General features: G+C 45.8%; 3 protein-coding genes and 3 long non-coding RNA genes across 10 annotated transcripts; 3 read left to right on the forward strand and 3 right to left on the reverse strand.

Moving 5' to 3' along the window:
• The first annotated feature begins 2992 nt into the window (after positions 1 to 2992).
• On the forward strand, positions 2993 to 93714 carry INTS6 (integrator complex subunit 6). 3 transcript variants are annotated; one of them, XM_025478396.3, is made up of 19 exons: positions 2993 to 3031; positions 3515 to 3600; positions 3814 to 3891; positions 4514 to 4663; positions 24715 to 24804; positions 61049 to 61232; positions 66988 to 67113; positions 68798 to 68952; positions 73497 to 73649; positions 73764 to 73896; positions 74781 to 74875; positions 77072 to 77182; positions 78405 to 78620; positions 80747 to 80873; positions 81603 to 81745; positions 81945 to 82176; positions 86899 to 87267; positions 88298 to 88391; positions 90439 to 93714. In XM_025478396.3, exons 2-19 carry the CDS (start codon positions 3529 to 3531, stop codon positions 90530 to 90532), a joined length of 2622 nt encoding a protein of 873 aa, XP_025334181.1. In that variant the 5' UTR covers positions 2993 to 3031; positions 3515 to 3528; the 3' UTR covers positions 90533 to 93714. The 3 variants fall into 3 exon arrangements, with proteins under 3 accessions (XP_025334181.1, XP_025334180.1, XP_025334183.1); XM_025478395.3 differs by lacking the exon at positions 2993 to 3031 and having other exon boundaries at positions 3456 to 3600; XM_025478398.3 differs by lacking the exons at positions 2993 to 3031; positions 3515 to 3600; positions 3814 to 3891; positions 4514 to 4663; positions 24715 to 24804 and adding an exon at positions 33962 to 34102.
• SERPINE3 (serpin family E member 3) lies at positions 87107 to 119751 on the reverse strand. 2 transcript variants are annotated; one of them, XM_049099554.1, is made up of 9 exons: positions 119387 to 119751; positions 117464 to 117740; positions 114604 to 114819; positions 114147 to 114344; positions 113025 to 113223; positions 105433 to 105533; positions 95118 to 95204; positions 94525 to 94608; positions 87107 to 92075 (listed from the first exon to the last, which is right to left on the reverse strand). In XM_049099554.1, the coding sequence occupies exons 2-9, from the start codon at positions 117726 to 117728 to the stop codon at positions 92032 to 92034; spliced, it is 1194 nt and encodes a 397-aa protein (XP_048955511.1). In that variant the 5' UTR covers positions 117729 to 117740; positions 119387 to 119751; the 3' UTR covers positions 87107 to 92031. The 2 variants fall into 2 exon arrangements, with proteins under 2 accessions (XP_048955511.1, XP_048955510.1); XM_049099553.1 differs by lacking the exon at positions 114147 to 114344 and having other exon boundaries at positions 114613 to 114819.
• Positions 119752 to 138320: 18569 nt separating this feature from the next.
• LOC118351938 (uncharacterized) lies at positions 138321 to 145376 on the forward strand. Its single transcript, XR_004808187.2, has 3 exons — positions 138321 to 138909; positions 140617 to 140707; positions 141546 to 145376. It is a non-coding gene; the product is annotated as an uncharacterized LOC118351938 (long non-coding RNA).
• Positions 145377 to 177831: 32455 nt separating this feature from the next.
• Positions 177832 to 262710, reverse strand: FAM124A (family with sequence similarity 124 member A). 2 transcript variants are annotated; one of them, XM_025478393.3, is made up of 4 exons: positions 262565 to 262710; positions 254082 to 254113; positions 240809 to 241542; positions 177832 to 180732 (listed from the first exon to the last, which is right to left on the reverse strand). In XM_025478393.3, the coding sequence occupies exons 1-4, from the start codon at positions 262627 to 262629 to the stop codon at positions 180022 to 180024; spliced, it is 1542 nt and encodes a 513-aa protein (XP_025334178.2). In that variant the 5' UTR covers positions 262630 to 262710; the 3' UTR covers positions 177832 to 180021. The 2 variants fall into 2 exon arrangements, with proteins under 2 accessions (XP_025334178.2, XP_025334179.1); XM_025478394.3 differs by lacking the exon at positions 177832 to 180732 and adding an exon at positions 239074 to 240346.
• On the forward strand, positions 187726 to 197556 carry LOC112678939 (uncharacterized). Its single transcript, XR_003148012.3, has 4 exons — positions 187726 to 189232; positions 195142 to 195277; positions 195393 to 195609; positions 196999 to 197556. It is a non-coding gene; the product is annotated as an uncharacterized LOC112678939 (long non-coding RNA).
• A 7875-nt stretch (positions 262711 to 270585) lies between the features above and the next one.
• LOC125753330 (uncharacterized) lies at positions 270586 to 280447 on the reverse strand. Its single transcript, XR_007404901.1, has 3 exons — positions 280279 to 280447; positions 272627 to 272840; positions 270586 to 271749 (listed from the first exon to the last, which is right to left on the reverse strand). It is a non-coding gene; the product is annotated as an uncharacterized LOC125753330 (long non-coding RNA).
• Positions 280448 to 288358: the final 7911 nt, after the last annotated feature.

The following is a 288358-nucleotide window of genomic DNA, read 5'->3' on the forward strand; positions in this document are numbered from 1 at the left end:
CCTCTACTTCAGTAGTGGAGTTTGATTCCCTTCAAACACTGCTTTGTACTTAGCACCCCCGCTAAAAACTGCACTTTATATGGGGAAAAAAAAAAGTCCTTAGCCTGGAATTAAGGCCCTCTGCTGTCTAGATCCGACCTGCCTTTCTGGATCTTGCGCTATTCTTCATGTTCCTGTGCGCCAGCCAAGCTGAACTTCACTGTTGCCCCAGGAAGTCACTGGCAATGCTGTGCTAACATCCTTTCTTCACTACATTTTCAACGTCTAAGAGGACTTTTTCACCAGGAGCTTCCTCTTCCTTTACCTACGTACCCAAATTTAACTCAGTCCTTGAAGCACCATTTCTCAAACCTCAGTAATGCAAAGGACATTCTTGTCATTCTAGAGAATGCATACTAGGATAGGCAGGGGTCCACGGACCAGTTTGAAAAGCCTGGATACAGCAAAGCTAAAGACTAATCCCATGAAAATCTTTCCATTGTAAATTATCACCTTGAAACAAAAAACGTTGTCTTTATAACGATTTGTAGAGTCGTTAGAATGAAAACACAAATTGTCAACTATCAAAGAACTCTGATCTTATCTCCAGATCTGGGATTTCAGTTTGAGAACAGGGCTTTAAGGAACATAGAAGTATACTGTCCCTGATTATGTTCATCACCCAAGAATAATACATTTTTCTCTTCTCTGAATTATTTAGTTTCTAATCACTCTCTGCCTTGTAGTAGCTAATAATATGGATGTAATATTTTTCTAAAAAAAAAAAACATAGGCTTTTTGAAGGCAGGATACACACTTTAATCATTTTTAACTCCCCCCGTCCTCCGCAAATAACGGACATAGACCTGCACTCCGTTGTATTTTGTGGTCCAACTCTCTTAAAAATCTCTTGCCCTTCTATGGTACATACGGAACAGGAGATCACTAAAATAGCCCTACTGTAAATTAACAAGAAGTTCCGAGGTTGTCCTAAGAATCAGGAAAAGGCCAAGTTATGAAACTCAAGATTTTTTTTTTTTTAAGATTTCATTTATTTACTCATGAATGAGAGGCACAGAGAGAGGCAGAGACCCAGGCAGAGGGAGAAGCAGGCTCCATGCAGGGAGCCCGACGTGGGACTGGATCCCGGGTCTCTAGGATCAGGCCCTGGACCAAAGGCAGGCGCTAAACCGCTGAGCCACCCAGGGATCCCCAAGTTTTTTTTTTTTTTTTTTTTTTTTAAAGTGCCACCAAGGTCTGTTTCGGGTGAAGACTAATAAGCCCATTTCATGACATGATCATGAGGCGAATAAGAATTTCAGGATAAAAAAATAAAATCGAGATGCAAATTTTTTTAGGACTAAAAAAAATCGATATGCAATTTTTTTCAGGATTTAAAAAAATAAAAATCGAGATGCAAATTTTTCCAGGATTAAAAAAAAATAAAATCGAGATGCAAATTTTTTCAGGATTCAAAGAAAAAAATAAAATCGAGATGCAAATTTTTTCAGGATGAAAAAAATAAAATAAAATCGAGATGCAAATTTTTTTCAGGATGAAAAAACAGAAAATAAAATCGAGATGCAAATTTTTTCAGGATGAAAAAAATAAAATCGAGATGCAAATTTTTTTCAGGATGAAAAAACAGAAAACAAAATCGAGATGCAAATTTTTTCAGGATAGAAAAATAATAAAATAAAATCGGGATGGCAGGGCGGCAGGAGAGGGCCTGGACCTGTTCCTGTGGGAGGTCGGTCTGGAGCACACGGGGGGGGGGGGGGGGGTTGGGTTCACCCCGCGGCCCGGGACCCGGCTGCACCCCCGCCCCCGCCCGGAATCCGGGGCGGCCTCCGGGCAGCACCTGCGCGGGCGGAGCTCGGCCTCTCAGCCGAAGAGCAGCCAACCTCGGGGTTCTCGGGCGCCGCGGCCCGCGCCGGTGGGGACGTCGGGCCGCGCGGGGGAAGCGCTGTCCCCGGGGCCCGGACGCGCCGCGCAGCGCCTCTCGCGGGTCCCGCCCTCGCCCCGGCGCCCCCCCCGGCTCCTCCCACCCCCGGCCCCCCGCCCTGCTGACCCCCGCCGGCTCCCCCCCCGACTCCCTCCACCACCCCGTTCCCTCCCCCCGACACCCCCTTGGTCCCCCCATCGACCCCCGGCTCCCCCCACCTCCCGACCTCCCTCGGCCCTCCCGACCCCCGCCCCCGGTTTCCTGCCCCCGACCCCCCTTGGCTCCCCCCATCGACCCCCGGCTCCCCCCACCCCCGACCTCCCTCGGCCCTCCCGGTTCCCTTCCCCCTTGGCCCCCGTCCCTCTCCCGGCTCCCCCCACCCTCCTCGGCCCCCCGTCGACACTCCCCCCCGCCTCCCCCGGCCCTCCCCCCGGCTCCTTCCACCCCCCTCCCCGGTTCCCTCCCCGCGGCCCGCGGGGGCGGCGGCGCTGGCGGCGCCCGGCCCCGGGTCATCAACAGCGTCCGCCGCCCCTCCCCCGCCCCGCCCCGCGCCGACCCGGGACCGCGGGGCTGCCCGCCGCCGAGCGGCCGTCGGACTCGGGGCTCGGCCCCGCCTGGCCCGCCCGCCGCGGAGGGGGCGCCGCCGAGCGCCGGGGCACCGGGGGCCGCGCCGGCCCGCACCTCCCTCCCCCCGGCCCCGGTCACCTCCAGCGGCCCGGGAGGCCGGCAGCCCCGCCCCGCCCCGCCCCTCCCCTCCGCGGAGCCCGCCTCCGCGCCCGCCCGCCCGCTCGTCCCCGGCGCCCGCACGCACGCGCGCCCGCCGCCCCGCCCCGCCCCGCCCCGCCCCGCCGCCCCGCCCCCGCCTCCGCGCGTGCTCCGTAACTGCCGCCGCCGCCGGCCCGCGGGCCCGCCCCGCCCCCCAGCTGTTTGAATATGCTAATGCGAGGCTGCGCACGGGCCAATGGGGCGGCGGGGCGGCGCGTCACGTGGGCCGGGGACGTGTCAGGGGCGGGGCCCCCGCGGCCCCTGCCCGAGTTAAAACCGGAGCGTGCGAGAGAAAAGCGCTTCAGTAGCGAGAGGGGCTGAGAAAGTGGTGACACCGCCGGGGTGCGGAGCGAGTCCCCGAAACTTCTCCCAACAGCCCCGGGGCCGGTCCCCGTCAGCCCCTGCCCCCGCGCCCGCGCCCGCGCCCGCTCCGGGGGTGGGAGGGGAGCCGGGCCCGTCTCCCGCCGGGGCACACACGGGGGCCGGGAGCGGGGACGGGGCCCCCGAGGCGGGGGGGGCCGGGCCGGCCGAGCGCCCCGGCGGCGGAGGCGGAGGCGGAGGCGGAGGCGGGGGGCGGCGGGGGCGCCGGGAGCGCCGGGAGCGCCGGGGCCGCCGGGGCCGGGGAGTTTCCTCGCAAGTGCGGGCGCGGGGACTCCCCGCCGCCGGAGGCCAGGGCCGGGCGGCGCGCTCGCCCCGGGGGCCGCGCTCCCCGCCCCGCGCCGCCGCCGCCGCCGCCGCCGCCGCCGCCGTCGTCTCCGCGCCCGCCGCCGCCTCGGGCCCCGGTGCGCCCGGCCGGCACTATGCCCATCTTGCTGTTCCTGATAGACACGTCTGCCTCCATGAACCAGCGCAGCCATCTGGGCACCACCTACCTGGACACGGCCAAAGGCGCGGTGGAGACCTTCATGAAGGTACCGAGCGGCCGGCGCGCCCGGCGGGCGGGGGCGGGGGCGGGGGCGGGCGGGGGCGCGGCGCGGCGCGGTGCGGTGCGGGCCCCGGGCTGCGGGCCGCGGGCTGCGGGCGCCGGGCGGCCCCTCCCCCACCGCGCGGGGCTGGCGGGGCTCGGCGGGCGCCTCGTCACCGCGCCCCCGGCCCCCGCGGCCGCCGCCCCTCCCTCTCCGCAGCTCCGCGCCCGGGACCCTGCGAGCCGCGGAGACAGGTACATGCTGGTCACTTTCGAAGAGCCGCCCTATGCCATCAAGGTAGGAGCGCCGCCCGCGCCTCCCCGCCCCCACCGCGCTCCCCTCCCCCACCCGCCCCCGCCCCCCCGCCGCCCCCCCGCCGCCGCCGCCGCCGGCCCGCCGCCCCCGCCCCCGCCCCCGCCCCGGCGCGGCCCGGCGCGGCCCCGACTCGCGGGGCGCCCGCCGAGCCCTCCCCTCCCCTCCCCGGCCCGGCCCGGCGGCCCCGGCGGCGGCGGCGGCGCGGCGCTCAACATGGCCGACATTTCCCCTCCGCGGCGCGAGCGGCAGCAAGGCACTGTGGGGGATATTTATTCAAGTTCGCCGAGTGACAGCCGGGCCGGCCGCGCCGAGCGGGCTCCGCGGTGAAGGGGACCCGGGCGGGGGGGCCGCGGGACGGCCGCCGGGAGCTCGCGGACGGCCGCCCCCCTCAGCGGCGCCGGCGGGGGGAGGGGCGCTCTGAGGTGCGCGGCGCCCGGCCCTGCGGCCCGCGGAAGCCGCCCCTCAGCGGGCGGACGGCGGCCCCGAGGCGCCCGAGGATGCGAGACCGCGGGAGGAGGAGGAGGAGGAGGAGGAGGAGGAGGAGGAGAAGAAGAAAAATACACTAAAAACAAAAAAACCACGATTCCCACATTTTTCCTTTCAGGCCGGATGGAAGGAAAACCACGCAACGTTTATGAATGAACTGAAGAACCTTCAGGCCGAAGGACTTACGACTCTTGGCCAATCCCTAAGGACAGCTTTTGATTTATTAAATTTAAATAGATTAGTAACTGGCATAGACAACTATGGGCAGGTAGGTTGAACCAACGTCAAGGTGGAAAAAGCAGCTCATTTTTTTTTTCCTTTCCCTTCTTCTTGTGGGAAAAAAAAAAGAAACCCAGTCAAGTCTGAAACGTATATAACGCGAAATACAAGTAGGAAACGTTTCGGGTTAAAGGACAATGTGCACAAGTGCAAAAGTGAAACCGACCATGCTGTCTATGGTCTTAAAGCCCTCGTTGCTTTTTTTTTTTCTTTCTGACCGTCCCCCCCCGAAAATGTATTTGTATTCCCAATTAGAGCCTGAGTTTTGTGCCATACAGTTGACACGAATTTGCTTTTGATCCCGTAAGTAAGGCTCACTCAGGTTTTAAAAGAAAACACCCTGACCACGCTCAGTTTCTGGGATGCTCTACCCACAGACGCCTGTGCAGCGACGGCACTGACTGACAGACACTAGTTGATTAGTGGTCTTCATTTCTGTATTACTGAAAACGTCAGTGGAAACTTTCCTGTTTGTCTTACCAGGGTTTATTTTAACCACCGTGTTTTATAGCTATTCTGAAAGGTAAGAAGATTTTCATTGGACGGCAGATAGCTGAGTACGTTAAGGTGTCTCAGCTGTTGAAGCAACTGCAGTAAGCGACTATGCAGAAAAAATTATAAATTCATTTCTGAATTAGATCGCAGGTCCAGAGGTGGTTATTATTTTTGAACTCCAGACTTTTGGAAAAGAGACGGCTTGAATTCTCTTTATCCTCTCTGCCCCTCCACCCCCACCCCCACCCCCATTATGGTTCACTAGGAAATAATGCAAGGTGGTGGTCCATTATAACTTTTGAGATTGCTGGCGGGGAGGAGAAAAGATACTGATGAATGAGTAATGTCACACATAACAAGAGAATATTGACCTCAAGTTCGATACTTAGGTTGTGCAGAAGCACTATTTACCACAATGATACATTTAGGAATACATTTTGTTCTTTTCCCAAGCTCCATGAACCACAATCTTCAGGAGTTTGACAAATCTTCCTGTGACTAGGACTTTTTGTTGCATTATATAGAAAGAAGCAGAATTGTTACTTCTTTTACAAATGTTAGTGCTTACTACCTTCTTTTACAAATGTCAGTGCTTAGTTACCTACTACTCGGCGCCTAAACATTTTTGGAAATGTTTGCATATAATCCTATAGCCTTTAAAGTATATGTGCAATTCAGGTTCACTTTGTTCTATTTCTACTGAATTGTACCTCCGTTGTTTAATTCAGTAAGTGTTTATTTTCTTAGCATATTAATCTTTATGTTTTTCTTCTCTTTAATTTCGCAACATTTGTAGTAATTTAGGTAGGTGTGTCATGAACTCTTCAGTTTGTTCCTATAAACCGGATTTCTTTTCCTTTTATAGTCCTTTGTTACATGCAGTGCTATACAGGCTTGTTGGTTAAGGTTTAGATCTAAACATCTTTGAGTTCAAAGACAGATTTAAAACTTGCCATTATTTGGTTCTTATTTGGTTATCAGGTTGTCAGTGTATAGAAGAACTATTAGTTTCCTGTTTCTCTGCATCACCCAAGTGGGCAAGGCATTTACACGCATTTACCTCTTACCACCTATTAAAAATGTCTTAGAGTGCTTCCTTAGAAAAGCTGATTTTCATGGAAAGGCTTGAAGACATTTGTAAATTAAACCTGTGTTTTCCTTTTCCCAGTTGCCATCTTCCACCAGAGAATACTTAAGTGCTTGTGTGTAAAGCTTACAAAACGTTTGAGGTTGAAGGTGGTCCTGCTGTGCTGTTACCACTTTGACCAACAGAAGAGCCTGGGGATTAACATGTTTTTGCATGTTAGGATTTATTAATTCAAGGAGGGGGAGGGATAATGCTCAGTTATTTTGATGAATAAGCAAGGATGCATGGAGTAATATTAGTGCTAAGGTCCTGAATCGGCTCATAAAAATGACACTAGCATTAAAATAATTGAGGAAGCCACAATTTTCAAATGAAAATGATTGAGTAAAGCATTTAATTAGAAGAAAACATCTTCCCAGAGAGATTTTTTTTTTGTCATAGGACTATCTTGCTCATTTAAATATCATACACTTCCTATTCAAAAAAGGATAGATTATCAGGTATTTTGGATGTCTGAAATATTTAATACTAAATATAGTTCACGTGTTTTCTCTCTAAGAGTACTTTGTGTTTGCCTGTTTTCTGTGGAATGCCTCTATTCTGTAACCTCAGTGTTTTTACATAAATACTTCCCCTTTCATACTCTATGCAAGGATCTGTAGAGTCCACAGTACTAAATACTTGTATTATAACTTTGATCACTGAAGGAAATGAGAAAAGGTGAGCTGGATGAAAAGGACAGCATATTCCTGTAGAGCATCTGAAAACATTTAGAGAGGTTTCCAAATAATTTTCTTAAATATCTAAATGTGTGCGCATATGTTTATATAGATACCCCCATCCTTACTCCCCCAACGTACATACGCATATGTGACTTTCTGTAACTGATCCCAAGAGTATTTTTTAAAAATTTTTAAATTTATTTATGATAGTCACACACACACACAGAGAGAGAGAGAGAGAGAGAAGGGCAGAGACACAGGCAGAGGGAGAAGCAGGCTCCACGCACCGGGAGCCCGACGTGGGATTCGATCCCGGGTCTCCAGGATCGTGTCCTGGGCCAAAGGCAGGCGCTAAACCGCTGTGCCACCCAGGGATCCCCCCAAGAGTATTTATGTCCATATTGCATGTGTTAATTTAGTTACTACACCTAAAATAAAACACCTTTGAGGTAGTAGTAATCAGGATATTAATAGAACTTGCAGGGCATCTGTAAGGTTACAGTAGCAGAGAAAAGGTGATTCTTGGTGAATGTTTTCTTCAAGCACTTTGGACATCCCTGTAAAAACTTCCTTGTGTATAGAAATCTTTCTAAATATTTAATTTTGATAATCAGTACTATTTGCTGATATTTCTACAGTCAAGGAACAGTGTAGCTTCTAGTTAATCTTTTCTTTAGAAATTATAGCAACACCTCATTAAATTGCATTATCGCAGCAGCAAAATGTGACAGATGTATTTTTCACATGTGTTCACCATGGTTTCAAATAATGCTCATCTTTTGAGAACCAATGAAAATAACCAGCCTTAACATTTAAAGTTAGGATATGTATAACGTTTTAGAGGTCTGATTAAAATTATATATGTAGTTTGATTTATTTTGCATATTTTCCCAAATTGTTTTGTGTCAGTGTTTTCAACATTATCCCTCCCCTCCCCTCTTTTTTTAAAGGTAGGTTCTGGTTAGATTTAGCTGCTAAGTATTACTCTGGCCTGCAATTCGTTATTTTTTTGTCACCAAGCTGATCCATACTTCGACTATTCAATCTACTATTTTTTTCCTACAATCTACTATTGATTAAATTGTACAAGACTTAGAACAGTACCTAACCTGCCACCCTGAGCCCTTGATGAAGACAATCCTTGAGCATACTTTAAAAGGAGATAGAATATGTATCTAATTAAGGATTTTCAATGCTAAGTTTTACCTCATTAAAAAATAGTGGCTTTTAAGATAAGATCAAATTGAATGAATCTTAGGAATAATTTTTTTTTGGGGGGGCGGGATACTTTTAACCAGCTTTATTCTTAAGCATGAGGAAGTATTTGTGAATTTAGCAAGTTTAGGTAGAGTTTTAATAAAGTTACTTTGTTCCTTTGACCCTAGCAGTATCTGTTTAGTACTCAGGTGGTAAAGAATACAGGCTTTTTACTTTTCTTTTAATGTAGGCAGGTAAAGTGCTGAAAACTTGATTCCTCTTTGGGTTTTTTTGTTTCCCTTAGGCTATCAATGAATGTATTAACAGTAGTTTTGTATTTATTGACCTATCAGCATCTTTTCAAAAGAAAGATTATTATATTTAAACATACTGTGCTGAATATGAACTGGAAACAATGGTGAATGGTATTTTGCAAATTTTTTATTAAGTCCCTGAACTTTTTTCCCCCTAATTTTTAAATTGTCCTAAAGAATACATAATATCAAATTTACCACCTTAAACATTTGGGTTTTTTTCAAGCCCCAATGTGGGGCTTGAACTCACAACCCAGAGATTAAGAATCACATGGTCTTCCAACTGAGCCAGGCAGGTGCCCCCCCCCCCCCCCCGGTCTTAGCCATTACTAAGTGTACAATTTGGTGTAGCATTCACATCGTTTTTGCAGCCAATCTCTAAAACTTTTTCGTATCTGAAACTTTAACCACAAAGCATACCTCATTTTTTCCTCTCCTGGCCCCTGGCAACCACCATTCTGTTTTTTATTTTTTATTTTTTTTAAATTTTTTTTTATTTATTTATGATAGTCACAGAGAGAGAGAGAGAGAGGCAGAGACACAGGCAGAGGGAGAAGCAGGCTCCATGCACCGGGAGCCCGACGTGGGATTCGATCCCGGGTCTCCAGGATCGCGCCCTGGGCCAAAGGCAGGCGCCAAACCGCTGCGCCACCCAGGGATCCCCATTCTGTTTTTTAATCTACAAATTTGAGTAGTCTAGAGATAATCTCGCCTAAGTGGAATCCTACAGTGTTTGTCTTTCTGTGACTGGCTTATTTCACTTAACATAAATGTCTTCACCATTAATTCCTGTGTTAGCTTATGCCAGGATTTCATTCCCTTTTAAGGCCGAATAGTATTCCATTCTACGTATATACCACATTTTGCATATCTGTTCAACCATAACGGACACTTGGGTTGCTTTTATCTCTTGGCTATTGTGAATACTGCTGCCATGAACATGGTATGCAAATGTCACTTTGAGATCTTGCTTTCAATTCTTTTGAATATATACCCTGAAGTGGAATTGCTGGATCATGTGATTTTAAATTTTTGAGACATTCCTATTTTCCGTAGCGATTGCACTGTTTTATGTTCCCACTAACAGTACACAAGAATTTCAGTTTCTCCACATCCTTGTCAACGCTGTTTTCTTGTTTTCCTGATATTGGCCGACATAATGGGTGTGAGGTGATATCTCACTGGTTTATTTGCATTTGTCTAATTATTTATATTGAGCATCCATTCTTAATGCTGTTTGGCCATTTGTCTACTTAAGTGCTTTGCTCATTTTTTTTTTAATTGAGTTATTTGATTTTTGTTTTTAAGTTGTAGGAGTTGCTCAAGTATTTTGGATATTGACCCCTTACCAGATAAGTGATTTGCATATTTTTTTCCCTTTTCTTGGGTTGCTTTTTTATTCTTGATTGTGTCTTTGATGACAGAAGTTTTCATTATTGATGTAGTCTGGTTTATTTTTTCTTCTGTTGCCTGTGCTTTTGTTGTCCTATCCAAGAAATGGCCAAACCCAATGTCATTGAGGCTTTCTTTTCCCTTCTATTTCCTTTTATGAGTTTTAGTTTATTTTACATTTTTAAGTCTTTAATCCACTTTGAATTAATTTTTGCATATGGACTATGATCAGGGTCCAACTTGATTTTCTTGCCGGTGGACATCTAGTATTCCTAAGCACCATTTGTTGAAGAGACTGCTTTCCCCACTGAAAGGCCTTGGCCAGTCCTTGAACTCAGAAACCTCTTAAAATTATCTTCAGTAATTTTTATTGGGCAATAATAATTCTTATTGGCAGATAGAGGACTCTATGGTCAAACTTGCTTAAAAGCTTTTTTCTCCATCTTTATTTAACTGTGTAAAAGAAGCACGATAGCTAGAAATGTGAAATTGGAATCCCAGGTCTGACCTTGTTATTAAATTACTGTATAACATTGGGTAGTCACTTGACCACTCTGTGCCTCTGCTTCTTCATATTCCTCATTGCTAATAATGAAGCCATTGTACTCTTGTTACAGAATTGGAGGTTTAAATGGAATGGTATATTAAAATATACTTTCAAAATTATGATGTGCAGAGGAGATACAAAGTATACTTTTTCCTTCACTAGTTTATTTACCTCTAGTTTTAAAATTATTTTTCTGCTTTAAATGTGAAATTATAAGAATTCTGAGATTTTTTTTAAAGCGGATTTTTATTACGTGCTTTGAAATCTTACAGCATAAGTGTTTGTTTTTTTCCCTTGGGTTTTATATTGCTTCCAAGATGAAGCAGTGTGAAAAGTAAGTACTGGGCCAGAGTTGTCTTAATGGCAATTGATAAATATGGCAAAGTATAGAGATAAGTGTTTTTTAAAAATGCATTAAATGACAACTAGATGTAAGGTTCAGATAAGTTGGAAAGTTACTCTTTGCAGGAATACAGGTGTTAGAGAAGGAACCTTTACACACACTAGACAGAAACACGTTTTGGGATGCTTTCAAATGGAGAGCCTCCCCCTAGTGCGTTTAAGATGAGATTTACACAAGTTTGTTTGCAAGGGATCTTTGAGGAGCACATCTATTGGGTGTAGGGGATATTTTAATGAGAAGGTTTGATGAGCTCAAAGCGTAAAGTGGATATGACTTATTTCCTATCAAGCATGCGTTTTATTTATTTTTTTATTTTTTTAAAATTTTTATTTATTTATGATAGGCACACAGTGAGAGAGAGAGAGAGAGAGGCAGAGACACAGGCAGAGGGAGAAGCAGGCTCCATGCACCGGGAGCCTGATGTGGGATTCGATCCCGGGTCTCCAGGATCGCGCCCCGGGCCAAAGGCAGGCACTAAACCGCTATGCCACCCCGGGATCCCAAGCATGCGTTTTAAAGGTGGTAACATAAGTGAAAAATTTTAAGACCCAGATTTTATTTTCTTTGAAAACATGTGCCATCATTTTTCTTCATAATTTTATACTCCAAGTCTGTTTTCTAAATGATCAAAAAACTACTGTGTCATGATCTTTCAAAAGAAAATGAAAAAGAATATCCAAAGGACATTATTACATTCTTAATTACAAATTACTGAAAAGAAATCATAAGTAATGAAAGGCAAAAAATAATAGGTTTTACTTCTTCAAAGAGAACTTATTTTCCCTCATGCAAAAAAGAATGTTAATAATTATATATTAAATTATGTACAACTGGAAATTAAAAGGCCAGGAACAAATGTAGTATTTGAAAGAATTCCACTTACTCAAATATTTTAAGTTGATTTAGAATTGTAGTGAGTATTAGTGAAAGGATTGTTTAGCCATGTTCATGTCATAGATTTCTCCAAAGAGATTGTGCAATATTTTATAACTTGAAATTTTCTTAAAAATTTTAAAATGACTTTTAGCCAGTATCACTCAAGTTTTTAATCTCTGTGTCAGATCATCTTGATGGGCTTTTTTTTGTTTGATCAGTGCCCACATATAACAGTCCTGTTTCCTTTCATTAAAAAAAAGTATTGTCCTTATATAAACTTAATTTTTGTCAAGCCTTATTATAATTTACACATGGTCCCAGACCATAACAAAATACTGAAGCTTTTTTTTGTTTCTGTTTTAGTTTGTCTTTATTCCAAGATTCTTCTTGTCCCAACCTTTTTATTGAGGTATAAGTTAGATGCACAAATCCTAAGTCTGAAGCTTAGTGAATTTTTATATAGACTTTTGAGAACAAAATTGAATTATTGCATCTACAGACAAAAATTTTCATTGGTCTTTTGTGTGTATTTTATTGTGACTATTATTTTGTGGGACTTTAGAATTACAAGTCATGTTAGAAGTTTACTCTTCCTCATTTTATTCATGAAGAAAGTAAAGGCAAGAAAGGTTTAAAGTGCTTAATGTCTTCACACTAGGAACGTATTTTAAAAGCTTATAATTGGTTATGGAATAATTATGCAGATTTTACTAGTAACTTATATGTTATTTAAGAACAAATTTTATTTAAAAGCATAATGGTAGATCTGAATCCTTTTTTGGGGGTATGTCTGTAGTTCTGTAATGGAATATGCTTTCAATTTCTCTGTGAAAATGAGGCATTTCATTTTGTCAGTTTGTTAATGTTTAACTTTACTTGTAACACTGTATGAAAATACTGTTACATGCAGTTGGATTTTCACCCTACTTCCCTGTTTGGAAAGAAGTAAGAATACAAGTGTGAAGGATAGTGGACAGGATTTTATACCACTATTACTTTAAAGCCTAGGTACTAATGTATGTATATACTTAATGGCATTTTTTGATTTTTGTGTATCATAGCTTAGTAGTTTCTGATATATTTGGTTCATACAGAGCTTATTAACCTAATAAGTTGATTAGTTGGCTTTTCCAGTGTAGTATGCCAGCTAGCGTATCAGAGTTTTTTTTACCTAGTTTGTAAGATTTATAATTAGTTAACCATCATGTTTCTTTGAGGTAAGATAATTTTGAAAACCTCTAAACATTGTTTTAAGATTCAGAAAACTCTGATTCTATCAGTTCCTGCTCTACCCATGAGTTTCATGTAACCTCTCTGCCCTCAGTTTCCCCATTAAGAAAATGAGATGAAAGGATCTGTGCTGCAGGATGAAGATGAAGATTAAATGATACACAGCATAATTTATTATAACACTTATTACCATTTTGGTGAATTTCTTTTTATTTGAATTTTAAAATTTTAAAAATTGGAATTGTGGGCACATAAGAGTATTTTATCCAGCTTTTTTCAGAGCAAGCAGTATGGTGATGCAGAAAGAACCACTAGAACTGGCTTTGCCTGGCTCTGCCACTTACTAGCTTAGGTTGTATTGAGAAGTCTTCTTAACCTTGCTGAGCTTCAGATTTTTTTTTTTCTTTAAAGATTTTATTTATTCATGAGAGATGGAGAGAGAGGAGCAGAAACACAGGCAGAGGGAGAAGCAGGCGCTCCCTGTGGGGAGCCCGATGTGGGACTCAATCCCAGGACCTGAGTCCAAGGCAGATGCTCACCCATTGAGCCACCCAGGCATCCCAGAGCTTCAGATTTCTTATCCAACAAAATAATGATAATAGCAATTTTGAGAATTTTTAAAAAATATTTATTTATTCATGAGAGACACAGGAAGAGGGAGAAGCAGTCTCCATGCAGGAAGCCTGACATGGGACTCGATCCCGGGTCTCCAGGATCACGCCCTGGGCTGAAGGCGGTGCTAAACTGCTGAGCCACCCAGGCAGCCCAATTTTGAGAATTTTTGTAAGAACTAGAAATATTTGTTAATCATCTAGCAAAATGCCTGTTTGGCACATGGTAGAAACTCAGATGATGATTTTTGTCATCTCCAATGTTATATTAAACACTTAACAGGATAAAAGAAAGCTTTCTTATCTGAAACCTTTGAGAAAAGTTCTATAATCCACCATATATCCGGTATAAGAAGCTAGAATTAGCTATCCAGTAGTTCTAGCTAACGTAAAATTTTGTGCCATAAGGAACATGATGGTTTCGACTTTGAATTGAAGCTCCATAGATGGCTCCAAAAATACTTTCCCCTTGGTGTTAATAAGTTTTTTCTCCAAAATGTATTTTCTCTCCTTCCTTCCTTCCTTCCTTCCTTCCTTTCTTCCTTCCTTCCTCCCTCCCTCCCTCCCTCACTCCCTCCCTCCCTCCCTCCTCTCTCTCTCTCGCCTCTCTCTCTTTCTTTCTTTCTTTCTTTCTTTCTTTCTTTCTTTCTTTCTTTCTTTCTTTCTTCTTTCTTTCTTTCTCTTTCTTACTTTTCTTTCTCTCTTCCCTCCCTTCCTTCCTTCCCTCTCTTTCTTTCTTTCCCTTCCTTCCCTTCCCTTCCCTTCCCTTCCCTTCCCTTCCCTTCCCTTCCCTTCCCTTTCCTTTCCTTTCCCCTCCCTCCCTCCCTCTCTCTCCCTCTCTTTCTCTCTTTTTCTTTCTTTCTTTCTTTTCCTTTTTTAGACTTATTTAGAGAGAACATGAGTGGGAGGGGCAGAGGGAGAGAGAATCTCCAGCGGGCTCCAAGCTGGGAGTGATGCCTGAATTGGGGCTAGATCTCATGACCATGATAATATGACCTTCGCTGAAACTAAGAGTTGGATGCTTGACCAACTGCTACCCAGACACCCCCAAAATAAAATCTCTATTTCATGTTTAAACCTGTTTGGTAACATGAGTAATTTAATAAACCAGACAGATTTTAGTTTGCAAAGCAAGAAGGTTTTAGTCTTTGAGGAAATTTAGATGAGTCCACTTTTAGGGCTCTGTATTTTAGAGTTCAAGTTGGTAATGGTTGGGATAGGCATTGGAAGGGGTTGTTCTTGTGCAGAAGGTCAAATGTGAAATGTATGATCCCTTTTATTGTAATGTAGATTTATGTGGGAAAATCAGGATAAACCTAGGAAGGAGTTTTTTTTTTTTTATTGTGATATAATAGTTCTTTTTTAGAGAATATGTGATTTGAAATAACGTGATTTGAAATTTGATTATTGGTGTAGTGAGAGTGGCACATAAAAATATTTTAACTTAAGAATCTTAAAATTAAGAGGATTAGTTGTAACCAAGGGACAAATTTATTATCAGCCTAGTGATGTCTTACCAAGATTTATTCTAGTTCCTACGTACTCTTTTTAAATCTGTGCCTTAAAAGGGTATGGCATTTTAACATTTTCCATCCATTAGTTTTGCCTAGATAAGCTGAGGGATTCATGGTAAAGGTCCTTGGAAGGGTTACATCATTTTCACAGAAATGAAAACAGTTCTGAGTATGTGAGAAAAAGAAATTGTAGCATTAGCTATTGGTAACGTACTTTGTAACTAGTAAATGCCAGTATTGATGTTGCCACGTTAAAAGAAAACTTTCCCTTTGTCTTAAAGCTAGTGAACGTAGTTAGATATTAGGAAACATCAACAAAGTCTTCTGGTTGTTTTGGAGTTTGAACAGTGAAAGCATTCCAGCAATTATTCTGAAATAGATTATTATTATAAAAAACAATAGATTATTTTTAATGACAGGGATTGAAGATGATGGAGTATGCTGTCTTCTGTGAAAGGTTAGGCTGCAAACCCCAGTGAATGATGTTACAAAGGCTCCATCTGCAAGATGATGACAGGCTGTACAGTACTTTTGAATTCTCAGGAATAAGCAAAATGATGTCTTTGTTGCCTCTGGTAATGCTTGAGTTGTGATATTTCCCGGTCATTTATGTACTTTAGCAGGTAACAACTAATGTAAAATTTTGAATTTTTGTTGTACAGTTTTAGTTGCCAATCCATTTCTCAAAACATAAGTTAGGAAAAAAAAAAAAAACCCCAAGAAATTATATTCAGAAAATTGGGCCTAAGTCAGAAATAGAGTAAAAGGTCTCTCTATATGTCAGTTTTATTGTTAATCCAGAGTAAACAATGTCTCATCCCCAACAACATTATATTGAATGTAAATCTTTAATAAAAAAAGGTTATTCTTAGAGTTTCCATTTTAAGGAGTTTATAGCAACTATCAAAAACATGTATCAGGTCATCCATACATGGCATCTGCTTTTTCATGAGGTTAATTTCTAAGATAAAACCTTAGTGGATTTGTATGTGTAGTTAGAAGGGCTTATAAAAAAACATTTTTTTTTTTTGGGGGGCAGGATGCCCAAAAATTATGGGATTAGTATTTTGTTTCCTAAAAATATCATTTATTTTGAAAATTTAAGATGTCTAAACACTTGAGAATGGGCTTAGCCTGAGCATCAATAAATGCTAGTAATGTTGACTCAGAATCTAGGAAGAATGGGTTTCTAGAAAATCACATTTTTATTTTTTACAAAGCCAGGCCCCTTAAAACTAATCTCAAATTATGATTTATCCAATTAAATTATTTTCAAGTTGGCCTTCAGCTATAGCACATGGGAAAAAATAGACCGTCAGATTTTCCAAGTGCTTATCACGAAATTTTTTCTTTATTAAATTTAATGCTTTATTGCTAACTTTACTGACATGAAACATTTATTAGGCCGTTTGTCTTCATTTTCAGTAGTACTCATGGAGATACTTATGTAGAATGCTGTGGTTGAAGTCCATCTTGTTTGTAGGAGGGCTATTGTGTGTGTGTGAATGATTCTCTTGAGACCATATGTGTAGATGTTCAGAAGGAAGTAGCCCTATTGGTTAAAGATATGATTTATCCAGACTTTTGTAAAGGTACTATCTGTAGATTTCGTGGTAATCAACACCCCAAGGAGATTATTAGTCTAAATGGTATAGGTAGATCGGTGTGATTTATGGAGGTCAAATTAATTTTTAGCATTATTGTTATATAACTTCATCTGTCTTTGAAAATACGTTTTCATCTTGGTTTTTATTTCTTTTTACTTTGCCGTGTTTGCAACATGTTTACTATTACATGCTTTGCTAGAATAAGTTTTTGCCAAATTATTATTACCCAGTCCATTTCATATAATGGGTATATTAGGTTCTTTATTCCCAGTGTTAGTATTTCGTAAGATTGTACTTCCGAAATATGCCAGCATAAGCACTATGCTATTACTTTTTAAAAAAATTTTATTTATTTATTCATGAGGGACAGAGATTGCCAAAACCAATGATTTGTTTGTTAGAATACTCTTATTCAAACTTTAGACTCTTGTTCAAATGTAAAGCTCAAATTCTGTAAAATTATTAGTTAATATCTCAAATATGTTGAATTTATATTGCTTTTGATGCAGTAATTCTTAGCCCTACATGTTACTGAGTTTCCTTAATGTTAATTTTTTTCATAAAGTCATGCTTTTTTTCAGTTCTTATAGTATTTCTTAACATGATTATTATTTGGTTTATTGTTTTAAACAAATTACAGCAATATTGCTCCTTACTCATTATATTAAAATAAATGTATGGGGTATCCCTTCTACTTTTGCCGAAGTCTTATTCCATCTGTTTTTAATGCTGTTAATATTTTTAACATAAGGAATTATATGGTTAGATAAAGGAACTGTATTGGTACACAATTGTATTGTGTGTGCCAATTGGAATTACTTGAAACTAAAAATACATATCTTTTAATGTGGAGTTTTAACTAATTTTTATATAGTTATAGACCTAAGATGCTAGGTTTTTATATAGTAGCAGATTTTTAAAGTTTTTTTTTTTTTTTTTTTTTGGATAGTAAGCACATTTTAATTTTGAGGAGTATTTGTTTTGAATATGTAATAAATGCACATGGTTAAAAAGTTCAAGTATCACAGAAATTTATCTGTTCTTCAGAGGCAACCAACAATTACATAATCAGTTTGTTATGTATCTTTCAGAGATCTTTCCTATATATTTAAAGATACTATTTTTAAAGGACTAATTTCCTAAGATGAGTATCTTAGACTTTTTTCACCAAAAGATTCTATTATGCCATACCAGTTGAGATAGTAACTATAAAAGTAATAATCTTCATGAATTATAAAGGTTAAAATTCTGGCCTTGGAATATTGATTTAAGTGTGAGCTGTCAGGCCTTTATTGACTTAAATAATTCTTATATTTTGTTTGGAATGTTTAATTAACCAATTATATATTCATCTCAGTAATAAAATAAACTTCCTTACCCTTTAAAATAAGCTAAACTGTATTAATGACAATGAATTATTGAATGGAAGATATAATTAGCACACCAAAAGTATAATTTCATAGATTTTTTTGCTATAGTGAGGCAAAAATAAAAAAGTGAAACTGACTTAAAAATATTAAGTATAGGGCAGCCCCGGTGGCGCAGCGGTTTAGTGCCGCCTGCAGTCCGGGGTGTGATCCTGGAGACCTAGGATCGAGTCCCACGTCGGGCTCCCTGCATGGAGCCTGCTTCTCTCTCTGCCTGTGTCTCTGCCTCTCTTTCGCTCTCTCTGAATAAATAAATAAATAAATCTTTTTAAAAAATGTTAAAAAAAATTAAGTATATAAATATTAGTATAGGTAATAAGCAGATAATGAAAAAATTCTGGTTGTGGTATGCAGTTGTCTAAAGTTGAGCAATACTGAACTCTTTGAAGAATGTAATTTATGCTAGTTGACTTGTGTTACGAGGTATGTATTGAAAGCTTCTTTTCTCAGTTGTATGTAGATAATTGTGTTGTTAGTATTGTGACTGATAAGTCTTTGGATTTGAATTGCATCTTAAGATACTTTTCTTTTAGAAAGAAGCTTAACATAGATGAATATTATCCTTAATGTTTTTATATTTTCTTTATAGAATCTGGGTTCTCACATTATATAGAGTATCAAAATTTCTAAATGAAAATGAATTGGTTTGTCATATTTTAGAGGTACATATATTGTTATCTCTTTATTAGATATGGTAATAGAGGAGAATAGGATAGATAATGCCCGCTTCATGTTTTTATGTAGATTTTACAAAGATAGGAGACCTAAAGGATTATAACATTTTTAACAGCAGTCCTATTTAGTACTTGTCCAGTTATGCATGAGAACCTTGACTCTAATATAGGACTTATTTCTCAGAGGAACCCTTTCCTTTTAACATAGTTGCTTGTTGTTGCTGTTACTTAACTTGGAAAGGAAGTTTTAGGTTGTAAAAAAGCACAGGCTTGTTTCTGGAAGGTTTCAATGGTCTCGCTAGGTGATTTGCTTTTGACCTAGTTGTATAAGATGCGATACCTCTTAATACCACTTTTGTTGACTTCTTTTGTATCTTTTCTGGCTTAGGGCAGAATAACTAGACAGGAGTGGCTGCGGGTTAGCTGAAGACCCCCCACAGGAGAGCTGGAGGGCCGGCTGGGTTCACATTTTCCCTTCAGTAGACCCATTAGCCCATGGGAAAAGTAGCTTTGCCAGGCACCTGGCTGCTCTTAGGAGGTTGTTCCAAGGACTGGTAACGCGGTAGAGCATGGTGGCACTGAAGGAAAACGAGCCCAGAGACGTACAGAGTAGTACGTAGTAGATGTACTACTACGTACTACAGAGCCCCGGAAAGTGTGACTGAATGCTCAGGGATGCCTTGCTTTTGCTTCAGAAGATAATAGTTGAGACCTGTTAAGGGTATGGTAAAATTCCTGTACCTCTCCCCCTACTACATTTTAAATTAATTGGGTAAAAGTAGAAATTCTGATTCTGAGAACCAGGTTAGTTTGTATTTCGGGGAAAATTAGCCTTATTTTTATATTTTCAAAAGTTTTTTGGGAAAATTTAAAAATTGTCAAAAACTTTTTTTTTTTCAAATATGAAATAGGTTCTAATAGATAAGATCTACTTTAATTCTTTAAATTTCTTATTGAGATCTTATACCTTAATTTAGGTGTTTTCTTTAACACCATGATAATGAATTGATGGAACTGAACATTTTTGCTTTATTTTACCTTTAGCAAAAATTTTACCCGAGGTTTTTGGCCAACATCAAATCAGTTTTGTTTTCTTTAAAATCTGTTTCTAAATGACAAGATTGCCATTAGTAAATAACTCTAGAGGTAGAATATTGTAGCTTGCACCATATTCTCAAGAGACATGTTTAGATGTATTTATGCCTAAGAGTCACAGCTCTGAGAGAACCATCTGATTTTAATTCTGCTAATGGCAAAAGTAAACTTTTAGTCCCTCTACTGGTTGCCTTTGTCGTAGCAGAGCTTAATATTATTATTTTTATTTTGGAGATTTTATAACTAAGATAAAGGCTGTTTATAACTTTATGATCAAGACGAATTTTGAGGGATATTCTAATATGGACAGTCACATCCCCAAATTGAGTGACTTTGAAAACACTTGCTAAGAATAAAAATGTAAAGTATTTATTCTTAAATATATACATTTGGGAATTATTAAACTGGCATGAAAGAGCTAATGACATTATAATGATTAAATCACAACTTTTAGAATTTTGAAATGTTAAAATTTTTTGTAAAACATGAAAAAAGTAATCTTGTGATATTAGTAAACAATCAGAAATTTGTTTTAATTTGTTGGGTAAAAATGTGAGAGAAAGACGCCAATTATGTATTGTGCTTCTGCCAAGAATAAGTGCACTCTCAAGGGCAGGGGAGGAGCAGTGTAAAACTGAATGTAAGAAAACTTTGTTGGAGCAACATTGTCCATTTTCTGCAGGCAATTTAGAAATTTATGCTTAAATAAACATACTAATTCTAACATTTATTCTGAAATAAAAAACATCCTTTTGTATTCTAATTTTTATCATGACGAATCCTATTACTTTTCTTAGTGTTATTATTATTATTTTTTTAATATATTCCTGTTGCCTTTCTTAGTGTGCTTTTTTTTTTTTTTTTTTTTTAAATTTATTTATTTATGATAGTCACAGAGAGAGGGAGAGAGAGAGAGACAGGCAGAGGGAGAAGCAGGCTCGATGCACCGGGAGCCCAATGCACCAGGATGCACCAGGATCGCGCCCTGGGCCAAAGGCAGGCGCCAAACCGCTGCGCCACCCAGGGATCCCCTTAGTGTGCTTTTTGACTAAACTCAGAGAAGAAGGGATCTTAAGCATGGTATGGTTAAATAATTAAATAGGTGAAATGAGGATGGTTATATTTTTCTTTTCTCTATCTTTAGTCTCTATCAGAATTTTCCAATATTTAAAGTCCTTAAAGAACTTAATGTTGTTTTATCTTCTTTCATATTTATGCTCTGAAGGTTGGCTGAAGTTACTTAGTATCCAGAAGTGAATGTTGATTATATATTGCATTTTCTTTCAGTGTGTTTTTGTTGGAGGGAGGTGTATTGATTTATATATAGAAAAATTGATAGGTAAAAAAATCATAAAACAGCAGGAAACCAAGGAAAGAATAGTAGTTAATTTTGGTGCAAGTATAGTATATTAAAACCAAACTGATTGTAACATCATTGTTACATTGTTGAGTGAATATGGCACACTCCAGATTGGTGTGTGCCATATTCACACTCCAGAATTATCTAAGTGAATTTAGTTGCTTCCAAAAGGACTTTCAGATGCTGTAGAAAGACAATGATATTTGCAGTTGGAATAAGGTTCTCGCTGTGCCAGTTACCAGAAGAGTGATTTTGGATTATATTGTTTAATCTCTGAATATTTTACCTCACCAGGTTTTTAGAGGTAAATGAGATAATACAGTTGCTTTATTGTTATTATCAAGTATCTGATTATTCTTGTGATTTCAGGCTTAGCCTCTGTGTAAAGTATTATGTATGACTCCAGTAAAGTTTCAACTAAAAGCTTGTTGTCAAGGAAAAAGTAACTTTTATTTTAATGTTCGAATTTAGCTTAAATTTTAGCACCTCATGACTTGGCTAAATTTTAACAACTTTTAACTTGATTTTTGGATATATGGTCATTAAAAAAGCATGTTTTACTTTTTGGGTGAACATCATCCCTAAAGTTCCTAATACATCAGAGATCATTGTTCTAATTATAGATATGACTTTCTGGCCTGTGGAGGATAATTCTCAATGCGCTTACATAGGAATAAGAATTGATGTCATACTTTGATTCAGAAAACTTGGGAGAAAATTTGAATTAGGTTAAAATGTAGAGGTGATACAGAAAACACTGTTGCAAGTATTTGGTCCATGTTGTGGTGGCTTTAAGAGATTTACTGATTTGATTTTGAAAGGCATCAAGTCATCCAGAGTAGTTTTAGCTTAAGGGTGGAAACAAGATACAATAGTTCTGAAGATATTAGGACTTCTTGGTCTTTTTTTTTTTTTTTTTTTTTTTACCTCCCTTTGCCAATTTTTGATCTCCAGTGGTATTTGTAGAGACCAGAAAAAGTTATTGTTAAATGTTATTGGAGATTGTGTATCACACACCTAACACCATGCCTGATGTATGGTAGCCACTCGGTAAATATTTGAATGATAAGCATGAATAAATGGACAGTGGAAGCCCAGACAGCTGTAGGAGCCAGGTAGAGAGTGCATCCTTGTATCCTAGCAAATTCATGAGTTGTTACGTGTCGTTAGGGCAGTGATCATTTATAATGAGGTAAAGGTAACATACCTATATTTCTTTTGAAGCTTGTTGAAGTTTGAGTAGTTCTAAAATGGTTCCGTGAACTTGGATAGGTTTTAGGCTTGTATTATACCACAGTTGGTGAATCAGTATTTAAGTGCCCAGTGCTGAGGAAGAAATAGGATGTTATACTTGGCCTTCAGTTGATTCAAACACTCAAAACCATAGCAGTCAATACAAGAGGCTGTATTTTTAAAGAACCGTAGTTAAAACAACAATTTACCATTTTAACCATTTTTGTGTGTACTCGGTAGTGTTAGGTGTATATTCACATTGTTGTGCGTCATATATTTAAAACAAATTTGAGGAGGGAGGATAAATGCGGTAGGCAGTAGTATGCAGAATGTACTCCATGAAACCACTCCAAATCCAACTTTATTTAAAGAAATGTTCTACTGTATCTGTACTTTGAGTTTGAAAATTGCCACTATTAGAATTTGAAGAGGCAGAACAGTAATTATTTAGGGGCAGACTAATCGGGGAAGGCTTTATGGAAGAAGACTATGTAAAGAATGATTAGGAATTGGTTGGGTTGTGGGCAGCAAAAAGGAGGGAGGGAGCCAGTTGAAGCTCAGAGACGAGTGAGCGTTGTCTGCAGATGCCTGAGAAGACCTGCATAGAAATTACTGTTTATGTTGGGGGTGAGTGGTGTGATACAATATTGTGTCATGTTTTCCACATTGTGTCCGTTTACTATGAACCTTGCAGAGCAGGAGGGAAGGTAAATTCATGAGTGGTTTTTTCACCCCTGCAAGTCTTCTGTAACATTTGGATGTTACTATGCATTTGAAATCTAGAGGTTACATCCAACATATTTTAATTTGACCAGAGGACACTTTCTACATCTGGAATCGTTTCTTCTTGGACGTCAGTTTGAAAAATGTGTATGCCACTTATAAGTTGTGTACCTTGATCAAGAAGTTTTCAACTATCCAGTCTCTCCTCCCACTTGATGAAGATTAGTTGTGATCACAGTTAGTGTATGTGAAAAGTGTAAATGCATTTAACAAATAAATGGAGTATGTGCTGTAGTATGCTAGCGATAGAGACTTACACACATGTAAGGGAAGTTTATTGAACCATGGAGTATTACCTGCGTATAACCCTTCTACATCCTTGCTCTTCCAAATCTGGTCTGTGGACATTAGCATCTCCTAGACTGCCATCTCTTGAGAAATGTTAAATCTTAGTCTTCATCCCAGACCTGCTGACTTAGAACGTGCATCTTACCAAGATTTCCAAGTGATTCACATGCACATTAAAATCTGCCATATGCTGTTCTACATCATATCCAGCAAAACTTCATTCCATCCTTTCTTGAACAGTGTTTGTAGCAAAGAATTTGATACCTTTGATTTCAAACACAAGGTTTACCCTCTTGAACTCTTTGACCCTTTGGTCTTAATTTTGTCTTGAGTGTGCTTAATGAATGTGTTTACTATCTTAAGTGAGAGCCATGTATAAATAAAAGAAGCTTATGTTTATCTGATCCCATCACAAAATGTGTCCCTTAGAATTGACCATAGTACTCAGAGTAGGTAAGTTGGCCAGAGATTTGAATGGGAGTTACTGAAGCTATTTCACCCTACCTGCCTATGGAGGAGTGAAGGTTTTGTGCCACTGTCTTCCATTGCCTCTGCTACTGTTGCTTTTGTACTTTCTCTTGCCGAATACTTTTAACTATCCTTTTTAATTTTTCATATTGGACTCTCATTAAATTTTGCTAAGCTTAGAGTAGCCCTAGTGTTCCCATGGAACGGATTTTAGAGCTCTTCCATCCATATATCCAGTCGCTTGGTTAGACACTTTGATTACAGGCCTAAATTATACATTGTAATGTTCATCTACTATTTTGCCTTTCTCTCTAAGAAGTTTCCCAGAAAAATATTCTTTTAATTTTTAATATCCTGATATGCCAAATTATTAGAGTTATTAGAATTGAACTGTAGGGTCCCTATTAAAAAATTAAATAATTTTAGTTATATAAATATAAATGTTTACCACAAGAATTGAAACAATACAAAAATGTAGAAAGAAGTGAAAGGTCTACCTTTTCCTTTAACCTAATCTCCCATTCGTTTAAGGTTAACTTCTGTTTAGTATATGTTTCTCTCTGAGCTTTTTTTTCATGTACAAAAGGTATATACTATGCATAAAACTTATTAACAAGAAAAGTAAATTTATACAACATTCTAAGAATTGACTTTTTACTCAGAAAAATTAAGCTGATGTCTAGACCTTAATATGATTAATGTGTTTTTTGAATTTAGGGACGAAACCCTTTTTTCTTGGAGCCAGCAATAATTATTACTATTACTGATGGGAGCAAGCTGACTACTACCAGTGGAGTCCAGGATGAGGTAAGTTCTATTCCTATCAGAATAGATTATGTATTTGCAGGTGAAAAATTGTTATTTGTATATGTACTGTAGGATATTGAACACCTTAAATAGATTTGATTATTTAGAGTCCCCTGTCTTCTAGGACTTAACTACCTTCTCTGTTTATAGCAATGATCTTCAGATTTTCTTGACTAGGAATCCCTTCTGTGAAAAACATTTGAGCCTACCCCCAATTCCCAATTATATGTGTATTTTTGAGTTCATGTGAGGATGACTGTCATTTCATATAGTACATTATTTAGTGAAAATGAAATCTTATTTTCAGATTGAAAAAAAAATGGGCATAATGCTCTAACAATTTCTTTCCATATTTCAATGGATTGTCATTTGCACTCCACTGTGGAGACTTTCTAGACTATACAAGAGCAAAGCCAGGAGAAGGTTAAGACTAGGAAAAGTGAAGGTTTTTGGACATTTTTATTCAAGTCATTATAGTATATCTAGGTAATCTCATCTGTTCTCTGCTAGCATGCATTGTGCAGAGCTGATTGTCTGTGGTATGATAGGGTAAATACCATAGATTTATTTGAACTTTAAGCTGTTTTTACTGTAGTATTTGAACTGCTCTTGAACCTTATACAGTTGACCCTTGTACCATGTGGGGGTAAGGGTGCTAATCCCCTTGCAGTCAAAAATTTGTGTATAACTTTTGACTGGCACAAAACTTAACTACTATGAGTAGTTGTTGGTGGGAACCTTTACCAGTAGCATAAACAGTTCATTAATACATATTTTGTATGTTATATGCATTATATACTATATTCTTACAGTAAAGTAAGCTAGAGAAAAGATGTTATTAGGAAAATCATAAGCAAGAGAAAATACATTTATAGTACTGTACTCTATTGAAAAAATCTGCATATAAGTGGACCTGTACAGTTCAAACTCCTGTTGTTCAAAGATCAGCTGTATTTGTTATTCAAGATATGTTGATCTAGATAGGAGGTGGTTTAGACTAATCTTTTTACTGTTTGCATTTGCTTTAAAATCTTAATTCTTATATTTACAAAGGGTTTGATTAAGTAGGAAAAGATTAGTTTTTAAGTTCAGTAATTTTTAGAAAGACTTCCATTTGTGATGTTGTGGGGCTTGGACATGGAGTTCAGGACATGTGGGTTCTGGTCTTTGTTCACCTACTTTCTAGCAGTGAACTTTGTACTAGTTAACCGAACTTCTCCAAATCTCTTTCCTTAGCCGTGAAATAAAATGGTAATTCTTGTCTTACCTCAAAGGGTTGTTGCAAGACTGAAATGAAATAATGCGTGTCAAAGGCTATAAAGAAATGAGCACAGTATTGTTCTATTACTAAGCAGTGGAACCAGTAGAGTTGTCAATACCTGAGCTTGATTTGTTGGAAGAGGACCAGAATTGTTTTGTTTGAGCAATTGATATTAAAGAGAATTTAGGATATAGTTCATGGAGATAGAGCTGAAAAATTTAGGTAGATTAAAATTCATAATTAAATAATTTATGGTCTATACATAATTAGTAGCATCGGAAAGCTACCTAATGGGTTTTTGGGCTTTCTTGAGCTAGGTTGACATGTATAGCCAATTATGTCACTACCAGGAACAGATAGACATTAATTATATATATGAACAAGCCATAGAAATGTTGCCAAATTTAAATTTGAAACTTTGAGGTTGATTTTTCCCACTTTACTTCCTTTTGAAAAATTTGAGAGGAAGATGGAGGTATTGATAAAGTATTATTAATAGAACACATAATAATTCTTCAACTTTTATTTTATATAAATGAAATCTTTTGATGGTTTTTTTTTTTATCCTTAATGATTCTGATTTGTAGTTACGATGATTGAAAAGTATTTCTGTTTTTGTTGTAAAATATTCCTACATGTGAGATTATTCATTCAGAGTGTTTTTTTGTCTTGCTGCCTTTGTAGAAATGCCCTTAGGGGTACAATATATTTTGTTTCCATATATCTGGATTTGTTTTGTTTGTAATGTTTGTTTTGTAGGACCTCTTTTAACTTTTAAATGTATTTTGAAATCTAAATGGGTATTGGAATTGTTCACCTTTCTTCCCAGATTTTTGGGAGGGATATTGGAGAAGTGGGACTGTGTACTTAAGAGTAATCTATACCTTGTAAGTAAGATTGGGAAGATTTTCTTGTGGGCAAGCATCTTAACTTTTTTAGTTTTCTTCTGTCTTCTATGATAGTTAGCCTAGTACTAAGAACAGAGCTTATATTAAAAACTACTCATTATAGATATTATTGTATTGAGTCTGGTAGTCATCAAGATGAAAATGGATTATTATTGCTTATTGGAGGTGGAAGATTTATTTATTTTAAGGCAAAGGTTTATTTTGGTAATGTAGTTGCAGTATAGGTCTGTGAGTTGTTTTGGTTTTCACGGTTAAGAATGATTTTGATCCTTTGCATATATGGTTCTTAATGTTCCAACAAAACTCTTGTGGGGCAGAGAGAATGTACCCCAGATGTGCATATAGTTGAAGCTTTCTTTTTTGCTAAAATATTGGGAAATGTTGGTCTATTCTAGCCCAAATAATCAAAATATGTGATTCATTTTAAGGAGCCTTCCAATTCATAAAAAGTGTAAAGATGCTTTTTGTTTTGCTCTTATATGTATATATGTGTATGTATAGATGCGTGCTACATATCTATGTTGTCATAATTTTTAGGGAATAACAAATAGAATTTTGCACTTTGTCTCTTTCTTTTCACATCTCTTAACCTTTGCCTTTGGCAAAACTTGATTCCTTTTTAGATTTATTGAATAAGTATATCAGTGATTTCCACATTAGATTTGTATGTATATAATTTTTGATTGGCCATGGCTGCTATTGGTGTGTCCTGTTACTAATATGTATGGAATTGTGCATCCCCACTTGAATATCCTTTGTTCAAGAGTTATACTATCTCACATGGGGTTTTAGATCTGTTGGTACTGCTTTTCAGGAATACATGTTTCAGCTACTTTAAAATCATCCATTTGGTGCCTAAGGCAACATAGAGCTAATGCAGTCTTACTTCTTATTTTACAAATGAGAACATTGGGATCCAGGGAGGAAAGTGATTTGCTCAAGATTATAGCATTTTTTTATTGCCAAAATCTGGATTAGGATTGATGTAAATTCCAAAGATGTCCTAGCCCCTCTAGACCAATGTTTTTTCCCATTGTCTCTCATGCCTTTATATTTGATTCTGTTTTTTTGTTGTTGTTGTCTTAAAATTTATCTTCTATTTATGCAATTCCCTGTTTGTCTACTTTAGCTTTATATACAGTTGTGATGTAGGGGTTACGTTGTTGTTCACTCAGTGTTCATTGAATGACTATTAACAACCAGGGAATTCATTTCTAGTCAGTGGGGATGACAAAGATGAATAGGGTAGATTTCTGTTTTTTAAGTTCATAGTCTTAACAAGGAGATTGCCTATTAAATGCTTTTGTAAGTGATAAAATAGAGATATATACTAAGTGTATGGGAGCATTGAAGAGGGAGGGAGGAGAGGGTTAATATTACCTGTTTTGTATATGTGTCAAATCCTGTGTAATGTGAATTTTTATGGTCATTTTAATTTTGATTAAATTCAAGGACTTGTGGATGATTTAGTATTAAGATGTGGCTCCTAGCCTGTATCTGTGAAATTTATAAAGAATTCTGGTATAAAATTGTTTTGAGCCTAGAAAATAGCTCATGGAAAAACTTGGTGCAATGTCTCTTGACCTGGCTAAGTTTGTTCAGGACAGAATGACCCAATTTCTTAAAACTTACTTGTCAAAATAAGATAACAACACCATTTCCTTTATGACAGCTTAGTGTGTTAGGAGGTGGGAGAGCAATAGCTTTATATTACAGACAAAAATCTTGAGCTGTATATCATTATTTTTACCTTATTTTATGACTTTAATTATCTTTTTTGGCTTCATTTAATGAAAGCCTAGGCAATTGTCTGAGGTGTCATGAGTATGTTTCTAGTGTTGTATTTTTGGATAACCTTCTAAGACTTTTGGTGACTCCTGTGTTGGAAGATGATGTGTGTATTTTTTGCCTCTCTCTTTTTTTTTAAATGTAGCTATTTGGTAAAACTGGTTGTTTGCAATATTCTCATTTTTGAGGAGTTAGATGGGACTTTGGATTTTGATACATGAGAACGTTATATTGCTTACCCTCACAGTAGTAGTCCTTAATGTTGATAAGTGCACTATTTACTCACAGTTCATCATGTTATAGTACTGATGTATCAGATGTTTTGGTAGAATCACAAAATTGTAATTAGAATTATTGAAAAAAATATTTTTCTGGTTTTAATTCTCTGCAAAGATCTTCTCTCATACTGTTTTGCAATGGAAAACTATTCTTAACTGCAATTCCAGGAACACATGGCTAACTATATTGCTCAATAAAGTCGCCAGAAGAAATCCTGCCAGTACCTTCTTGGCGATGAATGACATTCCAGGATAGTGTAGCAGTTATTTTTCTCTTCCTTGAAAGTGCTAATAGTAGTATTATCTTTCAAATTGAGATTTCTATATGCTGAAGAATGTTTCTGCATCTCTTTATCAGTGTTATGATTGCCCTGGAGGGCTAACATTTTAGAGAAGATATTTGCAGTAAAAAATAAAATGTTGTCTTTTGACATTAAAAGTTTTGCCTTATTACGAGCTTCCCCAGCCTTTTAAGATGAATTAGGGACAACTACCTTTATACCTTCTTGGCAAATGTTCAGAAAGGGCATATGTTTGTAGGAAAAAAAAAAGCTTGAGTAATCTCAGCTATGTGTTCAAGTGGCTACAGATTAGGGTTTTTTATCTTTCAACCCATCAGTTCTCAAAAGTTGATGTAGAACTCCCATCATTTAGAACTCCCATCATTCTTTGAGATGTGGATTGGTATTAGTGATTTTTTGGATCATTCTTGGCATGTAAATGGTTTTACCTTTTATAAGGATAATCTGTAGGACCTATAATTATAGTTTGTTAAAGTCTTTGCAATCTGTAATGATCAAGACAATCCAGATTTTTTTGAGTTCTATTTCTAGTACCTCAAATAATTCAGAACCTTATCTCTCCCTCCATAGAATGTTTTTGTTTTAGTAAAGTCACTAAAAATAAGTGTCAAGAGCTGTCGAAACTACTTTTAATTATGTCAGTCAAGACTTCTAAATACATACTTAAAATAATTGTTTTTTTCCCCATACACTTAGAATTTTGGAGCAACTTTATCTTTCTTCTGTTTCAAAAAGACTTCTAAGGAACCTTGAGGAATGTCATTGTAGTAAGATAGAATGTATTGAAGAGATCTGTGTGTAAATGAATTTTTGAGTTCTCATTTACCCCTTAGCAGTTGTGCCTCTTCATATTGATGTTACTAGGGGCTCAAGCAATGTCGAGATTAACTCCTGTCTTACTAATTTGTGGTTGAAATGTTCTAAACATATGTATAACATTATTGTATATGTACTTTCCAAGAACATTTAATAAGAATCTGTTGCTTGCAGATCATTTGCATTTTCTATTTTATACTCGTTTTGGCCTTGTTCTCTCAACACCTGGATTTATTATTCCTAGTGTGCTATAGAAATGTATTCATCTGCAATTATTAGTATGTTAGAAATATGTAAATTATAATAAAGAAATTGATGCAATGTTTCAATTTAATAACCTTATACTGAATTTCAACACATTTGGAATACTCTTATTGAATATATCTTTTTTCTTTCATGTGAAAAGAAAAACTCTTTAAGGATTGCCTCTGGCCAAGCACTGCAATAGAATAATTTTTAAAAAATGGCTAGCTGACCACTCTTTAATGAAGCTGTATGGCTACAATAACTAATCTGTTATCTAGAATTCTGTGGCAAGATATATAAAAGTAGTTTTTATTCAGAGGCCAAAGCAATTTCACCCTGCCTTTATTAGCCTGTCAGAACCAATAAGCAGTCAGAGACCCTGTACATGTAAGGAAAATTTTATTTAGAGATGTTTCTATTACTCTCCTGATTGTAGCTCTTCCATAATGTAAACTACTGTGATGTTTAGAACATTAGTTTTTCAAATGGCTGCATCAAAATCACCTTGGATGTTTAATAGAAAAATCTCTATGGCTCAGTTCTAATTCTGGAAATTATAGTTTAGTTGATCTGGATAGGGACCTGGGAATCTGTATTTTTGAGAATGTCCCAGTTGATTCTGATGCACAGATTTGAACACAATAGTTTTAGAACACAATGTAACTATAAATGTGTATATTTTTAAACTATAAAATATATCTTTGAAAATGAACAGCTTTAGGAAAACACCATTTTTGACTTTGAATGCCCCCAAAATATTTTAAGATAAAACAACCTTTGGAATTGTTAAACTTGGGGATGGGTTTCCAAGGGATATGATATAGGACTTTTGTGAATATTTTTTATTGTGTTTGATACGGCTTAGAATCAATTGATTATTGGATAGCCCTGAAATACTAACTTTTGTGCCAACTGCAGTCTCTCTGTATTTACTGCTTTATGGTATGCTGAATTGAGGAGGCTGCTTAGGCCCTGAGTATGAGATGACGTAGAGGAGGAGAGTTAAGAATAGGAGAGTAATTAATTCATATTATTTGTCATGTGCTTACTATCCCTGGCTTAATGAATTTTTATCCAAAGGATGGCATAGTATTCTGTTATCCTTATTGTGCTTTTTTTTTTTTTTTTTAATTGAGAGGGGGATCGAGAGAATGGGTGGTGGTGGAGGAGAAGGATAGAGAATCTTAAGCAGGCTCCATGCCCAGTGGGGACCCTGACATGGGGCTGGATCTCACAACCCCGAGATCATGACCTCAACCATGACCTGAGCTGCAATCAAGAGTCAGATGCTTAACTGACTGAGCCATGCAGGCGCCTCCTGGTTTGGATGTCCATAACTAGCATTATTAAAAAATACACACACACACACACCCCTATGCATATATATGTATACACACATACTTGACCCAGATGAGAGCAATTTATAAAGAATTGGTGATAGTTACACTTAATTTTTGCTTTCTAGAGAATTCCTGCTAAAATACTCTTCTATAATGAATTGTTTGGATTTTGAACTCTTAGATTATATTTTGGATTAACTCATTAATCATTTCTTTTTTGGTGGAGCATGATAACTTTGGTTGTGTACAAGAATAATGGCCCACCATACGTTTATGTTTAGTACCACTATGTTCTAGGTACGGGGAACACCAAAGGTGAAATTAAGCAGGACTCTTGCCCCTAGAAAATGTATTTGAAGATAGCCAAGTAAATAAGCATTTGTAATACACTGAGATAAATCTCATGGCTCCCTTTTGAGAGAGCAGAAACAGGGAAGGTAGGTTTTGAGCGATGAATGAGACATTGGGCTATGACGTTTCAGGAGGAGCAAATAGCGTGCAAAAGTATGAAGGCATAAAAGCAGTGTATGGGGAGACTATATATGATAGAATATGGAAAGTGTAGGCAGGGGGAGTGGTTGCTTGAAATGTAGATAGAGGCTGGAAGATAACCACGCTGAGGAGAGTAGACATCATTCTGTTAACATTTGGAGAGGAGGTATTGAGTGCTCAGACGTTAGGCGAGTCCCATGATCAGATTTGCATTAGTAAACTTATTCTGCCTGGGTGAAAGAAAATAGGTTGAAGGATGGTAAACTGGGAAGAACTCACAAACTACATGAAATAATCAGGAAAAATAAGGGGTATATGAAACTAAACCATGGCTGGACAGAAAAGCAGAAATGTGGGAGATTTGATAGGTATGCTAACTAGGCAGGTCTTTAGAAATGATGAGGTTAAAAAAAAAAAAAAAGCAGCAGCGTTTGACAGGGGTTCTGAATCAGAGTCCAGGCTTGGGCTTCAGAGGATTCTATTCTGTGAATTCCCTGAAAACTAATCTAGACATTGTCCATTTTTGCAATTATGCACATTCTTCTGGGAGACAGAGAGGTCTGTAGCTTTAATCATATTCTCAAAGAAGTGAAAAAAGAGAAAGTCTAATAGTATTTTGAAGATTCCAACTGGAGATCTATGTGGACGGTGGTAGTTTTAACTGAAATAGTGATACTGGATACATAGTAGAAAGGAATATAAAATAATTCTTTGATAAAGTATTATCTTTAGTACTTTGGTACTTTGATAAAGTACCAATTTTTAAAGGAATTATGAGCCAACTTTTAAAACAATAGCTCAAAAACTTTTTCTTGCCTTCTTAGCATTGTGTCCTAGGCAAAGTATTTTGTACTTAAAAACAGAGAAACAAGCAGAATTTTATCTCTGGATGTTGATGAGTTTTTATTTTGAAGCAGATTAAATAAATAAACATTACATCAACTTATTACTTGTCAGGTATTTAAGTTTTTAATGTTAAGGCCGTAGTGATGTGAACATTTCAAATTGCTCATTTCAAGTAAGCATGAACATTGAAATTCAAAATGCTGGGACAAGAGCATTGTGTGTTTGGGGATACCTTGTTCTAGTGTCAATTTAGTTGAGGACATAAGCCTAATTTCTTTTCTGTTCATCAGTATATAGTTTAAGAATAGTTGTAGATTGGTTTTAACCGTATTGGCAGTTTTCTACCAATTAAACCCAGTTAAAGTCAGCCTGTTAGATGTATTTTATGCATCTCTAAGTCAGATTACAATTTGAGAGCTTGAAAAAGTTGAGAACTTGATCTCCTGGTGAGGCACACTCACATAAGCCGTAGGCTGCTGGTTGTTTATAAATACCTTCATTATTCTTATTTAGCTGTATTCCATAAATAGTTTTTTTTTTAAATGTAAACTTCCATTTTCAATTATTCTCTTCAGATGTAATAAAATAGATATAAATTTTTTTAGATTTGTGTATTGGGAATAAACTTTGTGCAGTGACTGAAACTATGATCTTTACATCAAGACAAGGCTACATTTTGATCTATACAAGGCTGTTTTGGTTTATTTTTCCCCACAATCTGTCTTTTCAGGTTGAATTACTGATTTTTTTCCCCCTTTGTTTTGTTTGTTGTGGTTTTGATGTTTTTTTTCCTTTCAGCTAAAGGAGCAGCCCAGTGGTTTTCAAGAAGTGCCAAAGTGCACTGACTGTCTCATGATGACTGGTGCCTCAGGGAGGGTCATGATTCCTGGATACAGGATCGACCTGATCCTGGATGTCACTTCAAGCAGTCAGATCGTGGGGAAAAGCCTTGTCTAATGGCTAGCCTTCCTCAAAAGTCTGATGCTAGTCATCTCGGAAGGCCTCAGAAAAAGCCTTAAAGGTGAGCAGAGTAGAGTGTAGTTCTCTCTGGGGGCTGTGACTATTTGTTGGAGAGTATGATTCAACGTAGAGTGATAACCCTAACCTGAGAAATCCAGGTTCAACTGGTAAATTAGTTTATAATTTTGTTGATGACGATGATCAGGCCCCAACTTTAGAGTTATTAGGAACTAATAACTTGTTAACCTTAAAATCTGTAAGGGGAGGAATTTGTATTTCCTGGGCCCTCAGAACCTTAGGTTAGTATCTGTTGTTTTAAAAGGAAGCAGCCTACTTTCATAGGTAAGGAACATTTTGGTTACAAAATTGCATTATAAGTACAGATGGATTAAAAAAACTAGCTATTGAGATATTTTCTTCACTAGTTTATATATTTATCATGTATTGATTGTATATCAGGCAATTGGAGATGGACACATTTTCAAATGATTTGTCTGTTGTAATTTTTTAAAAAGCAGAACCATGTTTGAAGCAGTTTATATAGGTAGCTCATATTTTATTGCATTCAACTTGAAGAATATTGGGACTGTTGCATTAATTGAATAACATTTTTTAGCTCAATAAAAAGACTTTTGAGAGATGTTTTGAGCATTTTTTTTTTTTTTTGGAAAAAGTTTAATTGTAGGCTTCTTTCTCTGTGCTTTGAAGCACTTACGGAACCCTATTCATATAATAATCCTAGTTGCCAAATTTTCAACTAAATTCTAAAACTTGACTTAAGACTTAATAGGTTTTATTTTATTTTATTTTTTGTTGTTTTTGAGTTGTCTCTATTAGAAAAAAATATATGGGCATGCACTATCCCTTATGTTTGTCCATATTTGTGTTTAGGTATTACATGTGTATAATTATAGATATATGTGTGTGTGTATTTTATATCCACATACACACCTCCTCTATTTATATTAAAAATATCTACAAAAATAGAAATTTTAAAAGATGAGATGAAAAAACTTAGACAAAGGAAGTTCTGACAACTTTCTTCCTCACATCATGATGTATATATACCAGGAGTTCTCAAACCTAGAGAAACCAGGTAGTAAATATTATAGGCTTTTTAGCTTGCTCGGTCTGTTAGAACTACTCTGTTCCGTTGCTGTCGGCAAGAAGCAGCTGTGGACAATGTGAATGAATGTGGCTGTCATCAATAAAATTTTATTTACCAAAACAAGCCAAGGGCTGGATTTGGCTGCTGGGCTATATAGTTTGCTGACCTCTGGAGTATACCCTATTTTGTAGACCAGTGCCCTAGACCTCAAATTGTTTATACTACTTTCAGGTCATTTTCTCCATGAGGTTGAGAGTACAATTGATCTTCCTTAATGAAGTGAGCAGAAGGTGGCTCGTGGTCAGAATATATTCAGTTTAATTGAACAGATACTGAACACCAGTGATGCTCAGAAAAAAGGTTGGATACTAGGAGCATAAGTTTGGTAAGAGAGAGGTGAACGGTTATGGCCTAGTTTAAGAAGAAAAATGATCACAGCACAAGCTGCTGAGAAAGTGAGGCTGGCACTAGGAAATGCCTCAAGTTGGACTTTGGAAGATTAATTCAGGTTGGGAAGTAGATGAGTACAAAGACCTAAAAGTGATAGAAGAGACAGTGAGGGAACCATACATACCTCAGTAGTAGTGATAGTTGGCAGAGTGTTCAGGGAGATGGAGGAAATGAGCCTGGATGGATGGCATGGCCCATTGTGTATGCCCTGCCAGGGAATGTAGATGGTAATAACCATTGAAGAGATTTTAGTGTAGTTCTTGAGAAAGTGATCTGATTTGGATTTTAGAAAGATAGTAGCAACAGTGTGGAATATACAAGGAGTAGGTAATTTTGGCAACTTTTTTTTCAATCTCATAAAAGAGGATAAAATTGTGGGTTTTATACAAGATATAAAATAAACTTGGAATACTATTTAGCAAGAAAAGGAAATGGACTATTGACATGCTGTAACATGAATGAACCTCCAAAACAAAGATGCAAAAGACCACATATGTATGATTCCATTTTTATGGATCATCCATAAAGTAGATTAGTGATTGCCTGGGGTGGACTGGGGACTGACTGCAAATGGGTAAGAGGGAGCTTTCTGAGGTTTGGAAATGTTCTAAAACTGAGTGGTGTGGTTGTGTAACTCTATAAATTACTAAAAATAATTAAATTGGGCACTTTTAAAATGGATGAACTTTATGGTGGGTAATTATTTTTCAATACAGTTAAAAAAATTAGACCTCACCATTGAAATTTGTTGGAGAAAAATTTTGTAAAAAAATTATTTTCGTATCATTGATTGCCAAGTAATTTAATTGCTCTTTTCTTTGAAGAGAGTGCTCTTAAACTACTAGAGTGAAAAAAAATATATATATTTTTTTTAACTTACAGGACATGCATTGTAACTAAGTGTGTAAGGACTACCAACTAAATAAATCAGATTATTACTAAATTTTATAGAAATCGCTTAAAGTTTAATAATTTCTTAATTTGTCTTTCCTTATTCAGTATCGTATGAAGAGAACCATCCTTAAATACTTATTTGGATAATACTAAAAAACTAGAAATAGCCTAAGGGAAATGTACTTGATTTTCTTTTTTTCAAGGAACTAATTGCTAAAGAAAGAACCTGAAGTACCATGATTTTAATTTATCAATTGGTTTTCCATAATCTTAATAGTCATTGAGAATGAATGAAAAGAATATAAAGCAAGTGGAAAGTGGTTAATTACAGTAATTTATGGAGGGCTTACTACATGGTAAGGCACTGTTTCTTAGAAGCAGATTCTTACTGTGTTACTTTCTTTTATTCTTGGCTGCCAAAATAACTTACGCCGTTGAAGTTGAATGTAATCATTAAGAAGAGTAATAAACAAGCCTTAATTTTGTTACTCTTTATTGTTTCAAGGTGATTTCCCATCTCACTTAATTCCCAATTTTGTGAAAGTGAGGAAAATGAGTTTTAGTATAGCTGATTCTCATTTGAGAGGCATGGCTGGGACTAGTCTGTTGGTTTTTTCAAGTTTATTACTTCTCATGTTCTAGCGTGGGGTTTTAAAAAAAAACAAAAAGCTGTAAAATAGTCCATAAGGATAGATATCTAGACCAATGGATAAATTGAGAGTTCAGAAATAAACCCACATGTTTATGGTCATTCAGTTTTCAACAGATGAGCCAAGAATTTAATGGGGAAAGAATAATGTTTTCAACAAATGATACTGGAAAACTAAGTATCCTTATGCAGGAGGGTAAAGCTGGACTTTACTTCATACCATATACAAAAATAAATGGGTGGGCAATGTAAATGTGAGAGCTGAAACTCTTAGAAGAAAACATGCACACTAAAAACTCAGGGCTTTGGATTAGGCAGCAGTTTCTTAGACATGATGGTAGAAGCCCATCCAAAGAAAAAATAGAAAAGTTTGAAATCATCAAGGTTAAAAACATTTGCAATTTAAAGGATACTATTAAGAAAAGTCTGTAACAGAATAGGAGAAAATATTTGCAAAGGGCCTAGTATCCAGAATAAAAAGAGCTGTTATAACACAAAAAGAAAAAGACAACCCAATTCAAATATAGGCAATGGATTTGAAATTATATTTCTCTAAAGACATTCAAATGACCTGTAAGCACAGGAAAATATGTTTTATCATCATGAGTCATTAGGGAAATGCAAATCAAAACCATAATGGGATACCACTTTATAACTACTATAATGGTTGTAATAAAAAAGATTGATAATAACAAATGTTGGTGAGAATGTAGAGACACTAGAACCCTCCTACATTACTGGTGGGAGTGTAAAATGATGTAGCTGCTATGGGAAGTAGTTTGGCAGTTCCTTAGGAAGTTGAACCCAGAGTTATCCGGTGAGCCCCAAATTCCACTTCTTCCTGTGTACCCTAGAGAAATGAAAATATGTCGACATAAAATGTCTTATTAGCATTAATTATCATAATTAAAAAGTGGAAACTGATGGGCAGATGAACACAATGTGGTTTTGACATATAATGGAATGTTTTATTTAGCCTTAAAAGGGAATTAGATTCTGACACATACTACAACGTGGCCTAATTTTGAAAATAAGCTAAGTGAAAGACCCAGATATAAAAGGCCAGTCACTGCATGATACCATTCATATGAAATCCTCAGAATAGGTAATTCCATGGAAACAGAAACATACAGTGGTTGCTAGGGGTGAAGGGTAGGAGTTGATGCTAATGTGAATAGGGTTTCTCTTTTGGGTGATGGAAATGCTCTGAAATTAGGTAGCAGCGATGGTTGTATAACTCTGCCTCCCTGGATCAACCATTCCAAAAAAATGAAATAAATGGAAAAACTCGTATCTTTACCCTTGCATACCCTATTTCCTTCTCTAGTGACTGTTAAATTTCCTTATTTCCTTTCCTAGCAAATTTAGAAATTATTTCTGATATCTTCTTGACTTCCCTACCTCCTTTTTTATTCTTTAATCTGTTGCAATCTAGCTTCTGATTTCTACCATTTTTAATAAGGTCACTAGTAACATAATCATCTTAACAGATTCAGTCATTCGTTTTTAATTTTTCTCTTTCGGAGGTTTTGCCAGCATTATTGAATACTTTCTTAAAAGTAGCTTCTGGGTTTACACTGTCCTGGCTTTCATTAGGCTTTCGGTTTCATTTAATCCTTAATTTTGCTTTATGACCATCCAGTTACGCTTGTTACTGGCTTGATCTTAGTTTTTTTTTTTTTTCATATATATTTGGCATGCTCCTTTTAGGCAATTTCATGTATTCCCAGAGCTTCATCTATCAAATACATACAGATTTCCATCTATAAAGCAGATTCCCAAGATTTGTTTTTCTAGCCATTGTCTTTAAACTTCCTTACTTTTAATTTTTGATTCCATAAGCATCAGTAGATAGACATAACCAATAAACAAAAGCTCTTTAGGGTCCTTAATAATTGTTAAGCATGAATGGCACTACAGTATAAACTGTTAGGGCACTGCTGCTCTGGGGGGGGGTGTATGTATTTTATTGAGATATAATTGACATATAATTTAGTTTTGGATGCACAACATAATGATTTGATATTTTGTATATATTATGAAATCACTGCAGTAAATCCAGTTAACATTGATTATAACACAGAAAATTTTTCTTGTGATGAGAACTTTTAAGATCTACTCTCTTAGTAACTTTCAAATATTCAGTGCAGTATTAACAGCAGTCACCAGGCTATTCTTGACATCCCTAAGACTTCTTTATTTTATAACTGAAAGTTTATACCTGTTGACCCCCTCCACCCATTTTGCCCATTCCTACCTGCGTTTATCTCTCTCATTGAGTTTTGATGCTACTTAGGCGTTCTCCCTTTTGCCCTTATTTCTTACCTTTGGATATCTATACTCCCCTTACCAGGCATAAAAGGCCCTTTATGATTTCATCCCAACTTTCCCCATGGTTTATTTGGTTTACACTGCACTGGGTGCTTCACTAACACCACAGTGTCCCTGTTGTGTATGGAGTCCACCACACTCTTACCGCTGCCTGTTCCATAATTCTGGGACGCTTCTTATCTCTTCTCACCCCTCTCTTTCCGAAACCTACTCAGTCTCTGTTGATACTGGTCGGAATGCTACCTTCTGTAAAGCTTTTAGGCATTTAGTTGCATTTTCTTTTCTGTACTTCTAGGGCTTAATTTTTGTCACTCTTACCATATTCATTCTGTTACTTGTTAACCTCTCTTACTACCAATAGGTGTTGTGGCCTCCTGGCAGGCTCTTCAATTTGGAAAATCCTATCCTTGAAGTTATTTCTTTAACAGTTTTTTCCCCATTTCCATCTCTATTCTGACTTCTGAATGTATCCATTATTAGCACCATCATCATTGTCACTCTTAAATTCTTCCTACTTCCATTTTGTCTTTGTTCTTTCTTGGAGTTTTCCTTAACTGGATTGTTCTATTGAGGTGAAATTCACATAACATAAAATTAATCATTTAAAAATGACCAATTGAGTGGCAAATAATAAGCCTTTCCTTTTTTTTAAAGATTTTATTTATTTATTCATGAGAGAGAGAGAGAGAGAGAGGCAGAGACACACAGGCAGAGGGAGAAGCAGGCTCCAAGCAGGGAGCCAGATATGGGACTCGATCCCGGGTCCCCAGGACCACACCCTGGGCTGAAGGCAGGTTCTAAACCTCTGAGCCACCTGGGCTGCCCAAGCCTTTCCTTTTTAATAAAAGTCTCATTATTAGAAAGAAATCTAAAGATGCTGTAATATAGTGCATTGTTTTTTTTTTTTTTTTTTTTTTAAAGATTTCATTTATTTATTCATGATAGACAGAGAGAGAGAGAGGCAGAGACACAGGCAGAGGGAGAAGCAGGCTCCATGCTGGGAGCTGACTTGGGACTCGATCCCGGGACTCCAGGATCACACCCCCGGCCAAAGGCAGGCACCAAACCGCTGAGCCACCCAGGGATCCCCAGTGCATTGGTTCTTTAATCCCAAGCAGCAAGTAAGAAATGCTAGAATTGGTAGCTGCTTTCTTTCATATACCTTTTCTCAGATCATTTCAGTTTCAGTATTTTAGGATTTTAAACTGTTCTTGGAAATAATCAGAAAAATAATTGAGCTGGGACACCTGAGTGGCTCAGCAGTGAACATCTGCCTTCGGCCCAGGGCATGACCCTGGGGTCCTGGGATCGAGTTCCACATCGGGCTCCCCACAGGGAGCCTACTTCTTCCTCTGGGTGTGTGTCTGCCTCTCTCTGTGACTCTCATGAATAAAGAAATAAAAACTTAAAAAAAAAAAAAGAATTGGGGATTGTTAAAAGGTAAAACCTTAGGAGAGAAAGGAAGTTGAAGGATTAAATCTTGAGTCGTAGAACTATTCTTATATCTACTGGGAAGGATATCCCAGTATCCTAAAAATAAGGTCCTGATCCTAGTTACGTGGATTGTTGTTGTTGTTTGTTCTGAGGGAAGAGCTAAGGCTGTGTTACGTGGATTGTTCTTGTTGTTTGTACTGAGGGAAGAGCTAAGGCTGTGTTACATTTGAGAAAGGAGATTTAAGAAATACTCTATGTCACTAAAAATGTTAACATTTTATTTGAAGCTTTTGTCCATCTACATTATCTAAGCAAATCTGAGAAACTGGGACTAGCATGGGACTTGATCCTGGAAGTTCCGGCTTTCTGTTTCTTAAATCACAAAGGCATTAAACCTTAGTTTGATTTAGAAGTGTGTTTCCTTGCCTTTAATGCACATAGAGTGCTTCTTTGAATGCAAATGTTCTGCAACAGAGCAAAAGAAATAGACAAGCATCTAGTTGAACCTTCAAGGATTTTGAAAATCTTCTGGCAAGTTTATTTTTTAGGGTATTGGTTCAGCTGCTGTAATTAGATAACAGAAGTAGAGGCTTAAAAAGATGGAAAACTTTTTCTCTCCCATCAGAGACAGAATTAGTGGTCTGGGAGATAGGGTGGTTCTGCCCCAAACTGTTGTGTAGGCCCCAGTTTCCTTCTCTTTTGTCACTTAGTCTTTGCTTTTATCTGAATGATTGATAACTGGTTTTACAACACACTCTACCTAGTTCAACACTACAACTGAATTTCAGCCTGTGAGAAGGAGTAACGAGGAGGGCAGGCAGCCGCCTGGGTGAGCATGACCTAAAACTGGTATATGACAGCTCCAATCGGAGTCCATCAACTAGAACTTGACCACACTTACTGTAAGGCAGAGTGGGTGGCCATGTGTCTAGATAAAATTTGGGGGTCTTGATTGGCAAGAAGGGAGATTCATTTTTAAGATTTCCACTGAGACATTTCTGAAATAAAACATAAAGGATTTAATTTTATTTTAAAAGCTTTGGAACCTGCGCTCTAATATCACCACTTGTTCTAAGTTTATCTTGTGTATTTTTGCCCCAAACCTGGAATCATATCAGGTTCTGTGTATTAGGAAGTGGCATATGTAAATAAAGATGATAACCTGGGTTTTAGAGGTGGACTATTGAGTTGGTCATTGTTTTGAGGCCTTTTCAGTGGACAGAGAGTTAGGAAATACATTTTTTTTCCTTAAAACAGAAAATATGTCATGAATTTATACTAGCATTTCAATTAAAATGTAAAGTATGTATTTAAAATGTACTGGTTAAGGAGTGTGTTTATGTTATAAAGACTTAAGTTTGTTGGTTCTGCAGCTAATTAGAGGTGTAACCTAATACTCTTGTTCAAAGCTTTAGTTTCCTCAATTTTAAGATGAGGATAATGATAACTATATCTCATGGTTATTGTTGATTAAATTAGATAGTGCTTATGACATTTTACTGTTTTTTTTTTTTAAGATTTTATTTATTCATGAGAGACACACAGAGAGAGGCAGAGACACAGGCAGAGGGAGAAGCAGGCTCGATCCCTGGACCCTGGAGTCACGACCTGAGCCAAAGGCAGGTGTTAGGGCAGCCCGGATGGCTCAGAGGTTTAGCGCCACCTTCGGCCCAGGGTGTGATCCTGGAGACCCGGGATCGAGTCCTGCATTGAGCTCCCTGCATGGAGTCTGCTTCTCCCTCTACCTGTGTCTCTCTGTCTGTCTGTCTCTCTATCTCTGTGTCTCTCATGAATAAATAAAATAAAATCTTTAAAAAAAAAAAAAAAAAAAAGGAAGGCAGATGTTCAACCACGGAGCCACCCAGGCGTCCCAAGACATTTTCCTGTTTTTATTATTCTCCATCACATTCCAAAAAGAGAAACTTCTAATTCTTGTAGGGATCAGAGAAGACTTCCTCATGAAGGCACCATTGGTACTTTAAAGAAAGATGGAATTTTAATGGGATAGAGAAGTTTTTGGAAAAGTATCAGGACAAGAGACTAGCTCAGGGAGTTGAGAGAGTGTGATCTCCATTAATAAACACTGCAGCATAGGATTTTGTTTTGACCTTTAAAAAACAAAGAAAAGAAAGCAAGCCATTTTTCCTTCATAGCGTTTACCATAATGTCTATTACTTAGTAATCTGTGTGTCTATCTGGCTAATGTCAACCAGCCTTCCTGCCCCAGAAAGGCAAGAACTATCCTTTCTAACCCCAGTGCCTGGCATAGAGTAGTTAACTCTGTTGATATTCATACCATGAACGAATTTTTACAGCATTTATAAATACTACAAAATTTAGCATGTGATTATATACATATATTATCTTTCTGCAGTTAATTCATAAGTGTGATGTTATCCTTAGCCCTGCTATAGTTTAGGAACTACTAATTGACCTAATTTCTTTAAAATCAATAACTTTTAATTCTCTGCAGATTTTTGCCACTTATTCATTTACTGACAGCATTAATTCTTCATATATTTTTACGAAAAGAATGAGTTAACAAATGAGTTTGCTAATACTATAGTCTACTTGGATCCAGTTCTCAGCCATGTTATGAACTATATGCCTAGTAACTTACTGTTAATAAGAGATTAAAGTACCTAAAGTACTCCTTAGAGTAAAGACACTGTGATGCTTCCATTTTGTTATATTGCATTAAATGGAAAAGAACAGGATACATAGTTATCTAAGACAGAAGTCCAGTACTCCCATGGATTGTGTGTATGTGTGTGTGTTCACGTGTGCACATGTACACACATCTTGTCTGGTCCATGGAAAAGACTGAGAATGAGTATTCTCACCTGGATCTTTAGAAAGGCATTCTTAGAAAGGAGGCAGCATTTTATGGTATAAGACCCCAGGCTGCAAACTAAATTGCATATGTATTCTAGAACCTTTTTCTTTCCTTTTTTTAATTTGTCACTAAATATATGGTCCTCCATTTGTACTGGCTTATATTTCCTTTGTTGTTGTTTTTATTGTCTTTTTTGTTTAGCCACAATGTATATACAATAAAATATAGTACTTTTAAGTATAAAACTTGATGAGTTTTGATAAAAGTGAATATCATGTCAACAGCATGATCATGATATAAAGTATATATCTACCATTCCAAAAAAATTTTCTTGTGCTGTGTCCCTTTGCAGTTTATTTCTGTCATCATCTCCTGGAAACAGCTGATCTGCTTCCTGTCACTCTATCTATGTCTATCTAGTTTTGCTTTTTCTAGAATGTCATGTAAATGGGATCATAGAATGTATAGTCTGTTGGGTCTTGCTTTTTTCACTTAGCATAATGCTTTTGAGATTCATCTATATTGTTGCATGTTTCAGTGGTTTGTGCCTCTTAATTGTTGGGTGATACTCCAGTGTATGCCATACTACAGTTTGCTTATCCTCTTACCAGATGGAAGATTTATGTTTTTTGTTTGTTTGTTTTCTTTGACCATTATGAATAAAGTCACTGTGTATTGGCAGACGGGTCCTTTTATGGACATAACTTTTCATTTCTCTTGGACATATACATAGGAGTACAGTTGGTGGGTGATAAAATATATCTAACTTTATAAGAAACTGGCAAACTGTTTACCAGGGTTGCCGTACTAGTTTTGCATTTTCACTGGGAATATGAGAGTTGTAGTTGCTCTGCATCTGTCCAACACTTCAGTTTTTTCAGTCTTTTAAATTTTAGACAACATGGTTTATGTAGTGGTATCTCAATTTGGTTTTAGTTTGCATTCCCTAATGACTAATGGTGTTGAACATCCTTTTGTGTATTTATATGTCACCTGTATATCTTCTTTGGTGAAGTGAGTGTTCTCATCTGTGGCCTATTTTTTATTGGATTATCTTACTTCATTGAGTTTTGAGAATCTTTGACATATTCTGGATACAAGTCCTTTTTGTTGGATACATGTTTTTCAAATATTTTCTCTCAGCCTATGGCTTTTTCCTTCTTTACAGTGTCTTTTGAAGAGCAGAAGCTTTAAATTAATTTTTTTCTTTTAGAGTTGTGCTTTCTGTATCCTGTTTCAGAAATTTTTGCCTAAATCAATGTTACTAAGATTTTTCTCCTGTATTTTCTTTTTCTTTCTTTCTTAAGATTTTTTTATTTATTCATGAGAGACACAGAGAGAGAGAGAGAGGCAGAGACACAGGCAGAGGGAGAAGTAGGCTCCATGCCGGGAGCCCGAGGCAGGACTTGATTCTGGGACCCCAGGATCACACCCTGGGCTGGACGCAGTGCTAAACAGCTGAGCCACCCAGGGATCCCCTCTCCTGTATTTTCTTGAAGGAGTTTTATAGCATGATCTCTTACTTTTAGGATCATGATTCATTAGAATTTATATGTCTCATGGGAGGAAAGTATTGAGGTTCATTTTTTGATGCATCATTAACTATAATCCTATTAGTATTATTTGTTAAAAAGATAATCCTTTCCCCATTGCATTGCTGTGGCAGCTTTGTTGAAAGTCATTTGGCTAGTTGTAACGGTTTCTGGGCTTTCTGTTTTGTTGATTTCTATGTCTTTTGCTGGGTACAGCACTGTCAGTCTATTATTTTATAAATCTAGAAGTCAGTTTAAGTCTTCAGTTTGTTCTTTTCCAAAATTGTTTTATCTATCCTAGGTCTTTTGAGTTTCCAAAATATTTTGGAATTAGTTTGATAATTTTTACAAGAAAGCTTGCTGCATTTTCTTTTAAGAAAGCTCTAAGACCAACGAGGGGTGTGAACTTAGAATGTCAAGATCAAGCGTTGCATGCTCTACTAGACTGAGCTAGCCAGGCACCCTGCCTACTATAATTTTGATTGAAATTACATCAAATCTGTAAGTTAATTTGGAAAAGTGGACACTTTATTATTCTAATTCATGGAAATGGTAATCTCAGATTTTTTTAGTCTAATTTTTCTCAGTGATTTTTATTGTTGTCACTCTGTTTTGCCACAGATATTTTGATGCAACTGTTCATTAGTCTTTACTTCCAATTTCTGATTGTTGCTTGCACATAGAGTTGATCTCTCTATTTTGACCTTATATAACCTCTTATTTTTCTAAATTCACTATCCTACAGTAGCTTTTTGGGAATTTTTTTTGCATACAGAATCATGTTGTTTGTGAATATAGACAGTTTTACTTACATGTTTTCATATCTGTGTGCTTATTCTTTTCTTGCTTAATGAATGTGCTGGTAAATGTGATGAGAATGGACATCTTTGCCTCGTTCTTGATCTTGGGGGATGAGGTGGGGAGTGAAACCTTTCACCGTGTAAGTGTGTTGTTAACTGTAGGTTCTTTGTATATTCTTTTTATCAGATTGTGGAAGTTCTCTTTTGTACCCAGTTTGCTGAGGTTTCTTTTTTAATCACGATTGGATATGGAATTGTCAAATGTTTTTAATGCATATGTTCAGATTATCATATGACTTTAAGAAAATCTTCTTAATGTAGTGAGTTACACTGATTAGTTTTTGATGTAAACCAACAGTTTTTATGTATGTACATATATTTGTGTGTGTATCCTTGTTATATATTCTGTAGATGAGGAAGCTAATATGCAAAAGTTGTGATGTAAGTAAGCAAACAGTAGGAACGCAGAAAGCAGTAATTTGAATTATTTGATCTAAAGTCTAGCAGGAAAATAGTTTTTTTAGTAAGGTGATCATATGTGGCATAGTGTGAACATTAGATGGGAATTCAGATAAGTAACAGGATGTAGCAAAATGGGAGAACATAGGTTTAAATATTGGTTTTTCCCAAAACCTGCAATAATTTGGACAGATGTATCAATCTCTTTATGGTAAGGCTTCTTTACCCTCCTCCTACTCCCAAATGATAATTCTATGTTGCTTTGATTTTTAAGAAACATTATCTACCCATTTTCTGCCCTCTTCAGTTTTTTTGAAATCAGGAGAAATGTGTTAGCTCTCAGCAGGGAGGTAACCTGTGGTGGACTTCTATCTGGTAGTGTCTATGTCAGTGCATATTTTAGGCATAGATGTGGGTCATTTAGCTATCACTCAGGCTGAACTATTTGCTTTGCTAGCACCTCATGTCAGGTGAAATTTTTATATTCTATAAGAGTTAAAATGTTTCAGTTTAATGTGAACGTTTGGCTAATAATTACATTTACACAAGGACTAGTAATAAGGGCAAGATTTCCTTCCCATTCTCATTTTTCTTTTCACAAAGGCTTTTAATTACTTGCATTTTTAATTGTGTTTATTCACGCATATCCAGTTTTCAAAACTTTTTATTATGGAACTTTCAAATATATATAAAAGTAGGGAAAATAAAATAATCATCAAGAACCTTTATCCAGCTTTAATTGTTACACACATTTTATTGGTCTTGTTTTTTATCTGTTCTGCCCCTACTGCCATATACATTTTTAGGGGGGAATATTTTATCTATCTAATATTTACTTATTGATTTTAAAATACTTCATTTGGGGCAGCCCGGGTGGCTCAGTGGTTTAGCGCCACCTTCGGCCCAGGGCCTGATCCTGGAGACCTGGGATGGAGTCCCACATTAGGCTCCCTGCATGGAGCCTGCTGTTCCCTCTGCCTGTGTCTCTGCCTCCGCCCCCCCCCCCCCCCCCCCCCCGTGTCTCTCATGAATAAACAAAATCTCTTTAAAAAAATTAAGACTTCATTTATCTTAGAGAGAGAGATACACCCCATGTGTATAAGCAGCAGGAGGAGCAGAGGGGGAGGGGGGGAGGGAGAGGATAAGAATCTCGAGTAGACTCTGCACAGAGCTCAGAATCACACATGGGGCTTGATCTCCCAATGCTAAGAACATGACTTGAGCCAAAACCAAGAGTCAGTTGCTTAATGGACTGAAGCACCCAGGTGCCTTGGGAATATTTTAAAGCAAATTGCAAACACTGGATCATTTCACTCACAAATACTGTATGTATCTTTAACATAAGATGGACGTCTAAATGTATCTGTCTACATCAGCAGTGTTCTATAGCCCCGTGAGACATTAATATATTTTAACATTTTGTTGAACTTAAATTTTTTTTTTAAGTGAACTTTGCCTGGTGTGGGGCTCAAACTCACAACCCTGAGATCAAGAGTCATATGCTCTACCCACTGAGCCAGCCAAGTGCTCCTAAATTTAATTTTTAAATGTAGTTACTTTTTAAATAAATTAATTTATCTTTATAGCTTCACAACAATTTTAAGGAGTCCAGTAAATAATAGTCCAATATCTAATCTATCTCCCAGTTTCCCTAATTGTTTCATAAAGGTTGACAGCTATTTGAATGAGAATCCAAACATTGTTCATACATTACATCTGATTGTTATATATTTTTAGCTAGAAGTTTCATAAGTTTAACATAAATTTGGCTTCCTAATACTTGCTTGGAAAGTTTTAAAGAACTTATTGTAGTATGGCAAATTAACACTGAAATTAAAAAAAATACATATACAGTAGATTACCTAATGTACAATAGGCAATACAAATAAAGGCAGCTGAAACTACTAAAGTTTTGAGAAGTAAAACTTTCCCTAATTATAAAGAATTGTTGGGATCCCTGGGTGGCTCAGTGGTTTAGTGCCTGCCTTTGGCCCAGGGTGTGATCCTGGAGACCCAGGATCAAGTCCCACGTTGGGCTCCCCGCATGGAGTCTACTTTTCCCTCTGCCTGTGTTTCCACCTCTCTCTCTGTCTCTCATGAATAAATAAATAAAATCTTAAAAAAAAAAAAAAAGAACTGTTACTGAGGAATCAAACATGTGACCGAAGTCCACCTTTCAAAGAGAAGCGTTATCTAATTTAGTAATTTATAAATGAAATAAAAAGAATACAATAATCAAATGGAAATGCAAACGAAACCCTGCTAGTCTTCAATATACCTTGAATTTATACTTTTCAAACAGAAGGTGCTAGTGAGGTCAAGAGCTTAACAAGCTATGATGTTCTTAACTTCTAAAGGCCAAAGGGACTGAGAAGAACCTTTAGACACATTGTAGAGAAGACTTATGATACTGAAACTCTGGTATGGAAGAAGAGAGGAATATGAAGCTGTATGGATAATTGTGTGCTGTTGTTGCAAAAAATTTTATATACATTAAATGTTAAATTTTGGGGAACCAAAGAAATTTGTTAAATTGGTGATATGCCTTAGAATCACATGTTGTAAGTAATAGGTGTGTTGGTAGGTTAAATGAGATGATTCAAGCAGGATGTTAATCAAAACTGTAGCACAGAGTTCAAATTAATTGTCAGGTTGTTAACCTGCTATGTATTTTGGGGCAATATTTGTTATAAACAAGAGGTCTTTAAGCTTTATCTCTCTCTGTTTCTTGGAATTATCAAGAAAATTATCAAGAAAAGCTTGTTATTTTTAGAGGCGGGGGTATAGTCTGTTTCCAGAAGATAGGGACATATATAACATGCTGTGGAAGTCTTTTGATTAAGTTTTCTTTTTTTTTTTTTTAAACTTTTATTTATTTATGATAGTCACACAGAGAGAGAGAGAGAGGCAGAGACACAGGCAGAGGGAGAAGCAGGCTCCATGCACCGGAAGCCTGACGTGGGATTCGATCCTGGATCCCCAGGATCACGCCCTGGGCCAAAGGCAGGCGCTAAACCGCTGCGCCCCCCAGGGATCCCTTGATTAAGTTTTCATACTCAAAATGTTAAGTGTTCTCAGTTACCTCAAAAATAAATAGTCTCATAGTGATTCAGAAAGCTTTTACTATTTATTTTTAAAGTTTCTTTAGCAACGTGCTTTAAATTAAACTTCTGACCTAATACTTTATAATTTATTACAGTTTTAATATTGGGTTCTTTATAATTTGAGATATCATTAATAGTTGTGAGTAGTTACACATACATCTTTTGAGAAAAATACTTTTTGTGTCTGTATTTGAAACTTAGTAGTTTTTTTTTTTTTTTTTTTTTAAAGATTTACTTATTTACTTGTGATAGAGAGAGAGAGAGAAAGAGAGGCAGAGACACAGGCAGAGGGAGAAGCAGGCTCCATGCTGGGAGACCGACGTGGGACTCGATCCGGGGACTCCAGGATCGCGCCCTGGGCCAAAGGCAGGCACTAAACCGCTGAGCCACCCAGGGATCCCCAGTTTTGTAGTTTTTAAATAATTTATGCTTTACCATTTTGAGCATTTTTTAGGAAAGATTTTATTTATTTATTTGACAGAGAGAGAACTAGCACAAGCAGGGTTTGCTGCAGTGGGAGAGGGAAAAGCAGGTTCCCCACTGAGCAGGGAGCCTGATGTGGGCTCAATCCCAGGAACCCGGGGTCTCTACCCAAGTTGAAGGCAGACGCCCAACTGACTGAGCCATGCAGGCATCCCTATTTTGAGCATGTTAAATCATCACTTAAATAGTAGAGGTAGAGAAAGTGTCAGGGCCTTAACACATATAAAATAGACACATAGTCTATTTTTTCATCAATAATTGTTTTTGGTATTAGTCCCTTGCTTTTTGCTTTTATTAACCTGTTTCTTCCTCTCATTCCTATTCCTTTTGCCATCAGTCATCCTGGTGCTTTTCCTAAACTATTACATTAGCTCTCCAACTCGTCTTAGTTTTTTTCAGTCTGTCATGCCATGGTAGTAATGATTCTAAAGCACACAACTTGAGTGTGTTATTCTACTGTTCACTACTTTCAGTCGTCCACTAGATTCCTTAGTGCCCTTCACAACTTAGTCACCTTATTTATCCATACATCATTTATTTATTGAGCCATATTTATTGAGTTTCTTCTATGAAGCAGACACTGCGTTAGGCTTTGAGGATCAAATGGTGAGTAAAAACAAGCAGGAGCTCTGTCCCCTTTGGTCTAGTTAAAAAGACAAATGTTAGTAAAAATATCACATAGATAAAATAGAATTGAAATGATCATATATCCTGCAGAAGAGGAATATGTGCTATAAGAGCTTACAGTAGGGGTATACTAGATCTGGTCAAGGAGGTCAGGAAAAGCTAAGATCTGAAGAAATGAGTAAGATTTACTACACAAAAAGTGGGAAAGATGATCATATCAGGCAGAGGGATTGTATAAAAACTCTTTTCCCAAAGGGAGTGTGTTTTGAGAACAAAACTAGAAAAAGGCTAATGTGACTTGGTGCATAAAAGAAAAAGGATCATTGTATAAAATGGAAAAGAAGGTTGAGCTTGACTCTTAAGTGATATTTCAAAGGTTAAATCAGCCAGATTTGCTGACATATATTACATTTGGGGGTAAAGAAGAGGGAGGTAGCTTCTTGCAATACTGGAGAGTTTATAGTAGGATTCACTGAGCTAGAAATGTTGAAAGAGTGTCATTTTGGGCGGAGGATAATCATGACTTCAGTTTTGAATATTGAGTTTAAGGTACCTTTGAGCCATTCAGGGAAAGTGTCAAGTTGGCAGAAGACTATTTGGTGCTTGGAAGAAAGATCTAGGCTGGACATACAAAAATGTTTTATATTATCTGAGTATAGATAGTAAATGGAGCTGTAGGCAGATGGGTTGTAAATTGGCCAAGCCTTAAAACTTACAGCCTTGAGGATCTCTAGCAGTTGATGGTATTGAAGGTTGAGTGCAGGTTGTTGGTGAAAGTAGAAAGAACAGCTAGAGAAAAGGAAGAAAACCATGAGAATATTCCAGTATGAAAGCCAAGGGAGGAGTGCCTCTTTAAAGAGTGGTCAGTAGTTTTGAATGCTGCTGGGAAACTAAACATGAAAAATCTCCACTAGATTTAATGGCACCATTATCTATTTCTGTATAACAAATCATCATAAATCTTAGAGGCTTGAAACCAATGATTTATTATTTCTCAAGATTCTGTGGGTTGATTTCATTCAGCTGGGTGCTTAACTGGGGCTGGAACATTGAAGACGACCTTTTTTGTAAGTCTGGGGCTTTGGTGCTCATTGTGGCCTGGCACTTGGCTGCTTGTCCCTGTGGCTTCTGTCTCCATATGATGTCTCATCAGTCAGTGTGGTCTAGTTCAAACTTCTTCACCAGTGGCTGGTTCCCAAGGGGGTGATAATGAAGCTGGGAGGCCTGTTAAGACTTAGGCCTGGAACACTTTCCATACTTGTCATTTACCACAACGACCCAAAAAAGATCATGGGTGACTTAGTGTGGGAATTGTTTTAGTGGACTGAAGAGACTAGGGAATGACTAGTAAATGATGAAAAGTTCCTTGTCATTCCTTTATATTTTCTCTAAACCTGACCAAATAGTCTATTAATCTTCTGAACACTTCTAATTTTTCCCCCTCATATACTCCCTTTCCCTGAATAATGTTCCTCTATCTCCCCCATATTAGAGCCTTACCCAAATAAATAAATAAATAAATAAAGCCTTACCCATTGTTTTTTCTTTAAAGTACTTATTTGAGAGAGACGGGTGGGGGTGTGTGTGCGAGCAGAGTTGGGTAGGGGGTCAGATGGAGAAGGAGAGGGGAGGCAGATTCCGTGCCTAGCACAGAACCTGAAGAGGGCCTCAATCCCACGACCCTGAGACCTTGAGATATGACCTGAGCCAGAACGGAGAGTCAGACACTTAACTGACTGAGCCACCCAGGCACCGCTAAAATCTTCCCCATTCTTAAGGGTTTTCTTAAAATATTCAGTTTTTCTCCTTCTTTGTATTTTACTCTCCAGCAGCTTTGAATTTTAATTTAGTTTTTCATTCTAGTATTTGTCACCTCATATTTTTTATTATGATCTTTACTCTTCACATTAACACCCCCCAATCTGCAGAAAGTTCTGGGTTCTTAGTAAACTTTTCATTCTCCTAACTTATTCAGGTGCTGGTTTTTGTGAGCCTTCCTTACTTCATCTCCCAGATAATCACTTATTCCTCTGGACCTCATGCATGCTGTTACTGTTGTATATATCATAACATGTTACATTTATTTATTTACATGTTCTTGAAGGTAGGAAATTACAGTGATTTATGTGTTGCCTTTCATTAAATATTTCCTGAATTGTAGCTTGATGTGTGATTTCCATTCTTTTTTTTTTTTTTTTTAAAAACCCTCACATGATAACAGTTAAAAATTATATACTAATAATGACCTAAGTACTTCTTTGATACTGTGCCAAGTTCATTGGTACTATTAACTATAAAGAAAAGTAATGGTTAGGTGTGTGAGGTAAAAGGTTTTTGCAAGAAATAGGGGCGCCTGGGTGGCTCGGTCAGTTAAGTGCCTGGCCTAGGCTCAGGTCATGATCCTGGGGTTCTGGGATCAAGCCTCGCATCAGGCTCCCTGCTCAGTGGGGAGCCTGCTTCTCCCCCTCCTTCTGCCTACCACTCGGCCTGCTTGTGGGTGCTCTCCCTCTCTGTCAAATAAATAATCTTAAATTTTTTTTTCAAGAAATAATATATAGTCATGTTCTTTGTATCTCTGAATAAGGCAAGAATTTGGGGGTTATCTTCTGTGTAGGCCTAAGTGACAGTACATCCTCTTGTAAATTCTTATTTATGAGTATTGTACACTGAGCTAGGGGGGAGTACTTGTTACGGCTTCAACATAGGGAATGGTTGTTTCTCCACCCCCTTCTCTAGGTGTCAGGTTTTGTAGCTCATGTCTGTGGGCACTTGCAAGGGTCATAGAGATTAAGTACCTCCGTAGTAAGACAGTAATCCTCCCGGCTCTTGAGGATAAGGCTACTGCTGGTTTTATGACCTACCATGAACATTACCATAGAATCTGTGTTTGTGTGTTTGCATTCACATCTGTATGTGCATTGGGGTGAGGGGAGCACAGGGCTTATTGGCAGGACTGACAGGTGCTTGTGCTCTGACTGCAGCCCTCACAGTGCCCCTCTTACTCTCGTACTTATGCTTTGTGAATGAGAAGGACCTCATTTATTTCATTTGACGATGTGGTGGGAGGTGGGGCAGGATGCAGAAAAGAAGAATAAGATCCTTCTCCCTGTGCTCTCTCAAACTGGTGGGATAGGTAACAGGTCATTAAAACATAAGGTGGAAAGTATGATTATTAAAGAACTTATTGTTTGGATTACGTGAATAATAGAACCAGTTGGCAAAGCATCCAAGTGTCAGGGGGAACCCGAAGTGTTGGTACAGATCTGTCAGTCTTGACTTTTCATGGTTGGCTCTGATATGGTCATCATCCAGGAGCTAGTTAGGTTGTGTACCAGGAGAAATCTCCTTGGTTCCTGAATTAAAGGTGTTTTAAAAAATAATTTTATTTTCTTTGACTGCTCATTTTTATTTTTAAATTCTGGAAGTTTAAAAAATAAGTAGTATTGTGTAAGAATTCTGGTTATCTGAGGCTGAGGTTTTATAATAGTTTCTCTTAAAGTGAGCTAGCTCTAAAACATATTATTTGCTTTGGGATAGTCCTAATTAAGTCTTGACACAATGCCATGCTTTGGTAGGTGCTCAGTGAATAACATAATAATTCAAATTTAAGTTGAGCCTTAGTCCATTCTTAGCACAGTCACAAATAATTAGGATCTGAACCATAATCAAACACAAAATAGCTGAATAAAGGAGGAATTGCACCTAATCTGTCCTTTACTTTTTGTACCTATGGAGAAATAAATTTTATTTTTTTTTTATAAGAAGTTCAGGAAAGACTCAAAGGTGAGAAGGCAGTAAGATAGATCTCCAAAGGAAAGAAGGAAAAATAGGACAGTCTTCCTAAATCTAAGTTGGAGTTACATTTCCTTTTTCTGTCAGCTACCAAGATAATTACATAAAATGTCTAGAATGGTGAAATCAGTGAAATGAATCATTTAAAATAATATAGAGGGGCACCTGGGTGGCTCAGTCGGTTGAGCATCTGATTCTTGGTTTCAGCTCAGGTCACGATTCTTAAGGGTAGTGGATTGAGCCCCGTGTCAGGCTTTGCACTCAATGTGGACTCTGCTAGAGCTTATCTCCCTCTCCCTCTCTCTCCTGCCTGCCAACTCTTTCTCTCTCTCTCTGTCTCTAAAATAAATAAAATCTTGAAAAATATATAGTAAAATAATATAGAAAACTTCAGTTGTATACAAGTAAAAATAAAACGTTGTTCGTATAAACATTTTTTTTTGTTTATTAGACCAGTATAATCTTAAGAAGCCCTATGTAAGACCAGTAATGTCATGATTATGGGAAAATTATTGTATTATTGAAATTACATATGATTTAGACAATTCTTAAAATTCGTAGTCCGTACATGGTCTAAACGTGATTACATAGTAGGGATTATTTGAGTATGTATCCTCCAAACACAGGTCTTCTGACATGGAATCTTATATTACAATTTATGTCTAAAATGGGGATAATAATAGTACCTATCCTGTTGGTTTGTTATAAATATATGAAAAGCTGCTCATAGAATGCTGCTTGATGCATAGTAAGTGCTCAGTATCCTAACTAATTATTGCTTATTTTTATTGTTGTTATTCCTCATGCACTTGGGATTTGGGAGAGAACACGAAGAAGAAAATATATTGCTGCCTCTTTACATTGGATAAAAGAGTAATGAGGGGGAAAGCATTGGATGCTTTATAAAAAACAATCTATATTGTTTATAAAAATATACAAATTAGTGGTTTAAAGTCACTAGATTTTCAAATGGATGATTTAAAATTTTTTTCTAGGAGTTACTAGAATTAACTAGGAGTTAGAATTATCTAGGAGTCTAGAATTATTTTTATAGTTAACGTTTTCTTTTTTCCATTTAATATATATATTTTTTAATTTGGATATCTTGGAGCACCTGGGTGGCTCAGTTAAACATATGCCTTCTGCTCATATCATGATCCTAGAGTCAGGCTCCCTGCTCGGTCAGGAGTCTGCTTCTCCCTCTCCCTTTGCCAGCTGTTCTACCTGTGCTCTCTATGTCAAATAAATAAATAAAATCATAAAAAAAATTAAATAAAATTTGGATATCTTAACACTTTTAAAAATGTTGATGATGGTTTCAATAATGGTTAGGCAGTATGATGAAGTGGTTAGGAACAGAGTCAAGGGCCAGACCCACTGGGTTTAAATTCTGTCTCCTTAATAACTATTTACTGTATACCTTCCAGAAGGCTATTAGAATTCTTTGTGCCTCCGTTTTTATCATTTGTAAATAGAAATTGTATAGTGCTTGTCTCACTTGTTTATTTTGTGGGTTAGGTGAATTTATATATATATATATATATATATGGTTTAGAACAATGTCTGCCATATAATTGTAACTATAACTGTTGTTAATGATTAATTTTTTTAGCATTATCAGTTTAGACATTTAACTTTGAATACTCTTATGCTAAAGTTTCCTGCAGTTAAGTCTTATAAAACTATTTTCCTGCCTAATGTTTAGAAATAAGCTAATAAAAATCTTTGTAGCTGTATTGTGATTTTCTTGTAGCTTATCCTCCAACACATCTCTAAAACAAATTCCTTTAGGAACATGATCCCTTTCCTAGAAACTCTTTGAGCGGTAGGACCATATTTTATTACGCATCTTTAAATACCCAGAACCTGAACATGCCTAATACTTCGTAGGTGAGTAAAAAATGATGACTGGAAAAGCATGCATCGTTTTCAGGGAATAATCTACCTTTTGCAGTATATTTTAATAGCCAGTCAACGAGAACTCTTTGTTAGAGTTCTAAAAAATGTGGGACCTTTGGGGTTTGTGATTATACTCTAATCTACTCTCAGTTGAAGCCTATATGAAGTTTTCTTGCATTTTGATTTTGTGTAAAACGTAATAGCTACTTGAATGAACATTTCATTTGCCTTTGGCAGTTATCTTCATATTAACATACTCATATTCTGGATAAGAATAAATGACACAAAAGTTCTTTATCTGTTGAGTTTTGTTCTTGTTTGTTGCAGATTTTTAAAAATTTACTGAATGAAACAAACTGCATATTGATAGTAGTTCCCTTTGTTCCTCTACTCAGTGTTAACTTTCTTCCCTCTTACCCATCCCACTTCATCATGAATTTGGTCTGTAGCTTTTTAGTTCATTTTTCTTGCTTTTATTACATGTACATGTTATACATATATAAAACTACATTAAGTAATTGTACTTACAGATGCTTTTCTGTGTGTGTCATTTTGCATCTTGCTTTCTTTTCATCTGATACTGTTTTGATTCATAAGTGGATTCACACTTACAGTGTTCCTCAATGTAAGAAAAAAGGTGACATCCTAGAACAGCAGAGAAAAGATGTTCTTTTCAATAGCATGCCAATTGGATACCCATTTGAGAAAAAAAAAAAATCTACCTTCACTTCTGCCTCATTGAACAAACTCAATTCCAGGTATATTTCAGGTTTAAATGTAGGTGGTAAAATAATAAAACCTTTAGAAGAAAATATAAGAAATTTACATGATCTGTGGGGGCACAAAAAATACTAATCATGGAAGAAAAAAAAATTAATAAATTTAATTTATCAGAAGATACCACTAAAATAGTAAAAAAGGTCACAAATTAGGAGAGGATATTTGCAGTATGTATATCTAATAAGGGATTTATCCAGAATACATCAATATTTTTTCAAATTAATAAAAAAAGGTAACTCAATTTTTAAAAAAAGTAAGCAGATGACTTTAACAGGTATACCAAAATTTCTTTCTGTGTATACCGACAGAAATGGGTACTAATGTTTTTCATAAAAACATGCTGTAATTTTATAGTTGTACTATTAATACTAGAAACAAACTAGAAACAACCCAAATGCTTCTCAACAACAAAAAAGAAACTCCAGTACCTATTCTCTCTCTATTCCTTTGTCCTTCTCTCTCTCATACTTGCATGCTATATGGCAATGGGGATGAATGATCTACACCTAAACAGGCAACAGGGAATCTCATCCCTGTAATATTGAATGGAGGAAGCAATAAACCAAAGAGACCATATTCTATGATTCCATTTATAAAAAGTTCAAAATTAGAAAAAACTAATCAATTGAAGAGGGATAATGACTGGTGGGATATAAATTACTACTTTTCTGTTTCTTGATAAAAATGCTAATTTCATAAGGACATTCATATTGTGAAAATTCATCAAGCTATACATTTATGATTTATATTCTTTTATATATGCATGCATGAATTGTATGTATGTTTTATTAAAAAATACTCTTTTGAGATCTGTGCATGTTGAATCTTAGAGGTTGAGTTTATTCATTTCAACTCTGGTTTATAAACAGACCACAGTTTATTTATCGATTCCCTTATTGGACTTATAGGTTGTTTCCTGTTTTCCTGTTTCAAATAATGCTGTAGACATTATTTCTTTTCCAGTATTCTTTTATGTGGCTGCTTGTAAAAATATCTGAGAGTTTCTCTAAGATCTATAACTAGAGGTGGCGTTGCTCAGTCCTGGTGTATGCTTACCAGATATTATCAAATTGTTTTCTAGAATGATTGTATGTAGGAGTAATGGAACGTTTCCACTGTGCTATATATATATATATGTCATTTTTGTCAACCCTTAAAATTTTGCTACTGTGATACATGCAAAGTGATAAATCTTTGATACTTTAATTTGTGTTTTCTGGTCAACGGATTTCTGTAGGTACTTTTTTCCCCATTTTTCATGATTGGGAATTACCTACTTGTATTTTGCACATTTTTCTTATGGTTAATTTTATATTTATTTCTTGATTTATGTGCAATTCAGAAAGACCTGCATTTGTGATTTTTAACACATTGCTAGAATTTCAGCTGTAGATTTTAGATTTGGAGTAATTCAACCTTCTTAAGGATATTTTTCCTTCAGGCTCTTTGTTGTTTTCCTGTCCCTGTTTGCCTGCCATCATTCCTTCCAGCATTACTAGCACATTTCAGCTCTAGGGGATTTTTTTTTTTCTCTCCTCTTTTAATGAGAGAGGGTAGTAGTGATATGGGGAAGGAGAAATGATAAGTAGGAAAATAAATATTTGACAAGTTTATAAAAATGATAAAACTATGTATAAAATATGCTCATGATCAATCTTGATTGTTTTGTTTGTTTTACTTAAAATACTTTACAGATCTGATATTTCACAAAGGCCAGTTATTTTGTTGTATATTGTCTCCTTTGTAGATGCTTATTGTTTCCTGATTTGTGCGTTGTGTGTGTGTGTGTGTGTATACAGTTTGGATCTGTCATTGTCCTATCTGTTGCTTATATATGAAGTCTGCAGTGCGGTTATCCAGTGGATTCTTGAGACAGTTCCATATATTCATTATATCCCAGAGTAACTATATTAACAGTTCAAAATCCTCTTCCTCCAGTGGCACTTGTGATTCGATGTTTTTGTAATCTTAGAAAATGACTGAACACCCGGTAGTTGTGCTTCCTAGGTAACAGAGGTGGCTGGTCTGGAGTAAAGGAGATGGCGGAAACAGTGTTTTCTTCTTTATCTTCTGGCAGGGTATGGTAATATTATTAGCAAGGGCTTGGAGTTCCTGAGCTGTTTTCCAAGTGTCACAGAGCCTTTGAGGTCAGAGAACCTTCCTCACAGAACATCCTGGCCCAGATTTCTTCAGCATTCCTTCCTTACTGCCTCTGACTTCTGCCCTAAGTAGGATCAGTGCCAGAGGAAAAGCTCATGACTCCTGGCCATGGTCACAAAACCTGGGCTGATTTTGATCTTGCAGGGTATTCTCTTGGCATGAATCTTTGGGAGAGAGGTGCCAGTTTAGGAGAGCTTCACTAGGAATTCTCTTCTGAAAATAGACTCTCATTTTTTTTTAATGGTTTAATGTAACTCATGAAGAAACTTGAGTCTTAAGTTGGGTAGAATGACTTCAATCCCTAATTTATCACGTGCAGAAATCTTTTTTGAGGCGAGAAATAGAAAGGCTATAAGCTATACGGTTATGTTTGCTATATGACCAAAAAACAGTATAAACTTTGGCAGTGGGCAGCCTGGGTGGCTCGGCGGTTTGGTGCTGCATTTGGCCCAGGGCGTAATCCTGGAGACCCAGGATCGAGTCCTGAGTTGGGCTCCCTGCATGGAGCCTGCTTCTCCCTCTGCCTGTGTCTCTGCCTCTCTCTCTGTCTCTCATGAATAAATAAATAAAATCTTAAAAAAAAAAAAAAAGTCTTTGCTTTTGATTGCTTTGTCTCTTATTTTATAATGTTCTACCAAACCTTCCTCCTCTCTAATGTTTGCTTCTCACGCCACTGATTTATTGGAGAAGCCAGGTCATCTGTCCTGTAGGATGTTCCACTTGCTGGGCTTGACTTCCACCATGCTTCCTGTGGTGGTATTTAACTTGGTCCTGTGTCCCCAGGAGTCTCTGTAAACTGGCAGCTAGAATGAACGAAAGGCTTGATGAACTTCAATTCGACCTTTCCTTTCCTTTCCCCTTTTCTGTCAGTGCTGTGCACCTGATGTCACTTCTTGGTACATGTTGTCTGGTCATCCCCATTTAGTTACGCTAAGATTCGTATGTGGATTCCCTTGGTACTGTTACTCGCTTATTGCGGAGTTCCTATTAGAATCACTTCAGAGTCTTCTAAGATTTAGGAATTCAAGATTCTAATTTAGTATGTTTGATGGGGTTGGGGAAAGACATCTATTAAAAAAAATGGAAAATAAAAATCCCTCTACCTTTACTCAGAGTAAGAATCATTATTTTTAATATATTTAATATGTAATTAGAGTGACAAAATTTACTTTCATACAGATGCTTTGGGAATGTATGTTTTATCAAAAATGAAGCCTAATTAAAATTATTAACTGGAGATGTTTGAGGCTGCTGTGGTGTAATAGAAAAAGTACAGACTTGGACCCAGGAGGCCAAATCACTTATTTGCCCTGAGACATTTTTTAATCTAGAAAATAGGAATAATATATTTATTATAGACTTGTTTTAATAATTAAGTGAAATGATTTCTTTGGACGCACTCCAGCACCTGTGGTTAGTTGAATGGAAACCTAAAAAGCATTACAATAATAAATGTTTTTCAATTGAGGTCTTTAGAGTGAGAGCTTATGAAAATTGAAGTAATCTCTCAGGTGCTTATTTTAACCATATCTGTATAACCTTTTGTTTCTGAGCTTGTTTTTTGAGTGATAAGGGACTCATGATATATAGTTTTAATATATGTATAATTAATGTGGCCTTTTGGGAAAAACAGCACGTGGAATCTTACTTTTTCCTCCCTTATTTTCAGCTCCATTTACCTCTTAATTCTCCTTTGCCTGGAAGTGAATTGACCAAGGAACCTTTTCGTTGGGATCAGAGACTCTTTGCACTAGTGTTGCGGTTACCTGGCACCATGTCAGTAGAATCAGAACAGTTGACAGGTGTGCCTTTAGATGACTCTGCGATCACACCAATGTGTGAAGTGACAGGCGGTAAGTTTCTTTGCTGGCAGTAGTAATTCAGTGACTTAAGGCAGTTTATCTGAACGTTTTCAAATGTATATTTTAAAAACTCCATGTTTGGTTTTGTTCAAGTTAATGTTAGAAATGAGTAGACATATATGGTTTTAAAATTACATCGATGAACATCTATAATCTGATTTGAATGGGATTTAATATTATTGGATCTGAAATGAAGGGCCTTGTTTTCTAACCATCTAGAAAGTGCTGGTATTTCAAGTTGGTTGTTAAACTTCTGCTTTAAAGATGCTTTAAACTTCTTCTGTAAAGATGACCAGTGATTTACAAATGCAGAGTTATTTTCTGTGAAAAATGAAGAGAATTTTGAGAATCATCCCATTAACCATGTAATGATTAATGCCTGATTAAGGGCAATCTTCCCTAGAGGCGAAGAGGAAGCTAGACAGTAGAGTAGGTTAGAGGAACAGGTCAGCGAGATCTAAACCAGCTAGTTCAGGTAGTCACTATGTTAAGTGAACTCTTGAAAGAGAATATGTGAATAGACTCAGAACTTCTGTAATTGGGCAGCAGGTGGGTTAAATTCATACAGATATGTATTGGGTGTCTACTGTGTACCAAGCCCTGTTCCTTGTTTGGGACTGCAGTAGTGACTATGGCAGACAGTGGTGTTTGTGCTTTCGTGGAGCATTTTAGTTTCACCTAAGGGATACGATACTGAAATGTCTAAGTCTGGCATACCACTATTTCACCTTAGTCTCCAGACACAGTCAGTGCTCTGTTGAGACTCCACGATAGCCAGCTGTGTAAGTTAAAGGACAATATAAGGTTTAAGTAATATTTTAGGTGCCTTCGAAAATTTTCAGACAGAATGGGTACCCCATGCAGGTATGTGAAGTAGGTAAGTTAGGAAGTTATGTTTCACATTATAAAATGTTCCTATTTATAAGAGTACTTTCTGGTGAACTCTTATAATTCCTTCACAGTTTAATGTATTTTAAAAAAGGTATATACATACATTTTTAATGAGAAAAGCTATCTATCTAAATTTGAAAATTCACTGCTAATAATTGCTTGTGCATAGATGGTATTTTTCAGTGACAGTCTTCATTGTTTCTGTGGGTAGATTCATATTTATATTCAGAAAATACTAGTTTTCAGCTTCGAACTGACCCACTTGCTAAAATCCTGAACTTTTTTTTTTTTTCTTTAATAGCTCTAAGGTTTTTAATTAACAGATTGAAGGCCTTGAAGCTGTAATTTACATTACTGCCTTGGAAATTTTTTTTTTATTATACATTTCTTAGTTACAAAGTTATGGAATTATATGTACTGTAACTTTTGTTTTCTGGGGTCAAGAATATTCAGAGTATGAAATGAAGTGAGTGGTATAATCACAGAGGGTCTCTGAACCTGAGATATCATATAGTGATTAATAGCCTTGCCTTTGGGCAGTAATGTTCTAAAGCTGTTTTGTTTATTCTTGGAAAGGAACATCTCCAGAGGAGAATATTCTAAAGTCACCCTTGATAATATCTTCAGTGACCCAGAAACCTTACTCAAGAAACTTGGGAAGCTTCCCCAAATATACTTTCTGAATCTCTCCTGATGTAGTGGTTTATTTGCCTCTTTTCATGCTCTTGCTATAGCAGTAATGAGAAGCTGCTGAAATGCCACTCACCTTTTCATAGATATGAATAATGTATGTTTAAAATTATTTTAAAGAAATGTTTTCTAAAGAAAGTTTTGAGGATAAAACACTAGAAAAATAGAACAGAAAAGCTAATATCCAAATACATAATCACTACTAATAATTCCTGTGTATTTTTTAACTTAATGAAAGTAATATGTGCACATTTATTTTTCCTATTATAGAATAATTCATGTTCACTAAGAGAAAGTTGGAAGGAAATGTGCCTGTGTTGCCAAAATCATTAATAAAGTTATGTTTTCTATGTATACTTTAAAAAATTGAATAATTGTCATTGTAAGCATTTTTCTTTTATGATCAGGTAATTGATGAGTACTCTAACTGTTGTTGATGCAGGGAATATAGCAGGGATGATAAAGGTTACTTTTTGGACATTATGACAGATAAAATCATAAAATGAAATACTAAGAGTGCTACTTAGTTCGAAGAAGAAGTAGGATAAGAGTGTAGAGAGCAACTTGAGGCAGAGAATGCGTATCCTTGGGAGGTCTTTAAGGAGGTGACTTTTTTAAAACCATAAACCTAAAAGATATGCTTACATTAGTTTGAATCAATTTCCTATATTGCTTATCCTTGGAGATTATATTTGTTTAAAAAAATAAAACAACATTTATTCTTTGATAAATTACATCTCTAACCTTGATGTTAAAGCCACTTATTTTAATAGGGATTAATCAACCTTAGTTGTGTCTTAAAAATATTAATCCCTTTAAAATTATTGTTATGTGTTTACTGAGTCTTTGTTGTGGTAAAACTGACCTTTAGCATATTAATTTCAGGTGTATAGCATAATGATTCGGTCTTTGTATATATTGTGAAATGATCACCACAGTAAGTCTGCTTAACATTCGAGCAGAGATCTGAATAATGGAGTAAACCATACAAAGATCTATCTATGCAAAGAAAATAGTAAAGGAAGAAACACACTGTATTTTTGTGAGTGACAGGAAGGCTCATATGGCTGGAGCTTACATAGAGGAGGAGTAGGGAGTAATAGGTGGGTTTAGAGCAGTAGGCAAAGGCCAAATATTGAATAGCCTTTTAGGCTATAATAATATAGTTTTTATTTTCCAAGTGTGATGAGAAGCCATTGGAGGGCTTTTTATAGGAGGTGACATCTGATTCCTTTTTCTGAAAGATCACTTCAGGTGTTAGATGAGAATATACTGTATAGTAGCAAGAGTAGAGGCAGAGAGTCTAGTAAGCGGTGATAGCAGGCTGGTCTAAAGTGCTGGGTTCGGGGGTGATGAAAGGTTGTCTGATGCAAGGAAGAATTGAGGATGAAGGCAGAGGGCAGAATGAATCAAGGATTAGTCTTTAGATGACTCACTTGGCCAAATAATTGGAGGTGAATGACTGTAACATTGACTGAGATGGGGAGAAGCAGAAGTGCCTAATGGATACGATGGTAGAAGTCTTGAGGATAAAGAGCATTTTATAATAATCATAAGACTTCTAGAGTAGATAAATTTAACTTTCTTAGCCTCTATAAGAATTGTTGCCCAACTTATTAGAAGTATCTTTTTATCTATTCTCCATTTTACTGAAATGCTGGTGTAGTACACTTCTATGGGAAAATTTTTTTCACTTCTGCCTTTAGACTCACTATATTTAGTTTGATTTTTTTTTTAATGGACTCTGCATAACAGTAAGTGAGCCAGCTTCATGACTTGAAGGTGGGTGCTTGTCTCACAAATATAAGCAGTGATCACAGAAACTATGCTTTAATAGAGAGGGTCGTACATTATGTACAAGGGATGAGTTTTGATGTAGAGAATAAAAGAACTGTTGTACAATATATAGGCTCACTTTGCAAAGACAGCAGAATTTGCTGTACCCTCTTTAACTCTCAAAAGAATTAATGGATTTTTATTATTTGCCAAGTGACTCAAATTTATTAACCTTTTCTTTCATTTTCATAAAGCACCTTTGTAATTCTTTTTTATACTAAGATTATAACTCCTTTACTCATATTTTCCTAATCAATTAATTGATTCTGACACAGGCTAGAGGAGCAGAGAGAATTGCCACAATTTTACACTTAAAAATTTTTGCTTTTTAATGACTTTTTGGGAATATGCTTAAGTTTCATCAAATAAGACATTCAACCTTTTAATCTTCTAAATTCTTTGTATATCAAGATGATCAATCTTTATATCTATTGCTTTATGTATATGTTTGACTCAGAAAAAATAATTATCAGTTCTTTAAATAAGTGTCATTCAATGTAGGCAGTTGGTTTTAAATATGGATTTCAAATTAACATCATGATTTCCAGTAAACGAAGTATACCCAGATTAAAGTTTTTAATACCCTATAATGGTGTGAATCTTGGGTGTACTACTATATTAAATTTGGATAAATTAACCTCTCCCTGCTTTAGTTTTCTCATTTATAGAATGGAGAAAGTAACCTATACAGTTTTGCTAGGATTAAATAAATTAATATGATAAAGTGATTAGAACAGTACCAGGCACACAAAAAAAAAAAAAAAAAAAAAAGAACAGTACCAGGCACATAGACACTCAATAATTGGTAGGTATTTTTATGATTACGAGTACTATTATTGTGTACAGGTAAGTTGTTTGTTATTTGATACTTGTTTTTCTAAGTATAGCTGACTCTGACGATTTGAATCATGCTACTGCCTAATGTTTTCTGTTCTTAGTAGCCTTTAGCAAATGACATGCCAAGTATAAACTGATATGAGTAATTTGATAGGTCACATATAATGATAGCTGTGTTGTGGAAATAATTGGTGAAATCAGAAAAAAAGTAGGACTTTTCCATATTGAGCTTATTGCAATTAATATTGTAAGATGTTTGATTAAAGACTTTTAGTTGTAAAGGTTCTCAGCATTGGCTTGGATCAGTGCTTACGATAGAAATATGATATAAATTACATATGTAATTAGAAATATTAGAGCAGTCACATTAAAAAAGTGAAATTAATTTCAATATCTTTTGTGTAAGTCAAATACAAAGTATTTCAACATGAAACTGATATTTAAAAATTATTGAAATAGATTTTTTCATATTAACTTTACAAAATCAGGTATATATTTTATAGTTACTATACATCTCAGTTTGCACTAGCCATATTTCAAGATCTTAGTAGCCGTATGTGGCCAGTAATTACAGTATAGGATAGCATAGGTCTAGATAGAGTTATTGAAAATCCCTCCTTAAGAGATCTTTTTACTAGTATTTTTTCTTAATCACTAGCATTATAATGTTCTGTATTAAAAATCCGATAGGTTGGGGATCCCTGAGTGGCTCAGTGGTTTGGCGCCTGCCTTTGGGCCGGGGCATGGTCCTGGAGTCCCAGGATCGAGTCACGCATCGGGCTCCTGGCGTGGAGCCTGTTTCTCCCTCTGCCTGTGTCTCTGACTCCCCCCGCCCCCATCATGAATATATAAATTAAAAAAAAAAAAATCCAATAGGTTAAAAAAGGAAAATTTGTTTAGGATAGGTTAATTTCCAAGTATGCAAGCCAAATAAAATTCAGAAAAAGCACATGCTACTATCTATATGTTAAAGTGCAAATATGTAAAATATGCAGTAATTTCTAGCAGGCCAATTAAGTAATTGAGTATCTGCCATGTGCTTAGCATTACTCTTAGTGATAATACTTTTGTAAGCAGGAGTAAGATTTTGAAGGTTAGTTATTAGATGTTGTATATGTATATTAAAGATAAATATATTGGGTAATAGTTGGAGATAATTTTATATATGTATTTTAAGTTATATCCTACATAATATACATATATAGTATAATACATATATAAACATAGGTAATGTGATTTTTCATTATTGTTTGTTCAAGCCAAATTTCTATTTTCTGCACACCTACATGTAGAAGAAAAAATGTACATACTGTGATAAAATGGAATTGTTGGTTGATTGAAAATAAGTATTTTGTTCATTTTTTCCATAAGATAATGAAATAAAGTCAAACTTTGCCACAGAACTTCTGTTAATAGTGTCAGAAACCTAACTTTGGTTCTGTCTTGCTAAAAGTACAGATTTCTGCAACTAACTCTATTCTTTTTACCTCAGGCCGCTCGTACTCTGTATGTTCTCCAAGAATGCTTAATCAGTGTCTGGAGTCCTTGGTGCAGAAAGTACAAAGTGGGGTGGTAATAAACTTTGAAAAAGCAGGACCAGATCCTTCACCTGTAGAAGGTATTATTATACTCTTTTTATAGCCATTCTAAACTTAGTATCATTGAACTAGAACTGAAAAATTACTATGATTTGGTTTTAAGATTGATAAGGCTAAATTATTAAGATGACAAAATGGCTATTGGTAAAGAGGGAAGATAAAACAGGAAAGTCAAGGTAAACTGGTTCACTAGCATCACTTTCGTTTATATAGATTGTTCATAGCTTGAAATTTTATAGGAGCCAGAAATCTTCTTAGGCATTTACAGATTAGCAGCCTCATATTGCCTTTTTAGTAAGGCTACTTTGCCTCTCTCAAGCATATATGCCTATCCTGTGTCCCTTAATTCACAAGAGTGTTCAGTCCTAGGTGTTCAATTCCTAGTGGCATTTTTCCCAAGGATCAAACTGGTCAGAAACAAACAAATGGTTTGTGTGGTTACAAAAATGAGGAACCAGCCTTTGCTATTAATCTGGATTCTATTAACTCTAGTTAAGCCCCACCTGACTTTATTTTAATATTTTGTGATCATGAACTATTTATATTAGCCAGAAGGGTATAAAGGGTTGTCACATTAGAACCAGTGAACAGCTTACATCTGAGATCTTCTGTGTAGTAGGACATAACTTGTAACAAGATTTAGTCAATAATGACACTTGGCAGAGGTTGGTCCACTAGAGTGGGTAATTGGGAGAAGAGAGAGGTTTTAAGGATAAAAACAATGGGTACTCTCAGAGGGGGATAATAGGGAAAGAGCAGAAGATGGTAAGATTATATAAATTGTGTTACTGTGTCTGGTTTTTTAAAAAACAAACAAACAAGCCTTTTCTTAAATTGAATCATTAGACATGGAATGAATTTATTTTTAAATTATTTTAATATTTGGCTTAGAGTTAGGCATTAAGTAAATGTTTACTGAACCATTGAAGACAGTTGCAATTTTGCTAGAATTATTTTAAATTGAAGGTAGATGCTTTGAATGTTAAGTTTTTGCATGTTAAGTTTTTTGTTGTTTTGTTTTGGGTAATTAGGCTTTACTTATAAATAGTTTAAAGAAATCTTCATTTAGCAATACTTACCTACTATTTATTTACTAAGGCAAGTATGATGATGAAGAGATTGGATGTTTGCCCTTATCGTCTGATAGGGAAAGCATATCATTCATTAAAAAAAAATCTAGCATAAAGTAAGTTTCACATATTCTGAATGGGCAAGCAGAGGATACTTTGGGACCTCCTTTCAGCTCTTGAATTCATCATTGCAAATTGTTAGATTTTGAAGTATGGGTGGGATTTCAATGAATTCATCCATTGAATTTGCAGATTTTATTGTTTTGTGAATTGTAATCTAAATGTTAAATAGTCATGATAGTAGAGCCATTCAAAAGAAACAGGAAAATTCAGAATTGAACAAGTATTCTGATATCTTTATTAGTTTAAGTAACCATGGATATAATTTAACTTTCTAGGGATGCCTGGGTGGCTCAGTGGTTGAGCGTCTGCCTTTGGCTCGGGTCTCGATCCCATAGGGAGCCTGCTTTCTCCCTCTGCCTATGTCTCTGCCTCTCTCTCTCTCTCTCTCTTTCTGTCTCTCGTGAATAAATAAATAAAATCTTTAAAAAAAAAGTTAACTTTGTGTGTGTGTGTGTGTGTGTTTTCCTCCTTAATGATACATCCTTTCTTTGTCTTAATTTCTTTGCTACAGATGGGCAGCCAGATATATCAAGACCTTTTGGATCACAGCCTTGGCATAGCTGTCACAAACTCATATATGTTAGACCAAATCCTAAAACTGGGGTTCCTATAGGTCATTGGCCTGTTCCAGAATCATTTTGGCCAGATCAGAATTCTCCAACACTAGTAAGTACCAAAAAGACTGTGACTTTGTAATAGTAACCATAATAGTTTTAAGCACTGCTATGAAAGGTTAATTTACAGGAATTTGACATGTTCAAAGTGCTATGGCGAGTGTTTTAGTACACTGTATCATTTATTATGAAGTAATAGAAAAAAGGTATCTTTCCTTTAGAGTCTTACTATGCTTATGTTTTTATTATTGGCATCTGGGTACAGAATCATAGATTTAACACAAATTTCTCTTTGGTCTCTAAATATAATGTAACAAGGATTTGTCTCTGGATCACAATTTAGAATTTAAATGAAAGTTTAGAAAATAATTCCAATTGTTTGTAATCTTTTAGGACTTAATCTTAGAGATTTATGTTTACTTTCATGGTTTTAAGTTATGTCTAGTGTTTTCATTCTGGAAGTTTTAAGAAATATTGTGACTTATTGAATGATCATTGTGAATTATCAGTATTCACTGTTGTATGGTTCTTATGGTGATAGGACCATATACAAATATACAAATTTACAAATAATACAAATTAATATCTAGTCAATGTTGTTAATACATTATTCTTTCAGATTAGCACATTTTCTAGTATGAGGGTATCATGGGATACTTTGTGGAAGAACATGACACACCACCGTAGCTCTTTTGCTATTAATTACTTTTAGAAGAGAAGAATTGTATTTCAGAGATCATGAAGCTGTTTTAACAGTGTTTAATGCAGTTATCATTTTTTTAATTCAACTGAAACCTTTCTGAAACCTTTATACTTTATTATTTTTATAAGTTTTTTTTTTTAAAGATTTTATTTATTTATTCATGAGAGAGAGAAAGAGAGGCAAAGACACAGGCAGAGGGAGAAGCAGGCTCCATGCAGGGAGCCTGATGTGGGACTCGATCCTGGATCACACCCTGGGCTGAAGATGGCTGAGCCACCCAGGCTGCCCAAGTTTTTATTTTAATTCCAGTAAATATCCAGTATTATATTAGTTTCAGTTATACAATATAATGATCTAATGTTTTCATACAACACCTGATGCTCATTACAACAACTACACTCCTTACCTATTTCACCTATCCTCTGACCCACCTTCCCTTTGGAAATCATCAGTTTGTTCTCTATAGTGTTTCTTGATTTCTTTCTCTCTCTCTTTCCCCCTCTTTGCTCGTTTGTTTTGTTTCTTAAATTCCACATATGGGTGAAATCATGTGGTATTTGTCTCTGACTGACTTTGCTCAGCATTATGCTCTAGCTCCATCCATGTTGCTCCAATGCCAAGATTTCATCCTCCTTTATGGCTGAATAATATTTCATTATATATACATATACCACATCCATTCATCAATTGATGTACACTTGGGCTGCTTCCATATCCTGGTTATGGTAAACAATGCTGTTATTAACATAAAGGTGCATGTATCCCTTTGGATTAGTGTCCTTGTATTCTTTGGGTAAATACACAGTGGTGCAGTTGCTAGATGGTAAGGGCATTCTATTTTTAACTTTGGGGAACCTTCCTACCATTTTCCACAGTGGCTGCACCAATTCCCACCTAGTGCATGAGTTGAAACCTTTAAAGTTTAAACCTGTATCAGCTCTTCAGGCCAATACTGACTTTTAGTTTATACAAGGTCTATAAAAATATTTCTTTTATTTATTAGGAATTTAATGAAGTAGTACATGAAATTAAGGCTTTATGAGAACTATCGTTTTTATTCCTTTTCTTTTCTTCTGATTGAATCATCAGTTTCAAAATCTGGCCTTTATGGAGAAGCTCTTAATTTCTTTAAATTTTACACTCTCTTCTGGAGCCCTTTCAGCTTTCATAGAATAGATACTATATTTGTATGAAATATTGTCTTATTGCTTATTCATTCTACTGTATTTAACACCTGTAGTAGTATGTATAGTCCTTGTTGATCCCTAATAGAAATCCAAAACCAATGTCACAAGCATTGTCTATTAATATTGCTTTAGTGGTCTGTTGCAAATTGTTAGATTTTGAAGTGTGGGTGGGATTTCAGTTGGAGGAGGAAACAGTATGAGCAAAACGTATGGAAGTAAAAAGGAACAAAGTGTACTTAGAGGACTGAGAAATAGCCGAATATAGGTGGGTCATAACATGTATGTGGGACATTGAAGGTATTAAGGAAACTAAATTGCTCATGACTTTAAATGCAATTTGAGCTTTTCTCATAGGGTGGGGCTCACAGAATAAGTGAGAATGTTTCTAACAGTGCTGCTTTAGGAAATTTAATCTGGTGATTGTCATCTGCAGCAAAATTAGGAGATGAGTTGGAAGGTAAGCGGGTTATCTAGAGGGTTTTGCTATGATTCACATAAGAGATATGAAGATGATGGAAGAGAGAATCATAAGAAAGAGACAATATTGGACAAAACTGGCAAAATTTAGTAACTGGAGGATATTAGAGGGAAAATGAAATTTTTGTAAATAATGGTATTCAAGTAAGATGTATTGATACTGAAGTTGTGATTTGTTAGAGACTGGGTCTGAATTTAAATCATGGCTCCACCTATTATTAGCTGTGTTACTGGTCAGTTATCTTCTCCAAGCCTCAATTTTCCTCTAGTTAGGTGGAGATAACCTCCATCTCAGGGAATTGTTTGGGGGATTAAATGAAGTAATAAATGCAGAATTTTCTTTGCCATGTTCTAGAAGACATCCTCCTTCACTAGCACATACTTTTCCTTTTGGATCTCAATATTTTCATCCAAAAATATGAGTTTCATGGACTGATTCAATAAGATGTCAGGTACCTGTGAGATACAGGAGCACAAGAGGGGTAAAACAGTGCTTACCTCCTGGAATCTTACCATTCCATAGGAAGGTCAGACTTGTAAACATAATACAGAACAGTGTGCTAACTGCACTAGGCATGGAGCAGAGCCCAGAGGAGATGGTGCTTAACTGCCTCGTATGTATTTGGAGTACATGGCGAGAAAGGGTGTCAGGAAGAGATCTTTAACTTGCTGTTTCAGCCTTCAAAACTTTGGTTGCAATATGCAAGGGAGAAAATAATAAAGCAGTCAAGGATAACATGAAATCTGGGGCATGAAACGATGATGATGTACGTGGGTAACTGCAAGTGATTTTGCATGGCTGGAGCACAGGGTGTTTGTACATGGTGTGGTGGTTGAAAGGCAGATAGGGACCAGATCATTAGGGATCTTTGTGTATGATATTTAAGGAAAAGAGTCTGGGTCCTAGTTTTAGGTGATTGACTTGCTACTTTTACCAAATAATTTTAGATAGGGAAATTACATGATCATATTTCTATTTCATGGCTATGGAATTGATTAGAGAGAGCTAATTAGAGAAGTTAATTAAAAATAAGCAGTTGTACTAGTCTAATCTAAATGATGAAGGCATAAATTAGAGTACTAAGAAATAGAAGATAAATTTCTAGAGAGATGAGAATTTAGTATTGACAGAGGGCAGTAACTAAATACTGAGCACCTACCGAGTTTGTGTTCTGCTTAGTGGCTTAGAAGTAGTGGGATTTTATCTAGGTCTTTGTGACAGTTAAATAATGAGAATAAGGAGCAGATACTATAAGGAGAACACCTAGGTTTTTAGAACAGGTTTTATGGTTTGGGGGAGAGAGAATGAATCACGTAATAATGTGTCTGAGGGACTTAGAGAAGATTCTAGTTCTGTCTAGTAGGCAGGGGAACATAAGACAGGTGAGAGAGGTTTGGTCCCAACTCTGGATTTGAGAGCCACCAAGGTATAGGCAATAATGGAGTAGTAAGAGTCTTTGAAAGCAGTAGCGTTTCAGATTATTTCCTCATAGCTCATATTTCCTTTACCCATTTTCAATCAGTGAGATTTTTAGGACGGAGACTTGGGGGGGGGGATGGGCAGGAAATAGAATAACATGCCCTCCCTCCCCCCAGGTATTGTGTTTTTTGTACGTTTAGATTGAGTTGTCCAAAGTAGTTTGTATATACCACAGAGATAAACAAATCAGTCTACTGGCATAGAGAAGGAAAACATTAGAACTTTTATTTATATTTTTCTCCTATTTTTATTATTATTTTAATATATATTTTATTAGATACCTATGATTTACAAATAATTTGTAAGTAAATGTATATATGTACTAATATGGTATATTCAAAAACTTATACTAATCAAGGTGTGCAGTTTGGAAACTACTATATACAAGAAATTAAATTGCCACAATTGAGAATTTAGGAAGGTTTCTGTATTTCAGTTGTTTCTTAGATGTAACAATTAATGAGTACTTACTTAATTCCAAAATCCTGCACTTTTCTGATAAATTTGATTTTAAGACCTAAAAAGATTTTATTTTACATATATTTTAAAATTTTTAGTCTTTTTCTTATGAATGTAAAATTTAAGCATTACATTTTTAAGTATCTTCCTTCAGCTTTAATAGTGTTTTCAGTAGTAAATTAAACTGTTAACTAGCAAAATTGAGGAACAAAGTAAATTTTGATAGGGATACTGGAAACGAGTTTGTTTATGGTATTTTGTGTAAATAGTAATAAGACTTTCCTCTCTAGCCACCTCGTACATCTCATCCTGTAGTGAAGTTTTCCTGTACAGACTGTGAACCAATGGTTATTGACAAATTGCCTTTTGACAAATATGAGTTGGAACCTTCACCACTGACTCAATTTATCCTGGAAAGGAAATCTCCTCAAACATGTTGGCAGGTAAGCTGAAAAACTAGAGTGACTTAAAAGTTGAATGTTCTTCTAAAAAGTTAAATCGAATCAATGATTATAAAACATTCTGTAAAGGTCATATGAACCACTCCCTTTTAACAGGTATATGTGAGCAATAGTGCAAAATATAGTGAACTTGGTCATCCGTTTGGTTACTTGAAAGCCAGTACAGCACTGAACTGTGTCAACTTATTTGTGATGCCTTACAATTACCCAGTCCTCCTTCCCCTTTTAGGTAAGTCATTCTTGTCCCCTTCTCTATGGCTCAGCATACATACATATTTTCCTAAAAACAAAGTTTGGGAACATCTCTTTGTAAGTTCTAATGTCTTATGGAAATTAATGGAACTGTTTTTAATATTCTGAATATTGAACCTATCTAAGGTTGTGTTTTATAGCAACCTGTGTATATTTGTGGTAAATTAAAAGTCATTGTCAAAACACCTTTGATTCTATAAACTATTGAAGATACACTTTTAAATTTTAAATATTGTAAGTTTTCTACAAGTTGGATTTCTCATATGGTTAGAATTGGTAATTTTAGGCTTTGTATTTAGTAAACAAGACATTTTGTAGAAGCATATATCTATAAATCTGAGTATTTTCTTTCTAAGAATTTATCTGTACTTCTTCACTTGACAAATATTTTTGTAAATGAATGAATTTATTACAAAATAATATAATAAAAGCCCAAAGTTAGTTTCTGGGGACCCTTGACTATAATTTTTGGGGACTATGGTTTGAGAAGACTTATTTCCTTGTAAAACAGAACCACATCAGATTTAAAAGTTATAGTCAAATATTAGGTATATTTTATAGACAACATTGTGCATACTTTGCTTATATCTTCAAATCTGTTTTATTTCTAGGTTTAGATAGTGTATAGATTTTCTTGTATTTTCTGATTCTCCCTTTATTGTTACATGAAATATTGTTACATGAAATATACAATTGGCATCTTTTAAAATTTTGTCCCTTTTAATCTTGTTAAAAACTTAATGTCTAACGTTACTCTCCTACAAATAAGAAGGCAGACTGTAAAAATGGAATGTATTTGACTTGATTTTCATGTGTGAAAACAATAGACAATAATGGTTTGTCTACATTATACATTTATAGATGACTTGTTTAAAGTACATAAAGCAAAACCAACATTGAAATGGAGACAGTCATTTGAAAGTTATTTGAAGACAATGCCTCCCTACTATCTTGGGGTAAGAATGTTATTGTTAAAAATAGAATTTGTTATAAAATTTAACATTATGCTTCTAGTTTACTATGGATACTAAACTTTTATTTACTGCTGTTATAGAATATATATGTCATAAAAATTGAATTTTAAAAAAATGACCAATATAGATATAATGGGGAAGAAAGGTTTTAGTGATTTGCAGAATAATGATAATGATCATGAGAATGTATATATCATACATACATTAGTATGTTGATATTATGCTAAGCATTTTACATGTATTAACATCATTTAATTTATATTGTAGCTCTGTAAGGTAGAAATCATTCTTATTTCACCAATGAGGAAACTAAGGCACTAACAGATTAGATTATTTGTCGAAGGCTACATATCTAATGTGAGTGAAACTGGAATTCAGTCCCAGGCAGCTTGGTTTTTAGAATAGTTCCAGTTGTTTTACTTCCTTGTTAAATTCAGTTTTATAATAATTTTTCTTTAAGGGTGGTACAGAATGGTTTTTGTTGATTCCCTAAGTCTCCAGAGACATGTTTTTAGGTAGATAAGTATATATTCTCATGGAATTGTATATTTTTAGACCCACAAGTTTGTGATTACATTTGATCCTTGAACAGCACAGATTTGAAGTGTATGGGTCCACTTAATGTGGATTTTTTTTCAATAAATATAAAGGAAGATTTTTTTGAGATTTGTGGCAATTTGAAAACCTCGCAGATGAACTCTATAGCCTAGAAATATTTTAAAAAATCAAGGAAAACTTAGGTGTTTTGTAAGAATATACTGTATATATAAAATACACATTGCATACAAAAATTGATTATGTGGTTAGTAAGGCTTCCTTCTGTCAGTAGCAGGCTATAAGTATTTAAGATTTTGGGGAGTCAAAAATTATATGCGGATTTTCTATTGTGTGGTGTCAGCATTCCTAACCCATGTTGTTCAGGAGTCACCTGTACTTAAAACCTAGTGTATCATAGTAGATAAGACCAATAATGTATATATTATTAAATACATTATTTACTGTATGAAAAGTAACTTCTTAACAAAAAGACCAGTGTTAAAAGCACTTTTAAACATTACTTTAATGCAAGAATATTCTAGCATTTGACTGTAATTTGTCTAAATGGTCTCTACTAAGAGCATTAATTTCTGGAGCTTTGAAGATCATATTCTAGAGTTGTAAGAGTTAAGTTGTGTGTCTAGCACATGGTGCTTGCCATGTAAGAGTGAAAAGGAAGAAACAGTGAATATGAACTGTTACATATGTTGACTTATTTATGTTTCATAGCAACTTGCAGGATTTAGGCAAAGCTACATGGATTTTAAATATCAGAGCTGGGATTTGATTCCAGTTTGACACCAGCACTTATACACTTTCTGATGTCAGTGAATGGCTATCCTTCTTTTCTAACTGCATCCCACTCATATATGCTAGACTGTCCTGTTAGTGATATTTTCATTGCACAAATGGCTCTCAACTGGGCTCTCCTTACAGTTGAAAATTATTTCATAATACCACATCCACAGTAAATATTAGATTCGTTTTTCCTTCTTATTTTTCCTTTAGAGCTTGGGTTTTTGGTTTTGGTTTTCTTTTCTTTTCTTTTTTTTCCAGTTCAGGTAATAATAACAATAGTAATAACTAACACTTACTGAATGCCTACTGTATACCAGACGATTTTATCTGTGCTTTACATATATTGATTCGTTTAATCCTGTGATGACCCTATGAAGTAGATATTATTGTCGTTTTACAAATGAGAAGCTTTAGACACAGAGAAGGTATAAAACCTGGTCTGGGGTCACAAAGCTAGTGAGTAGATGAGCCATAATCTACCCAATTACCCAAGGTAGAAATCTTCCATTTTTCTTGCCTCCTAAAAATTTACTTCCTAATTTCTGTTGAATCTATCTCTGTGGTATGTCTCTGCCCATTTCTTCCAAACTTAGTATCACCAATAATACCAAGGTATCTAGAACTTTACCCTTTCTTTTCCCAGGTGTTGTTAAAGTATAGCCTCTAATCCTTTTAAGCTACCTTTCATACCACTGGCAAACATTTTACTGAAATACAAATATGGTTACTCTCTTATTGAAAAAAAGAATTTTTTTTTTTAAGAAATCTTCAAAACTGATAATACAGGTAGCCATACATTTTTGGCAAGCTTAGGATTGAGTGATGTTTTCTTTTTTCCTATAGCCTTTGAAGAAAGCTGTTAGAATGATGGGAGCACCTAACCTAATAGCAGACAGTATGGAATATGGACTTAGTTACAGTGTCATTTCATACCTCAAAAAATTGAGTCAACAGGTAACGTTAAGAAATAGAGCTGTTAAGTATTTTGAATGGTTTTGGCTAAGATGCTTAATAGGCCAGATGTTAGTTCTGTGATGGTATGTCATATTAATATATTATGTTTTAAAACCACATATATCATAGATTATTAACATAATTCAGTGTCAAGTACATAGTATGCTGTGTTTTGGAATGTTAATTTCAATTAATAATAGTTTGTAGAGATGGCTTCATTGTTGTGGTCCTAGACTTTTTATCTGTGGAACATTCTTTGTTTTGAGAAATTTATGTTAGAAAGCTGTTTTTCTTAGACAAAGATGAGTTTCTTTTGCTTAATGTTTTAAAATCTGTAGTTTTTTTTAATTCAAAAATGGGAATTACTTTTGAAATATTTGTAAAAAACTGAATATTGACATTTTGAGCATAAATCACATTAGTAGATGCTCTGCTGGTCAAGCAGTATACACTTAGATTGCCAAGATATTAATACTATATAAAATACGTTGTTTTTCTAGTACTTCTGCCGTCTGTAGTTAAAATGCTCATTGAGATGTACGTTGGAAGGCATCAAAATATCGTTGTTTTCCAATGAAAAACTACATCATTTTTTATACCTATGAACATTTAATTATGTGCTAATAATAGTATTTAAATAAATACCGATGAGATTTTTTTCCCCTAATTTTATATCACCTCTGAATTGGAAATCCATATTTTCATTTAGGGTGCACTTACATTTCATGGTTTAAGTGTAGTGGATATTAGTATATAAAAATAAATTGAAGTTGTTTTTGTTTGCCCTGCTCCAAAAGGTTATAATTGAATTGATTTAAAACTGTAAGACAGGCAGCCCTGGTGGCTCGGCGGTTTAGTGCCACCTTCAGCCCAGGGCCTGATCCTGGAGATTTGGGATCGAGTCCCACATCGGGCTCCCTGCAGCAAGCCTGCTTCTCCCTCTGCCTATGTCTCTGCCCCTCTCTCTCTCTCTCTCTCTCTCTCTCCCCGTGTTTCTCATGAATAAATAAAATCTTAAAAAAAAAAAACAAAGCTAAGACATTATTATTTAAACTATATTTAATTTACTGAGAACTTGACATAAACTATGCTACCTGGGTTTTTAATTAAGTACATACTTTTTATAACATAAATATTTAATATATGGAAGACCAAGACTGTTAGTATTTAATTTGTTGATTTAGATTATGTCCAGACTAAATCTTACTTATTTTTACTTTAGGCTAAAATAGAATCTGACCGAGTCATCGGATCTGTAGGCAAAAAAGTAGTACAGGAAACTGGAATTAAAGTTCGAAGCCGATCACATGGTTTATCAATGGCTTATAGGAAAGATTTTCAACAGTTGCTCCAGGGAATTTCAGAGGATGTTCCTCACAGACTGCTAGACCTTAATATGAAAGAATACACTGGGTTCCAAGTTGCTTTGCTTAATAAGGTAAATGTTATATGAATTTAGTACTGCTCCAGCTATATTCTGTTGAATTGTTAAATAATCAAATTTCCTATTAACTAATAATTTTAGTTTGTCCAAGCTTTAGAAGTACTTCTATACCTCCGAAGAATAATGATCATTAATACTATTACTGAATCATTGAATTTTAGAATCAAAACAAACATTATGTATGCTGAGTGGCTGAATAGATGGACTGATGAATAAACCAATCTATTCATTTTTATAGATGAGAAAACATATGGGGCACCTGGCTGACTGAGTAGAGCATGTGACTCAGGATCCTGGGGTTGTGAATTTGAGCCCCATTTTGAGTGTAGAGATTACTAAGAAAGAAAGACAATAGAGGCTTACAGGTTGCCTAACTAGTCATAGAGTTCACTGCATTTTGGTACTTATACTGATGACCTTGGGTACATCATAAAATGCTTTATGAATATTCATTATTTAAAAGATCCTTATCCCAGTAGCCTTTTATGTAGAAACAGACAAGCTGATCTAAAATTTATATGGAAATTCAAAGGTCCTAGAAAAAGAGTTTTGTAAAATAATAGTTACAAGACTTGTACTATCTAATTTTGAAAGTTACTGTAAAGTTGTAGTGATCATCAACAGTGTTAAGTTGTTGGCATATGGATAAACATATAGATCAGTAGAACAGAAGAGAGTCTGGAAGTAAGCCTTCACACGTATAGTCAGTTAACTTTTAACAAGTTTTAATAAGAGGTGCCAAAATAATTCAGTGGGTCAGAAGACAATCTCTTTAGAAATAGTGCTGGAACAATTGGATACCCATATTCAAAATAGTAAATTTGATCGTTACCTCATATTGAAGTGCTCATGAATCTTAAATGTAAAAACTAAAACTATAAACTTCTAGAAGAAAACAGAGAAAGTCTTTATGATGATGGGTCAGGAGTCATCGAAGGTTTCTCAGATATAACACAAAAAGCACACACACACAAAACTTGATAAATTGAGCTTCATTAAAATTTAAATTTTTGTCTACAAAAGAAATTCTGTAAAATGAACAGGCAAGCTACAGCCTGGGAGAAAATTATATATAGAAAAAAGAATTAGTATCAAAATATATAAAGAAGTCTGTCAACTCCGTGATTATAAGACAAACACAATAAAAAATTGGTAAAATATTTGAACAGATACTTCACCAAATAAGGTACACAAATTTGAACACACACATAAAAAGATCCTGTATCTTAATGACCATTAAGGAAATGCAAATTAAAACTAGTGAGATCCCACTTCCCATCCACTAGAATGGCTATACTTACTATATAATCAGCAGTTTTACTCCAAGGTGTATCTGTCTACATGAGAAAAACGAAGACAATAGCCATAGAAAGGCTTTTTATGCAAATGTTCATAGCAGTGTTCATAATAGCCAAAAACTGAAAGGAAACTTCATAAACTGGAAAATGGATAAACTGTGTTCATAGAATGGAATACTACTCTGCAGTCAAAAAGAACAAACTACTGATGCATTAATAACCTGGATGAATCTCAAAATATCATCCTTAGTGAAAAAAGCCTGATAGAAAAGATTTGATATAGCAAAATTCCACTTATAAAATGGAATGTAGGGAGACAGGAAGCAGGATTAGTGGATGCCTGGGGATAGGAAAAGGGATTGACTACAGATGGGCACCAAGAACTTTTTGGGGATGATGGAAGTGTTCTTAACCTGCATTGTGGTGATGGTTTCACAACTGTTTGCTGATATTCATCAAACTGTATACTTAAAATGGGTTAATTTATTGTACGTGAATGATACGTCAAAGCTGTGTTTCTTCTTTAAACTTTCAAAGGTTTTAAAATTTGGAAATTTGTTTTATAAGCTATTTACTTCTCTTAGCCTGAATATATAATAAAACCTTGAAAGATGTGAATTTGAGGTATTTGATTAAGCTCATTACCAATTTTGATCTTCTGGTTCCCAGGTGTGTTTAGATGGCATCATAATTCTTTATTCTATTTTGAAGCTAATTAGACTTAATATATCTTATTTCAAAACCTATGCTGCAGGCTAGAGGTTTTAGTCTCTTTTAATTCTATGTTGGAAATAAATTTTGTCTTTGAATGATTTTCAACAGGATTTGAAGCCACAGACATTTAGAAATGCATATGACATACCAAGGCGGAATCTTTTGGATCACTTAACAAGAATGAGATCTAATCTTTTGAAGAGCACCCGCAGATTTCTTAAAGGACAGGATGAAGGTTAGATCATGGTTTTAGTAATGGTATTTTTTTTGTGAATTTCTTACTTTATATTGAAAAAATATGGTATGGGAATATAACTTTTAAAGAATTATTAGTAGTATTACATTTTCTTTTTAAATTCAAACAAATGAAGTAAGGAGTCATCTCTGATTCTCAACTTTTTTTTCTATCATCACTGTTGCCTCAAATTCTATTCCCCCGAGGTGACAATCTTTATTAGCAGCTTACTTTCTTTTCTTTGGCTTAGTTCATGCATTCACATGCACACACAAAATCATTTTCTTGTGATACACTAGTTAGTATCTGGTGGTTTAGCTTGGATGGTCAATACGTGTCCTCTTCTTTCAACAATATCTGTAGCATGTAGTACAAATCAAGTCAGATGAGAATTTAACTCTTTGCCATCTCTGATATAAGCATTCCAACTATAGCTTTATATAAAAAGGATTATCTCTGTGTATGTCTTTCCTGTAAATTTTGCTATAATTCTACTTCTTTGGAATAGAGAGAAGAGACATTCCTATTCATGGTAATGTTAACACATCATTACTTATTTTATACACTCAAATGGACTACAATATTTTTGCTTTTAGAAGATAAAGTCAATTCTTTTAAATTTTACTTTAAAAAAATCTCAAAAAGATTTCATTTTAGTCACAATATTTATAATGACAACATATGAATAGTGAGGTTAACTTTTGTTGTTGTTCTCTTCTGTTTGAAAAGATCAAGTGCACAGTGTTCCTATAGCACAAATGGGGAATTACCAGGAATACCTCAAGCAAGTACCTTCTCCACTAAGAGAACTTGATCCTGATCAGCCTCGAAGGTTGCATACATTTGGCAACCCCTTTAAGCTAGATAAGAAGGTAAACTTGAAATGTTCCATTGTATAATTCATTTGTGGATTTAACAGTTCTTAATTTAACTAAAGTAAGCTACTTTTCTTGGTAGACTAATAAATGTCAACATAGTTATAATACAGTTGCTCTAATGGGGATTGGAATTAGTTGTACCATTTAAAAACTGTATGTAAATCTAGGGAAATTATATATTTTTTTGTTACAGGGTATGATGATAGATGAAGCAGATGAATTTGTGGCTGGACCTCAAAATAAACATAAACGACCTGGAGAACCAAATATGCAAGGAATCCCTAAAAGACGTCGCTGTATGTCCCCATTACTAAGAGGCAGACAACAAAATCCAGTTGTGAACAATCATATTGGAGGAAAAGGACCACCTGTACCGATGACTCAAGCACAGCCAGATCTTATTAAACCCCTTCCTCTTCATAAAGGTAAGAATTTAAAAACAAACTTTATTTGCTGCTTTTTGTTTCTTTTGTGGGGATGAGATTTTTGTAATAGATTGTGGAAGAAATTGATTGATAAAGCCCAAGAGTGTCTAGAGAAGATACTTGTTTATTTTAAATTAGCATGTGATCATTTTGTATGTCTTTTTAAAGAACATTTGTTGGACATTTCTTATGTTTATCATGCTTTATTATAGCTAGCCATAATCTAAATACCATTTATAAGTCTGTTAAATAAAAAATTCAAAATACCGTTTACAAGTCTTAAGTATTTCAAAATAACACTTATTAAAGGGGTATTAGCAATACCCACAGAAAGATGGTTTTCAATTTCAGGTTAATTCAACAACTAATTAGGGGCACCTGAGTGGCTCCGTGGATGAGCGTCTCAGGGTGTGACCCTGGGGTCCTGGGATCAAGTGTCACATCAGGCTCCCCACAGGGAGTCTCCTTCTCCCTCTGCTTGTGTCTGTGCTTCTCTCCCTGTGTCTCTCATGAGTAAATAAAAAAAAAAATCTTTAAAAAAAAAAACAATCAACTAATTATTAAATACACGTGCTATTATGAACAGTGCTAGGCATTGAGGTATCATAGTGAACAAGACAATAGTGATCTCTGCCTTTATGATGAGTGAGGAAAGATAGTCATTGAATGTTGAGTTAGAATGTGATGAATGTTATAAAAGGTGGTAAGATGATTTAACTTAGTTTGTGAGGTCAAGACCCTTTACTGAGGAAGTTATGTTTAAGCCAACATTTAAAGGGTGAATGGGAATTGTTTCACTAAAGCTGTGCATTTAGTAGTAGTGCTAAGCAGTATGCTAGGCACTATAATATGCTACAGTAGTAGTATAAGAAAAATATGTGCAAACAAATATACAAAAGAGAAGATTATAGGAACTGAAAGAATTCCAGTTTAGCAGAGGTGTTCAGAGTCAGATAAGGTGAGAAATGAAAGATAGGCTGAGGCCAGATCATGGAGGGCCTTGGAGGCCGTCGTAAAGATTCTAGACTTTAAAGACGAGAATTTTTTTTTTTTTTAAGATTTTATTTATTCATGAGACACACAAAGAGAGGCAGAGACACAAGAGGGAGAAGGAGACTCCCTGCGGGGAGCCCGATGCAAGACTCAATCCCAGGACCCCGGGGTCACACCCTGGGCTGAAGGCTGGTACTAAACCCCTGAGCCATGCAGGTGTCTTGACAATGAGAATCTTTGAAAGATTTTGAAGAGCTAGTGACCTGACCTGATTAGCATTTTATAAAAAACAGGCCGACTGTACTGTTTGGAATATTGTTTGGGAAGAATAAGAATGGATTTAGGGGAACCCTTAGTGAATTAATGATTTCCTTAAATATAGGTAGTGATCATTTATGGCTTATAGCTATAGCATCATAACTGGTGAGAAAGCAAATATTCTATAACTCCTGATGGCATTATACAATACTACTTTTGAAGTACTCTTGCCAAAAAAAAAAAAAAAAAAGAAAAGAAAAGAAATTGAACCTTAATCTGATCAAGCCTCTAGATCTAACTACCAATTTATAGGAAATAGAGAGGTTGGAGAAACATATTAAATGACAAAACAGGGATACAATTAGCATAATCCAGATTGTGGTAAACTGTAGGACAAAGAATATGTGTTTCTACAGAAAAAAATTCATAAAAAAGGTTACAGAAGGATTTTATAGATTAAAAGGTAGTTAAAAGACATATAAACCAATAACAATGTATGGGACCTGATGTGGACCCTGAATCAAACAAAATCAACATTTCCCTACAAATAGAAAATATAAGGTAATTAGATTGTGGACATTGATAGGGTATTTGATGTTGCTAAATAATTGTTATGGATGCATAGAACTTAGGAAACCCAGGGAAGAGCTAATGACCTGGCAGCGGAGTTGTGCGAAGAACATGTGTTTGAGAAATACCTGGATGCACCAGCAAAGACTTGGTGATGATGGACTGGGTATTGGAGCCAGGGCAAGAGAGGAGTTGAGCGATGCTGGGTAGACGAGAGTGACAGGTTGAGTGGAAGGAGAGAGGGTGAGTGAGTTGAGAGGCACCCATTGCCTAGCCACGTAGAGATCATAAAGTAGGAGTTGGGTATTTTAGTTTAGACCTCAGAGAAAGAGGCCGGGGAGAAAGGGAGCTACAGGAGGCAGTCTTAACCTTCACCGGAGTGTATTAAATTACACCAAGGGAAACCACGAGAAGGAGAAGCCTACAGCAGAACTTTGAAAATGCCAAAGTTAAGGGGAGAAATAAGGTTCAAAAAAGGAAATTGAGAGGGAAGAATCCAGAAATAGGAGATGAGAAGAACTTGGTGTCGTGAGAGCTAAGGGGAAAGAGAATTGAGTGGTTGGTGGCTTCAAATAATTTGAACAGATTGGTCAAGAGGATTGGAAAAGTTGTGTTGGTCTCTGGCTACCTTAGCAAGAGCGATTCTGGTGGAGTAAAGGTGCCAGAACACTGAAGAAATGGGTGGAGGCGTAAGAGATGAGAAAATGGAGACAATGAATGTAAACAACCAGTTTAAGAAGTATAGCTGTGTAAGGGAGGTGGGGAGAGAGTGATAGCTGGAAGAAGTCCTGGGGTTAAAAGTTGTGACCTTGCTTGGGCTTTAAGATGACAGAGTTGAGCATGTTTAAATGCTGGTGTGATGGAGAGAAAGTGTAGTCAGCACCAGATCCCGGGGAAGGCAGAAAGGAATGGTCCAGAGCCCATATGATAGAATGTTGCTTCCACTGGAGCAGAGTGGGTGTGGGCATAAGTTTAACAGTGGGAAGTAGAGGGAGTTTCTACGCCACGGCTCTGCTTTTCTTTCCTCTGTGAAGTAGGAGCTGACGTGTACTAACAAGAGGGAAGGAGAGATTGGGAAAGTTAGAGATGTTAAGAGGGGAGAAGGTTAGAATGATCTTTTGTAGGAGAGGGAGAAAGGTTGTAATAAGATTGTTAGGTAGTAGTAGGATCCAGGAACACTTGGATGGTGATGGTGATCACTCTGCAAAGCTGAATGCTATTTCAGTAGTGCTCATCATAACAAATGCAGGTCTAGAGCAAGTAGAGAGAGTCATCAGATTTGGGGTTTTGCCTGGCAGGGATCATGGGAGGGCAATAGAATGAAAGAATGTAGGACCCTGGGAAAAAGTAATACATTATGTGATGTAAGTTGGATAGATTAGAAAGAAGAATCTAGAAGGTAGGATGGGAGGGAGAAAGTGGAGGAGTTCCTGGAGTAAGAGTCTGGCTGAGTTACAGAAAACCAGCAGGAGTCTTGCAAAGATAAGATTTATGTGCATCTGTCCATGCCTTTGTGTTTGATTTGAGAGGCAAACAAGATGAGAAATTAAAGAATTTGAGTGGCCATGTTCTTGGCAGGTGATCTGCGTAGACCTTGAAATCACATACTACAGTACTTCTCAGACTTTAGTGTGTAGTTGAATCACCAAAGGATCTAGTTAAACTGTAGTTTCTAGTTCATTGTGTTCATTGTTTCGGGCGGGGCTCAGGATGAGCCTTGTAGCAAGCTCTCTGATGGTGCTCATGCTGCTTGTATTGGACCACATTTTGAGTAGTAATGGCCTAGGACAACGCCCAAGGGACATGAGGGTAGAAGGAAGTGTGTGAACCAGGTGTGACCACAGAGGTGTACGTTGGAGATCAATAAGCTAGTGACAAGGAGAGAGAGGATGAGCACAGTGGCATAGTTGAGCCTCCAAGGAGCAGGAGTGTTCTAGGAGTGCATGGAGAAAGATCTTGAAGTGGCACTAAAAGGTGAAGGAGTCTGTGACTCCACATCTTTATTTTAAATCTGTAGAGAGTATTTGAGAGAAAGTAATTTCTACTTCAAGTCTGAAAAGATCAGTTTCTTGGCCAGAGAGCTGGGTTTTAGTTAAAGTAGGAGTTGTAGAGAATATTCAGGAAAATTTGCTAATCGTGGAAGCGGATTTAGGAAGGAGCCAGAAGTTTGAGGGATTTTTGTGGGAATGAGTTTACCTTTTGGACAGTAAATTGGGAAAGTAGAGGTGGCTTCACCTGGTGTCCTGGAGGTTTGGTGAGCAGTCAGGGAACTTCTATAATTCAGCTGATTTCTGTGGGGGGCAAGAGTTAGCAAGCTTTTTTGTTGTTGTTAAAGTCTAGAAATCTGATGAGCTGCACCAGGCACCAGGCTGTTCTGTGTTGCTCAAGTAACACAGACTGGATGAGTGGTTTTGAGAGAAGAGTGTACTGTAAAGTGACCCATTTGATGGTGTGTTCCCTGCAGAATGTCGAACAGTTTGAACTCCTTGTGTTTACTTTTGCCTCTAAATGATAGTAGATGCATAAGGCAGAGGGAGGTTGGAATGAGCTAAGGCTCTCTCTGTGTTTCCCTGAAGTATTAGAAATCTACTTGTTCAGTAAAACTGCCACAGAATAAACCAGAGAACTAAAAAGTTGCCTGAAATTGTCTTTTATTTTTTTCCTAAGGGCAAATAATTTTTTCCTAAGGGCAAAAATTAAACAGATTTTGTAAGTACAAATTGAAATCCACTATCTCTTTGGCAAAGCTTAAGAACCATATCCTATTATTTGTTAATTTGCATCCATCAAGGAGATTGTGATTTGCTGTAATATTATTTGTAGCTTTTTTTTACTGTGTGCTTTGAAATTGGCTCATATCATTTTTATTTATTTATTTTTTTTACTTCTCTTTGTTTTTAGTTTCAGAAGCCACTAATGATTCGACAATAGATGATGTGGTTGAAAATCATGTTGCAGACCAACTTTCATCAGATATTACACCAAATGCTATGGATACTGAATTTTCAACTTCTCCAGCCAATTTACTGGAACGACCAACCAATCATACAGAGGCTCTTGGTCATGACCATTTAGGAGCTAATGACCTCACTGTTGGTGGATTTTTAGAAAATCATGAGGAACCAAGAGATAAAGAACAGTGTCCTGAAGAGAGTCTACCAGCATCTTCACTGAACAAAGGAAAGAAATTGATGCATTGCAGAAGCCATGAGGAGGTCAACACTGAACTAAAAGCACAAATAATGAAAGAGATCCGAAAGCCAGGAAGAAGTATGTATAATTAGAGGCAAACCTCATATTTGATTTCTGTGTGTGCTCAAAGAAGAGAGATTACTCAAAAACATAGACCTGATTCTAGATGAGTGCTCAACAACGTAGGAGCTGTATGATTAGGTTCTTTATTCATCCTACAAACACTAAATATCTGCTATGTCCCCAGTATTGTGGTGTAGGGGGGGTGAGCAGGAAGTGCTGAGAGCGGAGCTTAGAGAACACACAGGTCGGCAGCACAGAGTTCCTACCGGGGCAGGAACCTGGTGTCCTTCGTATTTTCTACACAGCAGCTGCAGTGGGATGGAGCAGCAAACCCAGCAAGATGGAGCGAATGTTAGATGACTTCATGTCTATAAAGTTCCTGGCCTAGCGTCCCCACTGTGTTTAGGGTTTAAACTATGATGGTGACCAGGAGGAGTATGTTTAGGCCCCAAAATGGAAGTTACAGAAACTATATATTTCACGAATACAAAAGGAGTTTGTGAGATACAATTTCAGTATTATTGGCACTCATTCAAGAGATGTTGGCAGATCCCCTGTCTGATGGTACAGTGACCCACGATGGTTCAGAAGTGGGCAGGTCAGCCCTTGCCACTTAGAGCTTATAGTCCTTGGCAGAGTTTTAGGTGAAAACCTGAAACTGAAATAGCACTTTCCTCGTTTCTCACCCTGCTCTTTGCCCCTCCCTACCATGGGAACTGTAGTTTAGAGATTAAATTATAAGGATGGAGGTGCCTTGCTGCTGCTTTTTCAGTGGCACTATCAGAAAGCTATTCACTGATTTTTCTCAGTTTTGGGTTTGTTTCTTTATGGGAATTTTTACCAAAAATTCAGTTTAACAAGTTATTTTATCTTTGCTGATATGTGAAATGTGCGTATTATAAAGTTTTTAATGAGTGGTGAAAATTTTACGTAGAATATCTTGGTTTTGTGTACTACATCTTGATATAGTAAACTGCAATAGAAAAATAATAAGAGTGTGTAGAAAAGCCACTTAACTTTTTCTTTTTGCTTCTCTTGTTTTAAGAATATGAAAGGATCTTCACGTTACTGAAGCATGTGCAAGGCAGTTTACAAACAAGACTAATATTTTTACAAAATGTCATTAAAGAAGCATCAAGGTAAAGAATCTATTACACATTTTGAAATGATTATGAAATGAGTCCCCAGCTCACAGTCAGGTTTTTAACAGTACTTATTTTGAACCTGTGATAGTATGCATGTGTATGACACACTCATGTGTATATAAGTTTCTCTTTTTCTTTTTTTTTTTTTCTTTTTTTAGTTTATTGAAAGAAGTCCACTTAAAAAATAGCCATGCACAAATTTTTCGCCAACTATGGACCTTTTCTACCTACAGATTACAGATACTTGCATAATTCTCATTTATCCTACTCTGTGGCTTTTGGGGGGGGGGGTCTTTATACTTTTTAACCTTTAATTTTTTTCCTTTGCATATTTGGGCTATAGTTAATATTAACCAGTGATTAGCAACAACCTCGAAAGACAATATTTGTACGTGGGAAAACATGTAATTAAGGGGAGCAGAGTTGGACAAATGGGCCTTATTCTGATTGCTTCAGTAGCTCAGGATTATGTACTTTAATACAAGGAATGTGGATCAAGATTATAAATGGTAACTATGAAGTGCAGTTAACTGGAAAGCATAGTTGTAGTCGTTTAGGGAGTATAAAAAACACTTTTCTTTCACGATTTCTTTAGTATTCTTTTTTTTTTTTTTTAATTTTTTTAAAATTTTTATTTATTTATGATAGTCACAGAGAGAGAGAGGCAGAGACACAGGCAGAGGGAGAAGCAGGCTCCATGCACCGGGAGCCCGACGTGGGATTCGATCCCGGGTCTCCAGGATCGCGCCCTGGGCCAAAGGCAGGCGCCAAACCGCTGCGCCACCCAGGGATCCCTTTCTTTAGTATTCTAAGAAAACTTAGTGTTCATCTTATCTGACCTTCTGAATATACCCACCCTTTAATAATCCCCTAGTTTCGTCCATGCTACACATAAAGGTATTTTTAGTTGGACCAGTTAATTTTTTTTTTTTTTTTGAGTGGCTAGAGCATATGCCACTTTGAAGGTTCAAGATCAGACCATAACTTTTCATGTTGTTTTGAGTATTTCATCTGTTGTTTTCTTTATGTGACATTCTAGCAACTTAGACTTCATGGATTTAGCTGTATTCCTGGTGCCTGCCCTCCATTTTTGCCACCTTGTAGAGAGATGTGGAATATTAGGGTGGCTCTTTATACTAATTTACAAGTAGAGAGGAAGAAGGTATAGATTGGACAGTGTTTTGATATTCTCATATTCTAAAAAGCATTAGCAGTGTTAATACTTCTGTAGACAAATGCAATTTTAAGCTACTATATTAGTGGAAAAAAGTTAAATTACCACTTGAACTGTTGGCTATATCCTATACTACAGATGTCTAATAATCCTTGATTTGCTAACTTTCAAATTGTAATAGTAGAACCCAAGGGTTTTTGTTTTTTAGTTTTTTTTTTTTTTTCAAGATTTTATGTATTTGAGAGAGAGAGAGAAAGTGAGCGAGTATAAGCAGGGGGAGAGACAGGCAGAGGCAGAGAGAGAAGCAGGGAGCCTGATGTGGGACTTGATCCCAGGACCCTGGGATCACAACCTGAGCCAAAGGCAGACGCCCGACCTATGGAGCCACCCAGGCTTCCCTAACCCAAGGGTTTTTTAATGCTGCCATCCAACTGTTCGTTTCTTCTTCTGTCTTGGGATTATATTCATACTTTTTTCACATTCAACATTCAACTTTTAAAGAGCATAGGAAGCTATTGGAGTCATTGCTTTGGAAGTCTAAATTTTGTTAGAATATATGTAACCCTTGTAAATGGTAGGGTTTCTTGTTTTTCTTTTCGGATGTGAAACAAATAACCTGCTTCCATTTACCTGGGCCTGGGTTATTTGTTTTAGGAACAAACTGTAATTCTGCACTGATAAAATAATTTGCTTATCTGCCAATGGATTTTATATATCATAAAGTTGTGTTTTTTCATTTTTATTTTCCTTTGAAAAATCTTCCCAAGGCAGTTTCTATCTTTAAAACGACAAAACAAAACACGAACACTCTGATCTACATCCATTAAAAAGAAATTGAGAGTGCTATTACTTATTTTTTTTATACAGGTTTAAAAAACGAATGCTAATAGAACAACTGGAGAACTTCTTGGATGAAATTCATCGAAGAGCCAATCAGATCAACCATATTAATAGCAGTTAAAAGAAAACAGAATGTGGCCACTTATTTCAGTATCTTCTCCAAATACAAAGTAAATACAAGACTGTTGTGATCTTGCATTCATTTTTTGACATGCATTGTTGGCTATTTGAAATACTAAGAGCAAGTCTACAGATCCTTTTTCCATCATTTTACAGTGACCTTTTCTTCATTTTGGTTTATTTTTGTAATGTGAAAAATACCACTCTAAAACACATTTTTATTTAACAAACTAAAAATATTCCTCCAAATCTCTTGCTTGTCATTGACTCTTGCGTGTCAATTTCCCTCAGGTTCTATTTTCTTAAACCAACCTTTAAAACTGTCACCTCTGTTAAGGTTGAACTTTGCCAAAAAAAATAAAAAAGAAGTTACTTTGTAATTTTTGGGGAAAAAAGCACATACATTAAAACTAGGTAATGTTTTGTATATACAGTTATTTTGGATATATTATTGTAAGTTGTACAAATGTATTTTGAAGAATATTTAAGAAAAGCACTTTTGTTATTCCATCAATAAATGCTCTATTTTACTCTTGTGTGGTTTAGGAAATAATCACATTTAAAGTAATCATTTAAAACCATCTTAAGGATAATGGAATTTTAAAGGCCTTGCTTTTTAAGCATTGGAAAAATACACCACCTGAAGTTCATATTTGTTAAAGCTAACTGTAATTACCTGTTGCCTAACCTGCATTGTCTTTTTACTCTCTGTTCTTAGATTTTGTTGGCCACACCAACATACTCCCGTTTCTGCGTAGCTAATAGAAATGACGGTATCTGGGGCAAATAGGCAGACACTTTAAAGGCTGTTTGAAAGCAGACATCTTTCATATTGGTTTCTTTCCTCTCCCATTCAACACCTTTTTCTTTTCTCACTAAGTTGAAGCTGTTACTTAGGAAGTTGTAAGTTTGGGGTACACCACATACTCTGAAATGTCTAGCCTTTAGCAGCTTGACGCCATGCTTACATACAGAAGTCCCACAACAGATGAGGGTTAGGGGGGAGCTCTTTGTTCTCCTCTGCTATTCTTATCCATAAACTCTCCATTTTGTTTAGAAGCTAAATGGAAAGGAAACATTTAAGATGACTTTGCTCATTGTGCATTCCCCCTGAATTACTCAGGATGAGGAAAAACCAACACTCTTTACTGTCCACTCACAGTCCAACATGGCCTCACGTGTCTTCACTGAGGACATGACCCTATGACCAGACTCACTCACCTTTCATAGATCACTGCTGTGCCTTGTAGTGCTTTTGGGGTAACCAGTAGAAAGGAAGGTTAAAATACATTTAAATTAAGAGAGGGCAAAATAAATTTATAAAATTATAGTAAAATCAATGGAATTTTAGTTTCATAATATTTGAAAATCACATACCCTTATCTTTTTACACTTTAGCAAAACATTTTTAAAATTTCAAGGGTATAGCAGAATGCAGTTGTAACTTTTTATGAAGAAAAGCATAGATGAAAGTGGAGAACATGCTTGAGATCTCGTAATTTAGTCTAGGGGATTTGAAACTCTCCCAATGCTGAAGACAAATCCTGTCAAGAAAAAGAAGCATTTAATGTAATGTTACATAGTATTTTCATATGCAAGTCTTTAAACCTTTTTTTACCTCTACAAAATACCTTTAAAGCAGGATATCATTTAGTAGATGGAATTGTTAAGGTAATTACCTTCAGTCATTGCTAAATTCAAGAGTTACACAAAATTCAGAATATATTGTCTGGTCTTAAATTGTCCTTATGTATATTTTGATTCTGTGATTAATAGAAAGGATTACAAGTCATTCAAACAAAAGTTCATACTTAACAAGAATATTTAGGAAAGGGATTAAGTCCCTTCCAATGTTTAGCAGCTTTCCTCATCAGGAGGTTCTTATTTCCATTTTACAGACTGCTCATGAGGTAATAATCCTTTAGACCCTTCACCTTACTACATTTTTTGGGATGAATCCTGAGGGAGTTGGGAAGAAGCAATTTTTTCAGTCTCCTCTTTCTGTCCTTAATCTCTCTGCCACCATATTCGATAGCCCACCTCATCCAAACCCTAGTCACAAAGTTTGAAACTAATCAAAACTCCATCTTAAGTAGCCCATCTCGCAGGTTTTTTACATTTTAAGGAACTGGGCATATTAGTTAAATTAGTAAAATACTATAGAATTCTTGTAAGCAAAGGGGAGGGAGAGGGAGTACATTTGAGGGGAATATCATGCCTTTTAGGCCTTTTAAATCAACTGGGTGGCTTTAGGCTGGACAAATGATATTCTCCAACAGCTCAATCTTGAGTTTAAGGTCGTTTTTCTTAATGTTCCCACATGTGTCCCATTTGACGATGGATTCATTATTTGCCCTTATCGGTAAGGTTTGTCAATTCGGTGTACTGAAGGCTGAGACTGATTTCTATCTCTTGAACACCCCTCTCTCACCAGAAGAGTAGCCACTTGGCCTTGTGTGATGTGGGCAAAAACCTCCAGAAAGAGTAAATACACTCACAAGGACTATATTTAGATGTGCGGCAGATTATGGAACCGGTTTTGGATTAGCCTTTTATTTTCATTGTGTTTATTGAGGCAGTTCTGAAAACTATCATCGAAATAGTGGTGTGTCCTTTACTGGTTCAAAGGTTTTACGTCGTTTTTATGCAGTTGAATTCCAAAAGAGAAATCGTTCTCTTTTAACTGTCATCAACCTTTATCGGCTATCAGCTTTTGACAATGACCTTTCTGTTCATGTTTAGTCCTGTCTCTGTTTCTCGAGGGAGTCGAACCTGTCATTTTTTTCATCTTTCATTTTTTTTGACATGTATCCTTTCTAAGAGAGGGCTCTCTGTTGCCTGTTCTGAGTGATAAGTGACAATTTCATCTAATAAACATGGGGTTGGAAATGATCATGGTGAAATCCTAGGAGGATATATTCTGTTGATGGACTTTTTCTCCCCAAATAATCCCCAAATAGATTATTTCCTAGTGAATGATTATCTTCATCCTTTTTGTCACAAAAGTGTTCCTTTGATTTCTAGCACAAGTTACAGCAGTATGCAAATGATTCTCAGATAAAATGATGTTGACAGTATTTCCTTAACAATTTGTGTAAAACCTATGCGTAATTCTCATTATTCTAACTTTTGACTTTTTTTCTCTCCATAAATAAAAATAATGCCTGATGTTTAGTTAAAGTAGATCCACTTTTGCTTGATTTTGTTAGTCTTGTTCCATCCTATTTCTTTTTAACACATTGTTCCGACTTGCCAACAACTCTTTACTGAGAATCTCTTTTCCTTCCCAGGCTGCTAAATAATTTTCGGGGCGGCGGGGGGAGGGAGAACATGGAGAGGAATAATTTGAGTACTTTGTTCACTGTTGAAGCTGAAAGGACCTCTGCTAGTCCTTCTGATGTGCTAAGGCCCTGCCTGCACCACACCGTCTCTGGCTTAGCATGAGGTTGTATAGTGGGACTTAGAAGTGCAAACACTTGACCTTGGCGTCATTTCAGCAAGCGTGAGAAAGATCAACAGAAAAACTAGAAATCCAGGGGCATCCACTAGGATTCTGGGGTTGCTGAGTCAGAAGACTCCTTGGCTGTGCTAAGTGCCCTGGAGGAACTGTCTTTTGTCCTACGGTGATGAGAAAAGCAAGGCTACAAGGGGGGCGGGGGGGGGGAGGATGATTTATAATTTATTTTACCTTCATGATCTAAAGTCTCCCCAGAAGTAGAAACCCAAAGTTTTAAAAATCCACGTCAACTAAAAATGAGCTGAAGGAGAAGTCAGACAACACGGAGGATATCCGTGTCTGTAGTTACGGAACGCTCCCCTTTCTCAGGACACGCGACAAGAAGCTTTGAAAGCACCGTAGAAACTAGCTGGGAGGAATGCTTAGTGTAGGCCCAGTGGGCAAGCGGGCGCTGGTTGCTAGGGAGCCGCGGATCCATACTTAAGCTAGCTGAATTCTGTCAAAAGCATACGGTCATTACCTGTGTCAGTCATTACCTGTGTCGGGTTCTCTCAGGAAAAAGAAGAATGGCCGATCCGCCTTAAAAAAAGGAATCCGAGACCTTTTCAGTAACAACAGAGCTGCAGGAGAGAAAAAGGATAAAAGGATCCCATTGCATTTTCTATTCATGTGAGGAAAGTCACTATTTAAACTGGAGATGAAGTCAGTTATATCCCTTGATTTTTGAAGAAGTAAAAGCATCCTATTGGTATTTCATTGCTTAGTTGTTATTTATGATGGGGTACAAGTAGGAAAATCAAAAAGATGTCACACAGCCAATCCTCTGTCCCATTTTCAAAAAACTCCATGGAATCCATTCCTTAAGGTAATTTTCAGAATGGCTTCATTCCTTGTTTATGGGGATGATGGGGCAAGTCCTTTTCAAAATGGATTTCTCTTCACCCATCCTTTTTCAAACTCTTTGCTCTGTGTTAACATTTCTTTAAAAAAAAAAAATGCTATGCCATATCTGGACTTGGGGTTTTTAGTGGAAGGTTTAGAAACGTGAAGACTGAGTTGGATAAACCTAACAAAGGCAGATAAGGGCAAGCAGCGTGACTAAATGCTGCTGACTCCCTTAGAAACCCACCTGTGGCTGTAGATGCCTTGGTGCCTTCCTCTGAAACCTCCATCTTGGCTTTATGAATTGCTTCAGAAATGTAAAAACCATCTTGGCCTAGTCTCAGGGGAAAAAAAAATGAATTGCTTATTTCCATTTTTAATTGCATTTAGCTTAAGGATTTGAGTGTATTTTAAATAATGTATTTCATTACAGTCTCTCATGCTGCCTACTATAAGGAGAGTGGAAAATTCTTAAGTTGCAATATTTTATGTGACTTTTAAAACCTCAGATTTGGTGAATTTAATAAATGATCCCACCCAAATTAATATAGAGAGCTGAGCCCTGTTTTTTTTTTTTTTTTTCAATAAACTTTGTAGAAGGATTGCCAGAGTACAGTTAAAATGGATTCTGGAGTCCAAGAAACTGCTTTTTCAGCCAGCTTCTGAGATGATTTCCCTTGAATGCTTTCTTGGACTGTATTTTAGGAGCCGCTTTTAAATGACAGTCACAGGTTTGTCCCATAGACCTTAAAAGGCGTAAGTCGGTGTATTCAAGATGTGTGTAAGTCTGCAGGACTGCATTCCGTACGGTGAGGTATGGCAGGCGTGCAATAGATTTGTCTCCGGGGCTAGGATCTGCCAAGACAGTGAGCGGTCAGAGCCGTAATGGCTGTGGGCCCACGACGGCAAGGATCGAGGGAGCTTACCAAACAGGAGTAGGAGCGATCATGTTAGAGGAATCCGTAGCCTTTTGTAGTCTAACCACTAACCATGTGCAGACCGCTCGCCGTGGTGACGCGGTACTTGATGACTGTACAACAAAGGGAAATAGGAATCTAGAACTTCCATAGTGGAAACTAGTAGTTACACCTGACCTTTCCCTGGAGAATGAGCTGTGAAGTGTTCTGAGGTCACGCAGTTGGTAAGAAGTAGACACTGGGCATCTGCAGGTTTTCTGACGGTGCAGCGCCCGCTTCCACCCCACCCCCCCACCCCGCCACACAAAATCCCACCTTGCAAAAGCGTACCCTAGCCACCTGGAGCCTGCCGCTGGGGAGGGACCCGCAACAGGAGTCTTCAGTCCTTTCAGTATACGTGCTGTATTTTGAGAGAGCTTCTTTGTTTCAACTTAGACTAATTGTTTTGCATTTTTATGCACATACAAGGAGATGGAAATGAATGTCGTGAGGCAGTAAAACCAGCCGCTATAGGATATGCAGCAATTCATCCATCTTCCAAATAAGGTATACACAGGAAGCTGTGAGCTGGCTGTATTTGTTGTAAGAAACAGTGATTTTCCAGCATCATTGAAGGGGATCAGACAAGGGCCAGAGGAAGGGAAAAATCCATGGAAACGTTCATCTGGTATTGCTTGTCCTAAAACCAGTGAAGAATCTGATTGATTTTTAGCAGTTGGTCTTTTCCTGTAGATCTTTTCGGAAAGAAGCTTCCCTCGAATTCATAGCTTCTCTCACTGGCTCACTGAACAAACGCGATGCAGTGCCAAAATTAGAGTTCTGCGGACAAGTAGTGGTCCTCTGCTGCCCAGGAGGTCTCACTGATCTGTGGCCTCACTGCTGTGCCGGGTATATGGGCATCTCGAGTCCATGCCCAGAAGTTAGCAGACGTTCTATCTGAAGCTCTACCAGCTAAGGTCCAGTAAACGTGGTTGTGTTAGAGTCCAGGCACCTTGACACGAGGTGAAAAACAGGACCGATTGGTATGAATGAGTCTTTGGTTAGACAGGCTTGACTATTACAATTTCTTGAGTTTCATTTAAATAGCCTCCCTCCATCACACCACAGGATGGGTCCGAGGGTTTGCACAGCCACTGAGCCAGGACCCACAGCCTGTCCTGCCCTGGCATCCACACCTCCCTTAAATTTTATCTCATGGAGGAGTTAGACATTTCAGAAGACCAACATTTGTGATCAAACTAAGAATTCAGGAGTCATCTGTAGGTTTGTGTTTCTCTTCTTGCTTGATCTTGCATTACAGACCTCTATTTGCTTACTTTGTCAAGTATCTGTTCAAATGAAACCGCCCTAGAAGAATCCAAGCACAAAGGGGTTCTCCTGCCTTGGGCTCATCTTCTGCAGTGTTAGCAGCTCCTTAGCGCCGTGGAGGATCATACAACCTATTTTCGCAAAAATTGTTTCCCCCAAGATTGCTTATAGGTGCTATGTTATAAAAAGGGATCTGTGATTGATTAAAATATGAAATGCAGGTTGAATAGTTTTGTGCTTCCGTTGTTAGTAGTGGACTTCTTAGAGCTGCTTATTTGCTAATGTTTGTCGTGAACCTGCAGGACTATAATGTGTAATGTTGAGCCGTGAAACGACATGCATCATCCCGTCTCTAGATTCACCATCTCAGCATTCTGGAAAACTACAGCCCACCATAAACCCGTTTGCTCCTATATCACATTTCACTATCCAAGGCCAAGTGTTAAGTTTCTTCCTACCCTCCTTCCTGGCACGGTCTCCCCTCTTCCATTATATCTACAAGGATTCATGTCAACCTTTCTCTTTAGATTGTTAGCTCCTAGAAGGCAGAAGCTGCTTTATTAATTTTAAATATATATATATTTTACTTTACTAACTAGCATAATAGTGTTGGTACATAATCGTGTTCAGTAAGTGTTGGACACTCCTCACATTATACATTTGTTTCATTTTCCCATAAAAACAGATGCCTTCATGTTCTTTAATCTGATTTCACTTGTAAGGAAACGGTTGGTATCTACAGAGTCAAAGGGGAACAGTGCAGAATGGGTCTTTGGCAAATTTTGTCCAAATGACTGTTTCGGTGCCTCTTTCCCCTGGGTTCGTGGACACCATCATTTTTGTGTGTGGTTGATCATCCTCTCAAAAGGCTCAAGCGTCTTCATAATGACAATGTGTAAACACAGGATTTGCAAAATGCAAATCAATGTCTGAACATCCGACCCTCAGCTTCTCAAAATGCAGGGTCATTTGCTGGGTCATTTGTTTTTCCAATTATCATCACTTCATATTGGCAAATTTTGTGGCTCTAAAAAAAATTCTTGCCAGAATTTGCTTCTAGTTTATCTTTCTTGTCTTCTTATAACTTAGCCGTAAAAGACGGAGTGTGTCACGCAGCACCCAGCCCAAGATATAGAGAGACAGTTCTAAAATAATTTGAAATGGCCTCTGAAGCCAGGCTGTGGTCAGCTGCTTTCTCTATTATTTTCCTCTAGCCCACTTCTCCTGGCCACCTCTGCTCTACCGAGATAGAATTAATAGAACATTTTGTAAATGTAAGGTGTATCCTGTGATGATGAGATGTTGCCCATTAAGATTAGGTAACACATGCATCACCTCACAGAGTCACGATTTTTGTGTTAATTTATAAGATCTATTGTCTTGGCAACTCTCAAATATATGAGAGTATATTGCTACATACTCCGATTTATTTCATTGAGCCTAATGCTGGCAAGGTTTTTCTGTGTCGTTGCAAATAGCAGGATTTCCTTTTTTATGGCTAAATAATATTCCATTTATATCTATGTATCTATATCCGTATCTCTATATCTATATATGTCACAGCTTCTCCATTCATTGGCTGATGGACCCTTAGATTTTTTCCATTTCTTTGCTATTGTAAATAATGCTGCAATCGACATGGGGGTGCAGTTATTTCCTTGATAGTGGTTTAATTTCCTTTAGGCATATATTCAGAAGTAGACTTGCTGGATAAAGTGGTAGTTCTATTTTTATTTTTTGAGAAACCTCCATAGTGCTTTTTCCATAATGGTTTGACTGATTTAAATTCCCATCAACTGTACAAAGTTTCTTTCCTCTGCATCCTTGCCGGTATTTGTTATCTCTTTCTAATAATAGCCATTCCAACAGGTATGAGGTCATATCTCACTGTAGTTTTGATTTGCATTTCCCTGATGATTGGTGATGATCAGCGCCTTTAAATGTATCTGTTGGTTATTTGAATATCTTTTTTGGAAAAAATGTTTATTCAGATCCTCTGTCCATTTAAAAATCAGATTATTATTATTTTATTTGCAATCAAGTTGTATGAGTTCTTAATATATTTTGGATATTAATCCGTTAGATGTGTGGTGTTCAAACATTTTCTCCCATTCTGTCGGTTGCCTTTTCATTTTGTTGTTTCTTTTGCTATGGAGATACTTTTAGTTTGATGTAGTCCCATTTGTTTATTTTTGCTTTTGTTGCTAAATACTTTTGGTGTCAAATCAAAAAAAGGAAATCATTGCCAAGACAAATTTCAAGGAGATTTTCTCTTATGTTTTCTTCTAAGAGTTTTATGGTTTCAGACACTTTAAGTCTTTAATCCATTTTGAGTTAATTTTTGTGAGTGTTGTAAGAAATGGGCCCAGTTTCATTCTTTTGCATGTGAATGCAACACCATTCATTGAACAGACTATCTTTTCCCCGTTGAGTATTCTTGGCTTCCTTGTCAAATATTATAGATTTAGTTCTGGTGTCTTGATTCTATCCCATTTGCCTGCATGTCTGTTTTTATACCAGTACCCTACTGTTTTGATTACGATAGATTTGTAATAGAGTTTGAACTCAGCAAGTGTGATGCCTCTAGCTTTCTTATTTCTCAGGATTGTTTTTGGCTATTTGGGGTCTTTTGTGGTTCCATATGAATTTTAGAGTGTTTTTTATTTTTCCATTTCTGTGGGAAATGCCATTGGAATTTTGGTAGGGAGTGCACTGAATCTAAGGATTGGTTTGGGTCATATAGACAGTTTAACAATATAAATTCTTCCAATCCGTGAACAGACTAGGTTTTCCCATTTACGTTTGTCTTTTTCAATTTCTTTCATCAGTGTGTTAATAGTTTTCAATGTAGAGATATTTCACCTCACCTGGTTCGATTTATTCCTAAGTATTTTATTGTTTCTGATGCAATTGTAATTATTTTCTTTCTTTCCCACATAGTTCGTTGTTAGTGTAAAGAAACACAAATTATATTCGTATATTCATTTACTTTAGTGAACTTGTTGATTAGTTGTAATTATGGATGACTAGTACAATATTGGAGAATCTGATTTTGACTATATATTTACCATTACCAATGATTTTTATATATTCATACATTTTTGTGGTGTCAATTTACATCCTTATTTCAGCCTGAAGAATGTTCTTTAGCATATCTTGTAAGGCAGCTCTAGTGGTGATAGATTCCCTTAGCTTCTTTTGGTTTGGAAAAGTTTTATCTCTGCTTCACTTGTGAAGGACGGCTTTGCCAGGTATAGTATATTCTTGGCTGACAGTGATTTTTAATTCAAAATTTTGAACATGTCATTCCACTCTATCCTGGCCTGTAGTTTCTGTTGAGAAATCCACTGATCATCTTATGTGGGTTCCCTTGTATATAACTTGTTTCTTTTCTCTTGCTGCTTTTTAAAATTCTTTCTTTGACTTTTGACAATTTAGCTATAATGTCTAGTGTAGCCCTCTTTGGTTTCAACCGATTGGGATTCCTTGGGTCTCATGAATCTGGAAGCCCACTTCTCTCCCGATTTTGGGAATGTTTTTGGTCATTATTGCTTTAAATAGACTTCCCCATTTTTTCCCCCTCTCATCTTTTGAGATTCCCATAATGAGTAATTTTTTCTTTTTTGGAGTTCTCAATTCCCACAGGTTTTCTTCACTCTTTCATTCTTTTTTTCTTTTTGTTCAACCGACTAAATAATTTCAAGTGATTTATCTTCTAGTTCATTGATTCTTTCCTCTGTTTGTCTGAGTCTTGTTGAAGCTGTCTACTGAATTCTTCAGTGCAGTCATTTGATTCTTTAGCTTTAGGATCTCTGTTTGTTTGGGTTTGGTTTTGGTTTGATTTTTTGATGGTTTCTATTTCTTTCTTGACGTTTTAATTTTGTTCATGCATTGTTCTCCTAACATTGTTTAGTTGTCTCTGTGTTCTTGCAGTTTGCTGAACTTCTTTAAGAGGATTATTCTGAATTCTTTGTCAGACAATTCATCTCCATATTTTTAGGGTAGTTATTGGAGTTTTATTTTTTTCTTTGAATAGTATCATATTTTTCTGATTTTTCATGATCCTTGCTTATTTGTATTGGTATCTGTGCATTTCAGTAAATGGTCTCCTTCTCCGGGCTTTACAGGTTTGCTTTGGTAAGGAAAGACCTTCACCAGCTGGCTGGTAGCATTTGTGGGCAGGTGGGGCTCACTATCATCATCTCTGGGCAAAGCCTCTCCATGTGCTCTGAGTTTGTAGAGGGGTGCTGCTGCCTAGGTTCTGCTGGTCGGGTTCTGTATTCAAGCAGGACTGCTGGGTGGGCTTGCTGTTTCGGTGGGGCTTTCTGGCAATGTCAGAGCTAGTGACTCAACTCTTTCATTGCCAGGTTGAACCACTAGCTATGCAATCAACTCTTGGCTAATAAGATTGTAGGCTTTGTTCCCCGACAGGGTGGTGCCACTGGTTGGATCCATGACTGGGTAGCTATGAGAGGGCCTCTACAGTCCCTTCTGGTTAGGTGGTCTCATGCTGTGCTTCCCAGTTGGATGGTGCTGCTGGCTGGGCTCCATGTTCAGGTGGGGCTTCCAGCTTTGCCCTGAAGATGAATGGGGCTATCGGCCAGGCTCTGTGACTTGGTAGCACTGAGGGCTGGGCTGCAAGGCTACTCAAGGTCATTTCTCAGGCTCCCTGGTTATGTGAGGGTAGGAAATATGCTCAACATTTGAGCAGGGGTGCTGGCCGGGCTCTCAGCCCAAGCAGAGCTGAAGGATGGGCTGCTCAGCTAGCTGGATTCTCTTGTCAGGCTTCTTCAATGGGTGGGATTTGAGACTATGCCGAGCAGTTGGGTAGGGCTGTGGATTTGCTTTCCTGCAAGGTAGAGTGGTAGTATGGCCTATCGACTAGGGACTCAAATCAGGCAGAGTGCTAACCAAGCTCTCTGGCCAGATGGGGTCACCAACCTGGCTTTGTAGATGGGTATTCCTGCCAGTTGGAGTCTTTGCTTGGATACTGGCACAGGCAGAAACTTGGTCTGCCAAGGTTTGAGTGCTGGTTAACGTAAGCCTTGACCACTACTTCTCCATTTCTATTTGATTCCTAAATTATCCCCAGGAGGCAAGACCTAAATAGATCTTCCAGAAAGTACAACACTGGAAGAGTTGGATGTCCACCTTGATTTTCTTTTCTCACTGGAGAAACTGTAGTAGACCCAAGGGGGCACTCCTGGTGCAGTGCTATGTCAACCTACAGAAGGAGTGATGTGGTCCAAGTGTGGCTGCTCTTCTTACCTTTCTAATGTGGTTCTTCTCAGTCTCTGTGGTTCAGAGGGGATGCTTCAGCTTCACATCCGGGTGCTAGGATTTTCACAGTGGTGACTTAGCTATGGATAGTTGCTGGCTGGTCTTCTTAGGAGGGGGACTGAAGTTGGCAATGACCTATCTCACCATCTTGATGATGTACTTCATCTGGTATGGCATACGTTAACTTCAGTGTGCAACCAAACAACTATGTGTGGTTTGCTCACTTAAATTGTAGTAGCTTGGAGCTTGTAGTTCTCACTGAGCAGATATTGGAAACTAATTGCTCATTTATAAAAGTCAAGAATAAGATAATTTCCTCAAAGTTTTAAGTTTATGCAAAAGAAGTATTTCTTGGATTAGGAAGCATGGGTTTGTATCAAAGGCTGCTGACCCTTCTGATTGCTCAAGAAGTCTATCTCTAGCTGGTATCTTCAGTGTAAGTGAAATGAATTACTCTTAAAATCTTTATAACATGTAGTGTCAAGGACGTCTGGGGAGAAAAATGATGACCTGGGCTTAGTTGAGCCTTGAGATGATACTGAACACATTTTTTTTTTTTTTTCAGGCAGCAGGAAAGGATTTGATGACATGAAGGAAGAAACGAGTCACTTTTAATGGGGAAAGAGAACTTGAGTAAAATGATTCTGGGCATTGGAACCAAATGGAAAGAAAAGGCCAAATGTTCCCTGTGGTTTGAGCCTTTATCAATAGTACAAAACTACTTGGTAACCTCTTATTAAGTGTAAGAAGGGAGACCAGCATTTTCTGATGACTTATTTTCTGGCAAGCTCTTTGCTGATACTTTGCTATATGTTAAAGAATTTTATTTCCATAAGTAAGATGTGAGGTGGGTGGTAGCTACCTCATTTTAGGAATGATGGAACTATTTGTTAGACTGATTCAGTCACCAACAGCCCACTTAGGCACAGAAGTGACTAGTCTCTTGAACATGTTTAAAGAAGGGCACTGGAAAGCAATATGGTAGTTGGCAAACCTCATCTGTAAAGGGCAAGATATTAGATATTTTAGCAATTGCAGGCCATATGGTGTCTGTTGAAACTGCCTAATTCTGCCATTGTAGCAGGAAAGCAGCCATCAATGATTTGTAAATAAATGGGAGTGGCTGTTTCATGGAAACTTTATTTATAAAAACAGGAATCAGGTCATTGTTGGGTGACCCCTGTGTTAGAGGAACAAAACTTTAAGGGAGAAGATAAGGCTTATGTTTTATCAATAGGAAACAAGCATTCAAGGTTCACACTTGGCACATGCTAAGTGCTCAATAATTATTTAACAGGTTAGATCCATGAGCCTGTGTTTCTGCTGGTTTGAAAAAAAATCTACGTAGACTTTAATTGCATTATAAAGAAGGTATCAAAAAGTGTTCTTTCTAAACTAAGTTGCGCGTTATATCTTGTCAGGAGAGCTTAGAGCCTTGGAAGTCTTTATCAGTTAGGGGCCTATGTGCGTGATGTAGGTGGGTTATGCTCAGTCCGGTTAGAGGACATAGGATTAATGGCATTTTGAGATGTACTTTTAGGACATAAAGGCAGAGCTATGGGGGGACGATCAGTGAGTCATGATGGATTAATTGAATGTAGTAGTGTGGAAGAAAAGGTCAAGAATGGCCCCAAAGTTTTTAACAAAATGATCAAAAGAAGAATAGTATCATCATCAACAACAGGAATGCCCTAGCTGAGCTCTGGAGTCACAAGAAGACACTGTGATTGGACTTTTCACATTAATAAAGATAGAATCCACTTAGTCAAGTTCTTTATCCCTTCCTTTTTCCTTGACCTCTGATCCGTTTACTCTAGTCTTCCTCTTTTCCCTACAGTGTCAGATTATGCCTGAGTCAACAGAGAAAATTTCTGGTTGAGTCGTTCAACGAAGTCAACAATATTTATTGGATATCCACTGTGCGCCAAGCATTGTTGGGGCCACTCTGCCCAAACTTGATTATTGCTTTGCTTATCTCTTTGCATAGTTAGATAATGAGTACAGCACTGGGGGGTTTTAAACACTCCAGAATAGCTCCTTCCTCTTGTGCTCTGTTTGATAAGTAACTGCCATTTAGTTTGGTCATATCTAAAGCATAAGCCAAGACTGCTTTTACGCACCAAATTCCTCTGTGTGTGTATGAGTGTGTGTGTGTGTGTTTGTGTTATTGCTTGAGAAAGAAGATTTTGGGCAAAGCTTTAGAAAACTGTGTGATGAGGTTCTAGCATTTAAAATGGAGATTCTGAAGCTCATCAGGCAAAGCAAGCATTAGGCCAGTGAAAATGCCTGCTACAGTATTATTTTCGTACCAATAGTTTATAACTCTCCAGAGCAGAAACAAACCTGAGCCTTTGGAGTTAGCAATAGTTTAAAGATGGCTTCTAAGAGGATTCTGGAACATGAGGTTTGGGCATTCCATTATTTTTAATATTTGATGTAAGTTCCCTGCAACATGATAAGCAAACACAGCTCCTATTGATGAGTAATAGCATGTCTACCAAGGGAAAATACGTTTAATATGGACGTAGGGAAGAAGAACACTTTAGGGCAAGATTACAGGTACAGGGGTAATTCGAAGACAGGAAGTTGGGTGGATGGGGGAAAGTTTCAAGGTTAGTTCATGAGAAGAGGACAGAAATGGTACAAAGAGGGAGGGAGAGGGAGGAGGTAAAAACAGGGTGACTGTGAGGCTGGCATGGTGGTGGGAGGTCAGAATGAAGAGCTCTGTCACTGCACCACCATCTGTGACATGCTCCTACTCATGACAGGCCGGAGGGTGAGGTGGATTCTGTGGCCACTGACTTCACCCCGAAGGTGGTCTCCACAAAGGGTACTTAGAGGTCTCAAGAAACACCACCTGCCTCCACAAAGTACAACCCAAATTCAACAGTTATCTGAAGCCACATATTCTTACATAAAGCAAAACTCTTTCTTTATTCTTTTAAATAATGTTAACTCTCACTATACCACTGAAGCCTCTGTAGATGAAAATCCCTTAAAGTATGACAAAGCTGCCCCCAAGCACAATGCCAAAAAGCTTGAAAGAAGAAGTGTTACCTGAAATTCCTTTCAAGTTGGCTTTGAGTGGATCAAAAAGATCGGTGACTCCCCAAGAATTTAAAATGGGTTTCAAATTGAAGTGATTTTCGATCCTGAATCTGAAAAACAAAAGCCATCAGCTTTCATTTAGAAATCTCATCCAAAATAATTTCATACACGCCACACAACTGCCAAACTCCCTAACTTGTGAGTCAAGGAAGCCTCTTTTCCAGCTTTATCTTTCATTGCTCCTTTTCATAAACCCTGCCCAGGGACTAGTCTGACCACACAGGGCTCCCTCTCCCTTCCGTACCTTTGCTTTTGCTGTTCTTTCCACCCCATCTCCTTTGATTGCCTTTGAGTTGCCACCCTTGCCTCTAAGCTCAAGTCCATTGTTCTCTTCTCCTCTCCAGCTGTTTTGTGTCCTTCGGTTCCTAAAGCCCCATTAACACCTTGTTCTGCTCTTTTGACGTATGGAATAGTCTGCTTCTTATTACTGTTATTTATGATTTCGCACACCCCTTGAGAAGATAGACCATCCCAGTCAATGTTTTATTTCCTGGTAGTAACTAACGAGTACTTACCATGTGCTAGACACTATGACAAGCGTTTTTTGTGGATTATCTAATTTCGTCTTCACATAACTATGTTATTATCATCCTCATTTTACAGATGAGAAAGCTGAAGCCTAAAGAAATTAAGACACTTGCCCAAGATGATGTAATGAGTACGTGGTGGAACTCAACTCAAAGCCAGGCTGTCTGAGGGCAGAGCCCGTGCTCTTGGCGTCTACGCTTTGCTACCTCCCACCTCGTGAGGCCTCTCACGTAGTAGGTGCAGAAAAGAAGCTGTCGACTGACTGGCAAGGAGTAGAGCATCTCATGTAATACGTTCATATTTGATAAGACAGATTTTTGTGTTTGCTGTGTGCAGTGTGTGTCTTCGATGCATAGGAGGAAAGGAATGCAAGCTAAGGCTTTGGTTTTCCTAATAAGTCCGGAGAGGAGAAAGAATCAACACACCAACTTTGTAATATTTCTCCAAGGGCAAGGCATCTAAGATTTTACTGTGAAGGATTCTTTAAAAGGATTGCTCATATTATTTTTCTTTGAAAATGAAAACGTTTGAAATGGACTTTATCTTTTTCTATAAACTATGCAAAACTTGCAGGAGAGTAAAAATACTGGACTAGACCATTTAATATCAAAGGTCTTCATTGCATACAAGACAATGTGATGAATATTTTAAACAGAAGTATCAGATTTTCTCATAAATATGTTTTGGGTCTTTAGAATAGTTTTCCAAGAAGGTACGGTCGCTTTCTCCAACTATGCTGACGGTCTCAAAAAAAATTTGTACCATCTCTTCTGAACTTTTCTTAAATACTTAAAACTCATCCATTTTGAAAACTCTTAGGGCTGAAACATATTAAGAGCACGAACTTGGGGGCCCAGTGCCAGGGTTTGAATCCTGGCTTAGCCTTTTACTAGCTGAAGGACCTGGGGCAAATTATTTTACCTCTCTTTGCCTCAGTTTCCTTATTTGTGAAATGAGCATAACAGTAGTGCTTAGTTATCAGCTTTATGAAGATTAAGGGAAATAATTCTTAGAAGTGCTCAACAATGCCTAGCACAGCTCACACACTTTATTGTTACCATTGTGGTTTTATTGTTTCTCAGGGATATTGAAAAAAAGTTCAGGGATGTTTGAAGCCAAATATAGTGATTATGGTAGGTGATAAAACTGAGTAATATCATTTTTTTCGTAACTAAAGATAATAGTAAGAGTGAGGTATGACCATAAAAGGTGAGAGTGATTTTTTTGTTTCTTGTATGGAAGTCCAGCTCAGAAGAAATGCCACAAAAATATCTTGAGTAAAAAAATTGCCCTTTACCAAAACCAGACAATGATATCATGAGAAAAGAAAACTGCAGACTAATTTCACTTATGAATGTAGATGCAAAATCCTCAACAAAGCACTAGCAAATTGAATCTAGCAACATATAAATCCCACCATGACCAAGTGGGATTTATCCCAGGAATGCAAGGTGGGTTCAACATATGAAAATCAATGTAAAACACCGATATTAACAGGATAAAGGACAAAGGCCACATGATCATCTCAATAAATGCAGAAAAGCATGTGAAAAAAAAATCTGATATCTTTCATGAAAACAAAAATCACACTATAAACTTGTGATAGAAGGGAACTTTTTCAATCCAAAAGAGGGCCTCTACAGAAAACCCACAGCTGGCATCAAACTTCTTTTTCATGAGAGACAGAGAGAGAAAGAGGCAGAGACACAGGCCAAGGGAGAAGCAGGCTCCCCGCAGGGAGCCCGATGTGGGACTCCATCCCAGGACCCCGGGGTCACGACCTGAGCCGAAGGCAGATGCTCAACCCCTGAGCCACCCAGGTGCCCCAGCTAGCATCACACTTAATGGTGAAGACTGAAAGCTTTCCTCCTAAGATCAGAAATAAGAGAAGGATGCCTACCACTTCTGTTTAACATTGTCCTGAAAAGTGTGGAGGGCAATCATACAAGAAAAAGAAATAAAAATGCATCCAGATTAGAAATGAAGAAGTAAACCTATCTCTACTCACAACTTGGTTTATATATAGAAAATCTTAAAGAATACACACACGTACAGAGAAAAAATTCTTAGAATGAATAAATGAGTTCATCACGGTGGCAGGATATGAGATCAAGGTACAAAAATCAACTGTGTTTTTTATATTATCAACGAATCATCTGCAAATAAATCCCATTTTATAGCATCAAGAGGAATAAAATACTTAGAAATAATTTTAACAAAAGGAATGCAAAATTTGTACACTGAAGACTAAAACACATAATCAAAAGAAACTAAGGAAGACATAAGTAAAATGAAAAAAAGTCTTGTGTTCACAGATTGGAACAATTAATATTGCTAGAAAGCAATATTCCCAAGTTGATGTACTGATTAAACACAATCATCATCATCAAAATCTCAGCTGCCTTTTTGGCAGAAACTGAGAAGCTGATACCAAAATTCACAAGAAAATGTATGGGACCCAGAATAGCCAAAGCAATCTTGGAAAAAGAGCAAATCTGAAGGGCTAACAGATCCCGATTTCTAAACATTATAGTAATTGAGACTGTGTTGTCCTGGCCGACGTATAGACATTTGTGCCCAGAGAATAGAATTGAGAGTAAACCCATTAAAATAAACTCATTCATTTATAGTCAATTAATTTCAACAAAGGTACCAAGAAAATTCAGTGAAAGAATGATCTTTTCAATTAATGGTGCTGGGACAACTGGATAATGACATGCAAAGAATGAAATTGAACCTCTACCTCATAACACATACAAAAATTAATTTGAAATAGAAGAGCTAAAACTAGAAAATTCCTAGACAAAGCATAGACACAGATCTTTGTGATCTTGGTTAAGCAACGGTTTCTTAGAAATGACATCAAAAGAAGCGCAAGAAATAAAAGAAAAAATAAGTTAACTGGACTTCATTAAAATTTAAAACTTTGGTGCTCCAAGGGACACCATCAAGAAAGTGAAAAGATGATCTACTAAATGGGAGAAAATATTCGCAAGTCATAAATCTGATAAGGGACTAGCATCCAGAATATATAAAGCACTATTCCAACTCAGCAATAAAAAGACAACCGACTTAAAAGTGGAGAAAAGATTGAAATAGATATTCCTTCGATAAAGGAATGTAAATGGCCACAAAGTGCATGAAAATATGCTTGATGTCATTGGTCATTGGGGATATGCAAGTGGAAGCACCATGGGAAGCGGCCTTGCGGCAATGAGGATGGCCACGTAAGGAGATGGGTGGCCGGGCGCCCCGTCTTGCCTCCAGGCCAGGGAGAAGCCGAGAGGCGGGGAGGCCTTGCAGGAGGGCCAAGCGGGGACTGCACCCTAACTGCTCTAGCAAGGGGAGCTACGGTTCTGGAGGGAGACTCCGTGACACCCCTACTCTTTAGTCCTTCCCTCCATTCACAGGGACTCAAAAAACCCCAACTGTGGGAAAAAATACATCACATAGAACTGGACCGTTCTGTGTGGCGTCAAGTATCTTCACATTGCTGTCGCGCCAGCTTCCACTCGGGAAGCCCCATCTTTCCAAGCTGCACGGCCTCACAAGGAGCCGGCAATGAGGGGCGCTGGCGGGGTGGCTGGCAGAGGCCCTGGAGGGCGTCTGGCAGGCCCTCGAGAGGTACAGTGTGGGGTCCACGCGTGACCCCGGGGGCCCATCTTGGGTGCGTACCCGAGGTGGCTGAAACATGCAGCCACACGAACATGCGTACGTGAGTGTGTTCCAGAAGCCAAAGCGTACAAACAGGCCCCAAACGGTCCAGGCGCTGAGATGGCTGTGAGCCGATGAGCGGATAAAGCCGAACGGAGTGTGTCCACACGATGGGAAATTGTTCTGCCATAAAAAAGAACGAAGCACGACGCGTAGGCTGGGACCCGGGCCGGACCCTGAAGACACTGCCAAGTGGCGCAGCCACGCACACAGGGCCGCCGCTGGACGTCTCGGTTACACGCGGTGTGCAGCGAGACACGTCCACTGTGCTCCCAAGTACACTGGCGGCCGCTGGGACCCTGGTGGGGACACAACGGGGCGGGCCTGCTAACGGGCGTCGCGTTTCTTCTGGAGGTGTCGAGAAAGTTCTGGAATTAAACAGTGGCGACGGCTGCACGACGTTGCCTGTATACTAAACGCCTGCGAATCGTACACTTGGAAAGAATGAATCTTATGGTTCTGTGAATTATACCCCAATTTTCTAGAAAGGAAAGAAAATGCCCGTCGCGAAGCATAGCGCACACACGATGATCCGCAGCTCTGTGCCAGGAAGGCCTAGACTCCTGAAGACATGACAGCTGACGGGTCCTCCCGACACTCACGACACACAGAGACGGACACACACAGACGGGCTCCTGGCCGCAGAGCCCGAGCCCGCCGCAACGCCCCATGCGGGACGGTGAGCACATGCCAGCAAAGGTACCCGTGTCACCTCTATTGCCAGAAAAAACATGCTCCCACCTCGCTCCCCAGCATGTCGAGCCAATAACCGAGTGTCCTGCTCCTTAAACAAATATACGTCTGGCACATTGCTAGTCTCTCGGGGGGCGTCGCTGTATCACGGATCCAAACGACCCTCGTAACGCCCGCAGTTGGCCTCCTTGAGGAGTCTTTCTTTCTTTTTAGGTTTGTGAGACTCCTATACTTTGTTCTCTCTTTCTTTTTTTTTTTTATTAATTCTTGTATTTTTTATTTTTTAAAGATTTTACTTATTTATTCATGAGACACACAGAGAGGGGCAGAGACCCAGGCAGAGGGAGAAGCAGGCTCCACGCAGGGAACCCGACATGGGACTCGATCCTGGGACCCCAGGATCACGCCCTGAGCCTACAGTGGGCACCAAACCGCGGAGCCACCCCGGCGCCCCTCTCTCTCTCTTTTTTTTAAAAATTGGAGTTCAATTTGCCAACATCCAGCATAACACCCAGTGCTCATCCCATCCACTGCCCCTTCTTTCACTGCGCTAACCTCCCTGATGGACATGGATTGTCCCCATGCATTGTATGTCATATTTTCATAAATAAAAGGTTCCTTTGGAAGCTAAACATCACACTCCAGCCAGAATCGACTAAATAACGCTGCTTGGTGACGCTCGACCCCAAGCCCCCCACCCCCCCATTGCCACGCGACTTGTGCGCCCCGGCCCGTGTCGCTCACAAAGGCTTCTGCTCCAGGTGAGACCCGCGGGCCGCCCGGAAGGCAGCTCGTGGTGGACGATGAGCGATTTGCAGACGTGCAGGTAAGTCCTTGACGTGCGACTGCCGTGGTGCGATGGGCCCAACGGTGATCTAGACCTAAAATAGCCCTACTTCTTTCTCTATGCATTCCTTCAAGGGTTTGAGGCTGTTTCTCTCGTAAAGTGGCCTCATTTTCCCAAAACCTTCCGTTGTCCTTGGGTGGCAGGCTTGATCGTCTTAGGGGGGTCAGAAGGGCCTTTCTCAGGAGAAGCCCAAGCGTGGACTGGTGCTGTGTTCCTGGGCTCCCCGCCTTCCCGGCTCGCCCCTGCCCTGGGGTTTCTGGATCCTTCCTCGGGCGCTGCGGGCTCTCAGGGTGGGTCACACACAGCGGAGGGCTCCCCGGCAGCAGCCGCTCCAGGATGAGGCTGCGTCTGTCTCTTCAATCTCTGTCCATGTCATGTCGTCGGCAGCTCCTCTTCTTGTCCTGAGCTTCTCTCGAGCGTCACGGAGACACTGGGGCTGCTTCTGCTCCCCGCTAGACACGGTCTGTCGCGACGTCCTGTCTTTGCGCTTCATCTGGGGTCCACATATTTGGTTGGAGACGCCCGGCTCTATCCTAGAGGCGCGTCCCCTTCGGCGCTGGTCATGCCGGGTCCCACTGCAGACCTTGGCCCTTAGCTCACAGGGTCGCTCTGCGTGTGTTTTCGTTTCAGCGTCTGGGCCTATTTTTAACTCCTCAAAGGAGCACTGCCAAGAGCTCTGGCTCAGCGCTGCCGAGGCCCGGTCAGCCCTAGGGGAGGCCAGAGCAGCCGCCACGAGGGAGCGCGAAGGAGCCGCGTCCGGAGCCCTTGGACCACATTCCTCGCCTGAGGCTGGTCTACAAGCTAATCACACGTTTGCTCCGATTTCCAGTGCGCCAGAGCAGCTTATCGTTTAAAGAAGCTCACCAAGGAATTCTTTGTAAAGTAATGAGCTTTGCAAATGAGTTTGGCTTCGGAAAAGCAAAATCTAGAACCATCCTTTAACTTTTCGCCAAGCTGTATTAGTGCCTACTGGGTTCTCTCTCTCTCTCTCTCTCTTTTCTTTTTGTAATAATAAATTTATTTTTTATTGGTGTTCAGTTTGCCAACATACAGAATAACACCCAGTGCTCATCCCGTCAAGTGCCCCCCTCAGTGCCCGTCACCCAGTCACCCCCACCCCCCGCCCTCCTCCCCTTCCACCACCCCTAGTTCGTTTGCCAGAGTTAGGAGTCTTTATGTTCTGTCTCCCTTTCTGATATTTCCCACTCATTTCTTCTCCCTTCCCTTATATTCCCTTTCACTATATTTATATTCCCTACTGGCTTCTCTTAAAGGGAGGCTCACCTCTATTCAGAGAGAATGAGAACCCTCAGCTCAGAGACTAAAAGTCTTGAATTATCTTACCTCTTAGTTTGCCTTCTCATCAGAATTATAAACTATTTAAACTATTTTGCCTCCTTGGTTTTGGAAAAGTGACCGTTGGTGACCCTCTTAGGATGTGATAGGATTCGGGGTTCATGCCTCAGAGGGAGCTGCATGGTTCGTCTTTCCCAGGGGCTCCAGCCTGGCCCAATGAAGACAGATGATCTTCCCCACGAGGAGGCTCCAGGAAATTCCAGAAGGAATCGTATTCTGCCTACATCATGAGCTAGCGAGTCAGAGACTCTCACCTGGTCCCCGTCTCTGGGGTAAGTCCCTCTTGGCCTAACCTGTAGGGCCACGTTGGTTGGACAGGTTGGCCCAGTGCCTCAGGACTGACCCCCGGACCAGACCACCTGGCTCCTCGCGTCTACCCCGTAAGGACGATGCAGCCGCTCACCTGGGAAGGAACACGTCCATTCTGGCTCTCGTGAGGCTGGACATCCAGGTGTGCAGGACGCTGGCTGTGAGGTGGGGCTCGATGTGGCTCAGCGGGGTGTCCTTGTCGCGCGGCCGCACCAGAAGCAGACTCGCGGTACTTCCCAGGTAGGGCAGCTCCAGCACCTGCACCTGATGGCCCACAGGGTCCTGGAACTGGCCTGGGGGTCCGCAGAGGGGGAGTCAGTTCCGTCCCGGGAGCTGGGGAACCGAACTGCGCCAGGCCCTGGAGGGGCCGTCTCCCGGGACTGCTAAGAGTACATTTTATTGACAGGGTGTGTGTCCCACCCTCGGGAGGCCGTTTGAGGCCAAAGTCACCTTTTCTGATGGCAAGACCTCGAATTTCTAAGATGGCCTCCCGGGGCTTGGGTCTCGGGGCCTGCAGTGCTGGGCAGCACCCCGGGCCCTCCGGTCCTACAGGGGACGCCTTCCAATCCTGGCCTTTTGTGGCTGCATGGGGAACCAGGCTCCTTGTGCTAGACCTTTCTTTCAACAAAAGCTCTAAACCCACGGATCATATAAAACTGGGAAATTTAGTACCGGGGACAGATGGAGCAGCGGGGGTCAGGGCGACAGCAGGGGAGACACGGGGAACAGGAGCCTAAGTCACATGTGTGTCTGCTTATCCGCGGGCCTTCCTCCCCGCGCACCTCGCCTCCCCTCGGGGGTAGGTGCTCATCGGATAAGCAAAGACCTAAATTCACCGACCAGGCAATGTTTGGGATGGGCATCAGGGCAGGAGGGCAGCCGTGTTCTCAAGGCCGGGGTCCCTGAAACCCCGTCTGCGGGGCTCCCCCGAGGGAGCAGAGTCAGCCCGCAGCTGGAGGGGTGGAGCCCGGGGGTGCAGGGGGTGCAGGGGGGGCAGGCCCGCGGGGGCCCTCTCGGGAGCCGTCCACCCGGGTGTGGGCCTCCCCCTGGCACCCCTCGGGCCCAGCACTCAGCCTGCGGCCTGTCCCTGGGCGCAGGGACCCTGGGGCGCCACCGCGGCTCCCCTGCGCCTCCTGGGGGTGCCCCATGCTCCCCACCTGCGCCCGCCTGCAGCTGAGCCTGGCCCGCTCGCTGCGCCCCTGCGGGAGGAGCTCACCGTAGTTGACCTCTGCCGTCTGGTGCATCGTGGGCACCTGCAGCGCCAGGCCCCGCACGCCCGTGAAGGGCAGTGGCTGGGTGTCAGCGGGAGCGAACCCGCGGCGCCAGGTGCTCCGGAAGGACATGGTGCTCAGCAGTGCCAGCCGGGCCCACGCTGCCTCGGCCTGCCCCGACTCGGGGCCCGTGGGGCCGCCACCTGCGGGGACAGCCCGGCTGCTGAGTACGCCCACCGACCGGGCTCCGAGGCGCGGCCGCGTCCCCTCCTGTCTGCCCTGGCCTCACCCCTGCCTGCCGCCCGTCCTGGCTCTGGCCTGGGTCCCCGGCACCACCGTGTCCCCTCCCGCCCACCGCATGGCCTCACCCCTGCAGGCTTCCTGTCCTGGCTCCGGCCTGGGCCCCCGGCACCGCCGCGTCCCCTCCCGCCCTCCGCCCGGCCTCACCCCTGCACCCCCCACACCGCTCACCTGAGCGCGTGGGCGGGCCGCGGGGCTCACGGGGCGGCGCCGGCTGCAGGCTGCTGTTGGCCCAGCGCGACACACGCTCCATGAAGCAGGGCGACACGGCTGCGCCCGGATGCACGAACATGGTGCAGGCCAGCTCCACCTGCGGGCCGCGGCCAGGGCTGCGCAGGGCGGCATAGGCGCTGCGGACGGACGTGCTCACCTGCGGGGCTGCGGGTGCGGGACACGTCAGGCTGGGCGCTGCGGTCACTGTCCCCGTCACCCTCCCCATCACCCTCCCCTGCCACCCTCCCCCGTCACCCTCCCCCATCATCCCTCCCCCGTCATCCCTCCCCTGTCACCCAGTATTACCCATCCCCATCACCCCATCACCCTTCCCCCATCACCCCCCCTCCCCGCTCCTCCAAGGCCTCACACAGGGGGGCCTTCCCCCTCCCCCGCCAGGAATCGGCCTGGGCCCACGGACTCAAAGCTGGGGCAAGGCCACGCAGGACCTGAAGCCATCAGGCCCCGAGGGGGCCGCACAGAATCACAGGTCCTCCTGGCAGCTGGTCCTCCGCCTCCGGGGCACAGCCAGTCAGGGCTGAGTGACCGAGACAGCCGCACCATCGGGTGTCACCGCCCCTGGTGCTCGGCTCAGCGGCCTCCCTGCACAGCAGGTCAGCAGCCTGGGCACGTCCAGGGAGGCATCTCCCAAGATCGACTGCTGGTTGACAGCCACGGGGAGCCCACGAGGCCACCAGCGCCACAGCCCACACCCCACGGGCCTGCTGCTACCCCACAAGAACCCGCCAGAAGGTAGAGGAACCAAGCCTGGGGCACAGGGGAGCCTGGCCACAGAGACACAGCACGGGCCTCACATGTGGGCCTCACACCCGGGGCCTCACACACCTGAGGGCCTCACACCCAGGCCTCACACCCGGGGCCTCACACCTGGGGCCCGACACCCGGGCGGCCAGCAGCAGCGCCTTTAACCCCATGACGTGGCATCGCCCCTATGATTGTGCCGCCACACACAGACCAAGGGGCTGCCCCCGGACAGACCTACAGATGGCTAAGGTGGTTCAGGGTCACGGGGCTGGGGAAGGGTGACCGGGGACACTGGCTCCACCAGGGGCTGCTACATCTGTGAAGGCCTGAGCGCAGCACCTCCTCCCTGCGGCCTTTGGGGGCTCCCGCCTCCTACTGATGGACGGGGGGATGTGAGCATGGCCGGCACTCCTACTGCAGCCTCCGAAGGAGTCCTGTCCCTCCTTTCCCCCCAAAGCTCCTTCTTGCCAGAGGGGGGCTGGGATCCTACAGATGATGCCGTCCAAAAAGGCAGGAGGCGGGCAAGCTCTGGGCCCGCAGGGATCAGGACCCTGGAGGGCAGACACGGGGAGGGGGGTGAGGGTTGGAGAGGGTCTGTGGCCACAGAGTGGGAAGAAGCACTAGAAGAAGCAGGGCATTTTGTCCTCATTTCTCGTGCCCACGTGAGGCCTTGCACTCACCGGGGAGCCCGCGAGCCCCTTCCTTTAGGCCCCATGTGCCGCCCTGCGCTTCCTGATGGGGACTTCCTTCGGCTAACTAACAACTAACTAACTAACTAACTAACTAACTAACTAACTAACAACTCACTAACTAACTAGCAACTAACAACTAACTAACTAACAACTAACTAACTAAGGCCTGTAACCACGAGCCTGGGAGCTCCGTGACTGGGGTTTACCTGCCAGATGAAGCAGGTGAGCGGAGGTGGCGTCGAGGGTGTGCCTTGGTGACGGGGAAGGGGGCTGCGGTTAGAGGCAGAAAAGGAAGGTCCTCCTGCCGCATGCACCCGCTCAGGGGCGGCCCGGGGCCAAGGATTGTGGGGGGACGTGGGACTGGGGACCGAGAGCCTGGACTTGAGTTCTGCTCTGTGCCTGCCGGTCTGCCTCTTGTCCCGTGTAACCCGGGGATGAGGATGTGCGCGGTTTCCATGAAGACCAAGTGACGTAATGACGGTGGGGGTGACAGCGGCCGTGGCCAGCCAGGGCTCCCCCGAGGCCGCCACCTCCCCTCGGAGGCTCCCCTCCCGGCCCTCCGGCCCTGGCCCCGTGCTTCCAGCGCCGCTACGAGCCTCCTTTGACAGTTTGCCCGGGAAAGCCCCCGACGTCCCCAGGACCTGCGGGGCCGTGCGGTGGGGACGGCGCTCCTTCCGGGCTGCTGGGCCTGTCTCGAGCAGCAGGTGCGACCCCGGGGGAAGACCGCAGGAGGCTGCCGAGGAGCTGCCTGCCACCGTGGCCGGGGTCGGTGCAGACGCCGCTGGGCGCCGAGCTTGCCGAGCTGCCGCCCTGAAGGCCGAGCCCAGCTGCCGGCGCTGGTCTGTGGGCCCGACGTCAGCGGGAGCCTCTGTCAAGGCCGAAAGGCGCACGAGGGCCCCCCTTGGGCCGCGGGCACTGGGCTCCCCTGCCCCGAGCTCACCTCGTTGCAACCCGCCCGCCTCGCAGCGGCGCCTCTACGAGCTCGCCGTGCGGCCCCGCAGCCGTTGGGGACAGGAGCCCAGGGGTGCAGCCGCCTGGCGGGGGTGGCACGGCCGTGAGGCTGGAGCGGGAGCGCTGCCGGGTCAGGGCCGGCCTGGAGGGGAAGGGGCGACGGCGGCGCCCTGGGCCTGGCGCCTCGGGGTGGCCCTCGCGTGGCCCTGCAGGGCCCAGCTCCAGGGAAGTGCTCACGGCCTGCCGCCGCCCATGCGCTCTAGGATCCTTAGCTCAGGCAGTCGCCACCCCCATCCCTTGTTGAGGAGAAGAGAACCCCACGCGTGGCTGAGCATGTCAGCGGGAGCCGCTGGGCTCGGGGCCGGGCACCCAGGCGCCCACCCGCGGGGCGGGCCTCTTACCGTGGAGCGAGTAGCCCAGCGCCTGCACCAGCTGCCGCGCAGTGTCCCCCTGGGCCGCGAACTGCAGGATCTCCAGAGCCAGGGACACGCCGGCCGGGGAAATGACCACGTTGGTTCCATTGCTGGGCGCCGCCGCCGTGTCCCGGTAGAGGCGGAGCGCAAGCTGGGTCCTCAGCAGGCCCAGGTCCTCGCGGAGGCCGCCCCGCGCCCCGGGGAGGCAGGAGGGAAGCAGGAGGAGGAGGAGCGCGAGCAGGGCGGGCCGCATGGCGGGGGCTTCCTGCAGCGAGCGGAGCAGGTGCGGGGTGAGGCCGCCGGGCAACCGCGGGGAAGGCCAGCAGCTGTCCCCACGGCCCCCACGCGCCCTGAAGCCGAGCTGTGAGTTGCAGGGATCTTGGGCCACTTTGCCGCTCACCGAATGTATGACCTCGGCCGAGGCCCCGGTCTGGTCACCAGTGAACCATTAGGTCGGAAAACAAGTGTAGGAAGGACACCCTCCCCCCTCACGGCTTTTAGTGTTTCTCCGGCCTAGAGCCGGGTCGTGTGTCTCATGAGCAATGACTGATGATAGGAATGGATCACGTGGCCCTGCCAAGCCTCTCCCCGGTTAACCACCAAACAGTCTCACAAGGGAGCCATCGTGGTGTCTCCAGCACAGGGAAGACAAGGCTTGGGGCACACAGTGAACCTTTTAAGAAAATACGCCAGGGAGCGTCCATCAGCTGACGAGGGGACAGAGAAGGGGGGGTACACCTCCAGCGGGACGTCCCGGAGCCCTGGAGAGGGTGAGATGTGGCCGTGGGCAGCAGTGCGGATGGCGCTGGAGAGCACAGTGGAAGCCGAAGAAGTAAGGGACACTAATAGCACCCGGCTTCCCCCGTGCGTGGAATTTAAGAAAAAATACATGAGCAAAGGGGGGAAAAGAGAGAGAGAGAAATCAGGAAATAGACTCAACTCTGGAGAAGGAACTGCTGGCGAGCAGAGGGGAGGGGAATTGGGAATGGGTTATGGGACCAGAGGGGAAGGAATTGGGGACGGGTTATGGGACCAGAGGGGAAGGAATTGGGGACGGGTTATGGGACCAGAGGGGAGGGGAATTGGGGACAGGTTATGGGACCAGAGGGGAAGGAATTGGGGACAGGTTATGGGACCAGAGGGGAAGGGAATTGGGGATTGGTTATGGGACCAGAGGGGAAGGGAATTGGGGATTGGTTATGGGACCAGAGGGGAAGGGAATTGGGGATGGGTTATGGGACCAGAGGGGAGGGGAATTGGGGACGGGTTGCAGGGGGCGCTTGTGATGAGTAGTGGGGGGGGGTGCAGGTGCTGAGCCTCCGTGTGCACAGGTACACGACCACATGTGGTCATGAGCAAGCCCTGGTCTCCCACGGGGGCTGCGTAAAACCTGGAGGACATAAGTGCGCCTGACAATCTTGGTACAGGAGCTGATGGCACCTGGAGCATGGGGGTCCCTGACGTCCTGTCCTCGGAAGGAACACACGTTTCCAGGCGGGGGTACAGAGGGGCTGCCCCTCCAGGGAACAGAGCATCAGCGGGAGGGGAGGTCGGTGCAAAGCAAGGGAGGCCCCGGCCCCAGTGCCCACGCCGCGCCTCCTGCAGTCGTCTCACTGGCGTCCTACAGCAGCGGCGTTGGGGCCCTGGTCCCCTGTGACGCCCCACGAGGAGCTGGGCCCTCAGGGGACAAGCCTGCCCTCCTCAGCAGGAGCGGGCTCGGGGTTCGGAGGGCCTGGTGTGGGGCGTGGTGGCTGGGCGCGAGGACGCAGCGGTCCCCCGGGCCCTCTGCCAGGTGGCCGAGCCCCGGCGTCCTCGAGGCTCCTCTGACCTCCCGCCGGGATGCTCGGCAGCCCGCGTCCTGTGCCCGTCCCCCGGCCGGTGCCCGCCTGGACGGCCGCGACGGCTGCTTACCGACGGCCGCTCGCCCGGCCTCCCGCGGGCCCCGGCTCCGTCCCGTGTGTGTGCGCCTGCTGCATGGATGTGCTCCCCTTTTTAAAAAGTGGAGCAGAGCCCGCTCCGAATCACAAGACGGCCCGGGGAGGACGGCGGTGGTGGCTGTCTCCGCCGGCGACGTCTCTGCCACTCGGCCCAAATTCCTGGAGGCCGAGGCCCCGCGGGAGCCAGGGGACGGATCGGGCTCGGCGGCCCGGGGAGGGCCGGCCACACCCGCCGCCTTGTCAGGCTTGTGACCCGGTTGTGGCAGCGAGGAGCCCCCGCGGCCGGTGCACCCGCAGGAATTCCAGGGCTGCGGCCGTCCGGCCTGTGCTGGGCACCGCCGAGGCCTCTCCCCTCCTCCCACGGAGAACAATAGGTCAGTCATGGGCCTGGGCCTCGCAGCCCACGGGACTCAGAGGAGAGGGACAGCTTGAGACGGGGCACCACGAGGCTGAGACCCAGGGACCCACGGGGCGGGCTCACGGCCGCCAGGCCCACGGTCCCGCAGGCAGGAACCCGCTGGCGTGAGCCCATGGGGACCCCTGTGGTGCGACGAAGTGCTCGCTGGGGAAGTAGAGGCACGTTCTGTGGAGTCTGCCCTGCGACTGGCGCATGGGGCCACACGTTCCCATCAGGGTCTCAGACTTACAAGAGGCGACAGGCTGTGAAGTGCCCCCCAGTGAGGTCAGAGGAGGAAGGCACGGGGCGGGGGGGGGGGGAACGGGGAGGAACGGAGCCCTCGGCTGTCCCCCCGGGCGGTCAGCGCTCCCCCTGGAACCCTGGGGCTCTACCCGCGGCTCACCCCGGTCGGGGGCCGATTGATTTATCAGCCCTTTGTTTATTTTCGTGGGCAATTCACTTTGAATTTTTTTTTTTAAAGATCTTTTCTTCTTAAAGAGGGAGAGCGCAGGGTGGGCAGGGGCAGAGGAAGAGCGAGCGAGCGGGTCCCACGGCAGCAGCACACCCTGTGCGGGGGCGGACTGGCCCGTGTCTCCGCCGCGCCATCAGGACCTAGGCACCCCTCACCCCGGGTGCGCAAGTCCCCGAGGGTCATCCTGCCGCTCCAGCCCGCGGTGCTGTTGGGTCCTGGGGCAGTCGCAGGCCTGGAATGGCTCATGGAGTCTCCAAATCTAGAGGGTGCGTGAAGGGCACGGTGGGTGTGTCGTGCCCTCGAGAACGGAGCACGACGGCGGAGCACATGTCACAGCACAGGGGCCGGGCGGCCCGCCTCCCCCCTTCCCGCCCGCCCTGCTTCCTGCTTCCTGCCTGCCTGCCCCTGCCTTCCCTTCCCTTCCTTCCCTCCTCCCTCCCTTCCTCCTTCCTTCCTTCCTTCCTTCCTTCCTTCCTTCCTTCCTTCCTTCCATTCTTTCATTCTTTCTTTTTAACCAAACTCTACTCCCAACGTGGGGCTCCGGTGCAGGACCCAGAGCTGCGTGCTGTACCTACTGAGCCCCCAGGCGCCCCCCGAAGGGTTTCATCACCCTAAAGCCTTGTGTGCTCTCCCTCCCCATCTCCCACACCCAACCCCTCAGCCACTGATCTTCCACGACCTCTATTGTGTGGCTTCTTCCAGACGTCACGGAGGTGGAATCACGCAGTACATCTGACTTCTTCCACTTGGCACTAGGCGTTTAAGGCCCCTGTGTGTCTTTTTGAGCCTTCATAGCTCTTTTCATCGATGAAGAGATGTGTGCATGTTCATGTATCCAGTCCCTGACGTCTTGATTGCTCCCAAGTGTTGGCGATCGCGTAGAGGTTGCTGTAAGCATTTGCGTGGGGGTGTTTGTGTGGATGAACGTTCCCAACCCAACCGAGTCAGTGCTCGAGAGCACGACTGGACTGTATGGTAAGAGTATGTTTGGTTTCCTAAGACACCACCAGCCTGCGCCCGGGGTGGCTGCGCCGTTACGGGCTCCCACCACCAACGCGTGAGAGCTGTGGTTGCTCCACATCCTCATGAGTGTGAGGTGGTGTGATCGATGCATGGCTGGCATGATCTTGAAGGTTGTAACGGAGGACGGGTGTCACCGGGTGTCACCAAATTAGAGGCAGCAGTACTGGGCACATGTTAGAGGGACTCAGGGTGAGCTTTTCTTGCCATACGCGGATTCTGATGGGAAAGAATGACATTTGTGGTTACAAGAAGTTTAAAGCATAGAGAGTGCACGAAGCCAGGTGCTGTGTACCGGAAGTAAGGGACCAAGTGACAAGGCCAAGGGGTGGAGGGGGTGTGGGGACGTTAGGAATGCCGGGGCTGCACGCCAAGGCCTCGCGTGGGTTTGTTCACGCTGAGGAGCTCTAACGCCCGGCCCAGCTGCTGTTTGTTCAGTTCAGTGGCAGAACCAGTGCGAATAGCAATTCTGCTTAAAAGCTAGTTCCAAATTAGGTTTTGGGATTAGCTAAAAGCAATTATTACTTAGCTTGGAGAAAAATCCTAAAAACAGAGCAAATTAAGCAGAGTAACTAAGGTTGAAAATAGAAAAAAAAAAAAAAACCATCAAAATGTGTTTGGGTGTTCCGGGTCCTTCTGTCTTGCTCTCGGGGTTACTTTCTCACACGTTTGTATATGATTCGAATGTTAGCAGTTTCCGTCTAGTCGGATCTAGAAAATACGAGGGCAGAAGGGAGAGCTGGGGTCGGTGCCTGTCCTCGTCTCCAGCACTCGGGCTGGGATCCCCAGTGGCGAGGCCGTGAGTGTGCGGGGCGATGCACGCGGGCTGGGCCCATGGGAGCCCCGGAGACCCTGACTCCAGGACAGCCTCGGCACCCTCGGCCCTCACCCACGAGGCTCTGCGCACCCGTCAAGGTCAAGGCCGCGGGGCCGGGATGCAGTCGCCGCCCGAGGTTCCGGAGGCAGCGGCAGGTGTGGCACATCAGGGGCAGGTGGTTTCCAGCTCCCAGGCCGCCGGCGCTGGGGGCATCCCGTGGGGGACAGAGGTCACCGTCGGAGCCCACTCAGGCCGAGGTGCCAGCCTTGGGGTCTCCTCGCCTCCCGGAGCTGCGGCCCCAGAGGCCGCCCGAGGGCAGGACACAGCGGGTGGTGGCGGGCAGGGTGCTTGTCGCAAAGGGCCCCTGGCTCGGCTCTGCAGCCCGTGACCTCCTGTCACCTCAGGGGGATGACACACGGGTCGTGGCCTGGAGGGGGGCTCCGGGGCTGGGCTGCCACCTGTGGCAGGTGTGGGGGGTGGCGGTGGTTGTGCCTGCCTCCAGGTGGCCAGTGGCCGGAGGCTCAGGCTGCACCCTGAAGCGGGTCCTCGCTTCTGGAGGGAGGACGGGGGGGGGGGGGGTGGGTGGGGGGGGGATGTGGAGGGGGAGGACGGGCGGCAGCTCCAGGGCGTCCCTGGGAGCCGGGGGATGTGCAGGGTTGCCCCGAGCTGAGGCTGCTGCGAGCAGAGGCCGAAGCCCCGGGCTGCACAGGACACAGGGAGACACGAGCGGTGCAGGAGCGCTCGTTCCCTTTCCGGTGCCCAGGGCCGCGGTGGCCACTGTGGCGCGGTGGCGGCTGAGTGAGGCTGGGACGCGTGGGCGCGGGGCAGGGGCGGAGCGGGCCGGCTCCAGGCTGCACCTGTGGGTGGGCTGGGGGCCGGGCCGGACGCTGGCCATGGGCACAGGAAGGCCTCTGGGGCCCCGGGGGCTGTGGGCTCGTCTTCTGGGCGACGAGGGCCTGTGAATCCTGCAGGCCCCCCCAGGGCGGGAGGGCAGGAGGTTTCGGGGCCACAGGGTGGCACGCCCCGGGGACACCAGGCCCAGCACACTGTCCCTGGGGACGCCCTCACCGCCGCGCCCAGGCCTGGTTGAGGGACACGCGGGGGCTTCACACCCGCCGAGCTCCCTGCGGCCCTGGCGGTGGGTTGCACGGCTCCTATGATGACATGGAGGCTGACTTGTTGTGAGGAGTGACGCGGAGTCCGAACAAGACCTGGGGCAGGAGGTCAGCCAGGAGGAGCCACCCAAGCCCACAGTGGAAAGCGGGGTCCTGCGTGTGTTTCCTCCCCAAGTTCGGGGCCCCACGGGCAGCGGGAGGGTGCGGGTGGGGGCGGGCTGCCCGGCGAGAGTCCCACGCTCTTGGGGTCTGTCTGCATCTTCCCCGGAGGCAGGAGTCCCTCCTGGTGCCCGCCCGCCGTCTCGGGGGTGCCAGGGAGATGCAGGCGGCCGTCGGCACGCACCTGCTCGGGTGGCCGGGGCTGCGTGGCCGCTGGGCCGACTGGGACACCCGGCCTGCCCTGCAGTGTGTCGGTTGGCGGTTACGTCGGCAGCACTGGTCGGGCCCCAGGTTCCGCAGCCGCGACATCGTCGGCACGTACACTCCTTGCAGGTTGACCCAACTCACCAGTATCGTCCGTGACTTTTCTGTGCCATTGGACTCGTGCTTCTGACTTTGGGGTACAGCAGATGTCCACCTCCTCTGGGGGAGGCAGTGCGTGCGGACTGGCGGCGGAGTGAGGACGTGCACAGCTCTAACTACGTCTGAGAAAAACGTATTTATGAGCAAAGGAACGTTTGGGTGGAAAAGCTTGTTTACCCGTTTCAAGCCCCGCAGACGGGTCCTGGTCGACGCCTGCTAAAGTATAGGATGCGACGACTGGTACCGAGATTAGCTGCACCCGCCCCAGCCCGGCCCGCACTTTCCCCCCAGCACCCACCGTGTGCCTCACATGTACCCATTGGCATTTTCCAGAACACCAGCTCCTCCCCCCGAGGCAGGAAAGCGCCACTTTCACTTGGGAACGTGTCATTGAAAAAATGGTCCCCAAAGTACTTAGGAGAATTATGATGATCTGATTGTTTTGGGTGCTCGTGGTCCGGGTTTGGGTTTCCTGGAGACCACGCTCTGTGGGGATGGGAGAAGTTCTTAATTCACAGCCGTAGTCCTGATTCTGAGGATAGCACCTGGCATGCGCAAGGTTGAGTAAATGAATGAATGAATGAATGAACGAATGGGAGAATGACTCCTAAGACACACCTTGCCCACTCCTAACCCCCACTGCCAAGGAGTTCAAAATACTCCATTTGACCCAAAAACTTCTTTCTTAGAGATGAGAAGAACAGGTGTTTTAGCCATTATACAAATTAAAAAAAAAGGAAAACTCTAAAAACTCTCCCCGTGGCTTCCCAGGTGGAGGGCTCTGTGGTAACGTGGGGTCTCCTGGGTCCTCATCCCGGTCCCGGGGGCAGGAGGCCCCCACAGCCATGGGGGAGCTGCTGCGCACCTGCCACAGGCAGCCTCTTGTCCCAGGCCGGCCCTAGGGCCCCGCGTCCTGCCAATCACGCTGGGGAGGGGCCCCCGCACCTGTCAGGCCCCTGGCTGGTCCTGAGTCCTGGGAGGGGGCAGCTGCCGCCTGCACCTGTCAGGCCCCAGGCTCCTCCTGAGTCTCTCCCCCCCCTCAGGGGAAACACCTGCTGGGGTCAGGGGCTGATGTCTGCTTTACAGCCTCCAGGGGGACCAGGGAGCCAGGGTCAGGGCCGAGGGCCGCGATACTGGCCGCCCTTCCCCGAGGCCCCGGGAGCTCTCCGTGGGGCAGGGGCCAGCCTGTGTGGACGCGGGCTGTGCACTGAGGCCCGCCCACCGGGTCCTGAGCCGGGTGACCGCCGCCTGTGGGGCGATGCCGGCCCTGGCCGGCCGCTGCCTGAATCCCTCGGGGCCAGCTGTCTAAAGCGGCTGAGCCTCCGGTTTCCGATCCATAAGGCGGGGAATAAATCTGCATCAAGGGAGTTGTGAGCTTGGAAGCGGCACCGAGCATCCGGAGGAGCCCGTGAGCGGGAAGTCCCTACAAGCTGGCTGCTGCTTTTGGGGGGAGCCCAGCCTTGGTGGCTGGTGCTGGGCTGAGCCTCTTACGAGCATTGCCTTATTTAGTCTTTATAACTGTCGTGTCAGGGAAGATCTCTGGGTCGGGGTGGAAATATTCTAATGAAACTGCGAAAAATGCGAAGAAGGAAACTAAAAATACCCGTGATCCCCGCAATCCAGTAGCATTAGTTGGCTACTTCGATTTTCCTCCCTTCCTCTGGAATGCTGATGCTGGCGAGGTCGGGAGGGAGGGCTCGGGACACGTGGGGGGGGGGTGTGTGTGTGCGTGTGCGAGGGTTGTGCGCAGGTCTGTGCTGGCCCCTGGCTCCGGGGCACTGCAGGTGGGGCGCGGGGGCTCGTAGCTCTCGTGCCACCCGCTGTGAGGTCTGCCAGGCTCAGGCAGTCAAACAGGAAAAGGGTCAAGACACACTTGGCGTCTCCAAGCCCAGGAGAGTGCATGTGATAAAAGTGTTTTTTAATTTTTTTTAATTTTTTATTACTATGGGAAAAGTGGTTCCCAAGTATCCGGGTCTTGCCCGTGTCTCATGAAAGCTCACAGTACCTGGAAGGCGGGTGGCAGCCGTGGTTCCCGTGGCGTAGAGCACGGGGGGCGTGGAGAGGCTCCCCGGGACCCGGCCAGGACGTGCCAGCACCCCGAGCCCAGCCGGGATGGACTGGCTGCCTGGCCCCCGAAGCCCCTCTGGCGTCCAGGAACAGGGTGCCCACTAAACTCGGCCTTTGCCACCAGACTGCCGGGATTCTTTCCTGCAAGACGGCTCTCGGTGTGGAGGGCACCTGCCTGCAGGCAAAGGGGAGGCGGCGTCTGGGCCACGAGCGGGGCAGGGCCGTGTCTGGCGGCCGGAGGCGCCCCGACCCCCAGAGGACCGCGCACCGATGCCCCCTGCCCGCGCCGGGCGGCTGCTTGTGCGCTTTCAGGGACTTTTGTCCAAAGAGTGAAGCTGAGCAGCCGGTCCTCTGAGCGCCCACGGGCGGATCCCCAGGGCAGGCTCAGGCCCTGCACAGGGGGGTACGGGGGGGGGGGGGTCGGCGTCCTTCCAGCCCAACACAGGCCGCCTCTGGGGTGGGGGGCTGCGGGGAGGGCAGCGAACCGCGTGGACACTGGGAAAGCGGGAAGCGCAGCTGTGGCCGTGGGTGCTGCGGGTGGCCGGCCTGGGCTCGGGCTTGGGCTACTCACGCCCCCTGCCGAGCCCTGGGGTCCTCAGTCCGTGAGATGGACACGGTCGCCGAGCGTCCCTCCCAGACTGTGAGGAGGCTCCCCGCGGGGCCACGGGGTTCACGACACCGGGGCTCCACGAGGGGCGGCCAGTCATGGTCACTGCGGTTCTGAGGCCTGGACCCACCCGGGTTAGCCCACCCGCCTTCCACGTGTGCACTAAAGAACCACCTGCGCTGCTGCGTGCGTCTCCTCGGGCCGGAGAACCGCCGCACACCCGGGCCTCAGGGCAACGCACAGCTCTGGCCCGCAGCCCGGGACGCTGAGGGTTGGCAGTCGAGCAGTCCGTGGCTTTGGTTCCTTCGAAGGCTCTGGGGGGCACGTGCTCCCTGCCCCCTCTCTCCACTCTGGGCTTGCCCCTGCCCGGACACACGCGATCTGACTCCTGCCTCTGCCGTCACAGCAGTCACGCCGGGGCCAGGGCCCCCCAGCCCAGTGCGATCTCATCCTACTCTGATCGCGCCCGCGAAGACCCTGATTCCAAGCAAGGTCACAGCCGCAGGAGCTGCCTTTCTGGGATCTGCAGTTCGACCCACGACACCCGTGCACCCCGCTGCAGCCGGGCGATCCGCACTTTCCCGTTCGCTCTTTTCCTGCCATTATTTTCGAAGAGTTGGTCACATAATCCCCCCAAGAGTTCGGTGAGTCCATTGCGTTGGCTGGACCGCCGCATCCTGAGTCCAGGCAGAAGTGCTCCGGGTAGCAGGGGAGCACCGCCTGGCCCGAGGTCCTCACCCTGCTAGTCAGGGCTCCGTCGCTGAGCCGACAGGTGGATCGTGACGTCTGGCTCTGCGCAGGACACCGTGTGCGGTCGGGGATGCAGACTCAAGGAGGGCGCCGGCCCTGCTCCCAAGCCGCTGGGCCTGGTGGCAACAGACGCGGGTGAAGAGCCACGTGCTAAATACGGTGATGCCGCGTGGCCTGTACGGGAGCCGGGAGGCCAGAGAGGCGGAGGGGCCCAGTGGGAGGATCACGCCCTGCTGGGGGGTGGAGGGGGCCTGGGACTCACGGCTCCTGCAGGGCTCTGAGCAACCGAGAGGACGATCCCGGCAGGCACCCGGCTCGGCAGGTGTGGGCAAAGTGTTGGGCAGGAGGAGACACCCCAGGAACGGGGAGGAGGGGCCGTCTGCACAGAGCAGGCGTGGGAGGGAGGGGCGAAGCCTGGGGCTGCGGAGGTGGGGACACACGCCTCGGGGAGGGACCCAGGACCACGGCTGGGGCCGCAGCCCACTTCTCCACCAATTGCCCCGGGCAGGTGCCTGGGTCGGCTCCGCGGGGGACCGGAACCAACGGGGCGTGTGCTCAGGTGTGTAAAAGCACTAGAAGAACCTGGCTCACACAGCGGGGCCACGGAAGGAGCCTCGGCGGCCAGGCAGGAGCAGGTCCCTCTCCCGCAGTCTTCTTCTTCCCCTCAGGCCTTCAACTGCTGCGGTGAGGCCCACCCACACCAGGCAGGGCAAGGAGCCTGACTCCGGGCACCCATTCAAATGGTAACAGACACATCTGGAAAGTCTGATCACCCACCGGGGCACCCCGGGGCCCAGTCGCGTCGAAACAGAACCAACACCCTCGCAACGAATCTCAATTTCTGGAACATCCGGATCTTTCCCCAGGCCTGGGAGGGGACCGACCTACCGTGCTGTTACCTGCTGTGAACACTGGGAAGGTAGTCTAGCTTGGCCAAGGGCAAAGCCGGCCATCAATAGGGAGGGACGTCTGTCCAGTACATTAGGGACAGTTGTGTCCCCAGCTCTGGCGGCCTAGGGCGGGTGGGCTGGGCGGGCTGGGGTGGCGCCAGGACCCCGGGCCTGAAAGGCCTCCGGGACACTGAGGCAGCCGAGCTCGCTTCCGGGAGAGCCTGGCCCCGCGATGCCCTGGGGGCCCCAGCTCAGTGTGGGGGGCCCTGGCCTGGCGCTTTCTTCCTACCGAAGGGCAGCGCGGTTCTGGGGTTCTGGTTCCTCCCTGGTCCCGGGGTCCCTCCCCCCGGGGCGCTCCCCTCTGTCGGGGTCAGGGTTGGGGTCGCCGCGGGGCTGCCAGGGGCGGCGCAGGGGCCTGGGGATGGTGGGCTGGGTGTGGCGCTGCCACCCCTGGTGGGGTCCCCGGCTTGGGCGCTCGGGCGGGGTGACGGCTCCCTGCCAGCGGGCCGCGGGCTCACCCCGGAGAAGCACGCAGGTTACGGGGACACAGACGTGCGGACGCCCCCCCCGCCCCCGTGCTCAGTCCCAAATGAGGGAACAGTTAACAGTTGTCACAATTATTGGCCCGTTTTCATGGATGAAGAAACCGAGATTAGAGAAATTTCTTTCGTTTCCCCCTTCCTCCCTTCTGACCGGCTTGGGTGTCTCCCCCCCCACCACCCCGCACACCTTTCTTTCCTTCCTTTTTAAAATTTGTTACAATAAACAGGTATTTCCTGAGCACCTCCCACTGGCCAGGCACTGTGCTTGGGGGCTGGGAGGGGTGCCGGGGGCCGGGGGCTGGGGGCTGGGAGGGGTGCTGGGTGGGGTGCCAGGTGTAGGTGCCAGGGCTCGGGGGCCGGGGGGGGGCGTCCGTGCTGGGAGAGGTGCAGGGTGCTGGGTGGGGTGCCCGGTGCTGGGTGCCAGGGCCTGGGGCCCGGGGCCCAGGTGCTGGGAGGGGTGCGGGGGCTGGGTGCTGGGGACTGGGTGCCAGGAGGGGTGCTGGGTGGGGTGCTGGGTGCCGGGGGCCGGGGGCCGAGAGGGGTGCTGGGTGCCAGGAGGGGTACCGGGAGGGGTGCCAGGGGCCGGGGCAGCAGTGAGGTGCACGGCAGGCGTCCCCCGAGGGACTCACAGCCGCTGGCGCAGCAGCAGGGGGCGAAGAGCATCAGGCGCGGGCAGTGCCATCACCCTCGGGCACCGGTTAAGGGGTAACGGGAGCTTGTTGACCGAGGTCGCAGGTGCGGGCCGAGGCGCTGCCGCCTGACTCTGCGGGGTGGGTGGGCTGCGCCCCGTCCTTGCAGAGGCCGCGTCCTGGGGCCCAGGGCCGTGACCTGGGAACCCCCGGAGAATGGGGTGGAACTGGATCGCTGTCGCTGGTCAGTCCGGTGGCGCCGCCGAGCACGGGGACCGCCCGGCTGCACCTGTCGCAGGTGGTGTCCTTCCTCCGCGCGGCCGACAGCCCGGGGCTCGGCACCTGCCAGCCGGAAACCAGGTGGCCTCAACGCCCCCGAATCTCCGAGACCGAACCTGTTGTGGAAAAGAGGGACCTGAAGGTAGGAAACCAACAGAAATCCACTTGTTTGCCTGCCAGCAAATCCCAAAATCTTATCTTTTGAGCACAAATCGGAGGCTAAGGCCCGGGTTAGGTGCTGGAGGGGTGAGGGAGGGGGACTGAGGGTGGGGGATGAGTGGAGGGCGAGGGGCGTGGGGCGAGGGGGTGGTGAGGGGGTAGTGAGGGCTAAGGGGGGGTGAGGGGGCGAGGGCGAGGGGGCGAGGGTGGGGGGTGGGGTGGGGGCAAATGCGGTGGGCCAGGCTGGCCGCTCCTCTGACACCGGATGGGGGGCTGGGTGTCCTGGCGCCATGTCCCCAGGCCGCGGGGTTGGGGCCGCGCAGGCCGGTGGCCGGTGCTTCCTCTCGGTGACCGGCCGTCCCGAGGGCGCTCAGGCCCCGCATGTACTGGGCCCGGTGGCCAGGGTCCAGCTGTGTGCCTGTGTCTCCCGCGCTGCCGCGGGCCGCGTCCTGCGGTCCCTCCTGGCGGGGGCAGCAGCAGCCCTGGGGAGGGGGGCAGCAGGCGGCGGGCGGCTGGCTCCCAGCGCTCCATAAATGTGATTAGTTCACCCCAGAATAGTTCATTGCCTCCCCCTCCCAGGAACGCAAGCCCCGCGACATCCCACCTGTTTCTCTGGTTCCCTTGCTCTGCTCAGACGCGTTGATTCGCTCGTCAGCTCATCGTGGACGTCGGTGCCTCCCCCCCCTTCAAATGCGCGTCCGTATCAATTTAGTTTTGATCTCAACTGTGTCTACAAATAGAGCAAAAGCATTTTGACTCGCATGCGGTCAGGCCTGTGGGTGTTTCGGGAGCTTGTCACGCTCACGGAGACGCGTCCCGCAGCCGCGGCGGCGACCCCCCACCCTGCAGCCGGGTGAGCCAGCCTCAACTTCCTCCACCGCACCCGCCGTCGCTGAGACCCCGGCTCCGGGTGGCCTGGTGGCCTGTGTGCCCCGGAATGCCCCGGAACGCAGCATTATTTTCCTGTCCTTTGGGTAAACCCTTGGCAGTGGGCGCTCCGGGGAGGCGTCCTCAGACGAGGGTCAGGCTCTGCCTTTCTTCTCTGCTCGTGGAAAAGCACGCGATGTTGTGGGTCCGCCGCTGTCCTCGGCCTGCTCCGGGGCCTCCGCGGCCTCCCCCGCTGTCACCTGGGAGCCAGCCCCACCCGCTCCAGGGCCAGGCCGGGCCCCTGCAGAGAGCCCCCCCCACGAGGGCGGACCTGCACCCCTCTGGGCCCCGGGAGCTCGCGGTGTGGCCGCGGCGGCCCCTGTCTTGGGGCCGCACCTCTGAGACGCGGGTGTGGGCTGAGCGGCAGGAGTCCGGGTGGTCCAGGCCCGCGACAGCGGCCCCTGCCCGGCCTGAGCCCTGAGCCCGCATGTGTCCGCCTGCAGCCCTCGCCCCACTCGGCGGCCCAAGAGCCACGGCGTCACCCCATGCGGCGGCCGCTATTCCCTCCGTCCACACTGGGCGGCCCAAAAGCAGGGCCGTGGCGAGTGGACCCTTTCCGCTTCCCGCTTTGGTAAGTGCAGCCAGGCCTCTGCTCGGACTCCAGCCGGGCTTTTTTTTTTTTTTAATTAAATTAATTAATTAATTTATTTATCCATCCATCCATCCATCTCCCCATCCCAGGACCCCGGGGTCACGTCCACCGCTGACCCCCCAGGCGCCCCGTCAGCCAGGTCCCACTCGGACCTCCCGTTCTCGTGGCCCAGGTCAGTGGCGGGGCCTTGACTGACCGCGTGGCCCCTTCTCGTTGCTTCGGGTCATTGATATGTCGAACCTCAGGACTTCAGGAAATGGCAGTGTGTCCGTCTGTAACCGTGTCCTCCTGGATCCCCATCATTTCTTTTTGGGTAAAGGGGGAAATAGAAAGCAAAGGCCCATCTTGTTGGGGAAGCTGACAATGGTTGTCAGCCTACGCGGGTCCTTTGGTGATGAAACAGGGAAAAGCGTGAATTTCAAAATAAGGCGAGAACTTAAAAAAAAAAAAAAAAGTCTTTGGGGTCTGTGTGTGTGTTGAAATGACACGTGGCCTGACGGATGTCTGGCCGCCTGGTCTGACACGCGGGTGTTAGAGAGCTCCGCCCCGCACCCCATCCCACGCGTGTCTGGTTCTCGCTGGTTCAGGGTTCATCCCATCCCTGCTCCTGTATTCCCGCCATATATCTGGGCTTCCGGGACGTACTAGGTGCTCAGCCAATTCGGGGCAACTGTAAGAATGCGGCGGCTTCCTGGGAGCACCCCCTTGTCCCGGTTGTGGCAAGTGTAGTCCTTTTTTTTTGTTCTTTGTATTTTTAATTTATTTTATTTTTAAAATTCTTTTCTTTTTCTTTTTTTTTTAAAGATTTTATTTATTTATTCATGATAGACATAGAGAGAGAGAGAGAGAGGCAGAGACACAGGCAGAGGGAGAAGCAGGCTCCATGCAGGGAACCCGATGTGGGACTTGATCCCGGGACCCTGGGGTCATGCCCTGGGCTGAAGGCGGTGCTAAACCACTGAGCCCCCCAGGGATCCCCTATTTTTATTTTTTATTTTTTTTTATTTTTATTTTTTATAAGTGTGGTCCTTGAAAAGGATTTCCTCTCCTTAAGAAGGAGCACCTGGTAGGTGCTGGCTTGGAGGCTTTCCACACACGCGTTGGGTGTCCTCCTCCAGGAACCCTCCGAGGAGGGGACCCCTGCTCCCATTTGGCAAACAAGGGCCCTGAGACTCGGGGCAGGTGTTTGCAGGTAACTGGGGGGCAGACTCGGGCCTCCTTGGGGTCTCTGTCTCCTCAGGGGCTTCTTTCTGACCTGCCTTTGGAAGTTCTCAAGCCGCCAGCCCCAGCCATGCGCTGGGAGCTCAGAGGGCAGGAGGCCAGCGTGCAGCTCCCCAGGTCTCACGCCGGGGCCGCGGGCAAATCACTGCTGAGTGCTCCCCGGCGTCAGGCCGCTGACCGGCCTCGTGACGAGCCTGTCTCTTTGAAAGGCTCCATATCCACGCGTGGGCTCGGGGTGTGGGTGACAGCGAGGCTTGTCTAGGGACAGGGCCGGGCATCCGGGCTGGGTCAGGGTCTCCGCACACCTGGAAGCGTGGTCGGCACAGCCTAGAGGAGCCCCGGCCCCACACGGGGTGCAGCCCCCCGCAGGCCAGGCGCTGGGCAGAGACGCCCACTGTCCCTGCCGCGGCTGTGCCCATGGGGTGCTTGGGGCCAGGAGCACCTGCTGGGCCCAGTGGGAGGGGCAGGGCCGAGCCCGGGGCGGTTGACGTCTCCCGGGGCCTTTCTCGTGGGGGCCTGGCCCTGGGCCGCCGCGTGTCCCACCGCCTCTCGGAATGAGGACGCCCGCTGGGCTGCGTTGGGTCCAGCCCCCCCGGCCCCCCGGCCGCCCCCGAACCTCACCAGCTCACTATAGCCTGGGGTCCCGGGACTCGCGCCGCTCGGGGGCCATGGCTCGGGGGCCATGGCTCGGCCCGGCAGGGAGGTCACCACTGCGGTCACATGAGGGCTCTGGGGGGCGGCGGGGTGGTAGGAGGAGCTTGTCCCCCCTCGGGTGCGGGCCTCAGTGGACCTGACCTGGCCTGGGTCAGACCCCGCCCCAGGACGTCACGGGTCTGACGGTTCTTAGCTCGCAAACCAGGCAGCTGGTGAGACCTGAGGAGCGACTTGCTCGCCCCAAGGTGTCGCAGGGGTGACGGTGTCGTCTGGCAAACTGAAGTGTCAGGGCTTCCGTGAGGAGATCCCGCCGCCCGGGGTCCCTGCTCCAGAACCCCGCTGAGCCGCCGCAGCTTCCTGCGGGCCTGTGGGGCCTGTCAGGGAGCTCAAGGCCCACTTTCGGCCGTCGTGGCCGCAGAAGCGTCAGAGACCAGTTCTGGCCGCTGGGAGGGGAACTAGAATTACGGCGAGGGCACTGGTGGCCCACCGCATCCCGGGGCCGGGCTACAGCCCCTAAGCTCTGCCCGGGGCGTCCGATGAAGGCCCCCCGGGTGCATGCTGGTTGCTCGCTGCTTGCTGGGTGCTCGCCAGGTGCTCGCCGGGTGCTCACTGGGTGCACGCCAGGTGCTTGCTGGGTGCACGCTGCTTGCTGGGTGCTCGCTGGGTACACGCTGCTCGCTGGGTGCACACTGCGTGCACGCTGGGTGCACGCTGGGTGCTCGCTGGGTGTTCGCTGGGTGCTCGCTGGGTGCACGCTGGGTGCTCGCTGGGTGCACGCTGGGTGCACGCTGGGTGCTCGCTGGGTGTTCGCTGGGTGCTCGCTGGGTGCATGCTGGGTGTTCGCTGGGTGCTCGCTGGGTGCATGCTGGGTGCTCGCTGGGTGCATGCTGTGTGCTCGCTGGGTGCTCGCTGGGTGCATGCTGGGTGCTCGCTGGGTGCTCGCTGGGTGCACGCTGGGTGCTCGCTGGGTGCTCACTGGGTGCTCACTGGGTGCACGCTGGGTGCATGCTGGGTGCTCGCTGGGTGCACGCTGGGTGCACGCTGGGTGCTCGCTGGGTGCTCGCTGGGTGCATGCTGTGTGCTCGCTGGGTGCTCGCTGGGTGCTCGCTGGGTGCATGCTGGGTGCTCGCTGGGTGCTCGCTGGGTGCATGCTGCGTGCTCGCTGGGTGCTCGCTGGGTGCTCGCTGGGTGCATGCTGGGTGCATGCGCACAGGCCCGCCCTGCCCGTCCCGTGCTCCTTTGCACTCCGTTCTCAGCCAGCAGCCAGGAGCTCGCCCAGGTACGCATGCCACCCCCTCCACGCCTGCCCCCACCTTGCCTCTCTCCGCTCCACGGACACAGCTGTCCTCCCGCCTCTCGCGTTGCCCCCCACCGCCGTCCCCCTGACCCCTGCAGGGTGGCCAGGACACTTCGGCGTTCTCTGCAAATGTCCTGCTGCCTGAAAAAAGGCCTTGACCGGGCACCCGCCCCACGGGAACCGCCCCTTTCCCACAACTCCACTCAGCGCAGCACTGCCGGGCCCTATGTGCACAGACACATGGTGTGTGTTTCCTGGTTGGCGGGTCCCTGGCGGTCTCCCAGCTCCAGGCCTCGTTGTCTGCGAGTCCCCCCATGGGCTCCCCGCTGTCTGGCCCGGCGAGTGCTCCGTAAATGTCACAGCTCTTCTTCCACAAATATTTGCTGAATAAATAGATGGAGGAGCCGCGTTGGCCGGAGAGGAGGGGAGGGACGTTGGTCCTGGGCAGGGTGGGGCCAGGAAGTTGATTTCATTTTATTTTATTTTTTCTTAAAGATTTTATTTATTCATGAGACACAGAGAGACAGAGGCAGAGCCCCAGGCAGGGGGAGAAGCAGGCTCCATGCGGGGAGCCCGACGTGGGACTCGATCCTGAGACCCCAGGGTCACGCCCTGGGCCGCAGGCAGACGCTGCACCCCTGAGCCCCCGGGAGTGAGGCAGCCTGGGAAAATGGCCCTGATGGGAGCCCTTTGGCTGTTTTTTCCCCCGCAAAGCGAGCTCCCCTCGCAGGCCTGCAGGCTCCGCGCATGACGTCCGGCCACCCCGACCACGTGGGGTGAAGTGGTCTCCGGCAGGGCCTGGGCTCCTGCAGCGGCTGCCGGCCTTTCCGTGGGGGAGCTCCGGGGGGAGGTGAGGCCACAGAGGCCGCAGCACAGACCAGGGTCCTCAAGCTTCCATGCTTGCGGTGCCCGGGGGTGCCCATCCCCACTCGGCGGCACCGTCCTGAGCTCCGGACACCAGGCCGCAGCCTTCAGACCTCTGAGGCCTGGGATCTGGAGCTGCAGGTGGGACTTGACGGGGGCAGCAGGGGACTCCGACGTGGCCATGGGTGCCACCCCCGCTGCTCCTGGAGGGCCCTGCAGGCCAAGGTACGGGGCCTGCCCCCACGCGGGGACGTCTACATCCCGGGTTTGCCGGCGTGGCTCTGTGCCCACTGTGCGTGTGCTCTGGTGAGCGGGATGCCGCCGTCGAGGCAGCGTCCAGGGCATGGCTGATGCGCCACCAAGACGCAGCCTGGGGATGATCCTTCGAGCCTCTCCTGTAACCCTTGATGCACAGCACCTCGGACTTGGAGGCCGGGCTACTCAGACCCAGCCGGGTGCTTTTCCCTTTTCCAGGTTTGCATTCAGGCCTCCGGGGCGTCTGTGCCCCGAGAGTACCCCAGGCCCGGGAGGCCCCAGCGAGGTGCTCTGCATTCGGACTGCTTCTCCGGACCAAAGGGGCTCTCGGTCTCCTTCATCTCTGCGTCCCTCTGGTAGTCGCAGTCGCCGGCCTTGTCTTCTGGACCCTTCCCTGGAACCTTCCAGCGCCTCAGCCTGCAGCCGCATCCATCGTTAGGCTCCCAGCGCCTTATTGTCCCCGGCACGGGCCTCCCCTGCAGGGAACTGAAAGATGGGAGGGTCTCCGCTCTGGCTCCGTCCACCGGTTTTGGAGGGACAGCTGGGCTTCTGCCGTACCCAAGCCGTGCTGACGGGTACCAGGCCCCAGGCCGGGGAGGCGGCGCTGTGTGGTTCCCGGGAAGCCCTCGGAGATCGTCAGACCCCGTAACCATCGTGGTTTGAGGGTGAATGTACCAGCCATGGCCTCCATCAGCGGTCCTCAGCCCCGGCGGCCCCTGGGAGCTCCCCGAGGAGGACACGTAGCTCGGGCTGCGGGGTCCTCCTCTGAGGTTGGAGTCCTGGGGATCCCTGTAGCTCGGGGGAGGCCGGGAGCACTGACCTGATACGAGTGAGCCCGGCAGGAGCTGGAGAGGTGGCTGTTCCGGGAGTGCCTCCTGGAAGCACCGGGGTTGGGGGCGGCCCGAGGCTTGGAGGCGGCCCCGCATCCTTAAAATGTGGTCCCGGGACCCGAAGCCTCAGCGGCACCCGGGAGCCCGTTGGAAATGGGGATTTGCAGTCCAGGCCTGCTGGGGCAGGAGATCTGGGGCTGGCACCCAGCAACCCGCATGGTAACAGCGCCCCAGGGCATCCTGTGGCAGGCGTGGGCTTGGGACTACCGCGTGCGGACCTGGAGGATGCACCGCGGGGTCTGCTCCTTGCCCCTGCCGGCCCCGTGTCCCGCGGGGTCCCTTATGTGCCCCGAGTCCGTGCATGGAGCCGGTGTTAACCAAGCCTCTATGACGGCTGGGCAGATGGGACAGGACCCCGTCCTTAGGGGACTCGCAGCTGGTCGGGGAGGAAACGTTTCATCTCAAAGTCACAGCCTGGTAGGGACTAAGCGGGGAAACCTCCTGTGCAGGGAGAGAGCAGCACACGGCGGGGCCTCGGCCTGGCTGGGGAGGACGGCCTTCTCCAGAGCCGGGCCCTAAGGTCGGCAGGAGCAGGGCGTGTTTGTGTGAGAGCGGGTGAGGAGGGGAAGGGTACGTGTGAGGGACCCACCGTGGTGCTGAGGGACGCGGGGGCCGGGCTGAGCGCTGGCCAGGGCCCGGGAGCCGAGGTCGCCTGGTGCTGCCGCGGACACGGCGTGGAGCAGTGCGTCCCCCTCCCTGGTGGCTCCCCCCGCGGCCCCCCCGGCGGCCCGCACGGGAGTCTGGTCTTGGCCGGAGCTCCTCGGGCCTCAGGCAGCAAGTCGGCTCACTGTGCAGCAAGGACAGGCCTGGGCGAAGCGGGTCGTCTAGCTGGGGTCGTGTCTGCGGACCCACAGGCACGGGACACACCCGCGAAGTCGCTGCCCCACGGCTGGAGCGACCGCCAGGCGCCCCGGCTTCGGTCGGGCGGGCACGGGCATCCAAGGGCACAGGGAGGCTGCCGTGGCTCGGCGGGGAGCACCGTCGGTCGGCCCCCCGGGCCCTTGGTTCTCCGCGGTGCCGTCTACACTGCGTGGGCCCAGGCAGGACCCGAGAGCGAGGTGCGGCCGCCCCGGGCCCCCCCGGCCCTTCCCACTGCGTCTCAGACCCACCGGGTACTGTGCGCTGGGCACTGCCGAGAGGAGGTGGGGGTTCCGGAGGGAGGGGGGGGCCGAGGAGAAGCCGAGCCAGGCGTGCCCGGCGCGAGGGAGGGGATGTCGGGGCAGCTGTGCGGCAACACCCGTGCGTCCTTCCCTCCCGGGGGCAGGCAGCCGGCTGGGCTCGGACTTCACCTCCTGGCGCCTGGAGCCGCCCTGGGCTGGCGAGGCCATGGAGGACGGGGCGACCAGACAACCGGGGCAGGGGAACAGGACAGCCCGGGGGACAACAGGAAGGGAGGGGGGACAGGACGGGCAGGGGAGCAACAGGGCAGCCGAGGGGGGACAGGACAGCCGGTGGGGGACAGGACAGCCAGGGGGGACAGGACGGGCGGGGGGGGCCAGGACGGGTAGGGGGGCGACAGGATGACCGGGGGGGGTGACAGGACGACCGGGGGGTCAATAGGATGGCCGGGGGGGCAACAGGACAGCCGGGGGGGCAACAGGACGACCGGGGGGGGTGACAGGAAGGCCGGGGGGGGCGACAGGAGGGGCAGGAGGGGGACAGGATGGGCAGGGTGGTGACAGGACGACTGGAGGGGTGCCAGGATGGCCAGGGGGGGCAACAGGACAGCCGGGGGGGGTGACAGGACGGGCAGGGGGGCGACAAGATGACCGGGGGGGTGACAGGACAGGCACGGGGAGACAGGACGGGCAGTGGGGTGACAGGACGACTGAGGGGTCGACAGGATGACTCGGGGGTCGACAGGACGACCGACCGGAGGGGGGGCGACAGGATGGGTGGAGGCGACAGGACAGGCGGGAGGGCAACAGGACAACAGGGGGTGGACAGGACGGGCGGCAAACATCGTGCACCCAGGACAGAACCTAGCGGGCGGTTGAACAAGAAGGGGATGAGCAGGGCGAGGGCCACCTGGGCTGGGCTGAGGGGCTTCTCTGCAGAGAATCGGGGTGCGGGGTCGCCATACACGTGGGAACGACGGCCGACGCTCGTTTGAAAGAACACCCGGGCCGAGATGGCCCACCAGTGAAAAGAAATATTGACCCTTGTTTTGTTTTGCTTTCCCTCCGTGGGTGTTGGCGACCGCGGTTCACCAGGGGGCGGTGACAGCGCGCTGTGCGGCCCCGCGCTCCCCAAACGGGCCGTCCACGGCCTTCGGTGCTTTCGGATCCCGTCTTCGTGGCGTCTTCATCCACTTACAGGCGACGGTGACCCGTGATGGCCAGGCCGAGCTCTCATAGACTCTCACGATCCTCTACTTTGGCCGTTAGTGAATTCTCAAGCTAAAGCAAAAAATTAGGAACTGCCTCTGGTCGTCCGCTCAGGTTCCTGTACCCCCCGGAAAGCTCTTGGATCCGTACGGGTCGTCGCAAGCGGCAAGATTTCTTCCCTCTATGGCCGGGCAGTAGTCCATCGTGGGTTGATTTTTATGAGTTCTTTATATATTTCGGATATTGGGCCCGCCCTTGTCAGACAGACGATTTGCAAATATTTTCTCCCATTTAGTAGGTTGCCTTTTCGTTTTGTTGATGGTTGCCTTCTCCGTGCCGAAGCGTTTTTAGTTTGACGTAGCCCCGCTTATTTTTGCTTTTGTCGTCTTTGGTGTCAGATTAAAAAAAAAAAAAAAAACCGTTGCCTAGACCTATGTCAAGAAGCCTATGGTCTGTTTTCTTTTAGGAGTTTTATGGTTTCAGGTCTTATATTTGTGTCCTTAATCCGTTTTGGGTTCGTGTTGTGCATGGTGAAAGGTGGTGGTCCAGTTTCATTCTTTTGCATGTGGCTGTCCCGTCTTCCCAACACAATTTATTACCAAGTTTTTAATTTAAATCCCAATTTTTACTTACATTTTATTAAAATGCCGTAGTGTTATATTAATTTCAGGGGCACAATATAGCGATGCAACACGTCCTCTGCGCGCACTGTGACAGGTGTTCTCTTAATCCCCGTCACCTGTTTCACCCATCCTCCCCCCGTAACCGTCGGTTTGTCCTCTATATTAAGGGTCCGTTTCTTGGTTTGTCTTCCTTCCCAACACAATTTATTAAAGAGATTGTCTTTTTCCCATTGCACATTCTTGGCTCCACTGTTGATAATTAATGGACCATGTATGGTCCATTGGGTTTATTGGGTTTATTTCTGGGCTCTCTATCCTGTGCCACCGATGTGTTTGTGTTTATGCCACTCCCAAACTGTCTTAATTTCTAGGACTTTGTAGCATTGTTTGAAATCAGGGAGCATGTTGTCATCCGCTTTGTTCTTTCAAGATTGCTTTGGCTTATTCAGGGTCTTTCGTGGTTCCATATACATTTTTCTTCAATTTCTTTCATCAATGTTTTATAGATTTCCATATATAATGTTTTATAGATTTCGCCTCCTTGGGTTAAATCAATCCTAGGCATTTCATTCTTTTTTGATGTGATCATAAAATGAGACTATTTTCTTAATTTCTCTTTCTGATAGCTTATAATTGGTGTATAGAAGTGCAGCAGATTTTTTTTTTGCATATTTTGTATCCTGCGACTTTATTGAATTTATTAGTCCTAATGAGGTTTTCTGTACGTAACATGTCATGTGTAGACAGTGACAATTTTACTTCTTCCTTTCAAATTTGGTGATTTTTATCTTTTTTTCTTGCTTAATTGCTCTGGCTAGGACTTCCAGTACTGCGTGGAATTAAAGTGGTAATAGTGGAAGTCTTGGGGCCCCTGGGTGGCTCAGTCTATTGAGCATCCAAATCCTGATTTCCACGCAGGTCATGATCTCGGGGTTGTGAGACCGGGCCCTACACTGGGCTCCACACTGGGCATGGAGCCTGCTTAAGGTTCCCTCTCTACCCCTCCCCACCCCAATCTCTTTAAAAAAATTAAAATAAAGTGGCTGTAGTGGGAATTCTTGTCTTGTTCTGGATCTTAGAGGAAAAGCTTTCAGCTTTTCGCCACTGAACATGATGTCAGCTGTGGGCTTGTTGTACATGATCTTTATTAGGTCAAAGTATGTTCCTTTTAATCAATTTTGCTGAGAGTGACTTTTTTCCTGTATATTATTTTTAAATGGAAGGCCTAGGGGGTTTATAACAATTTTAAAAAATCATTTCTGATAATTCTATCATTACCGTTGGATAGGACCTTTGCTGCCTGGTTTGAAGATTGAAACTCCATCCTGTAGATTCAGATTCAGGCTGAACTTTGGCGGAAAATTCTCAGAACAAGCATGGTGGGTACATCACCTAGGGAGAGGGCAAGACCAGCTGGTGGATATGCGATGGGGCAGAGGCAATAGAAGCATATGAGACCACGGCAGGGAATAGTGATGGTTCCATTCAACCTATGACCTAAGGCATTTATTATCCCTTACCCCAGGCTAACGAAAACTGTGCGAACTGTCTCCATCCTCCAAATCTAGAATTCTTCTAGAAACCTAGCAGCGCTGGCTGTAAATACTGAGGGTATCAGAAGGCGCTTTACCAACCAGAATTTCGCTTAGATTTTTTTTAAGACTTAAGAATAATGACGCTCATCTTTATAAATTAAATAACGTACTTTAAAATGCCTAGCAAATGGTGGGTATTTGTTGTTTCTAATGGCTGAGTAATATTCCATTGTATACATTCGCTTCGATGTGGATGGAACTGGAGGGTGTGATGCAGAATGAAATAAGTCAATCGGAGAAGGACAAACATTATATGGTCTCATTCATTTGGGGGAATATAAAGAATAGTGAAAGGGAATAAAGGGGAAAGGAGAGAAAATGAGTGAAAATATCAGAGAGGGAGACAGAACATGAGAGACTCCTCGTTCTGGAAACGAACTAGGGGTGGTGGAAGGGGAGGTGGGTGGGGGGTGGGGGTGACTGGGTGACGGGCACTGAGGGGGGCACTTGATGGGATGAGCATTGGGGGTTATTCTATATGTTGGCAAATTGAACACCAATAAAAAAATAAAATAAAATGCCTAGCAATTTCTGTTACTTAGGAGATGCCCCATAAATATGATTTTCTTTCTTTCTTTGCAAAAAAAATGGCATTAATTCCCTCTTACTCATGTGATTTAAGTGTTCTAGGGTGGCGTTTCAGTCCTGGAGAAGCAGCTGCTAAGATGAGATTGGATTTGCAGGAGATTCACTGGGGAAAATCCCTAAGAAGGATAAAGGGGAGAGAGTGTGGAGGCTGGAGAGCTCCCCTGGGACCGGGACGCTCGTCCGACACCTGGGAGAAGAGGAGGAGAGAGGAGAGCTTCAGAGTTTGCTGCAGCTCCGAGAAGGTCTGGGCCAGGCAACAGGGAAGCCCGGAGCCATGATGGCCCAGTAGAGCATCCTGTGATGGGGACAGGCTCCCGGGCTTTGTGTGAGAGCTGCCTCGCTTCACCTGAACCGCTGTGCATCCTCCCGGTACAAGCTGGCAGCCGGCCGTGTTGCCTGCAGCAGCAGCTCCTGGACGGAAGGATTGAACAGTGCATTCCCATAATTGTCAGCCATACAGGGAGTATTTCCCCCCAAATGCACAGCAAAAAACAAACAAAAAAACCCACCTAAAATTTGTTGAGGGCTTCTCACAGATTTCAGGTTATAGCTAAAACCAAACCTTCAGTAGTTGAAGGTTTTTGCAAAGATTTCACTTAATAGCCAGGAGGTAGAAAAAGCCTCTCCTGCGGGACGGTTGAAAGCAGCGCAGCGGCCTGGGAATTCGAGGCTGCCCGGCAGGAGCTAGGCCGATGTCCGGTCCTACAGAGGAGACTGCGAAGTGTGTCACTCTGCGGATGCTCTGTCGCTGAGAGCATTAAGTCTGATAATTAATTCTCCGCTTTTAAGAGATGAGATGACAAGTGCAGCGAGGCCTTGAGCGTGGTGGGATCGCGCTTGAGGATTAGCAGGGTGAGGTGGATGCAGATTTGGGGGGGATCCTGTTTTGTTCCCTGCGCCCCAGGGAGACAGAGGTGGAGAAGCGCGTTCATAGGGGATTTAGAGACCTGGGCTTCGCTTCCGGCATTTTCGCAGATTCAGGTTGCTTGGCGCATCTGGACGTCAGAGTCTCGGGTGGAAACGTGGCAGCTGTCCCGCGGTTCTAACCTGCCAGGGGCAGGTGGGCAAATTTAAATTTTAGGTCGACCGTGAATACCAGGCGTGGGTCCACGTTTTCTGGGGGCCCGACGCTTACATAACCTGTAGGAGCCCCTTTTATTTTTTTATTTTATTTTATTTTTTTAAAGATTTTATTTATTTATTCATGAGACACACACACAGAGAGAGAGAGAGAGAGAGAGAGAGAGAGAGAGAGAGAGAAGCAGAGACACAGGCAGAGGGAGAAGCAGGCTCCATGCAGGGAGCCCGACGTGGGACTCGATCCCGGGTCTCCAGGATCAGGCCCTGGGCCGAAGGGGGCGCTAAACCGCTGAGCCATCCGGGCTGCCCAGGAGCCCCTTTTAGAAAAAGGACAGAAAATGTTTAAAATAAATTGGACGAAGAAACAGATACTTAGAAGAAAGAAAGAAATCACAACAAATTGCAAAACTGAACAAATGGCACAAATCACAAAATCCCGAAAACCTAATATTTTAATGAGCTAAGTACCTGACGCACCTCTGATACTTTATCTCACGTTTTTTGGTTGCATGCTTCTGTCCACCTCTCGAAACGACGACTTTGTAGGACCTGCTACATCATATTATCCCTTAGAAGATAATTTAGACTTTCCTCTAGCATGCTTGATCAAAAAATTCTTTTTTTTCCAGTTTATTGATGTCGACACCTAAAATTAGATTTTCATTGACAGTTAGGATGTGTGAGACCTGTGAGCCCGTGTACTTCAGTTCAAGGTATTGAGTCATTGCTGTAAGTTCGTGTGTCACGGACACAGAAATTCTAACAAATCCTATTTCATGTAATTCTCACAGAAAAGAAACGTGTGGCATATTTTTAATTATAGATACTGTATTTTTGAGTGTATCCTTTAGGGGAGAACTTCTCTTTCGATGAAGCATCTGCGAACGGAAAACTCTTTACAGAGAGAGAATTTACACGTCTGGGGGTTGGAAGGATTTTCCCCAGACAAGCTGGTGGCTGGGAACCTTTCAAACCCGTTTCCTCCGGGCCCCACAAGTGTTTGGGGTGTCGGGTGCCAGAGAACACCGGTTCCAGGGCTAATAGGCCTCGGCTGGGGCTGGTGGGGCCTCCTGGAGGCTGTTCTTACCACTCTTAACAGCAAGCGGATGAGCACTGAGTGTTATTCTGTATGTCGGCAAATTGAACAGCAATAAAAAATAAATTTATTATTAAAAAATAAATAAAAAAATAAAATAAAATAAAATAAAATAAAATAAAATAAAATATGTCTCTTGTAGACAGAAAACAAAACAAAACAAAACAAAAACAAAAAACAGCAAGCGGGGCTCGAGCAGACTCAGGAGGGACAGTCGGGCCACGGAAGTCCATCCCACTAGGCCCCCGAGGAGCGGATCCCCAATTTAACTCCCCTGCAGGGTGTCCCCAGGACGCTGCAAGGCTCTTCCGTTGCCCAGTGGGGGGACTGATGAGGGGAGATTGCTGTCGAGACGTCTGTGTTCGTTAACAACGTGCACTTCCAATCTCTGGCTCCTGCAGGTGTGCCCGGGTACCTGGCTGGCGAGGGCCTGTGGCAAGGAGGACCCTGGTCAGCCCGCCCCGAGATGCCTGCAGGTTTGCAGTGAGACTGAAATGGGAGTTGCTAATGTGAGGGCTGTTCTCCGTTCCTCCAGAATGTTCCCCGGTTGATCTTGCTAAGATACCGAGTACGAGAAAATAGGCGATCGAAGGGCAGAGGAGGTCTCAGGATTAAAATCTGATCTGAATTCTAAAGTTCTGATTTTTTAGTCTCGAAAATAATATCTTCCAGTGATAGACTCTCTTTTCAGGCACAGTATTTAATCCCACGTTGTATTTGTAGAAAGGTGTAACAAGGTCGCAAGGTCAAAGGGCACGAAAGTGAACACGTGCAAACTGCAGTGTCCTTCCCATGTCCCCAACACCCGGATCTGCTTCCCCGCGGGGACCAGCGGCACGGTGTTTCCGGAGGCAACAGCGTCCTGGTCTCTAATGTTTCAGTTTCGGGCAGCCGACAGTTGGGAGCGTGTGTCATTAAATTTGTATTCTTTTTGCATGTTTTACTATACACGGATCTATCTTTGTAGGCTCCCCCTCTTTTTTAAAAAGAATAAATGCAAGCCTACCGTAGGCTTTTTTTTTTGCCTACTCCATGCTTTTTCCTTGACGACTGTGTCTCACTGGGCACGGGGCGACTCAGTGGGTGAGCGTCGGCCCTCAGCTCAGGTCGTGATACCGGGTCCCACGTCCGGCCCCGTGTTGGGCCCCTGCTCAGTGGGGAGTCTGCCCCCTCCCCCTGCTTGGGTGCGTGCTCTCTCTTTCTCTCACATTCTCTGTCAAATTAATAAAATATTTAAAAGAAAAGAAAAAAACGACTTCTAAAGCAAAAAAAAAAATGACTCACGGACTGTTCGTTGTTCATATCAATCAAGAGCTTCCTGGCTCCTGACAGCTGCATGACCTCACACCGCCAGAGCCCATGTGACTCCTCCCCACCAACGGGCACTTGGAGCTCTTGTGATTTCTTTTTCTGTTCTAAGCAATGTTTCGGGGCACAGAGCATCTCTCCTGCAGCAACGCCCGGAGGATAACGTGTGCGTTAGAACTGCTGCTTAGCATCAGCATTCAGGAGCTGCGGCCTTTATGAATGTCTGAAAGCTGCCACCCACACACATGGTCCCAGTAGCCCCTGGCCTGCTGCATACGGCGATGCCTCCGCTCGTTTCCTTGCCAGCAAAATGGGGCTTAAACTCTTTGATCTTTACCAATCTGATTAAAAATAAATTAGTTTTGGAGTGTGGTTTTTCGTGTGCATTCCTTTACTATGGACGCAGCTCCTTTGTTATGAATGTACCCCTTTGACCCCGCTTCTGTTGTCACTGTCTCTCCTGCTTCTCCCTTCCACCTCCGGAGGTCCTCGGGGTGCGTTGGGCCCTCCCCAGGGCTAAGGGCAGCTGGTAAGCAACATAAATTCCCTGGTAAGCTGGGCTCCTTCTCCTGCGTTTCACTGTATTCTTTGGCTCTGGTGATTTTTGTTATTGCTATGTAGGAATTCTGTGTGTGTGTTAAGACACACAGGCGCTAAACCGCTGCGCCACCCAGGGATCCCTCCCTCCTTCTTCTTTCATTTAGCATAATACCTTCTTAAGCTGGGTCTGTCCATGTTGTTGTAAATGACAAGATCTCATTCATTTTTATAGCTGAGTAATATTCCTGTGTGTGTGTGTGTGTGTGTGTGTGTGTGTGTGTGTGGAGATGGGGGGAGGGAGAGGGGGAGGGAGAAAGGAAGGGAGGGAGGGAGAGGGAAAGGGAGGCAGAGTAGGAGGGAGAGGGAGGAAGAGGGAGAGGGAGGATGGGGAGACAGAGATGAGCATCTTGTTTATCCATTCTTCTTCTGATGAGCACTCAGGTTCTTCCAAGCCTTGGCTGTTGTGACTGATGCTACAATAAACATAGGGGTGCACGTATCTTTTTGAATTACTGTTTTGTTTTCTTTGGGTAAATACCAGTAGTGCAATTATTAGATCATGTGATATTTCTATTTTTAATTAAAAAAAATTTTTTTGAGGCATGTCAATACTGTTTTCCACAGTCCGCACCAGTTCACATTCCTACCAACAGTGCACAAGAGTTCATTTTTCTCCACATTCTTGCTAACACTTATTATTTCTTACCTTTTTGATAGTAACCGTTCTGACAGGTGTGAGGTGGTATCTCCTGTGGCTTTGATTTGCATTTCCCTGATGATGGGTGATGCTGAACATCTTTTCATGTGTCTGTTGGCCACCTGGATGTCGTCTTTGGAGAAATGTCTATTCAGGTTCTCCTCCCATATTTTATTTATGTATTTATGTATTTATGTATTTATTTATTTATTATTATTTTTAAAATACAGGTCTTTTTTTTTTAAGATTTTACTTATCCATTCATAGAGACAGAGAGAGGCAGAGACACAGGCAGAGGGAGAAGCAGGCTCCATGCAGGGAGCCCGATGTGGGACCCGATCCCGGGTCTCCAGGATCACACCCCAGGTTGCAGGCAGTGCTAAACCGCTGTGCCACCAAGGCTGCCCTCCTCCTATTTTTTAAATAGATTATTTAATTTATTATTATTATTATTATTATTTGTGTGTGTTTGTGTTTGTTTCTCTTTGTATGTTGTCGTTGTTAACCCCTTATTGAACATATCATTTGCAAATATCTTCTCCCATTCAATATTTGCCTTTTCATTTTGTTGGTTTCCTTTGATGTGCAGAAGCTTTATATTTTGGTGTAGTCACAATAGTTTATTTTTGTTTATCTTTCCCTTGACTGAGAAGACCTATCTAGAAAAATGTTTCTAAGGCTCATGTCCAAGAGATTACTGCCTTTATTTTCTTCTAGAAATCTTATGGTTTCAGGTCTCATATTTAGGTTCTTAACCCATTTTCAGTTTATTTTTGTGGATGATGTAAGAAGTAGTCCAGTTTCATTCTTTTGCATGTTGCTGTCCAAGCACCATTGGTTGAAAAGACGGTCTTTACCCTCATTGTATAGTCTTGCTCCCTTTGGCATAGATTAATTGACCATAAGTCATGGTTTATTTCTGGATCTGCTATTCTGTTCCATTGATCTGTATGTCTGTTTTGTGCTGGTACCATACTGTTTCGATTACCACAGCTTTGTAGTGTATCTTGAAATCTGGAATTGTGATGTCTCCAGCTTTGCTATTCTTTCTCAGGATTCCTTTGGCTATTCAGGGTCTCTTGTGGTTCCATACAAATTCTAGTATTATTTGTTCTTCTGTGAAAATGCTATTGTTGTTTTGATGAGGATTGCATTGAGTCTGTAGATTGCTGTGGGTAGTATTGGCATTTTAGAAATTTTAACTCTTCTACTTCATGAGCTTCAAATGGAATAGTTTTCCATTTGTTTTATGTCCTCTTCAATTTCTTTCACCAATGTTTTGTAGTTTCAGAGTACAGGCTTTTTACCTCCTTGGTTAAGTTTATTTCTAGGTATTTTATTCCTTTTGGTGCAGTTTTTATCTTAATTTTTCTTTCTGCTGTTTTGTTATTAATGAATAGAAACAAACCAACTTCTGTATATTAACATTGTATTCTGTAACTTCACTGAATTCATTATTTCTAATAGTTTTTGTTTTTTTTTTTGTGAAATCTTTAGGATTTTCTATGTATGGTATATCAGGTCATCTATAAATAGTGACAGTTTTACTTCTTCCTTACCAACTGGGATACATTTTCTTTCTTTCTTTCTTTCTTTCTTTCTTTCTTTCTTTCTTTCTTTCTTTCTTTCTTTCTTTCTTTCTTCTTTCTTCTATCTACCTATCTACCTATCATCTCTCTATCTAATGGCTGTCACTAGGATTTCCTGTACTATGTTGAATAAAAGTGGTGAGAGTGGACATCCCTGTCTTATTCCTGATCTCTGAGGTAAAGCTCACAGTTTTACACCATTGAGTATGATGTTAGCTATGGGTTTGCCATATATGGCCTTGATTATGTTGAGGTGTATTTTCTCTAAACCCACCGTATTGAGAATTTTTGACATGAATGATATTGTACTTTGTCAAATGCTTTTTCTGCATCTATTGAGATGATCTTTAGCTTTGTTAATGTGACATGTCAGTTGATTGTGGATATTGAGCCATCCTTGCATCCCTGGAAAAAATCCCACTTGATCATGGTGAGTGATCCTTTTAATATGTTCTTGAATGTAGTTTGCTAAAACTTTGTTGAGGATTTTTGTGTCTGTGTTCATGAGGGATACTGGCCTTTCATTTTCTTTTTTTGTAGTCTGTCTGGTGTTGGTATCAGGGTAATGCTGACCTTATAGAATGTATTTGGAAGCTTTCCTTCCTCTTCTATATTTTGGAATAGTTTGAGAAGACAGTTACTAACTTTTCCTTAAATGTTTGGTAGACACTGTCCTGGATTTTTGTTTGTTGTGAGTTTTTTTTTTTTTTATCACAAATTCACTTTTGTTACTAATTGGTCTGTTCAGGTTTTCTATTTCTTTCTGATTTAATTTTAGAAGGTTATATGTTTCTAAGAATTTATCTATTTCTTCTAGGTTGTCCAATTTGTTGGCATATCATTTTTTCATATGCTTTGTATTTCTCTGGTATGTGTTGCTGCTTCTCTTTCATTTCTAATATTGACTCCTTTCTCTGTTTTTCTTGGTGAATTGGGTAAGGATTTATCCATTTATCTTTTCAAAGAATAAGCTCTTGAATGTATCGATCTTTTCTATTATTTTAAGTCTCTATTTCTGCTCTGATCTTATTTATTTCTAAATTTGGGCTTTGTTCTTCTTTTTCTAGTTCATTTAGATGTAAGATCCGATAGTTTGAGTTTTTTGTTTCTTAAGATAGGCCTGTATTGCTATAAACTTTGCTCTTAGAACTGTTTTTTTGCTGTTTCTCACATATTTTGTACTATTGTGTTTTCATTTTCATTTTTCTCTATGTATTTTTTCTTTGTCTTCATGTATTTTTTAAAAATTTCTTTTGATTTCTTTGTTGACATATTGGTTGTTTAGTAGCATGTTGTTTAGCCTCCATGTGTTTGTGTTTTTTGTAGGTTTTTTTTTTTTTCAAGATTTTATTTATTTACTCATGGGAGACACAGAGAATGAGAAAGAGACACAGGCAGGGGGAGAAGCAGGCTCCCTGTAGGGAGCCTGATGCAGGACTGGATCCTAGGACCCCGGGATCCTGACCTGAGCTAAAGGCAGATGATTAACCACTGAGCCACCCAGGCATCCCTGTTTGAGAGCTTTTATCATGAATAGTTTTGAGTTTCATTTAATGCTTTTTCTACATCTATTAAGATGAAAGATTAAAAATCATACAATTGTTCTATTAATGTGATGTATCACATTGATTTTGTGGATGTTGTGCCATACTTGCATTCCTGGAATTAATCCCACTTGATCATGATGTATGGTCCTTTTAATATATTTATTTAGTTTGCTAATATTCTGCTGAGGATGTTTGCATCAATGTTCATCAGAAATATTGTTATTATTTTTTAAAACGATTTTATTTATTTATTCATGATAAACATAGAGAGAGACAGAGAGAGGCAGAAACACAGGCAGAGGGAGAAACAGGTTCCATGCTGGGAGCCCAACATGGGACTTGATCCCAGGACTCCAGGATCATGCCCTGGGCCAAAGGCAGGTGCTGAACCGCTGAGCCACCCAGGGATCCCTCATCAGAAATACTGATCTGTAATTTTCCTTCTTTCAGTCTATATGTAGTAATCAGGGTAAAGCTGGCATCTTAAAATGAGTTTGAAAGTATTTATTCTTCTTCTATTTTTTAGAAGAGTTTGGAAAAAAATTGGTACAAATTTTTTCTTTAAATGTTTGGTAGAATTCATAAGTAAAACTATCTGGTCTTGGCCTTTTATTTGTTGGGAGGTTTTTGATTACTGATTCAATTGCTTTACGAGTTATCAATCTGTTTACATTTTCTGTTTCTTCCTGTTACAGTCTGGTATACTTTACATTTCTAGGAATTTATCCATTACTTCTAGTTTGTCCAAATTATTGGCATATAATTTTCCCTCATTTCTTATGTATCTTTGTATCTGTGTATCAGTTATAACATTTTCTCTTTAATATCTGAGTTTGAATCTTCCTTTTTAAATTTAATTAAATATTTGTCCCTTTTTTATCTTTTAAAAAGCAAGCTCTTAGTTTCTTTTTTTTTAAAGATTTTATTTATTCATGAGAGACACACAGAGAGAGGCAGAGACACAGGCAGAGGGAGAAGCAGGCTCCCCTCAGGGAGCCCAATGTGGGACTCGATCCCCTGAGCCAAAGGCAGACACTCAACTGCTGAGTCACCTAGGAGTCCTGCTCTTAGTTTCATTGATTTTTTTCTTTTGTCTTTTTAGTCTGTATCTCACTTATCTGTGCTCTGGTCTTTTTTTTTTTTTTTTTTTTTTGTGCTCTGGTCTTTATTTCCTTCCTTCTAACTTTGGTATTAGTTTGTCCTTGTTTTTCTAGTTCCTTGAGGTGTAAAAGTTAGGGTTTTTTTTTACCTGAGCTTTTTTTCTTTTTTAACTGAATGTAGGTGTTTATTGTTATGAGCTTTTCTCTTAGAACTGCTTTTGCAGCATCCCATAATTTGGGTATGTAGTATTTCCATTTTCATTCATCTCAAGGTATTTTTAAAAATTATCTGTTTGAGTGCTTCTTTGATTTATTGGTTGTTCAGTAGCATGCTGTTTAATCCCTACTAATTTGTGAATTTTTCAATTTTCATGTAATTGATTTGTAGTGTCATATCACTGTGGTTGGGAAAAATGCTTGATATGATTTCAGTCTTCTTAAATTTATTGAGACTTGTTTTGTGGTCTAACATACACTCTATCCTGGAGAATATTTTATGTGTACTTGAGAAGAATGAATATTCTGCTATGGTTGGATGGAATGTTTCATAAACATCTGTTAGGTCCATCTGGTCTGAAGTATAGTTTAAATCCAATGTTTCCTTATTAATTTATTTGGATGATTTATTCATTGTTTAAATGGCATGTTTAAGTCCTCTACTGTTATTGCACAGCTATTTCTCCCTTCTGGTTTGTTGCTATCGTCTTTATATATTTATGTGCTCTTCTTTTGACTGTTAAATATTTACAAATGTTACCCTCATGTTGCTTTGACCCCTTTATCATTGTACCTTTGTCTCCCATTTCACTGTCTTAAGTTTATTTTGTCTGATAAAGTGTGCCCAACCCTGCTTTCTTTTGGTTTCTATATGCATGGAATATCTCTTACAATCCCTTTCACTTTCAGTCTATATGTATCCTTAAATCCAAAGTGAGTCTCTTGTAGGCAGTGTATGGTTGGGTCTGGGCTTTTTGTTGTTGTTCATTTTTTAACCCAGTCAGCCACTCTGTATCTTTTGTTTGGAGAACCTAGCTTATTTACTATTAAAGTAATTATTGATAGGTATGGACCTACTTTTGCCATTTTGTTAAATGCCTTCTGACCATTTATAATGTCTTCATTCCTCCTCTATTCTTTGTGTTTTCTTTTGTGATTTCATTATTTTCTGTGGTGGTATGCTTAACTTCTTTTCTCTTTCTCTTTTGTGTATCTATCACAGGATTTTGCTTTGTGGTTGCCACAAAGCTTACATTAAGCATATTTATAATAGCATATTTTAAGCTGATGACTTAAGTTCAAATGCATACTAAAGCCTATATATTTATAAGACACTCCCATGTCATATATTATTGATGTCACAATTTATATTTTTTATTTTGTGTATGTATCCTTTAATTATTATACTTATTTTAACTACTTTTGCCTTTTATCCTTCATACTAGATTTATAAGTGATTTATCCACCACAATTACAGCATTAGGGTATTCTGATTTTAACTATATATTTACCTTTGCCAGTGAGATTTATACTTTCATAGATTTTTTTTTTTTTTTTTTGCTACAAATCAGTATTCTTTTGTATTAGCTGGAAGAGGTCTCTTTAACATTTCTAGTAAGGCTGGTCTTAGTGGTGACAAACTCCTTCAACTTTTGGTTGACTTGAAAACTCTCCTTCAGTTCCAATGGACAGCTTTGTGGGATAGAGTATTATTGATTGGCACAATTTTTCTTTCAACACTTTGAATATATTGTGCCACTCTCTTCAGGCCTGCAAAGTTTCTGCTGAAAAATCTGCTGATAATTTTTGGGGGGCTCCCTTGTATATAACAAATTGTTTTTCTCTTGCAGCTTTTAAGAGTCTTTTTTTGTCTTTAACTTCTGACAATTGAATTATAATATTTCTGGTGTGGATCTTTTTAGTTTCATTTTATTTAGAGCTTTCTGGCTTTCTGGTATCCTTTTTTTTTTTTTTTAAGATTTTATTTATTTATCCATGAGAGACACACACACACACGAGAGAGAGGCAGAGACACAGGCAGAGGGAGAAGCAGGCTCCATGCAGGGAGCCTGACGTGGGACTCGATCCCAGGTCTCCAGGATCAGGCCCTGGGCTGAAGGCGGCGCTAAACTGCTGAGCCACCGGGGCTGCCCCTCTGGTATCCTTTTTTGTACTTGATCTAGTCAGCTGCTAAACCTTTCCATTGAAATTTTCAGTTCAGTTAATGTATTCTTTAGCTCTTTATTTTCTATCGATGTTTGCTTACCTTTTCTATCTTTTTGTTGAAATTTTCACTTTGTTCATTCATTGTTCTCCTGACCTCATTCTCTTTTGACCATTATTTTAAACTCTCTATCAGGTAAATCATTTTTCTCCATTTCATTAAGGTCTGTTTCTTGAGTTTTATTATTTTCTTTTGTTTGTAACCTGTTCTTCTGTTACTTCATTTTTCTTAACTCTATTGGTTTCTGTGCATTGCCTAAAACAGCTACCTTTCTCAGTCTTGATAGGATGGTCTTGTGTAGGAGATGAACTGGGCTTATCTCTTGTTTGTTGTTTGTTTTCTCAAAATTTTGTGATTGTCCAAGCTGCATCTTTGTTCATAGTGGCTCCCAATAATGAGGGTATTCTGAGGCTTGTCAGTATTTCAAGAGAAGGATCTCAGTTAACACTTAGACGCAGGCTGATTGGAAGCCAGACCTTCAGGCAGCAACTTTTAAAGTATGTAAATAAACCTCTTTTAGGAAAAGGCAGGTTGGGTGTATCTATGTTTTCTCTCTGCACTGAGCATTGGAGTTTAATTGGTTAAAAAGTATTTCTTTGTCACTACTTTGTTGGATCTGGAACTCAGGTCCCAGAACTAGGCAGAGAGAATGAAAATGGTGTCTACCAGCCTCCTCAATTTCCAGGAAGTATTGCAGACTGTCCCTGGATATATGCCTGACCCTCAGGCAGCAGCTTTTAAAGTAAGCAAGTAGTCTTATTTCCAGGAAAGACTGAGAGATGGGCATTTCTCTCCACTGTCTCTGCATGGCGTCCTGAGATGTGTAATAAGCACAGCGAGTTCATGCAAGGTTATTAACTATTTGTTTGCTATAGTCTTGTGGGTCCTGTGGATGGAAATTTTGTTGGCTCTCAGAGCTAGATGTTTTGGGGACCCATCCCTCAGGTGGAAGTCTTAAAAGCTAAGGGAATAAATATGGGTCCAAATCCTTCACTCAGGGAGAAGCTGGGGGTTTTGGGTTATATGTTGTGCCAGGAGTGGGGGTTTATGGTGAGAGTGTGTATCAGTGTATCCTACTCATGTCAGTCTGGGTTTTTCTCATTCATTGAATGTGTGGGAGTTATTCAGTTAGTTTCTGGATTTCTCACAGATGGAATTGTTCAGTGTATAGCTGTCGATTTGATGTATCCATGGGAGGAGGTGAGTTCAGGAGCTTTCAATGTTGCCATCTTGGACTGGAACCTCTGAATTATTTTTGTTTACAACAGTTTTGGTTCTTTTGGTTTTTTCATGTGAACAATCTTATAATATGCAAATAGTTATCTTCTCCATTCCAATTTTTATAGCTCTATTTTTTTCTACTGGCTAATTGTTTTAGCTAGTACCCTGGAATAATGTGAAATAAATAGTTAAAGTTATAGTGGATAATCGTGTTATCTTATTTCTGACCTTTATGAGAATTCTTCTAGTATTTCCTAATCTGGCTTTTAGACTGAGGGAAGGAGAGAGAAAGGGGAGGGGAAGAGTGAAAGAGGGGTTATTTTGTGATCTTGAAGAAGCGTACATCTATTTAAGAAATGAAGGTTTTATATCAAGAATCCCTGATGATTCCAAAATATCACATATTTGTAACAAACAAACACTTTCTCATAAGGGAGACATTTAGGATATGTCACATTTCAAATATTTTGCAGAACTATAAAAGGGATTTATTTCACTCGAAAAAAAAAGAATCCCTGATGAAATATATAGCCTGGCTGTGTATTATTAGCATGAGTAAGCATTTGATTGAGACATCTGATTGAAATTGAATCTTCATTCACCAGTTTTGGCATGGAAAACCTTCCAGGTATATTAAACGTATTATGTCTCTACTTTATATCACTAGAGAACCAAGAGGACCCCTTTATGCATTACTCACTGTGACCCACCTGCCTCTTCCAATCAGTTGGTGAGAACCATGCACATGGCCCAGAAGGATTATTATCAAAGGGAAAGAAATGGTTGCAAAGAAGCAAAGGAATGACTGAATGATGGTGTAATAGTGTCCTATTGCTGCTGTAACACCACAGATTTAGCAGCTCAAAACAACACAAGCTTATTTTCTTAAAGTTTTGTAATTCAGAAATCTGAAGTGGGTCCCAGTTGGCTAAAGTCAAGGTGTTGTCAGGATTGTGTTTCTGTCTGGAGACTCTAAGGGAAAATCTGTTTTCTTTTCAGCTTGCAGATGCTGTCCCTTTGTCCATTTTTGGCTCATGGGTCTCCTTCCCTCATCTTCAAAGCCAGTAGCATAGCATAGCTCCAACTCTGCTTCTGCCTTCAGCTTTTCTTATGATTTTCTTATTATGCCACCTCCTTCTGCTTTAAGGCTCATTATGACTATACTGGACCCATCCCAGTATTGTTTTTAAAGATTTTTATTTATTTATTCATGAGACACGCACACACACACACACACACACACACACACACACACACAGAGACACAGGCAGAGGGAGAAGCAGGCTCCATGCAGGGAGCCCGATGTGGGACTCGATCCCAGGACCCCAGGATCACAACCTGAGCTGAAGGCAGACACTCCACCACTGAGCCACCCAGCCATCCCAAGACCCATCACAATATGAAGTTTATTTGATTTCCAGCCTTAACTCCAGCTGCGACCTTCATTTCCTTTTGCATATAACCCAACATATTCAGTGGGTCCAGAGATGAGAACACCTTTGCGCATCACTTTTCAGCCTACCACCAGTGGCATACTTTTAGGGGTTTGTGGAGTCTAAATGGAGGGAACCCAAACTGAAGGAACCACGTGAAGAGGAGAGAAGGTGGCTAGTATTGAGAGATGACTCAGGTCTGGTACACTGTGCACACCGGGAAGCCATAGGAGCCAAGCCAATACCTGTAGACTTTCCGGTGACTTAAAAAAAAAAAAAATTAACACTTTATTTCTTTGGAGACTCTTAGATTGACAGAAAAAGTGGACAGAAAGTACAGAGAATTTTCATTTATCCCCATATATGCAGTCTCCCCTGACTTAAGGGAGCCTTGCATGTCCCCTGGGCGGAGGTGGGAGGTCATGGCTGTCCTTCTCATTGGTATTTGGTGTGAAGTGGATGGGATGCCTGTACTGGCCCTGAGATCCAGATTCTATTTTGACTTCCATATGGGGCCACCCTTTTTCTAATGACCCTGGATACTGTCAGGACCCCTAAACAAAAGACAGGTTCCTTAATGACTGGGGAGAGGGGGTGGGCAGAGACTGTGGTGCTGAAAGAAAAGTCCCCAACATCAATATTGGTGAAGACCATTCCTGTGGCACTAATATCAGCATTTAAATTCTTACTTTCAGGACACCTGGGTGGCTCAGCGATTGAGCATCTGCCTTCAGCTCAGGTCGTGATCCTGGGGTCCTGGGATCGAGTCCCCCATTGGCCTCCCTGCTGGGAGCCTGCTTTTCCCTCTGCCTGTGTCTCTGCCTCTCTCTCTGGGTCTCTCATGAATAAATAAATTCTTACTTTCTGGTAATTTATATAAGATAAAGGCAGAATGCAACCACATGTCAAATAACTATGCAATCCGTTGAGCCAAGGTGATGGTTGGCTGGATTGAATGGTTGTAGCTTAGAACTGCTGGTACGAGCTCTGAGTGTGACTGAAAGGCTGACTCAGACTCGGGAAGTGGGTTTAGGAGTCTCAGCTTATAGTGTGAAAGAGTTTGACTTGGATAAGATTCAAACATAGAGAAGTTGAGGGCCTGGCAGGGTCTCTGTAATCCCAGAGGGAAGCCTGAGGAGCCAGACCCTTTGTTTGCTAATTCGGCCACATTAGCTTTATTAATTGTTCACTTAAATTTTGGGGTAAATGTAATACCTTTCCAAACAGAGAAGTAAAGAAAGCCTTACTGTCCTTTCTTTGAGCCTTCAGAGCACTAAAGGAACAAATCCTAGCTTCTTGGGCTGTATTTAAGAGCCCTATTTATCAAAGTAGCAAAAGATCCTGGTTTTCATCAGGATCGCAGAGTCCTTGGTGTGTGGTATTGGCTTCCACTGGTGCATTTCTCTCTTTCTTGCAAGGTGTCTCTGATGGGCAGGTCTGGGTGCAGAGGCTCGGTGGAGGACACACTGCCTTTCTTGGTTAAAAAAAAATTAAATAGAATACAGCCAGTTTGTTACATGTTGGGCTTTAGCATTTATAAAACATCATTATATATGATGTCTCCAAGAGACCCTTCCCGTAGCGGACAGTACTCCATGCTCCTGGGGAGTATTAATACACATTAATATGTATGTGGTATGTGTGCATCCATCTCTATAGCATTTGAATGATTTATAATTTACAAAACACTTTACAAATATATCCTCTCAAGGAGAGGAAACTACTTAGTGCTCCTGCTCCCTTGAGTATAAGTAAATATTAAATTGTGTTTCACAGCACTAGGATTGCTTCCTCTGTTAAATTAGATCCTTTGCTTAAAACCTGGACGCCAGCAGACTTTTAGCTTCACTGAGGGCCATGATTTGTGCTGGGAAGGGCAGCATTATTGTGCTAATATAAGACACCTCATTGGCTCTTTCAGAGATTTCCCTTGACATGCTCATCATTTCTTGCCAGCAGAAGAGAGCTTAAAGCGATAGCTCTTTTGCAAGCTGTCCTTTCTTCACCTTTGGGAATTCCTGCCTAAATTTCTCATTCTTTTTTCATTTTTAAACCTCAGGTAAATGGCTTTTCACTTCAGATACAAGTGAGTGCGTGGGGAGTCAGACGCCTGGTGCAGGGATGTGCCTGCTGTAGGGTGTTTTACTTCCACAGGCACCATTTCTGAATTCTGTTGTATTTGAATTCTGTTTTCCTTAGTGTTAAGTTACATCTTTTTCTGGCATTTTTAATGTCATCATGGCTTCAATAGAGATTGAAAGCACCATCAGATGCTGAGTCTGCTCACACTTCTTATCCCTTATATTGGGTGCTGACCCTGAACCCCACTTGTTCTATTTGTGACACCTGCTAAATTTACATTCAGAGGCCAAATCAAACTATATGTTTGAATTAGTGATAATAGTCATTATTCAATGAAGCGAGAATTGTTTCAAGTAAGTACTTAAAGCCTTACATCATCTGTTCTTCCTGAAAGATTGATTAACTTTAAGGAAATCTGATGCCCAATCTCAAGAAACACCTTCAACCATATGTGTGGATGGTCTTAAATAAAAAGGTCCTTTGGTATCCATTTTGGTGCCTTCTTTTAGTGATAGAGCTGGGTGATTTCTAGCTCCGGTTCTGTACTAAATGGCCCCGTTTAGCTCTGAACCGTAACTGTCAGCCTCCTTTGCAGCTGTGCACGGCCATCGCCTGAGTTCGGGGCACCAGGCCATGAACGGGAATAATGGATGCAGCTTCTGGATTTCCACCACCCGGGAAGAGGCGAAGACAGGAGCAACCTTGTGAGCCAAGAGCCAAGGGCGCGGGGCCCCCCCGTGGACCCCATTCCACTTCCCCCAACTGCCCACCAGTGGACTGTAGCACTGGTTTGGTGTAGCAGCTTGGGCTGTTCTTTAATAAAAATGCTAAAAACGAGCCCCCTTATGACAGGACATGCCAAGTTTCAGTGAAAGCTGTCTATGTGGAGCTAAAAATCACAGTGGCTGGTGGCTGCCTTCATTCTCTCCTTTTTCCAATCCGTTCTGCAAGTGGCTGTCGACCACGAAAGGCTACCCTGATGTTTAAAATCTTAAAGTCTTGGGATGCCTGGGTGGCTCAGTGGTTGAGCATCTGCCTTTGGCCCAGGGCATGATCCTGGGGTCCTGGGATCGAGTCCCCCAATGGCATCCCATCATGGAGCCTGCTTCTCCCTCTGCCTGTGTCTCTGCCTCTCTCTCTGTGTCTCTCATGAATAAATAAACAAAATCTTTAAAAAAAAAAGTAAAATAAAATCTTAAAGTCTCTTGCCAACCCCCAGACACCCAGAACCCCAAACCCCTGGCATCAGGTTGAAGCCAAATCAGTGTTTGCTTTGGCTGAAAACAGACTGCCCGACTAAAAGTAATCTAAAAGAATTATGAAAAATTCAAAAAAAAAAAAAAAAAGTTAGGGCTTTGGTCTTCTCTCCCAACAGGAAGTCTGGAGGAAGGTGTTTCCAGTTTAGCAGTTCAGTGATGTCCGGACTCTGCCTGCCTTTGCGTAGCGTTGTTGGCTTCTCCTTAGAGCCCCACCGTCCTAGGGGGAGGCCGCACGTCCTCTCACCTATCCCAGTGTAGACGGGAAAGGGGCTTTTCTTTTTCCCAAGGAAGAAAATGTGTCCTAGAACCCCCGGCAGCTTTCCTCAGGCCTCTTGGGCCAGACCTCGTCACATGCCTGCTCCATAGCGGGAAGTCGCCCGGGCACAGGAGACTCTGCCATGGAAGAGACACTATTTATGCCGCAAAAGGGGGAGCAGGAGGATGGGAGGGCAGGCAGTTGAATGTTTGCTCCCACAGCCTCGCGTACGCTCCTGAAGCAAAAATATGACTGTAAGTTGGCGTATGAAAAAAATGTATTTCCTGTGACATAAGCCTGGTTACAAAGATTTCTTTTGAATTGTTAAGATTTACGGGTCAGAATGCAACGGACCAAAACAACGTAGGGTACAAATTTTGATAAAAAAAAAAAAAGAGAGAGATAAAACGAATAGATTTGATTTTGTTGGCAATGTATTTCTTAGTGCTATTAAAACACACACAGCCGAAGAGTATCCTTTATTTTCTGGAATAGGATAGAGTTTAGATTCAAGTGCATTCTAGTTTTTGTGTTTGTGGATTTAGGTGTTGAGTGACCTTGCTCATTAAATACGTGGATGGAAATGGAAAGCATTTTAGAGCTGCAAGTTCGAATGGTTCTTTGGACCCTTCTGAGATCTTTGCTAAAATCCACCTGGGGATCTGTAATAAAAATTAAACACAAAGTTCCAGATGGGTGCAAGGCATGCGGGAGACAGGCAGGTGGAAAGGGGGCTCTGCTAACACCCCCACCAAAGGGAGACAAAGTCATCAGCAGATCAGCTACTGGGAGAGGATAGGAAAGTTGTGAGCTAAACGTTGATTCTTTTAAAATCATCTGTGCTCAGTGCTCCTCTTGGAGAGTTTTGGAGAACACCCCCCCCCAGTGATACGGGTGCTTGGGTTGCAAGGCCACGGATTGTGAGGATCAAGTGAGATAATGCACACGAAAGCCCTTTGTGTGCTGTAGAGAGTGTTGCAAGTGACATTAATAATAATATATTCCCTGTGGCGTGCTTTGTTATTCCAAAATCGTGGCTACAGCCCACGAAGGAAAAAAGACTCTAAGTACTTCATGTTCTAAGTCTTCAAAGCCGCCCACTATCAGGCAAGCCGGCTCCCCCACCGGGTTTGCGAAGAACCACCCCCAGCAGCCCCCAGGATAGAAGAGTGTGGAAGGAAGGGAGTGAGAGATCACCTTTTCTGGGGGTGTTGGGTGTGCTTGGAGCAGGTGGTGGAGGGTGGGGAAGGCTCACGGCACAGGGTGTTTCCTTGTTCTCCGGCTGGGTATCTGCTCTTTCACGGGGTCTGCTGACTAGATCGGGTCTATGTGGACAGAGGGAGGAGGCTCGGAGGGAGCCACTGTCCCCCTCTGGATGTCCCCGTTCTAGGGCATATGGAAGATATCGCCTGCCCAGGTGCTGTGACCCAGCAGGTCAGACAACACTGGGGTCTGTAGGTTTGCCAGGCTGCAGAGTGGGGCGCGGGGGCTTCCCGATGGCATGAAGTCACCGGCTAGGGGCAACCAGGCCACAGGTTCAGGCTGCTGTGACCAGTTGGGGCTTGCTGCCTGGGGATGTGTCTTCTGCCAGCAGGGCTTGAGGACCACAAGTTCGATTGGTGATAATGACCAACAGAAGGTGGAGAGTGACCTCAGCCCTCCCACCAGCAATTACAAGGCTGGAGATGTCCTTCGGCCCTCTTACCTTCCTTCCTACTCCTACAGCAGGACAAGGCCACACAAATCCCTCTATTACCTCCGCTCAGCTTGGAACGACCCCATGTTGGGCGGCACCACCTTGGGAGTTTCAAATCTACCCGGTGGGACTATTGACACGACCACAACAGCAAAAGCTACAAGTCAGTGCTTCTCCCCTTCTTCGGAGGGCATTAGGGCACGTCACTGACTCCATGTCTCTGGGACCAGGAAACTAGCCCAGGGTGACAGGGAAGCATGTACGTCGGAAATGACATTGTGACTTTTAAAAATAGACAAGACTGGGGCGCCCGGGTGGCTCAGGGGTTGAGCGTCTGCCTTCGGCTCAGGGCGTCATTCCGGGGTCCTGGGATTGAGTCCCACATTGGACTCTCTGCCTCTCTGTGTGTCTCATGAATAAATAAATAAAATCTTAAAAAAAAAAAAAAGGACAGGGCTGCGGCTGAGCACCCCGAATGAGACTGTGTCAATAATACAAAGTGATTGAAAAGCTGTTAATGGAACTAAAGGGTGCTCGAGAGAGACTGCTATGCAGCAGAAGAGGAGAATTTGGCCAAGAATAATGGTCTATTAGAGAACAGTCTGGGTCCTGCCTGTGTGCTGTATATTGAGTGGAGCCACGCATCTCCACACAAGGCGATGTATGCAAAGGGACCCATTTATCAAGAGCTGCCGAATATGATGACGTGTTCAGGTCTTAAAGAACTGTTCCCTGGCGGGGTCTGGTTGGCCTCAATCTCCTTCTCCCCATAGAGGTGGCTGCTGTGGCCTCTGAGCCACGAGGCGGCCCCGAGGGCTTGGAGGCCTTGCCCGGCTGGGCTCCCGGCGTGACCCCTGCCTGGCTGGCGGCTCGGGCTCCCCGGCTCTGCGGCCACCTCGGGACCAGCTCCCTCTGCTGCTTGGGCTGGGCCATTTCTAAGGACGAGCAGCTGTGCAGAGAATTAGTTCTTTTGCTGAACAGAATCCTTTAATGAGACTAATTGTTTTTATAATAGGACTTTCACAGGAGAGGAGGAAACCTCTCTCATCAAAGCAAATGGATTCTCTGCTCAGAATGCACATCTTCAGCCCAGCAGGGGCGGAATTGCAGATGGTGTTTTCACATCCCCAACTGGGTATTTAATGAAGAAGGGTCTAGCCTGCCTCCCCTCTCCCTGCCACTAACATGCGCAGTGTATGGCCTCTGTTCTTTGAGATTCACTCCGAGAGGAAAAAAGTCTATTTTAAACAAAGGTGAAGGATTCCAGATTCAGATGGAATTTAAATCAAGGGCTGGGGGGGGGGGGGGGGGCGGGGGAGGAAGGAAAAAGTGTAGTTGTTTCCCGAAAGGCTGACGGTATTTTAAGAACCAAGCATGTTGCCCATAAGCTGCCGATTCCAGGTGATTTCAGGAACGTGGGGAGGCTTCATGCCAGTTAGGGTGGAGGTTGCCTGGCACAGTAGCCTGAGCACGTGGGATCTGTTTTCTCATGTAACAAAACATATGGTGTAGACAGCCCAGGGCTGACGTAGCTGCTCAACAGAACTACTGTGGACCCAATCCCGCCTAGCTTCCAGCACCTTCTTCAGCATGGGCTGCCTCGACATGGGGGGTGTGGGCTAAATGGCGCTGCCCTTGACTTGCGGACAGGACGAAGGGCGACGGGTGAAGTCCAACGGTGCTGGGCCATGAGTCAGGTTTCATGCTTCTTGCTATTCACTTAGTTAAAAACTTAGGTTCACACAGAAGGCTGCACCCGGATCTTTCTGGCAGCTTTATTCACACTTGCCCCTGCAAGCGACCGAGCGATGGAACGGTAGTCCGAGCTACGAGGGAGCGAACTAGGGAGCCGCTGGAAGGCACAGAGGGGCTTCGGGCGTGTTGCTGAGGGACAGATGCCAGCCTGGGCAGGCCCTGTCAACCAAGCGATGCTGCTACGTGACGCTGGGCGGAGGCCACACCGTGGAGACGGTAGGCGGCTCGGTGGCTGCCGGGGGGCAGGGGCAAGAAGATGAGAAGGCGGCACCCAGCATGTCTAGGGCAGTGAAAGTCCGCCGTGTGCATCCACGTCACCATCCGGCGGCCGAGATCCGCAGGGGTGCCCCCAGAGCGAGCCCTGATGTAGACCTTCCACCTTCTGTTGACCACGGGCCCACGTCCCTTCACCAGCTGTAGCAAATGTGGGGCACGTGTTCGCGGGTGAGGGCCATGGGTGTGTGGCATCTCTGAACTTCCTGCCCAATTTGCTGTGAACCTAACATTGTCCTAAAAATTAAATCTGTTTAATAGAATGACCCGTCGAGTCTGTCCCTTTTCACCCACAAAATAATCCCTTCTCTAGAAACCCCACCTAATAGACTTTTCCGTTCCTGTCTCATTGGCCCAAACTGGGCCCTGTGACTCCCCCAGGTTGCCAGGGAGTGACTCTTTTAGGATTAATTAATTCATGTGCTTCTCTCCCTTCTGATCTTACTGTGGTTTAATAACCGACACACTACTCTGCATAGGTTTAAGGTGCACTGCCTGGTGACTTCCCGTAAATACGTCACGAATGATTTTTACCACATTACGTTCAGTTAGCACCCGCCTCCCCGTGTGGCTACACAATTTTATTTTCCTGATGATGAGAGCCTTTGGTATTTACACCCTTAGCAGCTTCCGTACGTGCCATACAGGAGTGCTCATTATGGTTATCATGTCGTGTATTATTCCCGGCGTGCGTTTACTGGAAGTTTGCACCTTCGGATCACCTTCATCCGATTTCCCCACGCCCACCCCCGGGCTCTGGTAACCACAAGGCTGACCTTTCTCTGAGTTTCTTTTGCTTTTTGTTTTTTAAGATTTCACATGTAAGTGAGATCCTACAGCATTTTTTCTCTCACTTGTTTCACTAGGCATAATGCCCTTGAGGTCCACCCATGCTGTGGCTGACGGCAGGATCGCCTTCCTGTGTATGGCTGGACGCTGTTCCACTGTGTGCATGTATCACTTTGTCCGCTCATCTGCTGATGGACACTGGTTGTTTCCGTGCCTTGGGTATATAAACATGGGGACGCAGATATCTCTTGGGCATCGTGATTCCATTTCCTTTGGGTACATACCCAGAAGGAGAATTGCTGGATCATATGGTGGTTTCATTTTTAATTTTTGAGGGAACTCCCATCTGTTTTCCACATTCCCAGCAGTAGGGCACGAGGGTTCCTCCTCTCTACAGCCTTACCAGCATTTGTTATTTCTCATCTTTTTTTTTTTTTTAAGATTTTATTTATTTATTCATGAGAGACACAGAGAGAGGCAGAGACACAGGCAGAGGGAGAAGCAGGCTCCATGCAGGGAGCCCGACGTGGGACTCGATCCCGGGACCCCGGGATCACACCCTGGGCCGAAGGCAGGCGTCAAACCGCTGAGCCCCCCAGGGATCCCCCAGTATTTCTCATCTTTTTGATAATAGTCGTTCTAACAAGTATGAGGTAGTATCTCACTGTGATTTTGATCTGCACTTCCCTGAATAGCAATGTTGAGCACCTTTTCATGTACCTGCTGGACATTTGCATGTCTTCTTTGGAAAAATGGCTTTTAAGGTCTTTTGCCAATTTTTAAGTTATTTCATTTTTTTTTTGTTTGCTATTGAGTTGTAGAAGTTCTTTATGTATTTTGGATATTAACCCTTTACCAGATATATGATTTGCAAATATTTTCTTTCATGCTGCAGGTTGTTTTTCCATTTTGTTATCATTTCTTTTGCTGCGCAGAGGCTTTTTAGTTTGATACGGTCCCCCTTGTTTGTTTTTTATTCTGTTGCTTGCGATTTAGGTGGCAGAGCCAAAAAAAATCATTGCCAAAACTCATGTCAAGAAGCTTTTTCCTTGAGTTTTTCTTCTAGAAATGTTATGGTTTCAGGTCTCATATTTAAGTCTTTAATCCATTTCAAGTTAATTTTTGTGAGTGGTTTAAAATAGGGGTCTAGGTCTAGCTTTATTCCTTTACATTTGAATAAGCAATTTTTCCCAGCTCCATTTATTGAAGAGACTATCTTTGAAGAGACTTTCTCCATTGTGTATACACGGCTCCCTTGTCAAATATTAGTTGACCACATATACATGGATTTATTTCTGAGTTCTTGAATCTGTTCAATTGGTATGTTTGTTTGTATGCCAGTATCATACAGTTTTGATTACTATGGGTTTATAGTTTGAAATCAGAAGTGTGACGCCTCCATTTGTTCTTCTTTTTCAGGATTTCTTTGGTTATTCAAGGTCTTTCATGCACACACACCCCCCTTTGAATTGTTTATTCTACTTTGTAAAAATGCTATTGGAATCTTGCTAGGGATTGCATTGAGTCTATAAATGGCTTTGGGAAATATGGCCATTTTAGCAATATTTCCTTCAATTCAAGAACATGGGATAGCTTCCCATTTGTTTGTATCTTTAATTTTTTTCATCAATATCTAATAGTTTTCATTATAGAGATATTTTAACTCCTTGGTCAAATTTATCCCTAAGCATGTTATTATTTTTGATGTTATTGTAAATGGGATTAACTTAATTGATTTTCTTTTTTAGATAATTTGGTGGTGACTAGTTTTATAGAAGCACGTTACTGTCTTCTCCCACCAAAACTGCAATACTGTTAATAAGAAAAAATAAGAGATTGGATATTGGATAGGCAATCTAGGCAAATGTCTATCACCTAATGCACATGTTTGTCCCAGCCTCCCCTCTTGCCCCACTGGCTGCCTGCTACCAAAAACTGGCCACTAGGTATATTGGCCTTTTTACTTAAAGTATTATTTTCTATTAAAAACGCAGAATCCTTGGGAAGGTAGCATATAAGCATGCTTGGACATTTTTATTTCAGGGTGAATAAACTTACTACAGATTGTTAATCTTCCTCAAGTTCTGGTCGCTCAGAAGTGTCCCATGCGGAGTCCAGGGCCTTGAACTCTCTGTGGCTGTAGGTCAGGAGATGCAAAGCCAAGTCCACAAGAGGCCAGCTCACACTGCGCCTTTGCAATGGACATTTGTTATGAATGTGGCCTCCCATATCCTTGAACAATATTCTTACGATATTTGGCTGCTTCCCCAAGAAGGCAGAGCTCATTTCCCCAGCCTGGGAACGAGGGCGTAGGCATGGGAGAGAGGCACCAACGGAGAGCTGTTCCTATAGCAGAGCGGATAAGGAAGATGGCACTTGTGGAATCCATTTTCTGGAACGAAGGGTGGTCTGGCTGTGGAGGCAGCACTGCACTGTGAACTTCGAGGGGGAGGCTGCGAGGTTGTCTCTCAGCAGCAGCAGCAGCAGCGGGTCTTTGCTGAAATTGTCTCAGGCTGGAGTCTGGGCTTGGCTTCTGGCTGCATAACCTCCAGCCTGACCCTTCAGTGCTCCCAGGGATTTGGTGAGCAAACTAATTTCTTCCACGAATTCTGACTAAGCAAGCTAGAGCGGGCGCTGCCGCTGGTAATTCACAGCGCTGCCCGGTGCAGTCTTATAATCTACCATCCTACCGTCCTGCTGTCCTACCATCTTACCATCCTACCATCCTAACGTCCTACGGTCCTACGGTCCTACCGTCCTACCATCCTACCATCCTTAGGTGACTGTCCAAAATGCAGGACCCCTTGGACCACTCTCCTCTCCTATGCTTGCATGATCACAATGTTCTGTGTTTTGTCGTCTCACTGGTGGCCTCCTTCTCCCCTCACTACCCTGCCCAGTGATCCCTAAAGAAACACTACTGCATGAGAAGTAAGTTCCTGCATGCTCTTGGATCTACCACTGACTAAGGGAAGTGAGATCTTAGATCCCTCTGCCCTTACAGGGGACATGGTCATTCCTCCCTGCCCCACGCAGGCCAGCATGGTGAAGAGGGCCAGTATCTTTACCCATTCCTCCTCATTGTGGAAGACATCTGTGTCTTTCAACTGAAAATCCTCTGGAGGTATCTTTTCATCCATTACACCTCAATGCCCCGGCTCACAGAAATTGCCCACAATCCTCTGCCTATTTGGCTCTTCTGTGGGTGGCGGCCTTGGGTGGTTGGTCACTTACGTTATCTGATCAGATTCCATTTCTCCAAGGACCAGATTTCGGACTGTATTTCTTCGTACTTGAAAGCCTTGAGTCTGGTGTTCTGCTCTGCATGGAGTAGGCCCTCAGCAACTGCTTACTTAATGCTATTTTTAGTGGACCTAAATCTTTTTGTTTACCTTCTTCTTGTTTTCGTAGTTTCCATATTGTGAGTCTTATGTCTTAAAAAAACAAAACAAAACAAAACACCCCCAGACTATGTCTCCCAGACTCCCTTCTTCCACCTAGGTGTGGCCATGTGATTCAAAGTCCCCTGATTAGGGACTACTGGGTGGCTCAGCGGTTGAGTGCCTACCTCTGACTCAGGGTCTGATCCTGGAGTCCTGGGATCGAGTCCCGCGTTGGGCTCCCTGCATGGAGCCTGCTTCTCCCTCTGCCTGTGTCTCTGCCCCCCCCTCCCCCCGGTGTCTCTCATGAGTAAATAAATAAAATCTTAAAAAAACAAAACAAAACAAAAACAAAGTCCGCTTGATTAGAAGCACTCACAGAAGACATGAATGGGAAGTGAGCAACGGCAGGCAACGCAGGCAGGCTGCCCTCCTGGCAGGCATTTTAACAGTCGCTGAGTTCTCGGGGGCCTTGTAAGAGGCCTCTGGCTCCTCTGGGGCAGTTTTAGTCGAGAATCTGATGTCCGGGCCCAGGTACGATCTGTGCCAACCACGGGTCAGAGCAGCAGTGGGGCTTCTGCTGGCAGAGTTCCACAGGGCAGTTGGCACCATTCCTGGCTACGTTACTTCTGGCTGGGTGGCTGGCAAGCCTGGGTCTCTGCCCCTTCTAACGACTCTGGGATCTGCCTGGCATCCTTCAAGAAATTTCTTTCCAGATTCAACTAGAAGATTGGCTTCTGCTGTTTACAGCTAAGAATCACTTCTAACCAAGCGTCGGGGAGGCAGTACAGCACTGTGATTAAGAGCCTGGGTTTTGGGATCAGACAGACCTGGGGCGGAAACTTGAGCCAGCTGTGAACTAGCTGCAGGCCATGGGACAGCTAACTAAAGCCCCCTGGATCTCTGTGCTCTCACAGATGAAACAAAACCTATCACACTGGGTTGCTCTGAGGATTAAAAACAGAACGGTTGTAAAGCTTTTAGCACAGTGCCTGGCGTGTCGTTGATGCTCGGGGAGTGAAAGGGTAGCTCCGCCAGTGAGCCATGCATATATTTTCTCTTCCAACCTATTAGATTGTTTTAGAATTTTTTTCAGGCATAACGATGAAAAGCAAAAGTTTGGAAATGGCCCAAAGCAAAAGCTCTTCCTTTTGTCCCCGGGAGAGGCAATTTTCCCACCTGTCCTGTTCCGTGGGACTTTCGTGGGACATTCCGTGGGACATCCTCTGGAAGCCAGCAATGGGATCAGGTGCTGTGGCTCTAGAAGGTGCCCTGGTCTTTCTACACTAGACATTGGTTTGGTCACTGGCGCACTTGGGCGAATGCTACAGCGACCCTGAGGTCAGTAATTTGGGTGAGTCAGAGGGAGGAGAACCAAACACTTAGCATCAGTCATGACTTCATCAAGCCTCTTGCAAAGATACCGTTTTATCCCGTGCACTATAAAAACAGCTTCTGCCTAATGCATATCTCTTTGTTCCTTCATCATGCGTTTTTCCTTAGTGTTTAAATCGTTCATCCTGGCCTCCCTCTCCATTTGGTCCAAACATCCTCTTTGGTTATTTCTGGTTCAGCTGTTCAGAACACGCTGATTTATGGTGCCTTGCTAAAGATATGTGGTCGGGGAGGAAGCTGCCAAATGCAATGGAAGACATTTGCAATTCAGCAGAATGGTCTTTTTTTTTTTTTTTTTTTTTTTTTTAAAACTTTTATTTATTTATGATAGGCACACAGTGAGAGAGAGAGAGGCAGAGACACAGGCAGAGGGAGAAGCAGGCTCCATGCACCGGGAGCCTGACGTGGGATTCGATCCCGGATATCCAGGACCGCGCCCTGGGCCAAAGGCAGGCGCCAAACCGCTGCGCCACCCAGGGATCCCCAGCAGAATGGTCTTAACTACGGTGCCATCCCTCCGCTGCAGGAATTGTAGACAGTGTAATTAAATGAGCAGACCAGAATCCAGACAGGCAGGATGGTTGCTTTGAAGACCCTATATTTGTTCTATGGAAATCAAATACATTCCCGAGTTGATTGTACGTAGCTGCGGAAAAGCTGGATGAACTCTGATGATTTAAGGGGACACCGTGACAGGCGTTGACTGCACAAATGGCCTTCGTTCAAGAATGAAATCCGTGTGGGACCGTGGGGCTCGTCTGCCTGCACGCTCCAGACGCCTCACCCTCGTTGCTTCATTTGTTCTGATGACCCCCGAGCTCTGTTATAGCCTCCCAGCCCTCTGCTCCGCGCTCCAATTCCAGAGGTAACATTACAACTTCCCAAATAGAACAAATGAACGTGAATTTTGTCTTGAAAATGTTGTGACCTCTACTGACCTAATCGAAAATGTCACAGATCTGACTTTTACAAACTCTGTGATCTCGCATACATGACTATGCCTTTCTGGGCCTGATTGTCCTTATCTGTGCTAAGAGTTTTAAGACACCTGCCCTCCGTGGGCACCACAGGGCACTGCAGAGATGCAAATCCCCCCCCCCCCTTGAAGGGAGGAGGGTGCAGGGTGCTTTAATGGTGCTGGTGTACAGGGTTGGGTCAGGGCCTCCTAGGAACACCTGTACCCTGTGAGGCCCTCCCACCTCCTTGGACCCCCAAGACCACAGCAGTGTGGGAGCTTTCATCTGTTCCATCCTTCTTGCTCTTCTTCTTCTTTTTTTTTATTGAAGTTTGATTTGCCAATATATAGGGTAACACCCAGAGCTCACCCTGTCGAGTGTCACCCAGTCACCCCATCCCCCCACCCCTTCTGGCTCTTTTCCCCTTACTTCCCCTTCTTTTCTTCTGCTCCAGGCATCACAATGGTGGAAAGAATTTGGCTTTGCTAGGGGGTGGAGGGAAGGCAGAGACTCATCCCCCTTCCCAGGCCCCCCTGGTTGCAGGGGGAGAAGCTGGTCTCCCTGTCAAATCACGAATGTGACAGTTCAAATGCTACTATGTGATCCTCTGTACGCTGCCTACGGAAGGGCCTGAAATTTTGTATATTTGACTTTCATCGACCCAGATCTTTCATGTGTTATACCTGGAAGCTCCTGAGGACTCCCCGAGGCAGGGTCAGACTCTCAACCAGGCACCATCTACTTCTACCCAATATGGGCAGGGTCTTCCTGTTTAAAAGGAGATGGTTTTCTCTATAGTCTGGTTAATGACCATAATTAAGTCAGAGGGATAGAATTTTAATAGAATCTTGGGGATCCCTGGGTGGCTCAGCAGTTTGGTGCCTGCCTTGGGCCCAGGGTGTGACCCTGGAGACCCGGGATCGAGTCCCACATCGGGCTCCCTGCAGGGAGCCTGCTTCTCCCTCTGCCTGTGTCTCTGACTCTCTCTATCTCTCTCTGTGTCTTTCATGAATAAATAAATAAAATTGTTTAAAAAAAAGAATTTTAATAGAATCTGCTTATAATTTTTGAAACCTGAGTTTAGCCTCGGACAGCTATGCTCTCCTCCTACCAGGTTTTTACCATCGGGTGTCGTGTCTGAGAAGAACTGTACTGCGCACTCTGCTTATAATTAAATAAGGGGATATGGAAATGAAATGCATTAATATTTTGTTAACAAAATGATGACAACATAATATATGCTGTACTGGATGTTGCTGGTTTAATTATGCCTGTTGGAGGGGGGGAATCTCCAGAAATGTCTCTGCTTAGGAGGACTTTCTCGCGTTTTATTCTTAAAATTTTACGCGTCTTCAAAACCCAGCAGACTTGTTACTTGCTTTCACAAGAGTGACTCCTCACTTCTGTACGAGAACAGGATGCTCCTGTCCCTGCCAGGCACCTCACCCTTCCTTGTAGGTTGTCTGTGGTGTTTGCCTCACCTGCTGTACCGTGAGCTCCCCAGGTTGGTCTCCTCAGCTTTACATGTTCCGATGCAGTTCGACAATACTCAGTATATTTATTTAACAGAACGAACGAGCGAGTGAATGATGAGAATGTATTATCTGCTGGTGCGTGATCACGGGCGATTTCCTGTCATCTCTGGGCTCGTTTACCCGCGAGTACATGGCGAATACTACAGCCTCGTACATCTGAGAGGAGGTGAGGTCGTGTGTGTAGAGCACTTAGCACAGGGCACGCGCGTCGATTCGGGAAACGTCAGCTGTTCGTCATGTTATCGTCGACGTGGAATGTGGGCCCCTTGGGAGGAGGCGGTTTCTTTGCTGACCTCGGGCAGAGCCGCACGGGAGGGCTAGATCCCATCAACGGTATCTCATAAAAGCAAAGTACCAGTAATGGAGCCAGAGTCCTTTCAACGGGTAAGATGATGCTCCGAGTTCTCTGCACAATAGCGGGCAGGTTTCCAGAAGGCCCGATGGACCCTCAGCTATACACTCAGCACGTGAAAATACAACTGAACCTCATAAATTTGACCTACAGCCAAGATAACCACGTCCACACCAAGCGAGTGCACACGATGCTGGTGTCCCGCGGTGCCCTGTGCCCGGCGGGGCCTGCAGGGGCTGCTCTCCCCACAGGCCTCTCCGGGGAAGGCTCCCTTCCCGCCTGTTTCCTCGGCGTCTATTTTCCTACAGCAGCCAGAGACCTTTGCCTTCCGCGACCCTCACGTCAACAGCCGGGGGACGTTTGGCCAATCTCTCTGGACAATGAGATGGAGGTAATTTCGATCACGACAGATTCCTTCGTCAAAGAGCCAGATCCAGCCTGTCTTTTCTTCCCGTTCTCCGACTTCCCCGACGACGCTAAAGCTCCACTGCTCTCCTGTTCCCTGGCGTCCTGGCTTCCACGCATCTCCGCAGGCCAAGCACAGACATCGCCCTCCTCCGGGAAGCTCTCCTTGATCCCCAGGAGGAGTTACTTGTCCTCCCGCCGGGCCACACGGAGATGGCTCTTGCCGGGTCGTTGCCATCAGGCAGGGCGAGCGTGTATTTAAGGGTTTGCTTCTACTGGGAGGCTGTGAAGCACTCATAAGTGTTTCTGTCTCTACGTTGTCACGGGAGGGGTTGGGGACGGTGAGATAGGCAGGTATGAGGTTGCCTTTGAGCCTGCCTGCGGCAAAGTGCCTGTCATACTTGGGGCCCAGTGCTCTTCCAACGGCACGACGGACTGGCTCAGGCCCTGCTCCGATTTCCCAGCACCGGGGAGGCCCTTCCCGGAGAGAGTGTGGGAATTCCAGTGAAAGCTGGAATCGAATGTCCTTCGGAGACATGGGGGCGGCAGGTCAGAGCTTCAGGAGATTACATTTGCTCTATAGAAACAAAGGATTCGGGCAGCCCAGGGGGGCTCAGCGGTTTAGCGCCGCCTTCGGCCCAGGGCCTGATCCTGGAGACCCGGAATCGAATCCCACGTTGGGCTCCCTGCATGGAGCCTGCTTCTCCCCCTGCCTGTGTCTCTGCCTCTCTCTCTGTGTCTCTCATGAATAAATAAATAAAATATTTAAAAAAAAAAGAAACAAAGGAATCTGAGAGATCCCGTACTCTAGGGCTTGGACCAAAATCCCACAGGCCCCCGGCAAGTGCTCATCCCTCACACAAGCATCCACTCATTTATTCGCTCACCGAACAGCACCTGCTGCATGCCAGGCCTCGAGGGATGATGGTATGTAAGTTCGAGGGGCCCTTCGCCATCACGGAGGGTATTCCAGTCAGGGCACCAAGGAAAATATAATGCAATATATGGAAAAAGACGCTTAGAAATCGTGGTCAAGATTAGAACAAAAGGCCAGAAGTTGGAGAATGCAAGGAAAGGCAGGAAGAGGACACGTGTGTGTGGAGAGTGGGGTGACAGGAGGGCAGAGACAAACGGTCAAGAAGAGATGCCATTTCACTGAGCCCAAAGGGGTGAGGCCACCTGGGAGCGACCTGCAGGGAGGAGGTCTCTGGGCAGAGGGGAGGCAGGTGCAGGTGGGAGAGTGGGGGTGGGGGGAACTGCAAGGAGCGGGTTGGGCGGGCAGAGGGAGCCAGGCAGACAGGGGTGGGAGGGAGGGACGGTTGAGAGGGATCAGGAGCCCGATCATGCAGGCCCTGGTGGCCCGGGGACGGGCCCTGGGATTCTTGGTCCCCAGACAATGAGACGCCACTGAGGCAATTGCAGGGGGGCAGTGAGGTGTGCAGCACACGCCTGCCACCTGCTCCATGTGATTCTGCTCTCCTGGGTCTTACGGGGAGGCCCTTGACTGCAGGCTGTGGGGGGTGGGTGTGTTCCCCGCCTCCCGGGATCGGTCGGGACCCGCCGGTCCTCCTGGGGTTGGGCCCGTCTCCGAGCAAGGTGGCCTCTAAGCTGCTCCCGCGCCAAGTGGAGGACGGGGCTCCGAGCCACACCCCGTGGAGCAGCTGCGTGGCCTCCGAGGTGGCCTCACACTGCTGGTCCGCGATCGGCGACCTGCTCCTGGGGCGTCTGCCGCTGCCCGTCGGGTCCTGAGGCCGCGTGGGGCGGCCGAGGGTGTGCCCTGCTGAAGTGCCGAGGCCCCGGCACCTGCGCTCCGGGGCGGCCCTACAGGAGCCTCCGCGCCCTGCTCCGCTCTGTGCGAGGGGCCCATGGGCTGTCCGGCCACGCCTGTGGCCCCCCAGGTCAAGGCTGCAGGGGCTTGGGGTGCTCTCCTCTGGGGAAATCTTGGAAGGGGACTGCGGGAAGGATTTTCAGCGTGCGGCAAAGGAACAGCCAGGTCCTTAAAGCCCTGGTCGCCCCCCTGCCCCCCGAAAGGCTAATTCTAACCTAAAAAATATTGACGAGAGCAAGTAAGCGCGCTCATGCCACCCCAGTGTTCCTCCTCAAACATGTGGGTCTAAGCCAGCTGGGCTTGAAAGCCGTTCAGTTCGTGTTTTTGCCAGGAGTTTTGTGGGTGTAAAGTTTAAAAATAACTAGGTACACACAGGATGTCTGTGGGGAAATGTGGGGAAATTCTAGGCTGGGGAACGGTGCCCGGGGCAGGGGCCCTGGCGGCTGGGCCCTGAGTGTAGGACGAGCCACAGTGTAGGGGTCGGGCCCACGGCCCTGGCTCCAGGGCCAAGCCGGCTGTGTCCCAGCCCTGATGTGGGTGTGGGTAGTGACTCAGAAATCCATCACAGGGAGGACGGGGAGGACGCAGGGCCTGGCAGAAAAGTAATTAAAGTGAAAAACAGGTGGGAGGGGGCGGAGGAACCCGCACGGGCAGGTGGAGGGCGGGAGCTTGGCCTGAAGGCGCGAAGGCAGAGGGGACTGAACAAAACCGAAGGGAGCGGCCGAGGCCTGGTGAACCCGCACTCACGGGTTTTCCTGCCTTCGTGGACGTCCCCGTCCCCAGCCTGCAGGACGAGTGAGTTGCGTAGCCCTGGATGAGGGGGCTGCTTCGGGCCGGGGGGCCCCGTGAGCTGGGGGCGAGCACAGGGAGCGTTGGGGGGCGGCAGCCTGCGGCTTGGGGCGTGACCAGGGCCCGGGACCGAGGCCTGCATCGGGCTCCCTGCTCGGCGGGGCGACCGCTCCTCCCTCCCCTACCACTTGTGTATCCTTGTTCTCTCTCTCCCCGTGGAATCTTACACCTACCGACACTCGCCGAACAACCAAACCAAACGCCAACCCGTCACTCCGGTGCTCGCTCATCGGGATCTTACTAATCGAGGGGCTGCTCTGCACCGGGGCCCGGTACCGAACCTGCAAGGCCGAGCGTCCGGTGATTTGCCCTGAGTCAGGCACAAGCGGGTGCTCGCACGTCGCGGCACCAGGAGGTGTGCTCGGGCGGCGAGAGCCAGCAGGCTTCCTGGAGGAGGTGCCGGTGGCGTCGGGATGCGGGTGGGCTGCGTTGGGGGAACAGCCTGACCTCTGGCACGTGGGTGGGAAAGCACAGCGTGGACTTCGTGGAGCCGAGGGCCTGCTGGGCGGGAGCAGGGAACAGTGGGCGCTCGCAGGGGAGGGTGACGGCTGCCGGGGTGAAGGCCTGGAGGGCGGATCTGGGGGGAACACTTCTGCCTGGTTGGCCCCAGGGGGCCGTGGCAGGGTTTTAGCAGGAGGGTGTGCAGAGCATTTTCTAGAAAACTTGGCAGGAGCGGGGCAGGTGTCGGAGCCACAGAAACCAGTTGGGGGTCTGTGGTCACGGCCTCAGACGGTGATAACTCGGTTTATGAAGACGTACCAGCGGGCCCAGCTCTCAGACGACAGATGGGGGTGCAGGAGTGCTAGAAATACTGGTGCTTTTTCTTCAGATCCAACTAATTCTTTCTTTTGTTTGTTTTTAAAGATTTTTATCTATTTATTCATGAGAGACCCAGGCAGAGGGAGAAGCAGGCTCCACGCAGGATGCCCAATGTGGGACTCGATCCCAGGACCCCAGGGTCATGCCTTGGGCTGCAGGTGGTGCTAAACCGCTGAGCCCGCCCCCCGGGCTGCCCTGATCCAACTAATTGTGATTTAAAGCCATGAGCCACAGGGAAATCCCTTTACACTAATTGTAATTGAGGGGGACCCTCCCCCGAATGGGACGTGAGAGTCTGGGAGGATTATACGGTACGTGAACGGGGGAGGGCCTTGCCGTCCTCGCCGTCCAGCCCCAGGAACGGGGACAGATTGGGGGGACGCTGAGAACACTCAACGGGCGCTGGGGTTTTGCTGTTTTATCGCCCTTATTTTTTAATTATGTGATTAATAAATGCTTATCATCGAAAACACGTCAAGTGGAGAAAAGGAAAATGAAGCAGAAAACATCCACCCCCCGTGATGGCAGGACGCGGATGCAAGGGAGCGCAGGGCGGGCTCCGCTGTGTTGGCGTCGCCCTCGCGGCCCGTGCCCCTCTGGCCTGTTCCCGAGGCGGGCGGCGACAAGCACAAGCGCAAGGCTCTGCCTCGGTTCGGGATGATCTCGTCTGTCCAGGCCCCGAGCCCTGGGGGGGGCGCACAGGGCGTGAGTGTCGGGCGGGGGGCCAAGGAGCTCAGGCCAACCACTGTGAGGAGCCTCGTGCACATGTCCCTGACTCGAAAGGTGACCCCACCTGTTGTGGCGTCAGGCTCTGCCCCCGAGGCCACCTGTTCCTTACAATGACCCCCTGAAGGCGGCCTCTTCTGCTCAAGTGACCGTATTGCAGCCCCTTGAACCTCGCCCGGGGAGGGTCACCCTGCACCCGCGCCGCTCGCCGCCTGTTGCCAACGCAGGGACCAAGGCCGAGAAGTGGGGCCGTTTGATCCGCGTCCCACAGCCACTGAGTGTCCTGATGGCCTCACCTCCGCCTTCTGAGTGTGGTGGGGAGGACGGAGGGGACCCCGCGGGCGCCAAGGGGCTCGGCGGAGGAGCTGGAGCTGCGGGTCCCACCGTCGGCTGCAGAGCTCCGGGGCGTGTGGTCTGGCCCAGGGAGCCAGAGGGGCAGGGGTTGGGGCAAGGGTGGGGTGGGGGGTAGGGGGGTAGAAGGTGGGGGGTCGGGGGTGGGCACTGGCTCGCTGCCGGCACGCTGGCTGGCGGGGACTTGGGCCTCCTGGGCAGTCGGGGCGCAAGGCCCAGCGCTCTGCACCCCCCGGGTCAGGGGCTCCCAGGGGGCTGACAGCTGGGGGGGCTGAGCCTGGGCTCACACTGGCACCTTGGGCCCGCCCCGCCTCACCCCTCACCCCCCATCACCCCCTGCCCCCCGCCTCACCCCTCACCCCACCTCACCCCTGTCCCCCACCTCACCCTCTGCCCCTGCCTCACCCCCTGCCCCTGCCTCACCTCTTGCCCCCACCTCACTCCTTGCCCCCTGCCTCACCCCCTGCCCCCATCTCACCCCCCAACCCCCTGCCCCATCTCACCCTTCGACCCCTACCCCCTGCCCCCCGCCTCACCCCCCCACCCCCTGCCTCACCCCCTGCTCCCGCCTCACCCCCCTCACCCCCCTCACCCCCCACCCTCCCACTCACCCCCTGCCCCCCCTCACTCCCTGTCCCCCGCCTCACCCCCCACCCCCTGCCTCACCCCCTGCCCCCGCCTCACCCCCCTTATCCCCCTCACTCCCCACCCCCCCACTCACCCCCTGCCCCCCACCTCACCCCCCCACCCCCTGTCTCACCCCCTGCCCCCCACCTCACCCCCCCACCCCCTGCCTCATCCCCCACTGACTACAGGTTTGGCCTCCGAGACTGGAGGGAGGCGGCCCTTGGACTTGGCACTCAGGGCCCAGTTCCCCTCTCTCCGCAGTGCAGCGTGGCCGGGAGGCAGGGGATCAGGGGGTCCTCTGGGGCGCGGGGCCGCGTCTACACCTCCAGCTCTGCTGGAGAGCAAACCGCTGGTGGAAATCCCCTCGTGAGAGAGCGACTGGAAATCCGTGCTAAGAGGAGCCTGGTTCCCACTGAGGATTCACCTGGGGTGCTGAGTTCCGGGGAAGACCAGGCCAGTCAGCAGGTCTGCTCCCCCCGAGCGGGCCCTCCCTCGGGTGCCACCGGCCCGCCCCGCGGCGCCCCTCCCGCGGACTCTCCTGCCTCAAGGTCTTAAGCCCTTGGAGTTCCGCGGCCTCAAGCCCTGGTGGCAATGGGATAACCGGACGCGGGATAGTAAACGGCAGAGGTGAGGCTGCTTCCCTGGCGCTGGTCCGGGTGCAGTAAGCCCTTGGTCTCAGCTGGAGTGGCCTAGACTGTGCAATCCCACTAGCTTTCGTGTGACCGCTCCCCTGTCCGAGGGTCACAGGGCGCAAGGAACACCAGTGCTGTAACTCGGTCTGTTCCACCACGTCCTCTCCCGTCACCGAGTATCTGGTGGCTCACCTGTCAGCTCCACGGGGGACCCAGATGTTTCCCTAAGGATCGGCACGTCAGTCAGGAGCGGCCTAAGGGCCACCTGGTCTGTGCAGTGACGCCGGGGGGTGTGCAGGTGCCATGGTGGGGCCGTGAGCCGTAATCTGGGGAGCCGTTCCGGAAAAGAGACGAGGGGCGGGCTGTGAACTAGACGGGGACACGCAGTAGCATCCCCCCTCCCGGGCAATGCTGGGGGGCGGAGAACGAGGTCACCATGAAATGACAAAACACTCGGGCTAAGACCCAGGTGTCCTGTACCACAGAGCCTCGTCCGGGAGAGAAATAATCGGAGACAACCTCGTGTTTTCAAGTGGAACAAGTTTATTCAGCGTGTGTCAGCCTCTCCCGTCAGGCTGGGGGGAGACGCCGGCGCAGCCAGACGGGGGGCCAGGCCCTTGTCGACGCGTCTCTGTGGCCGTCTCTGCAGAGGGTGCAGCCGCCTCTGAGCACCGCCTGGGCGGCGGGTGGGGGGGGATGCCTGGCTGGGGACCGAGCTGGGCTCCCCGCTTCGGCCCTGGCGTGGGGGGCATCTTGCACGTCCTGCTCCGCTGCCCGCCTCCCCCGGGTCACTGGGCTCCGGGGGGCTACCAGGGGGGTGCTAGGGAGCCTCGGAGCCGCCCGGGCGTGCACACACGTGCGGCAGACACGGGCACGGCCGGCCAGAGGAGCCAGAGGAGCCCCCGTGGCAGCGGCCTGCCCGCTCACGCCGCACTGACTCGTGCTCGTGGGAGGACGTCCGTGTGTCCACAGCCCGGCCTGGTATTTCCGTCCCTGAAGTCCACATGCTGCTCCCCCTCCGCCCCGCCCCCAGCTGTCGGGAGGCACGTCTCCGACATCAGTGGCTGCCTGGGAACCGGCGACGCGGAGGGACGCCCCTCGGTGCCCCCAGCCCCGTGCTCGCTCACGGGGATGCTGCCCGACAGGATGGCCCGCGACCACGCACCAAGCGGCTGGCAAGCCCCGCCTCTGTCATGTAGCCCTTTCTAGAAACAGGTTGCTCGCCCCAGCTGGGGATTCGAAGAGGCTTGCGTGTTTATTTATGTAACATGGAGAAGATGATAATTTGGAGGCCAGGAATATCCAGGATGTTGGGGATGGGACCCAAGGTCCCCCGCACGGGGATGGCAGGGGCCTAATGGAGGGCGGAGGGCAGAGGGGTCCTGAGGCTGTGCCCAGACGTGGGGGCGCTTTCAGGGACGTGGGAGCCGGGCCATGAGTCGTGGAGGAAGGAGCCCCAACCAGGAAAGCAGCAAGGCAGACACGTCCATGCTCCTGCTTCCAAAGGTAGCGGCGACCAGGCCCAGCTCGGCCTGCACCCCCCGCCCGACCCCGTGCCAACTTGGCACTGGGACCTGGGGACTGTAAACGTGAGCGGGAGGGAGCTGATGCTTGAATACCCTCGTGCTTCCACAGAGGCAGACGACGGGCGGCGGAGGCTGAGGCCGGGCTAGCGCTCCGGCTTCAATTAAGGCTTCCGCGCCCTCGGGGAGGCTGGCGAGGAGACCGTGCGTCCGGGACAGCGTTTCCTATCCAGCTTCCCCGTCTGCAGAAGACAGGGGTGTTTATTAACCTGCACCACCGAAATGTCACCTAAAAATCATACAAATCATTTAAAAGTGAAAAGGTCGGGGGAGGGGGTGACAATGCGCTTTTGCGGGAGAACGTGGTATAAAATGCGGCTCCTGCCGTTTATACAGAAACACGCGCAGCCCTTGGATGCTGGTTTTGGACGTGGAGCAGTCTGAGGACCCTCCGCCGTGACTGGTCACCTGATGCTCTACCTGCGAGCGCGGTTCTTCCTGGATCCAAGTACCCGCAGGGAGCAGGGCGTCTCCCGCAGACCTGGCGACTTCGGGCCACGCGGTGGTTGACAGGTGGACGCAGACCTGGCCTCTGGCTTTCAGGCCCTGCCTCGGTCCCACCGGGAGTCTGTGCTCACGATCACCCCTCCCAAGGTACAGGGGTTCCTTTGCCTAAGTCCACGTCTCTGGGTGTGCACGGGGCCAGGCGCCACCGCGGACAGCCGCGGTCACTCTTCCAGCAGGCGGGCGGTGTGGGTTTCGCTGGGAGCACCACCCGGATCCGTGGGCACCTGCGTGGGCTCCGGGGAGCCGGCTGTCCACGTGGCCGCGCGCCCATCTCTCGCACAGGCCACTTGTTTGCTTCCCCACACTCCACCTTTTGGCTTTAATTGCTTTTCCTTCCATTTTTTGGCGTGAAAAATCGCCAAGTCGGCTCCGGCTGACTAGGTTTGCTTTTCATCTCAAGTAATTACACAAAGCATTTAAGCTGCACTAAGTGCACGAAGCCCGATGTCCGGGGGAGCGCAGGAGGCAAACGACGCGTCTCTGGGCTCGAGCTGGAGAATCCAGGTGCGCAGACACGCTGGTGTTTTGCCCGCCTGCCACCTGTCAGGTAAGAGGCGGCGCTCAGGTGCCCGGGGACGCGCGGTCCGGGCAGAGGGGGGCCAGGAGCACGGGGACTCCCCGGGTCACAGCACCAGGGCCCGTGCCCGGAGCCAGGCGAGGGCTGTCAGATGTAGAACTCCTCGGCGTCGCGGCCCGCAGGACCCGGGGGTGCAGGGGCTGGGAGCTCCGGGGGGGGCCCGGGTGACACGGCTGGGAGGGGGGCCCAGGTTGCCCCCCCGCCCCCTGTGGGCAGCGGCCCCTCTCGGACCCCCTTGGGCTGCAGCCCATGGCTGTGCACCCCCCCGGGGCCCAGGGCGGCTTGGGTGCGGCCGAAGCTGCTGGGCGCCGAGTAGGCCGAGACCACCGACAGGTCGGAGGAGGACAGCCGGAGGCCCGTGTCCACGTCCGTCTCCTGGGCCCCCTCCAGGTCGTCCACGGAGACCAGCTGGCCGTGCCCGCGCCCCGATGCCCTGTGCCCAGTGGCACCGCTGCTGGAAAACCACTGGGGCAGCGCGGAGGAGCCCGGCGGTGAGTCCCCCGTGGGCAGACAAAACAGGGACTTGCTTCTCTGGAACGACCAGGGGAGGCTGGTGGCGCTGCCGGCGGGACCCGCCAACTCCGGCAGGTGCCCGTGGGGCCGGGCCGTGGGGCCGGGTGTGGGCTGGAGGCCGACGGCGGGGGGGCTGCTGGTGGCGGCCGGACACGCTCCCGCTCGGGGAGGGCAGGGGAGGAGGCTCCTGCTCCGACAGGTGGGGGCTCCGGGCGGGCCTGGGGGTCTTGAGTGCCTTCTGCGCCTGTGGGGTAGGAGGGCACAGTGGTTAGCTGGAGCGGAGCACAGTCACGGGTCCCCCGGAGCCCCCCCCCCAGGTGTGGCTGCAGCCACTGCAGTCCCCCAACCCCACAGCCAGGGTGCAGGGAGCACAGCGGGTGGGGGCCAGTGGGAGCCAGTGGGGGCCAGTAGGGGTGAGTGGGGGTGAGTGGGGGTGAGTGGGGGCCAGTGGGAGCGACTGGGGGCCAGTGGGAGCCAGTGGGGGCCAGTAGGGGTGAGTGGGGGTGAGTGGGGGTGAGTGGGGGCCAGTGGGAGCGACTGGGGGCCAGTGGGAGCCAGTGGGGGCCAGTAGGGGTGAGTGGGGGTGAGTGGGGGTGAGTGGGGGCCAGTGGGAGCAACTGGGGGCCAGTGGGAGCCAGTGGGGGTCAGTAGGGGTGAGTGGGGGTGAGTGGGGGTGAGTGGGGGCCAGTAGGGGCCAGGTGCACCAGGCCCCTCAGCCGGGGATCTCCCTGAACCTTCCCGGGGGAGGTGAAGCCCCCAGGACCACAGGGCCACAGGAGGGGTGCCCGCTCCGTGGATGTGCCAGGGTGGTGGGGGCCTGGCCGAGCCGGGCCAGGACAGGGGGGTCACCACTAAGTGCAGTACGACCCCTGGAAGGATGGGCTTGTCTCCAGCCAAAGCACCACCATTGGAATGTGACCCATGGGAGGACGGGGTGACCAGGGTGGGGTGGCATAGTCCAGGTCAGCACGGGTGGGTGGCGGCCAGGGCCTGCCCAGGGGTGGGCGCCCATGGCTCGGCAGCGAATCTGAGGAGCGTGGGGCTCCCAGGAGGTGCTGCATGGATCCAGCGAGTCCTGGGATGCTCTCCCTTCAGGGCCTGGGCAGCAGGGGCCTGGCACTGTCCCCCCCAGGGCCCCCTCGGCCCGATACCCGCCCCCGCGGTGCAGCGGGAGCCTGTGTCCGTCTGTGGGACTGGGGGGGCTGCCGTCGGTGCTCTGCTGCTCTCAGCCTCCCTCTGCTCCAGCTCAGAGCCCAGCCCACAGACCAACCCTACCACGCAGTTTCCGTCAACTAAGGGATTTGGGGGGCACCTGGGCAGCTCAGGTCATGACCCCGGGGTCCTGGGATGGAGCCCCACGTCAGGCTCCCAGCTCAGCGGGGCGTCTGCTTCTCCCCCTCCCCCGCTCATACATCTCTCTCTCTCTCTCTCTCTCTCTCTCTCTCTCTCAAATAAATAAAATCTTTAAACAAAATAATGGATTTGGGGACAGTGAGCTTGGCTCTAGTACAGGATCATCCAACTTCTGGATCCTTGAAATAAGGGCTGAGTGAGGGTTCGCAGCGGGGGTGCTTCCTGGCCCCCAGCGGCCGTGACCCCCTGGGCCTTCCTGCACAGCACACACCCTTGCTTCCCTGTTGATGGGGAACCAGGTTTTCCCACAGCCACCCGGGACTCGGGGTGAGCGTAACAGACGTGTTACAGGTGAGGGAGGGGAAGTGGCAACGAGACCCCGTCTGTGACCACGTGAAAGACCTGTTTCGCTGGAAGGACAGGAGACAGAAGTCGCTTAGGCAAGAGACGGTGACGACAGAGACCAGGCCTGCCCAGTGGGAGCACAGGTGGCCCCACAGGTGAGCCTTGGAGACGGGCGACTGTCCTCCAGGTGGACAGCATGGGCGAGGGGACGCGGTGCTGGACGGAGGCTGACCACGCAGAGGCTGACTGCTGGCAGGTGAGCGAGGAAACTGCTGGGGTGGGGGGTGGGCAGGTGAGTGAGGAATGTGCTGGGGGGCAGGTGAGTGAGAATCCAGCTGGGGTGGGGGGGGCACCTGAGTGAGGAACGTGCTCGGGGGCCGCCTGGTGGATCAGAGTGTAGGTGCTGGAGGCAGTGAGGAAGGCCACACTGGGAGTGGAGCCTCGCGCCGTCCTGGGTGGGGACCTGGACCCACTGGGTCGGGAATCCACCTGCTGGTCCTCAGAGTCTCAATTATGCGTCATTTTTTACATATGACTGTTCCCTTCGTTGATTCCTAAGGTCCCCGCCCGACTGCAGGTAGGTCTCGATCCCACAGACCCACCGACTCATCTTTCAAGCAGCACTGATGGGAGGCAGAGCTTCCCCACGCAGGTTTGAGTTCTCAGTGGGTTCATCAAAGGCGCTCGGAGACCCGCGTCGCCAGCAGCCTGTGCCCCACACGGATACTCTATCTTCCTCTTCTGTGTGCTCCGCGGTGTGCAGAACGGCGGGGGGCCAGGCCCGGGGGCTCTGAGGGAGGCCTGATGTTCCCCGGCGTCCAGGTGCAATAAAGGGAGCGGTGATAGGGACGGTCTGGGCCGCAGGGTGGGCCAGGGGAGGGCGCCCACCTGGAGGGGGAGGCGGGGTCTGCAGAGGTGACGGCCCGGGGCCTGGGCCGGTGGTGCTTGAGCAAAATCTCCGAAGAGGTGCTTCCCGACCGACCGGGGGCTCCGGGGAGCTCGGAGGCGCCCTCCTGAGAGGCTATAGGCAGGAGCAGGCGGGAGGCAGCCCCGGGCGCCCACAGGTGAGGCACCTGGAGACCCGACGGGGCGGCCACTGCAGGGCTGCGGCTGCTGGGGGCCTCAGCGGGGAGCTGCGGCAGAGATGGAGGCTTCCCCGCCTCCCCGGGCCTGCACCCCGCGCTCCGCACCCTGCTCCCCAGCACGCGCCCGGGTGCCAGGTGAGGGCCCTACCTGGGGGAAGGGGCGCACCTGTGCCCGAGAGGCCTCGCTGCTGGCGGCAGGGTGGGGGGGCGGGTGCTGCTGCGCAAACTGGTTTGCTCGGGCATTGAGCTTGGCTACACACGAGATGTCCTGAGGCTGAGGGCAGAAGTCCTTGGTTACCAGGATGCTGGGGGGCGGGGGGTGTTTATTTATTTGTTAAAATATTTTATTTGAGAAGGCGCACAAGCAGGGGAGCAGCAGCGGGAGAGGGAGAGCAGGGCCCGACCCGGGGCTCACCCAGGACCGGGTCACGGCCTGGGCCGCAGGCAGCCCCCCCCCGCCCCCCAGGCGCCCCGAGAGGCAGCGTGTTAGCTGCCCTGTCCGTCAGGGGCCCCGGGGGCCCCAGGGGCCCCAGCGGCCTTCCTTCCTTCTGCCTTCGGGGATTCTCGGGGCGCCTGGGGGGCCTCGTTCGGGGCCTGCCCGGGACAGGAAGCTGTGTGCTCTAAGGCCAGGGAGTGGGGCACCGATGGGGGAGGCCGCTGGGACAGCGGAGCCTCAGGCCCCAGGGGCGCAAGAGGCGCGCCCTGCTCCCCCACCCTGCTCCCCCTGGGCCCTGCTCCCCCACCAGGCCCTGCTCCCCCTGGGCCCTGCTCCCCCACCAGGCCCTGCTCCCACCCCCAGGCCCTGCTCCCCCCAGATCCTCTCCCCCCCAGGTCCTGCTCCCGGGGTCCTGCTCCCCCTGGGCCCTACTCCCCCGCCCAGGGCCCTGCTCCCCCAGGTCCTGCTCCCCTTGGGCCCTGCTCCTCCACCCTAGGCCCTGCTTCCCCCTGGGCCCTGCTCCCCTCCCCAGGTCCTGCTCCCCCAGCCCTGCTCCTGGCAGGTCCCTGCTTGTCCCACAGGGACCAGCATCGCTACAGCTGAGAGCCACTCACCAGGGGTTCAGTTAACGCTTCCCTGGGGGTGACCCTCTGAGTCCAGCACCTCCTGCACCCCGCCTTTCCGGGGAAGCCCCTCTCCGCCCTGGTGGCTTCAGGGCTGCCTCAGGTGACAGCAGGCGACCTAGGCGATGCACCGTGGGGTCACCTTCTTTGTCTTTGAGGCAACACAGGGTCGGGACTCACCGGGACTCACCGGAAGCATGTCCCCGGCCCCTTTTGCTATTTTTGGAGCAGAACAGCATTAGAGCAATGAATCTGCTTAAGGCAACTACCAGGGAGATGAGCTTATGTCTCTGGAATCACCAAACAATTAAAATGCAGCAATGGCCCAGAAGCATCTCACGCACCTTGGAGCACAGGCAGCTTGCGCTCAGGGAAGGGGGTCGGAGCTGCAGCCTGCTTGCCGGCCAACCGGTGGCAGTCGGCTTATTTCCGCAGGTGGGCGCAATCCCCAGGGAAGGCCGCACTGCCCAGACCCTCCAGGGCACGGTGACGCTGGGGTTCTCTCTCACCCTCACCTCCTCGTTCGCAGAAAGGTCACTCCCTCTTGTCCCTGGCACACACACAGCCAGCGTGGCGCTGTCTACCACGTAACGACACAGCAGTAGAACTTTTACCCCACAGACTAATAAAGAAATTGGGGTAACTCAAGGAAATTGGGCAATGGGTTCACATGAGAAATCAGATTTTTGTTCTAAAGATAAATACATCTTCTCCTTTCACTGTCCTCTGGGAAGTTTTCATATAGCCTGTGTTGTCTTTGAAATTACTTTTAAAACTTAAAATTATTTAAGAATTATTATTTTTAATGATTTTACTTATTAGAGAGAGAGTGCGAGCAAGCAAGAGCGGGGCTGCGGAGGGGAGGTGGGAAGAGCAGATGGATGGAGAGGGGGAAGCAGACTCCCCGCTGAGCAGGGAGCTGACCAACCGACCAACCGGGGCTTGATCCCAGGACCCCGAGATCCTGACCTGAGCCAAAGGGAGACGTTTAACTGAATGAGCCGCCCAGGTGCCCCTAAACATTATTTTACTAAAATAAATCTTATTGAAATAGAGTTGATATACACACTATTCATATGACATAATTATTCTATGTTCATATATGTTGTGATCACCGTAATGAGCTTAGTTAATCTATCAGCACTGAGAGCTAAGAATCTTTTCTTGTAACAAAAACTATTAATCTGCTCTCTTGGCAGTTTTTGATTGATAAGCCAGTCCTGTTAACAGCAGTCGTCAAGCCGTGCCACGTCCCGGGGCCTTATTTATTTTATCGTCAAAAGTACACCTTTTGAACAGCTTCACTCCCCAGCCCCCAATTCTGGCAGCAGTCACCAGTCTGTTCTCCATATCTGTGAGCTTGTTTTGTTTTGTTTTCAAATCCCCATATAATAAGTTCGATCGTGTGGTACCTGTGTTTCTCTGACTTGTGCTTAGCATACTGCCTTTGAGGTCTATCTGTGTTGTTGCAAATGGTGGGATTTCCTTCTTTCTTCCATGGCTGAAAAAAAAAATTTTTTCTTTAGACATTTGCCCACTGATGGGCACACAGTTGGCTTCTCTGTCTCGGCTGTTGTAAATAATGCTGCGGTGCCCACAGGTGTGTGTGAGCAAGGCTCTTTTGGTGTTAGTGTTTTCATTTTCTTTGGATGAACACTCAGAAACGTAACTGCTGGATCATATGGGAATTCCATTTCTGGGTTCTGAGGAACCTCCAGAGTATCTTCCACAGGGGCTGCAGTAATTTCCATTCCCACCAACGGCCTTGACGCTGTGTCTTTGACAACACGGTATTTGTCTGTTTGATACTGGCCACTCTGAGGAGTATGAGGGGGTTTAACATCTGGGGTTGAGATTTGCATTTCATGGATGATTAGTGACGGTGGGCACAATTTTATGTACTTGCTGGCCATCTGAATGTCTTCTGTAGGAAAAAAAGTCTCTATTCAGATACTCTGCCCATTTTTAGAATCAGGTGTTATGTCCCTGAGTTATACGAATTCTTTATATATTTGGATATTAGCTCCTTATCAGATATAAATATCTGAAAGTATTTCGTCCCACTCAGTAGGCTGCCTTTGCATTTTGTTGATGGTTTCCTTGGTGGTGCAGCAGCTTTCTAGTTTGATGAAGACTCCCTATTTTTGCTTTTGTTGCCTTTCCTGGTGTCAAATTGAAAAAGGAAAAAAAAAATATCACCAAAGCTGATGTCAAGCAGCTTACCTGTTTTCTTCTAGGGGTTTTTATAATTTCAGTTCTTATATTCAAGTGTTTAATCTGCTTGGAGTTCATTTCTGTGTACGGTATCAAACAGTGGCCCAGTCTCATTCTTTGGCACATGGCTGCCCAGTTTTCCCAGCACCACTTACGGAGGAAACTTGTCCTTTCTACGTTGTAAATTCTTGGCTCCACTGCTATAAATGAACCAACCACGTATGTGTGAGTTTATTTCTGGGCTCTCTATTCTGTTCTGTGGGTCTGTGTGTCTGCTTTTATGCCAGCATCGTTTTTATTGCTAGAGCTTTGTAATGTAGTTTGAAATCAGGAAGTGTGATGCCTCCAGCATTGTTGTTTCTTGATGAAGACTGCTTTGGCTATTCGGGATCTTCTGTGGTTCCATCAGTTTTAGGATTATTTGTTCTAGGTCTATAAATAATACCATCGAGATTTTGATAAGCATTGCATTGAATACATAGATTGCTTTAGATTATATGGACATTTTTATGATATTAATCCTTCCAATCCATGAGCATGGGATACCTTCTCGTTATTTGTATCTTCTTGAATTTCCTTCATCAGTGTCTTATAGGTTTCAATGTACAGGCCTTGCATCTTGGTTAAATTCATTCTCAGGTATTTTATTCTTTTGATGAAATTATAAAGGTGTTTTCTTAATTTCTCTTATGGTTTGTTGTAAGTGTATAGAAATGCAACTCATTTTTATATATTGATAATTGCGATATATGTTGATATATTGATATGCTGAAATTGATATTGCAACATTACTGAATTCATTTATTAGTTTTTTAAAGATTTTATTTGTTTATTAATGAGAAACACAGAGAGAGAGAGAGAGAGAGAGAGAGAGAGAGAAAGAGGCAGAGACACAGGCAGAGGGAGAAGCAGGCTCCACGCAAGGAGCCTGATGTGGGACTCGATCCTGGGTCTCCAGGATTAGGCCCTGGGCTGAAGGCGGCGCTAAACCGCTGAGCCACTGGGCCTACCCTGTTATTAGTTTTAATATTTGTTTTAGCATAGGCTTAAGGGTTTTCTTTTTCTTTTTCTTTTTTTGCTTAAGGGTTTTCTGTGTATAGTATCATGTCATCTGCAAATAGTGACAGTTTTATTCCTTTCCACTTTGGGTGCCTTTTATTTCTTTTTCTTGCCTAATTGCTCCAAGACTTGCAATATTATGTTGAATAGAAGTGGTAAGGGTGGGAATCTTTGTCTTGTTTCCAGCCTTAGAGGAAAAGTTTTCTGCTTTTCACCACGGACTTGTTATATTATTTATTTATTATTTTGAGGTGTGTTTCTTCTATACCCAACCTATCCAGATTTTTATTGTGTTGAATTTTGTCAAATGCCTCTTCTGCATCTATTGATAGGGTTGTACAGGTTTTCTCCTTCCTTTGATAATGCAGTGTATGACACTCACATGCAGATGTTGAATCATTCTTGCACCCCTGAAAGAGAGCACACTTGATCATGGTGTATCATCCTTTTGAAACTCTCTGGAGTTCTTGGTTCTGGATGTCTGTATCCCTCTGCAGGTTAAAAGTGTTTTCATCCATTATTTTGTCAAAAAAGTTTTCTACTCCTTTCTCTTCTCCATCTGGGGACCCCTACATGTGGATGTTAGTCTGTTTGGTGGTGTCCCATAAGTTCCTGAAGCTACTTTCACTCTTGTTCTTTCTTCTCTTTGCTGGTCTAATTGGAGGCATTCTGATGCCTTGTCTGGGAGTTTGCTGATCCTTCCTTCTGCTTCATCTAGTCTGTTGTCGAACCCTCCAGTGCATTTTTCAGTTCAGTTATTGTTTCTTCAGGTCTATGACTTCCTATGTGGTACTCATATTTTGTTTTTGTTGAAGTTCTAACTTTGTCTCATTTTCTCCGGAACTTAGTATTTTGGTCAGGTAAAGCACTTGCCTCTGTTTCATTAAGGTTTTTTCTTCTTCTGAGATTTTATCCTGTTCTTTCATTTGGAACAAGTTCCTTTGTTTCTGTATTTTCTTTGACTCTCTGTGTTGGTTGCTATGCAACCATAGAAAACAGCCACATTTCCCAACCTGAAGGAGTGAGATCATGAAGGAGATGAAACTATTATTCAACCTTGCTCTAGCTCTTCATGGTATCTCAAAACTTTGTGTTTGTCCAAGCCTCCTATTTTGTTCCTAGTGGCTCCCAATAATTGAGGGTGCACTAGGACCTGTGGGTGCCCCAAAGGGAGATCTCAGTCAGCAACTAGATTCAAGCTGATTGAAAACAAGAACCTAAGGCAACAGGATTTAAAATGTGCAAATGTACCTCTTTCAGGGGAAGCGTGGGAGACAGGCGTTATTGTCTGCCCCTCTGCACTGAGCCCTGGGCTGACGGCCAATGAAGAGCCATTTCTTTGTTTGTTACCTTCCCACTGAATCTGTGAACACAAGCCTCGCTGGACACCAGGGCCAAGCTACCAAGGAATGTTTTCTCAAGATGGCAGCCACAAAATCTGGGCCACCAAAGAAGTATATAAGCAGCTCCTTTCTTGGAGACACTGGAAACATGGGGCTAGGAAGAGGAAAAGTGTGAAGATGGTGCCCACCAGCCTTCCCAGTCTCTGAAGAGGTCGTCAGTGTTCAAATAAAAGCATGCCCCACAGGCCACAGCTGTACAGATAAGCTAATAAGCTGCTTTTACAGAGTGAGTATTTCAGTCTGATGCCTCTTTGCTGTGCCCTGCAGTACAGCTGGTTAAGAACTCCTTTTCAGTTTGTTATAGCCCCATGGAGCCTGTAAAAGTCAAGGCCCGCAGGCCACCAGAGCCAAGCAGCCTCTCCTGAGTGGCAGCTGCAAAAATCAGGGCACAAGAACTAGTGTATAAGCTCCTTTCTGGGAGAAACTGGTGACCTGGAATGAAGCAGAGGAAGAGCACAAAAATAGCACCCACCTGCAGCTGTTTTGTGAAGTATTTCAGTAGGACCCTGGATGTGTGTTAAATTAGATGCCTATCCCTCAGGTGAAGCTTTAAAATATGCAAACAGGTTTTGTTCACAGAAAGAGTTGATGCATTTTAGTTGGCTGTCTCTATGCTGGGTCCTGGGGGTGGGTAATTCTGAACAGCCCCGTGAGAACTACTTCTCAAGTCCCTATATCCTGTGGGGCTCTTGGACATGAGCCCGATGGGTTTTCAAAGCTAGATGTTTTGGGGACTTATCTCTCAGGTACAGGCCTTAAAGAGTTGCAGTACCACAAGAAGAGTTCAAACTCTTTACTCCCCAGGGACAGGTTCCAACTCGAGATAGCCTCCTTGACGGTGGGTTACTTTGCCTGGGCTGAGATTCGTCGTGAGACTGTGTCTCAGTCTCTCCTACCATTTTTTTTTTTAAATTTAAGTAACGTTGACAATGTTATATTAGTTACAGGTGTACAAGGCAGTGCTTCAGCAAGTCTATATGTTATGGTATGCTCACCACAAATGTAGCTCCACCTGTCACCATACAACACTACTGCAGCACCGACGATATTCCCTATTCTGCACCTTTAATCCACGTGACTCACTCATGCTGTAACAGGAAGCCTGTACCTCCCACTGCCTGTCCCTCTGGCAACCATCAATTTATTCTCTGTATTAATGTGTTTGTTTCTGCTTTTTCTTCTTTTTATTCCACTTAGCATATTACCCTCTAGGTCCATCTGTATTTGGATGTGTGTGTTTGTGTGTCTACACACACACATACATACACACGATGGCAATATCTTATTCTTTCTTATGGTTGATATTCCATCGTGTGTATGTATGTATGTGTGTAGACACACACACACACGTTTATCCATTCTTCTCTCAGTGGATACTTGCATTGTTTTCGTATCTCGGCTCATGCTACACTAAATAGAGGGATACATATGTCTTTTTGAATTAGTGTTCTTGTTTTCTGTGGCCAAATACCTAATAGTGGTATATTGATATGCTGAAATTGATATTGCAACATTACTGAATAGTGGAATTAGTGGATTTTATATTTTACAACTTCCCCCATTTTCCACAGTGTCTATACCAACAACAGTGAACAAGAATTCCTTTTTCTGGGATCCCTGGGTGGCTCAGTGGTTTAGTGTCACGTTTGGCCCAGGGCGTGATCCTGGAGACCCGGGTTCAAATCCCACATTGGGCTCTCCCCATGGAGCCTGCTTCTCCCTCTGCCTCTCTGTCTCTCTGTATCTCTCATGAATAAATAAATAAAATCTTTTTAAAAATTCCTTTTTCAGTATATTCTTACCAACATTTATTTATCTTTTTTGATACTAGCTCTTCTGATAGGTGCTGATATCTAACTCATTGTGGTTTTGATTTGCATTTCCCTGATGTGGAGTGATGTTGAGCCATCTTTTCATGTGTCTGTTAGCCATCTTTATGTTTTCTTTGGAGAAATGTCTATTCAGGTCCTCTGCCCATTTTAAAATTAGATATTCTTTTGGTGTTGAGTTGTATAAGTTTTTTATATATTTTGCATATTATCTCCTTATCAGATATATCATTTGCAAATATCTTCTCATTCAGTGGGTTGCCTTTTCATTTTGTTGATAGTTTCCTTCACTGTGCAAAAGCTTCTAATTTTGGTGTAGTCCCAATAGTTTATTTTTGCTTTTGTTTCCCTTGCTTTAGGAGACATATCTAGAAAAATGTTGCTAAGGCCTATGTTCGAGAGGTTACCGCCGCCTATGTTTTCTTCTAGATGTTTTATGGTTTCAGGTCTCACATTTAGTTTCTTTTTTAAAAAAAAGATTTATTTTTTCTGGGTGGGAGAGAGGGGGAGAGAACATGAGCACAAGCAGGGGGAGGGGCAGAGGCAGAGGGAGACAGAACCTCAAGTAGGTTCCCTGTTGAGTGCAGTCCTGGGGCTCAATCCCACTACCCTGAGATCATGACCTGAGCTGAAATCAAAAGTCAGGTGCTCAGTTGAGCCACCCAGCTGCTAGGCTCTTGATCCATTCTGAGTTTATTTTTGTATATGGTGTAAGAAAGTGGTCTAGTTTCATTTTTTTGCATGTAGCTGTCTGGTCTTCCCAGCACCATTGGTTAAAGAGACTGTCTTTCCCCTATTGTATATTCTTGCCTGTCTTGTTGAGATTAACTGATCATTTAAGCATGGGCCCCACTTCTGGCTCTCTGTTCCATTCCATTGATCTCTGCATCCATTTCTGTTTGCCAGTGCCATCCTGTTTTGATCACTATCACTATATCTTGAAATCAAGGATTATGATAGCTCCAGGTTTGTTCTTTCTCAAGATTGATTTGGCTACTCAGGGTCTTTTGTGACTGCACACAAATTTAGGATAATTTCTTCTGGTTCGAGGAAAAATGCTATTAGTATTTTGATAGTGATTGTACTGAATGTGTAGATTGCTTTGGGTAGGACAGCCGTTTTAACAAATTCTTCCAATCCATCAGCATGGAATGTGCATTTGTTCATGTCACCTTCAACTTCTTTCATCAGTGTTTTATAGTTTTCAGAGTAGGCCTTTCACCTCTTTGGATAAGTTTATTTCTAGATATTTATTCTTTTTTGGTGTGTAAAGTTATAGAATTGTTTTCTTGATTTCTCTTTATGCTACTTTGTTGTAGGAAACAAAACCAGTTTCTGTGTATTCATTTTATATTTTACTACTGCACTGAATTCGTTTATTCTAATAGTTTTTTTTTGGTGAAGTCTTTAGGGTTTTCTATGTATAGTATCATGTCATCTGCCAATAGAGAAAGTTTAACTTTGTCCTTATCAATGTGCCCTTCTTTCTTTCTTTTTTTTCTTTTTGCTGTGGCTAGGACTTCTAGTCACATGATGAGTAGAAGTGGCAAGAGTGGACATCCTTGACTTTTTCTTGATCTCAGGTTTTCACATTGCGTATGATGTCAGCTGTAGGTTTGTCATCTATGGCCAGTATTATCTGAGGTATGTTCCCTCTAAACCCACTTTGTTGAGTTTTTATCATCAACAAATGTTGACTTTTGTTACATGCCTTTTTTGCATATACTGAGATGATCATATGATTTTTATCCTTAGTTTTGTTAATATTGTGTATCACATTGATTGATATGTGAATATCAAACTCCCCATACATCCTGGAATGAATCCTACTCGACTGAGGTGAATGATCCTTTTAATGTATTACTAAATGGAACGTGCTGGTTTTTTATTGAGGATTTTTACATCTGTGCTTATCAGGGATACTGGCCCATAGTTTTCTTCTTTGTAGGGTCTTTGTCTGGTTTTGGTACCTTGTAGAACATATTTGTAAGCTTTCCTTCCTCTTCTATTGTTTAGAATAGCTTGAGAATAGGTATAAACTGGTGTTTGGTAGATTCACCTGTGAATCCATCTGGTACTGGACTTTTGTTTGTTGGGAGTTTTTTCATTACCAATTCACTTTTGTTACTATTAATTGGTCTATTCAGATTTTCTATTTTTCCTAACTCAGTTTTGGAAGATAGTATGTTTCCAGGAATTTATCCATTTCTCCTGGGTTGTACAAGTTTTTGGCATATAATTTTTTTTGTGGTAGTCTCCTATAACCTTTTGTATTTCTATGATGTTGCTTTTTTACTTCTGTTTTGTTTCTGATTTTATTTGGGACCTCTCATTTTTTTTTCTTTGAGTCTGGCTAAAGGCTTATCAATTTTATTTACATTTTAAGGAACCAGCTCTTGGTTTCATTGATCTTTTCAATTTTTTTTTCAGTTCTTATTTCATTTATTTCTGCTCTGGTTTTTTTTTTTTTTTTAATTATTATTTCCTTCTTTCTACTACCCTTGGGTTTTGTTCTTTTTCTAGTTCCCTTAGTACTAAGGTTAGATAGTTTGTGATATTTATTTTTTGAGGTAGGCCTGTATCACTGTAAATTCTTCTCTTGGAAGTGCCATCATTGTATCCCAAAGATGTTGGCCCATTGTGTTTTCATGTATTTTTTAATTTCCTCTTTGATTTCTTTATTGACCCATTCATTGGTTGTTGTCTAGCTTCCACATGTTTGTGTTTTTTCTAGTTTTATTTTTAAAAGATGTTATTAATATACTTGAGTGAGAGATCACCAGTGTGTGAGTGGGAGGGCCAAAGGGAGAGGGAGAAGCAGGCTCCCCATTGAGCAGGGAGGCCGAAGCAGAACTCAATCCCAGGACCTCGAGATCATGGCCTGAGCTAAAGGCAGATGCTCAACTACTGAGCCACTCAGGTGCCTCTCCAGGTTTTTTTTTTTTTTTCTTGTGATTGATTTCTACTTTCATACTATTATGGTTGAAAAAGACACTTGACAGCATCTTTTTATGATTGATTGAAACTTATTTTGTGGCTTATAATGTGATCTCTCCTGGAGAATGTTCCATGTGCAGTTGAAAAGAATGTTTTTCTGTTTTTAGATGTAGTGTGGGCTGGGCTCCTAGGGTACTCTGTGATGGGCTGCCCTGGTGGAATAGTGGCAGGTGAAGCAGATGCAAGCCAGGGTGTCCTGGGGCTTTCCACATGGAGGGCACACTGCAGGGCACCTGCTCTGGAGCTGAGCTATGGCACAGGATAGGTGATGCTGGGGTGCTCCACACATGGGGTTAGAACTGAGGCAAGCATGAGATGTCCCAGTGCGCTCTGTGCTGGGAGTACCCTAGCAAGCCTGCTGAGGCGGAAGTGGAATGAGCCCAGGGTACCAGGGTATTCCAGGTTGCTTGGGCCTGTGTCACCTTCGTGCAATAACTAGAGATACAGTGAGTGCTGAGCAGAGTCCTGATGTGAGCAGCACTGTGCTGAGGTGACCGAGGAGGTGAGCTGGCTAGGGTACCTGGACCCTGTTTCCATCTGCACTGTCAAACTTGGGGATAGGGCACTTAAACCCTGGTGCTTGCCTGCCCCTTGGGCTCAGGGAGAGTTTCAGCAGCTCCCCCACTTTTTGGCTGGTTCTAGGGTCAGGCCCTTTATATTCTAGGTGCTCTGTTAAACTGTAGTCTTATTTCCCCCTGTGCCCTAGGACAGAGGAATCGTCCCACAGCCTCTTTACACTACCTCTCCCCGCTTCAGTTCACAGTGTCAAGGGTGGGTGGTTCCCTTCGTGCCTCCATCTCTCTTGATGTTCTCTACGCAGCTTCTCTGTCTTCTGTTGTGCAGAAGCTGTTCATTTAGCCCTCAGTTCTCAGGAGGAATTGCTCTATAAATAGGTGCAGATTTGGTGTGCCCATGGAGGACGGTGAGTTTGGGATCTTCCTACATTGCCATCTTGGATCAGAACCCCACACCCCCACCCACTTTGATGTGGGTGTTTTTCTCATTTGCCTGATTTGTGGGGTTTGCTTAACTAGCTTTTGGGTTTCCTTCAGAAGAAATTGTTTTTATATGTAGCTGGAAGGAGGTGAACTATGTCATCCTCCCAAACTAAAACCCTGTGGCTTTCTGTTGTTGTTGGTGGTGGTCATTAGAAAGAAATGAGGACAATTCAGAGGAAAAATGCAAGTTTCATTGTAAAGATAAACAAAACCTGTGTATATTTGGTGAAATCATGGATTTTTCTAGATAGAACATTTGAAAATCATCTGAATGGTTTCAGACTAGATGGTCCTTTGTTCATTCCTTATAGAATGACACAAGATAATACACAATATAAGGAAAGTACTTATTCTCCAGAATTGGCAAAATGGCAGCAAAGTGATAACCATCCATCCTGACTGACCTCCTGCTAACTTCGCTCCAACACACCAATCTGAGTGATCTTGGTAAGTACAAATCTGACCATGTCCCTGGGCAGAACTGACTTAGTAGTAAGCGCTACAACACTCCTCCAGCCTTGGGTCTTTCTGGAATTGTAATCTCTGTGTTGAAACTGTTTAGAACAGGCATTGTTACCCAAAACATCAGGCTGGCTTACATCGCCATGACTTCATGCTCTTCTGGATGCTTGGCTCCTTAGAGAACACCTGCCCATCTTCAGAGAGCAAACCCAAGGTGATGCTGTGAAGCCTTATCTGGCAACCTCCCCTCTTTTGTGAACAGTGCACATTCACTTCTGTTGGGCATATTCCTAAGAGTGGAATTGCTAGGGCACAAGGTGAGTTGTTTTTGTTTGTTTGCTTGTTTTGTGTGTGTGTGTGTGTGTGTGTGTGTGTGTTTGTTTGTTTTTAGCTTAGAAGGCACATCCAAACCGATTTTGTTTCAGTTGCTTCACATCCTCACCAATATTTGGTGTTATTGTTCTTTAAAATATTTGCCATTCTAGTGGGTAATGATATTTCACCCTGATATGAATTGGCCATTTCCCAGATGACTGATGATACAATATCTTCTTTATATATATACTGAATTTTCTTTCCAGATGTATACACTGCACATATCATCATTAATCTTTTAAGGCTGGTACTTTGCTGTGTTTTAAGAAATTGTTGCTACCCATCTAGCAGCTATTCTAAATCACAGGGTAGGGGATCAAACAGACAAAGGCTTGGAACCCTGAGGACTGTGGGCTGCCGTCTATAAGAGAAAGAAGTAAGCATGTATCTACTAAAAACACTATTTGTCTTTTCATGAACCTGACCTTAAAAATCACCAAAACACAGATATTTTTGCAGAAATGTACATTTACATAGAGGAATTGGGTTAGCTATAAAATCTTCAATCGCTGCTGTAAGGCTTTTAGCAGCTCAGTTGAATGACTTCTAATACCTGCACAAATGTTGGTATTGGTGCCTATAGGCACTCAATAGATTCCTATTGAATGAAGGAATACAAAATACATATGAGGTAAAAATACATATTATCTAAAAGTGCTTATTATCAAGGGAATTTTAAGTATGTACAAATCCCCATAAACCACAAATGGTTTTTATAAGAAAAGATGACAAGGACTCTGGTATTATAAGAAGGTGGCAAAAACATCTATAGTAAATAGAAAATTTTGAAGTAAAAAAATGCCTTAGGGATCAGCTTTGTTTAGTATGAGTAGCAGCTCTTAGGAAAGTGTGACAAGTATCACAGGAGATACTAAATAGAATGGGACTATGAACAACTGCTAGCTCTGACTGCTCTGGTATATATTAAAAAGCTATCCATTTGAGGAACAACAGAAAAAATTAAGGTCATAGATCTGAGAATTGGGAGCTGAAGCTGATAAATTTAATGATAAAATCTGTAAATCTAAAAAACTATTCATGAAAGGAGCATATTCATGCCCATATGTAAATTTTTCTCTAAGTTCTGTATTTCTCCCTGATTATTTTTCAGTATGACTTATGTATTACCCTACTACTGGCTGTAAAATGAAAGGATAGACTGAACTGACTTTGTATTAACAAAGGGTTGTTACAATTTGATTAAGTATAACTGATTTAAGGAATTTCAAAAGAGAAATATTCCTTGTCATAGTTCAATGAACAGATCTTAGAAGTAGCTGGCTGACATGATTAGCAACACCTTAAGCAAAAATCCTATTTTTTGAAATTAGAGTGAAGAAATCCTACTTGAACTGTGAAGCATCATCAAAAGAAACAATCTCTTTCTGGGACTTCCAAAGTAAGGATAAAAGAGGGAGAAAGGAACAGAAAACATAATGATTGAAAACTCCCCCAGTCTGGGGAGGGATATGATCATCCAGGCACAGGAAGCTCCAAGAGCAATCTTTACCAAGACACATTATAATCAACCTCTGAAGAACCAAAGACAAAAATCTCTAAACAAAGAACTATTACCTACAAAGAAATCCCAAAAAGGTCTTCAGCAGATTTTTCAGCAGAAATCTTTCAGGGGAGGAGAGAGTAGGGTGATATATTCAAAGTGCTCAAAGAAAAAAAACTCATCTAAGAATACTTTACCCAGCAAAGCTGTTATTCAGACATGAAGGAGAGATAAAGATATTCCTAGATAAACAAAAGCCACCAAATCGACCTACAAGTAATGGTAAATGAGTTTTCAAACTAGAACAAAAGGATGCTACTTAGTAACATGAAAATATATTAAAGTAAGAAGCTTACTGGTAAAGGTATATTAAAATTCAAAATAATAATGCAATGGTGGTATGTAAATCTCTTTGAAACCTAGCATATAGGTTAAGAAACAAAAGTGTTGAAAATAACCATAGCTACGTTATTTTGTTAATGGCCGCAATATAAAAAGATGTAAATTGGGACATCAACATAAAATGTTGGGGGGCGGAGACAAGTAAATGGGTAGAACTTTCTCATGCAATTGAAGTTACCAACTTAAAATAGATGGTTATAACTACACCATTTATCATGAAAGCAGTAAAGCAAAAGCCTATAATGGATACACAAATGATAAAGAATTAAAGCAAACTGCTACAAAAAATGACAACAAGAAAGGAACTATATAAAACAATCAGAAATCAATTAACAAAATGGATACAGTGCATCCTTACTTATCAATAATTACTTTAGATGGGCAAAATTCTCTAACAGACACAGACTGGCTGAATGGGGGAAAAATAAAAACCCATTTGTATGCCGTCTACATAGGACTCAAGCAGTAAGGACATTCACAGGCTAAATGTCAAGGGATCAAAAAAGATATGTCAAGCAAAGAGCAACCAAAAGAGAACAGAAGTAGTTATCTGAGACACACATTAAGAGTATTATTATGCAATGATAAAAGGGGTCAATTCATCAGGAGGAAATAACAATTCTAAATATATATGCACCCAATATGGGAGCATCTAAAAAAACCTGATTTGTTAACAGATCTGAAGGGAGAAATAGACAGCAGTGCCATAATAGGAGAGGACGTCAGAATGCCACTTTCAACAACAGACAGACCATCCAGATATAAAAATAAGGTAATGGATTTGTTACACTTTAGACCAGACATAAAGAGAATATTCCATCCAATAGCAGCAGAATACACATTCTTCTCAAGTGCAGACAAAACATTCTTTAGGAAAGATTACATGGAAAAAAAAAAAAAGGAAAGATTACATGATAGGTCACAAAAAATGTCTTGGCAAATTTTTTTTCAAAGATTTTATTTATTTATTCATGAGAGACACACACAAAGAGAGAGAGAGAGAGAGACAGAGACACAGGCAGAGGGAGAAGCAGGCTCCACACAGGGAGCCTGATGCGGGACTCGATCCCGGGACTCCAGGGTCATACCCTGGGCTGAAGGCAGGTGCTAAACCACTGAGCCACCCGGGGATCCCTGTCTTAACAAATTTAAGAGGGAATGGTACTAAGTATCTTTTCTGACCTAGTGGTCTAAAACTAGAAAACAGTAATAGGAGGAAAGATGGAAAATTCACAGTTGTGAAGATTAACCTACTCATGAAAAACCAATGGGCCAAAGAAGAAATCAAAAGAGAAATAAAAAAAATATACAAAGACAACTGAAAATGGAACTACAAAATATCAAAAAAAAGCAGTACTGAAAGTTCAGAGCAATAAATGCCTACATCAAGAAACAAGGATTTTAACCAACCTCCCTTTGACCTCGAGAACTGAAACACCAATAAGCTAACTCCAACGTTAGGAGAAGGAAGGAAATAAAGATCAGGGCAGAAAAAATGGAACACTGGCTGAAAAGTTTAATAGGAAAAGTCAATGAAACCAAGAGTAGTTTTTGTAAGATAAACAACATTGACAAACCCTTGGCTAGACTCACCACAAAAAGGACTCAAAATCCGAAGTGGAAGAGGAGATGTTAAAATGGATACCACAGGAATACAGAGTAACATGAAAGACTACTATGAACAATTATATGCCAACAAACTGGACAATCTAGAAGAAATGGATACATTCCTAGAAATACCCAATCTATGAAGACTGAATCATGAAGAAATAAAAAAATCTGAAACGACTGACTGTTGTCAAGGAGATTTTATCAGTAATCAAAAATCTCTGAATGAAGAAGCTCAGGACCAGAAGGCTTCACTAGTAAATTCTATAGAACATTTAAGGAAGATTTAATACCAAGCTAGCTTAAACTCTTTCAGAAAACAGGAGAGGAGGGAATACTGCTAAGCTCATTTTATGAGGTCAGCATGACCCTGATGCCAAAACCAGATAAAGGCACTAGAAGAAAAAAAAATTACAGGCCAGCATCCCTAATGAACATGGATGGGGATATTCCTCAAAACTGATTTCAATAATACATTAAAAGATTCATACACTATGATCGAATGCAGAATTGTAAGGATGGTTCAACATTTGCAGTCAATGTGACACACCACAGTAACGAAATGAGATGGAATTACATAATCCTCTCAATAGATCAAAAAACATGTAATAAAACACATCTATTTGTGATAAAAACTCTCAGTAAGAGGGGTTATAGAGGGAATATATACCTTGATATAATAAAAGCCACATATGAGAAAACCACAGCTCACATACTCCATGGTTAAAAGCTGAACACATTTCCTCTAAGATCGGGGACAAGACAAAAATATCTACTCTCCCCACTTCTATTCAGCATACTATTGGCAGTCCTAGCCAGAGTGGTTAGGGGAAAAATGACATAAAGAGGATCCAAATCAGAAAGAAAGAAGTAAAACTCATGATATGCAGGTATAATGAAAACCCTACAGACTCCACCAAAAAAACTATTAAATTCAGTAAAGTTGCAATATATAAAATAAAAACTGTTTCATTGCTAGACTTGAATATCAATCTATTAGAAAATTAAGAAAACAATCCCATTTGCAAGTGCATCAAAAAGAATAAAATACCCAGGAATGAATTTAACCAAGGAGGTGAAAGATCTGTACAGTGAAAGCTGTAAGAAGACCTTGGTGAAAGGGACTGTTAAAGACACACATAATGGAACGATATTCTGTGTTCACAGATTGGAAGAATATTGTTCAAATGTGCCTACTGTGCAAAGCAGTCTACAGCTTTGATGCAATTCCCGTCAAACCTCCAATGGCATTTTTCACCAAAATAGACTAATTTTAAAATTAGTATGGAATCCAAGAAGACCCTGAATCCTTAAGGAAGAACAAAGCTGGAGGGATATGCTTCCTGATTTCAAACGACATTACAAAGCTACAGTAATCAAAGCAGTATGGTATGGTATAAAGACATGCAGATCAATGGAATGGAACAGTCCAGAAATAGACCCATGCATATAAGGTGAATTTATGACAAGGCAGCCAAGAGTGTACAACAGGAAAAGGACAGTCTCTTCAATAAATAGTGCCGGGAAACTGGAAGGAATTAAACTGGACCGCTACCTTATGTCATCCATAAACAAAAATAAGCTCAAAATGGGTTAAAGACTCCTAGAGAAAACACAGGATGTAAGCTCCTTAACATCGGTCTTGGTGTTGATCTTTTGAATCTGACACCAAAAGTAGAGACAGCAAAGACAAAAATAAACAAATGAGAACACATCAAACATTTTGGCTTCTACACAGTCAGGGAAACCATCAACAAAATAAAAGGGGACCTATGAAATGGCAGGAAATATTTGTAAATATTTGTAAATCATATCTGATAAAGGGCTAATATCCAGACTATAGAAGTTCTACAACTCACTAAGAAAAAGCAAAACACAATAATCTGAGTAAACAATGGGCAGAGGATTTGAATAGACATTTTTCTAAAGAAGATATACAGATGGCCAACAGATATATAAGATATTCAACATTGGTAGTCATCAGGGGAATGCAAATCAAAACCACAATGAGATATCATCTCCCACCTGTTAAATGATTTTTAGAAAAAAGGCAGGTAACAAATGTTGGATGTGGAGGAAAGGAAACCCTTAAACACTGCTGGTGGGAATGTAAATTGGTACATCCATTGAGGAGAAGAGTATGGTGGTTTCCCCCAAAATTGAAAATTTAATTACCATATGATCCAGCGATTTCACGCCTGGAACATCTAGCCAAAGTAACGGACACCAGTATCTTGAAGAGATACCTGCACACCCATGTTCACTGTAGCCGTGTTCACAACAGGTTGTTTCCACATCTTAGCTAAGTGACCATCGACAGATGGACAGATAAACAAGATGTGGTATATACACAATGGGATGTTCCTTAGCCATGAAAAAGAAGGAAATCCTGCCATTTGTGACAACGTGTGTGGACTGTGAGGGGATTATGCTGAGTTAAGCCAGACAGATAAAGACAAATATCCTTTACATGTGGAATCTAAAAATACTGAACTTGTATTTTGACAAAAACAGAGAATATAATGGTGGTTACCAGGGACTGGGGGAGCTGGGGAGATGTTACTTAGGGGTACAAACTCACTTATCTACTAAGTTCTGAAGGTCTTAGGAACAGCTAAGTGATTACAGTCAACAATACTGTGTTATAAACCTCCAAGTTGCTTAGGGACTAGGTCTCAACTATTCTCAGCAAAAATAAATAAATAAATAAATAAATAAATAAATAATAAATAAATAAATAAACAAACAAACAAATAAATAAATAAAATAAAAATAAAATAAAATAAAATAAAGTACATAAAATAAAATAAAATAAAATAAAAATAAAAATAAAAATAAAAATAAAAAAATAAGTGTTATGGGACACGATAAAAATGTTAGATAATGCTACTGGAGTAATCATACTGCCATATATGTTTCCAAAGCAACATACTATACACCTGAAACTTACACAATATGTCAACTATATCTCAAAAAATATTGAAAGAACACCACTTTTATGTTATTTTTTGATCAATAATCAGGAGAAATGATATTTTTGGTTTGAATTATCCAGATAATTGCTGTAATTCTTCCTTTTAGTTTTCTAGTGCACTAACGGTATAATATTAGACTGTGGGACTCAGCTTTAGCCAATTACTGTATTATAGGCCTCAAAATTATTCATTAAAAAATACATGTATTTGAGAGCCTGACTGGATCTTAGAGATTAGTTTAATTCAAGGTTTCTCTTCCTCAGACAACTAACTAACACTTTGGGCTGGATAGTTCTTTGCTGGGAGTGGGTGGGGGCTGTTCTATGCATTGTAGGATGCCAGTCGCACCGTTCCTCACCCCTGCACTGTCACAACCAAAACTGTTTCTAGACTTTGCCAAATGTTCTCAGGCATAGCAGGGGTGGAAAGAGTCCCTCAGGTGAAAACCACTGCTAACCTTCTGTATTATGGAAACGTAATGCCCTTAGATGAGCTCAGGGATCAAGATTCTAGTGGAATGCCTCCCCATCATTTTTTAAAGTTAAAATTTCATTTTTATAAGCTGAAATATGGGCAGAGGTTTAAAAAGAAAGTAGTTCTACAAAGTTTATAGTGGGGGAAAAAAGGCTCTGCTCTGACCTCGTCTCATTTCTTAGAGCAACACTGTTCACTAGCACTTTCTGCAGTGTTGTGGCTATGTGCTGTCAGGTACGGTAGCCACTGGACTGTTCTCCCCTGGCTTTGGCAGGTGTTAGAAACCTGGGAGCCCACATTCTTGAAGCCAGGCTGGTGGTGTTGCTGTTGAGGATACGGAATTGCACTTATATTTGCTGGGTTCAGTATAGCACTCCTACCCACAACTGTGTTTGGGATCTTCACATCTAGGTTTGCTGGCCCAACTTTCCAGAGAATAAACTTCAGTATTCTATGGAATGAGGAAGAGGTGGCTGATTTGAGGTTCACATGCTGTGTATATTGCAATAAAAATTTATTTACAAAAATAAGCAGCAGGCCAGATTCGGCCCATGGTTCTGCTTTGTTGAATCCTGTCAACAAACTTTTGCACCAATTATCCAATTTTACTGCTCCCTTACCAAGGCCAGAACCACTGCATGCACTCTGGCACATCTCCCTTGGTCACCCTCCTCCTGCCTCCTTCCTCAGGGCCCTGGTAACACTGGGCCTGAGACATCGAGTCCTGGCCATTCAGTAGCTCAGAATGATAAAGAGAAGAGACGATGAATAGTCCACTGGTTTGTGAGGGCAGGTAGGGAACATGGTTTGGGGACCCTCGATCTTGTGGGGGAACAGAGGGGAGGTGTTCTCCCAAAGATAACCTATTGGCCTGCCATGCCTCCAGTGCTCCTATATGGAGGTGGGGGGGTGGGGTGAAAGGAGTTCCAGTTCTCCTGAACTGGCCCAGCCAGCGTGCCTCGAAGAGGGAAATGGCTGGGCTCACAGGTGGATTTTCTCTGAACTTAAAGTATGGGATACCTATCACCTCCTTTGTTTTTGGCTTGGACTCCAATCACTAATTCATGGGTAACTGTGTGCCTCTTGCCATTTTCTAATATAAATCAATAAGAATGAATTATCAAAACTCAAAGGCAGTATTTCAAGTCTGAGTTAGCTGCCCATATGTCACAAGGAACCACACCTAAAATAAGGCAACATGGATTCATGTCTACACACCATTTTCAAAACCTACCAGTGGACTTGGTCATTATACATTACTGTCAGACTAGTGCTGGTCATTATGGTCCCCTCCTGGCCATCCTCAACTTTGCCTCCCGCTCCATGATCAGGATCACTGAATACACGTGTTTACCAGAAGAGATTTTTTTAAGATACACGTATTTGCCAGAACAGAGTCTTCAAAACCCCAGACCGCCTTGAAATCCTGCTGAGAGGCGCAGAAATGAAAGCAGAATTTATTGTATTACATAGGCCAGTTTATAATCCTGGACGCATATAAAAATTAGCCTTTAAAAATATCGCACTCCAGGGCAACTGAAACAATCTCTGGGGTGGGTATCAGTGGAAAAAATCTTAGGTGATTTTACTGTGGAGCTGTAACAGGAACCACTGTTTTAGGCCAGTTTCCTGATTTACTCCTAGGCCTAGCTTTATGTTTCTTGTGCCTGGGACCCATACTCATTTTTATGGCTACTGAAAGTGTATATTTTCAGGATTCTGTACTTTTCAAAACTTTAAAAACTCTTTTTCTATTGCTGGACAGATGGCAGAGTAGGATGACCTTAGCTCACCTTATCCACATACAGTTAGCACATCACATTATACGTATTATATCAGTGTCAGCAACCCAGAAAATGACTGGCAAACAAACTTAACAACTAAATGTAGAGAAGCAGTCACACTGAAGAGGGTAGGCAGGGGAGGAGACATGCTGGGGAGCTAAATGACCTGTACGATCATCTGGAACAGAGGGACCCATGGATTCAAATTGAGGAGAGAAACAGACTATCACACCAGCAAACCTATGGTAGGAAGACAAATACCCATAACATTCGGCTTTGAAAACCAGAAGGGCTGAATTTCAGGAGTTCTTATAATTAACAGGACTTAAAAACTGGAATTTTAAAAATCAACAGGCTTGGCTCGGGGAAAATTGGTAGGGCAAGAGAAAACCTAGCACAGAAAACAGCCTGTGGAGGAACAGCATAGAAACAGCAGTTTGAAAAACACCTGGGGCATGCGAGAGGGAGAGTTGTTTACTAATTTCAGATCCTGTCCTGGAGGGTCAGAGATCACGGGGAGAATCTTCCAGGAACAAAGGAGCTGGCAGGTGCCATTTCCCTTCTCAGCCCCCCAGCATCAACGCATGGCCACCTGCAGGAACCAGCCTGGCACTGATACTTGCTACCATCACACGTCCTGCTTTCTGCTCCCCCTACACCTCAGTGGACCTGCCTCTTCTAGCCAGACCCACTTTATTCCTGGTGCTGCGGGCCCCCCCTTCACCAGAAGACCAGAGCAAACCTTGCTAACACTGTCCTGCCCTGGCAAAAAAAATTATTCAAAATGAGAATAGATTTTGGGAACTCAGCCACACCATCAAGTGTAATAATATTCACGTTATAGGAATTTCAGAAGAAGAGAGAGAAAGGGGGCAGAAAATTTACTTGAAGAAATCATAGCTGAAAACCTCCTGAATCTGGGGAAGAGAACAGAAATCTAGCTCCAGGAGGCACAGAACTCCTCCAACAAAATCAATGCATGGAGGTCCACGCTAAGACATACAGTAATTAAAATGGCAAAGGGTTGTGATAAAGAATTTTAAAAGCAGCAAGAAAAAAAGAAGACAGTTACACACAAGGGAAACCCTATAAGGCTATAATCAGAGTTTTCAGCAGAAACTTTGCAAGCCGGAAGAAACTGGCATGATATAATAAAAGTGCAAGAAGGAAAAAATCTGCAGCCAAGAATACTCTATTTAGCAGGGCTATAATTCAGAAGAGAAGGAGAGATAGAGTTTCCAGACAAACAAAAGTTAAGGGAATTCATGACCACCCAACCAGCCCAACAAAAAATGTTAAAGGGTTGGGGTTAGGGTTTAGAGTAGAAAAGAAAGACCATAAATAAGAGTAAGAAAAGTAGGAAGTACAAAAGCAGTAAAAATAAGTATACCTGTAAAAATCAGCCAAGGGACTCACAAAATAAAAAGATGTAAAGTATGATACTATATACCTAAAATGTGGGGTTAGGGGAGAGAAGTAAAGAATAAGTTTAAGCAACATCAACTTAAGATAGACTGCTATAGGCCTAGGATGTTATATACAAACTTAATAGTAATCACAAATCAAAAACCAGTAATAGATGTGCAAAAATAGAGAAAGGAATCCAAATATGTCACTAAAAAAGGCAACTAATCATGAGAGAAGAGAGGAAGGGGAGGAAGGAACAAAGAGCTGCAAAATCAACCATAAAACAAGTAACAAAATGGCAATAATACATACTTATCAATAATTACTTTAAATGTAAATGGACTAAACACTCCAATCAAAAGGCACAGGGTGATGGAATGGATTAAAACAATGAACACCACCACCACTCATCTCTATGCTGCCTTCAAGAGACTCATTTCAGACCTAAAGATATCTGCAGATTGGACGTGAGGGGATGGAGAAGCATTTATCAGGCAAATGGATGTGAAAAGAAAGCCGGGTATCAATACTTACGCTAGACAAAATAGACTGTAAAACAAAACTATAACAAGAGATGAAGGATATTATCATAAAGGGAACAATCCAACAAGAAGATATAACAATTATAAATATTTATGCACCCAACATGGGAGCACCCAAATACATGAACCAGTTATTAACAAACATAAAGGAAGTAATCTATGGTAATACAATAATAATAGTGCACTTTAACACCCCCCTTACATCCATGGATAGATTATCCAAACAGAAAATCGACAAGGAAATAGTGGCTTTGAATGACACATAGGACCAGATGGATCGAAGGGATATATTCAGAATGATCCATCCTAAAACAGCAGAATACATATTCTTTTCAAGTGCACATGGAACATTCTCCAAAACAGATTACATATTAGGCCACAAAACAAGGCTCAACAAATTAAAAAAAGATCAAAGTCATACCATGTATCTTCTCTGACCACAATGCTATGAAACTAGAAATCACAAGAAAAAAATCTGGAAGGAGCACAAATACATGGAATTTAAATAGCATGCAATGAATTGGTCAACCAGGTACTCAAGGAAGAAATAAAAAATACGCGGAAACAAATAAAAATGAAAACAATGGTCCAACATCTTTGGGTTACAGCAAAAGTGGTTCTAAGAGGGAAGTTTATAACAATACCTCAAGAAGCAAGAAAATCTCAAATAAATAACCTAACATTACACCTAAACGAGCTAGAACAAGAACAAACAAAACCCCAAACCAGTAGAAAGAAGGAAATAAAAAATTAGAGCAGAAAGAAATGAAATAGAAATTAAAAAACAATAGAACAGATAAATGAAACCAGGAGCTGGTTATTTGAAAAGATCAACAAAATTGATAAGCCTTCAGCCAGACTCCTGAGAGACAGAGAGAGCGAGCGAGCAAGAAAACATGCAAGTAAGAGCATGCTCAAGCAAAATCAGAAATGAAAGAGGAGAAATAACAACTAACATCGCAGAAATACAAAGGATTGTAAAAACTATATGCCAACCAATTGGACAGCCTAGAAAAAAAGTGGATAAATTCCTATAGACCTATAACCTCCTAAAAGTGAATCAAGAAGAAAGACAAAATTTGAAGTGATTGATTACCAGGAAGGAGATTGAATCCATAATCAAAAAACTCCCAGCCAACATAAGTCCAGGACCAGATGGCTTCACAGGTGAATTCTACCAAACATTTAAAGAAGAGTTCAAACTATTCCAAAAAATAGAAGAGGAAGGAAAACTACGATGTTCATTCTATGAGGCCAGTATTACTCTGACACCAAAACCAGAACAACGTAGGTTCAGAGGGAACACGGCTTACTATCTTATAAACCTGAAACTAATATAATGCTGTATGTTAACTATACTGGAAATTGTAAAAACAAAACAAAACAAAACCCAAAACTTACTTACTTTCTGTGAAATAAACTCTTACAACCTTCCAGGCCCCCAAACCTATGCCTCTAAAAAACCATGAAAACCAAGACCCAGAATATTGGGCCTGGTATAATTTGCACTGAGAACGCCAGCGAGAAAGGCAAGAGTGAGGACAAAGGAATATTCTTTTCTCTTTGTTGTATCCCCCTCTCATATTAATCAGAACAGCATTCACTTTTTCCCCATTTTGTGTAATTATTTTGGCTAAAGTATACTTAACATGTCCTCTCAATTAACTTTGGAAAATGGATAATGGAAACCCTGAAGAGTAAGTTTCCACTGCCATGTTCCCCTCTCAATAATTATTTTCAAGCTCTGTTATCTGGAAATCTGCTTTAATAACAAAATGTGCTTTTTAGCGTTGAATCCTCCTCGGTTCCAACTTCTGCTGTGGCTTACATAAGTTTCTTCTTGCGGTATTATCTGTTAACTCACTGAAAACAGAACTATTGAATGCATTTGTAATGCTTACGCCAGAGACACAAGGCTGCCTGCATCAGAAGAGCTCATCTAACTGCCCCACAGAACAAAGACCCGGGCTGAACAAAACCTCCGTCCAGCCTTCCCCAGAACACACAGACGTCATCATCATTGTACGTTCTAAAGAGCAAAGAAGGATCTAATCTTTTCCACGAATCTGCCTCACTGGGGAAAAATGTTGACTGTTGAGATTAGTCTTGTAATAGCAAGGCTTCCACTCAGCAAACAGGATTTAGGGCGGTACCTCAAAGTTTCACGGGTTAGTAGTATGTCAAGAACTCACTATTATTTGAAAGGCAGCAGGACTCATTATGTCCTTGGGTACTCTCCCGGCTAGAACTGTGTGTGGGCTTTCCTGGGTGATGAAAAGTAAAAATATTAAATTAAAAAAATATATCCTATCTTTGAAAGAGCTTACTATTCAAGACACAGATGCAGAAACAGAAGGACCTAAAGAGGGAACAGCTTGATAGATAGGCAACACATATGTCAATTAAATGACCATTTTTTTTACTGAAGATAAAGGGATACAAGTATCTTCCTATATTGTAAAGAGTGAGTCATTTCAGGCTTGTATTTTCAGATATGGCAACAAGCTGTCATGTATTCAGTTGGGTACTTGCCTGAAGAAGTACCGGCCACTCTAACCTGCGGAGATACCTGGGCTGGAGGATAAATTTAGGAATGAGGTCACTGCTCCAGGTTGGACCCACTGTGAGTTGAAGGGGACCGTCAAGGGGATGGACCAGATCCCAATTTCCATGGGATCTTGGAGAGCCTTAAGACAACAGCCTCCCTCCCAGAATGCCATGAGTGAGAGTGGGTCCCCAGAACTGCCTCTTTGGTCTTGAACCCACGCAGTTCAGTAGCAGGGTCCTTGGATTTTTCTACACTCTTGGGGGCCCACCGCAGCTGTACATAGACTAGTTTTGGCTGGGATTAAACTAATTTTCCATTAATTACTCACTTAAACTTCTGGAATTTCAGTGTAGGTTTTCTTATCTGCTTTTGTGTGCAGGAAACCATCTAAAAACTACTTTTGGAAAATTAATATCCAATTAATAAGTTACCAATCTCAAGCATAGTTTATTCTTAAACTTACTGATTTGACTTCAACTCTCAGATCTTATTATTCTAATCTATCAAATGTTAACAATTAACACATTTTTAAAAGAGCTCTTGCAGCTTAATTAAGTAATTTCCTTTCACATCGTAAACTGTATTTATACATTTATTGTATTGATTTTCTAAGTAGTTAAGTGACTGCTGAACTGATTAATAAACAAAACCTTTAAAATACTTTAAAAATTCTTGTAAATCTGATCAATTAAACAGATAAAAATGGTGAATCTTAAATCCTCTTAAATGTTTCAATTTTATAAATTTATTAAAACTTCACCCTATACCCCTCAAAATCTAAAATATGATTCAGTTCTAAACTACATTTTATTTTTTAGAAGATTTTATTTATTTTAGAGAAAGAGTGCATGTGAGTGGGGGGAGGGACCAGAGGGAAGGAGAAAGAGAATACCAAGCAGACGCCCGCTGAGCATGGAGCCCAACTCAGGGATTGATCTCAAGACCCTGAGATCATGACCTGAGTCAACATCAAAACACTTAACAACTGAGCCACTCAGGTGCCTCTCTAAACTATATTTTATTTTATTATTATTATTTTTAGATTCTATTTATTTACTCACGAGAGACATAGAGAGAGAGAGGCAGAGACACAGACAGAGGGAGAAGCAGGCTCCCTGCAGGGAGCCCCATTCAGAACTTGACCCCAGGACCCCGGGGTCATGCCCTGAGCTGAAGGCAGACGCTCAACCGCTGAGCCACCCAGGTGCCCCCCTAAACCCTATTTTAAATTGGAATCACAAAGTTGATCTCTTGTTCTAATAGACCAAATTCTCTAAAACACAACAAATTCTTAAAATGTCAAAGATGAACACAGTATTTCTGAACCTAGAACAGAAATTTTAATATTATAGGTTTTGTTTACTTTATTATTTCTGTACTTAATTCTAGTTTTTTTTTTCTGGGATTAAAACATAAATATCCACTAAAGGGATAACTATGTTATTGCAAATAATTTGGGGTTGCTTTTCTAGTTAACTGCATGGATGGCTGTTTGGCCAGGAGATGTCCCAACAAAGGAGGGGCAAATAGGATTCTCGTTTATGGTCGCTATAACAGGGATTCCAGGACTTAGAGGGCCCATCTCTGTGGCTAAGTCAAATCATTATGTGATTCCTCGCCACTAACAGACTTCTGCAACCTCCTCTGAGATGGTGGCTGACTTCATCACTGCCTCATCAGGTCTGCAATGTCTCTGTTTCTCTGAAGATATTTACATGTTACCCCGTTGAATTCTACATTTCTCAGGGCTTTGCTGCCTCTACAGTCCTGATAACCAAATGTTCTTGGGTTCATGGAGAAAAGCAGATGAGCCCGGAAGGCCCAGCTATTTGAAATGTCTCATGTGAATCTGGTGTTAAAGGGATGACCCCAAAGCAGCTGGGAACTGAAGAGAGGTGGGATCAGGAAAGAAAGGTGCTAAGCTGCTCCTAACTCAACTATCAACATCATTAAAACTTAAGGGGTCAGGGAAAGCAATTTGATGCACTGGCTTCCAGGGCCCACAAACGTGGCATCCTCTCACGGCCATTTGTGGGTTAAGGTCCCACTTGGGCATATTCATGCCACATAGCCCTGCTCCCACTATCTACCTAGGTGACAGAGCCAAGGGTGAACACCTAACCTAAGGGAAAGGATGCAAAATGCTGGGTTGGGCAACTGGATTTGCTCCTGAACAAAAACACACAGTCTAGGGTGGTCACCTAGGCTGGCACAGCAGAAGTCTGAAGTTACATCTAACAGAAAAAGTAGTTGTTCTGACCTCACGCCATTTTTCTGGTGAAAAGGAGATTAAAGACCTTCTTTTCATAGCCCCGGAGAAGGTTATAGAATTGTTACTTTATTTAACAAGGCCCCAGCTCTGGAAGCTTCTTCCATGATCCTGTTTACTATTTAACTGTTTTCATTGATCCTTTCTACGGCCCTTTCAACAGAGGGTGATCAAACTGAATTTTGCCCCCTATAGAAGGCTGAATGTGTTACTTTTTCAACCGTCAAGGAGAGAAACTCCTATTCTTTAATAAAGAGAAATTTAGTGCATGAAGACTGGAGACACTCACAGCTGCAGAGGTGCAGTGAGCTACAGAAGTAAGTGAGCTTAGGATTCACACACGGTAAGGACCATTCTCCTCTCTTCTCTGGCCTTCATCTTGTAGGTCAGTACCATTCTTTTCTCTTACGGAAGTGTGGCTTTCCTTTTGCGGTGGAAAACACAGCTGCTAACTACTCCCAAGCTTCACATGTTACAGCTTCAGCTACCCGGAGGGAGGCTAACTTCTCTTTCCCAACCAATACCAGTTCCCCATTGCCAAAATGACATCAGTACACAGGTAGCCTAAATGCATCAACTGCAGCTGGGAGGCAGGATTTGGTTATCTTCACACGGTGCTTTGAATATACCTGCGTGAATGGGGGAGGAGGCTCTCCGCAGTGGACTGCTAGGAAGACAATACCTTACTTGGCCATGATATGGAGATGACCAGTGTTAAAAATTAATAGAAGGACATCTTAACCCTTGGACTTCATATCATTACTTAGATGGTTCAACATTAGGCTTTCTCTTAAATAAATGACATTCCTCATTTACATGGTTTGAATGTCTTTTGTTTTAGAAAAGGAGAACATTAAAAAAAATCTTATTTGTATAAAAGTTAGGTGACAAACTGCAAAACCTAATTTCCTGGAAATCTCTAGAAAGTGAACAGGTAGTCAATAACCTAATGATTTGGGTGTGATTTCAGCCTTGCAGTATTAGGTATTTCCTTTACTTCTCTTTTTTTTAGTAAGATATCCTCTTTTGAGGTCCAAGGGGAAAAAATCTATTTGCAGTTTCTGACAACAAACATTACAGATAAGGAATACATTGGGATCAGACTAAAATGACATACATTTTGGAATTTTCAAAGTCATATACATATATTGTCACGTGCACATGGAAAATTCTCCAGAACAGATCATATGTTAAGCCACAAGTCTTAATAAATCTAAGAGGTCTGAAGTCACATCAACCATCTTTCTGATCACAGTGATATGAAACTAAAAATCAATTACAAGAAGATAATTGGAAAATTTACACATACGCAGAGATTAAACAACACGGTATTGAACCACCAAAGGGTCAAATAAGAAATCAAAAGAAAAGTGAAAAATTACTGTGAGAAAAATGAAAATGCAAATATAACATACCAAACTTATGGGATGTAGCAAAAGCAGTTCTAAGAGAGAATTTCATAATGATAAATGGCTATATCAAGAAATAAGAAAGATTTCACATAGCCTCACTTTACATCACAAAAAAGTAGGAAAACAATAAACAAAACCCAAAGTTAGTAGAGGAAGTAACAAAGAGCAGAAATACATGAAATAGAGACTAAAGAGACAATAAGGAAGATCTGTGAAACTAAGAGCTGTTTCTTTTCTTTCTTTTTTTTTTAAAGAGTTGTTTCTTTTTAAAATTTTAATTCTAGTGTAGTTAACATACAATGTTATATTCATTTCAGGTGTACAGTATAGCAACTTTACAATTAAGAGATAGTTTTTTGAGAGATAAACACAATTGACAATCTTAGATAGACCCACCAATAAAAAAGAGAGGACACAAATAAAATCAGAAATGAAAGCAATGTTACAACTGATATCACAGAAACACAAAGGATCAAAGATACTAGGATGAATAATTATATGGCAACAAATTGAACAGCCTAGAAGAAATGGATAAATTCCTAGAAACATACAACCTACCAAGACTAAATCACGAGGAAACAGAAAAATATGAACAGATCAATTCCTAGTAAGGAGACTGAATCAGTACTCAAAACCTCCCAATCAACATAAAGTCCAGGGCCAGATGGCTTCACTGGTGAAATCTACCAAACATTTAAAGAATTTCTGCCAAATCCTTCTCAACTCTTCCAAAAATAGAAGAGGAGGGAACATTTCCAAACATTTTATGAGTTCAGCATTGCCCTGATACTAGAACCAGACAAGCGTGTTACAAGGAAAAGAAATTACAGGTTAATATCCCTGATGAACACATACAAAAATGCTCAACAAAATACTAGCAAACTGAATTCACAAGATATTAAAAAGACCATATACCATGTTAAAGTGGGATTTATTCCAGGATTATAATGGTTAAACAGGAATCAATGCAATACACCACATCAACAAAATGAGGAAAAAAACTCTTACCATACTAGATATTGAGGGAATATACCTCAATAAAGGCCATATGTGACCAGCCAACAGCTAATGTCTTACCAATGGTGAAAAACAAAGCTTTTCCTGTAAGATCAGGAACAAGACAAGGATGGCCTCTCTTACTACTTTAATTCAACATCATACTGGAAGTCCTAGTCAGTCATTAGAAAAGAAGATGTGAAAAGCATCCAAACAAAAAGGAAGAAGTAGAACTGTTCCTTATTTGCAGATGACATGACACTATATATAGAAAGCCCTGAAGACCTCACCAAAAAACAGAGCTAATAACCAAATTCAGTAAAACTGCAAGATACAAAATCAATGTATAAAAATCTGTTGCAAAAAAAAAAATCTGTTGCATTTATATACACAAATAACTATCAGAGAGAGAGATTAAGAAAATCCCATTTACCTCAAAAAAACAAAATGGCTAGGATTAAATTTAAGCAAGGAGATGACAAACGTGTACACTGAAAATTATGAGACTAATTAAAGGAATTGAAGATGACATAAATAATGGAAAAAGTATCCCATGCTAATGGATTGGAAGAATTAATATTGTTAAAATGCCCATGCTATCCAAGGCAATCTACAGATCCAATGCAATCTCTATCAAAGTTCCAAAGGTATTTTTCATAGAAATAGGACAAATGGTCCCAAAATTTGTAAGGAGTCACAAAAGACCCCAAAAATCTAAAGCAATCTTGAGAAAGAAAAATAAAGCTGGAGGCACTGTAGTTCCTGATTTCAAACTATATTACAAAGCTAGAGTAATAAAAATAGTGGTATTGGCATAAAAACAGACACATGGATAAACTGAAACAGAATAGAGAGCCCAGAAATAAACACATATGGTCTATTAATTTACGACAAAGGAGAAAAAAAACAAAACAAAACAAAACAATAGGAAGACAGTCTCTTTAATAAGTGGTATTAGGAGAATTGGATGCTACATGCAAAAGAATGAAACTGGACCACTATCTTATACCACTCACAAAAATTAACCTGAAGCACACCAAAGATTTAGATATAAGATCTGAAGTCATAAAACTCCTAGAAGAAAACATAGGGAAAAAGATCTCTGACATTGTTTTAGTGATAATTTCTTGGATAGTCACCAAAAGTATAGGCAAGAAAAGCTAAAACAAACAAATGGGCATGCATAAAAATTAACTAAAAATGGATTAAAGACTTGAATTTAAGACCTGAAAACGAAAACTCCTAGAAGAAAACACAGGTGGTAAGCTCTTGACATTAGTCTTAGTGATGACTTTTTGGATTTGATACCAAATACAAAGGGGACCAAGGCAAAAATAAACAAGTAGGACTAAATCGAACTAAAAAGCTTCACAGCAAAGGAAACCATCAACATAATAAAAAGACAACCTACTGAACGGGAGAAAAATTCGTAAAATCATTTATTTGATAAAATATCCAAAGTATATAAAGGAATCTACCATTTAAGAGCAAAAAACACCCAATCTAATTTAAAAGTGAGCACAGATCTAAATAGGCATATTTTTCCCAAAGACATAGTGATGTGCGCCGATAGACACAGATGCTCAACATCCCTCATCGTCAGGGAAATGCACATCAAGACCACAGTGAAATATCCCCTTACACCCGACAGAATGGCTGTTTTCAAAAACACAAGAAATAACAAGTGTTGGTGAGGGAGGACGTGGAGAAAAGGAAACCCTTGCACACCGCTCGTAGGAACGTAGACTGGCGCAGCCACTGCGGAAAAGAGTATGAAGGTTCCCCAGAAAGTGAAATATAGAACCATCTGGCGGTTCCTTCTGGGTCTCTGTTGGAAGGAAAGAAAAACAGTAACTCGAAAAAATACTTGCATTCCCCCGTTCTTTGCAGCATTATCTGTAACAGCCGAGGCATGCATACAGCCTGAGGGTCGGCTGACGGATGAAATGGTAAAGGAAAGTGAGACGCACACCGGGATATTGCTCAGCCATAAAAAGGAAGAAAACAATTTACAACCCCATGGATGGACCTCGAGGGCATTATGCTAAGCGAGGTTAAGTCGGACAGGGACAGACAAGGCTGTAGGACGTCTCTTCTGTGTGGAGTCTAGTAGATACCGAGATCCTATTGACCTATCCTATATACAGTGATCCTATTGTCACTGCCAGTACTGGGGACCGAGGGGGGGGGTAAGGGGTGACACTGGTCAAGGGGTATAAACTTCCAGTCAGAAAATAAGGTAAGTCACGGGGTCATAACATACAGCCTGGTGGCTGCAGCTACAAAACACCTACTGCGTGTCTGGGGGGCGCCTTGACGGCTCAGTCGGGTAAGCGTCTGCCTTCAGTTTGGGTCATGATCTTGGGGGTCCTGGGACTGAGCCCTGTGTGGGGCTCCCCGCTCAGTGGGGTCTGCTTGTCCCTCTCCCTCTGCCCCTCCTCCCGCTTGTGCGCTCTAATAGATAAATAAAATCTTTAAAAAAAAAAGACTTTATTGCATTTTTGGACATTTCTTAAAAGTTCTGGTGATGGGTGTTCAGGAGGCCTTGTGATCATTTTGCAACGTGTCAGATCATTATGCTGTGCACCTGGGACTAACACAGTTTTTGTTAGTTGTATCTCAATTAAAAGGAAACAAATCCACATCAGAGCTTCTGAAGGCGAGGCTACGAGGAAACACGCGGGTGCAGACTCGCGAGCCGCAGCCACGGGAAGCCGGGCCGGTAGCCTGGGGTGCATGCGTCCTTACCACACACTCGAGGTGACTCTGGAACAGGAGGCCGAGGAAGGTAACCCCTCTCTGGAGCCCGTGCAATGTGTGTTATGCCAAAGCACAAAAGGGCATTTGAAGCTAACGCGCTCCTTGCTTCCAAAGGAAGTTCATCTGTCTGCTTCTAGAAGTTTTGGGTCTGTATTCCAGGGAAATGTAGGATGTACGAGGACAAGTATCGCTTGGCCGAAGTATTAAAAACTCTTAGGCTCTGAAGGTCTAATGAACAGTGTTTTGGTGAACAGGACCAGCCCGGGTTCCGAGTTCTACAAAGCAAGAATCCATTTCTCCCCTCAAAGTACCTCCTAACCTAATATATACATTCTTGTCACATTTATTCTTAAAAGAATTTGCTTATTTGAGAGAGAGCGAGAAAGCGAGAACGAGCGCACAAGTGGGGGGGGGAGGGAGGGACAAGCAGACTCCCTGCTGACAGGGGAGTCCACGCAGGACGTGACCCAGGACCCGTTTTTGTGACCTCTGTCCCCTGTCCCTACACTTCACAAGGGTCGGGCCTGTGGTGCGGCCTCCTGCAGCCCCTGAGCTCTCAGGGTACCTGCTCTGGAACCCGAACGCCCCACGGGAGGCGCTGGTGAAGGTGGGGCTGTGACGGGCCATGGCCTGCAGGCCCACGCGTGGGCAGGGCCGCGAGCTGCTTCTCCAGCTCTGCCCTGGCTACACCCAGCCCTGCACCTCCGCCCAGAGGCCACGAGCCTAGGCTTGTGCATCACTTGGTGCCGTCGCCCGCAAGGGGCCCCTCGCCCCCCTCCTGGTCGGGTGGCCAGGCTGTGCGGAGGGAGAGCGCGGGTGCCAGCCTGGGCCCGGGGGCTCCGCATCCTCAAACGCCATGCCCCAGCCCCACTTCAAGGCTGAAGAGGCGCCCTATTTGTGTTACGTTTTACCTACTACCTTACAGCCTTCGTATATTCTAAATACGGACTTTACAATTCTGTGCAGGGGGCCCCAATGGAAGGCCCCCAGAGCATCCCCCCAAATGGCTGAGAATACGTGCATCTTTCTCCAATGTTTATGACTTCTTTTCAAATAAACAAACATTACAGGAACACAAGGAACACCCAGCCTACATGGTTATCTTGCGACTTCCCTTACCTGCACGCGCCCGGCCGAGCCTGATGTCGGTCGGCATCTTGTCCCCCGCCTGCCCGAGGGTCGCACACGACGACGGGAATGCGCCGATGGGGGTAGAGCCATACCCAGCTTTGGCTGAGCTCCCTGCAAGCAGCTGCGGCGCTCCGAACATCCTGCTCCCACGGGTGCTAGCCTGAACCCCCCACAAGTAACCGAGGCGAAGGCGCCCCCACGCACACCCGCGCCAGTCAAGCTCCTGAGCTCTGGTGTTGGCCGACAGGGCCCGGGGGTGTCGAGTAGGCCCTGATGCTGGGAGGTCCGGGCAGCCACCACCCAGCTACGGGCGAGCCTGCTCTGCACGGGGCCCTCGGGGAGTGAGCGGGGCCAGGGCGGGGGGGACCCGCTCTGACAACGCAGTGGCCGCAGAGACTCACCAGTACTCACTGAGTGACGTCACATAGATGCTGACCCAGGCTGCGCCTGCCTCTGCCCCCTTCACAAGAACGGTTAACAAGTGTTCATGAACAAGGCCGCGCTGAGAAAACCCTACGGCTGGGGGTGAGGCCGAGGCCCCCCCGTAGCTCAGGAGCCCAGACGGACTCGGGAGCAGGTAAGAGAAGCAGCCTTGCTTCAGGGCACTGCCCCTCCCCCAGCAGCGGGCAGAGAGGCCTCCCCCGAGCCTCTAGTGGGAACAGGGGCCTCGGGTGGGCATCCGGCTCCTCCAGCATCGAGGGTTGCTTCTTGGGAGCCCCCACTCCTGTGTCACCTCATGAGGCTCCCGATGGGATCGGTGAGGCTTGACTGGAACTCTGGCTGTGATGCGGGGTGGGGGGGGGGCGGTTGGCACACTGAGTTCTACCTGCGGCAGCCCAGCAGCTGCCCCAGCCTGTGCAGAGCCCAGATGGTGGCACATCTGCCTGATTCAGGACTTGAGACGAAAAGCCTTCACAGCCCGGGGCCTGGTCTGTCCTCTGACCCAGGCAGGGGAGCTGAGTCACCGTCCTGCCCACTGCCCAGCGTGGCTCCTGGCCCTCCCTAACCGGGCAGCCCGGCTGGAACACCTGCAAGCTGCACAGCCCAGCAACACCTGGGTGCAGTTCGAATGCAGAACAAGCCAGTGGCACCACGCAGCGAGGTACCTGAGGGGTGGGCTGACTTGAGCCAAGACCGCAAACAAAGAGCCTGGCCAGGCTTGGTACTCTGCTCCACCCAGGCATGGGAGTCAGTTCCTAGCTCCATCCACTGGTGAGCATAGCTCCCGGCCCCACCGAGCCAGACGGCCTTCCAGAACACCTGAGAAGTTATGCGAAGTTCTCTCTTCTGCTCTATCTGGAGGGGGGAGCTAATTCGTAGCTTCAGTCACTGCTGAGGGTAGCCTTGGGCCCAGCTTGACAGGGAAGCCTGGCCGGAGCCCCTGGAATGGTTTGGCCCAGCAGCACTACAGCAGAAACCCTAGCTAGTAGCTCTGCCTGTCTTCAGAGGCACACTGGTGACCCAGTCTGCCTGGTTAGCTCCCCAAACAAGAGTCCTATCAGCGTTGGGGTGTACCGTGTGTGCATCCCAGCCCCTTGCCCCTCTGGGACACGGAAGTCAATCTGCAGCCCTGCCCAGTGCTGAACACAGCCTCTAACCATGCTAACCAGGAAACCTACCCAGAGCTCCTGGGAATCTCAGAAACTCACCATGCAGCCCTGATTCCTGTGCCATTGGAGCAGAGAACCCCACTAGTGGCTCTGCATCCCAGGGCCAAGATGGTGACCCCATCCGTCCAGGGAGCTTACTGTGTAGATCTGTGTGATTTGATTGCCAAAGAGCCTTGTGAGATCTGGGGAGTGTTCTGCAGCCCTGACCAGACAGGGAAGGTAATTTATTGCCACATCCAAAGCAGAATAGAGTCTCCAACCCCACCTGACCTGAAAACCTAACCAGAGCTCCCAGGAATCTGTACAGCCCATTTTGCAACTCCTATTATGGAAGCACTGAGTGGAGAACCCAGCCAGTGGCCCATCCATCTAAAGAGCTAGGATAGAGCCTTGTCAGGCCAGGGAACTTGGTGCAGAGTTTGTTCTAATTTGATCTCCAAACAAGAGCCTGGCCAGCCTTGGGGCCTGTTTGGGGCCCTGCCCGGGCAGAGAAACTACCTTGTAGCCCCATCTGCTGCTGAATACAGTTTTCAGCCCACTTGACTAGGGGGCCTAAATAGAGCACATGAGAAGCTGTAGAGTCCACCCTACAGCCCTGCTTACAGTGGCACATGAATGGACAGCACAGCACAGGGCTTTCCCTATCTGCAGAGCAAAACTGGTCTCAGTGGGATATTCAGTGCAAAGTCTAGCCTGATTCAGTTCTCAAATAATGAGCTGTGCAGGCCTTGAAGCCTATTCTGCTACTGCATCAGGACAGGGGAGCTAGTTCATAGCCCTGCCTGCTGTATAGTTTCCAGGCCCAGCCATCTGGGAAGCCTGACAAGGAACTCAGGCAGGCATGGAGCCCATCATACAGCCCTGCTTGAACAGGAAATCAAGAACAGTCTTGTCAAGTGTTATCAGCCAGCAGCTCCGCTCTACCCCTCTTTCTGTGACCTCGGGGCCTGGTCGGTGGCCTCATCCAAAAACAGACCCTGATAGCAAGCTCCACCTGCTCAAGTATGCTCTCAGCTGACATGTCCCGAACCCCAAGCTGAGCAGGCTGGTGAAGGACTGCCTGCCAAAGTGAACCTACAAAGTCTCGAAGAAAAAAAAATAGCCTATTCAAATGCATAGATACTAATGTAAGGAATCAAGGATCATGAAAAATTGGGTAAATGTGACACCACTAAAGGAATTAATAAAGCTCCAAAAACTGAATTAAGGGAATGGAAAAAATCTTAGGTGATTTTACTGTGGAGCTGTAACAGGGACCACTGTTTTAGGCCAGTTTCCTGATTTACTCCTAGGCCTGTCAAAGAATTCAGAATATTCCTCTTAAAGATGTTTAATAAACTACAACATGCAACTAAATGTAATTAGGAAAACAATTCATGAACAAAACGAGTTGAATAAAGAATGGAAGACATTAAAAAAAATCAACAAAATGAACAGAAATCCTAAAGCTAAAAATATACAACTTCAGTGGAGAATTCAATAAAGAACTTCGAAAACAGACTTGACTATGCAGAAAAAAGAATCATTGACTGAGCAGATAGGACATTAGAAATTATCCAGTCAGAGGAGCAAAAAGAAATGAAAAATAGTGAAGACACAGCTTACAGGATGTATGTGACATAATCAAAAGAAACAATATCCACATTATGGGAATCCCAGAAGAGAAAGAGAAAAGGACAGAAAGTAGATTTAAAGCAATAATCACCGAAAACTTCCCAAACCTGTGGAGAGAAATCGACATCCAGAAACATGAAGCCCAAAGCACCCTAGATAGGTTCAACCTACACAGGACTATACCACCACACATTATAATTAAAATTTCAAAAGTTGAAGACAAAGAACTCTGAAAGCAGCAAGAGAGGAGAGAAAAGTTCCATGCAGGGTCACTCCTATCACATGATCAGCAGGTTTTTCAACAAAAACTTTTCAGGCCAGGAGTGAACAGGATGATATATACAAAATATTAAAAGAAAAACTCTAAACCGAGAATTCTATTTCGAGCAAAGCTGCCCTCTCCAGAAATGGAGAGATATAATTTCCCAAACAAAAGCTGAAGGAGTTCATCATCACTGGACCTGTTTTAAGAGAAGCTAAAGGGAGTTATCTGAGTGGAAGTAAAAGGATCCTATTTAACATTGTAAAAACATAAGAAGATAGTGTGAAGCTCACTGGTAATGGTAAACATATAGTCAAGGTTAGATTTTATAATATGGTAATGGTGGTGTGTAATTCGTTTACAACTACAGTTTAAAAGTTAATAAAACAAGCATAGTAAAAATAACCCCAACTGCAATAATCTGTTATGGGATACAAAGTATAAAAATAGGTAAAGTCTAACATCAAAAATTTAAAATGTGAGTGGGAGGAGAAGTAAAAGTAAAAAGTTTAGGAATGCTATGGAAGTTGTTATCAGTTTACAATAGGGTGTTACAGGGGTGCCTGCCTGGCTCAGTTGGTGGAGTATGTGACTACTGATCTTGGGGATTTGAGCTCCACGTTGGGGGTAGAGAGTCCTTAAAAAATAAATAAAATGGGGTGTTATAATTTTAAGGTATTTTATGTATACCTCATGGTAGCTACAAGGGAAAACCCTAGAGAAATTACACAAAAGAACAGGATACAGAAGTCAAGGTATGCTGATTCTGGAAGGCATCAATATATTTAAATAGGTATGTGTATATGTAAAATATATAAAATATCTACATAAATATATAAAAATATATACATAAAATATATATAAAAACATAAGAAACAAGGAACAATGTATCTACAAACAGCCAGAAAACACTGAACAAAATGGCAATATTAAGTACCTATCAATAATTATTGTAAATATAGATGGATTAATTTCTCTAATCCAAAAATAGAGAACAGCTGAATGTATTTTAAAAACCCCACCAAGATCTAATGAAATGTTGCCTACAAGAGACTGACTTTAGCCTTAAAGATGCATGTGTCACTGAGGGGGGCATTTGATGGGATGCGCACTGGGTGTTATTCTAGATGTTGGCAAATTGAACACCAATAAAAAATAAATTTAAAAAAATAAAGAAAGAAAGTAAAAAAAAAAAGATACATGTAGACTGAGAGTAAAAGAATGGAAAAAGATATTTATTCAAGCACATGTTAAAAAAAAACCACGGATACCTATATTTTTATCAGACAAAACAGACTAAATTTAAACAAACAATGGAAAGAAGATACCAAAAGGCCACTGTATATTGATAAAGGGGTCAATCCTTCAAGAAAATATAATAATTTTGAATATTTATACTCCCAACAGTGGTCCAACTAAATATATAAAGCAAAACCTAACAGAAATAAACACCAAAAAATAATAGTTGAGATCTTTGTAAAACACTCTCAACAGTGGATTGGTCATCTAGACAGAGAATCATAAGAAAACAGCAGTTTTGAGCAACATTATGGACTAAATGGACCTAACACATGTGTACAGAGCAACCTATCCAACAAAGCAGAATATATATTCTCAGAATATATATTCTTCTCAAGCATTCATGAAATATTTCTAGGACAGACCATATGTTAGGTCACTGAATAAGTCTTAGCAAATTCAAGAAATTTGAAATCTTATCAATATCTTCTCTGAACACAATGGCACGAAACTAAAATATCAATAATAAGAAGAGTACCAAATTCACAAATACATGGAATTCAAACAGTGCTCTCTTGAATGACCAAGGGATTGAAGAATAAAGGAGAAATTTATAAGTATCTTTAGACAAATGAAAATGGAAACACGATATGCCAAAGCTTATGGGATGCAACCAAAGCAATTGTAAGAGGGAAGTTCATAACAATAAATTACCTACATAAGCAACAAGAAAGATATCAAGTAAACTTAACTGAATGCCTCAAAGAAGAGCAAACTAAGCCCTTTAACTGAAGGAAGGCAATAGTAAAGACTAGAACAGAAGTATATGAAATAGAAGGAAAGCAATAGGAAAGATTTTAAAAATTGGTGTTGGTTCTTTAAAAAGATAAAATTGACAAGACTAGCAAACTTAAACAAACATAAACAAAATTATAAATTAAAGAGCAGACATTACAACTGATATTACAGAAATACAAAAGATAATAAGAAGCTACTGTGAACACTACAAACTGGACAATCTAGAAGAAACTAAAAAAACCTTAGAAACATGCAACCTACTAAGATTGAATCATTAAGAAATAGAAAATCTAAAAAGACCAATTCCTAGTACGGATACTGAATCAGGAATCAAAAATCCCCCAACAAAGAAAACGCCAAGACCATATGGCTTCACAGGTGAGTTTTACCAAACATTTCCAGAAGAATTAACGCCAATCCTTAATGCTTTCAAAACACCGAAGAGAAAGAAACACTCCCAAACTCATTTTACAAAGCCAGTGATACGAAGCCAGGAAAGCACACTACAGGAAAACTACAGACCTACCCGTGATGAACAGAGATGTAAAAATTCTCAATAAAATAGCAAATCAAATTTAGTGCCATATTAAAAGGAACATTCACTGTGATCAAGTGAGATTTATCTTTGGGATGCAGGATATTTCAACATATGTGAATCAATAAATGTGATACATCATAGAATGAATGAAAAATCATATGATCCTCTCAATAGGTACAAAAGAATCATTCTTTCATGATAAAAAGTCTAACAAATTAGGTACAGAGCTAACTACGTCAATGTAATAAAGGCCTTATTTGACAAGCACACAGTGAACATCACACTTAATGGTGAAAATGAAAAAAATTTTTCTAACATCAGGAACAAGACCATGGTGTCCACTCTTATTACTCCCATTCAACATCCACTGGAAGTCTGAGCCAGAATAATGAGGCAAAAAAAATAATTTTAAATAAATTTAAAAATTAAAAAAATTTTTAAAAAGATAAAAGGCATCACAATGGAAAGGAAGAAGTAAAATGGTCTCTACCTCAGATGACATGGTTTTATATGTAGAGAATCCTGAAAACACCACCAAAAACCTGTTCAATCTAATCAATGCATTCAAGGAAGTTGCAGGATACAAAATTAACTATTCAAAAATCAGTAGCATTTCTGTAACAGGAAATTATTTGAAAAAGAAATGAAGAAAATGATGCCATTTTACGACAGCATCAAAGCCAATAAATTAGGGATAGATTTAACCAAAGACATTAACATTCTCTACACTGAAAACTACAAGATAATGATGAAATAAGCTGATGAAGACACAAATAGGGGTTCAATGTGTACGGATGAGAAGAACTAATATTAAAATGTCTACACCACCCAAAGCCTTGTGTAGAGTCAATGTAATCCTAATCAAGGTTTTGATGCCATTTATTACAGAAGTAGAAAAACCTAAAGTTTACATGGAACTCCAAAAGACCCCAAATATTCAAAGCAATCTTGAAAAGGAGGAACGAAGCTACAGGCATCACACTTCTAGATCTGAAGCTAATTTATAAAGCTATAATAATCAAAACAGTGTGGGACTGGCATAAAACCAAATGCACAGACCAAAAGAACCCACCTGACAGATGAGAAATAAACGCATATATGGTCAACTAATATTTGACAACGGGGCCAAGAATACCGAATGGAGAAAAGGCAGTTTTTTAATTAATGCTACTTGAGAAATTGGATATTCACACGTAAAAGAAAGAAAGGAGACTCTTACCACTCACAAAACTAACTCAAAATGAATCAAAGACTTAAATGTAAAATTAGAAACCATGAAATTCCTAAATGAAAACATGGGGAAAAAAACTCCTTGACATGGGTTTTGGCAATGAGCTTTTGGATATGATCCCTAAAGAACAAGCAACAAAATAAAAAACAAACAAGGGGGATGATATCAAACTAAAAAGCTTCTTTACAGAAAAAAAAAAAATCAACAAAAGGAAATGAACCCCTATGGAATGGGGGAAAAAAAGTAAAATCATATATCTGATTACTTATATATATCATGTATACTGTTTTAATATAAAATATAAAATACATAATTATATGAAATATCACATAGATGTAAAAAGAACCCATTATTCAATAGCAGAAAAATCAAATAATGCAATTTAAAAATGGAAAAACGAGGCACTTGGGTGGCTCAGACAGTTAAGCATTCATTGACTCTTGGTTTCAGTTCAGGTCATGATCTCAGGGTCGTGGAAAAAGCCCCATGTGGGGCTCTGCACTCAGCAAGGGGCCTGCTTCTCCGTCTCCCTCTGCTCCTCCTTCCTCCCTCTACTCATGCTCTCTCTAACAAATAAATAAGTAAAATCTCTTTAAAAATGGGCAAAGGATCTGAATAGTCATGTTTCCAAGGAGGTACACAAATAGCTAACAGGTGCTCAACATCACTAATCAATGGGGAAATGCAAATCAAAACCACAATAAGATACGGCCTCACACCTGTAAGAATGCCCATCATCAAAAAGGCAAGAGGTAACGAACGCCGGCCAGGATGCAGAGAAAAGGAAACCCTGATGCGCTGTGGGTGGGGGTGTGAATTGGTGCAGCCTATGCGGAAAACAGGATGGTGGCTGCTCAAATAATTAAAAATAGAATTACCATATGATCCAGCAATTCCACTTCTGGGTGTTATGTCCAAAGGAAAAAAAAAAAATCACTATGTCGGAGAAATATGTGAACCTGCACGTTCATAGCTTAGTATTATTATGTATTATTATACATAATAGTAGTATTATTTACAATTACGTGGAAACAACCTAAGTGTCCACCAATGTCTGAGTAAACTACTGTGGTATGTCTATATGATGGGATATTACTGAGCCATTAAAAAGAAGGAAATCCTGCCATTTGTGACGACGCTGATACATCTTGAGGGCATCATGTCATGTGAAGTGTATCATACAGAGGAAGGCAAATACCACATGATCCCACCTATATGTGGAATCTATGAAAAAGCCGGCTCATAGGAAAAAAAAGATCAGATTTGTGGTTACCAGAGGTTGGGTGGGAGGTGTTGGAATTCGGTGAAACTGGTCCAAAAGTACAGAGTTGCAGTTATTAAGAGAAATAAGTACCAGGGATGTAAAGTACATGGTGACCACAGTTAACATTGCTGCATGGTATGTTTCAAAGTTGTTAGGTGTAAATCCAAAGAATTCTCATCACAAGGAAAAAACTTTATTTTTTTTTTTGGTAACTATATGAAATGGCTGGTGGTCGCGAAACTTTTCACGATACGTGTGGGTCTACCAATTGTGCTGCACGTCTTAAAGTTATACGGTGCTCTATGTCAGTTACACCTCAATAAAACTAGACAAAATTTAGAAATCAATCCTTTCCCTCTATTTTATGGACTTCACCCCATAACCCACCTCCAGGGCTTTGCATTGTGTCAACCTAGCAGCTACTGAACTACGTCTCCTGGAATTCCCTTCTCTGTGCGATTCTGTTGGTCACAAGAGAAATGTGCCTGGGATGTGAAGTGGAAAGGTAGGGGCAGCCACTTCTCACAATCTACGGGTTGGAGCAGGGTGCTGGGCGCTCGGGCCGCTTGCACACGCGGAGCTGACCCACGGGCTCACCTGGTGGGCACGGGTGGCTCCTGGGCCTGCAGCCTCCAGCCTCCTCTGGACCTCCATCATGTCAGCTTCGCTGGGCCTGGTCAGGTGCCTCGCAGGTCCATCACAACATTGCCCTGATCTCCTCGACTTCCAACCAGTTTCCCCTCCTTTTTTTTTTTTTTTTTTTTTTTCAGTTTCCCCTCCTACCCGTCGATCAGATCTGGGGAGATCTCAGGCCCCACATAGCCTTCTCCACCAGCTCCCATGACGATATACAGACCTTATGCCAGACCACTCATAAGCCCGAGGGACCCCTGCCTGATAGAGCGGTCCTACCAGGTGCTTATTTTTATTACCCTCCTTTGACAGATATGGAAACTGAGGCACAGAGAGGGAACATTAACTTGCCCAGGGTCACAGAGCTAAGCATTTGGAAGACATGGGATATAAATGCACACCCTGGCTCAAAGGCCAAACTTGGGATCGTCATTTTTGTAATATGCAAAATGGTAAGAGAAAGGATTCTCAGCTATTGGGGGGCTAAAGCCTAAATTAAATAAATTTTAAAAAAATGTTCAGAGAGATGCAGATACATGTTAAGAAGTGGAAGCTGTTGCTATGGAAGACGCCACGGTATATGTGATTCTGGAGCTCTATTCGGCTGCAGCGGAAGACATCTCAGAGCACAGCCACCAAGCCCAGCCACACCGGGGACTGATAATCGGGAGCTGGGGTGCTGGGAAGGGGTGAAGACCGAGTCCCAAGGAGGGATCAGCAGCAGGAGTTGCCTTGGCTCTGGAGCAGCCCTAGGAGACGAGGAGCGAGGACACCCGGCAGGGACAGAAGGTGCCCGGTGGGTCCCCCGAGCGGTGGCTCCCATCCTGCCATTTTAAGGATTGGTTTGTGCCATTTCTAATTGATTTCCTCCTCCTAGGCCTTCGGCAGAGAACAGTCACAGGCATCAGAGTATGGTTCCTGAGCGGACGTGAATGGTTCTGGCTATTAGAGTAACCAGTCTCCCTCGACTTCATCTGTGGCCACACAAAGAACATTCCCGCACCTTCCAAAAGTTATAGTTGAGGACCGCCCACTGTCACCTGGAGCGAGTCTTATAAAAGGAACCTACTGAGATTCAGCGCCCGGAAACATCTGTGTTTTGGGGTCTGGATTGTCTTTTTAATCTAATCATGAACGTTGTGCTTCTCTTTTTGCTTTGGCTTCCAGGAAGCTCAACATATAATCCTCAGCTCCCTTTGGTCTGTCCTTGCCCGTCTATACACTTTCTCATCTCTTAGGACAACTATTCTGTGATTTATATATTTACTTAGACTATTTCTAGAAGTAAGGCGGTAGGTAATCTATAAATGCCAAATACAGACATCAAGCGGGATTGAAGAATATAGAATAAAACCAAACAGCGTTACACGACATTGTGAACAAGCAGACATGAAAGGAGGGACCGTGCGGCCTCGCCTGCTTCCCAAAGGGCCCGGAGGGATCTGCGCCCAGCGGAGCGCCTCTGACCCACGCAGGTCCTCTCCTAAGAGTCCCTGGGTCTGCTGCCCACTTGGACGAGGCCACTCAGCCGAGCAGAAGCCTTACTGTGAGGCCTCGTGGAGCTGTGGCTGCATCACGCATGTGTTACCACGACTGCTCAGCCGGGGTGCACGGCGCCCCACGCAGCCCCCCGCCCCACTCTGGGGCACCCAGGGAGCGGCCTACCCACCCAGAGCACCCAGGAGGCCCGGTGGGGGGGGCACTGGGGCGCACAGGCCACAGCCCTTTGCAGGTGTGCACACAGCCCGAGGACCAGTGCAGTAGGCGGTCCAGGCTCTGCTCCCCCCCAGGGCCCGAACCCTCTCCTCCTCCATGCCTCCTTCGGGTGCACAGCCCAGCCCACACAGCAGGGGGGGAGGTCACTCGATGGGACAGGCAGGGGCTGCAGGGCCTGGGGCACTCTCTGCCCTCCCGCGGGTGGCTGGGTGGGTGAGCCTGACCTTTGGTGCTGCTGGCCATGCAGTGCTGTTTTAAGAGCAGTCGAGTGGGATGTCTGGGTGGCTCAGTGGTTGAGCACCTGCCCCTGGCCCAGGGCGTGACCCCGGGGTCCCAGGATCAAGTCCCACATCGGGCTCCCTCCATGGAGCTTACTTCTCCCTCTGCCTGGGTCTCTGCCTCTCTCTGTGTGTGTCTCGAATGAATAAATAAATAGAATCTTTAAAAAAAATTAAAAGAAGTCAAGTACGGAGAGCCTGCTGGGGTGGGCACCATGACGGCCACTCTGGTACCTGTTAACCAGATCCTTACAGGTGTCCCCCCTAGACCACCCTGGCAAGGAAGTAACACTCAAACTTTCTGGGTGACAACGCTATAGGGGTGAACAAAGAAGGTGCCAGAAGTTCCCTGAGCATACAGTTCCAGAGGGTCCGGGGAACCCACGCTCTTGCCATGAGGCCCAAGAATCATGCAAAAAGGTCCTGAAATTCCAAGTAATGTTTTGGATTTCCATTTCGTAGGATAAAAGGTTGGAGGTGAGAAAGAGAGAACTAATCAAAAGGTCTAAAGCTTTTTAGCAAAAGCTCTTTTGGGACAGGTAAGAAAAAAAAGTAAACAGAATATATATGTATGTATATTTAAAATATTTATATATATTTTATTTATTTATTTATTTATTTATTTATTTTATTTTATTTGAGAGAGAGTAGAGTGAGAGAGAAAGTGTCCAAGTGGGGTAAGGGGCAGAGGGAGAGGGAGAAACAGACTCCCAGGACCCTGGGATCCTGACCTGAGCCAAAGGCAGACGCTCAGCCAACTGAGCCACCCAGGCACCCTCAGAACATGTTTTTAAAGAAAACTTACATATACCACTTACATGACCAAAGAACAAACCAAAAACCAAAAACCAAAAACTGAAAAGAAACTGTATTAAAATGCTCTGTTGTGGTAGTAGTAATAGGGTCATTAAGAACAATCTGTCATTCCCATATCCAAAATCTATTAAAGATTTTATGAACTCAATGCCCCCCCCAAAACCAAATAATCCAGTTAAGAAGTGGACAAAAGGTATGAGTACGCATTTTTTCCAAAGAAGACATCCAGATGGCTAAAAGACACATGAAAGATGCTCAACATTGCTGATTATGGGGAAAATACCAATAGAAGCCACAGTGAAATATCACCTCACGCCCGTGAGAATGGTTAAAATTAATGACATGAGCAACAACAGGTGTTGGCGAGGACGCAGAGAAAGGGGAGCCCTCCTGCACTGCTGGCGGGAATGCGAGCAGAACAGTGTGGAGGGTCTTCAAAGAGTTCAAACTAGAGCTACCCTACGACCCAGCAATTGCTCCTCTGGGTATTTACCCAAAAGACACAAAAATACTGATTCGAAGGGGCACCTGCACCCTGCTGTTTATAGCAGCATTACCCACAACAGGCAAACTATGGGGAGAGCCCCACGTCCATCCAGCGAGGGATGGATAAAGGTGTGGTCTTCATATAAGAAAATATTACCCAGCCATCAAAAAGAATGAAATCTCACCACGTGCAACGATGTGGATCGAGCCAAGTGTGTGTATCATGCTACGTGAGATAAGCCAGTCGGAGACAAATACCATATGATCTCACTCATGTGTGGAATTTAAGAAAGAAAACAGATGAACATATGGGAAGGGGAAGAAGAGAAGAAGAGAGGGAAACAGGCCATAAGAGAGTCTTAATGACAGACAACCAACTGAGGGTTGACGGACAGAGGGGGGTGGGGGATAAGGGTGAAGGAAGGAGGGGGTGAGGGATAGGGGTGAAGGGGGAGGGGGAATGGGGATGGGTGTGAAGGGGGAGGGGTGGGGGATGGGGTGAAGGAGGGAGGGGGTGGGGATGGGGGTGAAGGAGGGAGGGGTGGGGGAATGGGGTAAAGGAGGGAGGGGGTGGGGGATGGGGTGAAGGAGGGAGGGGATGGGGTAAAGGAGGGAGGGGATGGGGGATAGGGTGAAGGAGGGCACCGGTGCCGAGCCCCGGCTGTTGTACGTAGGGGATGCATCACTGAACCAATTATTGCACCATATGTTAACTAAAATCTAGATTTTATTTAGATTCTTATTTCCAAAATAAAATCTGGGTACTTTGGTTTTATTACTTTCTCTTTTTTTTAAATTGTGTTTATTTATTCACGAGAGACCCACAGAGAGAGAGAGAGAGGCAGAGACACAGGCAGAGGGAGAAGCAGGCTCCATGCAGGGAGCCCGACATGGGACTCGATCCCGGGTCTCCAGGATCATGCCCAGGACTGAAGCCACTGAGCCACCAGGCTGCCCAGTTTTATTACTTTCTAATAAAGATTAGAAACTATGAAAACATTAAGGAATCACCCAGCACGCCCGCCTAGCACACCTCGAGCTGCCTCGAGCTTGCGCACGTCGCACCCCGGGGCGCAGCCTGGACCAGCAGGTCCCCTGGCCACCCTGTCCCTGTCTAGTACCACACGGAGCCGGGAGGACACCTTCCGAGCTTTTGCTCAAGCCCGCGGCTCCGGGAAGGGCCGGGCCGTCCACTTCCTGCCCTGCCTCGCAGACACGATGTGGTTGACCCGTAGGGGACCAGCGCTGCCTGCAGGGAGGCGTCCGGCACACGCAGGAACAGCAGCACTTGCTCCCAGACCCACCACCAACCCCAGGACGGACCAGACTACAGGGAGGCCAAGGGGAAAGCAGCTCTAAGATTAAGAGCAAAAAAAAAAAAAAAAAAAAAAAAAAAAATGCTTAAAATTCCTCATTTTCCTTCCTCTGTCTCAGAGATCTGATTCCAAGTCTTGCCAAGGCCCGTAATCACAGCTCACTTCTTTTTTTTTTTCCTAAAAAAAAAATTCACTTTTCCTTCCAGGCCTGAAAGAGCTATGATGTCACTTACACATCCTGCAGGAATGCTAAACCCAGACGATGCTTGGGGGAACGGTTTTCTGGGGGACTTTCAACGGGTCTGGGTAGTCTGGGCAGGTGCTGCGGCCGCCAGAGTATGGCTGGGCTCCTCGGAGTCCGCACCGGGAGCCACGAGCCTCGTGGGGTGGCCAACGGGCCCAGCGGCCTCCTGCTTCCACGGTGGATGCCTCGGCCCATCCTGTGCGCCTCCCATGAGAACACCAGACGCCGGGGTGGGTGGGGGGGGACAAGCTCCGTCTACGGAGTAGCGCTGTGCAGCGGACACCAGGCTTAGGGCTGGGAACAGGACAGAAACAGCTTTAGGTTTTGCACAGTGGAGGAAAACCATGCACAAAGCAAAAAAGGCAGCCTCCTAGGTGGGAGATGCTCTTCCAAGTCATACGTCTGACACGGGATTAACGCTCAGAATATACAAGTAACTTGGACAGCTCGGCAACGACAATGACCCAGACAGCAAACAATGCGATTAAAAAAAATAAAAAACAAAAACGGGCAAATGACCCAAATACACATCTCTCCTGGGGAGGCATCCAGCCGGCCAAGGGGCCCACGAAAGGATGCTCAACACGCAGGATGCTCAGCGTGACTCCCGGTCAGGGAAATGTGAATCCGAACGACCACGAGGTGCCGCCTCACACCTGTCACGGTGGCCGTCTTCAAGAAGGGAAGAAATAAAAAATAAAAAATAAAAAATAAAAAGAAGAAGGGAGGACGGGAAGGAAAGGAGGCCCCGGGGTGCTGGCCGCGGGAGACAGTCCGGGGGCTCCCCGAATACCTAAAGGTGGAGCCACCACATACCTGGCGGCACCACTGCCGGGGGCTCCCTGACTGCAAAGGATACGCTCATCCCCGTGGTCGTCGCGACAGTTCTTAAGAAACGGCGGCGGCCCGAGTGTGCCCGGGCAGACGAAGGGACACGGGCGCTGTGCACACGCCCGCACGCCCACGCACACACACAGGGGGACTGCTCGGCCACGGAGGCAGAGTGCGGTCTTGCCACCTGCAGCGGCACGGCCGGGCCCCAAGGGTGTTACAGCAAATACGTCAAAGACAGACACGGGACGGACGATTTCACATGGGTGTGGGATCTAAAGGACAAAAACCAACCGACCAACCCAAACAGAGATGGGCTCGTCGCTGCGCAAAAGCACCCGGCGGCCGCCAGACGAAGGAGGGAAGGGCTGGAACTTCTGATGATAAAATACAAAAGCCGCGGCCATGCGCAGGGCAAGCAGCTAATGACACTGGGAGACGGCAGCTGGGCTCATCGTGGGGTCACGTCCCGGGCGGGCAGAGGTGGAGTCACTGCGCTGCACACCTGGAACTAACGTCCTCCGTCGGCCACACTTCAATAAAGTAAAATAACATAAAGGAAATATCTTCAATAATAAACAGACGGGCTCCAGTGGGTTTTGGGTCACTGTGATGGGGGTGGGGGGTAAGAGATTCTCTTTTTTTTTTTTAAAGAGGAAAAAGGTACAATGGCGATTCCATTCTGATGAAAACCAAACGAGTCTTAGGAAGCTCTGCTCGCCTTCCAGACACTTCTTGTGACTTGACTCTTTGTTTCCCCCTTAAAAAAAAAATGGATACAGGACTGACACGTACCCTCATGTGCAGTTGTACAGGCTGATGAGGTGGGGCGCACGGGAACATCGGGAGACAGTCCACCAGCTTGCAGCCTGAGCTCCCCATGCGCCCCCCCAGGCCTGCGGGAAGTGCGATGCGGACGCTGTGCCAGGCGGATGCAGCCCAGGCCGCGGAGCCAACATGGAGCAGCTGGGTCATCCTGCCTTCACGGAGGCCGCGCGGTGAGGGTGCAGGGGGGACGTGCACCACCCCCGGGAGCTCCTGGACCAGGGAGCCTGCGAGCTCCCTGCCCGCCCAAGTCTGAGAAGCACCCGCGGGGGGAGGACGGGGAGCAGCACAACCCACCAGCTCCGAGTCTGCCGCCCTGGCCGGGGCCAGCACCCCGCCTGCCCGCCCACCCACGGGTCACAGCCGACGGTGGCACTTCTCAGTCCCCCAGCTCAGGCGCCAGTGGCCCCCACTGGTGGCAACGCCAAGAGGGTGAGGACGGTGCTGGAGAGCCGTGAGCACACAGTGGCACCTGCTCAGCAAACCATTAGCATCCCTGTCACATCACGATGCCTTCTTGGCTAAACTCGCCGCTGCATAAGCTCCTCCCCAGGCAGAAAGCCCACCCACCCGAGCCGCCGGGGGTCCTGCAGCTAGAAGCAGGCGCAGAGGCGGTGGAGGGGGCACAGGGCGGGGCGGGCACAGGAGAGAGGCACCGGGGCCCCCGCAGGTGCCAGCGAGGTAGGGGGTGCAGGTCAGGGTGGGCACGGGAGGAGAGGCACTGGGGCCCCTGCAGGTGTCAGCGAGGCTGGTGAGAGCCCCGCGGAAAGGTGGTGGCTGAGCCGGCGCGGGCGGCAGGGGCGCGCGGGGTGGAGCCACAGCGCCCCAGGAGAGACGGCTTGCATTGTCCGCGGCACTCTTGCCCTTGGCTCACGATGGGTGCTGGCCTTTTCTTGAAGCGGTTGGTCCCCAGATGCGCCCCTGCCGTCAGGACGGCGACTCGGAGCCCTGGGGCTCCCCCGGGCACCCACACCCAGCTCAGGCATCGGCTCCTCCCGGCAGCCCCTGGCGACCGTGACCCCCACCCACACCCGTCTGCTCCGTCCAGTGGCCGCGGATGCTGACGAGTGGCACCTCCAAGGCATCCGTCCATGTGTCCGAGGAACTCTGTGAGGGGAGGATCGTTACCCTGAGTTTCCGACTAGAAAACCGAGTTTCAGCAACATAATGCCCCACGCCCGGCAGCCCTCTGCTAGGAAGCAGGAGTCAGGGGCCAACCCCAGGACCTTTGACTGCAAAACCTGTGCCTGCCCTGGCCTGTGCATGTTAGATCCCCGCACCTGGGCCTGCACCTGGGCCCGCACCTGGGCCTCTTGGTTCGCGTGATGCTGCCTCCACTGGACTGTGAGATGCCGAAGGAGCGGGGAGGGCGGTGTGAGCACAGAGGGGGGTCCCTTCAATGGGGGTCACAACCCAGATGTCAGGCTAGAGGGTGGCCAGGGACCCATCTGAGGTTCAGGGCTCTAGGCCCTCTTCCCCAACCTCAAATTCATTCAGAAATTCATCCATTTGACGATCTAGTAGTAGAGACACGTAACAACCAAGAAAACAGAGAAACAAAATAACAAGAAACAAAATAACTAGATAGGAGCAAGGGAAGAAAAGGAGAGGATGTAATAGAGTGCGGCGGTCAAGGAAAGGGCGCCACCTCAACCAGGGCAGCCAGGGAAGGCGTCTCGGGAGCCTGAACGACGAGAAGGAACCTGACGTGGGAAGGTCTTGGCGGAGGTCATTCCACACGGACAGAACAGTAGGTGCAAAGGTCCTGAGGGAGGAGCGAGCCTGCTACATCTGAGGAACCCAAAGCAGGCCTGTGAGGGAGGCACAGGGAGCAAGACAGGGGTGGGGGGGGGGGAAGAGGGGGACGAAGCCAGCGAGGCAGGTCGTAGCGCAGCTGATGTCGAAGCCTGAGGCCCGGGTGAGGGTCCCCAGGGGGCTGCAAGGGCCCCGAGCCGCCCCTGGAGAGTCTTAATCTTGAGAGACACAGGTGTGATGCCCGTAAACACGCACCCACATGAGCCCGAGGATGCAGGGCGAACCTCAGGAAGGCCAGCCTTACCCCAGGCTCCGGCCTCCGGGAGCAGATGGAGGGGTGCGGCCTCACGAAGAACACGCGCTCTCCGCTTCCGTGGAAAACAGGTCTCACCCCGAGCCCGGCCGGCGGGAGCGTGGACTGGCGCCTACGGAAAGTCAGGGTCCCTCCCCTCGGGCAGTCGAACACAAGTGCACCCGGGTCGCTAGCTGCACGTCTGTGTAGACGCCCGAAAGAAGAGAAAAGAGGAGGGTGAACAGATCGTGCACCCCCCGTGCCCCCCCCCCCTCCCGTGCACGGCAGCGTTCCTCGCAGGAGCCCAGGACGGCCGCAAGCCCAGAGCCCGTGAGCACCCATGGGGGTCTGATGCGGCCGTTCCCGGTGGACAGTCAGGCTCGGCAAGGTGGGGACCCAGCGCGGCCCACGGCACGCAGGACCTTGACAGCGTCCTGCCAAGTGCAGTAGGCCGGGGCCGCAAATACCGCGGGGCCGCACTTGGGCAGTGCCACGTGTGGGTGACACCTAAGAGCTCTCCGGGGAAGGACGTCCCGGCTCGAGCCCGGCGACGCTTCACGATTCCGTGCCAGACGTCTGGCCTTTTAAACCTTACGCAGATCCTCTTGTTCTGGACGCGTCTCCTCGTTGGCCCCATGCGGACCGAGAACCGCCGGTGAGCACCCTCCACGGACAGAGGCTTCCAAGCCCTGGGACGCCGCGGGGGACGGCGGAGGGCAACCCGCTGGCAAACATCCCGTGGCCTAATGCAGCCGTCACATTCCCTCTGTGGAACCCAACAGCCTTCGGCTGTGCCTCTGTGCGTGTCGGGGTGGGGGGCTCCGAGTCGTGCCCTCAGGAGAGCTCCGGCCCGCCCGCGGCTCCCATGCCAGGCCTCCCCCAAAGGAGGCGGGTGGCCTTCCCCTGAGGCGCATGCTCTGGCCATTCCCGGGAGCTCCCCAAGGAGACCTCCATGCTGCGCAGGGGGTGGGGGCGCCGGGGCCTAGGACTGGGCACCTGAGCAGCTATACGGCACAGGTGTGCCAGGGGCGGGCGGTTGGCTGGGGATTCAGAGCCAAGCTCACTGCTACTATGTCCCAAAGGCCTAAGAGACACAAATTGGGGGAGGCTCTCTGACGATGTACTCCCCCCAGGAGTAGCCGAGTCCCCGCGTCCCCGGTGGAGGCGGGACCACTTTGTTGCCCACCCTTGCTCCATGCGGTGGCTCTTTCCCGCACTATGCTTGAGGCGCCCGGGGCCCCTCTGCAGCACCACGTGGGCAGGCGCTTGCTGAGGCCCTGCTGCACTTAGGAGCTCTTGTGCATCCTAAACACGGCTTATTTCTACCTCGCGGACGCTGGATCCCATCACTGATGACCTCACACTTTGTTTCTGCTGCTGGAGAACTTCGGGTCAAACCCCGGGGGACTTCTTGCGGAAGAATAGTGTCCAGCAGAACTCTCTGCGACGATGGGAATTTTCTGGACCTGAGCTATCGGGTATGGTGGCCGCTGGGCACGTGTGGCTCCTGAGTCCTTGAAATGCGTTTAGCGAGACAGAGAAACTGGATTTTTTTGCATTTTAATGAATTCAAGATTTAAATGTAAATGGACGCACGTGGCTCCTGGCTACCAATTAGCTGTAAGCGCTGCAAGGGAAATGCCTGCATTCTGGATGTGGTCTTTGTGGTTCATCCGACTTTCCTATCAATAGATTCCATCTGCTTCAAATCCCTTTGCTGTCTAATTATTTTTATTGGTCTTCTTTTTTTATTTTTTTTTTAATTTTTATTTATTTATGATAGTCACAGAGAGAGAGAGAGAGGCAGAGACACAGGCAGAGGGAGAAGCAGGCTCCCTGCAAGGAGCCCAACGTGGGATTCGATCCCGGATCCCGGGGTCACACCATGAGCCAAAGGCACATGCCCCACCGCTGAGCCACCCAGGCGTCCCTGAAATCTTTTAAAAATGTGACATCTAATAAGTACAAAAAAGAAGAGATAACATGCCCACATTCCCAATTTCCTTGATGGGGTACGTCTTCCCCCTTTTGTGCAAAATCGAGTAACGAATATGTTCCTTTAAGGGCAGGACGCCACGGGAGCTGGGGAGAGGCCCTGTCTTCTGTTTCTCTGCCCTGTTTCTTCATCTGGGAGCTGCTTACACACACATTTAGTGTGTAAGAATTCGTTGAGCTGTGTATTTATGATGTACGCACTTTTCCATCTATTATTGATACTATCCTTCAGGGAAGAGTAAAGGGAAACCTGTGGTAGCTGAGGCACAAGATTAGTTCAGCTCTAGGGGACACGGAAGGATTCAGGGAACATGGACCATGACTCCGGAAAGCTGCGCTTGCCCCTCATCGAGCATCGATGACATTTTCCAGGAACATGTTTTTCAGAGGGATCTTGGGGAACTTCCGACACTTGCAGCCCCCCTGCCTCCCCTTCCCTCCCTTTTTCCCCCCAGATCAGGAAGTGCCAAGAAAGAGGGAGAGATGAGCTTCAGGAGGAGGACGTCTTTCTTTCCATCCTATCGGATCTTAGTCAAAAACATTCCAAATTCTTATAAAAAGCTGGGTAGGGCAGCCCGGGTGGCTCAGCGGTTTGGTGCCGCCTTCAGCCCAGGGCGTGTCCTGGGATCGAGTCCCGCGTCGGGCACCCTGTGTGGAGCCTGCTTCTCCCTCTGCCTGGGTCTCTGCCTGTCTCTGTGTGTCTCTCATGAATAAATAAATAAAATCTTAAAAATAAATAAATAAATAAAAATAAAAAGCTGGGTAGCTCCCCTAGTCGGGCGGGGGGCGGGGGGGGAACGTTCATCTTTTGTTCTCCAGAGTAATTTAATCAGGGTGGGGAGGTGTCTGGAATAGTTAATGGGGCAGGATGAGGAAATAAAATGCAGTTATAGTTGAAGAAAGCCCCTAAGAACTACCCAACCGAGATCTGCTCCAGCATATAACACCACCCAGCCGAGCAAAAGCAACTTACGTTAAAAATCATAATTGAAAATACAGTTTGGGAAACATATATGCTAAGGGTGATGTGGAGAGAGGGCGTTCTCTCAACCGGATCCCTCTCCGTGACTCAGATGTCTTCATTTTGCTGAAGACAGAGACATACACTTTTGCTTTTAAGCAAACAGGCTTTTTTTTTCCAGCGTATTTCCCGCGAGAGCGAGGGGCTGCCGTCCGCAGTGGCTCCGACCTGGTGACCCGTGCGGATGCCCACGGTCCAGCATCGTGACGGGGCTACTGGCCGTCTCCGTTCACATTGATTGACCCCCGCGACATATCACTGTGTGGGACGGAGCCCCGCGTTCCTGGGACCAAGATACAAATCTGTTTTTCTTTTAAAGATTTTATTTATTTATTCATGAGAGACACAGAGAGGGAGAGGAAGAGACACAGGCAGAGGGAGAAGCAGGCTCCATGCAGGGAGCCCGACGCAGGACTCCATCCCAGGACTCCAGAATCATGCCCTGGGCCGAAGGCAGGTGCTTAACCGCTGAGCCACCCAGGGATCCCCCAAATCTGTTTTTCTTACTGTTTTCACACTTTGATGCTCTAACTTCAAAAGCCTGCACCTGTACAGGTTTTATAACCATTTACACGTGTGAATCTTCTTCGAAATACTCTTTCAACGGTTCCTTTGAGCACGGTCCCGGCCAAGCTTTTATTTTTTAATTTTATTTTTTGTTTTTTTTTTTAATTTTTAAAAATTTTTATCAATTTATTTTTTATTGGTGTTCAATTTGCCAACATATAGCATAACACCCAGTGCTCATCCCGTCAAGTGCCCCCTCAGTGCCCGTCACCCAGTCACCCCCACCCCCTGCCCACCTCCCCTTCCACCACCCCGAGTTCGTTTCCCAGAGTTAGGAGTCTTTTTTTTGTTTTGTTTTGTTTTGTTAGGAGTCTTTTATACTCTGTTCTTTCACTTAGGTTATTACAGGCCTTGAGAGAAAAAGTGTTCTAATTACAGCCAAAAAAAAGGAAGAGGTCCCTTCAAAACAATCGCATCCATTTAGATCTTTTAGTATAGAGAAAAAAAAAAAAAAGTCCTTCCGTTTACTTTTACCTATTCAACTGCATTATATCTTGCATAGGGCTTTGGCAGTCTGCGACCATGGAAGAATTTTGTTCTCACGACTCGGAAGAGACTATAGAGCAAGTGCGAGCTCGCCTTCGGCTCACTGAATAATAAGGCGATTTCCTTCACTTTCTTATCTGTGTAGTTCAAAGGAAGATCTCAGCGTTACCTGTGTCCTAGAAACAGGGACCGTCTCAGGGGTGACCTTTCTGACCACAGCTAGGCGGCCTGGCTGCAGCTTTAACAAAAGTTTTCCGGGCACGTGCCAAATGCTCGCTTCATTTTGTGACCTGAGGATTACGGTTCTGACGCCTGGTGTCAAAAGCAAGAAAGGCTCTGAAGCAACTGCAATCAGCACCTTTCGAGGTGACGGCCCCTAACTCACTGTCAACTTTCTCCTTCCAGGTAGCCACACGGGAAAACTCAGATGCCTGAGCCAGAGATTTTCCAGGAAAAAAACAAAGTCCTATATGCCTGGAATGGATTTACACATTAATCCCAGAAAGCCTGAGTTTAGAAAGTGTTTATCAGTGGGGCCAGGTGTAGGACTTGCTTAAGTCTACGTGCTGAATTTTATTTCTATTTTTTATTTTTTTAAAGATTTTATTTATTTATTCATGATAGAGAGAGAGAGGCAGAGAACAGGCAGAGGGAGAAGCAGGCTCCCTGCAGGGAGCCCGACTCAGGACTCAAACCCGGGACCCCGGGGTCACACCCTGCGCCCAAGGTAGATGCTCCACCACTGAGCCCCCCAGGAATCCCCCCTGTGCTGAATTTTAAATTCTCAAGTACAATTAGTGATCCTGGAAGAGTGTCCGGCAACGGGGGGAGGCTGGGAGGGCAAAGAGCTCCCGTAACTGAGTGAAGGGTTAACCATTCCCCTAAAAAGTATTCGCTTACCCCTTCCCAAGCTTCATGAAACCAAGAATTCCAAAAGGCATCACTTACTTCTTAAAACACTTATCAGACTGTACTTTTTTAAGCGATCACTGGCTTTTAACGCCCCGCTGACGCCGTCGGGGTAGAAGGGTGGGCGGTGCACGGTGGGGAGCGCTAGAGGGAAGAGGGACGTGGTGTCTCCTCCCGGGAATCTCACTGTATTTTGCAGCTCCCCAATGGCTGGGCTTTCCTGAGGTCCCCGGAGAAGTGAAGGGCGCGCCAGTGACAACTCCCCAAGTGTTGGCAGGGAGACTGGGATCCAGGAATCCCACGTGACAAGGCCCCGGGGATGGAAGCTGGTCTGAATCCCCAGGAGCCACCAGTGGTGGTGGAGGCTCCCACAGCAGATGGAGGCCGCACAGGAGCCAGCAGGTGCTCCCCAGGCCCCGCAGCCTCAGGGGCCAAGCGAGGACGACCGGGGTGGCCGACGGCCACCGGGACTCAGAGCCGGACAGGCCCCACGCTTCCCTCCTCTCGCCTCCCTGGTCACCCGGCACCAGGTCCTGGGGTAGCTGGGGTTCCGGGCCCGACCCCCAACCCCGGGGTCCCCGCCCCAGCACCTGTCCGCCCGTGTACCTGCAGGAGGATCTTGTTCCCGTCCAGGTCCTCCGTCTGCCAGCGCCCCTCGCTAATGGGGCTGCAGGGGTTGGGCAAGAGGGGCACGAGCTCCCCGATGTCCCTGACCCTGAACTCCAGCACGGCGGAGTCGGCGGGCGCGGGCGTCTGGTCACAGGGCAGCCTCTTCAGGGAGAACTGGATGTCCACGTCCAGGTTGGAGAAGATGGGGAAGACGCAGAAGTCAGCCTTCCTCTGGCTGGGGCTGCGCCGCAGGATGAGCCCGTAGAGCCGGAGGCTGTCGGCGTAGCTGTGGTGGCGGCAGTAGACGGTGAAGCGCACGATCTCCCGGCCGTAGTGCACGGGCCGCACGGCCCACAGCGGCGTCCCCGGGCCCAGCGAGAAGAAGTCCTGGCTGCAGGGCAGGTAGGGCTGCAGGCGGCCGGCCACGCGCTCCGTGTGGTGGTGGCGCCAGGGCGGCCGCTGCAGCGTGCGGTGCAGGTGCAGGATCTGCTCGTCGCCGAACTCCTCCTGCAGGAAGAGCACCACGGCCAGCGCCGGCCGCGCGCCCTTGCAGGCCCTGCGCCGCCGCCGGGACGCCCTCCGCTCCGACACCCGGAACAGCTGCAGGTCGGGGTGCACCCAGGCCAGCACCCTGTCCACGGCCTCCTGCAGCGCCTGCGACTCCCCTGGGTCCGCGATGATGTGGATGCTCACCAGGAAAGGGTCCTGCGCCTCCTCCAGCGACAGCTCACCTGCGGGGGACAAGGAAACCCAACACAGGCAAAGGGTCGCGATGTCCTTCGGGGGGTCCCGGGGGGTACAGGCAAGCTCAGCGCTCACTGGACCGCCACCAGGATCCTCGGGGTTCTCCTGACCCTGAGCTCGCCCACGAAACCCACCCCACATGCACTACCGTCAGCCAAACCCAGGGAACTGGGCGGGGGCAGGGCTGGGCCCCCCAGGGCAGGGGAGGCCTGTGCTCCGGGGGGAGCCCCCAACCCCAGGGCAGGGGAGGCCTGTGCTCTAGGGGGGAGCCCCCAACCCCAGGGCAGGGGAGGCCTGTGCTCCGGGGGTAGCCCCCAACCCCCAGGGCAGGGGAGGCCTGTGCTCCGGGGGGAGCCCCCAACCCCCAGGGCACGGGAGGCCTGTGCTCTAGGGGGGAGCCCCCAACCCCAGGGCAGGGTAGGCCTGTGCTCTGGGGGGAGCCTTCTACCCCCAGGGCAGGGGAGGCCTGTGCTCTAGGGGGGAGCCCCCAACCCCAGGGCAGGGGAGGCCTGTGCTCCAGGGGGAGCCCCCAACCCCAGGGCAGGGGAGGCCTGTGCTCGGCAGGCTGGGTGTGCTCTAGGACAGCAGAAAGTGAAATCTCCACAGGCCTGGAAGGGATGACACAGCCGTTAGAGAGACTCCGTGTCCCCTGAAGCCACTTGCAGTCCCTTACCCCACAGATGTTCCCGATCCTCCTGCACTCCTCAGATTTGCCCAAGTCATGGGTTTATTTTGCTCATTCATTCAACAAACGTTCATGGAATCCTTTCTCCACGCCTCAAGCTCGGCGCTGCACCAGCCGTGTCCCCAGCTGACCCAACCGAGCCCTGGCCAGGGACTCACGCTGCTCACGGTACAACAGAGAGAGTAGGGGGGCGTCTGGGGGCAGCAGGGGCGGAGCAGCTGCCCTCGGCCCAGGGCGTGACCCCGGGTCCCGGGATCGAGTCTTGCACCGGGCTGCCCCCAGGGAGCCTGGTTCTCTCTCTGCCTGGATCTCTGCCTCTCTCTCTGGGTCTCTCATGAATAAGTACATAAAATCTTTTTTAAAAAAAGAGCTGTAAGGAATACAGGAGAGTAGCATTTTAGGCAGTGACTAGATTCTAAGGTCCCCGACCCGCGTGGACGGCCTGGAGGCCCCCGACCCGCATGGACAGCCGAAGCGTCAGTCTGGCAGAGGTGTGGGTGGACACGGAAGTGCTGCTGCTTGTGACCAGACGTCCTGATGCCGCACGTCCCACCTGGCGGGCCCAGTGCCGCCTGGCCGGGACCCCTCACTGCCCCTGCCCGCGCTCTGAGCCTCACGCCAGCCTTGCCGCGCCCACCGCGCAGGCCCTCCTCCCAGAACCGCCAAACTGCTGCGTGTCCCCAAGGCACTTGCTTCCCAGTGGCAGGTATGTCTCCTCGGAAGTCCAGATCTCTCATTCCGAACATGACGCCCAGCCATGTCCTAGGATACCACAAGTTAGATGCCTCTCTCTAGAGGTTTCGGGCAGTGGGCGTTGCCTCTGTTGCTTTACCCACAATTTATGGGCCATTTGCAATCCAGCTACAGTCATTTCTTTGTTTATTGAGCACCTACTGCGTGCAGGGCACTGCAGGATCCAGTGGGGGACAGGAGAATCTCTGCCTTCCCAGAACTTAGGATCCGGTGGGGGAGTCGGAGGATAAGCGAAGTGAAGACAGACCTGTACTGAACGTGGCACATCATGAGACGTCCAGGCAGCAGCCATAACCATCCATCATCAACTGAGCCGACTGATGTGCGGCCTCCCAGGGCCATGTGTCTGCAGCACCCACGCCCCGAAGCCCCCAGGAGGTTAAAAGTATCAGACCCAGGGCACTTCCAGCTGCCGTAGGTGCAGGTGTTCGGGGAATCTGGCTGGGCTTGGCTCAGATCCTCCAAGTGCACAGGCGTGAGGCCCTATAAACGCCCTATTTGCATTTCTAAAGCCCTGCCCTGTGGTCTGGTCAAGCAGAGCCTCACGACCAAGTGGCAGGAAGGAAACCCAGGTGACGACGGGGTGCATCAGGCACGCAACAGGCACCTGCCAGACCCAGGCTGACCCTGAGTGGAAAGATTAGGTCAGAAAGCATGAGGGAGAGAGGCTCTGCAGTGAGCGACACACACCCCACTGTACCGCGAGCCACCGCAAAAGGGCCACGCTCCCCCGGGAAGCAGGCGGGCCTTCCCGGGATGCCTGCAGTAAATACTCTCGGAGAGGGGCTTCCTTCTCCAGACCTGCCTTCTTTTTAAAGAAAAAAATATATATTTATATATATTCTGCAGCACCTGCGCCCCGAAGCCCCCAGGAGGTTAAAAGTATCAGACCCAGGGCACTTCCAGCTGCAGTAGGTGCAGGTGTTCAGGGAATCTGGCTGGTGCTTGTCTCAGATCCTCCAATTGCACAGGCATGAGGCCCCATAAACGCCCTATTTGCATTTCTAAAGCCCCACTCTCTCTATATATATGTATACTTAAAGCTATTTCCTTGAATTAATGAAAAAAATGCAAGCAATTCCCTTTGCCCCTGCCAGCACCTAAGATAAAATATCAAGGTTTCTCAATTCTTAGTAACTGGGTGATTCTGATGGACCTGCAAGTCGGGGCGTGCCTGGAAGCCTGCTGCCCGCCCAGCCCCAGCTGGAGGCAGGAGCACATGCAGGGTGGGCGCGGAGAGAACGTGCTGGTGACAAGCTGGCGTGCGGAGCTGTGAGCCCAGGGACTCAGGCTGCACTCACAGTGGAGATAAAAATGCCCTCCTCGGCCCGAATCCGTGGCGCGCTCTTGTCATTGAAGAATGCAAAACGGGCTGAGGTGGCCAAAGCCAAAGCCTGTATTTTCGCCTGGCACAGGGAACCAGCGTGGCATCCTTCTGATCCTCAGGCCTTTTTAAAGCTCCAACTCGAGTTCCCTGACTGCTTCCCATCCTTGCCATCTGTCGCAGAGCCCACGGCAGCACCGGGATGTGCGACACGTGCTCGAGAGCTCGTCTGAAACCAGGACACCATTAGGGAAGAAATTAACAGAGAACGTACGGCCGGTGAGGAAGGAGGAGCAAAGGCCAACCGCCAGCCGCCGGAGCATCAGGACCAAGACGCGTTGAGTCCCGACCCGGCGTGGCACAGTTTCTGGAAGGGGACCAGAAGGCGGAGAGGTAATCAGTCTGAGAAGGTACAAAAGCAGCCAGAAGCACGGAACGGAGCAGCGTAGCTATCGAAGTCCTTGGGACCCTAATGATCTTGAAGCTTTATGAGACGGTGGCACAGGTCCGGTGAACACCAAAGTCCAACATGTAGTAATATGATAGCGGCTTTTATAAAGTCAATCGAAGGGCTCAAACGGACAGAGAGGATGCCACCTTTTACACAGAACCCTTCCTTTACTCGGGAATTTCCATGCTTCCTCAACCGCGTCATCTGGATCTCGTCATTTCCACGGGCAGCGAAGTCAAGCCGGGGCTTCATAAAGTTCTACAGATTTGGGGACGGGGCCGCAGGGCTTGCAAACAACAGGATGAGAAGATGCATTTTGTTTTTGAGACGTAACGTGCATCTACCAAGACAGACAAGAGAGGAGGATGGTAACTAAAATCCACCCCGAGGATTTGTCCAGCAACGAGCCCAAGACCTCTACCATCGACCAGAGCTGCTGGGAGGAATCCTCCCAATTGTAGTAATTAAGATTTATTTTACAAAAGGACTTTTCTGGCAGAATGTTGAGAAATCAAACGACGACGAGCCATTATCACCGTTTGCTGATAAAATATCTCTTGAGCACCACTGCAGGAAAGCCAGCGATGAGACGCAGCATGGGCTTTGCTCGTGATCAAACTAGCGGTGGAGGAAATGGAGCCTCTGGACTCCTTTTTTTTTTTTTTTTTTTGCTTAAAATTCAATAAAATATTCAAATGTTTGACCGGTCTGAATAAGACACCAACATGTTCCTGGTCCTTGTTTCCACTCCCTTAGAAATTATGAAACTTCTAGCCCTTTAGAGAGCAAGCGTCCTGGAAATGACTGGAAAATTAAAGGTGGGGGAGATGCTTCGTCCAGCCTCCATGTCATGGCTGAGGTCTGGCGACTACTTGAGTCACCTGGCTACTCACTGCAGGTCTAGAAAGAGAGCAAACATCTCCAAGTTCCCAGTTCCGGGCTCTCCTCCCTTCCCTGTGCAGCGCGGCCTCCTAATGGCCCAGGGACTGTGAAGCAGGAGACCGAGGCCCTTCCAGAGCCCACGCCCCGGGGGAGCAAGCCGTGCACACGTGAGACACACCTACAGTAGGAGGGATGCTCCAAGCAACTTAGCCGACGAACGTCCGAGGGGACCACCAAGGGCCGCCGTTCATGACGTTCTCACTGCCTTGTGGCACCCCACCTGCAGGGTCTGGGCCGTTCACGGCCGCAGGGGACGTGGGGGCAGAGATCCGGGTTTCTGGATCCGTGTATGTCTTCCCATCACAGCAGGGAAGAGTCTTGAAGGGCAAGGCTCTCCAGGGCAAGGGCTGAGGCTCTGGAGGCAGCAAAGGCCTCTGAGCTCAGAAAGGCTAACGCCTTAAAGCGGGGCCTTGCCCCGTGAATCACGCTGTGGGTGGCCTTTCCGGCTCAGGAGGCGCCAACTTTGGGCTTTGGGCGGAAGGCAGGCGACGGGAAGGCACCCAGCGAAGTCTGCACGCCTGCTGCAAGGTCTCCCGGAAAGGGTCACGTGTGAACCCCCGCGGGCCGGGCGCTGCGGGTACGACGGTCCCAGAGCACGGCCGTGCCCTCACCTGCCGCTCGGAGCCACGGGCAGCTTGACTGCAGACGTGAGAGCCCTACTCGCCGTCGTGGGACGTGGGCACAGCGTCCGCCGCGGGCCGCAGCCGGTGTGAGAACACGGCTCCACGAGCACGCCGGGGCACAAGAAGGCACGCCCAGGGTCTGGGCCCAGGTGACCTGGCGCTCAGACTCAGCCTGAGCCGTGAACCGGTACAAATGAGTCACGGAGGGACCCAGCTGGCCCTGTGGGGCATAAGGGGACGGCGGCTCATAGCCACTCCCATCAGAGGGCAGCGGGGCCTTCCTGGCGCGGCCTGCACGGCTCTGCCCTGGCAGGGAAGCCAGAGGACGCCGGGTGACACAGAAACACAGGGGGTGGCAGCAGATGGAAATTTCCTTCCCTTCCGTGACCAGCGTGCTGTCTGAAGGAGAAGTCCGGTGGGCGAGGGGGAGGACAGGCAGGCGGGTGGGATCCTCGGTTCTCCTAATTGATTCTGAATATTGCAACCTTTCGTGCCGCAACCTGGCTCTTTGCACAGTACTCCCCACATATGCCCGTCTCGTCACCTCAGCAGGATTTGATGGCAACAGCACGGACACGGCCAAACACAGGGACTGTCCACGGGAGCGGGAAAGGCTGACGGCCTCTGCTGCTGGCGCTGCCGCCCAATGTCCCCGTCGGAGTAGAATCGATACCACGTTTTTCATGAGACACACACACAAGGCTCCAAGTTGCTTGTCCTTGTCTGTCATCTACTCTTCAAAGCCCTTTGGCCCATTGTTATTGTGTGTGCACGTCCATCCGTGTTGGTTTTTGCTCGCAAAAATCACTATTTTTAGGAGACCTTGGTGCTCCCATCCATGCCCGCGGGAGAGAGAAGCGGGACGTACGGAGAATGACCCGGTGGTAGGCATCAGAAGCTTTCAAAGGCAAGCAACACGTACCTCAGCAATTCCGCTCAGAGGAGCTTGTACGAAAGGAGTGAGGAAGGATATACACCTGGGGACTTCGTATGAAAATATTCCTGGCAGTGCTGTTTGTAACAGTGAAGAAGTAAACGGAACCTCCAGTACCCACAACAGGGCGCCAGTGAACGTACGGGAACGTAGTGGGATCCCGTACGCTCGCGCTGTCGCAGAAGTGACTCTACTGGTATCAAAGCAGCTCACATACGTTTACTTAGAAAACCAGCCTGTGAAACTATCCGATTCTACTTTTGTGAATAATATGTATCTACAGTGATACAGATGCTCAGGAAAGAAAAAAAAAACCTCTAAGGGCAGACACCGTGTAGAAACTGGGCATTTCTAGACGACAGGAATCTGTATTTTCTGGCTTTTCCACAACGACGATGTATTATTGAGTAATCACGATTATTTTAAAGTTGAGGAAAGCACTAAGCGAAGCGTGTCAGAGTGTGGATGGAAGCTGCTCCCTTGTACTCCCTCCCTTGGTGGGGGCAGGGAGGGGCGTGAGACCCTGGTAGACCAGCTGTCCCTGAAGCATCACTTGGGCTTCCCAGGTAAGACGCGGTGCTGAGAAACTGGCCTCTGTTTTTCTTTCATATCCTGGACAGAAATTGACATCATCTATGTAGTTGAAATCACACAATTAGGGGGATCCCTGGGCGGCTCAGTGGTTTAGCGCCTGCCTTCAGTCCGGGTCATGATCCTGGAGTTGTGGGATTGAGTCCCGCGTCGGGCTCCCTGCGTGGAGCCTGCTTCTCCCTCTGCCTGTGTCTCTGCCTCTCTCTCTGCGTCTCTCATGAATAAATAAATAAAATCTTTAAAAAAAATAAATCATACAATTAAAACCTGTCTTGGAGCCAAGTTCACCCTACTCTTGGGGGCATGGAGGCCAGCACGACGGAGCGTCCAAAGAGTTGTCTGTACGGTAGATGGTCTTCGCCCTCTGATTTCCTGGTGTGTACCTTTGGTTATTGCTTTTTTTCCTTATCAACCGCCGAACACCAGTATCACTCAGCCTTTCGGTTCCTGGGCAGGGGATCTGGGCCGCACACAGCCCACGCCATCAAGCCACTGTTTAAGCGCACTAGCGTTCAGCTCCTTCATCCCGGGCTTCAGTCGCGACTCTGCATCTTACAGATAAGGCTGCTGCCCGCTTCGCAAAAACAAAAACCAAAAATCAAAAAAACAAAACAAAACAAAACAAAAACCCAAACACACACTTCTAGCTTGCCCGATAAAGGACAAATTTTATGTTTTAAAATAAACTTGGGAAAGGAACACAATTTTCTTTTAGATTATCAATCATTCATAATTTAAATATTTGGCCAAGTGAGTTTTTTTTTCTCATATCAACATAATGCAGATCCTAGAGCCTACAGGTTATGCCATTAAAAATCAGAAGCTAGGGCACGCAGGTGGCTCAGCGGTTTAGCGCCGCCTTTGGCCCAGGGTGTGACCCCAGGGTCCCAGGATCGAGTCCCACGTCGGGCTCCCTGCAGGGAGCCTGCTCCTCCCTCTGCCTGTGTCTGTGCCTCTCTCTGTCTGTGTGTCTCTCAGGAATAAATACACAAAATCTTTAAAAAAAAATCAGAATCTAAAAGAAATTTGGATAGATTATGCCGATTGGGGGTTTAAGAGCAATCTTGCCGATGGGGGAGATGAGCCAGCTCCTCGGAGTTGGAGTTGCAGGTCTGGGTCTGCATCTCTATCAGGCTTGGGGGTGATGCTGACACGGCGCGTGGGCCGAGCCCCGAGCAGCAAGCTTTGCGGGATGCCGACTGCTGTGCTGTCATCCGGAAGCTGATGGGATGCAGAGGAAGCGCACCGGGCCCAGCAGCACCTGCAGCACCCGCAGCACCCCGTGGCTCTCCTGCTGTGGCTCGGCCTCCACCTGAGGGCTTCGCGACCCGGGCTTGCCCAACCCGACACGCCTGCACCTGCAGCCTTCCCGCGGGAGGCCCCACAAGCGGCAGGCTCCCTGGCTGCAGCCCCAGAGCTAAGTCCAGTTGAGCCTGAAGCCATCCCGGCCAGAGGGAGCCTCGGCGCCACCTTCCCACCCGCAAACAGCTCCGTAACTTCTGATCGGGCTGCGCAGCCGCGGCCACGCTCGGAGCCGTGTCCCCGGGGACACACGGACCCACGCAGGGCCACTGGCGGGCAGCTCTTCAGAGCACAGCTGCCATGCCGGGTCAGGCCCTGAACCGTCCTAGGGGGGGGGATTGTTCTCAGTCGGGGGATCCATTTGCTGGACGCTCCAAAGTTAAGCGCCCCTGGCTCTGTGGAGCGGCCCAGTGGAAATTCAAGGCCTTGATCTCGCTCCACTTGGAAGTAAGTGCAGGGTTTCCCCTACGCCTTCTTTTATGTTGACTGCTGGGTCTACAAAAGCACATCACACACCGCTGGCATCGCTAACGAGCCCTTTGGAAGCCGAGCAAGCGGGGAACGGGTGACAGGAGCCACAGGCCCGACTGGAGCCATGTAGGGCTTGTCGTCCTCATTTAGAGAACACTGGTGGCCTTTCTTTCTTTCTTTTTTTTAATTTTTTAATTTTTATTTATTTATTTATTTATTATTTATTTATTTATTTATTTATTTATTTATTTATTTTTTCTGGTGGCCTTTCTTTGGATGTTTCACATGCAGTAGGGGCGTAAAGGTGGAGATGCACAGGTGGGTGATCCGGTCTTCTGGCGGAGCCGTGTGCACGGCCTACTGCATCCGGGTCACGGAATCACACACAGGCAACGGCTGACACCCTTCTCCACGAGGATTAACGGCTAGATCCAGGTGTTGCCTCGATCTCATGAAATAAGACCCTAAGAGAACATTTACTCTGAAAATCACAATGGGGTAAGCATTGCACGCAGAGGGAAAAAGAAAGAAAACTCCGGAACGTGTCAACGGATTGAAGTGAAACTGCCTACCACCGCCTCTTCCAACACCCTGACCTTCCTTATTTGGACAAGCGGCCTTGAAACCTTAATCTGTCAATAGGTTGATCTCCCCTCACAAAAACAGAAGGAAAATACGGAATGTTTCATTATCCCGAGTCTGAATTTAGCTCTTGGGAGACGCAGACACGGATCATTTTTATTTAAACGCCCCCCCATCAGCAACATGTTCTGCAGAACGTGGTCATGTCTTTTCAACGTGTTGCTTTCAAAGCTCCTTACCTTTGCTTCTGGGTTAAATCACACTGAGGGGAGGCACAGATGCGGCCAAAGACAAAATTAAAAATGTAACAATGCTTCGATATCCTAAAACTTAAAGGAAATGATGAAACTACGGAGAAATGATGTGGAGAGATGGGATTTATGTGCAAAGAGGCACCCACGAGACGAGGCAGGCTCGGGGAGCCGGGAGACGTCCTCCCACGGAGCAGTGGGGCAGGACCCACGAGCCCCACGGGGCTCCAGACCAACCACCAGGCCTTGCCATTGACGGAGGCCCCTGACGCTCCCGTTGGAACGACACCTGCGATGCACTTGACCCTTTGCCCTCAAGAGGAAAATGCATCCGGCGGGCCCACAGCCTCAGCGGGGCCTGTTCGGGGCTGACCCTCAAGGGCAGGTCACTGTCCTGCCGGCCCCAGGGAAGCCAGTCCCTGGAAGCACAGAGCAGGAAGCCGTAGGACCGGGAGGCTATGGGAACGGGAGGGCGGGCGGGTGGAAGACCAGGTCCCGTGACCCCCCCACCCCAGGCCGCGTCCCCGCTTTGCACGGCTTGGCGGCCCCAGGCTGGAAGCTGCAGAACACGCCGCTCACGGGCACTTCTTGCGGCCGCAGATACTGGGAGCTCGTCGGGGCACCGCCTCCGTAGCGCCTCCACGCATCGTCTGCCGTCTGCCTGCGTCCTGAGAAGTGAGGGGGGCGGGAAGCCGGAGGGCCCTTGTGCTGCCGCGGGCCACGTCAGGAGTCAGCGGCTACACCCGAGTTTCCAGGAGGCGCAGTTTTAAGGCCGAAATGAGGAGGCCGAGTAGAGGAGCTGTTGGGGGAGAGTCTCCGAGAGAACTAGTCGGCTCTCTGGCCGGGGACCACAGAGCCGCTGCCCCCACAACGGCCTTCGTAAGCCCCAGCATCCTCTAAGGGTGATTGTCCAAGTGCCGGTATAAATCTTTATCCGAATGAAAATATTCAATCACACACGACGGGAATTTCATGATCATGACGTGGCACAGTTGGTTTTCCTCCCCCTGGCATAACAGCTGTTTTTCTTCCATCCTGTTTATGAAATTTCTCCTTTTTATTTAAGTCACTTAAGAACGCAAATCGTACGTAGTGGCTTGATGACCGTCCAACCAGGCTGCTGGGAAAACCACCTAAAAAATTCCGCGAGTAGACATTAAATTCATCTCGGGACGTGTCGCGCGGTTTACCAAGACGGTGTCGCGGCGTCTTTAGTTTCGCAGACAACCCCGGGGAGACGCTGTCAGCCCTGGCATCCTCAGGTCGGCCGGCGGACTGTGGCGGGCAGGACGGAAGGACAGCGACCAAAGGGTGCTCCTCGGGACGCCCCGTGGGGCCCCGCGGGAAGGGCAGTGGCCGGGCAAAGCCACCTCCCGACCTGATGGCGGATGGCAAGACCCACGGCCGGGCTCCCCGGGCAGCACTGGGAGCGGGGTCACTGTGGCCAGGAGGTGACCAGGACCTGGCCGAGGACCCCGAGCCCGGAGCCGCCCCGTCCGGGCCCCTAAGCCCAGCGGCCTCCCCACGGTCCTCTCTGTGCCATCAGCCAGTCTGCGGGGAAACGCTACTTTTAACATTTTTTTAAGGTATTTATTTATTTATTTATTTATTTTTTATTTATTTATTTATTTATTTATGATAGTCACAGAGAGAGAGAGAGAGAGGCAGAGGGAGAAGCAGGCTCCATGCACCGGGAGCCCGACGTGGGATTCGATCCCGGGTCTCCAGGATCGCGCCCTGGGCCAAAGGCAGGCGCCAAACCGCTGCGCCACCCAGGGATCCCGAAACGCTACTTTTAAAAGCGGGTGGCAAACACCCTCCCTACTGCAGCCCCGCCGCGCCTGCATTGTGCAGGACAAGCTCAAGACCTCAGGCTTAATTTCTTTTTCCTTTTCTGGAAAGGGTCCGCCGTGCCAGTTCACGGACTGCGGCAGGGCCTCCCCCACCGGGTGCAGTCGGGCTTCACCTCCCGGCTCGGAGGAGAGGCAGGCCAGGCAAGCTCAAGGCAACGACGGGGCCGCGGAACCCACTCACCCCGAGTCCTGCCCCACAAGGCTGTGACGCCTGCGGCCAGGCAGCCATTCTGTGACCTGAGGCAGAAGCCAAAGCCAAGCAGAACAATGAAAGGAGCCTCCAGACCAGACCTGGTTCTTTTCTTTTTTTTTAACATTAAAGGAGAATAAACGCCTACTCAAGTCATTATTTTTTCCTCTATTATTTATCGCCAAACACATTTCCTAACTCAAATGTGAAACATTTGAAACACGGACATCCCCGCTTACCAAGAGGTCCCAGCACCTACGGCTGATGCAGGAGTCACCAAAGATTTAAAGAGAAAAGGAAGAACAATAAAAGGCTATTGATCCCTAAGAGGAATTCCAACTCCAAGATCGTAATTAAAATAAGGGAGAGGAAAGCCTCCCAAACCGAATTACCAGTTTCGCTGACAAGGGAGGTGCTTTGTTGTGACCCAGAGGACTGATGTGAGAGCTACAAATTGAGCAAAGGCTCTGGGCAAGTATTTCATAAGAATCGTTCTTAAAGAAATGTAGCTTCTGGGCAAAACTGAGAGGAATGAAAATGGCAGCAGGGAGAGAGAGTTCAAGGGAGCTTTCCCTGATTTTTTAGGAACGCAGAAGCTTCAGGGAGGGAACGCGAATCACCAGAGCATTATTCTCATTATTACTAACGGTTCTTAATAACTAAGGGGCAATGCTGGGTCTCTAGTTGCCTGAAATGATCAGAGATTACTCGCAGCAGTTATACTAATAACTAAATATAATTTGACACTAAATTACAATGCCAGAAATACAGCTTTCTGCACAGTCTCTTATTGCAAAGGAAAACTAAGCCAGAACATCAATACACAGAATAATCCAATTAAGTGTCTTTCCATTTGGGTACTATTTAGAATGGGGAGTTTCACAAGGAAGATAGGAAAAAAAAAAACAATTCAGTATTTACTGATTCACATAACCAGGTCTTTTATTGTAAGACAATTTTTTTGTGTGTGGTTATTTTAAAATAGGTGTTTAATTAATCTGAATGGCTTTGGTCATTTACACAGTGATCTTAATCACTGCAAACTGTTCCTAGATAGAAGGCCTCATTGCCCATGAACAGATTTACTTGTCAATTAGTATTTAATACAGGCATCTTTTTCTAGGCTTGCAGGATGTTTATGAACATATTCCCAATCACCTCTTTTTTATTTTTTTTTAGTTTTTTAATTTTTTAATTTTTTTTTTTTACCGTATCTGATAATCACCTATGATGCAGAAATACAAGGCCCTAAAGATGAACTGGGGCCACCCATGGGTCTAATGGATGTGCTCTGAGCTGTGAGCCCACCGGCAGCAGGTATTTGATACGTGTTTGTTGAATGAATGAGTAACCTCCCATTATCCAGAGAAGCTGTTTTAGGAGCATGTATCCTAACGAAGCCTGGGCTAGTTCCCCTATGCTCGATTTCCACGGGGAAAGTAGTGGCGTACCGAATTCTGAAATTCAGAATTCAGAATTCTGAAAGGGACAGTTAAACTCTCCGGGAAAAGCCCAAAATTCCTGGGAAATGGGACCGAGAAGCCAGCGCTGAAGGACATTTAAGCCATACTTACTGCTGGTGGAGGACATGTGGCTGTAGTCAGACCTGAAACACAAAACCTTCGTATTAGTCGCATTACACACGATTTTTCTGTATCCACATGATTTCTTCAAGCTAGAATTTTAAACACAGTCAGTGGTAAGCAACATTTACATGGTAAGGACCTCCTACCAAATTAAGAACCGAGGGCTCTCGTGCAACACAAAGGCATGTCTGAATTTGAAGGGCAAATTTTAAAGAAAAAAAGAAATCAGGGGTCCCCCCTATGGGCTCTGTGAGTCTCCAAGATGGGAAGCCAGCTGGATCCCAAACGATGTAAATTCACCGGCAAATTTTTTAAGGGAAGCTTATTCTTTTGGGGAGAAGACAGAGTTTTCAGCAGATTCTTGAAGGCCACCATCACAACTCCCCAAGAAGGTGAAGCAGCCGCTGCAAGCGAGGGCACCCCTCAGGTTGGCACCGTGTCACAGGGAAATGTTTCTCTGCCAACCGGGGCAGGGCGGTGAAGGGCCCCTGGCTCGGCCCCCGCCCCCCCCCCCCCCAGCCACCGGGAAGCACTGGGGCACCGTGAGGTTTGACGGGTCTCAGATCCAGCTGAGAAGACATCCTGCTGCATATTTACAGTGACAGGATGTGGGCTGTGACAGGGAAGGGGAAAAAGGCAGGGTTAGGACAAGGGGTGAAACCACCCATCGGTTTCCAGGCTGAGCAGCCAGCCGCGGGCCCCCGCCTCTGTGAGAACGGGCATCTGGCCAGGGAGCTGCCTGCTTCATCTCCGCGGGTCTGTGCTCTCCTTGTGCGGCTGGGAAGCCCTCCCTCCCGGCAGCACATTCAGTGCAGAGGCTCTCGCTCCCTCCCTCCAGCGGCCGGAGTCATTCTCAGAAGGGAATTAATCTCTCAGGCACGTAGGGATGCATTCCGCAAGGTGGTAGTCAGGGGATATGCTCATGCAAATAAAGCCCTTGATTCTGGTTAATTCTCCCCGTATATGCTCCTTTTAGTTACTCAGCCTCATGGCGCCCTTCCTTAAATCATCCCATTTTCACTCTGCGGACTGTTACCACAGAAGTATATACGAAACTTCAAAAAAAAAAAATCATCAAAAGCACACCTCTTACTGGTTGAAATAGCCTACACCACTCACACAAAGTGATGCATGGATCGGTAGAGGAACAAAATGGAAGGAAAACGGCAGGAAGTTCTCTCTTTCAAACGAAATGCTTTGGTAGCTGCAGAGTCACTGACGCCTCAGGCTGGAGAGAGGAGCAACTATTAACATTTGCACACCCCCTATGCGTCACGGACTGCATCCACCTACACCGAATCCACCTTCTTTTTTTTTTAAATTTTGAAAATTAATTAATTAATTTTTTGTATGTTTTTTCATCGGAGTTAGGTTTGTCAACATGTAGCATGACACCCAGCGCTCAGCCCGTCCACCTTCCCACGCTATTGGTTAGGAAACGAAAGCGATGCTATCGGCGAGGAGACCGGGAGGCAAAAGGCAACAAGGACCTGCAGTAGGAGCGCAGCACCCCGCCCCCCCCCCCCCCCCCCCCCGGCAAGGGCGGAGCCAGAAGGGACAAGCATTGGCTGGAACGCGGTGACGTGCTGGCTCGGGGAGCTGGATGCAAGAGGGGGCAGTCAGGAGCCCCTGGCGCTGGTGCATTCAATTCTGCCTGAGACCAGGCAGGACATAAATTGACTTTAGGACAAAACTTAGAAATGTGGCTGTGAACGAATGTAACAGATGCTCCAGGAGCAGCCACTGTGGCAGATACAACAACACAAAAATCCTGCAGGAGCATCTTAATAAGGTGGCCAGGCTTTAAGGACATTCCGCGACAAATCAAAGAAAATGTTCAACGGGAACGTGTGATGGGACTATTCATTTTATTATTAGAAATCTGTCTTTTCAGCTAGGATTTTCCAGACATCCCCGAGGCAGACGGGTTTTGCAAATGCAGACGCTGCACGGATCCGCACGCAGATGGATACGAATGCAGAAGGAAATTTATGTGTGAGACCTAATCTGAGAATCCTAAGGTGTAACCATCGTATTTTGGGACAGGTGCGAGCAAAACGCACGTCCCTGCCGCGCCTCTCTCCGTATGTGTTTCCTGGGACGAAAGGCGCTGCCGGGGTGAGGCCTGCCAGCGGCCCGCGCTCCCGACTGTCACTCTTGCCCTGCTCCAGTTCCTTCTCCAAACAGCAGCCAATCTTTGCAAAGTGCAAACCTGATCGTGTCACTCTCTGGATGAAGTTCAAGCTCGGCAGTGCACAACATAAACCCCTCTTTCCGTGAATGATGGCCTCTGCCCAGCTCCGCAGTCTCATCCATCACCCCACCTGCCATCCCCGTCCACCATCAAAACGGAAATCAAACGGAAAAGTCCCCTAAAACCTTACACTGCTTTCCAGCCTCTGATCCTGCTTATGCGACTTGTCCACAGTTGCCATCATGATGGAGATACCACGTGCTACTATGTAATTATAATTTTATTTTATTTTTTTATGTAATTATAATTTTAGACAAAGTGATGGACTGTAGTGCATCGCGTTACCATGTGCACCATTTGCCTTTTGTCTGCTATATGATCGTTTCTGATTGTTCACCTCCGCAAACCACATGACGACGAGATACTTATACATACAGCTGGATATTTCAGCTCCTGTTCCTTAGGAAAATTATCACGAGGGGAGATAGGAGCTGAGTTAAGGTACAAACACTTGTATAGCTCATAAAATACATTACAAAGGGCTCCGAGAGATTATTTGCTGGAAATATTGCTGGTGAAAGACAAGCTATAAAGCTTAAAATAATTTTGTGCTTCAACAGGTTCAAATAATTTCAGATATTGACTACAGGTCTCTGGAGGGGTGCATGATCTCCAGCTTTTTTTTTTTTTTTTTTTTTTTTTTTTAGGACAGGAGGGAACAGCAATAGGATACTGCCGTGTGAATCCTATTTATTGGTCTTACATCCTAAGAGTTTACCACTTAGCTCTAAACAGGACATTTAGCTCTGCGAGAATGAAGCACGAGAGGTGAATCCATGAATTTTAGGAAGAAAAGATGTATGGGCACATGATACAGATAAGCAGAATAATGTAAGGATTATATATATTCACACACCTGACACATAGACATATCTACAAATATTACATTTATTTGGTATCTGTGCCAACCATGACCAAAGAGTTAGACACAGGCCCCTGGCGGTATTTTAACTACAATTATACACGTAAGGGTTAAGTATAAAGGGGTCTGCACTTAAACAGTCCGTCACTGTAGCACCTACTTGCCCATATGTATATATGAACACATATATGGGATACCTTCTTAAATTCTCTTTTCCAGGAAAATCTTGGCATAAGAATTGATCTTGACATTTCTGTAAAACTTCAGCTCGATGCATCATGGACCTCATCTGTTAACTCTCAGTCCATGGTAATCGAGAGCTAACTAGCTCCACCTCGAACACAGAGATAATACAGTACCTAATCGATCATCCTGTCTCCTCTGCCAGATTTCCCCTTTTACTGTTCTCTAAACCTGTCCCATCTTCAGATTTATCCCCCCCCATTCTTTTCCATTCTCCTGCTAATAAACGCCAGACCTGTGAATTGTTTGCCATCTCTAAATCACAGTGAAGTATCAATGGGAGGTCACCCAAAGGGTACGGGGTGGCTGTGTTTTCAGAAGCTCAGTGACGGGTGACATGGATGTGGGGGTTCATTAGTGCCAGATCAAACTTCTAAATTAAATTAATGCATCCATCAGATATGGTCATATTAGAAAGAGTGGCTCAGACACCGTATCTGGGAGACCTCACTAATGAAACACCCGCTAAAAAGCACTCATCTTACTTGATGTCTTTTATTTTGGTCTGCAACACCACCACCTGTCCCTCTGTTAAGGGGTTTTGTTTCTTGAGATAGTTTATCATGGTCAGTAGCTGGCTGGCCAGCTTTTCCTAATGAAAAAATACACAGAAGCACAAAGCTTGCCTTCAGGGATCCTTGGGTGGCTCAAGGGTTGAGCGTCTGCCTTTGGCTCAGGCCGCGACCCCGGGGTCCCAGGTTCGAGTCCCGCATCGGACTCCCTGCACGGAGCCTGCTTCTCCCTCTGCCTGTGTCTCTCATGAATAAATAAATAAAATCTTAAAAAAAAGAAAAAAGCTTGCCTTCAGTGCATTTGGAAAAGAGGAGCTTCAAAATAGCATCAACTGCCCCAGAAGAATACTAGTTTGCTCTTAGCTTGGCCCGCACTAGGTGGGGCAGACGGCAAAGATGGCATTTCAAGCAAAAGAAAAACGTCTGAGTAGCAAACAAGAATTAATTGCCAATCAACAGCCCTCAGAGAGGCAACTTCGCTAGGTGGAAAGCACGCCGGAGACTTAGGCTTCAATTTAGGCCACGAACTCGTCATGACCCGCTGAACCTCCTCATCTGTAAAATAATAATATTGGGACGTGTCCTATCATCCTGCAGATGCTCTGAACGCTGATCAAACTGAAAACATCAGAGCATCTGCTGCAATGACTATAAAGAACATGGGATCCAAAAAAAAAAAAAAAAGAACATGGGATCCTGAGCGTACCTGGAAATACACATTTTTATTTTAGAAAACTCCAGGTTATCATCTGGCGTGTTCTTCACACTGATATTAATAGCATGATGAGGAATCATGTACAGAGGGTTCACGTATGCCGGGCACTGTTCTAGGAGCTTTAAATGCATAGATTAACTGAATTCTCACAACCACACTGTGGGGTAGGTACTACTGCTGTCATCCCATAGAAAACTCAGAGCACGGAGCGGAACCCCAGCAGCCTGGCTCTCTCTCTTTTTTTTTTTTTTTTTTTAATGTATGATAGTCACACACAGAGAGAGAGAGAGGCAGAGACACAGGCAGAGGGAGAAGCAGGCTCCAGGCACCGGGAGCCCGACGTGGGATTCGATCCCGGGTCTCCAGGATCGCACCCTGGGCCAAAGGCAGGCGCTAAACCGCTGCGCCACCCAGGGATCCCCAGCCTGGCTCTCTTGATCGTCCCTTTCGAAGCAGTCAACACCCCCTGCCCCTGGTGGCGGGACCCACAAAGGTTTTTAGCACCTTCTCTGAGCGTGCTGCCGGAAGGATCCACAGTCAGCTCCACCACGACCCCATCCCCCGCTCCTATGTTTCGTTCACACCTGCTTGGCAATAATAGTCCCTCTCCCCCAAACCTTGATTCGATGCTCTCAACCGCTCACCGTCTCCCTGTGCCCGCCCCGAAGGAGCTGAGCGCGGCGGCAGGAGGACATACAGCACGGAGATGGGGCCCTTCGCACGTTCACCGTCACTAATCCCAGCTGGGTTCTCGGCCAACGTTGCCCCAAACAACGATTTCCAGTCCCCACTTTCCTGGGGGAGGCAGCTGTTTGTCCAGAACGGAACCCCACCTGCCCCGCCACACTGCAGGAAGGGGAGGTCCCTCTTTCCACCCAAAGCCCCTCTGACAGAGAGGCCTGGAGCCCATCTGCCTCCCCACCTCTTCAGCAAGCGGACTCTGCAAACCACGTTCTTCTCCTAGATCTTCATCTTTCCCTTTTTATAGAGTCTCTTCTAGGAGCACCTCTTTGCTCGCCTTGGGAATCCTTCCTGCAGCCCACCCTCCCCTCCACTCCGGCTACTGCCTCTCCTCACCCGTCCCTTCCCAAAGGGCTCTAGCTTCCTCCTCCACCACAAATTCCGTGCCTTCGGGGAGGCCTGGGGATCTGCCTTCCGCCTGCACCTCTCCTCCACTACCTCCGTCTACGTCCCTTCATCCAAGCGGGGTTTCTCATAGCCCAGGCCTTTCCGTGCCCCCCACCTCGTTCTTCCTTCTGTGTCCATGTCCACTTTTTCTCAGGCCCCTTTATCAACTCTTCCGCCTTCGCCTGGCACTTAAGTGTTGTCCTGTCGCAAGGCTGGTCTTAAGCCACACCTACTCGTCAGGTGTTGAAGGGTTAAATGACTTAATGGACTACGCAAAGGCTCAGGACGGTCCGCGGCCCAGAGAAAATGCTAGGTGTTTGCTATTTATTACCTTTAGTCAATTTAACCCACTCCTAGGGCGGCAACTGCCATTTTTAGGCTGATGGTTCCCAAATGTGATGTCATCACGCCGACCTCCTCTCCAGATAGATCTACTCAACCGCTGGCTCAGCACATCCTTCCTTGGCTGTCTCCCAATACCTCAGACACAACGTGTTGAAAATGGAGCTTCTCCTGCCCTGCCCAAACTTGGTTTGGGGGGGACCACAGGCTACTTGGAGAATGCGGATGAAAAATCAGTCTTTTCTCACAAAAGTTCACAAAAAACATCATTTTGCCTACGACTTCAAGCCCTTCGTGGACCTCAAACTTAGGGTCCCTGCCTCAGCAGATGTGTCACTTGAGCCGAGTTCTGAAAGAAGATAGAGTGTCACCCGGTGGACAGGCATGCCAGGTGGAGAAGGGCACAGCTGGCAAAAGGGGCAGCACAACAAAGGCAAAGGATCGGAAACACCTTGCTGATGTGGCTTGATGTCCAAGGGTCCAAGGATGCACCTGCTGAGAAACAAAGCCACAGACGCACAGGGGGACCCTATAACATTGGGGCCTGTAGAGCTACTCTAAGCTCTTTGTATGTTAGAGCGGACACAGACACAAAAAGTCTGGAAGGCGGAGAGACATGATCAGATTTGTATTTTAAAAATAATAATGAGGGACGCCTGGGTGGCCCAGTGGTTAAGCATCTGCCTTCGACTCAGGGGTCCCGAGATCGAGTCTCGCATCGGGGTCCCCGCAGGGAGCCTGCTTCTCCCTCTGCCTGTGTCTCTGCCTCTCTCTCTGTGTGTCTCTCATTAGTAAATAAAAATTTAAAAATCTTAAGAAAATAAAAATAGCGATAGCAAACAAGTATTAAGTCTGGACAGACAGCTCTACAAAACCTGGGGGTGAGTTCTGGAAAAGCAAGGAAACTATGAATGGCTTTTTGATAACCAAACTTCAGGAGGTATGTGAGTATGCGGCAAACGCAGGATCAGTAACCCCACGCTGAGGCTCATGTTCAAGTGCACGCTCTTCGGCCTTCATCTTTAGCTTAAGGAGGCTACCGAGGCAAAAAGAACTCTTTAACCACTTCCATCCCATCACGACTATACGTTCTGGTGACAGAGGCAGTGAAGAGCAGCCTGGTGTCCGTATGGTCAGCAAGCCCTTCCCGGCAGCCCTGGCTGCTATCATGCTTTTCCCTGGGAGCCCAGGGTACTGCCCTGGGTCAGGGCTTCCCCTCCGCTTTTCCAGGAGAGAATCCTTGGGGAAAAAAACACCTGTTTTAGGTGAGCTCCACAAACTGAAAACAAACGGACCCGTTGGTGCCTTGATGAACCCAGCTACAAGTGAGCTGGCGAGTTTTGCTTGGTTTTTTCTACTCATGGCTTAGCTAACCGGGAAGGCGGGTGGAGGGGTGGGGGGGATAAAAATCAGGGATCTTCAGTTACAGTTGATAGATGCCGCATGCACCCAGTGTGGGGAAGGAAAAAGGGAGTTCTATCTGGAATCAGGTCACCCCACCAGGATGTAACGGGGTTCTACGGCGAACCTTAAACAAGCACAAGTTCGAACAGCAGCGAGAGCCCGCTGGGAAGTACCTGCTGCGGGGTGTAACATCCCAGATCCAGGCGAGGAGTGGGTGCGGGCTGCAAGGACCCCCTGGGAGCCTTTCTCAGGGGCAGCCCCTTGTGCCCATTCTGGCCTTTGACACCCAACCTGTCCCAGGACTGCCAAGCCCTGAGATTAGTCTAAATCTCCCTAACTTTCCAGGGAGGAGGCTTTCCCTGATGTGCGCAGCTCCGGTCCACCCCCGGGGGTTCACCAGATGGGAAAGGACACCCTTTCCTCCTGGATCAGTACCCGCATCCTGGACGTTTGCTGACGCTGCACAGGGAAATCCTCTAGAGATAGGGGCCGGGTGCAAGCTTTTGCAAGGACAGTCATCTCCTAAATGCTACCGGGTCTTTTGTCCCACTTGAGGAAAATGGTGTCGTTGGGAGGAGGCTGGTTTGGCTCCAGGGTAAAAGTTTGGGCCGGCTGTGTCCGCCGGGGCCTCGAGGCCATCTCTGCAAGCCGGGCTACCTCACAGCGTCGTCCCACCTGGCCCCAGGCCGGGACAGGTGCGCACACGAGTTTGGCGGGGAGGTAGGAGCTGAGCAGCGAGCGCAAGAAAGGCTCCAAATGAAAAAGGTCATCGCCTTGGATGAGCTCACAGAGCTGTGGGCGCCAGGTGCCCCCCCGAGTGAGGTCCTGGGGGGCAAGCGCACCGTCCGGGGGTGCGGGGTGCCCCCCGGGCCCGGCCCCGACCACGCCGCCCTGCCCTCCGCGGGGACCCCCGGGGCCCCTCCCCGCTCCGCTCGGCCGCGGGGTCCGGGGAGGCACGGCCGGGGCGCCGCGGGGACTCGGGGACTCGGGGGCGCCCCCCGCCCGGCTCACCCTCCGGTCTCGGCGCCCGAGTCCACGCAGTCGTCCTCCTCGCCGCCGCCCGTCTGCGGCTCCATGGCGCGCCCCCGCGCCGCCCGGCCGGCTCCCGCTCCGGCTCCCCCGGCTCCTCGGCTCCCTCCGAGCAGCTCGCGCTCGGGCTCGGGCCGCCGCCTCCGCCCCCGCCGCCTCCGCCCCCGCCGCCTCCGCCCCGCCGGCGCCGCGCCCTCTCCTGGCCGCGCCCTCCCGCTCGGGCTGTGCGCGTGCGCGTGCGGGGGCGCGGGGGGCGGGGGCCGCCTGGGTGCGGCTCCGTGGGCGCGGGTGCGCGTGTGTGCAAGGGGAGCGGGTGCGCGTGCGTGGGCACGGGGAGCAGATGCGTGTGCACGGGGCCGTGTGCGCGCCTGGGAGCGCGGAGCGGGCCGTGTGGGCGGGGCCGTGGGCGCGGGGAGCGGGGCGTGTGCGAGGGTGCAGGTGCGCGCCTGGGAATGAGTGTGGGTGCAGGTGCGCGCCTAGGAGCGGGTGCGGGTGCAGGTGCGCGCCTAGGAGCGGGTGCGGGTGCAGGTGCGCGCCTGGGAGCGGGTGCGGGTGCAGGTGCGCGCCTGGGAGCGGGTGCGGGTGCAGGTGCAGCTGCGCGCCTGGGAGCGGGTGCGGGTGCAGGTGCGCGCCTGGGAGCGGGTGTGCGTGCAGGTGCGCGCCTGGGAGCGGGTGCGGGTGCAGATGCGCGCCTAGGAGCGGGTGCAGATGTAGGTGCGCGCCTGGGAGCGGGTGCGGGTGCAGGTGCGCGCCTGGGAGCGGGTGTGGGTGCAGGTGCGCGCCTGGGAGCGGGTGCGGGTGCAGGTGCGCGCCTGGGAGCGGGTGTGCGTGCAGGTGCGCGCCTGGGAGCGGGTGCGGGTGCAGGTGCGCGCCTGGGAGCGGGTGCGGGTGCAGATGCGCGCCTAGGAGCGGGTGCAGATGTAGGTGCGCGCCTGGGAGCGGGTGCGGGTGCGCGTGCGCGCCTGGGAGCGGAGAGGGGCGTGTGCGCGGGGGGCGGGGGCGGGGGAGGTGCGCACCTGCGCTGGGCGGTGATGTGGCGGCGTCAGGTGATGCTCGCGGGCGCGCTCCCGGGTGGGCCCTGAGCCGGCGCCCGTCCGCGCTCCGAGGCCGCGAGTGGCGTGTGGGCGAGCGTGCGTGTGCGCCCAGGAGCCGCCGCTCTCCCGGGAGCTGGGAGCCGCACCCACAGGCGGGGCGGGCCCGGGTCTCCGCGAGTCCCGGGGGCAGCTGTGTCCCCGCAGCCCGGGGCGCCCGCCACGACTGGCCCATCACCTGCCAACCCCGCCCGGGTCACCCCCGGGGCCCCGCCCTCCAGGCCGCAGGACACTCAGCGCCCTGCCTTCTGTTGCTATAAACCAAAAGTCGGAAGCTCGGGGGTGACCCGGGCTGAGCGTGGAGCCGGGTGCAGCCCTGGGCACCGCCACTGCCAGGCCGGCCGCCCCCGGTGGCTCCTTAAGTACCTACTGGGTCCGGGCGAGAAGCAAGTAGAAGGGGGACCTAGGCTGCTTCGGGAGGTCTTGCTCATTGGCTTTTATTTAACACTTTATTTTAAAAACCACTTGTCCCAGAAACAAACATTTCAGGGTAAAGAGAGATGGTAGGGTTGGGGCCCCCGCGGGGGTGGGGGTTGGGGGCGGGAATCTCCTTTTTCCAAGTCTCCAGAAGAGTTTGCTGTGAAAAATAAATATTATGATTGTGACGACAAAAATCATAAACTATTGACAAACCTACTGAGACAAAGAGAGCCACTAGCTTACGTGGGAGCATAAGGAGACCAGATGGCAAAGGGATAAACGAATCGGAGGACAAACGGTTGAGTTGGAAATTAATCTCATTAAAGTATGAAGGGCTCGGCAGGGATGAGGGAGCCTAGAGGGGGTCCCGCCCAGGAGGCCGCCCCCCGCTCGAGCCCACGGTTCCCGGCGTGACAGCTGCAGCCCGAGCCCGGACACCCCATGGAGGGCCCGCCACCGCCCTCCCACCGCCAGGGCTGGGTGACCCGGGACAGGGCACCGGGGAGCCCTGGGGAGAAGTGCCCAGGAGCGCTGGGCCTTCCGGGAACCGCGGCCGGGTGGCCTGCTGGGCGTGGGACCGGCGGCCTGGTCTGGGGAAGGCTGCCTGCGGGCCCTCCACACCCTCACGCTTCCCTCGTGGGTCCAGTCTTCACACCTCTGACCGCCGGCGTTCGTCTGCACGTTCTCACCACGGAGAGCCACAGGCTGAGCGGCCTGAGGCGCAGGGATTGGTTTTGTCAGGTCCCTGGAGGGGGACGGCCCACGGAGGGTGGCCGATGGCGGCCCTGTCACTGCCTTCTCCGCATCCGTCTCTGTGTGTGTCCAAACGTCCTCTCTGTATGAGGACACCTGCCAGACTGGGACCCACCCGAAAGGCTCCGTTTACTTAAATATTTCTCTGAAGATCTTCCTCCAAACACAGTCCATCTGGGAGGAGATCTGGGGTTGGGCTTCGGCCTGTGGATTTGGGGGCCCGATGCAGCACCTCACTAGGAGGCAGGACCACGTGCATGTGGGCGACAAGAGCTTTGGTGGCAGCCACCTGCCCACGTGTACACCGTCTTCTCGCACCTGTAAGTGGGTGACCTGATGGGCGGATGCCTTGTATGTACGTGGGGAGCACCCGGGGCTCGGGGGGGCTTTGAGGGGTCACCACTGGGAGGCCCAGGGCTGACTCGGTGCCCGGCAGGTGGGCAGCAAGGCCTTAGTGTTCCACTCTGCAGGCGGCCTCCAGTCTCCCCCAGGAGGTCCCTGGGTCCCCGCAGGCAGCCTCCATGTCTCCCCTGGGAGGTCTCTGGGTCCCCGCAGGCGGCCTCCACGTCTCCCCTGGGAGGTCTCTGAGACCCCCCAATGGCCCCAGTGTCCCCGACCATCTGCACCTGCAGGCCGCGCTCGCTCTTCAAGGTGACTGACGCGGGGACCCGGCGGCTGTGGCCCCATAGGAGAGCAACTGGGCCCCGAGCCCTGAACGTGGGAGTCCAGGGGGGACCCCTACACCTCAGCATGGCCTGATGGGTGGCCAGACAGAGGTTGTGCGGGGTCAGTTTAGAGACGTGTACAAAGTGCCATTAGAGCCGCTGCCGTGAGGAAATCACCTCCCTGGGTGACATGGGGGGGACACGGGGACACGGGAGCCAGGGGGCCGGGGAAGGAAAGGCTTCCCGGAGGAGACACCATGCTCACACAGGTGGGGGGGGGGGCCCTCGGGCAGAGCACAGGGTGGTGGCTGCGAGTGGGAGTCACGTACTGGACACCTGACACTAAGGTGATGCTGAAAAATAAACACTTGAAAATAAAATTGGCCTACTTTGTTCTGTAAAAAAAAGAAAAGAGACTGTGTTTGTTGGCACGCAGCGGCACAGCTCTGCTCCAGCCCCCCTCGGGCCCCCCTGGCCCCTCCATCCCCACTCCAGCCCCCCTCCGGCCCCCCTCCAGACCCCCTGCAGCCTGTTCCAGCGCCCCCCGCCCCCGGTCCCCTTCACCCATCCAGGCTCCGTGCCGCTGTCCCTGTGGTGGCAGCCCCACAGGCCCTAGCGGGCCCGCGAGGGGAAGCGGGGTCCCGGCGGGCGCACGGAGCCGGAGCCTCACCTGGGCCACCCCACGGGCTCACCTGGGCCGCCGGGGTTCTCCATCTGACTGTCTCCAGGCCATGCTGACAACCGACTGGCCCCCCGCTGCTCCGGATCAGGGTCGGGGTGAGCACCGAGGCCCCCGGGGCTGGCCCGGCCTGCGATGAGGAGCCGCCGCGGAGACCCAGGGTCGGAAGGAGCCACCCGACGTGGGGCTGAGGGCTTGTCGTGCAGGTGAACTCCCGGGCCATGCCTCTCGCTTTCCTCGCTTTGTTCCTTGTTTTTTCATTTTATTTTGTGCCAGCAGGGTAAGCTGGGCCCCTGGGGACGCCTCCTGTGAGGCAGCTTCCCGGGTGTCCTGCTGGGCGGCGGGTGGCCGAGAGCCGAGCGGCCGTCCTCGGGTGGCGAGCAGCAGCCCGCAGTGCCCTGGGCACCCCCGTGCTCCCTGGTGGCCGCCGTGTTGCCCCGCGCCCTAGTCACGCGGCTGCTGGTTTGTCCGGGTCCAGGCACCCGTCACGCAGCACAGTCCTGTGTCCCTTCCGTCCCGAGGAGATTTCTTCTCCCTTCACCACCGTGAACGTCCCCGTCTTCCCCGGGACAGGCCGTCTCCTGGGCCCCGGTGGTATCACAGCCCCGTCGTCTCCCTGCCCATCGGGGCACATCGGCCCTGGCCCTCCTGCAGCTGCCCCAGGCCTTCGCAGGCGGGCGCCTCCGGGGTCCCTGCCCCCCTTCCTGTGCCTCCTCTCCCTGGGCTTGCGGGTCCAGCCGCAGCATGTGGGACTCCCGATGTGAGCCCCGGGCTCCGAAGCCTTCTCTGCGCCTCGAGTGGCCTCCGACCACCCCGCTAGCTGTGCAAGGCACTTCCAGCCACAGTCCTAGAAAACCCAACTGAGTGAGGACGGGCCCGCCCGCCCTCCTCTCCGCCCTCATCCGGCCCAATGCTGCCCTCACGCGTCCCCGTTGTTGTCGTTGTCGTCGTCGTCGTTGTTGTCGTCGTCGTCAGCCAGACACCGAGGTGTCATCCTTGGAAACTCCCCACCTTGGCCACCTCCCGGAGCATCACCAAGCCCTGTTGTCTCTGTGTGCCGGCGTGTCCTGCTGTCTTGGCCTGTCTCCGACTCCCCGGCCGTCCCGTGGGCCCGTACCTCCTCCTGCTCGAGGCTGGCCTGCTCTTCTGGTCTTCAGGCGGCCCCGCGCTCCCCCCGCTGCCTCTCTCACGCCCGCACCCTAAGGTCCCTGAAAGAGCAGGCGGCCGCTTCCTGTTGCTCTTAGGACGGGGACCGCAGCGCCACCCCCTTCCCCCCCCCGGCTCTCTCTCCTCTCCACCTGCACCGACAGCCTGTATGTCCTCGAGCGGCCAGCGGTGATCTGTCCCCACGCAGGGAGCACCGCTCACGCTGCGGCCTCTACCTGGAGTGCCCTTCCCGGCCCCCGTCCACCTACTTGATCACCGACCACCTCTCAGTAATGCTTTCCTCCCCGACTTACTCCCCAGAGGACCCTAACCAAGAGGTCGTGACTTACCCGCCCGGCCCTTGACCCTGCCCTTTTGCGACCTGTGAGTTGCAAGCTCTGGGAAAGCCGGGGCGTCTCGCTCAGCCTGCTCCTGCCCTGTCCCCCACAGGGTGTGCCCGTGGTGTCTCATTGCAGCAGGTGCCTCCTCGCCTGGCACACGGCTGACGGGGTGACTGAACCTGGCTCTTGGAAAACCAGAAGATTCTCAAAGATGTTCATCTTTTTTTTTTTTTTTAAGGCCAGGGACAACACGTAGCAGAGCAGACGTGGCCCAAATAATTAAGCCTCTTGCCACTGGGAGACGTGCTTCCTGGAAGCAGCAGGGGGAAAGGGTACAGCGAGTGACAGTGGTTAATTCCCACAGCCGCTCAAGAGCTGACCCAAGCGACCTCTGGACTCCTCCGGGCGTGAGTAAGACAATGTGGAAAACATTATGTGATGACCCGGCTGTGCGTGGATGCTTTCATTTTTCCATTATATTTTCCAGAATTCAAAGCAGTGCGTCCAGTCATCACAAGGAGACTTAGGCCATTCTCTCCTCTTTCTGCCTTTGGGTAACAAGCGTCCACCGCGGTGGCCCTGCGGACACGTCACCTGCGGTTCCCACAGGGGACAGGTTGCTGGGCCCTGAGAACCGTTTGCTGGGGGTTGTACAGTCTTCCCATCGGGAAGGTAAAGGAGCGTCTTCAAATGCGAGGATGCCTCTGTTCCTTGGGGTGAGGGTAAATGCTCTCCTGCTGACAGGGCGGGGGCTGATCCCTCGCGTTCCCGGGCCTCCCTCTGCATTATGATTCCATGATCCTATTAATGTTTGACAGGAGGGCACGTCTGAATGTGCAATTCCATACAACCCTCGGGTTTTCTCCGGGGGACAAAACTGAATAGAAAATGGAATACATCCTTGCACTGGGGGTCTGGCCGTGTGCTTTGGAATAGCAGCCAGCTGCACGGCCCCGTCACCGTGGAAACGCGCAAGGCCCCAGACGGCGATCTTAGGGGCTCAGAGTTATCTGGACTTGGCTTCATGGTGGGAGGAAACACATGGGACGTCTTCTCCATGAATCCGGGAACACTGACAAGTGGGGTTCCACGTGATTTATGACGCCAATAGCGCATGGACCACAAGGGTCAAGGGCAACCCCTGGTTTTATGCTAAAAAGGAGGGAATACGGGTCAGTGTGCTGTTGAAAGTTTTGGTCTCTTTTGCACATGATGCTGAGTATCAAGATGATTCTTGAGGGAAAAAGAAAAAAAAAAAAAAAGACGGTCAAGCATCTGCCCATTTGGTTTATACGATGCCAAACCCTGAGATATTTGGAAACACTGAAATGTCTGACATTGCAAGGATACACTTTCTGGATGAAAAATTATGTGGGTTTCCTTTTTAATTCCTTATTTTGGGGCTGCATACATCCTTTTTGAAAAGTGGCTCTGTTATATGTAACTAGGATTTACATTGAGTTTCAAAGACCTATGGGTACCCAGAAAGGTCTTGTGTGGGTTTTTTCCTTTAAAATAAGTGTTTTATAATTTTTTTTAATTTTTTAATTTTTTTTTTTAGTGTTTTATAATTCTGTGATACGATTTTTCCCAACAGAAAGATTGCAGAAAGCTCCCTTTGGCCTGTCAGCAGCATCCCACACAGGCAGCCACACCCTCCTCCCTGGAGCGCTCCCTTCACTGGATACCACCCCTGCCGGTTCTCTTCCCACGTCCCTGGACATTGCTTCTCAGATTCCTTTGCCAGATCCTGACCCGATACAGACCAGCCCAACTTCTCGTATTGGAAGAACACAATCAGAGGAGCGTAATTCTCCTCTGCTCTCTGTCTGTCTCTCTTCTCCTTCTCCACTCACTTCCTCCGTGACTCTATGCATGCTCAGCAGTACGAGCACGATCACCACGATGATGGCTTCTAAGTTTGCATCTTTGCTCCACTTCTCCCAGCCGAGCTCCAACCTTAAGTTCAATTCTCTCCATGATGTTCTCTCTCGGACATCTCAGAGGTGTGTCGAATGCAAAATGCCCAAAGCAGAAACTCCGATATTCCTCCCCAAACCTGCTGTGTCACCTCCGCGTTTCTTAATATATGATCCTTCCGTCCACCAGAACCCGGTGGAGCTCTCCGTCCACCAGAGTCACCTTTGGTACCTCCACCCGGCCCACCTTTCACATCTGATCATCATGAGCACACCCTATAAGTGTCCCTTGAATTGTCCCCTTCTCTCCATCTTCAGTGGGAAGATCTCAGTCCCGACCAGCATGGTCGCTGACGTAGATGACGACAGCTGCCCCCTAACTGGCACTCCTGCACCCACTCCGGCCCTCTCACAATATATTATTCATACCAGGTAGAGAAATTTTATAGAAGTGCAAACCGAATCATGTTACTTCTCTGATTGAAGCCCTTCTATGATCTCCCAACACCCTCAGGGGCAACAGGAAGGAAGGCCTTGCAGAGCAAGACTCTACATTGTGTCTTAGAAATGTTGAGCTTAAAAAAAAAAAAAAAAAAAAAAGAAATGTTGAGCTTGACATGCCTGTAGGACTCAGTTAGGGTCTGCTGGGCAGACACAGAGGTCAGAGCGGGCGATGTAGCTCTGGTAGATGCTGCGGGAACTAAGAGCCAAACAGGGAGGTTATCACCATAAGCTAGGAGCACCCCCGTTAGGGCCCACGGAGTGGCACTCCAGCGGGAGGGTGGCCGCAGCATGTTAGACGCTGTAGACGGTGAGGAACTCTACTTCGTTGGAGTGCTCCAGAGCAAAGCAGTGGTTTAGGGGGTGTCTGCGTACATCTAGCTCACGAGGGATTGATGTACAACCAACGTGTCAATTAATTAATTAATTTTATTTTTTTAATTAATTAATTTTAAAAACTATTTTACTTATTTATTCATGAGAGACACAGAGAGAGAGGCAGAGACCCTGGCAGAGGGAGAAGCAGGCTCCATGCAGGAAGCCTGATGCAGGACTCGATCCTGGGACCCTGGGGTCACAACCTGAGCCGAAGGCAGAGAGCAAAATAGCAGACAACCGAAGGACGCCGGGCTGCAGAAATGTGCAGCGTTCAGGTGGAAATACTCAGCTCAAAACGTGTGGTGATTCGGAAGGTGACTTTGTACTCTCCCCGGGAACCAGCTGGAAGAAGGTCCTAATTTATTGAACTTTTTATCCCAAGGAAGATAAAGGCATTGAGCACATAGTCATTTGATTCCTCTCTTCTGCTTGGGTCTTAGAAAAAAAAATAATAACCGGAGAGAGAAGCTCCATACTTGTGATGTAATTGCCTTGGGGGAAAAGCATGAGTGGGAAGCAAGCTCGGCTTGGGAGCAGAAATGGGGAGGGGCACGAGGAGGAGGAGTGGGGGAGCACGGGGCTGCCGGGACTTCTGCTGTTTCCACGGCTCCTCCCTGCCGCTGCGGGGAGTGGAAGCTCCCTGGGAGCCAGGCACTGCTCCACACCCTTCAAATGCATGAACTCACGGAGTGCCTAAACCCCGTGCCTTAGACGCCCTGTTTCTCCCCCAGTTTGCAGGCCCGACACAGGAGCTACAAGGAGGCGGGTCACTCGCTGGAGGCACATGACCAGTAAGTGGCTGAGCCCGCACTTGAGCCTCGAAGGTTCCATTTCTGAGTCTCAAGATCCCAACCTCTCCCTTTTGCTCTCCCTGGAAGCACGACAGTGCCACGTGGATGACGACCTTGGGTCCTGGGGGAGCCCCAATCCGCGTGAGGAGCCCGATGCCCGGCCCGGGGGTCCCAGAGAGGCGAAGGGGCTGCAGCAGGGACGTGGCCATCGGTGCCTGTTGTGCTTCTGTCTCTCTTACTCTGCACACCAGGAGACGCCCGGCCATGGGCTGTAGGGCAGACGGGGGAAGAGGGGGGACACGGGCGCGAGCCGAGCTGGCGGCTCTCAGGTCAGGCAACAGGGGTCCCGGCCTTTTGGTCTGTGTAGCGGGCACACCGGCAGGTCTGCACTGTCTGTGGCTCTGCCCGAGGCCACCCGCTGACTGCATCCTTCCATTCAGGTAGGACAAAGCCCTGAAGACACCGCTGAGGGTCAGAGACGCCCTGGTAGAAAGAGCGAAACTAGGTATCAGCGCGGTGACGGGGAGGCTGCAGCCCTGGTCACACGTGCTGGGAGCCAGGGGCTGCAGGGGCTCGCCGACACCTGGGCCGGGGGTGCAGACCCAAAGCGGGCTTGAGGACCAGGCTGTGTGACCCCGAGGCCGGGTCGGAGCTAAGACGCTGCTCCGCCCGACAGGCGTGGGCCGATAGTCCCTACTGGATAATGTCCTTGTAAGAAGGTGCTCGAATCTCACGGCCCGGGGTCGGTGGCCAGACTGCCTGGCATCTCTGCAACTTGTTAATCGGCCCCTCTGGTTCTCACCCAGGAGTTCTCAAAGGGGCCACCCCAATTCTCTTGGGCTGGTAACCTCAGCTCCAGTTCTCTTAGAACAGTAATCCTGGTTTGCTCAAAATTGCAAAATTATTTCCTTGGTTAGTGCCTTTAACCCTTGGAATTAAAGAAGCGACCAGATAGATGAAACCTCCCGCATTCATATTCCTATGTTAACTTCTGACATGATTCTATACATTCAAATGTGAGCTTTAAAAGGAATTCAGCATATTATTTGATATGCTCGTAGCTACCTCAGGGCCTTTGCACTTGCTACTCGTCTGCTTGGAAATCTCTTCTTCCCCACAGTCTTGTGCCCTGCTTTTCTAAATCCTTTGTCTCTCCTCAAATAACGATAAAACTTTCCCTAATCACCTTGTAAAAGATTGCACTTCATCCCTCCTCACCTCTGCTCAGTTGTCTGGACAGCACTGGCCACCGTCTGACCTATTGCACGTTGTTGTTACTTATTTACCTTCACTGTGCATGAGGTGCTGTTCCGGGTTCGGGGAGATAAAACGATAAGCAAATAAAACAGGCTGATCTGACCTTATTTTGGAAGGATGCTTCAGTGAGCTGCTTGGGTCAGAGGGGATCCACCGAGGGCGGTTGGGTCGCAGCAGACGACACCCAGAAGATCTCAGCGCCGTAAAAACGAAGAGAGCAGGACGGTCTGGGAGGACTTCCAGCATCTTAACACCCGTTGAGTTATCTTAGTGAGTTCTAGCAGGTCACTACTGGGTCGGCGGTGCCATTTCTTCAGCTGTAAGATACGTGCAGGTGCTAAAAACGCTCATGCAGCACCAAACCAGGTGCGTGAAAAGCCACTCTTTCCCTCCCAGAACTTCTTGTCCTCTTAGCCTGACTCCCTAGCGGTTTCCCTGCTTCCCCTCAGACATCCTTCACGCACATCTTTGCACGTCTGCTGCAACGTCGCACGCACACTACCTTGCCTTTGTTGTCCTCGAAAGCGCCTCCGAGACGCCCCTATATGAACGTATGCAGGCCTACCTGCCCCTAAAGCAGCTTTTCTTTTACTATTTCATTATATGGGTTGCTACTGGTTTGTGGGTTTTTTTTTTTAGAGAGAGAGAGAAAGAGAGAGAGTGTGCAGAGGCGGAGGGAGGGAGGGAAGGGGAAGCAGGCTCCCCGGCCAATGCGGAGCCCGTTGTGGGGCCTGAGCTCACGACCCTGAGGTCGTGCCTTGCACCAAAGTGGGGAGTCAGAGGTGAGCCAGCCGGGTGCCCCACGGGCTGTAACCTATCGCCGGACCCGAACGATACCTCCTTGAGCCTCCTCACGGTCCCTATATAAATACACCCGCAGAGTCGCCGCCGCCAGTACATGAGGGCGTGAGTGAGGCTCGATGGCCCTGTTTGAACGGCCATGACCTCAGTTCGGCCTCCAGCGTCCCCACTGGGGCAGGTGGACGCACGCAGGCCCCCTGCTCCAGCCCTGGCCGCCCGGCTTTGCAGCCTGGCCACCAAGGTGCTCGACAGCCGTGCAGGTGATACGCTGGCGGCCGGCCCGGTGGGGGCGGCACCGGGGGTCCCACGTACGCAGGGGGGCCACCTAATGGTGACCTGCCCAGGCAAGTCCGCGAGCCTGTATGAAGTTCCTCCTGTCCAGCCCGTCGGCGGTCCCGTGCGGGGTCCTGAGCGCCCACGGAGGCGGCCGGAGGGGAGCCCTCGGGGAACCCATGGTGGGGGGGAAGCCGACTCTCTGCGGGACTCATGGGGCCGTCAGCCCCCAAGAACCTCTGGGCTTGCTGGGCCTCCGTCTGGGACCACGGCCACACGCGATGCACAGCCACGGGGACGTCCCTGCGGGGAACGGGGCTGAGGAGCCGACCTGCGAGTCTCAGGCTCCTGAGCGGCTGTTGAAGGTCACAGACAGGCTCTCCTTTATTTATTTATTTATTTATTTGAGCAATGGGGGGGGGGGCCTGGGCACGATCGGGGTGGGGGCAGACGCAGAGGGAGAAGCAGACTGTCTGCTGAGCGGGGAGCCCAGCACAGCGGGGAAGGGGCTCGAACCCAGGACCCTGAGACACGACCCGAGCTGAAGGCAGGAGCCCCTCCAGGGCCCCGACGGGCTCAGGAGCAGCCTTGGAGGAAAACGGTCAACGAAGTCAAACTTCAGTCTCTCTCTCTCTCTCTCTCTCTCTCTCACCATCGGGCCGAGATATTATTATCCGAGAAGCCAACGGCACCCCCGCAGCGCTAGGCTGGGCGGCCAGTCCTCGGAGGAGGCCCGGGAGCCCGAGCCCCAGAGCCTGCCGATTTCGGATGCGTAAGCGCTTCACGGGGCCGTGGGGGGGACACGCATGGACCCGCCTGCTGCAGCCCCAGCTGCCGCCTTTAAGGGCTGTTCGTGCCTCCGAGCACCACACTCGGCAGGTCCTCGCGACCGGGCAGGACTGGCACGTGTCCACCCGACAGAGATGAGGTTAGCTTATGCCTGACAGCCGAGGCCACGGCTCCGCGTCCTCCTGCCGCCCACAAAACCCTAAAGCACAACGGCCTCCAAACCCTGTTTTTTTATGCTCATGGAGTTTTGTGGGTCAGGGGGGATGGGATGGGGGGACGGGATGGGGGAATGGGGTGGGGGGGATGGGACAGTGGGGGACAGGACCGGGGGGACGGGACGGGGGGGATGGGATGGGACAGAGGGTATGGGATGGGACGGGGGTATGGACAGGACAGGATGGGGGACCAGACTGAGGTGACAGGGGAAATGGGATAGGGAGGATGGGATGGGGGACAGGATGGGGGGCAGATGGGGGGATGGGACAGGATGGGGGGAATGGGACAGGATGGGGGGGATGGGACAGGATGGGGGGGATGGGACAGGACAGGGGGACGGGAGAGGACAGGGAGTATGGGATGGGATGGGGGGATGGGATGGGACGGGGTGGGGAGACAGGATGGGGGGACAGTGCGGGGGGACAGGGCGGGGGGACAGGGTGGGGGGGATCTGGGGATGGCTTATCTCTGTTACATGCTGGGAACCCCAGTGAGGAGGACTCCAGGGCTGGGGTGGGCAACTGGAGGACAGGAATCCTCTGGAAGGCCTCCCCGCGGGTCAGGGTTTAGCGCCTGCCTTTGACCCAGGGCACAATCCTGGAGTCCCGGGATCGAGTCTCACATCAGTCTCCTGGCATGGAGCCTGCTTCTCCCTCTGCCTGTGTCTCTGCCTCTCTCTCTCTCTCTCTCTCTCTCTCTCTCTGTCTATCGTGAATAAATAAATAAAATCTCAAAAAAAAAAAGTGAAAAACCAAAAACGACGACACGGAGAAATGTACAGATGTCAGGTGTTTGGAGCCTGGAAAGTATTTTCCCGTGTGAGCATGTGAAACATGGCGGTTGGTTTCTACCATGAAAACCTTTAACCTGTAAAGGAGCTAAAGTTTATTCATCTGTTCCCCCTTGGGTTGATCTATTATTACCCAATGGGGGCTTGGATGATAAACCTTTATTCTTGCCTAGTAGGGCAAACTTCTGGTGGAAGCCAAAGTGAACATGAAAGATCCCTCTGTGGGTCACACTCCTGGGTACATTCCTGCTGGCCCTCCTTCACTTACATGGTTTTAGGGAATATTAATGAATATTCCTGTTCTGCTATAAACCACCATTGACAACCACAGGATTTCGATTTTGTATTTAAATGGTAGTTTGGGAGTGGAATTGTCTCCATGATTCAGTACGCTGTACCGTGGGCTGGGGATATTGACCTAAGATATAGTTACTACCTGGAAAAAAGAGAGTTTAGTGTAGTAAGCAACAGAAGTACGTAGTAATAAAATCTCAATATATATTAAATCGGAGTCTAACAAAAGAGTAGAGAGAATGAGGAAGAAGCAATATTTGAGGAGGTAGTGAGTATTTTCCAGAGCTACGGAAGGATACCAATCACATACTCGAGGAACCGTACGACTTCCGAGAAGGAAAGTAAAAGGTACGCCGCACCTAATACATCATGGCGAAAATTCAGAAAACTAAAGACAAAGGGGATATCTTAAAAGCAACGGAAGAAAAAAGACATATTACTATTAAAGGATTGACAGCAATAATTTTCGCGAGCAATAAAAGAAGTCAGAAAGTCACGAACTTACTTTCTCAATGAGGTTTTTAAAAACCTAGCGAAAATATCCATAAAGAAGGAGGTTCGATAAAGATGCGCTCACACGCGAAGTTTTTTTTTTTTTACCAGCAGCCTTACAGATAAACAGCGTGCATGTATTCTGTAGATGTATTGTACACTATTCTTGCAGTAAAGTAAGCCAGAGAAAAGAAAATGTTACTAAGAAAATCACAGAAAAGAGAACACATTTACAGTCAGTCCTGTCTTGTATTTATTGAAAAAAGTCTGTACGTAAGTGGACTCACGCAACCCAAATCCATGTCATTCAAGGATCAGCTATGTTATATCTCTTTTCTTTTTTTAAGGTTTATTTGTTTATTTGAGAGCGAAAGAAAGAGAGAGAACACGAGTGGGAGGAGCAGAGGGAGAGGGAGCATCCCAAGCGGACTCCGTGATGAGCGTGGAGCCCGAGTTGGCACTTGATCTCACCACCCTGAGATCATGACCTGAGCCGAAATTAAGAGTCGGAGGCTCAACCCACCACACCACCCAGGCGCCCCTATTTCTTTTCTTCTAATGGTTACACTAGAAACGACAGCATGTGTCATTATTTTACCAAAGTCTAATAAATACTTTTCATCTCTTGGCTAATATAAGGACATGGGAATACTTTAAATACATTCACACCCTTTCTTTTTTTTTCTTCTAAATATTTATTTATTTATTCATGAGAGACACAGAGAGAGAGGCAGAGACATAGACAGAGGGAGAAGCAGACTCTATGCAAAGACCCTAATGTGGGACTCGATCCCGGCACCCTGGGATCACGCCCTGAGCCGAAGGCAGATGCTCAACCGCTGAGCTCCCCAGGTGTCCCCATTCACACCCTTTCTGACTTACATGCTAGTGTTGTTGAGTGAGGACGATGGAGTCCTCTCTGGGAAGCTCTGGGCTTGGGAGAACGGTGATATCGTGCCATAGGGGATGCGACCTTTCTGTGTGATTCCATGACTCAGAAACCATGACATTCTTAGGTAATTTGATTTTCTGTGGGAACCTCAGGAAGGCTGAGTTCACGTTCTGGGTGATTGCACCTGAATCAACGTTAACAGGCACGGATGAGGGAGTATAAGCTGATCAATAAACAATTATTGACCAGATGGTGGGAAGGTGGCCTTCAAGGTGTCAGAAGTGGCCAATTCCTGATGATGGCCTCGTCCAGGGTCTAATTAGGGGAGAGGTTCTTGAAAGGGTGTGGCAGTGAAGTTTCTGGAAGTGAGGAAGTAAAGACCAGAAGCAGACTTAATTCATAACAATCCTCATGTTCCTGTTATCGTTGCTTACTCCTTGTGGCTGTGAATATAATAAGCTAATCACTCTGTGTGTGTGTGTGTTTCCAATCTACTGCATCTATATGACATCGAAATGTCCAGATGAAAAGTGAAAAATTGAAGATCTTCAGAAGACGGTTTGAGTAACATCAAGCATCTAGCAGTGGGAAGGTAAGATGTCAAAGTGATTGATGGATCCCCTTTATCCGGACATTTTGAAGTCAAGTCGGAGTGGCCTGGAAATGGATATTGACAGACAATTTTCTCGAAATGAAGTTTAGAACTCGGAATAATAGGTCATGCATCTAGCCCGAGAGCCTGTAGAAAGTGGGGTCTCTGTATTAGTCAAAATTAAAGCTGGCCAGAAAGATGAAAGGCTAGAGCCCGGAAAATCTGTCAAAGGAAAGATTTTGAAGATTTAGTAGCACAAGATGAAAGACAATGTCAGGTCTAAGATAAAACAGCCTTGGAAAGTAAAACCTACACGGGAAGCAAAGATCAAGAAACACAAGAAGATAAAGCTCTGGATGCCTTAGTGGTCCAGGCCAACAGGGAGCATCCTTCTGAAAATAAATGGGATGAGCCATTGAAGACGACCTTTACAAAGCTTAAAACCTATTCTTACCTATGGTCTCAGATAGGATTTAAATTTTGTTGGAGCAAGGCCCAGGTGAAGAATACATCAAATTGAAGTGCACTGCATAATGTTCTTAATTAGGTAGAAGCCAGAATTTTTGAGAGTAGGAATGGAGGAGAGAGGGACCAGGTCTGTTGACCATGTTCTGTAGATGCTCCTTAGACACTAAGGTGCGTAGAATCACATGGGGGTCTCTGTTGCCGATTTTGATTCAATGCGTCTATGGCGCAGCCAATGGTCTTGCATTTCTCAAGAGCTCTCAGGTGATGCCAGCACAGCTGGTCCTCGGACCTCACTGCGAGCGACAGGCTATCCAGCAGTGGCGTCCACACCCGGACTCCCAGGAAGGCTCCCCGGGTAATACTGATGATCCTGATGTGCAGCAGGAGTTTGGAACCAAAGCTATTGAGAAACTTGGAGATTAATCACTACAAGAACTGGAGGAATCAGGACAGTCATAAAGCTTCTTCAAGTAAAACATAATTTTTCCCCCCAGGAGCATGGGGAAAAAAATACTGTAGATGTTTATATAAATATCTACAGCAGCCATTGGAAATCTGGAGAGGGGCACCCACACAGCGTCTGCTTTGAAGATGTTAAGTGGATAAAAGAGACGAGATGAACTGTTCTCGCAGCCACCCTCTTCCAACTTCACCGGACTTCTGGTTTCTGGAGACCCCTCACCTCTTCAGGACTCAACAGGATTCGGTCTCTGCTACACCCAATCTTGTCCCTTTTAAGTAGAACATAATTAGATGCAAATATAAATCACAACCATTGTCAGAATCCAAATGGGTTCTGATGAGAATTAATATTTCCCATTCACGGAAGTACTAATTCAGAACACACAATAAGGCAGAGATTCAGAATTGGGCAGAAACCACTCATTTCTCAAGCAGAAATAGCTACGTTGTAGTCATCTTATAGAGATTAGAATTTTGCAATCGAGGTATCAGAGCTTTGTGCTATAAATGATTTCTTATCCTCCTTCCCAAATCTCACCCTTCATAATGACAATTGAATAAATGAATATGTCACAGAATTAATCGAATGCTATTATCTTCATTTTAGAGTCTTAATTTCAGATCTCGTCTCATTAACACAATTATCCAGGAAAGCATTATGTCAAACAAACACACAACTGCGATGTACTGTATGTATTAATCAGAATTCTTGGTTTGCCAGCGAGAAACTCAACTCACACAGACCCAAATCAAAGGAAAATGAACGTATTGATTCGTGTAGCTGCAAGATTGAAGTGCACTTTCGGTACATTTGGGCCTTAAGAGTTGATTTTTCAATCTTTTTCTCTGTCTTCTTCTGCTTCCTTTGAGTGTTGGCCTTATTCTTCCCACAGAAGACAGCTTTTTCCAATCAAGGAAAGTGTCTCAAAGCAGCTTGAATTTATAGACTTTAGCACTCGAGATCCCAGAAGAAGAGAAAGAAATTTTTCCCATATCCATGGCAGAAAAATCCTCGGGAAGGCTGTGATTTTGCCTGGCACGTGAGTTCCGAGATCATCACTATGGCGTAGGGCTGGAGCCTCCCTTGGGTCACGTGCCCACACCTGGCACTAACGTGTGGTCAGGACTGTCCCCGCCGTGACAACCCTAAGGAGGATGCTTCCCCTGAAGGAAGGCGTGGTGGGGACGTTGATGACGTGTTTCCACTGGCTCCGATGGCAGATCAGCTGAGACTCCCACGGCTGCTGCCCACGATGGGAGGAGACGTCCCCGGAAGGGGCTCAGGGAAGGTAAAGGACGAGACATCCACACAGCAGAAGAGTCTCAGTTATTGACCCCAGGGAGACCTCCGTCTACTGGTGGGAGACCTCGGAACAGCTATCAAGGTGACAGTGACTGTAATAGAAAAATAAGATAGTCCGGCCACAGTGGTGTAAGCGGGAGGCCCAACTGGGACGCGGCACCGGGCCACCGTGGTCCCCTTTGCCCACGGAATGGTGCTCCCGGCAGGGTTCGCGCGATCCCTGCGGACGCGGGGGTGGTCGGGCCGTCGGAGGAGGTGTGCACACAGGCCTCGCAGCGTAATGGCTCCTGTGGTTTCACGGATCATCTGTGAACGTGATGTGCCTCACGTTTGATCGAGGGGCTGGAGGAGGGGACAACGGAGGCCTAGACGTGGAGACGTACCTGATACCGGAGCCATGGGGGCAAGACGTCTTCAAGGGTCCCGAGAAGTGGACCTCCGGATGGAGGCGGCTGGGCCGGGAGGGCAGATGGTCAGCCGGCACGAGTCCTGCAGAGCCGGGGATGCGCCTGCAGGAGGCCTGCCAGGTGAAGCCTTTGTGACCGCTCCCCGCCGGGCCTGAAAAATCACACACAGGTTTTTAGCCAGGATCCCAGCTTCTCAAATTTGTTCCTATATTTGTTCCTCGTATCAAGGGTAGAGTTTCGGTTGCATTCTAACAGGAGATGACAAAACCAGAAAGATGGTTTATTTTTTCTCATGGCTCATCCTTATCATGGTAGGAAATGAAGTAAGAACTGACAATAAACTGTTGGCCCCTGGTCCCAGAATTGCAAGGATTGTGCCCTGCAGAATTACAAGGATTCAAAGACCTGCAGGGTCAATGGACCTACGGGTTTCATTTCACACCAACTTTGGACACGTATCCACCATCCATCCCCAAGGGGTCATCCCACCTGTAACTAAATCCCCGGGCCAAGAACCTTGTTGGTTCTTCAAGGAAATCATCACATTTTCTCAGACTTGGGTGGTCGGGAAATTCTTTGAGACGCAGTTTGTCTCCCTGTCTCTTCACCCACCGATCTTAGGATCGTGTTGAACAACCATGTTCCCCTGTTCCACGGGCTACTTGGCCGATGTTTGAAGATAATGGTCACGCATCTTTCACACTAGTCTTTCCAGAGCAAAAAGCCTTCGTTGCTTCATTATCTCTTGTATCATCTGGTTCTGAGAACCTCCGGTCTGTGTGTCCCTCTGGGCCGGGAATCCCTGTGGACATACAGAGCCTACAACCTCCCAAACAGCATGGAGAGCACCCACCACCTCTCTTGTTCTAGATTTTGCCTTTTTACTAACGTAGCCAAAGACCAAATTCGCTCTCGGAATGGTCCTAGCACACGTCAGCACGCCCTGAACTCCCGAGTCCTTCTCATGCAAAGTTTACAGCTCCTTTATTTGTACTCGTGCAGTCGGTCTTGGACTCAAAGTTTTAGTGTAAAAATGCAACCTGACATGTTTCTCAACATATCTATCATATGGTCCCCACACCTGTCTTCATAGCAGGATACACAAGCAGGAAAGAATAGTGGCTAATACATAGACCTAAAAAAAAAAAAAACTATATATTTTTTAAACAAATCTGATGAAAAAGAAGCTGCAAAACCAATGTTTGCTTAATAGGTTACAAGGTTAGAACTTTCTTAGTCACTCCAGAAACCCATCCAATGCAGCCTATTCAGGTCTCAACACCTGTCTCCCTTGATCAGATATGACTGTACAAACACGGTCATGTAAAATGATCTATTGATCGAATATTTGTGTCATTTGAATATTTTCATTGTACAGATACATCAGTAGTCATTATAGTTTAGTCTCACCCATTAAAAAAAATTGGGATGGGGATCCCTGGGTGGCTGAGCGGTTCAGCGCCTGCCTTCGGCCCAGGGCGTGATCCTGGAGACCTGGGATCGAGTCCCACATCGGGCTCCCTGCATGGAGCCTGCTTCTCTCTCTCTCTCTCTCTCTCTCTCTCTCTCTCTCTCTCACATGAATAAATAAGATCTTTAAAAAAAAATAAAAAAATAAAAAAATTGAGATTAAGTCTCTCTTGTTCTCCAGTGTTCCCCCATCTTTTTATTTCTCTTAAAAGTCAAGTTTCATTTGACCGGCAGAATTACCCACAGTGCGGAATTTTTAATTCTATAATCATCATGCAATTCAACATGTTCCTCTGCCCCTTGTATTTCCTGCAAACTGGTGTTTAGATCTAAGGTCTTGATCAGACTCATGTTTAATCCTTATGGCAAGACTACAGGTGACACTGTGTTGTTTTTCCTTTCCACCTGCATTGAGATATAATCAATGTATAACATCGCGTAACTTTAAGACGTACACGTTTCTCCCCATCAATTAAAATTTCCTTTGAGTATAATTGACACAGAATGTTATATTGGTTTCAGGTGCCCCACATGGTGATTCAGCTTCTCTGTGTGTCGTTCCCACCACAGGCGTAGTCACCATCTACCGTAAGGTGTACAACACGTTGACCGGATACACCTATTATTGCAGAAAGATCACCACCGTAGCTTCAGCTAATACTCACGTCACGTCGCACAATTCCTGTTTCTTTTTGGTAGTGAGACCACTTAAGATCGACTTCGCTATCAACTCTCAAGTATATTATGCAAATTATTAATTATAATCACGATGCTCTGCATTAAATCCCCAGAACTTTTTTCATTTTATAACCAGTACTCTTTGGGTAGTGCTGTGTCCTATCGTGAGGAGGCATGTCGTGTGGCCTTCGTGTGTGTGTGATGTCAGCAGCTATTGCTCAATGCCCAGATCCACTAACTCCCTGAGACTCAGAGATAGTGGTATTTCTATCACTTCTTGCAAATTATTTATTATAGAACTCTGGAGACATTGAACTCATTTACAATTTGATTGTTGAGTGATTTAATTCATATAGAAGGCAGGGTGAATATTTTTTCTTTCCTTTGGGTTACTGGCTTTGAAGGTGATAAATTGGTTTGCTGGGGCACCTGGGTGGCTCAGTGGTGGAGCGTCTGCCCTCTGCTCAGGGCAGGACCCGGGGGTCCTGGGATCGAGTCCTGCATCAGGCTCCCCGCATGGAGCCTGCTTCTCCCTCTGCCTGTGTGTCTGCCTCTCTCTGTGTGTCTCTCGTGAATAAATAAATAAAATCTTTTTTTAAAAAATCAGTTTCCTCTGATTCTTTGAAGGTAAACAATTCAATTTTTAAAATATCACTATGAACCTGTTGGATCAATGGAGTTAATCACTGCAATGATCTCTTCAAAACTCAAATTGTTTCTCTTTGGCTGGCAAGAGCCTCTTCAGGTTGGTTTCTGAGTATTTTCGACACGGCCCTCGTGGTCTTTGGCAGCTTCCTTGCTATCTGGTATTCTAGGTTCATCTTATTCCTACACTACATAGAATCAATAATTTTCCCCAATAAATTCTAGGCTCTTTTGGTGGAGAGGGTATTTAAGGCCCTAACCTAGGTACTGTAGGATAAACAATGATGTGTGACGTAACTAGCTCGCAAGTCAAAAAGAAGATGGGTCATCCCAAAGAACTCCCTTATATGACAGTTTATGTCAATTCCCAAACTCTGCATGAAATTTGCTGGATAAAGAACGAATTAGAGATATTGATTATGAGATGAAGATCATTTCATGTCACCAAGAAGTAAACCATTTAAAAATGCAACCAAAGTGAAAGTAATTATACATCTTGGAAATGTTTGTCATAATTCATTCATTCACTCATTCAGTGGACATTTATTAGCCACCTACTGTGTACCAAGAGCTCAGAAGAGAGTACTAAATGTGAACATAGATCTATGAAGACTCCGGCATGTATAGAGTAATTGAAGATATCACGGTGTTCAGAGAGAGTTTATAGGCCAAGAAGAGAAGGATACGAGCTTCAGGGAGCATCAACACTTTAGAGAATGAGCAGTTGGGAGGAGCAGGCAAAGGCAACCGAAGCTCTTGGCCAGAGTGGGGGAGCCTGGTGGAGAGAGCTTTTCTGGTGAGTGTCAAATTCTGTTAAGAGTTCAGGCAAGATGAGTCTTATGAAGTGTCCACTAGATTTAGCAACGAGGAGATCACTGGTGGCTTTGGTTGAACCATTCTTGAGTGAACTCTTGTGGGGAAACTCTGACATCTACATTTTAACACATTTCACAATCTCACAGGTGGTAAGGAGCCACTGGTCTAGACTTTTCACATGATTCCTCCTTTGGAGCCTGCCCAGTTATTTGATCTACTATTTCTTGGGCCACCGCTCGCTATCCCCAGCACTAGTGAGGGCCCCTGTCTAAGGCCAGCTCCAGTTTCCTGGGTGTCCCACCTGGCAGGGAGTAGAAACTAGATATAGGAAGAAGTTAAAGATATCTTAGGATCCAGCTGTGTTGACTGAGTAGATGATGATGCCTTTTACCAAGATTCAAATATATATATATATATATATATTTATTTATTTATTTATTTATTTATTTATTTATTTTTACAGATTTTATTTATTTATTCATGAGAGACACAGAGAGAGAGGCAGAGACAGAGGCAGAGGGAGAAGTGGGCTCCCTAGGGGGACCCCGATCTGGGACTCGATCCCGGGACCCCAGGATCACAACCTGAGCCGGAGGCAGACGCTCCACTGCTGAGCCACCCAAGCGTCCCTCAATAACAGATTTAAATGAAAAAAAGAGGGACCTGACAAGAACAAAGAGAAGGGCTTGTGGTGCTCAGGGTTTAGAAACAGGTGAATGGAGAGTTCGCCTTTTCTATGTGTTTCCAGGGCAGAGGATGTCATGATGAGCAAACGAATCTGTTCTGCGAAGGTAGGATTATCCCTGTGGTGAGAAGGAGGATGCGTTGATGACGCAATTTGCAACCCTCACATAAGTTCACATGCGACCTACTTTTACTCTTATTCTGTATTTGTCAGGTAACATCCAGATGGTTTAACTTACTTTTTTATAATCAAAGCAATGATTATTCATATTAAAGAACTTAAAAAACAGGGAAAAGTATAGGGAAAAGACAACAAAACCACATGTAACCATACAACCCAAATAAAAGGAACATATATTACTTTCAGTCTTTTGATAATACATTTATAATATTTGAATATGCATGTATAATTATCCTTGAGAGAATATATTTTAGTGGCTACAAAATATTCTATTTTGAATATTTAGATAATTTCTATGTTCTGTTATTGTAAATGACACTGATAGGAACCTTTCTGTCAAATATTTGTCTGCTTTTGTGGTCGTTAAGATAGATTCTTAAAAGCTTAACTACTTGGTCAAAGGACAGTAACACTTTTTAACCCTTTATTGCCCTACAGAAATATTGTTAACAATTTAATTCTCAATCGCAGTCCTTGAAAATGCTGGTTCTCTGGCATCCTTGCTAGGAAAAGACATTACCCGGTTTTAAGATATTGGCGATTTGGGAAAAAAAGACATTACGCTATTATTTTAATTTGCATTTTGGGGGCTAACTAGATAGCTTGAAAATTACTTATGTGTTTGTCATTTTCATTGTGTTTACTACAAGTTACATGTTTATGCCATATGTCCATTTTTCTATACAGGTTTTTGTATCATCCATACTGACTTATTTCATGGCATTTATATATTAAAAATATTAATCCTTTGCCTGCTAGATGAACTGCCAGTGTTTTTCTCGCCTGTTGTTTATTGTCTAATTTGTCATTCTTCTAAATCGGATTTTGAAATTTTTATACATATGAGTCTATCGTGGTTTTCTTTGTATTGCAGGGTTTTAAGCTTAGAAAAACAATTTCCTCTTTACAAATAAGATACATAGTCACCTATCATTTCTTCTCATTATGTTCTCATTTTAACATTTATCCTGACTCGTCTATGACTTATATTAGCATGTCTTGTAAAGGGATGACCACTACTTCTCTTCAGTCACCTATTTTTGTGGGTCACTTACTAAATCTACCCTTCCCACCCCGTGTGGCCGTGGAATAGAATGGAATGACGCGGAATGCCGTTTAGGAGAGCGAAACTGGATGATCACACGACCCCCCTGGGGAGAGCGGGGGAGAGCGCCTGCACACAGGTGGGCTGGTATGAGTTATGTAGAGTCACCAAACCTTCTTGGTATCAGCAACTACAAAGGTGGAGATGGGGGGAAAGCAAAGGGGCTTCTGGCAAATCTGAGAGCTAAACCCCCCAAAACTGCTAACACGTTTTCAAAGGAAAGTGCAGTCAGTCGACTTGCCTGAGAACAGAAAAACTTGCACAGCATTTCATAGGCTTCAACCTCCAGGTGAGTGCTGTATGGAGTGGACCCTGGGAACCCTCAAAACTGACTAACCCCAGCTACCTTGCAGGACACATCTAGGGACTCGGGAGGCGCTGCTAAGAGTAAAATCCAAAGTGAGCAGGATGGGCACGAAAAGTTCAAAAGAAAGATCTTATTCTAGATTTGGTTCCCGCTGAAAACAAAGCCCGGAACAAAGGCCTGTGAGCAGATGGCTTGTTTGGAATGGGATCCAGGATGTAGGACAGTGGCCCTGAGGATGAGGATGCGGACGAGAGAAATCCCATGTAAGGATGCCTTGTCTAGTTGCCCGCCTCATGGGAAACTGGAATTCATTTCTCCCAGAATTTACTGAGGAATTTCTTGTGATTTGCTATGTGGCCTGGGATATCTGATCAATTTTCAAAAATGCTCCATGTGTTTGTACTCTACGGCTACCTGGAATGATCATTTGTTTCTCAAAATTCTTTTGCTAATTTGTTGTAGGCATCTTTAGCAACTGCTATGACAGGCTTATTTTTCATCAGATTTATTTTTTTCCGTGAAGCTTAACGGAGAATAGTGGAAACACGTTCCAGGGTGTGTTTGTTTTGACTGGTGGGAGCAGGGCAGGGATGGCTAGGGATGGGATGTCAGAATTACAGAGATTGCCAGATACCACATTCACTCTCTGACAGTGAAAGCAAGCAAACGGTAATGATTCAAATGGGACAATTTTTAAAAAGATGGGAGATATACATGATATAGATAAATTCAGTGTATTGTGTGTTAAATTAAAAATTGATAACAAATGTTTCCAGCATTGGCTTTTTAACGTATTTAATGGATTTAAGAGTTTGGAGAGTAAAACAGATACTGCCTACGAAATCTCAACTGCCTAATAAAGTATTGATTATTAACTAGGTTTCCAGGGGTAGGTGTTAGTACTAAGAAAAATTTGCCTTGGCCTCACTATTGCATATGACAGCCAGATACAGGTATATGATTGTGAATGTGTACATATGCTCATTATGTATATGTAAATTATATAACACATATTATAAGTATATACGTGCATTATGTAATACAGATTATTGTGTGTATGTATATATGGTCATCACGTTATTCTGGTTTACAGGTTCATCATGCCCAGACATGGATATAATGAACTATTTATCACAGTCACAGTCTCACAGTCACCCCAGGGCATTGATCCTCAAGCTCTGCATTTGTGTTGGAAGGTTCCCCTCCTTTATCATTAGCATATAGAAGGCCATGCCAGGGAGCCATCCTCTTGTTTGATTTGGTTTTATCTCTTTCTTATAGGAGTGCTCTGTGGTAGGCACCCCAACACTGAAAGTTCTCAGGACATTACAGATATCATTTAAAATTATATTGACAAAGAACAAACGGATGGTTCCCAGAGGGGAAGTGAGGGGGGATGGGTGAAATAGGCCAAGAGTGGCGTTGGATCACTACACCTACACCTGAGACTAGCACTGTATGTATGTCAGCTGTAGTGGAGTTTAAAATAAAGTAAAACAAAATTGAAAAAATGGAATAAAATAAAATTGTATTGGTAAGTGGACAAATATAGCACAGTCATAAAACCCTGTTTCAAGACAAGGTGCATGCTTTCTGTACAGTAATTTAATTTTTAGTCCTTTCAGTGCCATTTCTCCTTATTTCTACTCCTTTCAGCTGGACATAGGGTTGGCTTCTGTCACGAGTGGTCATGGAAATGTAAGTGAGCATAGTCCTTTTCCAATCACTCATTTATAAAAGATGCTTTTTATTTGATTTTAATTGATTATTTTTTTTTTTTGAGAGAGAGAGAGAGGTGGGGGGTGCAAAGGGAGAGAGAGAGAGAGAGACTCTTCAACAGACTCCACACACAGCATGGCACCCGACTCGGGGCTCCATCTCTCACAACACTGAGATCGTGATCTGAGCAGAAATCAAGAGTCGGACACTTAACCAGCTGAGCCATCCAGGTGCCCCAGCAGATGCCTTTTATAATATCCCATATTTTTTTTTTAATAATATCCCATATTTAGTGAAGCAAAGGCAGTTGATTGGGTGTGTTGTTATGGGTAACTCTTCCTCACCTCAATGTGCTTAGGTCTTGAGCATTCAAACTCAATCAACTGTTCCTTTAGTAAGAATGGCAGGGGAGCTGATGGAGGAGTCAACTGCCTTTGGGGAAGAAGATGAA

This window comes from Canis lupus, chromosome 22 (assembly GCF_003254725.2).
Source record: "Canis lupus dingo isolate Sandy chromosome 22, ASM325472v2, whole genome shotgun sequence".
NCBI classification, from domain to species: Eukaryota; Metazoa; Chordata; class Mammalia; order Carnivora; family Canidae; genus Canis; species Canis lupus.

Bases quoted from the DNA above. Each gene is read 5' to 3' on its own strand.
- INTS6 (XM_025478395.3), top strand. From the start codon at position 3,490: ATGCCCATCTTGCTGTTCCTGATAGACACGTCTGCCTCCATGAACCAG. The intron at 3,601-3,813 runs GTACCGAGCGGC...CCCTCTCCGCAG, and splicing joins CGGTGGAGACCTTCATGAAG to CTCCGCGCCCGGGACCCTGC. The intron at 61,233-66,987 runs GTAAGTTTCTTT...TTTTTACCTCAG, and splicing joins AATGTGTGAAGTGACAGGCG to GCCGCTCGTACTCTGTATGT.
- SERPINE3 (XM_049099554.1), bottom strand. From the start codon at position 117,728: ATGCGGCCCGCCCTGCTCGCGCTCCTCCTCCTCCTGCTTCCCTCCTGC. The intron at 114,820-117,463 runs GTAAGAGGCCCG...CCGCACCCGCAG, and splicing joins GCTGGGCTACTCGCTCCACG to CCCCGCAGGTGAGCACGTCC. The intron at 114,345-114,603 runs GTGGGGGGTGCA...CTGTCCCCGCAG, and splicing joins CACGCGCTCAGGTGAGCGGT to GTGGCGGCCCCACGGGCCCC.
- FAM124A (XM_025478393.3), bottom strand. From the start codon at position 262,629: ATGGAGCCGCAGACGGGCGGCGGCGAGGAGGACGACTGCGTGGACTCG. The intron at 254,114-262,564 runs GTGAGCCGGGCG...TTTGTGTTTCAG, and splicing joins TCGGGCGCCGAGACCGGAGG to GTCTGACTACAGCCACATGT. The intron at 180,733-240,808 runs GTACACGGGCGG...CCTACCCCACAG, and splicing joins GGAACAAGATCCTCCTGCAG to GCGCAGAAGGCACTCAAGAC.